General features: G+C 42.0%; 9 protein-coding genes and 1 long non-coding RNA gene across 17 annotated transcripts; 5 read left to right on the forward strand and 5 right to left on the reverse strand.

Moving 5' to 3' along the window:
- The first annotated feature begins 3,656 nt into the window (after positions 1–3,656).
- Positions 3,657–81,490, forward strand: CASR (calcium sensing receptor). 2 transcript variants are annotated; one of them, XM_071814358.1, is made up of 7 exons: positions 3,657–3,911; positions 38,586–39,031; positions 48,183–48,489; positions 51,783–52,664; positions 71,524–71,754; positions 75,308–75,431; positions 78,291–81,490. In XM_071814358.1, the coding sequence occupies exons 2-7, from the start codon at positions 38,847–38,849 to the stop codon at positions 79,739–79,741; spliced, it is 3,180 nt and encodes a 1,059-aa protein (XP_071670459.1). In that variant the 5' UTR covers positions 3,657–3,911; positions 38,586–38,846; the 3' UTR covers positions 79,742–81,490. The 2 variants fall into 2 exon arrangements, with proteins under 2 accessions (XP_071670459.1, XP_065701330.2); XM_065845258.2 differs by having other exon boundaries at positions 3,657–3,883.
- A 2,355-nt stretch (positions 81,491–83,845) lies between these two features.
- Positions 83,846–89,914, forward strand: LOC136116365 (cystatin-B-like). The gene is made up of 3 exons (XM_065862645.2): positions 83,846–83,985; positions 88,319–88,420; positions 89,098–89,914. The coding sequence occupies exons 1-3, from the start codon at positions 83,920–83,922 to the stop codon at positions 89,224–89,226; spliced, it is 297 nt and encodes a 98-aa protein (XP_065718717.1). The 5' UTR covers positions 83,846–83,919; the 3' UTR covers positions 89,227–89,914.
- A 1,321-nt stretch (positions 89,915–91,235) lies between these two features.
- LOC136105302 (cystatin-A-like) lies at positions 91,236–108,520 on the reverse strand. 2 transcript variants are annotated; one of them, XM_071814364.1, is made up of 4 exons: positions 103,154–108,520; positions 99,704–99,809; positions 92,983–93,084; positions 91,236–91,474 (listed from the first exon to the last, which is right to left on the reverse strand). In XM_071814364.1, exons 2-4 carry the CDS (start codon positions 99,770–99,772, stop codon positions 91,346–91,348), a joined length of 300 nt encoding a protein of 99 aa, XP_071670465.1. In that variant the 5' UTR covers positions 99,773–99,809; positions 103,154–108,520; the 3' UTR covers positions 91,236–91,345. The 2 variants fall into 2 exon arrangements, with proteins under 2 accessions (XP_071670465.1, XP_065701105.1); XM_065845033.2 differs by lacking the exon at positions 103,154–108,520 and adding an exon at positions 100,099–101,153.
- Positions 108,521–110,684: 2,164 nt separating this feature from the next.
- On the reverse strand, positions 110,685–125,155 carry LOC136104687 (cystatin-A-like). 2 transcript variants are annotated; one of them, XM_071814407.1, is made up of 4 exons: positions 123,251–125,155; positions 119,798–119,903; positions 112,432–112,533; positions 110,685–110,923 (listed from the first exon to the last, which is right to left on the reverse strand). In XM_071814407.1, exons 2-4 carry the CDS (start codon positions 119,864–119,866, stop codon positions 110,795–110,797), a joined length of 300 nt encoding a protein of 99 aa, XP_071670508.1. In that variant the 5' UTR covers positions 119,867–119,903; positions 123,251–125,155; the 3' UTR covers positions 110,685–110,794. The 2 variants fall into 2 exon arrangements, with proteins under 2 accessions (XP_071670508.1, XP_065699910.2); XM_065843838.2 differs by lacking the exon at positions 123,251–125,155 and adding an exon at positions 120,193–123,244.
- A 95-nt stretch (positions 125,156–125,250) lies between these two features.
- Positions 125,251–134,307, reverse strand: MIX23 (mitochondrial matrix import factor 23). The gene is made up of 5 exons (XM_065843826.2): positions 134,201–134,307; positions 133,217–133,342; positions 132,544–132,690; positions 129,125–129,184; positions 125,251–125,545 (listed from the first exon to the last, which is right to left on the reverse strand). The coding sequence occupies exons 1-5, from the start codon at positions 134,249–134,251 to the stop codon at positions 125,495–125,497; spliced, it is 435 nt and encodes a 144-aa protein (XP_065699898.1). The 5' UTR covers positions 134,252–134,307; the 3' UTR covers positions 125,251–125,494.
- A 36-nt stretch (positions 134,308–134,343) lies between these two features.
- FAM162A (family with sequence similarity 162 member A) lies at positions 134,344–145,599 on the forward strand. Of its 2 annotated transcripts, XR_010652437.2 has the most exons (6): positions 134,344–134,616; positions 135,710–135,835; positions 138,095–138,203; positions 141,306–141,414; positions 143,104–143,284; positions 145,240–145,599. XR_010652437.2 is itself a non-coding variant. In XM_065851192.2 (5 exons), exons 2-5 carry the CDS (start codon positions 135,712–135,714, stop codon positions 143,197–143,199), a joined length of 438 nt encoding a protein of 145 aa, XP_065707264.1. In that variant the 5' UTR covers positions 134,344–134,616; positions 135,710–135,711; the 3' UTR covers positions 143,200–143,356. The 2 variants fall into 2 exon arrangements, 1 of the variants encoding a protein (XP_065707264.1); XM_065851192.2 differs by lacking the exon at positions 145,240–145,599 and having other exon boundaries at positions 143,104–143,356.
- A 1,155-nt stretch (positions 145,600–146,754) lies between these two features.
- KPNA1 (karyopherin subunit alpha 1) lies at positions 146,755–200,947 on the reverse strand. 2 transcript variants are annotated; one of them, XM_071814397.1, is made up of 15 exons: positions 200,794–200,918; positions 197,687–197,804; positions 188,639–188,772; positions 185,996–186,103; positions 184,253–184,352; positions 183,609–183,703; positions 179,722–179,853; positions 172,092–172,180; positions 170,106–170,205; positions 169,385–169,548; positions 168,117–168,195; positions 165,058–165,183; positions 153,752–153,879; positions 152,854–153,032; positions 146,755–151,863 (listed from the first exon to the last, which is right to left on the reverse strand). In XM_071814397.1, the coding sequence occupies exons 3-15, from the start codon at positions 188,765–188,767 to the stop codon at positions 151,676–151,678; spliced, it is 1,617 nt and encodes a 538-aa protein (XP_071670498.1). In that variant the 5' UTR covers positions 188,768–188,772; positions 197,687–197,804; positions 200,794–200,918; the 3' UTR covers positions 146,755–151,675. The 2 variants fall into 2 exon arrangements, with proteins under 2 accessions (XP_071670498.1, XP_065707249.1); XM_065851177.2 differs by lacking the exon at positions 197,687–197,804 and having other exon boundaries at positions 200,794–200,947.
- Positions 200,948–202,330: 1,383 nt separating this feature from the next.
- FBXO40 (F-box protein 40) lies at positions 202,331–217,915 on the forward strand. Of its 3 annotated transcripts, XR_011741284.1 has the most exons (5): positions 202,331–202,420; positions 204,824–204,910; positions 212,387–214,285; positions 216,362–216,860; positions 217,816–217,915. XR_011741284.1 is itself a non-coding variant. In XM_065851152.2 (3 exons), the coding sequence occupies exons 1-3, from the start codon at positions 204,902–204,904 to the stop codon at positions 216,557–216,559; spliced, it is 2,106 nt and encodes a 701-aa protein (XP_065707224.2). In that variant the 5' UTR covers positions 204,766–204,901; the 3' UTR covers positions 216,560–217,604. The 3 variants fall into 3 exon arrangements, 1 of the variants encoding a protein (XP_065707224.2); XR_010652430.2 differs by lacking the exon at positions 202,331–202,420 and having other exon boundaries at positions 204,766–204,910; XM_065851152.2 differs by lacking the exons at positions 202,331–202,420; positions 217,816–217,915 and having other exon boundaries at positions 204,766–204,910; positions 216,362–217,604.
- Positions 217,916–220,544: 2,629 nt separating this feature from the next.
- LOC139829070 (uncharacterized) lies at positions 220,545–223,581 on the reverse strand. Its single transcript, XR_011741286.1, has 2 exons — positions 223,454–223,581; positions 220,545–223,029 (listed from the first exon to the last, which is right to left on the reverse strand). It is a non-coding gene; the product is annotated as an uncharacterized lncRNA (long non-coding RNA).
- Positions 223,582–223,636: 55 nt separating this feature from the next.
- On the forward strand, positions 223,637–230,375 carry TAPBPL (TAP binding protein like). The gene is made up of 7 exons (XM_065851164.2): positions 223,637–223,764; positions 224,078–224,326; positions 225,618–225,896; positions 226,350–226,691; positions 226,877–227,197; positions 227,923–228,012; positions 228,256–230,375. The coding sequence occupies exons 1-7, from the start codon at positions 223,641–223,643 to the stop codon at positions 228,294–228,296; spliced, it is 1,446 nt and encodes a 481-aa protein (XP_065707236.2). The 5' UTR covers positions 223,637–223,640; the 3' UTR covers positions 228,297–230,375.
- Positions 230,376–240,872: the final 10,497 nt, after the last annotated feature.

Consider the following 240,872-nt stretch of genomic DNA (forward strand, 5'->3'; position numbering starts at 1 on the left):
ACACAGAGAAGCTGGAAGAGGCTAACTTAGAGGAGCAGCAAACCTACCCTGGCACCCTGCCAACCAGGGCCAGGTGAATCAGACAGCTTTCCAATCCTTTTGGAGAGCTGCCTGACTGCTGCACTTGAGAGCTGCAAGACTTTTGTCTGGGAGGTCACCTAAATCTTTGTCCAGATGATGGACAAAGTTGTACCTCTGCAGAGTTCCTGCAGGAAAATGCTTCTGTGGGATTATTTTTTCCTTCACGCATAGAGGCAACCAGCAGCGGGTGAACAAAATGCCTATATGCAAAGTGCAACCTTCAGTCCTCTGCCCTATAAGCTCACACCTGCCCTGTTCACATCAACATGACTTCATGACTCCCCATGCCTTTGTGAGATTTCATGACCTCATGGCATCTGCACAGTCCCAACTCTGGCTACGCACTAGGAAATTAGCTTGGAGAGGAAAGATGGCTGTGCAATGCCACCCAACAGAGATGTTATTCCTGACCAGGGATCACCAGAGGCATCATCAGAAGAATCAGCAGCCTAACATAAATTGTCTAACTGTGCCCTAAAGGACAGTCCAGAAGATCCTATTTGCCTTAATTCTTCAAAATAACATGTGTTACGTACATAAATCCTCAGTAGGTCCAACTGACTACATATTTCGTTCCAATCAATGGTGATCACACTACCCTGGAAACCTACCTGGAAACTCTTACCACCTCAGCTGTTCTCTTCTTTACCCTTAAGTTTGGTGTTCCAGCTCAGCCCTGCCTGACTTTTCCTTGTTTAAACTGGTTGTAGTATTCCAGGAAATACTCAAAGGTGGATTTGACTTGTAGTTTTAAAGGAACAAACAGCTGCATGTTCTCTGTAGTTCTGTGTGTTCCATTTCTTTTTACGCTCACATGTGTCTTTGAAATAGAGGCAATGCTCAGTTGCGTTGCTTCTTTCATAGGCCCTGTATCACGGAGCTACTAATGCTGTATAGTATTACAATAAATATGGAAATTAATAATAAAAGTAATATATTTTGATTTTACTTGTTATTTTTATGCTGTGTTTTAAGTGTATGTTGTATATGTCAAAGGCAGAGAGAAGTTGAGATACAAAGACTAGCTCCCAAATCAAGTCACTAATGAAGCTGGCTTGGGTCCAGAGTCTACTAAAAACAGCAGCTTCATCTATAAAGAAAATTATAGTCGAAAGCACAATCAACCAGCATTAGCACAGCACTCAAAATGTTAGCATTTCCCTGGTGTAAGGAGTTTATTCTTTCTTTTTCACCCCACCAATTTCAAAATAAAATGAGGCAATGTGAAACAAAACGAAGGGTAGCATGGGTTTCAAAAAGATCACATGGGTAATTCTTCCTCTGGAATGCCCTGTGGCCAGCTGTTCAGGCTATTCCCATGCTAAGTGAGAGATGTGGGTTCAAATCTGCTTACACACAGGAGGAGCTGAGCCTTCTACATCCTGACTGAGCTCTCCAAACACTGGGATTCAAGAGTGCCCTGACAAAGTGCATTCTGGTATTGTCTGCTTGAACTCAATAGGTGAGACAGAGAAAGAATGCCTGTTGTGTTGCTCCGGCTTAGATACAAGGGCCCTGAATGGATGTAACTTTGCTACCTTGGCTTGTGTAGCTAAGCTCTAGGAAGCAATGAGTTGTCCAGCAAGAGTACAGAAGGTCCCTATGGGCTTGTCCTGCTGCCTCTCCATTGTCCCATTTTTATTGGCAGAAACAGTTTCTGCTCTATTGCTACCATCATGGTGGACGAAGCAATCACGAAGTGATGAAATGGCAGATAACAGGGAGCTACAATTAATATAAAGAGAAATAAAAACCAAAAACCTTCTGTTACCTTGTTTCCTATTTGATGAAATCATGCCTCAAATACTGGGCCACACAAAACCTACAATATAAATTCTACCATTGGTTAAGTGGGAGTAGTGCTGCAATGAATACAGAAATACCTGATTTACAGATTTTGTGGGAGAAGTTTGGAAAGGTACCACAATCTGACATCTGACCTGGATTGTTTCCCATTTTAAAGGTGTTTTTTTTCCTTCCATCTTTCCTGTCTCTACCCCAAAGCTATAGCTAGATGATAACTTAAAATAGCCACCTTCTTCTTCTTCTCCAGTTTCTGTACAGCTGGAGAATAGCCTTAAAAAAGTTGAATTTTATTGCCATGCTACAGCATAGTCCTGAAAAACCTGACTACACACACTTGGTGTATGAAGAAATCTCTACTATTTCTTCAAACAAGTTTATTTTGTTTTGGTATTCAAAACATTAACAATTTTGACTGCTGCTTCATGGGGAATTCTCTGAATTCATAATTAAGCATGATTAAGAATTAAGGAAGCTATTAATTCACCTATGCAATCAGCATTTTTTTTAAAATCTGAAAATAATTTGTGATCATTTATTTATGATCATGCAATTATACAGTAATAATTATTATAAGTATTATCTACTTCTTAAGAAGTTTGTTTACTACAGTAAAGGTGGGAAAATAAATACAATTATTTTTCAAAATAACTGCATCCTGATACATGGAATGCTATTTGAGGACCTAAGTGACTTTAAATCCATTGGTAATTCTGCAGTAATATATGGACTACTTATTTACTAAAGTTAGGTCTCATGGATCTGCTTCAGAAGTAAAGGTCTCTGTCACCCCTTCAGAGTGAAAAATACAATACACTTTTAATATATTCTAAGTGTCACTCTCATGAGTACATTGCAACTATAACAATTTTTTTTTTTAATTTGGGAACATGAAAACTGGACTCTCAGGACAGATCCAGGTGACTAGGGTTGGGCTGTAGAACTGCAGCAGAATCTAAGTATGGGGCTACATGCTACTTTTCCTAAAACAAAAACAAACCAACAAATTTATCAGGTTAAGAGATGTCAGATATAAACTGTATTATGATCTCAAAAGACAGTGTTTCTCTCAATCAATGTTAACAGATTGCTGGACGTGAAAAGCAGCATAATAACGTGATAGCAAATAATGATGAAAACATTTTATTCTCTGCATTTCAATTCTTAAGATCCAAATAAATGGATGAACATGGCAAATCTGGAGCTGGTCGTGCCCGCACAACCACACAACAGAGCGAGCTGGGGATTTTCTGCTTCAAGAGGTACAGGTCTCCGGTATCTTTACTGCACGGGGCTCAGGTACCAGGGAACAGCGTAAAACAGGCGGCCAGACTTTTTTGGTGTGAACTGGAAGACGACCCCAGACTTTAAAAGAAAACGGAACGAGTAATGTTTGGGTTTTTTCCCTCCCACACACTCGTGTCCTGCTGCAGGGTAAAGAACTCGGGTGCCAACCTGTCGGATGCCGCTGCACGGGGAACCCCAAGAGCCGGGCAGCACGGGCGGCCGTGCCCCGGTGCCATGCAGGGGAGCTCGCACGTCGGTCAGCGTAGCGCAGCCCAGCTGCAGAAAGGTTCACGAAGAGGTATCTGACTTCCCCGCACCTCCTGGCCGGTGTGCGCGGTGCCCCGGTCGGGGACGCTGTGCCCGGGAACAGCGGGCGGCCCGGGCCGCTACCTGTGGGCGCAGCGCGGGGCGGCGCGGAGCGGAGCGAGACGCACCCGGGCGGGTCGCCGCGGTCGCCGCCGCCCGCCCCGCCTTGCGTGGCCCGTGGGAGCGGGCCCGGGTGCCGGAGACGGCGGGGAGGGCTGGGACGGGGCCCTGGCCAGGGGTTTCTCTCTCCCCCACCCCCTCCTCCCCTCGCCGCCGGTTCCCGTGAGGCTGCAAGTGCCGCCGCGGCAGCTGGGGGGCCGGCGGGGGATGCTGCCGCGGCCCTGCCCAGTGCCGGAGTGAGGGCAGGAGCTGGTGGCGGCAGGAGCAGCCCCGGCGGCGGGAGGAGGTGAGCGGGGCGCGGGCCCGCGGGGCAGGTGGGTGCGCGCCCGGGAGCGGGGCCGGGAGTGGGGCCGGGGCGGGCAGTGCTCCCGCCGGGGACAGCCCGCCCGCGCTGGGGGCGCACGGGGAAGGGACGGGGCACAGCCTGCGGGGTTTGCACGGGCGGCGAGGCGGGAGGGGAGAGAGCTCGCAATGCAGTGCCGGGGTCTGGATTTAGGGGTGCAGAAACCCAGAGGAGCAAAGCCCTCGGCAAGGCGGCGTCGGGGACAAGCCGAGGGCAACGGGGAGACAGGGCATTTCAGGCTGCGCCCGGCCGGCCATGCCAGATGCAGACGTAATTCCACGGAGGGACCCCTCCGCCTCCCTTCCCCAAACCTTGGGCAGGGTGGCTTCTGTTACGTGGAGGATCAGGCAAAAGGAGCAATTTCCATAGACATCTGAGGTGTTTTCTCTGGCTGAAGTTATCTAGAAATAATATTGAGGGGAAGAACAGTAATTCATAACAAAACTTTGAAGAGCAACAGGTTGTTTTACTGAAAACACGCACAGGAAAAAAAAATCACCACAAGTGGGCCTGATAGGAAGCAGCTAATAGCAGTATTCTGCAAACTGATTTGTAACACAAGTAGAAGTTTTGAGAGCTCAAAACACTGCTCAAAATAAATTTCACCATATGCCTGAAAAGAGATTCTAAAAACTAATGAATCTACCCTTAAAATCTTCATTTTGACTTCTGTGGATAAAGGATATGATCCTTAGAATTTCTTAGATATGTTTAATTGCTTTAAATGTTTCCCTTTTTACTGATTTTCTTTTTTCTACTTTGAATGGATGGTCTTTTATGCACAGCCCTCCTGCTCACTGTGAGGCTCTGCCCCTGAAAACCATCTCTGCGTGCATTACTGTGCAGTCCTGGTGCAAAGCAGGTGCAAACCTGCTTGACACTCCAGGCTGGACTCAGAGGAGTAGGGGAGGTAATGGGCCAGTAGCCCTACGTCTCCCAGCTGTGCCCAGTGTGATGCTCCTGCTCGATCATGTGCGTGGGGGAGAGTGGCTTTGCAGGCTTTTCCTGATTTTCCCTTGTGAGTAGTGTCTATCACAGCCAGGACTTTTTTCCCTCCTACTCGAGTTTCATCCCCTGGTGTAAATGCAATGAGGATGTGCTGGGAGGGGCAAGGTCAGAGGAATATTAGTGAGGCCTTGCTAAGGCTATTTCCCAGGCAGTGTAGTGTCCCTGGAAGTGTTTATACTAATTGTGGAAATTAGAGCCCTTAACTCCTGTTCTTGATTGAGGCTGGGGCTGGGCAACTCTTTTCTTCACTTACTGTTCTACCCTTTTTGCCTCACCACGCTGCAGGACTAAGCACACCTTTCAGTGACAAATGCAAGTTCCAGCCCCAGGGACAGGATCCAGTTCTGTTCCCTGTGTGTCCACTGGGGTCTGGTCACTGATCCCAGTGTTGTGAGGTCTAGATCCATACATGTGTTCTAGTTGTGAGAGTGGAAAAAATTAGTGTGATGATTATTAGGAATACTTCTGCTGAGGTTTACTGAGCGGTGGTGAAGGGACCTGATGGTTATTCCAATGAAACTGTTTCAATAACTAACTTACATTTAATTAATGTAACTGAAGTTGCTGAAAAGGAGATAATTTTAGAGCAGACAGATTATGGCAGATCGGTGATGAGAAGGCATGCAGAGTATCCCAAAGTAATTTATTTTATTCTAGGACATGACACGGCTGATGTTTGGGGTCGTCTGTGAAATTATTAAGGTGATCCCAGTTCTGTGCCCAAGTGTGTGTTAGATTTCACCACAGTATTTGACACCAAACTGTCCTACCAGTAACTTCTCAAGTAGGCTAGTGATGGAGTGGGTGACATGCAGGCAAAATTTTGACCTCATTCTTGAAGTAGCAATAGAGTGATATTGACAGAGAAGGCTGCACAGTTACCTCCTGTGCCTAAACTTTATGGCTCAATGAAATAATTCAGGTCGCAGGTCTGTCCGTCTGACACTCTTTGTGCCATCCTCAGACCTCTTGATGCTTTGTAAGCTTGTTAGAATTATCTTCCAAAATATAAGCAAAAATGCCAAGTGAGACAATAGGAGCTTTTTCAGTCAGCTCCCATTCCATCTGCATGCTGGTTGCAAACTGTTGCATCTACTGTTGGTTGCAAACAACCTCTTCTGCATAAGTTGATAGACTTTCTTAGTCACTTATTAACTGCAAGAGTGAGGAATGCTTTACCTGCACTAATTTGTGCCACAGATTGTAAGAACATTATTGGCACTCAAATAGACTGAGGAGGGCATTGACAGAATGGTGGTAGCTTTAGTACCAAAATAATCTCTGTTGATGTATCAGGGCTAATTCTGTTCAAGCACATGTTTTGTTCAGCTGATGAAGTTAGAATAGATGAGCTGCTTAGCTCGCAAAATATAAGGGATTGTGATCTCTTCAAGCATATGTGGATTGCTAGTGAAGGCAACAGGATCCAATGACTTAATTGTGAAGACGATTCCAGAACCTGTCCCAGGCTTGGACACTGGCCTCGGGCAAGCCATTTCCTTTCAGTTTTCCAGTTTCAAAAGTGGGGATAAGAACCATGCCTCATAGGGTCTTGTTAGAAATGTCTTGTTTTGAAACAGGAGTTTCTAAAGCGCACCCTGGAATTTCCACACAAAATCTCTGTATTTTTGTAAGGGATGGTTACCATATGGGAACAGGCAAAGTGGAGGAGTTCAGAAGTTTCTGATTCTTTTTCCTGCGATTTTCAGGAAGGTTCAACTGACTGTTGTGATGCACAGGGACAGGCGACTGTTTCTCTGTTCTGCAGTCTTCAGGTGGACCTTGTAGCTAGATCCGCTGTACCTGAAACTAGCTGTATAGATCTAAATCTATTTTGGAGTTGGAAGGAAATCTTCATCTCACTGAACTTGATAATTCCATTTATTAATAGTTTGGGGCACTTGGGGCTGGCATATTAACCTGTCCCTGCCTACAGTGGGACAGAGACTACTTGGTGCTGAATACTTTGGTGGACAAGATACCAAACAGCTGAGTGAGTGTCTGATATGGGTATGGCATTTATTAAGTGCCTGGGTTCTGATTTTTCCTTCTTGAAAAATGGGCAGCAGGAGCTGTTAAACACGGCTGTGACATTGCAGATATAGATAGGCAATATTCTCTTGTGGTGCAGAAAGTGAGGGCCATTGTGCTGTCTCCTAGGTCTGGAGGTAGATTTGAACCCTCGCTTCTCAGGACTTGTCAGGGTGCCAGTACTTGTGGTTAAGGGTGACACTTTGCATGCTAACGGTGACCATTCCAACACGTTGCACAGGGGATGGGAATTTGTGATGACACATACAAAAAGATGAAAAAGAAGACAGAGAAAAGAAAGAAGGATGGTGAAGGAAAGAGAGACGGAAGCAAGGGTGGCAATAATCCTAGCAAAGGGAACATTTTCCAGTAAGCAGCTCTGAATGTGATGTAAAAAATAACAACTGGAAGTTTTATTTTACTACACAGAGCCCAGATTCTTTCTTTGATCTCTGTACAAGCTTCCTTTTGGCATCTGTGGGAGATCAGTAGAGAGAGGGGAGTGTGTAGTCTTGAATTTATGATGCAGCCCATGGACAGTCATGAAATGGAATTTGGTCCTCTCAAAAAATGAATGCATTGCCATGACTCAACCAGAAAGGTACACTCCTGGTTCTGAAAGATATGATAAAAATCAGTCTGTTCACAGACATCTGACAACCAAAACAGTAGTTACCTGAATACTCCATTCATTACAGCTAAACTGTTGGCATCTATTTAAAGAAAAATATAATGTCTATGCTAGTGTCTACAGAAATTCCTTACAACATTTGTTTTGTGTAAAAGTTTACTAAAACACACTATTTTTGAAACTTTTACCAGTGTTCAGCTTCTAGAAACAGTTATTTCAGCTTAATAAATTAGGAACACATTAAGTGACCTCTAATGAGTAATAATAAATTCTTTACAACACTTAAATTATGGGATCAGTTTAGTAAACTTTCCTAATTAAACTTACTACTTGAAAGTAGCAATTTGTGAACTTTTAAAGGTAGATGACAGATGCACCAACCTTTCTGAGCAAATCGAATACACAAGAATTCATAGGACAGTTTCAGTATTTTTTTCTGATGTTTATCGTGAATAAGTAACATATAGGCCTATTAATCTACAGAAAGCTCACTTTAACTTGAAAGAGTTTGACATCTGATGCTTCTGTTTACTTATTGTGCCACTGCTATACTTGGACACGATGTCTTGAATTAAAACATTGGGAGACTAGAGGCTTTGGATTTCTTTACATACATCTTATGAGAAACAGAACATTTAGGAGCAACCCAGAGCAAAATCTATCATTGAAGGGTCACTATAAATCATCCTTACTGTAAGAAGCTCTGCCTGCTCTCTGCCTTCAGTCAGCAAGTCCTTCCAGCATCATGACACTGCTCAGAACAGTCTTGCTGGGTTTTGCAAGCAGTAGGACTGCTGTAGGACCTGTTATTGTTACTGTTACTTGTCTCTGCTTAGGAGGACATCTCATAAATCAGAATAGTGGTCTACAGTATGCTCTGCAAGCTGAAAAGAGAGCTGGTCCCTGCCATAAAGTGCTGAAGTTGTTTCAAGCAGATTCAGTTAAGGAGATGAAAGACATTTAATCTTTCCATTTCCTGTCATCATCTCCTCAAGGCAGAGCTTAACAGATGTAGTATTTTTTTCCAAGAAGTACCATCTAAACTGTACTTTCTGCTTTCTGTTCTCTGTGCTTTCTTTTTACCTTGTAAACCTAATCTTCTTGAAACAGGGACATTCATTCCTAATTCCTGGTTTTCTACCCTCTGGCTCACCAATGGCCTGGCACCATTAATTAAGCATTTGCTTGTGAAGATGCTTTGTCTGGGAGCTGCCTGTGCTAAAGGAGCACCATTGAAGACAAACTGTTAGAGGAATGTAACATTATTGGGAGATTTCCTCCAGCCCCATTTTTGCTGGCTCCTCTAGTACCAACTGGAAGCATCAGGAGGGGATGGGGATGGGGATGGGGATGGGGATGGGGATGGGGATGGGAGCAGACTGTTTCAGTGAATGTGCAATTGATCTGTGTATCTTTTACTGGTCATTAGTGTCAAAGCATTCAGCAAACTCATGAGCTCTCTAGGAGCATCCACTTGTGGCTGTGTTTACATGGTCTGTTGCTCAAAACTCTCCACAGAGGCAAGGCAAAAGGGCAGTTGAGGTCTTGGTGGTGATGAGGTTCATCAGTGAATTTTGCAGATTAGGGACTGAGGTAGCAGATGGATTGTTCACTGGAATTCTTCTTTGAGAAGCCTAAGCTGATCTAGAGCTTGCAGACTGTTTTGTTGGCACCCTTCTCTCTTCCCAGAAAGGTGGAGCTACCTTTAAAATACTCAGTGAGTACCATTTCATGTGCGCAGCAGTATGCCAGCCAGCCTGCAGCCACTGTGCCCTGGAAGGGCAAGGACCTTTTGCAGGTCCTGTGTCACGTCTGTCAGACTGGTGCAGTTACCTCTGATATTCTAACAAGGCACAGGGTAGGCAGGTTTAAATGTCTAGACTAGTGCCTCAGTAGTTGGTGCCTGTGGTGGAGATTGCGTCCTTCTTCCCATCTTTCTCCACTTTTCACCTTATTGCTGCCTTTGCTATGTGCCATGCACATTTCTGCTCAGTTCTTTGGTACCACTTGAAACCCTGTTGTGGAAAGCCATGACTGGATAGGTCCACACGTACCACACTCAGTCTGCTATGGCAGCTGCTTTCGAGATTACCTGTTTAGCTGTATGTGGTTTTAAATATTTTGAACATATAATTGGTACTTATTATGAATTTCTGACTATCCCTGACCAAGCCCTGCAACAGCAACCCATTTTTCAGATCTCTTGCTTTGTTTACATTTTAGAACATGTTTTACATTTAGTCTTTGAGAAGTAATTTAATAAAGTTGTACCTAGTCTACAATAAGCAGTACACTCTACACCATGCAGTGTTGCAGCTGTTCAGATGCCATTCTTTTTGCAGAAGTGTTTCGAAAGTATTCTGAATTGTGGAGGTAGTTCCTTCCAGCAGACTTGGTACTGGAAAGACAACAGTCTGCTCAAAGGACAACTAATCTACGTCACAGATAAGTCCCACAGATATTTTATGCCTTCTGCATGGCCATATATTTTGCAAGACTGTCATATTCTTGCACAAATGATAAAATGTCAACCCTGCTGATGAGTTTCCTCCATTCAATGGCCTTCAGTCTAGCAAAAATGCACAGATTTATAAACCAAGCTGTAATCCTAAATCTTCCACTGCCTGTATTTATTATTGCAGGGAACATGCTTGCAGTCCTTATCTTACCTTAGGGAGGTAACTAATTCTCCTGTTTTATGTATTAGAGATTGAAGGGGCTGGATCCTGTTACTGAATGACAAACTGAGTATAAAAGTCTGGTTTCTATACAACAAAAATAGTTCCACCTGTTGTACCACAATGTCCTTTAAATACATTACTCCATGTGATACCTTGGCCTAAAGCATTTTAATGAAGATGCAAACATTAGTATCAACAGTGGTGTGTGAATGTGTAAGCATAAGTTCTTGATATGATTTAGACTTCTGTCCTTAACAAACATACCAGCAGCAGATTATGCTTCTTTTACTTCCCAGGATAGTCTTAGGTTGACTAATTGTAGCAGCTAGCTGAGATGCAGTTACTGCTGCTTCCATTTCTCAGGAAGGAGCGTTTTCACAGTTAATGGCCTCTGATGTGTCATGTCCATTTTTATGGACATTTGCATACCTAAGCCTTTGAAAGCAGCAGTCAGTCAGAAAGCTCTGCTTAATCTTAAGAAGCCTTTACCCTCCCTTCTCCACAGTTAGATCAGTGTACATGCTTTGAATATGCTGCCTGGCAGCTTTCAGTTGTGTCTCTCTGTGAACTGGTTCAGGAGGCACAGTGTCAGTGTGCTGGCTTGCAGTGATGAGATCTTAACCCTCCAGGCTTAAGCAGCAGCCGGGTGACATTTTTGAGGGCGCAAAAATCTCTGTGCCTGGAGTGGATGTTGAATATCTCAAGAACCTTAAAGGACCTGAGCTTTAGTTCCTCACTGTTAATAGCTGCAATCCTGTCCTCTTCTGGAGTGTCTACAACATTTAATGCATTTGTTTCGCTCTACTTATGCATTGAAGCTTTGGTTCACAGCTGTGAGAGCTAGAAGTATTTAGTTTTAATTTAAAACTGAGGTTCAAATGAAACCACATGATCGCTGTTCACCAAAGTCATAGGTGCATTCTTGCTGAGTTTGTGCTCTGACCATGGATGCATTGGTAACTCTGTGGCTGGAATCTCACAAAGGCAGGAGGATCTGTCACCATGTATTGGAAATAGCCAGAATGAAGCAGATTAAGTTTTGGGGATTTGCTTTTCTGTAGTTAATTTCATTGATTTCATAGAGTGTATTTCAGTTTTCAGTTGGGGCAATGAAGTATTTTATGAAGGAAGAGCAACAAAAGTTGGATGCAGGACACTTTAATGGGAAGGAGTTCACTACAGTCAGAAATATCCATATGTACTGGTCAGTGTAATAGGTGAACAATATGTGGTTCTCCTTGTGCACTGGTTTTCTTTGATGGACTTCCTGTGTGCAGTGATAGACCTGAAGGTACTCAGGTAGGGGGCTGCATCTAGCCATTTTTCAGGACTTGTCAAACTGGAATTGCTCTAGCTGAAGTAGGACACACCTGATGTTATATCATCAACACTGGATGAAGTAGCTGGCAGCATGATGCAGTCGGAGATGCTGCAGTGGTGGCACTGAAACCAGCAGTAGTGAGAGGGTCTGGAGCAGATGTGGAGACCTGACAAGAGGCAGTGGTGGGGTGGGAGTCAAGGCAGGTATAGTGCTGGCACTGTCCCTGCTCTTACAGACCTGCCTAAGTGAAAGGTGGGAAGAACACAGTTCCTTGCATGGGAGTGGACAGGGCCAACAAGGTGAAACAAGGGACTGTGAGGCTGAGTGCTCCCTATTATTTGCATGAGGATGACATACTTTTCCTATGTAACACTTGGTTCCTTTCTCCCCTAATTAAAAATTCCTTGGTTTGTACATCAACATGTTATTTGCAGAAATAGACTTATTGTCTGTTAATGAGACTGAGGCATAGCACTTAATTTCCGTCATTCTGGGTGGGGACTATTGCCGGTGATAGCTGCATTTGATGATGTTTTTTAAGAACCTTTAAGCTGGTGACAGTGCCTGTCAAACAACACTGAAGATCTCAATGACATCCTGCAAGAAGAGACTATTGACAAAGATTATTACTGAGGAACAGATTATTTTAATGCCACTATATCAAGATAATTTAAATAACTTTTTCTGAAATTACTTCATTTTCCTGAAAATTTTATAGTTTTGCCAAGATACATTTCCTATAAGCAACGCCATGATATTGTTAGTGTTTGCAGTTTTTACCATGAAATCTTATTCTGGGTTGTGATTTGTAGTAGTCTCATTTTCTTATTCAATACATCTATTGCCATATTTATCAAGGTGATAGCTGCAGTTACTAAAGACTAAAACAAATCTTGGGCACTGTGGTTTCTATTAACATTGCAAAAACATTGCAACTGACACAACAATTTGTGTCCTCTCTCTTCGTGTGGATTGCCTAGAGAATTACTGACTTGTAATTGAGAACTGTTTACAGTTGTGCCAACGAACTGGGGGATACAGAAGAGTGTAGGTGACACTGAGGGCGCAGCTTATTCTGATTGCTTTCTCTTGCTGTTACCAATTTGCAAGCTGGCAGATAAGTTTGGAGGGATGGCCATTAAATACAATAATATCTTGTAAATTATAAAGAATATACTTGCATGCAACACATGTGGAGTATTAAGATTTTGTTTTTATAGGCACTTTTAGAAACAGCCCTACATTATACGGCCTTGTTTAAAAGCTCTGCTTGTTATAAATCAGAGTACATTGAAATAGCTGTCTCAGAAGTAAGAAATATTGGCTTGATTGAGCCAGGATTTGAACATACAATTCCAGACAGTAAAAACAGTTGACAACAGCTTGGCATTCAGATAACTGTCTTTCATCCAAAGATCTAAAAGAGCTTTTAAAAATGTCTAATTACAGCATAATGGGTTCTCATTTTGTATCAAGGATTATTAAAGTAGAAAAAATACACAACCATAATTTTCAAGTTCAGATTTCTATTGCTGGGTACTTACATTCATATTATATTTCATGTTATTGATCTAAATATTGGTTTAGATGGCAACTTGCATTGAAGTTTGAAACAATCTGATTTCCAGGCCTAGAGATGAAAAGGTGGATGAGCATATAAAAGATTTAAAAGCCTGAAGGATTTTGTTTCTCAGTAGGATTTGCGCTTTTAAATTTCTTTTTTGCTTTTGATACTTTGTCTCTGACTTCAGCCTGTAGTTGCCAGCTAGCATGTATCTATGATGCTTACGCTAATCTTATGACACCTGCTTCAGAAGTGAAGCAACTAGGATAACTAGGAAGGAAAAAGAAGTCGTAATTCTTAGTTAACCATGTAACACAGCACTACTGGTGTGTCCCTAACAATGCACATTTCCTCCTAAATGAAGTCTTATAGGTGAACAAGAGTTTACATCCTGTTGGGGAAAGGGATTATGAGATCTATACCTCTTAATTAAGGAACACAGTTTCACTAATACAGTTGGTGGTGGGGCTAGATAACTCATGGCTCTAATCTTTTCCTTTCGATACTGTGGGCTGATAGAAATTGAAGATGAACACAGTGACCTGTGGCATCTCTCTGCTTTGCCTACACACTTTGTCCAGTTTAAGTGCTCTCATGTTAGTTTTATGGCATTGTTTCATCCCAAAAGTTCACAGAGTACAGTTTTTAAATTGAGATGCTCTAAAATTCAGGGGCCTATTTCCTCAGTACTGGCCAGCTCCCTTAAAGTTTCCTGTACCTGGGGAAAATACCTGTGGGAAGTAGAATTCAACTTCTCCTAAAGGTCCTTGGTCATCAAAAACCCTGTTGGAACCACAGGCAAGTGGGTGATATACAGAGACATCCTGTAGCTGTATGGTGGCATGCAGGGCTGGGGCTGCCCTCTCTGTTTGTTACAGGATTTAGGCAACTGCAAAGATGGCATAAAGCTATTTTTGTTTCACCTTCTCTGGTCTTATGCCAAGAACAGCTTGGAGAATCTGGGCATGACTTGTGCAGCAACACTTATTCATGTCTAATTGTTCCTTGCAGCACGTTGTCCCTTTTCAGTTAAATGTTTAAGCTGTGGGTCTTAACAGATGCCTAGATTCATTGCTTTCTGTTATCTTTACTTTTTATTAATAAAGTAATAAAATCCTTATCTGCATGGATTGTGTAAATCTTAGAGGCAAAGAATAAATCCCTCTTCCATTGCTTATTTAGTTTGTAAAGCCCACTGCAGTCCTGACATCTGTTTAACACAGAGCATGTTTACAGTGCAACTTAAATGGTTTCGAGTAATAATTGTGTATAAGAATGTACAGATGTCCTCACTCTGAACCAAATCCATAACTATATCAAATGCCAAACCTTATCCCAGCCATTACTCACTATACCTCTATTTTTCCTAAATGCCTGAAGGAGCAGAGAGGATCTTGTGGTTCCTCTGCAGTTTGTTAAACGAACTGTCCTTCTTATGCTATCTCCTTGGACCATTTCTTCAGAAATATTCTTCATGTTCCAAGACTCTACATTGACACGTAGAAAATTAGAATAGCAGCTACCTGACATGATATTATTCCAGGAATACTGTATGGCTGTGTAAATAAAGATTGCATGATAATGCAAATCTCAGCTAGCTGAAAAATCAAAAGGTCATTCATTCTATACTGAGATGAAAAATGAAAATACAGATGAACAGAGCAGTACAAATTTAAGCTTATGTTGTAGAGCTGAACTAGTTAATTTTTCAGCTCAGTTCTAACTCACGTGCTGCCATGACTGAAGTTATTTCATCTCTTTTAAAGAAAATAGCAAAATAATCATTCAGGTTCAGCTGCGATTTGAGGAAACGCTTCTGCTCTCTGGTTTTGGGATGATTTAATCATGCATGGGTAATCAGGTAATTATAAATTGAATATAGGTAAAATTGATAGCAGGTTCTGAAATTTTAATTAACTTTTCACAGATTTTAATAGTTGTTCAGAAATTTGTATCAGGAATGCATTTCCTTTGTAGCTCTTCATGTATTGTTCACTGTTGCGTAGTCTTAAACTATTAGTAGTTTAGAAATTAGAAAGCACATGTGCAACTATTGGATCCTTTTAAGGTCACATGATATCAAGAGAAATAAACTTTCTCAAATGTTATTTGTCTGAACAACTCTTCTGCACTCACAAGTAAGTAGAGTTTGAACATTTGTTCAGAGCTGTGTCCTCTTTTAATCCATCTCCTGGCTTCTGGTACTGTGAGTTTTTCCCACACTGTCCCTAAATTTCCTGTCTTCACGCCTTCCCCATGTTGGCAAGCTTGATTCAGTTGTCTTGTTGTGTGATCTGACCAGTGGCAGAACATGTTTGAATGCAGATGAAAGGCGAGTTCTTCAGCCGAAGTTAAAAGGCCTTCTTCCCAGAACTGACCTGGGGATCTGAGCATTCTGCCACTGTATGCGGGTGTGTTCGCAAACAAAACAGCAGGTTCTTGTTTGGGTGATACTGCTCTGAAGGAGAAATGAGTGTAGGATTTGACAGAGAAAGTGAAATTATGTAAATCAAATCATGGAAGTATATAGAAGTTGTATTGGGAAAGGTTTTTTTCAAATACACAATAAAGTATTGGTTCAAAAAGAGGAAGGTCCATTTCATAATTGAATGACCATAACCTAATGTGCAGGTGGCTCACTGGTTATGTAGGATGGCCCAGTTCTAGTCTTTCAGGCAGATCAGGGCCTGGTTGGACTCCAGAAGTTGTGTGTTGCAGACAAGTGCCCACCTTGCCAATGGCACTGGCTTTCCTGAGCAATGTTCCTGACATTTCTGGCTTAAAACTGTGAAAGGTCTTGTAGTTCTTCTGATGAGGAATAGAAAAAAATATAGTTCAAGTTCTGACAGCATTAACTACATGGGGGAACTTTTTTTGACAGAGCTTTGTTATAGGGGTGGCTGATGTGTGGTTTTCAAACTCTGAATGATATCTACATGGTAAACAAATACTTCATGGATTTTTCAGCACCACTTAGGTTTTCAAGAGTCAGATTTTTAGACTTAAACTTTATCTGAACATTAAATTAGTAGCCTAATGGGCTTTTCAAGTGTCCCTAATTACCTAACTCTTTCTGGGCGTTGTTTCCCAAGTTTGAGGATCCAGGTTTGAAGTCTCCATTGAAATGGCAAGAGACTGTAGTGTGTCATAAACTATCAGCATTTCTTTGAAGAAAATGTAGTCCAATATGTTCTCCCTCACTGTATCTCCAGTTCTTACTTTCAGTTTTTAATTTCTTAATTTCCTATTGTTACCAATCATTGTAGCTGTCTTTATTCACAATGTGTTTTGCTGGAGGTGTATCAGAAAGAGGCCTGTATTTATATTTATAGGTCTATATAAGGCACTCTAGCTTAGGGAAAACGGAACTAACTACAGTGACTGATCCATTTCAACATGTGTCCAATGCATTAACAGTAAATGGTGCTTAAGCAGATGCCTGTCTCAAGGCCTAAACTTCTTAAGGTGATGGACCTGTGTAACCATACTGGTTTGGAACCTGTGTTGTTGTGAATGAAACATCAGCTTTTTTCCCTAAAAAAAAAAAAAAAACTGTGTTGTTTTAAAGCTGCAAAGAGTACTTTGTTTATTTTTACTGGGCTGACATGATGCAAACATGCTAGATTCAGAAGACACAGGATAAACTGACAGTTTTACTAGCAAGGCTGAAGTCAGAACAGCAGATTGACAGACAAACAGACACATGGATGTGTTTATGTGACTCTAAATACATAAATACAGTTAATATCTGAATAAAAACACATGCTTATATATTCAGAAATATTAATAACCCAGACATATAAATAAGAACAGTGATGGTGTCTGATTCATAGTTCCTGATAGAAGATATGTTGATAAACACACATTGTAAGGACAATTGAGTTAAAAATTACCTTTGAAAAAGGAAGAGGAACAGTTGAACTTGGGTTTCTGGATTACAGCAGGGAGTTCCTCATTTTTCATCTGCTAAATACAATGTGAGCATTATCTCCTTCTGATGGTCTCAAACTGTGCACAGTAAGATGTTTGGGGACACTTATCCAACTCGGTCCTTCACTTGGTATAGACAGAAAATCAGTATGGATTTTTAAAATTGCCCTGGATGTGTATGTCAGTCAGTGGAAAATTTACTGGCCCAAGAATACAGCAGGCTTGCAAAAATTATTTTTAAAAAAAGTAATGGTGAATAGTCATGATAATAAGAATATTCATTGCTAGTAATGACACTTATTGGTAGAAATATGAAGTCCTTTTGCTTCAGTGCTTAAACAACTTATAACTGTTGGAGATTAAGGCAGAACCCAAGGTGGGAGGTTAATTATCCCAGCTCAGTGTTCTGAAATGACCAGTGATGATTTCTGCTGTAGAAATAATCCATACAAGTTATGTGGAAAGAACCCATTCAAATCATATAGAGGTGTGGATCCATATTTTTTCTTGCCTGTGCATGAATTTTGATGCTGTTACTGGAATACTGATAATCATAGTAACATACCCTTATAATATTCCCCTCCTACTAATCTGTCTCTAAAATAAATAATAGAAATCTTTTCTGTCTCTCCAGGAAGCTTTTTGCTGGCTTCCTCTAAACTCTGAAGACACTTACTGTCCCTTGGTATTGGTGTTCCAGACAGGGCTATTAGTGCTGAGCCTCCAGACATAGAAATTGAATTTACAGGCTCAATGTTTTAAGGCTTCAAAGAGCTGAAGGAGTCAAGAGAGGCTGGTGTGAAATAGTATACTTTTCTCAATTTCACTTTTGGGAAATTAAATAAACATTTACCAATAAGATCATGAATGCTTTTTTTGTTTGTTTGTTTAAATTAGGTGTATAGGCATTAGCTGTTTATTATATTCTCCCACTTGCAAATTGTAGTGAAGAACCATTTGTCTTCCAAGAGTGTGGGGTAAGGCTTAATTTAATGTTTATTAGGAAGTCTTGGATCCTTGGAGGGAAGCTGAGAGGAATACACAGTATCATAATAATAATTTTATATATAATAATATTCTGTTCTTTTATTTTGCTGAGGAACAATGATTCAGTCTCAACATCCTCCATCCTCCACAGGTCAGAGCTAGTTATCTCTCTATTTACTGGGTAGGGAAGCAGAGATTTCTTTTGCTGCATTCGACATCGCCCAAGAAGTAAATGACTGAGCAAGAAATAAAACTGGCAAGAAATAAGGCATTTACAGAGCACTTGAAATCTTACTGATGTCGTTGTTTACTGGAGTACCTCCTACTACTGTTTTCTTAGCGATGTGTTTGTTGCTAATGTGTTGAGCTCAGAAAGAGGTTACAAACGCTAATGTTAGTTTTGTGCTTGCAGAAGGACCAATAGGGGGGTGCCTTGTTTTGTTTGAAATTTTTTCCTTCAGCTTTACAAATAGCAAGAGATGAATATTCTGTCTTCTGAAGGTTTAGGAGCAGTCTGCCTTGGTGTTTTATAATTAGAAAAGGTGATTGTGCTGAGTCTTTAGCAAGGCTCTTTAACAATGTTATCAGGCGTAATTGAATAAAATGAAATGAAACAAAACAAAACGAATCAAAAAAGTGTTATTAAAATTTGGTTCTCCCAGACACTTTCTAAATGTTTGCTGCCTTGACTGTTTTGGTGATACTTTTTCACAGCCTGTCTAGTATTTTCATAGGGTTTTCTAGTTTACAGAAATCCAGATTTGCTCAGCTGCATTTCTGTTGTACATCTTTGGTCTGTCTTTTCAATAGTGGAAAGGGAGATAATATGACCATTTTTTTTCCCATTGACAGATTAATTTTAAGAGTATTCCCTTTCACTTTGTTCCATATGAGGTCTTTTAGCTGTCTACAGATCTGGTAGACCTGGACTTATCAAGGGTGCATTTTGAGTACTGAATCTGTACAGTCAAAAAGGAGAAAATAGGACATCACTTCAGTGAGAAGCCTCAGGAGGGTTTGAGAATTAGGTTTCAGGTGCAGTGTTTGAGCTTCGCCTTTTAAGTGTACTTAGCTCTTATAAAAGTGAGCTATCAATGTAACGATCTCTTGCTCATCTATATTTATTCTCCTTTTGGGGCTTTGTCTTTGCTCCATTCTGTTTTTAAGTCAAAACAAAGTATCACACCATTGCTAACGCTGCAGGTTTATCCTGCTATCTGAACATCAAGCCAGGCTCGTCATGCTTCACTGCAGTAGCACCCACAGGAAAAGGACTCTGGATCTGGAACTTATCAGGGTTTTTTGTTTATGCTTGAGTCAAGTATACATGTGACCTAGACTTCAACTTCTACTGTGCTGACACTATAGGAAACATTTCCCTTGTCAGTAAGTTGATAGGTCAACACCAGAAGTAGTTACAACAGTTATAACTAGTGGCTACTTTTTTAGCAGGTTTTCTAGTCCTTTTTTTTTTTTTTTTTTATACTCTAAGAGGACTGTCTAAGCAGCTGAACCATGACAGCTCTGCAGAGTTAATTCCTCAACAAAGTTTATATAATCTGCAGCAGAATTCAGTGTCACATCATTCTCATTTTATGACAGTGATGCATCTGTATCATACTCTATAAACATTGGCTTTTGTTATGCCTCGAGTAGCTTGCAGAAAAACTCTCATGAGACGTATAATATCACATATAACCTTCCTTTACCCAAGTACTATGCATGTCTTTTGCCCCACATTTACTCAGAATGAACAAACCTCTTAGTGTCATGCAGTGTTTGCATACCCTGAAGAAATGTTTTACGTACTAAAGATCTTGTAAATCTACCAAATCTCCCGGTTTAAGTTTGTTGTTTGCATCTCGCTGTGCAAGTCTAGGGAGATAAGAAGAGAAAGCAGTGAGTTAGCTGCACTTGGGATTCTCGCCAGTCTTTGTGGGATGGAAAATTCCTTCCTAATTCCATATCTGACTTTAAATTTGACCCTCAGCGTGTGAGCAAGTTAGACCAACACACGCACTTGAGAAAAAAAAGAGCCTTTGTGTCCTAGCAGGACACTGGTGCAACTTTTCCAGGGTCCCAGTCTGGCTGCTGCCAATCACTGAAGCCTCATCTTCCCTCAAACATCCTAGAGCGTGCGAGTGAATTGGCCATCAGAAAAAAGAACTGTCCCCTGCCTCCTGCAGGCTGTCAACAGGAGCCTTGAAACATGAGATTTGGATCATCCCAACGCAGAGCTACCAGAAAGATGAGTATGTTGAGCACAATGCAGAAAGTCGCTGGTCCCCAAGGGAGAGTTGTAATTCTGTATATTCCAACATTAGTGATCATTTATACATTAAAACTGTCGTCTTCGTTGCTAGCTTTTGTGTTCTGCTCAGCTTTTAACAAACATAGTTTCATTTTACTCTCTAGATGACTGAGTAAAAAATAGTGAACAGGTTCAGAAAAGATTGATCTCTTAAGTGTTGTCTTGAGAGATTACTCCACTCATTGATATCATCCCTCTAAGAAAACTTTTGAGATCTACCCATAAACTAGTTTTGAATCTCTCTGTTAATTACAGTTTTTAAATTTGTACAGTCATATGCATTGGAGAAGTCAATGTTGTATTCTATTCAGTTGCTTTTATCAAGTCAGCTTCTCATAAGAAGAACAGTGGGGTTTTTTGACAGGATAGTTCACATTAATTGTATTTTAACCTCATTGACTTCTAGAAAGAATGCTGGCTTAATTAATTTCATTATTGTATCCAAATTGATATTGGGGTGTGGTGCCTATAATTTCCTGAGCCTTCCTTCTGTAGCAGTTATTTAATACCTAGATACACTTGCAGTTTTCTGACCCTTTGGAATTTTCCCATTTTTCCATGAGTTGTTCAGTATCAACACTAGTGCTTCGGAGAACTCCTCATTGAGTTTATGTAAGACTCCAGGCCTGTTGATTTGAAAACATTTAATTTTAGCAGATCTCATCTCACATCTCCTTTTATTACCTACAGTGAATTTTGTTGTGCTGACGTAATATGGGATGATATATTCTCCAGCTTCATTCCAAGGACAAAACAATGTACGAAGGACAAAATGTTTATTGGATATTTCCGCCTTTTTTGCATTGTCATTTACAGTTTTATCACCACATCTAGCAGTGGGCACCTGGCCAGTCTCAGGCACACTAATATTTATAAAAATATCTTTTTTGCCTCTCTATCTCTGTTAACTATTTATTAGTGCTTCCTTGATTTTATTAATTTCTCTCGTAAGTTCCCTGCTTATTCTGTCTTATGAATTGTTATTAATATTTACTTTTACTTTTCCCTTTCTTTCATGCTACAAATAAGTGATTATTAGTATGTTTTATTGCCATCTTTTATCTCTGACAGCTTCTGGTTTAGTATAAATGTTTTTGTGCTTAGAAGTGCATTTTTCGCCTGTGGTTGGATAAGCTTAACACTTTATTTTACATTTTCCATTTGACTTTACCAGTCAATTAGATTGATGGTTGTTCTAAACTTCTGAAATTTGTCCTTTTTAAAGCTCCAAGCCTACACTGTGAAACCAGTCCTCTCCTGCTGCTTGATGCTGCATTCTGGTTGCGTATCGTAATTGTAAGCACATCACCAATATTGGTACCTAGGCAATTGCCAGGTCTAGGCAAGCACTTAAAACTTCTTGTCCATCAGAAAAAGTCTGTGGCTGAGCTGTTCGAGCTTCCACAGGGAAACTTTTGTGTTACCACTAGAGCCCTGGGAAACTTAACCATGATTTTGTTACTGGCCACTTGACAGCACATTCTCTTAGCAAGAGCACATCCCCCATGACACAGTTTATTTCAAGTTAGAAAGGAAATTGTAATAAGGAGTGGGCAGGAAATGTGAGAAAAAATTCATTAGTAACAATTAGTAACAATTCCAGTCAGATTCCCAAAGTAAGCATGAGGGGTTTCCTGAAAATCCTTAATTTTTTTCCTCCCACTGGCTGCTTGTGATTGCTCCATGGTGATTGCCCCTTCTGTTGTACTAGTGAAAACGTTTATAGGACTGTGCTGTAAATAAGAGCACAAAAACCAAATCAGACTTTCAAAATGTTGCCAGTGAAGATGTGTTCTGATTTATAGCAGGGTACCCTGGAAGTTTTGTCAGCCAACTATCTATTCTTTGAAGTATTAATACTAGACTGAGAAAGCACAGGGTGGTATATTTTGTACCAGTCCCCAAGGCAGGGAGCTAAAATGGATATAGGTTGTCCTTTACATAGTGGCAAGTATGACTTTGATGCTTGCTTCTGTAACTTCAATGCTGTAAGAGCAGTCTTGGCCCCAGTTTAAGGAGGCTCCACTCTGAGGTATTATAGGGATCCCCCTCAGAGAGAATAAAAAGAGTCAGTTTAGTATCTGGGGTCTTGTTGGGGAGGATGAAAGCACGTGAAAAAAGGACCATCAGAAGGGAAGGCTGACCTTTCTACTGTGATGCACACTTGGGTTTATCTTTTGGTGAAGGGTAATCTGGTTCATCCTCTGGTCTTGCACTTGTGTCATTGCTGGAGAATGCATCCCAAAATGAAGAGGCTCCTCACCTTTTGAAACTTAAAAATGATCTGTCTTGCCTCCCTCTGGTTCTTCCTCTGAGATTTCCCAAGGGCAGAGGTAGTAGTATTTCTTCCGTTGGTGGGATTTATAGTCTGCCGTGAAGAATTACAGGAGTAGGTCAAGAGAGGGCAGGATGGTTTTCCTTTGTCAGGGAGCAAAATTTCTCCCAGGTGAGGAGAAAGTATGCCTAACAAATGGTGAATGAACATTTGGATAATGGAGTGAGCTCCTTCCATTCCTGTGCCTGCAATACTGACACTCATTGCTCACCTTTCCTCCCACATAGCTAACGAAAGCATCCTTTAACTCTGCCCCTATCCACAACGATGCAGGGATGGAGTGAAGCCCTATGGGTGGGGGGCTGACTCCCGTGGAAAATATTACTGAAAGTGCAACATGCATCCAAGTCTGGCCTTCTCCTGGCATTCATTCATTTGCCACATTAATCCTGACAGCAGCACAACCAGTCAGCACACTGCCTCTTCTTAAACAAAGATACATAAATATCTAGTCAAAGTACAAAATGTGGGTTTGGTTTTTTTTTTCCTTTTATATTATTTTCTTTTTCCACTTGCTTAAATAAGCACAGCAGAGCTGGGTTTTTATCACGCTCCTGCTCCTGCATTTTTCCAACCCAATTAGGCCATTACCAGGGCTAAATGAGGCATGGAGCCTCCAAAAGTCACACCGTCGTCCCGGAGATGAAGCGCGTAGAGCTGCAGAGTTGGCAGGCGGGTGAGGTGGCTGGGGCTCACCGGAGTGTGACCCCCGGTGTTTTTCTGTTGCAGAAAGATCACCTTCAGAAAGTGTGTGTGCGGGGCGGGGTGGGGAAGTAAATGTAAAAATATTATTTTAGAAAGTGCTGTGTTAATGAGGGGTTGCCATGTATGGAGGAAGTAAGTGGCCACAGTGTCTTCTGATTTCTGGACAGAGTGGCAAAAAGAGTCATGAAAACTATGGGTCCTGAAGACGCTGAAAGCCTTCGTGTATCTTCCAGTGGTTCTGATATTATTTTTTTCCTTGCTGGTCAAGAGCTCCCATCCTGCCGCAGCCTGCCCCAGGTCTGTAGGGCTCCTGGGCAATCCTGCTCTGCTGGGGGACAACTGGCATCCAGCAGCCAGGCTCCTTTGCCAGCTGAGGGCCTTCAAATCATTTGTACTGTGCCAGCTTATGCAATAAAGCAGAGTGCTCTTCAACTCTTTCCATGACACAAATGCCGTATTTGCTTCTATTCCCAAGCTGCTGGGAACTCTTTGTGCTGGATATAGAAATGATACAGAGGAGCGGGTCATCTGTCCTGCCCTGAAGCTCTGGTAGCCCTCATCAATCATTCTTAAACTGTGAACTTAAAAAGATTACATCAGAAGTGTCTAACACAAGGGGAAAATAAGGCTTCATTTAGAAAGACAGTATACAAGGCCAAGCAACTAGACTCATCAAAGACAAGCCTGGGATCTCCTGCTTTATTTCAGGCAGTAACTCTGCCAAAAAGGATGATAATTTTCTGTCATATATTGTTTTAAGCACATAAGCTTTTGTGTGCTGAAAGAAAATTAGCACATGCACTTTTATGAATTTCGGGTTTTTACGATGAAATTAATGAACGAATTCCTTTGCTCTGAATACAGATTATTTTATAAGTTGAATAGCTTACCTTCACCTCAGTTCTGCTGTCTTTGCTCACACTTAGTTACCAGCTAAATCATATGATATTTCTTGCAGAATATGGTAGTAGAATCAGATGCAGAAGTGAATTCACTGGCTAAAAAAATCTGGAAGCACTGAAGTTACAATACCCAGCTTTTTTCTGGTTTAAAAGCATGATAATAGATCTGTTGAGATAAATGCAGTCAAAATAAGCCTACACTTGAGCATTATTGAACATACTCTTCTGGATCTAAGTGCAGTGGTTTGAGGCGTTATTCTTACATCAGGGTGCTCTTCACCTGGGCATTCTCCCCAGCAGGAACCATGCTCCTGATCTGCTTCAGTGCCGAATCTCACCAATTTGGTTAATTGCATCTTCACAGCGGTTTGAGCTAAACTGCCAGAATTTGTAGGAAAAAGCTAAGGTGAAGGCTCAAGATCTATTTTGATGATGCTCTGGGGCTCCTGATAACCTCTAGTGGAGGTGCAATAAAAAAATCACAGGTGAGACTTAGGTGATTGTATCAACAGATTGACAGGGAATTTCCAGTAGGAGAATATCACTCAAGGGTATATATTTTGTTCGCAGGAATGTGTGTATCTCAGCTGTGGAGACAAATTAGCTTGAAAAAAAGTTAAGGTGTTGATTATTTTATTCTAGGGCTGACTTTTACAAAATTGGGGCTGTTTTTCATGAAACTATTTGCTTAGGACATTAACCAACTGCTAACCAGTGGAGCTAGGAATGTTCCTTGTAAGACACTAAGGCTATAATTTTCTAGCACAATATTTTGAAGCAGGTATCACTGGGTACTGCTAGAGGCAGGCTCTTACACCAAATGGACCGCTAATCTGAATCTGGATGGCAAATTCCATCATCCTCATACATTACAGGGCAGAAAACATGCATCTTTAGGGTTCATGATGAAACCTCTGTAGACTCTAAGTGGGATTATTGAAGAAAATGTTTACATTTGTCCTCCCCATCCTTTACAAATTATCATTGAAAGTTTGCTTCATACAAACTTGTGAATAATACAGAGCATCCCTTAAGAGGGCAGGTGGAGCAACCCGGGAGAGCTATGCCGGGTGCTTGCACGTTGCTGCTTTGGTATTGTGACTCGCCATTCTGTCATGGCTCTGTGGTATCACCTTTCTTACTGACATCTTTAGCGGGGAAGTGCAGCCCCACAGGCCCAGACAGCATTTCTTAGGTGAATAATATAAATAATCATAAGAGATAAACAAGTCCTCGCATATCACGTTGATCTTCCAGTGCATTGCATAGGCAGATAAGGGTCACTGTTCCTATTCAGGGGTCAGTGTTCAGCATTGTTTTCCACCCTGTGCCACATTGCCCATGAGACATGCCAGCACAAGCCAGCTCCGCAAGGAAGAGTCAGCAAAACCTACCTTCTCACCCCCATAGGACTCACGTGGGACATGTGCCTGTCTGTGCCAGACACTCACCTCCCCATATGCCTGCATTTCTACTCTTGGTTTTCTTCTCTGCCTTCCACTGGTCTATGTTTGGTGATTTTATGTGTTCTGCAGAACTTCTGTCCTTGCTAAAGTCCAACATTTCTGATAAGCTTACTGAGACTCCCTTTACATTGAACCTGTTTTCTTTTTCTGGGGAGCCCATTCACCCCTGCCTTCTTTAACAGGAAGAGGTTATGCATCGTATGCAGGCAAAATAAATTAAAAAAAATAGGAAAGAGTGTTTTGATATTAGAATGAAAGGAGGAGAGGGAAGAAAGCTGGAGAAGGAACAATAATTGTTCCGTTTAGAAAATCATAGAGAAGAGAAAATAAGTAATAGAAAAACAGAAAGAAAAAGACATCCAGGGACAACAGAGAAATAGAAATGGAAGAGAAAGGGTAGAAAAAAGACCACAGAAATCCACAAGAATTTATTAATAAATTTTGATGGACTTAATGTAAAAATAAACCATCCAACAGAAATAAAGTGTTTATTTGTTTTTAATGATGGTATAAATGAGAATGGAACAGCCAGCCAGGGGCTACTTTAGTCTCTGATTCAGCAAACCACTGAAGTACTTGCTAAGCTTTTAGAATCCACTAAATTTCACCAGTCAAATCTCTCTAAAGTTGAGCACATACTTAAGTGTTTTTTTCTGAATTGGGTTTATGTTGAAATTGGCTCAGAATTAAAGTTGTCCTTATTGTTTAGTTCACTGACGATTCAGCAGGGGAAAATGGGACCAAATAAAGTGTTTCGCTTCAGACGCAGAGGTTTAAAAAAATCAAGAAAAATTGGAGATTACTAGGCAAAATATGTTTTTCCTTTGTAAGTTGAATTAGAAAAAATGTTCAGTTCTCAAATCTGTCTTTAATTTAATTTTATTTTATTTTTTTGCCAGAGAAAAGCCTGAATCAGCCGTGATTCAGCTGGTACTCAGTTTGACATCTGTTGACATGGATAAAGCATAGTTGCAATACATTTCTGGAATTATTTCTGGCCACTATTACAAGTTGGGAAGACAAGCCCCAGACAGAGACAGTGACTGACATAAGGCTGACCAGCCAGCAGGAGAATGAGGCAGATATTATGGCAAGGATCCTTCCCCATGCCAGCTCTGGAAGAACATTGCTTTCAACAACACAGTACCAAGTCAGAAATCTGTTACCCTAGTTTATGTAAAAGCTGAACTTCACAGACAGATTGACTTTCTAGTGGCTTGCACCTAATACTGATGCATCACAGAAGGTTTTGGAAAGAAGAACTTTGCTGATACAACTCAGGTTCTTCTTCTCATGTTTATTTATATGATCTGAACTTATTTGCTCCAGCTATTTTGTAGAAGAATCATCAAAAGCTGGTTGATTATATCATAAAAATACAGAAAGATACTAAAGGTTTTCCTTGTTCTAAAGTTCTTATTCTGTTATTTTGTGGTCTCAAACCTTTCAGCTTGCTAACCAGCAGATCTTATGCAGGCCAATCATAAAGTGTGACATATCTCAGCCTGGAGAAGAGAAGGCTCTGAGGAGACCTTATTGTGGCCTTTCAGTGCTTAAAAGGGGCCTATAAGAAAGGTGGGAATAGACTTTTTAGGAGGGCCTGTTGTGATAGGACAAGGAGTAATGGTTTTAAACTAAAGGAGGGGAGATTCTGGCCAGACAGGAAGAAGAAACTTTTTACAATGAGGGTGGTGAAACACTGACACAGGTTGCCCAGAGAGGAGGTAGACGCCCCATCCCTGGAAACATTCAAGGCCAGGCTGGATGGGGCTTTGAGCAACCTGATCTAGTTGAAGATGCCCCTGCTCATTGCAAGGGGGTTGGACTAGATGAGCTTTGAAGGTCCCTTCCAACCCAAACTATTCTATGATTCTGTGATTCTTTTCAATAACACTGCACTGAATTGTGTAATTTTAATTACTTACAGGTGACCAACTACTTTGGCATCTCCCTCATTACACTCCTCTTCTTTCCTGCCTCACAATGTAGCACAGAAAGCAGACAGTTTAAAATGGCCTGATCCTGGTGACTAGTCCTTCTAACCTGGTATTTTCTAAACAGAAGAGAGACAAAAATTAAAGGCATTGAACATCCAGGAGTTGATAACAAGGATAGTTCCTTCTTATTTTTTCCAAGACAGACTAGAAGAGCTCAGTTTCAGAAATTAATGTTCTTGGATTGGCACTTACTGATATTCAAGAATTGAGCTGAAGCCTCTTGTCATTTGCTGGTAGAGAAGCGCATCTAAAAAAAATGGCCTGATTGCAAAGAGCATAACACAACCATATTGTTTTATGGGCATACCTAGCAAGGAAGAAGGACTGTGGTAGGGGGATTGAGCCTTCTTGTCAACCCCAGAGATGCTTTTTGTGAGAGAGGAAGAAAATAGACTAGGAACTGGGAAAGACGGAGAAGCTTCTCGGTTACCTATGCGGAGTTGTTCTGTAGAGTAGTGGTGGACTTTACTTCTGTGGGCTGTGAACACAGTACCTATTAACACTTCTGTATCTTCTAAAGCGAGACCCAGAAAAGCTATTAATCCCACAAATTGGGAATTAAGAGTAATTCAGTTGAGTGACACTTCCTGGCAAAGCTTCTGTGTTGGATGTAGGAGGAAAGGCTTGCTTGAGATGCAGGAATGTATATATAATATGCAGGAATGTAAGGTACTCTGAAAGGTACACAGGTTGAATGTCTGACAGTTTCACCTGCAGGCAAAAGTCTGAACTAATCCATATTTGCAAACAACATCCCGGTGCCATATGCACCACCCCACAAGGATGCAGAGTGTCTTCATTCTGCAGAGCATCCTCCAGACTTCTTTTCTTTACCTGTCCAGCAGGGTCTCGTCACTTCCCAAAAATATAGAAGTGGGGTAAAGTAGCTGTCACCAGAATGCACACTCTTTAGCCTGGTTGGTGGGACTTTCTTTAGAAACAAGGAAAGACAAGGAAACCAATTTCATAACAAGTAACACCTTAGAAAAATATTTCAGCTCTTATTTTATTGAAACTCTTAAAGGTCCTAATCTCACCTGTACATGAAGACAAAAATAATTGAAATTACTGCAGAGCCTTAGACTGGTATTATATCTGTGCCTTCTTTCACCCATTTAAACAATTTATAAAATTGTAGACTTTTAACAGGAAGGGTAGGGAGCAGCCAAGTTAGTAAACCATGACACAGCTGGAGAAGGTCAGAATCTGGAATGCAGAGAGACAAAAGAGGACAGCTTTAAGATGTAGACAAGATGGACTCTCCGGTGCCTATATTCTCTAAATCTGAGATTGCTTGAGGGTCCAGTGCAGCTCCCAATATAAATTATGGCAGTCAATAACTGGTTGGTTTATGGCGACTTCCCAAAAGGCTGCAGACAGGCTGCTGTGCTTCTGGAACTCCCTAGGACTTGGAAATCCCTTCATGCTCTGCTGTTCTGCCACAGCTCCTGTGCAGTGCTGTATCTCCTCAGCATTTCTTAGCAGTTCATTAAGCAATCCAGTTGATTTGCCACATGTTGTTTCTTGTCTAGTCGTTTTCCAGAGGGTGCTGGGGGTGCAGCAGAATGCTTTGCTTGACAGGATGCCTTGATAGCTTCATGCATTTCAGTAGTCCATTTATGTGTACACACACACACTTTTGCTGCGCGTGTACTGAAGAAGGTACAGGAGTGGAAAGATGAGAAGTTGCAAAATTGTCTTATTAACTTTTGGTGTTTGTTTTAGAGCTTTGTGATATGTCTTGCAGAAATGAGCTTTAGCACTTATTGCAGAAAACTTGTACCCTTCAGAGAAATAAAAAATCATGCCTATGAGGCCCATAGAGCTGCTTCTCAGGCTAGTTTACAGCCACACCTGTGTAGAAATGGCTCCAAATACATAGGTAACCCTCCACATAGATTTCCACCAAGCACTCACTACTCAGAAGCAACTTACAGCCCTGTGCCTGCTGACACAGCCCTGTGTCTGCTAATGGTGTGAGCTGAGTGCATTCAATGAGTCTCTAAGGTATTTTCTATTACCACTTCTGTTTCTGGTTTTTGCTTCCCACCATCAGCATTCACAGAATTATTTCCACAAAAGGATATCAGTTCCTAGGACACAAATCACACTGATCAGGGATTTTGAACAAGCTATTGATGCAAGTTACTTGCAGAGTTTCATGTAAATCACAAATTCGGATAGTCCCGATTGAAAGGTGGATGAAATAAAGCCATTCCCAGCTACATTGCTTGTGAGCTTGTGCACTTTCTGTGCCAGTGATAAAGTGGGGGAGAAGTCAGAGGACTTGTAATCCCACACTAAAACTTCATGTGGTAAATGCTGCCTGAAGAGCTGAGTGGGTTTGGACTTTTACCTGGTTGTGCAAAAGCCAGGGTCTGATGCTCTTTTGACTGCCATTGCTGCCACCAAATTTGTTTGAGACTCCTTGAAACAAAGTATTCTGTTTAGTTCTGGTTCCTTTTTCCATATTTGCCTTTCCCCAGAGGCTCGGACATCAGTCTCTAATAGTTGAGGCCTCCTTGTTCACAAGTTACCGTGTTAAGTAGAGCATCAGCAGTGGTACCCTAGGCATGTTTCATAGTGCTAAACACAGATCACGGTGTGAATCCACACCCTTTCCTAATAGGCTCTTTATTATTTGGACACCAATACATAAGCTTAGGAGTAAAGGAAAACTAATAATATGACTACTACCTTAAAATAATGTTACAGGTACAAAAACTGTAGAAGCTTAAATGGCAACCCACTGACAAGCTTAACAATGTTGGTCATATCAGATGTAGCAGAATTAAATGTCATACAGTCGCCTGGTTTACTATATATTTTTTATGTTTAGTTTATCTTGGAGAGTTGAGAATGTTACTTTAGGACAAGTGCTTAGGTTTTTCATGGCCAACCTAAACATATTCTTAGGCCTGCTTTTGCCTCTGTGGGTTATCACTCCCAGTACTAAGAAAGTGGCTTTTTTCATTTATCAGCCAGGTCTTGTTATTTATGAGATTCAACAGATTCTTCAGTACTATGGCTGATTTGTATGAAATCTTTTCGACTTCCTCTTAGCTTTTCTAATGCTAAGTATGATTGTGATGTACCTATTTTAACATACCTTTTCTGTAGTGTAATAGGATATTAGCATCCTGCCAGCAAAATTCCATCAGTACCAGAAAACATCCCTTTAAGCAAATAGCAGGGCATGGGAATATTGTCATGGAGATGCTCTGCTGATGGTCTTGATGATTTTGTAAAGCTCTAGCATTCATGTTTTGTACTTAGTTCAAAACCAAGTGTGTGGTAGTGTTTTTAAAATGGAGTTGTTACTTTGCTCTGCACTCCTCTTGTCTCTGAACTGTCCAGGCTTTTCCAAGGCTGAGATTCCATTTCCCAGTCATGCTATTTGTCCAGACAAAAACATCCCTCGTTTAGGGGGTGCAGTGTGTAAGAATTGTCTCTTTCAGCATTGGCAATAAGAGCGTCATAGTACTTTTCAGTTAATGCTTGCCTTCTTTAAAGGCAGAACACTTTTAATTCCACAAACTTCAAACATAGCTCCTCCATTTGAGCACACTAGCAGTCCGGTTTTTGTTCCATCTTTGATGTGTCTGCCTCTCTTTTTGACCAAGCAGATGGACAAAGGCTGTGCTAATGCCTGCACTGGTGACATGCGAGAAGAGTTTACCTTTTCTTGTATTGCCATGGTGCTTCAGAATTAGAAGTCTTGTCTGCTCTCAGAACTATGAAGACTTGTGTGTCTTGACAATTTGAAGTGTCCATTGTCCATTTTTCCACAGAATTGCCCTCCTTTAGCTGTCTTGAGCAATGAGATTGGGCACAAAGTTGACCACATGTAACTTCTCTGATTTCTGTTCTGCCTTAACCTGTTCTTTGTCTGTTGAGGGCAGGTGTGTTGCCTGAACCTCTTCCTTGTCTGTTGAGAGTCCAGGGTCTTTTGGGGTTTGGGATAGCCCTGTTGCCATGGCCAGGATCAGGAATCTTCCCCAGCTCTCTGCTGTAAAAAGGTCCTGAAAGCCTGGAAGACTGCTGAGCTAGAGCACAGCAGTTCCTTGTTGCTACCCAGATTGATCACATGAAATTTGGTAGGTTCTACCTTTGGGCTGAATGGCAGGGACAAGCTTTTGGAAGATGAGAATTTCTTGTGAGGTTTCATGGCCTTGTGGACATAAACATCCTCAGCTTTGCCTTGTGTTCAGCTGATGATCTATGAGAAGTTAACAATGTCATGCTGTTCCGAAAAAGACGAGTGCCACGCTGAGCTGTATAAACAGAGCTGCAGCCTGCAAGACACATGAAGTAATTCTGCTACTCTGCTCAGAACTGGTAATGGCCCAACAAGGATACTGCACCCATTTCTGGGCACTGGTCTGCACTAAATGTGGACACACACTGGAGAGAGGCCAGAGGAATGGAACAAGAATAATCTGAGCTCAGGGAAGCATCCTTTGGAGAGATGCACTGGTCTGCCTGTAATAGACAAAATAAGAAGGCTTATATTGCAATAAAAAACATTAAAGTTAGATGTGAGCATCCATTTGCTTTGGTAAGAGACAAGAATCATTGGAGAAGGCTACCCTACTGGTAGTCTGGTAGTACTGGTAGTACTGGGTATCTGACAGGTCTCTTTCCTCAAAAGGTTTTAGAGAAAATAAGTCAGGAATGGCAGGAGTATTGTTGAGCCCTTCCTGGGCTAAGGGACAGGCTGCATGACCCCTTGAGATCCTTTGCAACCCAACTGTTATATGAACATGAGCAACCATCATTTAAAGTTTTGGTTAGTTACCGTTTGATTAAGAAGTACTTCATAAAGTCACGTATGCCATCAGTGCACCACTCAGCTTCTTCTCACCTAAAGAACAAAGATTTATTGAACATTGCTGGCTTTTCTGTGTGATTTAATCTGACAACTAAAACATTCATTCAGCTATCAAGACAGTACCAATTGCTGCAAGCCTTTCAAATACCCATGGCTGCACCTTAGGTACCATCTCTCCTCCCTCAGGTATTGTTTCTGCTGTTATAATAGAGTCCTGATGTATCCCCCTGTTCCCTTCCCCCACTGAAGCTTAGGTGAGATAGCTGCTACTTTACTTCCACTTCCAAGGGAGTTTCAAATTCAAAATGTCTGATAGTTACAAAACAGAGTGGGGGAAAAAAAAAGTATATTTAAAGAGCGGGTAGGGACTAAGTATAGTACTGTGTCAAAAAAAAAAATCACAATACTTTTAAAAAATATGTTTTCTTACAAAATAAATATTATGGAATTATATGAGTATTTTCTGAATATATGTATAGGGAAAAGCTTTTCTGCATTGAAGAGCTTATAATCAAAGAATTTGTGTGCTAATACTAAATAATGCTTTCATTGTAAAAATATCTGCAAAGGAAAAAATCAGCAATGGATTCCAAGCTTCCTTGTTTGTTAATTTAATGTTTTCAATTTATTAGCTGAAAACTGCAGGACCACAGTAATTTGTTCTATTAGCAGTACAATTTCCACCTGCATTTTGCTAAGCTTTGATGTCTTCAAGCATGCATTAGCAGGTAATTCAATCTTTGGCTGCATAACGCTTTCCTTTAATAAGGAAGAGGCTCATAATCTTAATCCAGTTAAAGAAAAGAGAACTGAAGGAAGATTTGCCACAACAAAAGATGATTCTAAAGGATATTAATTTCTGGTACTGACAGCAAGCTAATAACTGGTCATCTGGAAATCAGTATCTTCAAATATTTTCAACCTCAGGCTTGGAGAGCACTTGAAAGCAGCTGGGAGACCTGTACCTCATATTAAATGACTTTGAGATACTTGGCGTCCCAGCTATAGGAGGTGTTTAAGTATGGAGAATTATAAATTTCAACACTGAGATTTACAAGGAGCTGGACATACATTTAGTTTTGCCGGGTTATCTTTTTTGTGTCAGTGCATCTTTGCACATTTTTCCTGAGTTTGCAGCATTGGAGATGTAGTTTATATATATGTGGCTCACCTTGTTCACAGACAGCACCTCTGATAATATTTCAGTTCTGTGTCCTATCCCTGAGAATAGCTAGTTCCAAATTATTCAGGGGGATACCAAGTATTACCCTCTACCGTGAACAAATAACTTTTTTTTCATTGTCTAATCCCTTCTTGTGCTCTGGGAGTAGAGTGCTGTAAATACTGTTTGAAAATGAACCCTTTTTGACCAGTTTAGATGTTTCAACTGCCTACTGTGAAAAAAGAGAAATAAGAAAGTGAATTACCTTTTTCTATGTTTAATACTTCAGCCACATACTGTGTGGTGGTAAAGAGTGGTTCCTAAATAGGCAGTAGCATCAACTCAGGCACCACCACAGTATCTTGGCAAACTAACTTACGTTGTCTCTCTGTTCATGATGAAAATGGTTTCCTTTTTCATAAGCAAAGAATCCTGAAGGTAAAAAGAAAGGCTTATTAAAGGGAAAGCAAAAAAACAGAGTAATTAATCAACAGGCTGTGGTCTCAAGCTCACCCTCATCCCACAGCAGATGGGGAAGTCACTGATCTTGGTCCACCTTGACTAGGTCCTGAGCATGGTTCTTTGCCTGGGCTCAGGACATCCCATTGCTGGGCACCTCCAGCTCTGCCCCTGAAGAAATATGCAGTCCCCCAGGTCTCTTTTACAGCAGGGAGGGATGCAGGGGCAGGATGCCCTAGGCTAAATAGCATTAGTCAGACCATCCCATCTCTTTGCAGCCTCTCTTCAGAAATTATTCTCCCTCCTTCAGATGTCTCCCCTCTAAGTACTGATCCCACGTGTGCTGGCCCTCACCTCAGTACACTGTATCAGCTTTTTTTTGTACTACTGAAGAAATGAAAATCCAGGCCCCTCTTCCCCTTGTTTCTCTTTCCTACAACTCCTCCTTGTTCTCCTGGAAGGCTACATGGCTGGGTGGGGTGACTCCTCAGGCCTTGGGTGACCTCCCAGCCTGCCCTTGGCCTGTCCCTGCTCCTTGCAGCAGGATTGGAGTAGATGACCTTTAAAGGTTCCTTGCAACTCGAAACTATTCTATGATTCTGTGATCAGGTTGGATGGGACTCTGAGAAACCTTATCTAGTTGAAGATGTCCCTGCTCATTGCAGGAGGATCAGACTAGATGGTTTTCGGAGGTTACTTCCAACCCAAACTATTCTAGAACTATGATTCTATGGGCACAGTAGGGTGTGTCCATTCCTTACCAGATGTGATTAGTAGCATTTGATTCACACTATCCTCAAACCTGGCAGCATTTAAACAAGCGTGCTCTACCTTAGCATGACTGCTGTGCCCATGATGCTGGCTCCTTAGCAGATGTGGGCACAGGGCTCTCCACAGAAAGTGGCCTCTGGCCAAAGCTCCAGGTCGCTCTTCTTTCCTTTTGCCCACAAGTGTCAGCTATGAGCTCTTGCCTGTCGCATCAGGCTCCGCATATTGTTTATCATTTCAAATCTTTATTTTGCTCTTCTTTTTCCTTCATATAATCTCTTAATTTAAACAGTGCCAGCCTTTCTAACCATGAAATCACTCCTGAACACACAACTTTTTTGCTGGCTTTCTGAACTGCTTTCTGATGTGCTATGTGCTACACTGGGACAGGTGGATCTGAGCCAACGCTATCTGCAAGCGTATTTAAAATTACTTTAATAATACTGCTGCATTGATTCCCAGGTTTTAATCTCACTTTGCTACCCGGGAGAGCACTTTACTTACTTTCTGGCTGCTATTTCTTACAGAACAAGGATCCCTATTGAATTGTCCAGAAGAAGACCCACTTTTGGCCTGCTGTTATTGATTTTCTTGTGACTGCTCATTCTGGAACATGCACAGAAACTAATCAAAATGAGTGTAAAAATATTTTTTTCAGCTCATAATTGCTTCTAAGAACAGCAGCTCCCAGCATAACTTTTCATGCCTGTGCCAGACAGAAATGGTGGTTTAACAGGAGATATATACATCAATCAGTCAGGCAAGGAGGCAAGTGCAGTCATTTGCACCAAAGGCAGAGCACCCTGCTCCACTGGGCTGCATCATTCACACCGGGACTGGCTGGACCAGAGGTCATATGTGACAGACCTCACTTGTCAGCCCCAGCGTCTCTCACAGATAATTTGCAGGCCTCAGGGCAATTCATGACGACCCTACCCACCTTTGCAGACTGCAAAACAGGTGAAGAGGTTCAGCGGGGGAGCAGATGACTCTTTTTGTCAGGGACCCCATGCAATCAGCTCGTCCAGCATTGGGAGGGTGCCCTTGGAAAGACAGTAGCAAGGAACAGACAGACACTGGTGGAATGGTTTGACAACCTGTCTCCTTGCTGCCTGATCTGAGCAGTGTTTGGGAAAAAGGACGGGCAGAGTAGCGGCCATGGTTCTCCACGTGGGTGGAAACTTTCCTAAGTTGTCCTCTCATGTGGGCAGGGAGTGCGCTGTGCACAGGTGTACACAGCATGCATGGTGTACTTGGCCTCCCTGTCTGCAAGAAATTTGGTGCACTCCCGAAGCACTGAGCTTGCTGCACATTCACCAGCTACCTCGCTGTATTCTCAGGAAGGCTAGCTATGTGTCACAGCAGTGAGTCATGGCATAAAGCCCTCTTCTGCAGCAAGCAGGCTACATATCTTTCTTCCTGCCACAAAACCAGATGCCCATCCTGTAGATGATTGTAGATATTTCTTTGAGGCATCAGATGGTAATTGGGCTTTGTGAACATGGACAGAATGGAAAGGGTCTGCAGCTGACTACAATGTTTGTTTGCCTTTCAGTAGTTCATCCCATAGGACTTGGCAGACATGGCCTAAGCCAGGTAGAGAGAGAGGATATCAGCCTAGAAAATGTCTGTTATGCTCTTTCTTAACTTTTTTGAATCTATAAGTGGTGGTAGGAAGATGAGCTTTCCCTAGCTGAAAAGTTGCAAAGTACTTCCTTTGTTTTTTTGTTGGGCACTGAAGAATCAAGAGCTACCATCCATCTGCCAAGGGAAAGGAAAACCTATAAGCTCAGGGACAGTTTTCCACACACTCATCTGTTGCTCTGTTCTGTCACCTCCTAGTCCTGTCTCTGGTTAAAGTTCTGTCATCCTGGTGTCAAAGGACCACATTCCAATACCAGTGGGCTTGTCAGTCAAAAGTGCCCATCAGATGTTAAAATACAACGTGCTCACAAGTGATAGACTATATTGTACCCTGGCTAGAGCAGTGTGACAAAACTCCAGTTGCTTGTCAGAGGAACATCCCAAGTGTTTTCTGACTGCCAGTGTTAGCAGCAGCTGGACATTTCATGTCTGTGTTTCAGATTTTGAGGATAGTGTTTAAATCCTCACTCAGCAGTAGGGAGCTTGCAGTCAAGTTTGTCAAAAATGGGAGTTTCTGACTTTGGACTGAGTCAATTGTATGCTGCAAATATGAAATACCTATTATTTCATATGAAACCCAGTATCTTCCTACAAAATCTTTCAGTGTGACTCCACATCTCCTGGTACAAAAAATGTTTACCTGGACGTATTTTGATCTCTAGCCAAAGTTTTGATTGCCTTTGCCAATAAAAAAAGAAATAACAGTTTAGAGTGGACTCATCACAGAGGAGTGCAGCCTATGCCCAGCTGTCTAAGTGTGTTGACTGCAGAGGCATGAGAACGATCTGAGATTTTTCACTCTTCTCCCATTGACTGCTGCATCTGGACCTTCTTTTTAACAAAAATGGGTGAAAGATTTCCAAAGGCTTGGTAGTCATAGAGCATGCATATCACTAGGGATGGCTCCTAGAAGAACCCCCATTATCACAATGTCTCCCTGCAGGAGCTCCTTTTTTGAACTAGGTAGAGGTCAAATCTGTCCAGGTACATTTAGTGGATAATAAGTCATCATCATAAAAAGGTTCTCAGAACTTGAAAACTCTTGGTGACTTATTTCAAAAATTAACTGTCCTCAGAATTAGCAACATATGGCTATCCTCCATTCTGAATGGGGCTAACTTCAGATTTTCACTACTAGCTCTTAGACCTATTCCAAATAGGCTGAAGAGCTGTTTATTATGATTTTTTGTACTACGTCCTCCCCCATAGATATTTTCATATGCCATAATTAAGTTAGTTCTTCATTTGTCAAGCCTATAGATGTGCTGCAGGGAAAATGGATTGAGCACAGAGAAGCTGCAATATTTCTCATCCCTAGGATGCAGGCTTCAAAGTGATGACATGACCACTGAACCTTTCAAGCCTTCATGATTTTAAATACTTCCCTGGAAGTCATCCTCACTTTGAATGTCAAAAAGCCTTTCCTGCGACCTTGTTTCATTTTTAGCAAGGATGAATTCAAACCAGAGAGTTAAGAACTATCAAGATTATCATAGTTCTTTGCTTAAGAGAAAGGTTTGATTCTTACTGCATTTGATGCTTCCTTATTCCCCACTTGTCCATCCAAGTCTCTCACAGTGTGCTGTGTTCATGGAGGTCTGATCACAAGTATTACAGGGCCTCCTGTGACCAGAGTCACGCAGAACCATAGGAAGATGGTGTGAAGACGCGCCTCACACGTGTGATAGAGAATTAGGCATCCAAGAGAATCACAGAATCACTTGTTTGAGGAAGTGTGACTGGCATCACTGGGGTGTCTGACTTTGTCAAATTTGGTCTGTCTGCTGTGCAGGTTGTTGAGGGGGAGCGGCCACAGAGGCATACTAAAAGTTGATGGAGCAGCACAGAACCACTGTGGCAGCATGAGGTTCTGGTGTGTAGCTGAGTCACTTTTAATGTCTTTGTTTTGCAGTTCTCAGAGATGGGCTGCCCGTGATGCTGTGGTTAGGAAGAAAGAAGAACTGCTGAATTGTTGTTTTGCAATGGAGAAGACAGAGGGAGAAACACCATCACTGTGGATCCCACCCTGTTGCCTGTCTCCCTGCAGACATGTGTCCCAAGTCCTCTCTGTGCTGTATTAAGGAAAGAAAAAGCTTAGACATTACAAAGTCTGCTTTCTTACATCACCTTATCCAGTTTTGCATCCTATAACCCCCTGGTGAAAAGAGGAACAATGACTTTATATAGCTGCTGCTTGGTTCTTTTGCTATTTACCGGGAACACAGCTGCCTATGGGCCAAACCAACGGGCACAGAAGAAGGGAGACATTATTCTTGGAGGACTGTTTCCCATTCATTTTGGAGTGGCTGCTAAAGACCAGGATCTAAAATCAAGACCAGAATCAGGGGAGTGTATAAGGTAAGCCACAAAAAAGAGAAAATAAAAAGTTTTGGTGAGGAAGTCTTGACTTTTCTTGACTCCAGGTGACATGCTATATACTGTGTAAATAGGGTCTGTGATGTGATGTGTGTAGAGGCAATGGGAAGGTATGGTGTAAATAACAGAAAATACAAGTGTTTGAGACAGGAAGTACATATGTTAAACAGTAACATAAACAATATTTGGACAGTAAAAGAGGGCAATCTTTGTATAACCCAAAGCTGCCAAAACACAAATACACTGATCTATCTGGCCATTCACAGTAGACATTTGAATAGTAACTGAAAATTAGCTTTCCTAGAAGAAGGATGGAAAATAAACCATATTGCCCTTAAGTTAATTTGATTACAGTCACGCATGGCAAAATAGCTTAAAAAATAAAATCTGTGGGGTTTTGTGTTGATTGTTTTTTTGTTTGTTTGTTTGTTTTTTCCCAGTTCTGCCTCTCATCTCTAAGACTTTACAAGCTGTTTCGTTGCCTAAACAAGTGGATAGGTGGAAGTGAGATAGGTCACTGCTTTTGAAAAATCCCACTGAACCTTTACAAAGTCCCACACTTGAACTCCTTACTCAAGCTTTCCTCACCCAAAGTCCTTTTCTGTATAAATAGTGCATATAGGCTTTGTCTTAAGTCTTTGGCAGTTAACCATGGAGGGAGAAATGCACATGAAAACACATTTTCTTATTATTAAAGCATACCCAGTTTTATGATGAAACATGAGGAATTTTTAACCTTGTAACCCTGCATGTAATAGACATAACATTTGGAAAGCATGACAGAAACTGATTGCAACTGAAAAGTCATATAAACAAAATATAAGAAATTGATGTGGAATTTTGTCATGACCATGTATGGGAAAACACTTCAGTGTTATGGGACCTCTTCAGTAACCATATGCAAAAAATTGTATATCTGGAGTTACTTGGACTACTCATCCTAGACTGGGAATCTGGTACAGTTTTGTTGCAGATGGTAATGAAGAATGGCTGAAAGCATTCCTGCTATGCTTACAGATTCCAGGCGCGGTTTCCCAGTGAGGCGCTGAGCAGGACACATCCATCCAGGTTGTGAGGTCAGCCCCAGATGCTCTCACAGGGAGCACACAGAAAGAAGCTCAATTAAGCAGGATTTTTTTTGGTTTCTTCTGTGCATGCACACAAAAGTAATTAACTCAATGTACGTGGAATGCCTACTTCATGAAGCAAGAAGCTTGTTCATTTTGTTTCAGCATTTATTTTCTCTCCCAGATGCCACTTTTTAAAGGCAGAATGCTGAAAAGCAATGGGTGTTTTCAGCTCCGTTTTCTTCTTCACCTGCTCCATGTGGCAGGCAGGACAGTACAGATATTTGCAAACTGAACATAGCATTCATTTCTGTCAGCGCTGGGTCAGCCTCAGTGACTCCCTCGATATAGTCACATTATTAGAATGGATCACAGGAGAATGTTCCCCCATGAATATTACAAGTGCATGGCTGCCAAACAACAGGCAAATCCTGAAAAGCGAGACCATCTGTTTTAAGGACACAATGGGAGATCCTTCTGGTGGCATTTGATCTGTTAAAGGGCATCCTCCACCTGAATTTTGCCTGGGTAAAATCTGTGTTCCTTTTACCCCTGCACCAAGATGCTGCAGGTGCAAAAGAGAGGAGTTGACTAAAGAGTCATTCGTGCCATGTTGCTGCACTCCTTCAAGGAAATGGATAAATTGTGAGTTCATAGCATAATGCAAATGGAGAGAGAATACTTAAGGAAAGGCAGAGATTTAACTGCAGAAGTAGTAGCAACAACTACAACAGGAACCAGGGGATGAGTGGACCAGAGATGACTGGAAGTTCCTTCATTGCATGTCTTTACCAGAAAATGTCCATTTCCAGGAAAGTTTTAATTCAAAAGAGGTTGGGTTGGGAAGGCTTTTTGAGACTGGTCATCAGATTTTAATGACGAAGATAATTAATCCATGGGGCAGTTTATGTGCTACGAAGTATTCCTTGTTATTGGTACATGTTAAATGGAGAGCAGATATTTTTTCTGAAAGGATTTTCTATTTTAAACAGAATTTAAGTCAGAAAATTCCCCTAGCTGGACTTATACAGAGATCTCTCAACACAACCACAGTGGTCTTTTTAGTTTTGGACTGCACAATTAGGTAGTAGCTTGGGGTGGGGTTGTGCATGCTGACCTAAGAGCCCAATACATTGTCTTCGAGTCGTGAGTTAGAGTCTTTCATATAATATTTGAGTTTCCTCATTTCTGGGCAGGTGGCTAGTCTGGAATGGGCAAACTCATATTTTCTGGGGGAAAAAAAAAGGTCTCTAGTTTCTTTCCAGAGTAAATCTCCCAGTCTTGTAGTGTCAAAAACTTTTATGGGGTAGGCAATCCACCAGAGGACCATAAGCATGGCTGTACATGGTCAAACCAAAATCTGTTCCATACCTTTGACTACCCTTGTTGCCTTTCTCTGAGCCTTCTCCAGCACTGCTCTATCTTTTCAAAGCTGAGGCTAATCAGTTTTATACCTTTTTTAGATGGCTGTGTACAGCTTTTAGTCTCTTTTTTACATAGCAAAATACGTCTCATATCACGTAGAAAATTAGACCTAGGTCACCCTCGGAATATGTGGGTATCCTCTCTCTTTCCTTGTATTCCTACATTAGGTGGCAACAGCAAAAAGTCATCAGACCACACGACAAGCTCCTTGCTTTGAAACCAAGAACAGACCTAAGGGTTCCAGTGAAACTTCTGTGGGTGGTTTGCCCTTGTCTCTTCCAGAATTCAGTATGAAACAATTCAAGATAATGGGGCTTTCCTTTCTTCTGAGGACTGTTCAACCTGACCTGTGCTGTTTGGGTATCTTCCCACACATTTAGCTGTGTCAGTGCTTTACCTTTTCTCCCAAACAGGGCTTCTCAAAATATGTAGGACCGTTTTTTCTCCACTTTTTCAGTTTTCACAGTCGTCATGGCACCTTTCTCCCCAGCTTGGCATGCATACTGACTTAGACCTACCATGCATACCTTGCACATGATTATTTGGAAAGCTATATACATAATTCAGCAGTGAAAGGAAAAGGGAACAGTAAAGGTGTGTTCTCTGTTCTTTTTGTGCTGATTCTACTGAAAATGCATCTTTACGCTTTAAACACCAAGTTGTAGAGTGAAAACTTACTCATTATTTGCCTCACCAGATGTCAGATAGGAGAGCAATTTTGTTACCTGTTTCAGAACTACTTACATGGCTTATTGTTTAAGCAATGAAGTATCCCTCATTTTATATAAATACACTTTCTGTCATTGTATGCCTCAGGTGCTGTGGCAGCAGCTTTCCTCGTAACATTTGCAGATGCATATCTCATGTGTGCAGTGGAAGCAGAGGCTGAGCACAGCACAAGTAGCCCCTGACCCCCATTCCCTGTCAGCACCCACAGAGGTCTATTCTTAACCTGATTTCTCCGTGCGTTCTTGATTTCAGGTAGATTAGCAGTAGTGGTGGTGGTGGTATCATTAGTGTTATTGTTGGCATTATTGCACAGATGGGTGATACCCACAGATTCCTCTTACCGTAAAGGACTGTTTGCAGTGAGGACGTCGCTTTACTGAGCTGGGATACAGTGTTGCCAACATGTTGTCACTAAGTCATAATTTTTAATGCATATTCTGATCAGCAATCTAGCCAAAGTCCCACATGGTGACTCCTAGCTTTCAGGCTGTCAAACTGTGGTGAGACACCGTTGTGATGTTATAGCACAGGACTTCACAGAGCGTGGCTCCAGGATGCTTTAGCTCATTGAGTCTGTCTGTCCTTCTGAGACAACATATAATTTTACTTCTACCCCTTGTGGATGTATTTGCTAATCCCACTGCAGAACTGAATGCGTAACATGATATTTAGAACTTCTTCCCTAAGGCCAGATTATCTCCTTTTTCTCTTCCACCCACCTTCTGTTAGGTTTTTGGTTATCGTTTTTGTTTGGTTTGGGGTTTTTTTGTCATTGTTTGTTTTTTGTGGGTTTGTGTGTTCATTTGTTTTGTTTTTTAATTTTCTTTGGTTTGCACAGTATCCCTTACTGATAGCCCCTGTTTTTAAGAGTGGTAAACAACTCATTATACCTACTGACTGCAGGAATCCCACAAATGACTGAAGGTCTCCCTTTTGCATAGCTTAGTAATAGCAGTGGTTGTAGCAGCAATAACATGTAATGAATATACTGGAAATGTAGAGAGGACAGAGAAATTAGTGTGTGCATACAAACATGAGAGAAAGGGAAGTCCTGGTGTGAGCCAAGAGGTATATGCAGGCTTGGCCACCATTCTTGAATAAATGTACATGTCCAAGATGGGATTCTTCTTTTCCTTCACATTCTATTGCTTTTAGTGTAGTTTTGATACATGAAGGTAATGAATTCACATGAGGCTGTGAATTACTCTTCTGTGGAGACAAACAGAGATCAGGACTGGCTTCCCTGCTGGATCCAGACTGTATGAGCTGTTCAAACCAAAGCAGACAAATGAGCTACAGAGAGCTCAAACCATGCAGTGAGGAACTAGCTTGCATCTCTTAAATTATATGCCCTTACTTTGTAACATTGACTAGAGACATTTAAGCCATTCTGAGACCCCCTGCATAGGCATATTTATACCAAACAGAAGGAAACCTACAGGAATCAGTGAGATCTCTTTAGTTTGCTATGTAGCAAACTAGGTCACTGCAAAGATAATTGGACCCTGTGACTCCTGGAGATGTGAAGATTAAGACGAGGATTTGTGAAGGAATTGTTTCTGATTTCTCTTTCTCTGTTTGTGCTCCTGCCTGGGAATAGAAAGATCAGTGGGTTGCATACTCTTACAGGTGGGAGAACAGGCTAAAGAACTGAGTGTATTTTGGACACTGAATTATTTACATTACGCTCTTATTAAGAGCTTAATGGCCACTTTTCATAGCACCATATCTCAGAATTGTTAAAATACAAGGCTATGCCAACATGCCTGTAAAGTAATAAGTCGGAAAATAAGTTTTGGACGATGCTTGTTTTCCATCAAGAAAGTATTGGTAGCTGTGGAAAGCTTCTGGAAATCTAATGAAAAGTTTGCTTCTGTTAGCAAATCATTTGCAGTTTCTTCATGGAAATGGCTGGTCAAATTTCTGCAGAGTATTCCAGTGATCAGTAATATTAGTCACAGCAGCAGCATCACACAGGAGATAGATGGATCAGTGTAACCTGCTGCCAGGTTCAAAGGCTGCTCTTACCTGTCAGTCATGCACATGGCAAGCCAAGAGGAGCCTATCTGCAGCCCTTTGCTGGGGTCTTACAGTACAATGGGAGAGAATTTATCCACACACGATAATTCACAGGGATTGAAGGAATCATGAAATCTTCCTTCATTTAGACTGTTGTAGTGGCACTGCCTTCATCTGACCATATCCGTCTTAGCTCTGGTACAGTACTGATACAACACTCTATCAGTTAACAAGATGAGACCTTGTCTGAAGCTCTATCAGGTGTTAGAAAAGACAGAGCAAGGTGTGTTTGTCTCCATCCCATCTGATCCTCTTCTCCTCACCTGCTGATGCTGCTATCAGCAGAGGTGCAACTGAAGAGAACTGCAGGTCTCCTGCCCAGCCTAGTTTGAGGTAAATGATCAAAAGTATTTCAAAGACATTTTGGAATCTAGCTCCCAGAAAACACCCTCTGCCCTCCTTTCACCTTCAAAATAAAACCAATCCAAACTCAAGTACCTGAAGTATAAGCCTTACACTGTAAATAAACATTTATCAGGGACATATGTCAGAAAAGAAAATAAAAGCAATTGTGCATCATGGGCCTTAGTCTGCATCTGTGGAATGAAATGGCAGCACATTCTCTGACAGTCCAGTTCTCACTGCTTTTGAAGATACCACCTTGCTGCATTAAAAAAAAAATGAAGCCAAATTGCTCTCAAGAAGGCAAAATAATTCTTTGTCATAATCCACCTGCGTAATTACATGCGTAATTTAATGTGAGCAAGCTTAAATTTACTTTTACACATACTCGAATGTGTGAAGTTTTTCACAGTGGTACAGTGGTGCCTTTGAACTTCCTGGCTTCTCAGCAGTCTTCTCTTTAAATATAGAAAATGCTTTCAGATTTTTCTCTTTTACATGAGGAGCCTTAATATAGTTCCTTGTTTCAAATACTATTTTGATTTTAATAAAAAATACCTGTAAACACATTTAGCTTTTTAAGGGGTGTCACAAAACACCTCCTTGCTGCCATTTATCCCAGTGACCATTACTGACTGCATGAGGCAGCATGGTGTGCCCAGCACATCTTTTTTTTTGTGCACAAACACTCACCACCTAGTTCACTCTGAAACATTATTTCAGAGCTCTCCCATTGCATCTCGTTCCTTAATGGTTTGGAAATAGAGAAAAAAAAATTTTAAATGATTAAAGTACTTTTAACTGTAACCCATACTCACATGTTCTAAAGAGCGTCTGTTTTCTTCAAGGTGATCTTAAAATAGCTAGCTGTCTCTTCGGTCAGAAATGATAACTAAGGATTGTTATTGGCCTCCAATTTTTTGACTTGAAGTGATTAGTAATGAAATCATACTGTCTTTGAGGTACAGCCTCAGAGCAGAACCTCATTTGGAAGTTGACCAAAGATGTCTGGAGCAGGTGAAATAAAGTTGAATAAATTAAGTATTTAAGACTCAAAGACAAACCTTAGATGTGATATCTTTAGAACTTCTGATCCCAGATAAATCAGATAAAACTCCTAGAATGGAAGTAATGTGGCTATGTTCATTCAGCTTTAAAGAAGTCAGACATAGCTAACATCAACTTTGGAAGCAAATCATTTAATCCAACAATTAAAAATACTCAGGTCGTATATCTCAGAGATTGGAAGCTCATGATTTCATGAAGCTTGTATTTAGAAATCTTCACCTTGGTAATGGAAACGTCACTCAAAGCATTTCAAAATGTGAAACATAAAATTTACCATTTCCTACAGAACCTGTTCTTGGGCAGGCTATTTCCTCAGGCTCTTCCAGTTCTGAGACCTGTCAGTTTTCCCAATAGATCTCAAGCATAACAGCTTTGACACTGCACTGTTTCCAACTGCAACTCCACACAAAACTGCAAACTAACTGCTCTCCTGACCTGTAGTGCATTACAAGGAGGGACAGTGTGGTGGTTTGACTGAAAATGAGTTAATTTTCTTTGTGCAGTTAGAAACCTTTCTTTTCCACAGCTAGCATAGTCATTATTTGGACTTAGTTTGAGAACAAGAAGATAACACCCCAGCACAGAGATAATGTTTTTAATTGCTCTGGTCTGAGAGCCAAGGACATTCTGAGTGCTCTGCCCACATGTGTGAGGCATGGAGGAAGGGAGACAGAACTTGACTGACATCCAGACTGATCAATAAGAGTATTCCATCCTGTTAACATCATGCTTCAGATTTAAGGAGAGTGGGGGGATCTTCCGGTCTCTCTCTCTCTCTCGGGGGTGTTCTTGCTCTTGCTCTTGAGCACTTTCTCTTGTGCGCACTGTTTTTTCGGTCTTCGCTCTTTTTTTCTGGAGCTGGGGGAGTTTTGGTTTGGGACGTTAAGTTCGGCTTTTTGCAATTTTGCAGAGGCCTCTGGGCTTTTCCGTCTTTTTTTCCTCTTTTTTCTCTGTTTGGACCAGGGTGCTGCTTCCTGGGACTGGCTGGTCAGTTGTGGACAGAGTTCGTGAGGAATTGCCTTGATTATCTTTTATGTCTATCATATATATGTATTTACTAGTAGTGTATTAGTATTTTGTTATTTTATTAAACTGTGTTTATTTCCATCCAAGTTTTTTCCTTCCCTTTTGATTCTCTCCCCTGCTGCAGGGGAGGAGGACGGGGTGAGTGAGCAGCTATCATGGTTGTATTCCTAGCTTGGGTTAAACCATGACAGACAGCTTTCAGTTCATGAAAGATTCTGCTGTTCTGTGTGAATTATCGTAAAACATGACAGCTTCACAGGCACACAGTTTTTAACAGGAAAAAACACAGTGAGTAAAGCTTGAGAATAACACATATCAAAGCTGCTTTCTTCTTGTTGCTTTCCACAAAGAAGCTTTTCTGTTTTTTGGATTAGTCACTCACCCCACATCAGCTTCTTTCACTGTCAGCCCATGCAGTGCTCTAAACAGGGACTCCCAGTTCCTGCAGCACATTCCTGCCACCACTCCGCAACTCTGGGTTAGCTCCATGCACAGCTAAGGGAGAAACAGAAAAATCAGCTGCTCCATTTTAGAGAACAGAGTAGGCTTCAAAAAACATCTTCAATTTCACAGGCCAGCTCTAATGGCATCTTCTGAGATCCTGTCTAAAGCAAATATTTGAGAGCATTGTACCAAAGAGAAAAGCTATTCCTTTAATGAGAACACTGAATTATCTAATTAACAAGTTAGGAAGCTAGGATTTACATTTATAGCATGTCTCCGTTCTCTGGCATAAAAAGGTTGACTGCCCTCTCCCACAGTGTGAAGTGTGTGATGTGAGGCCAAATTTCCCTGAGCAGAGCTCCCAGGCACCTGTGCACCCAGGGACACACCAGTGCTGTGTCTCAGCTCACTCTGCCTAAAGACACCAGGAGCTGACACACCAAGTATCCCTGAGCCCAAGTCCTGGCAGCATCATGCTCAGCACAGGCTTTGCAGACACTGCCATCTGCATTCAGAAATGTGTCAGAGGACCCTGGAAGGAGAAACCTGGTAGGTCTAGCCTTCTGTCAGGGTATTTGGTCAGGAATTGTGAGATCTGGTTTTAGCGTCCCAAGTAGAAGGGACAGGTCAGAAGGGACACTCCAGGCATGCTTTTTGTTGACATTCCCAGACTTTAGGGGACTTAGAAAAGTTGACCTCATTCACACAACCTCTAACCTGAGCTCCCAAACTGAAGAGTTGAAAACCAGAACAAATCCTTGTAGCATTATACACACCTTTTCTGTAACCACTGAAGACAAAAGTAAAACTTTCTAAATTTAGTAGCGTGCAAGAATGAACTAAAGTTGCTTTTGCTTTTTGTATCTGGAATCCTTAATTCTTTTTGTCTCAGTCCTTGTTTCCTCTCAGCTGTTTGTCTCCTTTTCACTCTGTTTTTATTTTTGCTCCCCCAGGTATAATTTCCGAGGCTTCCGCTGGCTCCAGGCTATGATCTTTGCCATAGAAGAAATAAACAGTAGCCCAACTCTCCTTCCCAACATGACCTTAGGATACAGGATATTTGACACTTGCAATACAGTCTCTAAAGCTCTTGAGGCCACACTGAGTTTTGTGGCCCAGAACAAGATAGACTCCTTGAACCTGGATGAATTCTGCAACTGTTCAGAACATATCCCTTCCACCATTGCAGTCGTGGGGGCAACCGGCTCTGGTATCTCAACTGCTGTGGCCAATCTGCTGGGACTCTTTTACATACCTCAGGTATGGTTTCACTTCTCTTGTTTTGATGCAGCGGGGGGTTTTGCTGTTTGCAGAGCTTTAAGTACATTATAGAACCAGCGCATGGAACTGCATTGATGCCTTATGTGCTCCATCTGTTTCAAACAAAGGAAGGTTTAGAAATGCAATAGCCCTAGCTGTGTGAATATATTCTTGGAGGGCTGAGAGGCAACACAATGATGAGAAGCACTGGCTTTTAAAGTGGGATGACAGTTTACATGAAAAAAAACGGTCTGCTTCCCTCCCAACTTTTGTCAAATCAAACCAAATTTTGGGGTTTTTTTTAAAGTCAAATATACAAGTTTTCAGGCTCACGTTTGCCAGAGATATATTTGGGACAGTACAGGTATGTCCAGTGCCATTGCCAGCTTCTCCCTCCCACTCTGCCAATGTGTCCTAACTGCACACCAGGACATCTCAAGGGGCGTTAGCCTCCATAGCTTGTTTAATCTTTGACATTTCCAATAGAACGTCAAGAATATGAGGGTTTTCTTACAGTAGACGTGTCTTGCTAGCAATTTACAATCCCTAAACACAGAGGTTACCAAGCAGCCAATAACAACATTGAGCCAACAACAAGACTGAGTCAACAGCAATTTACTACAGGATGACTAGATCCGTCCAGAGTGTTTTAGTCTGTGAACACAGTTAATTTAGACCAATCATAGGCAGTTGCCAGCCTTGAAAGGTTAGTTGTGATGTTACTTCACCATGGTCACTGTCTAGGCATGCCCAACTCTCACAGACCCCACTTAAGGCAGAGTTCAGTCATTGCCAGATACTCTTAGGTCTCACAGTATCTCTGATCATTCAAATAAGTGATCTGTAAAGTTGTTGCTTCTGCTGGTTAGGCACTGTGAAGGTTTATTCTGGGCTGACTTGCCTTGTTGTTGCCCTGGGTCCTCCAAAACAGGGTTTGTGAGAGCATGTGGATATGCCCCACCTTGTCCTGGTATCATCTATGTGGTGGTGTAGTTGTACCAGCTCCTGTGTTGCAGTGTCCTTCTTGCTGTCTGCTGACTCTACTGGGGCCAGTGCCAGCATCCACAGTCCCATCCTTTTGTTTAATGAACTTGTTGCTCTGCCAAGACCCTAAGCAAACTATAAGGCTGGTATATTATAGTTTAATGTTGTTGCTCTTGATTTTAGATTTCCACACTGAAGACAATTTTTGAAAAAATGCTTGGCCTTATCCCTTTATGTGTTGCTTTCTATAGCCATTCTAACATTTCCAAATAGTCTTCTAAAATAAAAAGTGTCCTTCTAACAAGATTGTATCACACCACACTCTCAGTCTGTCCTGAGAGGATATATTTTTATTTCAGCCAGAGCTCAAATTCCCATCTGCACTGCAAATGAAGAAGGAAGGATTCTTGTCTGCCTGGTGCACAGTAATATATCTTGTCTATTTAACGTTATTAGTCCGACTGTCTCACAGGAGTCTGAAAAAATGGACATTTGGTCTCTGAGCAGGGCAAAAATGGTTTAAAATAAAACCAATCTGTGCTATCTAGGTATTTCCCAGAGTAGCACTGGAAGGTGGTGTGTAATAAGCATGATTATGTCACTTTAAGGCATACTGTTAATTTACACATCACATCACCAGGTGAACAAGGGCAGCCAAGAAGCGTGGGTGAGTTGAACTGAACATAAGAGATGTTTGCAGTTCTCAGGCTGTCCTTCTGAACAGGGTATGGAGTTTGTGCTACAAGGAAGTAGCCTTATCTAGAAGTTGCAGAAACAGGTAGATGTCAGGAGGTTCAGTTCTGGAACGAAATCTCAGCCAGGTGGTTAAATAGGATAACTGCAAGCAGGCTATTAACTGGGAGTTGTTGGCCAGCATTAGAATACTCATTATCGCTGCCATTTATAGCAAGGCCACTAGCAAATCCATGCTTAATAGACCCTGCATTTCAGTACAACTTGGAGGTAAATTTTACAATTAACGTAAGGCTCATTACTCATTCAGTTGACATAGAAACTGAAAGTGTTATGGCTTCAGTTACATTTCTCAATATCTCACCTCAGTGTACCCTTCTAGCACATGCAGCATTGGGTAGCTTGCAGGACTGGGGTACTTTCTTGTAACCCCTGGGACTAGGTTTTAGGAGATGAGAATGGCACTGATCAAGAGCTTGTCCAGGGGAGGGTATAGCTTTGTGAAAGAAGGATTTGTTCCTGCAACCCTTGAAACTGCACTAGGAGACCTCCTTCTCTTTCTTTTTGCAGAAATATTAAATGCCAGAGTTTGAGGAGGAGATAAGGTTCTCTGTAAATTTCCACTTTGTACAAAATGAACTGTTTATAGAAGACATTTTCAAAGTGAGAGTCAGTCCTAAAGAGTTCAGATACTAATCTCAAAACGCAACAATAAGTGAGTTTTAAAAGTTCTCTGGGTCTTCAAACTGTTGTTTTCTGGATTTTATGGTTTCCTTCCTACTTGCAGAAAATCAAAATTAAGAGTATATGGAACTTGTTCTGATAGCTTTAAAATAGGAAATAAAATCCCATTTTAACTATAAAACGTGGTGGCGCATGGAGCATGGAATGCTTTCTGGCTTCTTTGCTAATTTTGGCCAGGAATCAGAAAATACTGCCGTGGTAGCATTGACCAGTGTTACCATAACACTCTGCAGGCTCAAGGCGATTCATATACATCACGTTCCAACTGGCAGGGATTGTATATAACGCACCTATTGTTCCTGATAGACCCTATTTATGGATAGAGACAGAGGTGAGACGCAAGGATAGACAGACTGTGCTCACTCTTCAAAATAGGTCCGGGATGGCAATACCAGCCTGCTGCCTTATATCTGGTTCAGGATAGAAGAAGCCTGCGTTTTGTCTGAATTATGTGCATTGCACTCATTTATCTAAAAGATACACTCTGGATTTGGCAGGAACTGCAGCAAGGTGCATATAGGCCACCTGTGGCTTACTGCTTTGCCATTCCTCCAAGCTAGTGTCAGTGTCTCCCTCCCTCAGAACCTTGACCTTACAGATGGACAGGAGCTTGCCAGTCTCTTGGGTCTGAGCAACTGCTCCTCTATGTGTGCCTCTGTAAGACAGTCACAGCTACAAGAACATATGGACTCTTGGAGTGGATCATGTGCAACCGCAGCCTAAGTGAATGTGGCTGCCAGTGTGGTGCTCAGCTCTCTCTTCATCCCATCCGAGGTTACACAGGTTGATAGTGATGCTAGGTAAACATAGGCAATTTATTCCCAGGACGTTCACTTCATGGTGTGGTTTGCTTGTTCACTGTACTCTCATAGGTCAGCTATGCCTCATCCAGTCGTCTCTTGAGCAATAAGAACCAGTTCAAGTCCTTCCTCCGCACAATCCCCAATGACGAGCATCAGGCCACGGCGATGGCAGACATCATCGAGTACTTTCGCTGGAACTGGGTGGGAACAATTGCAGCTGATGATGACTATGGCCGGCCAGGCATTGAAAAGTTTCGGGAGGAGGCAGAGGAGAGAGACATCTGCATTGATTTTAGTGAGCTCATCTCCCAGTACTCAGATGAAGAGGAGATCCAGCAGGTGGTGGAGGTCATCCAGAACTCCACAGCAAGGGTGATTGTTGTTTTCTCCAGTGGCCCGGACCTGGAGCCCCTCATCAAAGAGATCGTCAGGCGAAACATCACTGGGAAGATCTGGTTGGCAAGCGAGGCCTGGGCCAGCTCTTCCCTGATAGCCATGCCAGAGTTCTTTCGTGTCATTGGCAGCACCATTGGGTTTGCACTGAAGGCAGGACAGATCCCAGGCTTTCGTGAGTTTCTGCAGAAGGTGCATCCCAAAAAGTCCAACAACAACGGCTTTGCCAAGGAGTTTTGGGAGGAGACGTTTAACTGCTATCTCCCAGATGGGTCCAAAAATTCCCCAGCTTCAACTTCATTCCACAAGGGCCATGAAGATGGACTGGGAGCTGGAAATGGTACGGCTGCCTTCCGACCTCCATGCACAGGGGATGAAAACATCACCAGTGTGGAGACACCATACATGGACTACACACACTTGCGGATATCCTATAACGTGTATTTGGCAGTATATTCTATTGCCCATGCCTTGCAGGATATATATACATGTACCCCTGGGAAAGGACTCTTCACTAACGGATCCTGTGCAGACATTAAGAAGGTTGAGGCATGGCAGGTAAGTCCTTTGTTTGCCTGCCTGTGCAATATACTTGCAGAAAAAAAGCTGTCCTAGAGCTCTTAGGGTGCCTTTCATAATCCTGCATCTGAGGTACCATGTCAGGTGCCTGGAACATATCGCTGCCTGCAAATTAGGTGCACATTCCCACCGCACAGGAAATGTAAGGTGTGTTCAGTTTGCCTGTGGTGAAAGGGTCTTAAACTAAGTTAAATTTTCTTGCTTTTGCTAAGGGCCAAAAGCACACACGCAGACAATTACCAAACTCTGGCTCACGCAAGGTAACTTGATCATATAGTGAACCCTTATATAAACAAGAGGGCCTAGAGAGTGAACATAAATAAGGAAAACAGTTTTTGGAGTTCATTTTCTTTGGCAAGCTCTATGTCTTTTGCAATCCCATAGCAATTTTCCATACAGGCTGTATTTTTTTTCCACAGTTTGAAGCTTATATAGGATCAAAATAAAGCAGGTTGAACAATGAAGGAAAACGATGTGTGAATGTTGGGCAAATAATAGATAGCTGTTGGGTTTGACAGTGATATTTGTGAACTCATAAAATGATACTAGCAACTTAGTCACATTTGTGAATTAATTCAGTGTGTTTTGCCCACCAGCATATGGATGGTATTCTGGCATTTTGTCTTCTGGTTCTTTATGAATACTCTATACCTTACCATATGTTTGATTGTGCTATCTGATGTGATATTCAGTATGTGTTTTTAGTATCTACTGCATTCTTAAATAATAGAGTTAGCTTGTAAAGCTATCAAATGAACATATGCCAAATATGTAGCAAATTCTGTTTGCCCAGTTCTGGTCACCAGATAAAAATTTGGCCCAAACATGCCTGGAATCAGAACAACACAGACAAATATCAGGAGGATCACATCCCCGTTTGCATGTGTAATTTCCTCTATTCAAAATAGTCTGAACAAAATAAAGGCTGTTCATGCCACAAACTTTGCAGATGTTGGATCAGCATTTGCATGTGGGAACTGTAAATTGGTTCCTGTCTATTCTCAGTCAACTCAAAAACATCAGTCAGGTCAAAGTAAAAGGCTTTGTCTTTGCATTTATGAGAAAACTGCATTTCTCTAGGTACCTGACTTGGGTTTACGGAAAACACTTTACTTGGAGTTGATGAGTGCAGGGTTTCACCCTGGTTTATGAGAATCCTGCGATTGTTGGCTCTCTCTGAGGGTTCCCTCTTTCAAAGCCATTCTACTTTTCAGGAGCATACTGGTAGAAGTGGGTGAGTCACAGGCAGATTTAGCTTTCACTGTGTCAGTAAAAATGATCCAGAATAAACATATTTTAATTTATTCCCATATGCTTTGTCAACTTGGAATTAAATCAGGATATTAATACCATAGCTAAGTAAAATAATGGGGTGCTTATTGAGGTTTTCACAATCAGGGAGAATGTCCTCTCATTTCCATGTTGCTTGTGTGGTGCTGAAGGATGGCTGTATCGAAATGTAAGGTATCCTGCTGGTCTAGGCTTTTGGGTATGTATACTTGCCTTAAAAGAGGGAATCAGCATCAAGAAAGAGTATGTGGAGTAGGAATAGTGGGTGCTACAAGGGAACAATCTGTGTTTGAAAAGACCACCATTATATGGTATTTGCTGTCAAGCATATCTGATGTTTGTGCATTTTTGCACTTCATTTCAAAATCAAACACATGAATAGCAGCTAAATGCCAAATACGTGTGCACACCTATGTCATATTTGGTATTGTGGCTCATTACCTTCGGGAAACTTTCCTCAGCTCCGGGGACAATGAGTTCAACTCACAAATGGACTTCCTACAGCACTCCAGAGAGCAGTTTTCTGACAACCAGAGAGAAGAAAACCTTTATACTGAAGTCAGTCTCATTTGCAGCGGTATTTCTGTAACAGAGTCTGCTATCACTGACCAGCTGGTGTGTGGGACAGATAAGGCGAACCCCGTGAACTCGTAGCTCCATTAGCCTGAGCTTCTGCTCAGAGCAGCCCTTGCCAGCGGGGTCAGTGGCTGGGGAGGGTAAATGATGTGTTCCACAATTTAATTATGTACCATTTAATTTTGCTGCCTTTCAATAGTGTTATTCTATTAACACACATGAGTTATTATTTATACCTTGTCTGCTAATGGTTAAATTTATGTACTCAGAATATAAACATTTTTGGAGGAGCTGGTTTATATAATTTGTGGAGGGTGCTTGTTTGGGTCTGTATATAAAAATAATATTTTTACCTCAGCAGTCAGTTCATTTGAGCTGGACAGCAGGAAGGCTAGCACAGAATTCCTGAGAGTCAGTTAAATTGGGTGTAATTCTCCTATTACAAATTCACCATCTACTTTTTAACAAAGCTCTAAGTATGTTTCACCATGGGGTACATGGGATTTTTCTGTGTCTCCCAAGCTGAAATATCAAATACTAACGACTGCCTTCTCCACTTCTTTATAGCTACTTATTTAAGAAGCTGCTGTCATGTTTTCTCCACCTGAAATGGTGCTTGGCGACAGACCCTGTCCATAAACCCCATCACAGAATCACAGAATCACAGAATGTTAGGGATTGGAAGGGACCTTGGAAGATCATCTAGTCCAATTCCCCTGCCGGAGCAGGAACACCTAGATGAGGCTACACAGGAATGTGTCTAGGTGGGTTTTGGATGTCTCCAGAGAAGGAGACTCCACAGCCCCTCTGGGCAGCCTGTTCCAGTGTTCTGTTGCCCTCACTGAGAAGAAGTTTCTTCTCATATTTAAGTGGAACCTTTTGTATTCCAGTTTGTACCCATTGCCCCTTTTCCTACCATTGGTTGTCACGGAGAAGAGCCTGGCTCCATCCTCGTGACATCCTCGTTACGTATTTATAAACATGAATGAGGTCACCCCTCAGTCTCCTCTTTTCCAAACTGAAGAGACCCAGCTCCCTCAGCCTTTCCTCATAAGGGAGATGCTCCACTCCCTTCATCATCTTTGTGGCTCTGCACTGGACTCTCTCCAGCAGTTCACTGTCATCCTGAACTAAGGGGCCCAGAACTGAACACATTATTCCAGATACAGTCTCATCTTGCTTCATTTTGTTTTATCAGCATTTCTGAAGCTGGCTGTGGGCTTCCTCACTAGAGATGGAAATGGTGAGCCGGAGCCCACAGGCTGCCACAGCATTTGCCCAGAGCTGTGGAGATGCAGGCGCAGGCAGAACTGGGGAGCAGGCAGGGCAACTTGCAGGCAGGAGCTGTGCCACTCACTCCACAGATGCAGTTCCCACATCTCTTCCATGTGTGAGAGCTCTTCTGGGTGGCTGTATATACAGACCAGAATAGTCTGGACACACTTTGCAAGAAGCTCGGCTCAGTCTTTTCTACAGGGGCTGTAACCAAAAAGCACAGTCGTGCTAACAAGGTTCAGAGTCCTCTATCTGAAAATGGGAAAACCGGCACTTCTGTACTCAGAAGATTACAGACGTTAATAGCACATCTGTGCTGCCCTTATTCTGAGCAATGTGTGTGCCTGCAGCTGTCATGTTGTAATAACCTGTGCTACCACAAGGCAGAAGATAATTCAGGTGCACACCTTTGCAAGATGCCTGCAGACAGCAGATAGTATTCTCTGCACGTGCCATTGTTGTGCCCTGCACAATATTGATCAAGATCAGATTAATTACTTCTTTTTGCAGCGTTTTGTTCAGGTAACAAAAAGGTGTAAGGCAATCCAGAACAAAATGTATAAGCAATTTCTGTCACATTTGGAAAAGGCAAAATTTTACACAATGCAGTAAAGATTAAAGTGAATGACTGCAAATAGTACAACAGAAAGAATCCTCTTAAAGGAGTCTGTCACCTCTGATCCTCAGATACCCATTCTCTTTCACTGGTGGGCTGTGATTTTTTTAGGAGACTGTCTGAGTAGAGCCATATTTGTGTGTTGAACTGGTTAATGGACCGGCCTCCCCCAAATACAGGCTCTCCCATAAGCTATAGAATAGCGGTGGGAAGGTATGGCAGGATGGGACATAGGCTCAGGGCTCCTGTACTGATGCTGCCTCTTTGTCAAAATTCCCTGCATCTCTGGCTTTTTTCTCTGTAACAGCTCAGTCTCCTTTTGAAGCCCTGTTTTCTTAGTATCTTTCTTGGTAAGATTTCCCAGGTCCCTCAAGTTCTTTCTTGGTCTCTGCTCATGTGGCTATTCCCATGGTCACTTCTAACAGCAAGTCCATCTGTTCTTTTTTCAGTTCCCCTCTGAAGAAAGGTTTATAATCTTTTTGGGCATTTAAAGGAGCCTCTGGTGTCTCTCTCATTTCAAACACTGGATGGTCCTGCAAAAAAAAGAAGAGGAAAACCAGTAAGGGATCGTAATCTGTCCTTCAGAGCAAATATTTATTATTTGATTTTCTTTCTAAGTGAGAAGAGGAAAACCCTGTGTTCTCCTCAGACATTCACTCCATGTTTCTGCCCATTCATTTGGTGACTGTCAACAAGCAGCTGATGGGCCTCTCCCTCCTTCTGTCTCACAGTAAAAACATTGTGATTAAATAGTGAAGATAGGCTCCTGTGGATTTGAGAAAGCAAAGGTGTGCAGTCACAGGTTCATGCAGGAGAGCATCCTTAGGTGGACTCCCAGACAGTTTTCAGGTTGTGGTTAGCCTGGAGACTGTGAACTTTGGCAGGTTCATGAGTGAAAAATGAGATGGCTCTTCTAGGCATCAAGGCAAAGCATGTTGCACAGGCTGAAAAAGCTGCTGTCCTAGAGATCAGCAGGTTAAAGACATGCTCGTGTAAATTATTCTATGCCTGGAAATCTGATTGACTTCAGACTTAGTGAAAAGCTGCCATATGTTATTCCACAAAATAAAAGCAAATACAAGTTGGCTTCACCTAGCAACTTGCAAAGTCTTTTATTACACCTGTGTACCTCCCAGCCAACAGTTCCTTCCTCTGTGCTGGTGATAGGAACTATGAAGAGCTAAAATAGATTGGTGACTTCTCCATTTTGGTATGGCTGGCTGGCTGAAAATTGATTCTGCAAGGCTTTAAATAAGTGAATGATGCCTTAGATGACATACGTCTCTCCAGACCTTTGAGCCTAAGGGCTTATCTAATCCATTTTGTGTCTATTGAACTACATAGGCCTGTCTGAACAATTAAAATGATGTATTGAAAACAGCTGCTTTGTGGTATAGAGAATGAAACAGTATCAGAACAGGTATTAACCAAGGCTGGTGTGAAAATTAATCATTCAGGAAGAATCGCAATGAAGAGAAAGGAAGCTGCTGAGTATCAGGCAACTGCAAAACCTCACCTACATTACACTACAAATACACTGGAGATACATTTGTTATGGATAGAAACCAGTGTGCCTTTGTTGTGAGAGACAGAATCGAGAGGCAGACAATGTGAGCCACACAGAGAAATGTGTGGGTCAATAGAGCAAACACAGCTATTTCCCCACAAGGGCAATTACAGATGATTGCATCTTCATCAATTTGGAGGTAACTTGCTGTCAGCTGAGAACATGATTTGTGAGCTCTTCAACTAAGCTGACAATAAATGCAGTATTATTTAGATGTCTCTGCAACTTACTAAAGGGGAGGTCAGGCCTGTAATATCACCAGTAGAAAATGCGCAGGTTGCTAGAAGAAGGGTGAATGAACTGCATGTAGCAAATACACAATCTCTGTGTAATGAAATAAGGAGTTGTGGTTATTAATTACTTGGTAGAGAATGGCTGAAATCCTTCTAAATCAGGGTAGCACACACTGCCTGATGACAAAAATAAAAAAGCAGTATTCCTGCCCACCCCCCAAACGTGTTAAATTTTTCATAAAAGTAATTTCTAATACAGTCACTTATATGCTGCATCACAACAAAAGCTGCATTTGAAAATAAGCATTTTCTAATATTTATGAAGCTCATTTGTACCTTTGTTACTTGGGGAAAATAAGTCAGTTTTTCAGCCTATATTGGACCTGGGAATTTTAGGGAAGGCTCCATGAAATGCTTGTATAATGTCTCTGGATGTAGCGACTTCAGATAATAATAATCCTTTGAATTACCAAGGCATCAGTATCTTTTACTAAGACACAGCATGTCTTTGTTACATTAAAGGATGTAAAGTTTCTTCTAGGACTGACCTTTCCTGATGCTACTCACAAATGGAGCTGGTGACAAACAGCACCTTGAGAGCCCCCTAAAGGCACTCAGAATCTGAGGAAACTAGTAGATTTATCAAAAATTCGGTTTCATGTTGGAATCTTTCCCCTGACTTGGCTGATTAAAGTAGGGTTGAAGCTAACTTCAGAGGCATGATAATCATAGTATAGTTTGTTTTTTCTTTCTGGGTGATCACAGATGCTTTATGCACCAGCCACATCGTTTTATCCTGAAAGTGAACTTTTCTGCACTATGAATGACTGGTGTTACTCCACTAAGTGGGTAATGTTTGCAAGAAGGCCACCAAATTACCCTTTATGGCATATTAAGAACCCTTTTGCTTTACAGAATTAAAAGAGTGATCTCACCGCAGCAGAAGCAGTAGTTTGCTCAGAAAGGACTTTTACCTGCATCTCTAGGAGGAATTCTGTGAGAGTTATTTAGGAACCGTAGAAGTCAAAGCCTTGACAAGATTTCTTTGTAGGCTGAGACTTACATTGATAGAGGAAATGAAAAAAAAAGGTTTTAAGCTAGTAGGCAAGCGGAACATGTGCCAAAACAGAGTTACAGTGAATCCACAGGGACTTTAGTTGACCACTAATGGGACCTGTGACTGTGCTTGCAACAGGTGCCTGTTCTTAATATCCAAAATAGTTGTGTGTGTTCAGTCAGCTCAGTGTGACCATAGGAAACTTCAGGTCTATCTTTTTTTTTTCTTTTTTTTCTTTTTTTTTTTTTTAATGGATAGTAGTTCTTGAGTATATTATAAATAGCCATAGAATAGAACTCAGGTTTGACAAATTACCATTGTTTTGTTGACACCAAGTATGCAGTATCTGTTGGATGTCATTCTAACACAGAGAGGCAACTTCCCCAAGCATTGAAGTAATTCATCCCATAGTTCTAAATAAGAAAGAATTTGCAGTCAAAAGCCAGGACTTCCTCCTGGCCTAGAGACAGGCACTGTTCTTCAAATCAATATCAGCAGTGTTCTGTGCAGGATGCAGTTTCAGACCTTGTTGGGACTTTGAACAGACTGATCCATAAAGGGTTGTTAAGAGAAAGTGACAGCAAATGGGTGCAGAGAGACATACACAGACTCATTCTCTGCACAGCTGGGTAGAGACAGCATTAAATACCTCCTGGAAAAGACATTTCAATCAGATCTGGATTACGCAAGACATTATATGTGAATTAAGCTACTTGAAAACACTGACCTTATAGGATAACCATTTGCTCTATTATTAGCTTTACTAATTGGACAATTAATTATATATTGTTTAGTATTTAGACATAAATTAATGAAAAGAGCCCTATCTTAAGCCTTTAGATACTTTGCCATAATAGTTATTGTGCAGTATGATGACATCTCAAGAGCATCAAAACATCATTCACTAAGTCAGGACTTCTGCCAATTGATCCATCACCATCAGTATACACAACACCCAGGGCCATTGTACCCAATGGATTTCTTCATATTGCACTTGTTACAAGTGAAAAACAAAGCAATTATGGCACCAAGTATAGACTGGGTGGCCATAATGGCTCTTTCATATCATGGCCATAGTTAAATACAGCACAAAATACATCTAACAGCACTGGCAGCTAGCTCTCACTGTACCTGTACCATTGCCTTCATCTGTCCAGAGGCCATCGTGCCCCACAAAACCTTAATAAAAACCTAAATAATGTTTAAATGGAGTCACTTTCCAAAGGATAATGCAGTTTGAAATCCTTTGTATAATAAACTATGTAAATTTACACCACATTCAGGAAAAGTAATCTTGATCCAGCAAAGGGATGCTTCATATTGGATATAAAGCCTAGGTATTTCACTTCTGAAGGGCTCTGTTTGCCAGCCAAACTTGTGTTTAGCAAGATTTATTTTCCACAAAGATGTGCTGACTAGCAGACCTTTTTTTTATTAGTAGGATCCATGACAGGTCACATCTCTTGTCTCAGGTCGTGTCTTATTTCTAGTTGGGATTTAACTGACCTTTAGTTTCATTGGTCCTTACTTGGCCTTGCTCCATTAAATTTAAAAGTCCAGATGAAGTACTTGTCATTTTTCTCAACATGGTATTTATGCACATTGATCAAATTATTCCTCAGTCTTATCTTGATAATTTAAACAGAGTGGGTTTTAGTCATAAGATGTGTTTTTTGCTTTATTTCTGTATCTTGCCCATTAACTCATCCTTCTTTTCGCATATATTCAATATTACTCTAACAGCCAGACAGTGAAACAAAATCCCACATTTACATACACTTATTATTTCCTCATTTATATGTACACAAATTATACTAACCTTCCTCTCCACAGCATGCAATGCAAAGGTTGCACGAACTTGCCAGTAATACTTTGCGGGATATGGTACCCTTAGTGTGCTGTGGCTGGAATTTTTTATGCCTTGATACATAAGCCTGTATTTCACTGTGTTAAACACAGATGCGAGGGTGCTGTCTGAGGGAATGCTTTGTCTTAATCATTATTTACCATTATGTGAATCCATGCATTTTCTGCAAATTTTCCCAGCAGTGCTGTTATTTTCTGCCAGAGTATTGATGAACATATCAAATAACAGTGAGTTGTTTACTGAGGCTGGAGGAATTTCCCATGAGCTGATGATCTGTCTCTGTTGATATCTGTTTTTACAAATCTGTCAGGCAATTCTTGATCTACAAATGGATGCTTTACATTAAATGTGGAGCTCAGAACTTTTGCTTCTGAAAGGGTGTGTTTGTCAAGCAAACTTGGATTTAACAAGATCTGTATTCCTCAGAGCTTTATTGATTTGCAGCAATTACGTTTCTGTCCTGTAATTTTGTATTAATTGATCCTCGACCCAGACATCTTGTTTTCCCATTGTTTTTTTTTCTGGGATTTATGTCAGTCTAACCAGCCTTTCATCACAGAGGACATCCCTCTGCCTTTGATGATACTGTCTTTGCTTGGCAGCTGTCGCAGCCCATTGGAGGCTGACTCAGGAGTGGCCCACTGAGCAAAAGCACAAGCCTCTGTCAGGGGGGTTAGCTCTGATTCATGCCCTGCAGAGACTGACAAAGGGGAATCTTGAGACATGCTGTTGGGAGTGCATTACATGGGCATGTGTACCAGAAAGGTGAATTGGGATTGCTGTGGAATAATGTTAGATAGCATATTGACTTTGTCATTCAAAGCCTGTGGCATTTTTATGTGTATATCATAAACCTACTGTATTAGCACTCTTTTTATTGCTCCTGGAGTGCTGTGATGAACTGTCTGGTTCTGTCAGCCTTTTAGATCCAATTTAAATTGCTCTGGCTGTTCTCTAATCTCTTTTTAAGGACCTTCTACCTCTGTTAATGTCACATTATGGCTCCAAAACAAATGCCCTTGGGATAAGAATGTCCAGGGGCTTTTTTGATAGCAAGGGCAATAACAAAGAATTCAGTTAGCTTTCTTGCACCTCCCCTCACCTGTCTCTTTAGCTTTCCATCCTCTTTAGCTTTCTCTTACACCCTTATGTCATGAGGATCTGGCATACATGACACCTCTCAATTTTAATATATTCAACAAATTTCTTATGTTGCCTGGTGATTTTTTTCCTCTTTGTTCTCCAGGTTTTTTGTATGTTCTACTTTCCATTGATATAATACTTGTGTTTCACAGCCTTGTTTGAATGGTCCATGTTGGATAAGTGCTTTTAGGGCACACCATAATAAATACTGCTGTATGAGCTTCATTTGTATGAATGATGATGTGTCACTAGTCATTAACGACCTTTTTTTTTAATGAACACAGCCAAAATCCAAACTGTTAATGGGTTGATGGGATAATAGGATAACGTGTTTATCATGCATAGGGTACAGTAATTCAGTCCTTTCTTCTAGCTTGTCCATGAATTTTCTCCATTCTGTTGGGTATAGAAACCTCCGACGTCACTGGCCTAGACTTGTACATCACTTGGACAGAGACTACTCAGAAGCCTGCTTGACTTTGCATAGCATTATATTCCATGTCTAGAGATTCTCCACAGACATTATTTTTCCATTCGCTACCATGATTTTTGTCTTGATTACTAGGAACTCTGATAATGCTCACAGTATTTGTAAGGAGGGGAGAGATGCTGTCACTCCAGCCTTTTTTCTGCAGAAAAAATGTGCTTTTGCAGACCTCCCGATGAATTCTTAGATCCTGCAGCCAGTACTTGTCAGGCAGTAGGTCAGATTAAGTCTATTTGGGATAGCGCTGAACTGGGACTGAGGTTACTCCAGATGCCTTAACTCCCAAAGTTACTCAAAAGGTTTATTTTCAACTCTTGGGAATTAATAGTACCATATCATGCTTTGGGCTACACAGATATGTTGGGATACCATAATACAGCTGGATCTTAATTTAAAATAAAAAAAGAAAAAAATGTTAGAGGAAAAAACTCTTACCTTAAAAGGGAACTAAAGTTATTTTGAAACAGTGTTAATTCACATTGCTATTGTCATCTCCCTTCTCCCTGGGGTTAAGTCAAACTCACTAACTGCAGTTAAATCCAAGTTAATCCAAGTCACCTTTTTAGGTTTGACTTTAGCAAAATATATTTGCACTGAATTTCAGTTGACTGAATTTCACATGATGTTTTCCTGTGTAAATATTTGGCTTCAGAAAATTATGTAGCAAAGATGTACGCAGAGGATGTTCCCACTCCTGTTCCTCAGATATCATGTGGATCCAGTCAAGGCCAAGAACATGAAAACTTTCTTGCTATATTTTCCAGTCATGTCACACTTAGCAAAATCATTATCCTTTATCACAGCACACTTACGCAATGTACTGTTAGCTATCAGTGTTGTATTAAGCAGTATGAGCTCAAGACTTGCATTCTGTGGACAAACGTGCTTAAAACAGCAGTTGTCTAAGTGTCCGGGATGAGATTTTGAGGACCTTCAGGAAACAAAATATCCTTACTGTGTTCCCTGACCTCCTAACTGGTAGTTAAATTGGCCTGTAAAACCAGCCATGTGATGTGGAAATAATGTAAGATCATTTCTTGATTCCTCTGGGAACCTCTGTGATTCCAGATGCTGGTCTATCTCAAGCATTTTAGAGCCAGGTATTCAAGCATCTGCAAGCACTAGTAAATATCTAATGGGTTTTTCTAAAGTATCTCAGTTAGACCTGACTTGTGATTTAGATCTCTGCTCTAAAATCCATTAGGCTTGTGGTTTTCATTTTTTTCTGGTCATCCTTGTAATCATAATACCTTAGTAAATCCGACCCTAAATCAGATTAGCCCTGTTTTGTATCAAGTCCCTTTTTGAAATGCATGCCTTTGACATTTTTGTTCTAAAAGTGACTTGCTCATACTGCTGTAGCAGCTATTAATTTGTTACTTCTGTCACCCTTCACAGTCAAGAAAGCATCAAAGCTGCAGCAGCAAAGAAACTGCCAAACACATTCCACTAAGCAGCAAGTGAGGTGCTTCCAACACAGTCCACCTGAGTTGCTCCCTTTCCCAATTTCTGCAAATTTCTTTTGGACGGCCTGCTTCTCTGTCACAAAGCAAAACCAAAATGTATGCATGGGTGCATACATCAGCACCACTGCTGCCCCTCCTCAAGCAGAGACCCCTGGTCAATATATATATACAGAGATCCATCTCTCAGCCCCCTAGGGATCCATGATGGAAGCAAAACCAAACCAAACCAGTTATCTGTTAAAATATGCCAATCAGCACATCTTGTCATGGCAGCTTGATGTCCTGTTCTTTTCTGAATACCTGAATAAGGTCAGTTGGCTTTGCAGGAGTCTCTGCTTCTGTGAGAATATGTCACCTTTTTCCCACAAATAGCTATACGTGTCATAAACAGTTAAACAATCCCACACTTTGATTTTTCTTCAAATGGAAGTCAGATTGGCTAAGAGCTATCATCATCACCTCTGGACCCCTCTAATGTTCCTTTAATTTTATTCTTATTTCCTGATAAAGTGACTAGAACCAATTGCATTTTCATATCTGAACATTTTGCTTGCTCTTTCAACAGCATAATGCACAGAGTGTTGTTACTGAGCTGCTTACAACAATAAACAGGTCTATGTCTTGAGTGATTGGTTAATTTAGCTCCAACAAAAATTATTAATAGCTTAAATGATTATTTCTAACATATGGCACATTGTATTTGTTGTACACACTTAGCCTTCAGTCGTGCTGTCCATTGACCTACCTAGCTTTATGAGGATGTCATTCAATTCTATCAAAGCACAACAACTTTGAATGTTCTTGAGTTATTCTCAGTCTCTGTACAGCTAATCTTGAGTCTTGAACTGAACTCTTTCTTTCACCCTGTTTTTCAAGTCACTGGCAGATCTAGCATTTCACCAGAGCTGGAATGTCCACCCCATCTTGCCTGAATTCCTTTGCAGTGTTGTCAATGAATCTCTGGCTGACTATCAGTGTTCCCTCTCTTCAACTCTTTGACACCAGCCCTTCTTCCAGAGTTTATCTCCCTTCGTTCATCTGCACTGCTACCTGCCTGACAGTTTCAGTCCTGGAGTACAGCCCAGTCCTTGTACAGTAGGTGATGACTGGTCTTCATTATTTGAGCATGATGTGCCCAGTATCCCATCTACAGACCTGGCCCTCCTTGTGCCTGGGGCTGGACATGTGTGACAGAATGCTGTCCCATTTTTTGTGAGGTGTTCACAAGGAGAGTCCCATCTCTCTTCCAGGCTCCCTTTCAACTTCTCTGTCTGGGTAACCCTTATAGTGATAAACAGTATTAACAATCACTTCTTCAGAGCAGAAAACCAGTAGAAACCAGGCAGCTTATGTGGAATGTCACAGTGGTGCATGATAATGAATCACATCCTCCACTGGCTAAAGAACTCTGTTATCTTCTGAATGGCCTTGGGAAAAAGGCGAGATTAACAGTGTTGGCATGTCCTGGAATCTTGGTTTTAAAAAACCCCTCAGCACTACCTGTTGTCCCCACCAGTGCACAATGGGGAGGAAGAGAGACTATAGGGGGGAAAGCAGAGTTCAGCCCCTCTCGGAAGGAAGAATGCTTTGTGCAAAAGAGCTGGGTGCAACTAATCTTCCCCCACCTCAGGCTTCTGGAAACAGGTATTACTGACTCAAGGGGCCAGGGCCACCACCTTCCTGCCTGCCAGGTTTTTTGTGTCAGAACTAGTCAATTCTGTGATGACAGCACTGCCTTTGGGAGAACCTAAAAGTTGGCTCTGCATAAAAAACAGGCAGAACAAGATAATCCAAAGTAGACAATGCAGCAGGAATCAAATATTGATATAGACAGTAACAATTAAAGCTTTGCTAGCATGTAAATAAAGATTGACACATGAATAGATGGAAGCGAAAGGAAGGAGTGAAGAAAATAAAAATCTATTGCTTCAGGGGACATTTATCTTGAAGTATTTTATAAGTAAGTCTTTCAGAACTGGCATGGGCATATTTCCTCCTGATACTTGACCACTGGCAGAAGCAGAATCCTGTATACCATGACCACTCGGTTAACGTAATAGCTGAGCTCTCAAGTCCTTAATACCTGTTACAGCATTATGAAAGCATCTTCTTCAGGTACTTGATTAGGAATCCAAAACAAGAGGGGAGAATGAGCCCTCAGCAATTTGGAATGAAAAGGAGGGCTTGCCATTGCCAGTACAGTCATCAGCTTTCCATCTTCACACTGAGCCATGAAGTGGAATTGTTTGCTGCTCTCAGGATGGGCACCCTACCAAAGCACAGAGAAAAACATTGGTACCCACCAGTCCAGGACTGTTTTACAGGCCTGGATGTAGCTAGGTAGACATAAATTAAAACTGAGTGTGGGAAAACTGTCAAGAGAGGATTCCTTGCAACTGCGTGTTAGGATGGTGTCGCAGTTTAAGCCGAGCTAGCAATGTAACCATGATAGCTGCTTGCTCCCTCCCTCCTTCACCCCCCCACCCCACAAATATGGGAGAGAATCAAAAGGGAAGGGAGAAACTTGTGGATTGAGATAAACACAGTTTAACAAAATCACACTAATCTATAAAATGGAAATAAATAGAATACAAAATAAAACATACTCAATGCAATTCCTCACGAACTCTGTCCATACTGAGCAGCCAGTCCCAGGAAACAGCACCTGGTCCCAAACAGCCGATCCCAGATGGAGAAGAGAGGGGGAAAAAAAAAAAAAAAAAAAAAAGGCAGAAAGGCCCAGAGGCCCCTGCAAAATGGCAGGATGGCTAAAGGCCAAACTAAAGAAAGTCCCAAGCAGAACTCCCCCAAACAGGTCTCATCCTAGGTCAGAGAGAGCTAGTCAGAAGGTTCTGACTGTCCTTAACTATGAAGCATGACATCAGTCAAGGTCTGCCCCATCTATGCCGGCCTTACTGGCCACCTCACACCTGTGGGCAGACCTCAGAACGTCCTTGGCTCTCAGACCAGAGCAATTAAAAACATTATCTCTGTGCTGGGGTGTTATCTTCATGTTCTCAAACTAAGTCCAAATAATGACTATGCTAGCTGTGGAAAAGAAAGGTTTCTAACTGCACAAAGAAAATTAACTCCTTCTCAGTCAAACCACCACACTGTCCCTCCTTGTAATGCACTACAGGTCAGGAGAGCAGTTAGTTTGCAGTTTTGTGTGGAGTTGCAGCTGGAAACAGTGCAGTGTCAAAGCTGTTATGCTTGAGATCTATTGGGAAAACTGACAGGCTGCAGAACTGGAAGAGCCTGAGGAATGGAATGGCTTATGTACAAGAAGCAGCAGAGTCAAATAGGGCTCATCAGCTGAAGAGAGATCTGACAAAGGTTTGTAAAATCCTGACAGGCATGGAAAAGGTGACTAGGAAATGACAGTCCTTGGCTTCTTCCAACATGAGCACAAAGGGCATCAGAAGGGCTTAGTAGCTTCTCTGTTCTGATGGGCTAGAAGAGGTGCTTTCCTCATAAAATGTAGATTTCCTTGCTGTAGGAGGCTGTGGATGTGAAAAGTCTGCACAGGTGCAGAACACATGTACAACGTCATGGAAGAAAAATCCACTGCAGGTTACTAAGCACAAAGACCTTTGGCCCAGGAAGTCACTGAGCTGCAAAATGTGTAAGAGTATTCTGGGGAAGTGTCACGTCCCATTTTACTCCTGTGTAGGCATATGCTGTTGACCATGGTCAGAAACTGGTCCTGGGGAGAAGGGCTGCTGATCTGACCTACTACAACTGTATTTATGTTATGTTTTTATGATTCTTTCATAAGAGAGGCAGTCACGCTACCCAGAATATCTAGCCTGGATAAAGCATGAGCTGCTACATGGCTGGGAATGGCCTTACCAGGAATAATGGGAGGGTGAACTAGGGGGCAGCTTGCAAGTCCTTTCTGATAATAGGTGTTTTAATTAAAAGGCATTGCAATTCAACATGGAGCCTGTGACAGAGGGGGGAAAGAAAAAAAAAAGAAGGAGAAGTTACAGAAACATCTAAAGACAGCAGTTTGCACAATGGTCTCCTTACAGTCTTCCACCAGCTGCTGATGGTATATTCAAGCCATGAGGCCAACACTTCTTTCGTAAACTCTTGGTTCCATGCAGCCCTGACACGTGCTCTTGCCCTCGATAAAGCAGGGTCTTTTAAGTCTTTGTGGATTGAGTCCTGGGTATTTATGTTTCTATCTTTAGTTACAAAACACAGTGACACATTTTTAACGGTAAAGCCTTTAGCTAATCATTGATAGTCTGATGCCTGTGAAAGAGTACTGTAGTTATTCAGAGTCTACAACTTCCTCTTTCAAAGTTTAGTGCTTCTATATTCCTTGGCTGTTTAAACCATATTTTTACCCTGTAGAGAGCAGAACTTGTGTGATATACAGATAGTATCTGGGGCTTTTCTTACTGTCTAAAACAGGAACATGTCCTAGCAGTTGTTCAGTTACCATTTCACAAGCTGCGCCTCAGAAATTTAGACTTGAAGGTAAACTTTGGTATTTGCTGGAAAGAGAAATCAGGTTTTGTTACTCCTGTTGTTCCTGTTGCCCCTCCTTTGGGGATTTTAAATTGGGCATGTGCCTTTCTTGCATGAACTGATACAACTGGACTCTCCTGCTCTCCAGCTATGGCTGCATAGCTGAAGCTGCTATTTTGTGCCTGGGGAAAGAAAACATAAAGTGCAGATAATTGCTTTTATGTGAATATTTACCCACCAGATAAAAATATCAGCTCATGCATGAAATAGTTTATAACCTGGATCCTCAGGTGTAGTGTGTGTGTGTGTGACGAACATGCTGCTGAACCTACAAGAACCCACCAGTAGTCAGGGGTATGTATTGCTTTCTAAGAAGCCTAATGTCAGGAGGTAAGGCAGAGGATTAAACTAATTGAGATGAATGTTATGAGATTAAACAACAACAACAACAAAAAGTTGCATCCAGGGAATTCAGAAGTTTCTCCGCTATTCATCTCTCTGACCCTATGGCCCAGAAGAGGCAGGACTGGAACTGTAGAATTTTCAACATGACCTTTGCAAGACTGTCTCCTAGTGTGTGTCATAGAGAAGTGCAAGGTCTGTACCTCCTGTCTGTACAGATGTCAGTCAACCCAGCAGTGATATCTGATCAGGATATGTTATGGTCATTCAGCAGAGCACTGCAGTGCTGCACCAGAGCACAACATTGAGTTGGAATGAGGAGAAACATGGCATTCAGTTCAACATTATGACTCAAATCTGACCTGGACATCAAAGCTACAGGTATCACCCTGTGGTAGATGCTAGAGCCTGCAGAGGAATGCGGTTACCTGCTTGGTAACCTACACTGCTGGTGGACATGGTTCCTGCTAACATGTCCAGGATTGCAGTCCTGCTGCAGACAAGGCCAAAGTGAGTTGATGCAGTACAGACATTACTGTGGACCTGCAGACCCTGTGTCATGTGTTCTGACCTCAGCGCTGCCTCTGCTCTGTTCTCGCTCTGTTCTCTGCTGCAGCCGGGCAAGCAGTGCCTTCCTGGGAGCCCCTTGGGGATAAGGAGGAGGAGAGGGGAGCAGTCTCCTCTGTCTTTGCCCACAGTGGGCAACGCCTCATCCCTCCACAGCAAAGTGCCGGAACAGAGCACCTTCTTTTGCCATGTCCATCAGAAGGTGAGGTCTTCTAGGAACAGGTCCCGGTTCTTCAGTGAGGTCACTGGAGCTGCACACCTTATGGGGGAGCTGGTCTACTAAAAAGGGCCAACAGAGATGAGAAAGAGAAAAAAATCCTGCTGCCACCATCTCACCCATTATTCAAAGACTGAATACTGTGGCAATATTTTGATGAACTTCCATCAACATCACAGAAATATTAAAAGGTATTGCCAACCATGTCCTGCGTAGTACTACTGTGATTTTTCCAGACTCTCTCAGGCTGGAATAGGTATATGTAAAGAGGGAGGAGGGTATCTCTCTAGCTCTGGGGATTTTAGCTTGAGATAGGAGGATCCCAAAAGGAAACAGAGAAAAATGAGACAATTTAGCAAAACCGACAGGAATTAATGAAGTGATTCTGTTCTCCTGTCCTTCCAGGTGAAAAGGCTTCATCAAAACTATATTGTCTGTTCTATACCTATGGGGCGAGGAGGGGTCTGCCTACCCAGACAAATTGATTCCATTTTTCTTTTTCTTACATTTTTCCACCCAGGATTGTATGTTTGGGCACCCACAGGTGAGAGAGAGGGGACTGGCCTTACAAGCTGTTGCAGGTGCTAGAAGCACAGCAGCAACTATGCCACAGGGGTCTAGGGACAGCTGACAGCTGGGTGGCCCCCAGAGTCACCTCAGCTTTCCACAGATGAGATCTACAGAGTAACTAACAACATCCATTAAATGAGGGGAAAAAAAATACCTGATAAGTGCACAAACCAGCAACTAACTTTTGAAGAAACATATGATGTGGATGTATCACACCACAGTTGCCAGTATCTGCTTTCTTTCATGCTGCAGTTTCTTTGGTCTACTTGTCAGGCTATACTAGATTGTGAATTTTGCAACTGCAGTTGTCCCTGGGATTAACTGCACTTGTCCACAGCATATGATAGTTTAAGGCACAAGGCGAAAATTACAGGAGTCAACACGTGGGGACAGGTAGAATGTGATTACTTGAAACTGTGCAACCAGGCGACAGGAGACAAAATAAAGTATTATGGATTCTTCAGGCCTGCCATGTGGTGAGCGAGCTTGATTTGTTGTTCTTTACGGAAGTGAATTGATCTTGGGGTTTTTCAGTCAAAAGTCAAGTTTGTAAGCACTCCCGTTTCTGAGTGATTGATCGTTCAAGGATGGGTGATGCCAACTGAGAGCATTTCTGCCAAGTGGTAGCAAGAGCAGGGTGAGAGGGATGTGTGTGTGACTGAAGCACTTCCATGGCTGCTGCCTCTTCTCTGCCTCTGAAGGAGAGCTGTGGGCTTGCAGAGGTAGCTGGAAGGGACCAAAGAGGAATGCCAACTAGTTGATGGGGTAGCAGCTGGTAAGCAAAGCTTTACAGGTGAGTGCTGTGCACACTGATGGCCGTGATACCTTGTGCTGTCTATGTGGTTTGTACAGCCTCCATGTGTGTGTGATGTCTATGAGAGAAAACTTGCTACTGCTGTGATTAAGTGATCTTTAAGACATTGAAGGCTGTAGTAAATTGATTATTTCCGGTTTTGTCCCCACAGCAGATGTGTGCTGTGGTAGGGTTGTGACACACAGGCATTCACACTGTCTCTTTCTGTCTAGGTTCTCAAGCATCTGCGCCACTTAAATTTCACCAATAACATGGGGGAGCAAGTGGATTTTGATGAGTTTGGGGATCTGGTGGGAAATTACTCGATAATCAATTGGCATCTCTCCCCGGAGGATGGCTCAGTCGTTTTTGAGGAGGTTGGGCACTACAACGTTTATGCCAAGAAAGGGGAGAGGCTTTTTATCAATGAAAACAAGATCCTGTGGAGTGGATTCTCTAAGGAGGTAAGTGCTCACAGCAATGTTTCCCATGTTTCCACAAGCTGAAATTGCAACTAACCCTGCATACTCCTGTATTATGGCTCCATCTCTCATTAAAAGACTCATTCATCTTGCTGTTTACATGGTCTCTGCCCTAGTCTTTCACACTCCTATTACACACTTCTGGAAGTAACAGCTGGTTCTCTTCTCCTACACATTTGATGAGCCTAAGTATTAATGCTTTAAATAATACCTTTTTTCTGGCCCAGGTAGTTAGCTTGGAATTTTGTAATGCTGTTTCCACAAGGATGAGAAATTGAGAAAATTAGTCTGGTTGTTGACTAAGCCAAGTTTTCCTGAGTGCTGTAGTTTCATTACTGAAACAGCCATTTCTTCCACTCCCAGTATCTTTGTATCAAGAATTGACTCTTCCCGCTCCTCGTTAAATTTGCAGCTGTTTCTATTGGCTTTACTCTCCAAGTCCCAGGGCCTTCCACATATCCTTGCCTTGCAAACCAAACAGAACAAGCCCTGTCAGTCTTTCCAGGTTAATTTGGGCATGGTCCTCAAATAGTGGGAGATGCCAGTACCTGTAAACTTTTTTTAATCTACCAGAAGATGCTTGTGCAGTCTCAAAAGTACATGGTGTAGCCATTGACTTTTTTCAGGCCTAAGTCCTTCTCTGCTTTCTTACATGTGTTAGATCTTTTCAGCATACTTGTGTTGTCCCTAGCAGCCATGACTGTGTCTTCCCAGCATGATGGGAATGCGGTGCAGACATCTCTGGACAAGAGCCAGATGAGCTGCCACCATAACAAGCAGCAGCACACTCCAGCCTAGACAGAAATCTCGGCTCCCAGAGGGAACACTGAGTGGACATATGGCTTGTGGTCTGGGAGGTGACACAGCGTTAGCTGAGAAAAGTCATTGGCCCTGCTGCAGTGTTTAGATGTGTTAAATCAGCACCTGATTTAATGAACAAGGCAATTCACTTCCAGGTGATTATTCACTTTGGCCAACAGACCGGACACCTGCTTCTGCAGTAGCATAACTTGCGTAACACAACTACACCAGCAGTTAAGCCTTACCTTCACTCCAGATACCCTAGTTTCACTTATGGTTCAAATCCAGGCCCCTCTGACAGAGGAATGAGTCAGACATAGCATGCTGTAGCAGAAATACTGAGCTCAGGCTTTTCTAAGCCCAGCTGGAGACTCTGAACCCAAACTACAAGTGGAATTCAAAAAAACCCTGATATTCTAACCCCTTCTTCTGACCATTGTAAAATACCACTGATACCTATTCCAACAGGCAGGATTTATTTTTTTACCTTAAATTGAGTCTAAATTCCTCCACCAGTGCAATTTTTATCTTCGTTCTCTGTCTTAAACTTCAAAAAATGCAACTAGATGTTGCAGTGTCATACCAGGGCAGGTAAATTGTGGGCCAGTGGAGGGGTTTGTAATCTCTGTGTCTCTTGCAGCTTTCTTTCCAGTTTATAGTGTTTTAATTTCTTCCAGATAAAAGGCTCTGCTCACAGAGTGGCCAGTACTTCACTCATTTAAACTTTCTATGCCTCTGTCATCCTCTAAAAAATATCAAATGTAGTTAATTGTAACTCAAGAACTTCAACATTGGCCAGACTTGCAAAAGAACAAGTTAAAGAGTAGATATGATAGATAGATTCATTTTGGCAGGAGTTGATGAAGTTCCCCGCAGAATACTTAAGAAGGCAGCCAAAGCAATCTCAAAAGTACTGAGCAATTCATCTCTGAGAAACTGGGAGGATGGGTGATGTCTCAAAGGGTTACAGGAGGGTAATCATAACACCTGTTTTTAAAAGCAGATATGAGAGAGCCAAAGGAATTACACACAACAGAGCGGAGCTTCAGTAATGTAAAAGACTTGATAAAAAAAATATATTAAACCATTTATAAACACTTAGAGGATAATAAACCGATAAGAAAAAGACAGTATGAATTTGTCAAGATGAAATCATGCCAAACCAATTTAATTTTCCTCCTTGGAAGCAAAATCAGTTTAGTAGATAATGGGAAACCAGTGCATTACTTCAGTCAGGCCTCTGATTCAGTCCTGTTCGAAATCATCAGTGACAGCCTAGGGAAAGACAGTCTCAACTGATGAAGTCCTCTTGGTGGATGCACAATCTGCTAAAAGATGGTCTCAAGGAACAGGTATTAACACCAATCCATATTAATAGCAATAGGTTTTAACAGCAAGGAGTGCTTCAAGCGCAGAGCTGCAGGGATTTGCCCCAGATATGTGTCTGTCCGATTGATTATGCAATCCTGATTAACACCTTAGAAACAGGGTTCCCAAATTGTGCTGCAGCTGTACTTCAGAGTGACAGCCAATGGTGACTGCTCTCAGCTGCAGGCAAACACCAGAGTTACAAAATCAGTGGATCCACATAGGAGTTGGCACTACCGAGAACCTGCTTACCTGAAGTCAATGCCTGCATACAGACAATTTCCAAACCATACCCTGGACTCACTGCCGAAGTGCATTCACACAGGAGCTTCCTGGAGATCAGCAGGTTAGCAGCACTTGGGAAAAATAGCAGCAAACTTTCAAAAAGGTGAATGGAGGCTTCCAACCAGAGCTGCCCTTAGGTATGTACAGATGATGGTACCTTGTTGCCAGTGGAAGTTGTGGGTTTAACTACCCTGAACTGAGAAAGCCATGTTCCATGTCACCTCTCTTTCTGTAATCTAGTTGGGAAAAGGTGAGCTGAACCTCAAGCTGTGCTTCTGTGTAGAAAAGGCCTAGACTTCCAGTCACTATGCTGAACACCTTGTTGTCAGTGTGTCTTAGGCACGTGGTGAGCATGCCTGTGCAACCACTTGCTGCCAGGATACAACTGTGCCCAGGTGGGCTCACACACAGCGTAAATGCACAGCCAGCAGGTGACACAGCCCGTCATTTGTAGCAATAGAAGTCTGGAAGCCTTCAGATCTGCTGATCTACATCTTTAGATGCTCAAGGTTCTCAAAACAGGGTCCTTTTTTCTTTCATATGAAAACTCCTCTCATTTAGTTAGTTTACCTTTTTTTTTAAATGGGTTGGAGGGGGGTCTTCAGAAGAACAGTAGGAAGTGGGTTTCAAGAAACTGTTTTAATTCCCATAAATCACTAGCAGTCAATATGTGATATATGGGATTGGCAATCAGAGCCCATCATCTCCAAGGCTGACTGAAATTCCTGCCAGTAGAGATTCATTGTCTTTTAACCATCTAATGGCTGTTTTCTGGCATGTGTATCATGGGTCACATACCAGTTCACAGTGCCCACAACACAGTAGAGATTACAAAGATCTGCTGATCTTCCCTACCATCCCTTGGTGTGTTCTTTCAAACAAATATCACTGCAGTAGGCTGGAGAACACCTCTTGTGCAAGATGTGTCTGTTCTGTGGAGGGAAGATGTGAACCTCTGAGCTCTCCATCCAGCAAGCTAATCAAGCCATAACACCCCTGGAGGAAGCCCAAGGACCTGCTGTAGAAAGGCTGTAAGTGGGACACCGCCACCATTAACCCTCCTTGGGCTCTTTTCTTGCAGGTGCCTTTCTCTAACTGCAGCAGGGACTGCCTCCCGGGCACCAGGAAGGGCATTATTGAGGGAGAGCCCACCTGCTGCTTCGAGTGTGTGGACTGCCCCGATGGGGAATACAGTGATGAAACAGGTAATACCCACAGAGCTGCTTTGGGTTTGGAGAGGACCACGTGAGGTGTCTCAGCATCGCCTGCGCCTGGGCTGAAGTCACTTCCCTGCAGTGCTGAGCTGAAGGCTGCCTCACCAGAGGCCTTCACAGAAAGCCTGGAGGAACTTCTGAAAAGCTTACAGGGGTTGAGTCCTGTGGTCCTCAGGTTCTGTCTTCTGCTAAGCCTGCTTGTCCCTTCTGTTTTGAGTTAGGAAAATTAAGGACTTGCATATAAGAAGCCTCTCAGGCAGTCACAAGCAAACTCCATTGCACTGTAGCAGTAGCTTTTGTTCCTCCAAAAACCTGGAGGAAGGAGACACTCCCTACCCTAATCCTACATTTTGTAGTTATCTGTCTGCCTCACTCTTTTCCTCATGTTGTCAGGGTTTTTTTTCATGCTTTACAAAGAAAGAAAATCAATTCCATCCCTGACTTCACAAGCAGAGAGGGATATTTCCATTTACAGGCTCACCAACCACAGCTTCTGTTGAGCACTGGCACTGCAAGAGAGCAGAATCTCTGGGTCCTATCCATAGATATCTTTTTTGTTGGTTTCAGTGGGAGCTTGGACCAAGCCACTCAGGTTCTGCAGTGAAGGGAAAAGATAACCTCAGTTTTAGAACTGCTTGAAAAATTCTGAATTTCCAACACCATCAGTGCTCCCTCAGTGCTGGGCATCCCCAGGGTTAATGAAGGCCAGTAAATCCTTTCAGAAGAGCAGCCCCCTCCATACTGCAGAGTGCTCAGAATCTCCTTACCCCCTCTCCAGCAGCACTGGTCCCAGCACATGGTGCAGACGTTGCCTGAGATGAAAACCTCAGTAACCTGCTTGCAAAATGGAACAACTGGTCTCCTTTGGGAGAATCTAATTTACATACTATTGGACAGGAATTGTAATTTTTTAGCATGAACATCTAGTACTACAGGATGCTTGGGAGTAGCATTTTCAAATTAAACAGAAGCAATTCTGGTCATGTGTAATAGGGGTTTTTTAATGTTTTTCACATGATTTTGGGAGCTAGAACTGGTATTCTAGTGAAATTTGTGGGGTTGCGGGGGCAACTGCCTTCTGACTCCACAATTTCCTGCTGCAATTTCAGCTGACAGTAATGCTCTTTATTTCCTGAGCTTGCCAGTTTTATAGGCATAGAGAGCAATTTCACTACCAGTCTCATCCAGCTAAGACAGTGATGCTACTGCAAGAGATGATCTGTCGCGTCCTCTCCCAGCTGTTTGCTGCCACCCTTTGTCTGGGAGCAGTGCTGGCACTCAAGGGATCATGGAGTGAGTTGAATCAGGTCCCTGGTCTTCCTAAAAACAAACTCTTGGCAAGCTGAGTTTCCAGCTAGAAGGAGAAGCTATCTGACCTCTAGTGCTAACACAAAGAAGGGAGCAGGAATGACCAGCCTTGGGGAAGGAGGGAGATCTGCTTTGCTCCCTTCAGTGGCAGCATGGTCTGTAGGACACCACAAGACAACAGGGAAAGCATATCTTTAGGATGCAGAGCTGAAGAGCTGCCTCTGTCTCTGCTAGAGGTGGCTGAGCTCCCTGCTGTGTGAAGTTGGCTCTGCCTTGCCCACAGTTTGCCATAGGCCTCCAGCTAAAAGGCACAAGAAAAATAAGAACGATTGGCTGGATGGATGAAAATTGAAATGACGTGGTGATGGAGTTTTTCATGTGAACAGCTTAGCTGAGGCAACCAGTCATTATAGAAGCAGTATCATATCAGGTCACGCATGCTCCCCCCAACCACCCCTCCAGAACAAGAGAGCTTGAAATCCTGTGCCCTCACTAGCTGGGCATTCCTGGATTTCTGATTAGCATCAAGCTGTGCTCTGGGAGCTATGCTCTGAGCATCTGTCCGTGCTCAGGTGCAAAGCCAAAAGGGAGGTTGCTGCTAAAGGAGGTTTCTGAATGTGTGTTCCCTGCACATTGCTATCCACTGAGATCCTGAAGGCTGAGGTAGGTCGTGACTTCCAACTCACTGCTCTCAACCCCTTTCCACTGCTATCAAGGGAGTCGTGACCCTCTGCATGGGTGCACAAGACCCTTTTGGGTTGAATAAGAAGAGCAGAAGCAGCAGGTCTTTGCCTTTTGATCCCAGCAGCCATTGGAGACGTACGTCGCCATCCCAGTAGGCACAACTAGTGTCATGTTGAGGAAAGAGATGGAGGCATCAATTTTTCCTTTCCAAGTATCAGCAGGACTCTTTGCTGGGTGTGGGGAGAGTGATATCATTAAGACACATCTTCCCCTGATGTTCCAGCATGAAATGAAAGAGCAATGGGAGTCAAGGGCATTGTCTGCCTTCAGGGAAGAGCAATTTAAACACTTGTGAGACTCCCCTCCATGGAATATGAAATAGGCTCTCAAAGCACTTAAGGAGGCAAGCACGTTTTTAATTTTCTCTGTAATAGAGACAGGCAGGATGTTTCAAATGATGATAAAAGTGTGAGAGGGATAAAGACAGACAGAGCAGGTTATAAAAATGAAGGAACAAGAAAGAGAGAGGGAGAGAGCCTGTATAACAGCTGAGAGCAATCTAAGTTTGCAAACTTTTGCCAGGAAATGGATTCCAAGAACACGAGTGCAGGGGCAGGACTTTTTTTAAACTGTAACTAAGTGTGCTTTGTGTTTTGCTATATAGCCCATGGGAGGCTGGTTCCTTCAGTGTAAAACACTCTGAGACACCAACATATGGTTCTGGGAACCTGCAAACACCTGAAGGGAACACCCTGTGTATTTAAGATGAAGGCTGGTGCGTAGCTGCCATATATGTCATTCCACATTTCAGCCTCTCATTCTGAAAAACACTCCCTCTCCCTATCACTTCTTTTTCAGACGCAAGTGCCTGTGACAAGTGCCCTGAGGATTACTGGTCCAACGAGAACCACACATCCTGCATCCCCAAACAGATAGAGTTTCTGTCCTGGACGGAGCCCTTTGGAATTGCTCTGACTCTCTTTGCTGTGCTGGGAATTTTCCTGACCTCTTTTGTCCTGGGAGTCTTCACCAAATTCCGCAACACGCCCATTGTCAAGGCCACAAACCGGGAGCTGTCCTACCTCCTCCTCTTCTCCTTGCTCTGCTGCTTTTCCAGCTCGTTGTTCTTCATTGGTGAGCCCCAGAACTGGACTTGCCGTCTGCGGCAGCCAGCTTTCGGCATCAGCTTTGTCCTCTGCATCTCCTGCATCCTGGTGAAAACCAACCGTGTCCTGCTTGTCTTTGAGGCAAAGATCCCCACGAGCCTCCACCGAAAGTGGTGGGGCCTCAACCTCCAGTTCCTCCTGGTTTTCTTGTGTACGTTCGTGCAGATTGTCATCTGTGTGATTTGGCTTTACACAGCCCCACCATCCAGTTACCGAAACCATGAACTGGAGGACGAGATTATCTTCATCACCTGCCATGAAGGCTCCCTGATGGCCCTCGGCTTTCTCATTGGCTACACCTGCCTCCTGGCGGCCATCTGCTTCTTCTTCGCTTTCAAGTCTCGAAAGCTGCCTGAGAACTTTAACGAGGCCAAGTTCATCACCTTCAGCATGCTGATCTTCTTCATTGTCTGGATCTCCTTCATCCCTGCTTACGCCAGCACATATGGCAAGTTCGTCTCTGCCGTGGAGGTGATTGCGATACTGGCTGCCAGCTTCGGGCTCCTGGCCTGCATCTTCTTCAACAAAGTCTACATCATCCTCTTCAAGCCCTCCCGCAACACAATCGAGGAGGTGCGCTGCAGCACAGCTGCCCACGCTTTCAAGGTGGCTGCCAGGGCCACGTTGAGACGGAGCAACGTGTCACGCAAGCGCTCCAACAGCCTGGGGGGCTCCACCGGCTCCACACCTTCCTCCTCCATCAGCAGCAAAAGCAACCATGAAGACCCTTTTCCTCTACCAGCCTCTGCTGAGTGGCAGCGCCAGCAGCAGCGTGGGTGCAAGCAGAAAGTCAGCTTCGGGAGCGGCACGGTCACCCTGTCGCTGAGCTTTGAGGAGCCGCAGAAGAACGCCATGGCCAACAGGAACGCCAAGCGCAGGAACTCCCTGGAGGCCCAGAACAGCGATGACAGCCTGATGCGGCACCGGGCCCTGCTTCCCCTGCAGAACAGTGAGCCCCTCAGCACTGAGCCCAGCTTCCAGGCAGCTTCCAGCCCGGAGAGCAGCTCGCAGGAGTCAGTGGTGGGAGATGCCAAAGAAGAGGTACCGAGCGCTGAGGCGGAGCCTCCTCTGCTGTCAACTAACTCCCGAAATTTTATAGGCACTGGAGGTGGCTCTGTCACAGAGAACACGGTACATTCCTAACGAAAGAAGGTCATGAAAAGCATATCAGCCCCTCAAGAGGAACTTGCTCACCTCTTGCTTCTGAACAGGAAAGACAACAAAGACACGGTCCTGTGACACAGCCCCACCACACTGTACTGTTAGCGCCGGCAGGGTAATACACGTGCCTCCAGAGGAAGGAGTGTGTCTGGGAAGCCTTGGAATGAATTTGCATTTGCTTTGTTGAAACCAGGACATCTCAGAAGGACGAGTGAAGATCTCCTCTGGTGGGGCTTAAGCAGAAGTCTGCATGCTGCCTTGCCTCTGTAAGCTTTTCCTGCCAGACTGCAAATCAGCTGACTATGGGAGGCATTAGGCAATCCACTATACTCTGCTTTTACATTTATGTATAATATTCCTCTTTCCCACTATGTATAATATTCCCTCTTTATCCAGTATATGTGATCTGTAACCATGTGCATCAGGACTCTCAGCTTTAAAAAAGCAAGGTACACAGTTTCACTTGGGAAAAGTACGGTTGTGGGGAAAATAAAAAAAGCCCCAACATCCTGCATGCTGTGTACAGCCGAGGGTGTGAACATGTAAAGTATTTATGTGACAGAGTGCCCTGCTATTTATATTTAGTAATGTCCCAATCTCTCCTTTCTGCCCAGCAGGAAATACTGGACAGTACTCTTCATAGACTCCATTGCACTAGACCAAGCTACTAGGTTGCTACTGTTTTCCTCCAGCTGAGGTAGCTTTACCTCCAGCCTACCTGCTTTGGTGGAGGGGGAACAGCTTGTAAATCCCCCCCTAGAGAACGCTGTGAGAGCACAATGAGATGTATCCGTGATTATGTCGCTCATAGTTGTATGCTTAACAAAGTGTTGCTGCTGTAATATTCCACATGGCATACATGGCTAACCCCTTCACACCATAGTCAGTGTTGTGCTTTCCCATATTAATCTGCCTCACACCTACACAGAGCATTGTGCTAGTCCTGACGACACAGGTGGGCCTGAAACACAGCAAATGAAACAAGGTGAAATGGAGGAGTTAGGGATGGAGAAATAGCCTCAATGTGGTAATACGATTGCAGGAACAAGTGAATATCTGAAGTGTATGTGCCGGTAGGTAGCAGGAGGAGGAAAACATACAGGCCTGGGCTCTGAGACATGCACACACAAGTGGGTAAACTGGATATGTTTGGGCTCCTATAGGCTACCTAACAGGTTATTTTCTTCTTGACCCATCTTGAAGAGAGGGCACCTAGCACAAGGAGGGTGGACTGTACCTAAAGAAAAACAGTAAGAACTTCAGCAAAGAAAAGAGCAGAACTTCATTATTCTTGACACTTGTTCCACTCCCCCAAAAGCAGACATAAGTGCTCCTGGTTTTGCAAGGTATTCCTGTTTCTTCTCCATCCATGCTGGAAATGTTGTAAGTAAGAGAGTCATAAGAAGAGATATTTACTGCACCCTGATGGAAGAAAAAGTGTCCCTCAACATCCTGGCAGGAGGGGGTAGGGTTACATTGCAGAATTTCTTTCTCTCTTCCCAGATCTCATGTGCAAGAACAAGCACCTGGCACAAAGGTGTCAGTACCCTTCCTCATCAAACATGAAGATAATCCAGGCCACTGTGGAAAGGTAGACGGGCCTGCAGCTTAGTGTGAGCAGAAATTGAATGAATGTGTGGATGCGTTGAGGAAAATGCCACAATTCTTTTGTTACTGTTTTTGCTTGGTTGTTCTTTTGCCAGGGCAGGTAAATAAAACTTACAGGTGACATTGCTGCATAAAAACTTTGTTTTGCCACCTCTACTTGTTGCTGGTAAGGAAGAGGAGTTTGGGCTTAGGAGAGCACAGTGAAAGTCCATAACCCCAAGGAGTGTGCTGGTCAGACAAGTTATTTTAGGCTTTTTGTTGACCTGTTATATCCACCTCAGCATGGGCTCAAATTTTAATTACACCATGGAAGAACCAATCCAACTTTAAGGCCTTCAAATTAGAATATTTGATTAAAGCTATGGCACAGCTGGTTAAAAGAAAAAAAAAAAAAAGTTTGAAAACATAAGTCCTTGTGGCCACAATTTTGGAAACCACATTCTACCACTGGACCGTCAGAGTAGCTCATTGCTTCTGAAAAAACAAGTTCCTTCACCAGGCGGCTGAATGTGGCCTCTAGGTTTAGTTTAGGGAAAGGAATTAAGACTCATGGTCTCCTGAGTCTAAATGCATGAACAGAGATGGGCACTAGATGGCAGAAAGGGCTAACAAAAATAAAATAATACTTTGGTTATGGCCCACACCAAAAATGTCAGTAGCCAAATAGTTTTAGTGCTGTTGAATTATTCCTACAGGCCAAAATCAGAACAGTAACCCCTGAAGTGAAGCTGACAGCACTGATATCCTAGAAGTGCTTAGTGAATGAAACAAAATGACACAGGATACAAACTGAAGACTCTGCACTAACACATGCAGCATGAGAAACAGAAAGTCACCATCAGCTGCCTAGTTTGGAGAACTGTATTCACTGGCTATGCACACAGTAGAAAATGTTGACATTTGAGTGTTTTTCATTCTTTGGGCAGTTTTCATTCTTTAGGTGTTTTTTTGTTCTTTACATCTACTTAAAAGGAATGTGCGCCCTGGCACACGATGAGGCTCCAACAGCTGCCATAGTTTTACAGCAACAGACCAGCTGTGCTCGATTTGCTGGGGAACTCTCACCCACCCTCACTGTACATGTACCCTGAGCTCTGAGCATCAAGCTCTATGCACTGTGTGACAGCTGCTGCTGCAGCCTCTTCTGGTGATGCACACACTACATACTAGGGAAACCAAGTAAAAAAGGACCCTTTTCGTTAAAGTTATTTGCAACCAAACCCTTTTTTCTCATGCACAGAGGAGAGTATATGTTCCCATCCTGCCAAGTCCAGGAGAAGAGGAAGTTTGCTCAGACACCTGTCCAAAAGCCAGTCTGTGTTTTGCACAAGAAAATACTGATGAAGACAAGTTGGGTAACAACCTTCTTTCGAAAGCTCAAGCCTGCAGACTTCCACTGACATGTCACAACAGAAGCTGTCCACATGCATGGCTGTCCCACCCTGCAGCTCAAACACCTACTGGAAAGCACCCGCCAATGTCGGTGTTTCCCAAAGCACCTGGCAGAGAAGCAACAGCAGTGGGGACAGAGGCAAAGAGTATTATCAACTCCATGGTGGGATTTCCATTGGCAAACATGGCCAATGGGCAGGGAACCATCCCAGTGAGCACCCCGATACTTCACCCTCTGCTCACAAACCCAGCTGAGCTGTGCCGGCCCGAAGCCCCAGCAAAACATTTACTTGCTCTCCACAGAGGAGTGAGATGATACCAAGGAAAAGAAATCCTTCTTCCCTGGTCTGTTTCATCCTTCTCACCATGTCCCCCTTACCAGTGCAAGAAGTTGGTTCAGTATGCAATATCTGCTGTGGTTAAATTTAGGGCTATATTTACCAAACATAACAAGAAGTGCTGGGAAGTAGGGGGAGGAAGGTAGGTTTTTGCTGTTGTTTTTCCAGTAAATCTGGATGTGTAAATTGCAGTGAAATTTAGCCCAAGACCTGAACATTCAGACTGCAGTCTCACCAGGGGAATTTCTCAAAGGCTGGGCAATCCATGCAGCTTTTGGTTTGCTGGCTGAGAAATAGCAAAATCAGCCTGGGAAAGGGAATGATGAACACGGTGAACCGTGTACCCGTGGCCTGTACCGGGAAACTTTGCTCGTAGGTGATGGCTGCTGGAAAACATGACAGGCTGGAAAAGAAAGCAGCTCATGAAAGCCCTGTCCTGACACACGGTGTCACCGCCGAGGACAGGCTGCAGGTGGTCGTTCTGCCGGCAGCTTTTATTGCACCTCTTGCTTTTAGCATGTCTCTTCCTTCGGCTGGCGACTGCAGCCTGTCATGGGGCGCGACGCGTTCTTCCAAGCCCAGAGAGACCTGGTCCCGCTGTGCTGCACTAAAATTTCCCCGGCCCTGGAGCGACTGCTGCCGCCGCGAGGGTGACGGGGGCTCGGGCGCTCCCGCCGCACAGCTCGGGAGGGGCAAAGGCAGGTTTGAGCCCCCGCGTTGTACCCGGGCCCGGCCCCGCCCCGCCGGCAGCCTCGGCCCCGCCTGAGCGGGAGGGCCGGGGCGGGGCGGCGCGGCGCGGAGCAGAGCGAAGCGGCTGCCATCATGTTGTGCGGGGGCACCTCGGCGGCCCGGGCCGCCACCCCCGAGACGCAGCAGATCGCGGAGGAGGTGAGGGGGCTGCGCTGCGGCCAGCCCGGGAGTAACCCCCGGGCCCGGGAAGGGCCTGACGGCTGGCGCTGGCCTAGCCCGGGGTGGGGCGGTGGGTCTCCCGGGGCTTCTCCCGCTGGGCCTGCTGGCGGTCGGAGCCCGCCGGCTTGGGTTGGCAGCGGCCGGCGGCCGGTGTGACCGGACGGCTGGGGCCTCGTCCCGGTGTAGGGATTGGCGGGGAACCCAGGTGTTCGGCCATTGCCCAGCAAGGCTGAAGTCGGAAACGCCTTTCCTCCCCCTCGGCTTAAAAGCAGGAAGGATGACTGGGAATATGGTGAGCGGTTCCTGGCGCTCTGGAGCCCTCCCTCTGCCTGCTTGGCCTCGCGTGGTTTTATTGACTCCAGGCAGAGCAGGCTAAGGATCTTAAGGGGACATTTTGGAGGGATTTAGAGAGCAAGTGGTGACCGTGTTGAGTGCTCGGGGTCAGCCCCGGTGCTACGGGTCCCGTTACTGCTGCCGGTGTCTGTCCCAGCTACAAAAGGTCTATTAGCTTGAGGGAGGAGCTCAGGAGGTTCTTGCAAAGTCTAAATCTTGTAGCCACTTTGTTGTTGTTGTTGGAGAAGGATGAATAAAACTTCTCTACTGCTTCTTCTGTTCCCCAAAGCAGAATTCAACTCTATGCACTGCCAGCTCCAAACCCTGATGCCACTTACAAGATAGTTGAATGACAGCCCATGTTAATGGAGCAGCACCTGCTTTTTGCTCTAAAAATGCCAGTGTAGAACTAATTTCTTCTTTCAAAGCACGTGGTCTTGTTTCAGTCATGAGTGAACTCAAGTTCCGTCTGCTTTTTGGTTTTATCAGCCAGGGTGTGTCAAGCCAGTGGAGAGAGATGAAAGACAAGCTTCCCTAGACTGCAGCAGTTACTAAACATGTACAGAGCACCCAAAGGCACAGTCATTGAAATTAAAGTTTAGCTTGTAGAATCTGATGATCTTGCATTACAAAAAATTTTCCAAAAAATAACTGAACTGAGCACTAACCTGAATCTGCAGGAATGAGTACACTACTGAGAATTGCTGAGAGAGTCATAATAACTGTTTTGACCTGAAGAGGTCTACATGTCATGTTAAAGATAACATGAGTATGCAATTAGTGTTGCGTATGGACTGAAAAGTATATTTGTTTTGAATCCTGAATTTCCATTTTGTGGCAGGCTGTGGTGGTTTAGTAGTCCAAATATAAGATGAAGAGTAAAAACAAAACCCATCTGTAATCAGACGTGAATGGAATTAACAAAAAATCTGGCATTTTCATTTAAATTACCTAAATATTTCAAAGCTTATCCAGCTTGTTTTGGCTGCCAGCTTGTATTACTTTATTTAAAATACATGGGGAAACTCAAAACTGAAATTTGCCTGTGAAGTTTTGTCTGTTTTCTTAAATCAAGGTAGACTTCTAAAATTACTTTGTTTGCTTAAAAGAAAATGTTTGTAGAGATTTTTAGAGCCTGCCAGTTTGTTTGCCATAAATACATTTCCTGTTCCTGCTTTTCCAGTTCTTGCCTCCATTTTATTGTTTCGTAAGAACGGCAGCGATGGCCGAACATCGGTCAGATTTGTGGACCTAGCAAGTACTGCTGCTTGCCCAGAGCAGGTACAGTGGGAGACAGAGCAGGACAGCTTCCCTCTGACAGTGTCTCTGGCTGAGGAGTCCCACAGTAACTGCCTCTCCACAGCAAGGATTTCCACCCAGGCCTGTTCAGTCCTTGGCTTCCCGCTGTCACCTGTGGCAGAGGTTAGTCAGGGTGATTTTTGAACCATCTGCTTTTCAGTAACTGCTCTGGGAGGAAGCAAACAGACCACGCAGAACAACAAAGAACGTTCAGGGCATGATCGAATCACAGATTTTTGGGTGGGAAAGGGCTGCACCTCCTGCCCAGCACAGGGTCAGCAGGCCCAGGCTGTTCAGGGCTTCGTCCAGTCAGGTCTTAAAAACCTCTGAGAACAGAAACTGCACAACTTCTCTGGGCAAGCTGCTGTTCTGGCAGAGTGTCGTCACGGGAAAAGCTCCTCCTTATATCCGGTCTGAACCTCCAATTTCAATTTATGACCATTGAGTCTCGTTCTTCTGCCCCTCTGTAAAGATCCTGGCTTCTTGTAAGGACTGGAGAGCTTTTATCCAAGCCTTCTCTTCTCCAGGCTGAGCAAGCTGATTTTCTTGCTTTCCTCACAGCAGGAGTGCTTCAGCCGTCTGACCTCACGGTGGCCCTCTGCTGAGCTTGCTACAGTTTATTGGCATCTTTCTTGTACTGGGGGCCCAAAAATGGACACAGTATTCCACATGTGCTCTAACAAGCACAGTAATCGTTTGCCTCTCTCTTCTGGCGAGGCTCCTGCTGATGCAGCCCGGAATGCTGTTACCTTCATTATCACCAGGGCACCGTGATGGCTCATGATTGGTGCACTGTTCACCAGGACCTCCAGATCTAGACTGACATGATGAACTAGTATGGTGGGCAGTACCAGGTCTTTCAAAGAGTATTTCTGGGCTCTTCCTCTCAGTACTGCATCAGAATGCCCATTGTCACATGCTGCGGTTGAGTCATTGTCACAGTAAGATCCTGACAAGCTTGCAGCCACGTGTCACTTCCCCCCCCCTCCCCCTGCTGCCTGGGCTCATGGAGTTCAGTGTTCAGCTTGCTGGTGGAAACAAAATGTGCTGAGCCAGGTCAATTTGGAGACTTGAGAAACCAACCTTGCATAGCACCTAGGATTGCCAAAGAAGTACAGGACAGCACAAGGTCCATGGGATACTTATGCCCACCCTCTCCCCTGCTGCTTAAAATTTGTAATGGTAGCTCTAGTGATGGAAACTGAAACCACTTGCTCCATCCTCTGACTCAGGGAGGACTGAATCACTGCACTTTCTGGGGCTGTGCTCTTCCTTGCATCTTCAAATGCAAAGTTGTTGAGTGCGCTTTGATTTCCATATGGAAAAAAAAAAACATGTACAAAAGCATCCAAACATCATTGTCTTACTTTTGATGTGCTGTCCATGGCCTGGAAGAAGTGTAGAGGGTATGACCTCTGAGGGATGATGTACAGCGTGGTCACAGCTCTCAGCAACCAGACAATCACTGATCACCTGTCTTGGGAAGGCACCAGAGTTTAGTCCTGCTCCTTCTCAGTGGGAGGATGTACCCTGTGGCAGGAATTTTCTGTTTCTGCTTCACCTAGAGCACCTGAGCAGTGGCAAACTGGCACTTGTTTTCCTCCAAGGAAGCAGGTGGAATTCTGGCAGGACAGCAAATATGTTCATTCTCCTCGACTTTAGGAAGAAGGGGGAATACGCCATATAGCTGCAAAGAGAAAATGACTCACTGCTGGTACTGTTGCACTGAGAGTGGAGGGAGGGCTACACAATGATGTGGTGCAGGAGGTAAGGTCTGGGTAGACCTGCACTTGCAGCAAGGACTCCCAAGACTAATTCATATTGCCCTTATAAACAAAGCCTGAAATCTGCTTCTCTGACAATTACCATGTGGCTACAATGTTCTAGAGAGCCAAGCGTGGGAAAGAAGAGCGGCAACTCTTGTGAGTTCATGCCTCCCACTGAGGTATTGGACAAGTTATTCTGATTTCTTGAGCACAGGTTTTGCGCTCTGGAAATAGGGATGATAGCTCAGAAGCTTTATGGTTCAGTTATTTTTTGGAAGATATTTGCAGTTTGAAAACATTATAGATTCCAGCAGACGTGCTGGAAGAACTGTCAGATTTGTGTTGTGTTGTAGCCTTGGGTAGTTTGCTTTGAAAGCTTGATATTTGGATGTCTGTCTGTTCTGTGATGCTGGGTCTGTAATAACTTGTTCTGAATTTGAAAAGGGAGCTAATGCTGAAGATGGCCCTTTTTCTTGTAAGAATGATAAATGTGAAAAACTTCTCTTTAAAAATATGTATAGTCTTGTGCATGTAGGTACTGAATCACTTCACATTTGTTGTTAGATATACAGAACAGAAGCTGAGACATAATAGAGGGAATAATTTGTCAACATAAACCTTCTAGAATACCCACACAGTTCTCTGTTCAAGCTCCAGATTTGATGTCAGTCTGTGACGACTGAATCACACCACTCTCTTGGCTTTGCTGCCTGTTTGGATTTCTCATCTTTCTTGAACACAAAACTTAACATGATTCATTTTGATAATTTAATAACTTGGAAAAGCAGGAGCTCTGTGTCTGGGAATTCAGCAGTAGTGACCTGAAGGGTGCAAAGGCACATTTATATTGTGGGCCTTAAGTCCTAAGTACTTGAATCTTGCATCATTCTTAAATAAACTGTTGTTTTGTTAAGGTGAAACCTCAGCTAGAAGAAAAAGAAGGGAAAACCTTTGATGTCTTCACTGCAGTGGAGTTTAAAACTCAGGTGGTTGCTGGAACAAACTACTTCATCAAGGTAGAGGACACTGGGCAATGTTGTTTGTTGTTTGGTTGTGGTTTTTTTTAATTAACACATATAGTATTTGGAATGGTGTCTTTTTTTTTCTTTACTTACCTAGAGAGGGATGCTTATGATTTGGCCTTAATAAGAAAAAAATCTATACATTAAAAAAAAAAATCCACCCCCACCTCCCAGCCCATCTCCCTGTATTAAATGGAGATGAGAGTACTTCCCTGTTTCTCATAATGATTTTTACTTTTCAGTTATTTTATGAGACTTAGATTTGGGGATAATTACACATCTGTGATGGTGAGCACTAATATCGCATTAAGTGAAGTCCAGATGTGTAAAGATACAGTGAGGTGTCAAACTGACCGTGACTCTGCCTGTAGTGATGCCACACGCAAAACCAAGCGCCTGTGATGAAAGCAGCTCTGGTTCCCTAGATGTACATTCCCTGTCTCAGGCATAGGGAGCATTAACAAACATAGAAGGATTAGAGGGTCATAAAGTCATAACTCCACAAAGTCATAACTCCCAGTCTGGTTTAAAACAAGTCCATACCTTCTGAGGTGATGGTTTTTCTAACTGCCTCTCTGCTTCACCACCTTCAAAACACACCAGTCTGCACCACCCCTCTTGCTGAAGGTTGCTGTTATTCTGTGAAACTCACAGGTTTTTATGTTTTGCAGGTCCATGTTGGCAATGATGAGTTCATGCACCTGCGGGTGTTCAAGAGCCTTCCTCACGAGAACAAGCCGCTGAGTCTCCACAGTTACCAGAGCAGCAAGACTAAGCATGATGAACTGGCTTTTTTCTAGCAAGCTTCTATCTTGTGCGTTTTCCTCATGCGTTCTTATGTGCATTTTCTATAGCCTGCAAAATGTTGATTCCTGTGCCAAGAAAGGAGAAAAGAAAGTGTCCTTTTTTTTAACTTCCTACTGGAAAAAATCAGTTGCTTTTATGCCATTCCCTTCCTGTGCAATATCTAAATTTTAGAGTCACACGGTTCTCCGTTCACCTGCACTAATGCAAATCCAGGTAGCTGCACTGACTTCAATGCAGCATAACTGCAATACTGCTGCTGAGTCCTGTTTGTGGACTTCCTTGGTTTAGAAACTGAAAGGGGAATGGCACTGGCATTCTGTATTTGCAGAAAGGAGCGAGAGGAAAACCCACATATTTTCTGTGCTATTTTGCGACTGTGAATATATCTGTAGATTTAAATTGTGCTATGTATTTTCTTGGCAAAGATCTGAAGAGAGACCTGAGGCAAAGTGGTTCTGAAAGCAAGAGGAGGATTATAGTCTTTTGAAACAAACATTCCATTGGTTATCATGTTGATCTTCTTGCAGCAGTAGTATATAATGCCCAGTAGAGGGGGTATGAGTTTAAAAACAGAACTGAACTTGCTGCTTTTCTCAGTACTAAGGAAAAGTCCTGGAAAGGAGCTTAAGCTGGACAAGCGTTTCTGCATTAATAACAATAAACATTTTTCTTGAATTGAAAGGGCATATTTGACTTTGAGTAGTGTTTCACTGTTCTCTGTACTGGTTTTCAATATTGGTTATGTTGCTCAGAGTGTTTTTTCCCATGAGTGTTTTTCATATTTCTTATAACCTTAGGTTTATTCCGATCTTTTAGTTAGAAATTAGGAAGGAACACTAAGGAAAATGCAGTCCCACTATGCTGAGTGGAGCAAGGCATCTACTGACAGAGGGCATGGAAGAGGCTGCGGCACTCGATGCTGCCTTTGTCTCGGCTTTTATTGGTAGGACTTGCCTTCAGGAATTTGAGGTCCCTGAGATGAGTAGGAATGTCTGGAGAAAAGATTTTCCTCAGCAGAGCTGGATCAGGCATGGGGCGTGCTTAAACCAGACGTAGGCAATGCCATGGGATGTGAGGGGATGCATCCATGGATGCTGAAGGTCAGTGTCATTGCAAGGCCACACTCAACAACCTTTGAAAGGTCATGGGCACTGGGGGGAGGCTCCCCAGGACTGGAAGCAAGAAAATGTCAGTTCTACGTTGAAGAAAGGCAAGAAGGAGAACCTGGAGCACTACAGGCTCATCAGCCTCACCTCAGTCCCTGGGAAGGTGATGGAGCAAATGGTTCTGGAAGTCATTTCCACACATATTAATGACAAAAAGGCAATTCTAAGTAGTCAGCATGGATTTACAAAGGGGAAGTCATGCTTCATCAACACAATAGCCTGCTATGATTAGATAAACATCTTGGCAAATGAGAGAGGATGGATGTTGTTTAGTGTGGTAAGGCTTTTGATGCTGTTCTCCCTAATATCCTCATAGATCAGCTGCTTAAGTATGTGTCAGATAAGTGGACTGCAAACTTGCTGAACTGCTGCGCTCAAAAAGTTCAGCAGCACAAGGTCCAGCCAGTGACCAGTGGTGTAGACTGAAGAAATGAAAAGCAGCTTTGAGAGAGCATGGTGACCTTACCTGTGTATTACTGGGCTTTTTGTTGCAGGTGTGCTCTGTGTGAGTGTGTAACCAGTATTGCTTAGAAGGAGCATGTTCTGTCTCCTGAATATTAAAGGGGGGTCTTACATGCTTTTTCTCATAGCAGCCCAGGGAGTCCCCACATAAACTCCCTCCCCTCAAACAGGGAAAAATTGAAGACCCTAAGTCTGGTTCATTACAGCACTTCTTATGCCTGTCAGCATTTTGGAAAGAGGAGCTAAAATGCGTGTGCTCTGTCTTACAGCTCTAGTACCTCAGGTGGCAGAAACAGCCTTGAACAGTATTTCAGAGCCCACCTGAGCTTTAGCCAGGCAGCAGACCTAGACATGACATGCAGTAGATGAACAAATAGCTTTCAAAACTTATTTTATTTTCATGCATTTACTGACACAGGCAGAATCCACATGCATCTTGCAGGAGTGAGGCACCATTCCTCGAGGCACCATTCCTCATCATCTCTCAGAAGTAGGTCAGAGGATCATCTCTGGTTTTCCCAGTCTGAAAACTGACAAGGGTGGGACAATCATTCCCAGAAGAAAGGCCCACAAACACCCTTAAGTGGGTATAGTCATCATCAGAATTTTGGACCTAGAAACCAAAACAGTGGGAAAGTGAGGATCATGAGTGAAGCAGGTTCAAACAACAAGAAGAATATCTTTGCTCAGGAGCTTAGTTTTAGGTTTATCTCCCTTTTTACTTCAACAGCTCTTAACCCATCTGGATAGTAACTAACTGGTGCCAGAAACTCTATACACGTGCAGAGAACTGTAATAAAAACCTTCAGACATTCCAGCTACTGCTAAAATGAATAAATGCTTCTTGTCACTTGCAAGATTGGGGAAAAAGAAACCAATCATCAGTTTTCAGTGCTATAAAATGGATTTCTTCCAAGTTCACTAACATGTCAGTCTTCAGTTTTGAGTAGTTTGCTCATGAGGCTTAGCATGGACAGCAAACAAGTATTTTACATTGCCTGGGTCAGCAATAGGATGGCACTAAGTGAAGAAATGCAATTAGACGTGACTTCTGGTTTCACTGCAGCCTTCATGTAAATTGTTACTCTTCATCACTCAGTACCTTGTCCACAAAGTGAAAGCGCATCTCAAGAGGAGCCAAGGAAGGATAAATGTCGTTCATGTCAGTAAGATTTGGATTAGATATAGAATACATAACTGGTCAGTACAATCCCCTGGTGCCCAACTGAGCAGAAATAACTGTTATTTTAGCAGTGTCTGTCCTTCCTGGGATCAACTAAGTATGAGAAACTTGGAGCAAATACTCATAATGTCTCTCTGCAGAACTACTGAACCCCAAACCGACCCTTGTCAAGGGAGCATATCCTACCAGGTGTATGTCTGTGCACATGTGGGGTTCAGATACACAATCACATCCAGTGTTTGCTCTGCTGCCAGAAAGCCAGCCTGCCACTAAGCAATGCTTTCCGCCCTCTACTTGCAAAATAGGCCAAGCAATTACACGTTACTTCACAGAAAGCTGCTCAAATCCACGGGTAAGATTTTCTAATAGAGGATGAGCAGCACTATCAAAGGGCTCCAGATTAGGCAGTACCTGTTTTTCCTCCACAACAGAAAAGGAGTTTTGGAAATACAGAAAAATTAGCAGGCAGGCTGCTCCACTGCAGCACATGACACAGAACCAATACATCAACATGCATGCTTGCATGCAAAACTAGTCAGCAGAGTATGAGATGCTTGCATTAACTTAAAAAATTCACTTTAACTCTCCATCAGATCCTCAGGCTCCCTCCCAATTAATCCTAATAAACACAACTGGAGGACACAGAGGTAATAGGAAAGCTACTTTGTCTTTAAAGGAAACAAGAGAGTAGAGTTATGACTAGTTTAAATAATTTGAGCTGATAAGGCAATCTACAGTCTTTCACTGCGATGATCCTAAGAAAGTTATCATGCACTGTGCTGCTTCAGATGTGAAAGTTTCTTAAGTTTCTATGTTCCTGTTCTACAGTAGTGCCAAACAGAGGAATTTTATAAGCATCTGAAGATAGTCTGTAACTCTATTAGGCACATCAGAAAGTTTTCTACTACAAAGCACTTCTTCCTATAATATATACAAACCTTAATAAAGTAGTTTGTCCCAGCAACCACCTGAGTCCTATATTCTACGGCTTTAAAGATTTTAAATGTCTCATTTACTCTGCTTTCAAATTGTAGCTTCACCTGTAAAAAGAAAGGGAAAAATGGTTGGCAGGTTTGTATTTAGGCTTTACTTTCACAGCTACCACTGTAATTTTCATCCTTTCAAACACACACCCTTAATGAAGTAAACCCCGGAGCCCCAAAATAATCCCATTTACACCAAGACCCCCAGCCCTCTTTCCTAGCACCACCTCCAGCATTCTTTAAAATCCTGTTAGAATTAGACTTCCTAGCTGATTTCCCCCCATCCCAAAAGCCGTACTGCTAAACTGTCTCCTGCTCGGTATAGGGAAACTGCTACCTGCTGCCCTTTTAATTTTTTGTCAAAGGAGCAAAGTACCAAGCCATGCTCCACAACATGTCAACCACACTGTCACACAGAGGTGCAAGTCAGCCCCCCTCACCTGGAACACCTGCACCCACACCAGGTGGCCTAGGAGGATGCAGCCCCATTATGGTTTACAGCCTCAGAGCTGCACTCCATCTGTTTTTCTTTAAGGACTTGAAATAAGCAGAGTTATTTGAGAGCATCGAGACAACTACCTGATTGACTAGTTCCTACAAGTTATTCTAGTGCTGGTGAAAGGCCTACAGCTAAAGCTGTAATTTAAACTAAATACGCCCTTCAGCGTCTAGAACCATGTAACATACAAATGGCTGTAATAGTTACAGTGGTCCAGGACTAAACTACGTACTTCCATCTCCAAAACTAGAAGTATGGCCTTTAAATTGTGAGCCAGAAATCAACTCCAGACCTGCATAAACAAATCAGTCTTTCACTATGTAGCAGCTGCAGGTGATGTAGTTCCAGAACAAGCAACGCTCTGTACTGGCAGCATTCACACTCACAGCTCAGGTAGATGTGTTTATGCACAGTATCCAGTTTAAGCCCTGTGGATCTCAAAAATATGCGCAGTTCAGACATCTACAGACTATTCGCACACATATTTAAAATCATAATAAAAAAAAGTGTAACAGTTTTTCCTGAAACACAAAAGTGTAGAGCAAGTTTTAAGTTCAGCAGCAATCGCAGTGGTATCGTGTCCCCTCAGAGATGAAGTATTGGTATAATTACCAGACAGAAAGGGCAGGGAGGTAGTGAGAGAGACAGCTGTGAGCAGCAGTAGAAGTCTGGCCAGGTGTCTGAGGCATCATAATAATGTAATAATAGTGTAATACTGATTTACTCTAGACGTTGGCATCTAATGACAGGAATTCCCTACAGAAGGGCAGTGAATGTAACCCAGAAACTTATTTCTGTCATCTAGATAGCACAAACAATCTTTTGCAGGCTGGGTTAACTGCCTCTCCTCTGCATGTGATGCCCATGCCATCGAGGCAACAAAGAAAACTTAGTAGTGATGTCTACTACAGGCCACCCAATCAAGGGGATCCTACTGACAAAGCCTGCTTACTCCAGCTACAGGAGTCATTGCACTCACAGGCTCTTGTCTTGCTGGGGGATTTCAACCACCCAACATCTGCTGCAAAAGTCAAACAGAGAGCTGTAGGCAATGCAAGAGACTCCTGGAGTGCACTGAGGATAACTTCCTAAGACAGGTAACAGACAGCCCTACCAGGGGAGATGCGATACCAGACCTGATGGTCACTAACGCAAGTGAGCTAATTGGTGATGTAGAGATTGGAGGCAGCCTGGGCTGCAGCGATCATGTGCACATGGAGATCACAGTCCTGAGAGATGTGGAATGGGCAAAGACTGAAGTCAGGATGCTGAATTTTAGGAAAGCCAACTTCCAGCTCTTTGAGGAGCTGGTCAGCAAGACCCCCTGGGAAACTGCTCTCAGGGACAAGGGAGCAGAACAGAGCTGACAGATCTTTAAGGACACTTTCCATAGAAAACAAGAGATCTCTTGATCCCCAGGTGTAAGCAATTAAGTAAGGAAGGCAAGAGGTGGCTGAATTGAGACCTGCTGGTCAAACTAAAGGGCAAGAAGGAAATGCACAGGTGGTGGAAGCAGGGACAGGTATCCCAGGAAGAGTATAGGGACACTGCCTGCTTGTGCAGAGACGGGGTCAGGAAGGCCAAGGCACAGCTGGAGCTGAACTTGGCAAGAGACAAAGAATAACAAGAAGGGCTTCTGCACATCAACCAGAAAAGGAAGGTCAAAGAAAGTGTGTCCCCCCATGAGCAACACTGGTAAACTGATAACAACGAACAAGGAGAAGACTGAGGTACTCAACAACTTCTTTGCCTCATTCTTCATTGGCAAGCTCTCTTCCACACTTCCCGAGCAGATGAACTGCAAGAAGGGGACTGGGGAACAAAGCCAGCATGGCTTCACCAAGGGCAAGTCCCACCTGACCAACCTAGTGGTCTGCTACGATGAAGTAACTACATCAGTGAACAAAGGGTGGGCTATGGATGTCATCTATTTGGACTTTTGTAAAGCTTTTGATGTGGTGCCTCACAACATCCTTCCCTCTGTGTTGGATAGGTATGGATTTGATGGGTGGACTGTTCAGTAGATGAGGAACTGGCAAGATGATTGCATCCAGAGAGTGGTGGTCAAAGGCCCAGTGTCTGGACGGACAATGGTGAAAAGTGGTGTCTCTCAGCAGTCTGTACTGGGACCAGTAACTCCTTAAGATCATCATCAATGACATAGGCAGCGAGACTGAGTGCACCCTCAGCAAGTTCATGGATGACGCCAAGCTGAGTGGTGCAGTTGACACGCATGAGGGACATTATGCCATCCAAAGGGACCTGGACAAACTTGAGAAGTGGGCCCATGTGATCCTCATGAGGTTCAACCAGGCCAAGTGCAAGGTCCTGCACCTGGGTTGGGGCAACCCCTGGTATCAATACAGGCTGCAGGATGACAGGACTGAGAGCAGCCCTGCAGAGAAGGACTTGGGGGATGCTGGTGGATGAAAGACTGGACATGAGCTGGCCATGTTCACTTGCAGCTCGGAAGGCTAAATGTATCTTGAGCTGCATCAAAGGCAGCACGCCCAGCAGGTTGAGGGAGGTTATTCTGCCCTTCTACGCTGCTCTGGTGAGATCCCAACTGGAGTCCTGCGTCCAGCTTTGGAGCCCTCAGCACAGGAAAGACATGGACCTGCTGGAGATGCTGGACATGGAGAAGAAATTTTTTATAATGGGCATGGTGAAACAGTGGCACAGGTTGCCCAGAGAGGTGGTAGATGCCCCATCCCTGGAGACATTTCAGGCCAGGCTGGACAGGGCTCTGAGCAACCTGACCTAGTTGAAGATGTCCCTGCTCATTGCAGGGGGGTTGGACTAGATGACCTTTGAAAGTCCCTTCCAACCGAAATTATTCTATGCTTCCATGTCGATGGCCCAAGGCAGAGCAGAGGCATTCCAGCAGCCAAGCAGAGGAGCACAGCGTCACTCATTAGCCTGCTCAGGCAGCCCCTGGGAGGGGCCAGCAGCGTGTCAGGGCTTCTCACCACTCACCTGTCCCACAGAAACACACAGAATTAATTTGCTTTCTCAGCACATACACCTACAGCTGGCTGCCACTCCCAGGGCATTCCTTCCCAGCAGGCAGGTCCCAGAAAGTGCCCTAATAACATCCAGATCAACTCTGTCCAGATAGTCAGAAATTATCATCTTACTCAGGCTTTCCATAAACTCTTACTCTGCTCTTCTTCCCAGCAGCTTCCATGGGTTTCCTATCCCAGGGAACCAACAGCTATACTTCTAGCTCAGGAGCTGCTAAATCCAGCAAACCAGGGAAAGTTCTATTTCCAACCCATTCCAGCAGGCTGGGTCTGAGGATGATCCTAAGCGGCATTTTTCGGTATATATTATTTCTCTCTCAGAACAAAACCAAGCCAGTTCTCTCCCTTTTTACCATCTCTCCTGTTCTCTGACAACTACATCCCTCATTTGTTATATATGGACAGAGCCTTCAGTAAAATCAGGCAGGCAGACAGATCCTTAATCCTCAGATGAAAAAATGTAACATTCCTAAGCTCTTATCTAGCAGCTCCTTAAACTCAAAACCTTCCTCCATTTTAGGCAACAGCTATGTAACAAGGAGACTGAATAACATTCTCTAGCTCACTGACTACAGACAAGGCATAGGCATAATCCAAAGAGCAGAACAGATGTTGGGCATCCCAAAGTCTGCAGATGCTCTTCACAACTTCACTCAAATCACATTAATTGCTTCTCTGCTTTGCAGAGCATAAAATCCCACAGAAGTGCATCATGAAAGGGTGACACTGTTATCTGGCAGGAAACACAGATAAGGTTTTTCTCCCTAAGAATATTTTGCTTAGACAACTATACCAAAGGCTCTGTGGAAGGGAAAGACAAGGGGGAGTTCTCTCTCCTGCTCTCAGCACAAGGCAGAAATTTCACCTTGCAGAAAACAAAGAGCAGTGAATAATTTGTTTCCATTTTCCTGAAGTTACTGAGAATGGATGAACACCAAAATTAAGATCAGTCCTCTTCTGGAATCAAACACAAACTCTTTACATGCACATTTCAGATTCTGTATTTGCCCTGTGCATTAGCATAGCCTGAAACAAGCATTCACAATTTTAAGTGGATGCTCACTCACTGACAGCTAAGCACTGAGGTTTCATCTCGGATACACACTGCAATAGGGCAGGATCCTTTGATCACTTGCGACACTGCCAAGCATTAAGAACATAGGTCAGTATCTGGCATGCTACAGTGTTCCAGCAGTGTGCAAAGGAGGCCATTAAGCGATTTCCCAGGCTCATTAGTCAAACTTCACAGCCCCCAGCTAGCAGGAGACTTTGCCCTCCCTGTCCTACACACATGAGGAAACAAGAATTGCAGAGACACAACGGTGCTATGAGTCCTGGCCTAGGGTCTCCTCTCCATATCCAAGAGAGAATTTCTTATCACTGCAAGTGCTGCTCAGGACAGGAGGAACAGCAGCACTGCTCCAGAGTAATTCAGTCAGCGCCTTACAAACAATTTCAGATAATCCTTTTATCTTTCTGTTCTGCTGTAAGTTATCTCCCCTCTGACAAACCTGTTATCACATACTCTGTGCATGCACGCACAACTCTGGCAACCCCAGCTGTGATTGACCAATATAGCCCTATAGCGGAAGGAGGTTCAGAGAGGCTGGGCAAGCATGATGTGCCTACAAAACTCAGAAAATAATGCAGGGTGCGACAGAACACAACTTCTGCAAAGCAGCTGACATTAGCTCAACACAATGCAGATCAGAGCGTGCTTGTTTTAGATAAACAGCTCTGTCAGTTGAGTGGATCAACTGGTGGTGTAACTCCCTGAGTTCATTTAAAGCATGCGAACGCTGCCCTAAGTTAGCCAGATCAGAATGGGGAGAATGAATACATTACTTTTTGTTCTCTGTGTTGGGCAGGGCAAAGAACCAACAAAATAATTTGGAAGACAACAGCGGGCTTGAGCTAGCCTCAGCACATGTTCTCCTCCCCGGTGACTGAGAACGCCCAGCGTCATGACAGTGAGCATATTCTAAAGAACAGTAATGGAGATCATATCTCTATTGTGATTGAAGTGTATTCTGCAATTGCTTTATTTCGCTAAGAGGAACTTAAATCAGAAACCTCATGAAACACCAAGTATCTTCAAATAAGTCTGATATTAAACATTATACCCTCCACATGCGGAATATCTAAAAGAACCTGGTCAGAGAATACTGGACTCTGGCATCAGCCTATGCAGCCCATTTACAGATCTCTCCTGGTGGCGTAGCCCAGCTCCCCTTCACCTGGTTTTATCCTTGCCTGGTCTCAGCCTGCAAGCTCACAGGAGATGTGGCCTGGTACTTGTCCTGGTTTTGGCTGGGATAGAGTTAATTTTCTTCCTAGTAGCTGCTACATGGTGCTGTGTTTTGGATTTAGTGTGAGAACAGCATTGACAATACACTGATGTTTTAGCTGTTATTAAGTAGCCAAGGACTTTTCAGCTCCCTTGCCAGGTGCACAAGAAGCTGAGAGGGGACACAGCCAGGACAGGTGACCCAAGCTGCCCAAAGGGATAATTGACATTATATCATGTCATGCTCAGCATATAGTTTGGGCAAACCTGGCTGGGGGAACTACTGCCTGGGGACAGGCTACGCACTGATCACCAGCAATTGCATTGTCTATCGCTCATCTTGTATATTCTTTTTTTTTTCTCTTCTTCTGCTGTCCTAGCAAACTCAACCTCAACTCAATTGCAAACCAGGAGTTTTACATTTTTTCCCCTCTTTCCATGTCCTTCCATGTCCTTCCTCTTTCCATGTCCTATCCATGTCCTTCAGTGAAGAATTAATTCTACCAGGTACAATCTTCTCCCTTCAAATACACCACCTTTAATTTCAAACAAGCAGCCTCAGTGCTGGCATAGTAGAGTTGGCCTTCCAGCTGCACCTAAATGTTAACTGGAGCTAGCCAGGACTATGCCTGGCTATGGACAAGGATGAGACAGAGAAGTGGCTTGTCTCAGTCTTACTGACACGCTGCCTATGCAGAATGCTGAGAAATACTGGCTGGCAATCAAGGGGATTCCCATTTTCCACACAAGCTTCTTCAGTTTAAACACTGGTTCAAAATCACCACCTGGTCTCCCAGGCTTTGCACAAGCTTCAAGGCTCAACCCTTCGCACACACAGACTTCATCTTTAAATAGGCTGCAACTCACCTGGTCAACAATTTTCTGCACTTCTGGAGTAGCAGGCTCGGTCTCAGTTAAGCCCCCAGTAATCGGCATCGTAGTGGCAGGTAACTTCTCCGAAGTGATGGTGGTTCTGAAGAGGAAAGTTCAGCGCAGTCTGAGCAGCGTCACCAGACATCTCGTATATATACATATACATATATATACATGTGTCATGGAATCATGTGACTTGTGACAAATGGAACCTACCATTACTGAACTAGAGAATGAGAAAAAGAAAAAAGGAAAAACCAATGTAAAGCACTGACAGTAATACTAAATGTAAAAAGCACTTTAAAAAAATCTTGTGTATATAGTAAATCTTAAGTGTATATAGTCTTCACGTTAATAAGAAAAACCAGCAACAGCGTCCAGCCACTCACATCTTAAGATAGTTGGTTTGGGCTGAAACTAGAACCTCTTGCTTCTCCACCCATGTACAGATGACTAGTCTGTGTGTTAAGGAAGTAGATCAAAATCACACCCAGTATTTCCCAACAATATTCAAGATCAGAAGCAAGCATGCAGTGATTTCCTGGTGCAGGTCCCATTCAACTTGAAGTTGTATTGTCTCAACATCTTTCAAAAGCGGGAAACAGAGGCGTTTTATTTTCAGTGACTTTACTTCCCTCTATCTGACCGGAAAGGTGCCAAGGTAAACACCAGAACCAGAAGGGGAAAAAAATTACATCCTAGGTTCAAGTTAAGTACTGCAAATAAGTTATCTCTCCTTCTTTCCTATCAAACCTAGAGTTGCATTCAAGCCATCATAATAACAGCTGTATATGCAGTACCATTTACTTTTTTATTGCAACTCTGGTGTCAGTTTCCTGGAAGACAAAGTACTTGCACTACAGTAGTTGTGTGTAGACAAAAGCTGTTCTAATTTCAACGTACTTATATTTCACATGCTGCTGAAATATGTAACATGCAGAATATATAGTCAGAAGTATTCATTCTGCAGTTATAGTTGAACACATGACACAGTCACATTCATGACCACATATGAATGTTCACAGCTCAAAACACACACAACCTTCCGAGGAAAGACCAGCAACTGTTAGCAGCCGTACCTGGTAAGGGAGAGCTAACACTTCAAGACCACCAAAAAACCTACTTCCCTTCAGTATTCCTGCCATGTCCCTCCTCTCCAGTAAAAGGGAGGAATGTTGTTCCAGAGAGGCAGCAACAGATTAGACAATTTTTAGTCCCGAGGGATGACTATATGGGAGGGGGTGAAATGAGAATACGCGCAGCACACAGGCAACAGGCATTTCTGTTGGAATCAGCACGAAGAATTAGCTAGAAACAAAGCCTGTTTACAGACACAGAGATGGTGACTGTGTAGCACAGACTTATCAGTGTCCTAACCAGCCTACTGACCCTCCTCAAAGACGACAAGTGGTGCAACAGACCGTAAACAAGTACTTCATATCTAATTTCAAGGCCTGCTCCTGGTACAAAGGACCCAAGATTGAGAAACTGGGGCTGTAAGGGCCCTAAACCCAACAGTATGCAAGACCAAGGTAAGAGTATGTTACCAGTAAGAATGTTGCAGAAATTCCCAAACTTGGGCAGCAGTGTTACGGGAGTGGAGGAAAAGCATTTGAGAAAAAAAAAAAACAAAAACAAAAGGCGTTGTCTTGAGATAACATTTCTGAAGAAAAACATCCACAGTTCCTGGGAACACCTGGGAGGTGTTAAAGCTGGAAGTCTGCCATCTTCTCCAAGTTCACCACTTCAGATGCAGAGTTCCTCACAGCCCAATTCATGGAGTTATGGAAATTCAAGCTGATGAGCTCATGCTCCTTTTGCACCAGACCCTGCTGATTCAGTCAAATGCTGATGATCTGCCACCATGTTGCTACAATGCATCTTATTCACAGGGCAGGACAGATGAACTGAGTGGAAAAGCCAGCTCACTTTACTGAAGTCAGAAGCTACAGAATGCATCCAACAACCACACAGCACTAATGCTGAAACTGGGTATTTTATAAATTTCTCCGCTCACCAGGATGCAGATCTCTCTAACGCCTGTGGCTGGTAAGATCCCAGAAACAACATTATCCCTCTGGAGAACTCTGGATTCTGATCAGTAAGAAACACCCTGAGGAGCAAGTCTAGGAGGGTTAATTTGTAGCCTTGGGAAAACTCTAGGTGTGTAATTAAAGATGTTAATGTTGTGTGGAAATCCTTCATGGGACTCCATATTTCTGAGTTTGCTGGTTTTTGACTTCAGAGTGTAAGAACTTTTTTCCCCTAGAACGCAGAGAGTTGTGCAGAAGGGAAGGAATATCAACACTAATCATCAGCAAGTTGATGCTAGAGTTTACACAGGCAAATCAGTCTGTTTTCTTTCTATGGGAGTGCTAATGGCTGTCCTAAAATCCAGTGATATTTCCAAGAGTGGGATGGAGTACTCATTCTGCATACATAGTTCAAGAAGTCACTTGGAAATGCTGACATTTTGCAGACCTGCTATCAAAGATGATCAGTACCAACAGACTGTCCCAAGCAACCCTGATCTATATCCCTCTCCATTTAAGCTTTGCATGTAACAAAACAGCATTTGCCACGCTGTCTTGACAAGAACAGCCATCCCCATGCCATCTCTTGCATATCTTCAACAAGCTAGTGAGCATCTCCACTGTAGTATTTGAGATATTACACACCATTCCAGCCTGCCCTCACCGTTTGGGCGGGTGGTAATTTCTCTTCACGTAACTGTACTGCTGTTAACTTGGAGAATCGGTGGGAGAACTGCACTAGTATTCTTTACACTACATATTATTCTAATAATGAAGAAACAAATCTTTGCAGGTTGCAGACCACTACTCTCTGGTCCTGTAAGCATTTTAAGAAGTAGAAGGTATAGTCAATAAATCATCAGTACAGTAACAAAACAAAGCAAACACAAAAACCCCACAAACTCCAGAGTTCTGTATTTTTGAGTTATTTTTTAAGCCAGACATGAAGCCACTTCTCTAGAAATGATTGTGAAAGCTAAGTCAGCAGGTCAGACTTCTGGTTTCACAGCATCAAGACATGCCATCATGACTGGATGAAATGACACATGGTCTGCACCATTTTAACAGCTGCTGAAGGAAAGCAGCCCTCCATCTACCAATTGCAAATCTACTTGTCCTCACCACAGTAACAATGGCCTTGACTTTCAGAATGCTGCAAAAAAGATTTCCCCTCCTGCTACCCACCCTGATTTCAAAATCGTAGATGAGGCATGATCCTAGAACAGACGGGCATCAGTATACACAAAGGCTTTACCTGCCTGCATTCAGTATGGCCCACAGCTCATACCAATGACACATACCATCACAAAAGATCCCACTTAATAGGCGGCTCTTAAGTCCTCAAAAAACAGCAAAGCCTTTTTCTCCTTCCCTGTGCTCCAGATCACGGCATGCAATTCCAGTTACTCACCTTCAAGTTTCAGCAAGTTCAACAGCAAGATTCAAATAGTCTCTGATTCATGTAGTTTGCCATATGCTGCAAGAGATAACCCTCTGTGTTCAGAGCAAACTAAAAAGGAGTAATTCAAACTCTTAGTGCAACCCTCCGTATATAATCTGCAAACACCTGAAGAGGGGGTGTTTGGGACTGAGAACTACCTACTGTCTTCTTATGGTGTCAGAAACTTTTCATATACAGGTGTGTATAGATCTACTTGTTTGGCTTAATATTCAAATGAAAAATAGTGCTACATTGGGGTTTGGTGTTTTTTAAACACAGTTTTCTCGTAACAAATGCTAAGCTGGGCTACTGCAAAAAAAAAAAAAAAAAAAGAAAAAAAAAAGAAAGAAAAATCTGCATATGTATCACATCCATTTCACAGGTCATTTTTGACAGCATCTGCTTAAGCGAAGTTTTCCCACAACAGCTGAGCAAACATCTGGATAGATAGATGAGGACAGCAATTAATTCTCATGACAATCTCTAATTTCTACAGAAATACAATACAAGATTAATTATTTCAAGACTATGGATGTTGACTCTATACACACTGGCAGGTTTCTATCATACAATTGGCTTAAAAGGAGAATTCACCTCCACAGTTTTAGATCCAGGCCCTGGAGAAAACAAATATTTTAGACCCCTATATTAGAGGTCAGTTTTAGAGCACCAGCTTTAAAATCAAAACTGTTCTCAACATCTCACCAGTGGACCATCTCCCGTGAAAATTCAGTTATTAGCAACTCAGCCCACAGCTCTGAGCAGTATTTGATTTCCACTTCGAGGATAAACAATCATAAAAATTTAACAGTTGAACAACAAGCATGTTTGCTGCTTTCAGACTTGCAGAAAAACAATGAGAATACTTCAAGAGTGAGACCAGTGCTTCAACTGCAGTGAAGTTCTGCTTAAAGTAGTTGCAGTACTTTGGGAAAAAATGAAAAACCAACAAGCTTGAACATTAGTATTTACATCCTCGAAGACTTCAAATATATTTCTGCCTCATTCTCAAATAAAAGTGAGACTAAATGACTCCGCTGACTAAAAATATAGGCCATCAGGTAAAGCATCTACTGAACAAACAACTTTAAAACAGATGATGTTGCATAGAACTTTGCCAGCTTTCAGGTTCGTTCCCACATCTACTTCCTGCCCCCAATATATGTACAGCTTTTAAGGATGCAAGAGTATATAGTCATGTCAGTGCTGTAACTGAGCTCCAATGTTCACAAGATAGGGCCTGTATTTTTAAGGCTCTGTTCAAGTTCAGTGTTTCTTAAAGACTTATTAAATAATAAATCCAGCTGACAACCAAGCAAACCTTGCCATTTGACTGTCAGCCAATAGTTAATAAAAAATAAAGGTATAATTACAGCAGTTCTGCTTTCCTTATACTTATCTGCTTTTAAATGCTATGTTACTACAGGGATGTTGCACTTAAAGTTTTCTAGATACAACACTATGGCCAGAATCAACGGGATCAGGTATGAACAGCTAAAATGCAATTCACCTATAGAATTAATTCTAAGGGTTCAGAAGGAGGGACAAAATAGGGTCACTGGATAATTAACTGTCTCATTCCGGAATGAGACACATCTTCAGCCCCCAACCAAAGGTTTTAATTGACACAATGTTCCCTATTTTAAAGAAAAAATTCAGAACTTAGTAACACAGATCAAAGGCCAGCGTGCAACAGATTCTGCCCATCAGCATTGTGGGAACAATGTCAAACCTGCATCTGCATGCAACTCTGGACCATGGCTGGTGGTGCTGAGTAGTTCAGAACAATACTGGCAGCTTCTTCCTTTCAGGTTTTAGTAGCTTATTCACACAAGCAGACCATGTTAACTGGTAGTTTAGCAAGCACTAGTTCAGGGAGAGTGCTGTCCTCCCAGGTGAGCGCTGGTTTTGACTGCTTCTTCCCCTCTAGGGCTGCTGAAGCCACAGAAGTTCAAGAAAGATGCCAGTTTCACATTGCATTTGAAAATTATTTTAATACTATAAAATTCATTTGTTCACATATTTTGTACAAAAAGATGAGTTGTTTACTCTTAATTACAGGAGAATCATTTCAACCTTGAGATCTCAGCTAAGTAGGTCCAAAACAAAACAGGACTGGGTTCTACTGATTCTGGAGGGTGCCAGTACAGCTCACCCAAGGTCTCTTTCCAGTTTGGCTCTCACGGTTATGGACCACCTTGATGGTAAATACCCCACATCATTGACTCTTCGGAGGCTTGTAGTGAATTCGGCAACGCTCATTAAATACCTGAGACATCAAAACAGAAAAGCAAAAGTGAATGAGCCCGTAGCCAGGAGGCGACCAAAACTTCAGAGATAGTTCAGGCAACTATCTCTTCACATATCACCCATCTCAAGCTGCCCAACCCTGCTGTACCAATAAATGGTACTTACCAAGGCATCTGTCTCCATTCACCTTCTCTCCTGGCTTTAGTGAATCCAAAGTTTGCAGCCTGATGCTGGGGGACTGCACAGCACTAAGTGTTCTCCCTCAGATAGGGCAGGCTCATAATCCTGGTAGTCTGTTATCCTCAAAGATGATGATGCCTTTTTTGTTTTGTTTTGTTTTTTTTAAAGAGGGAGGGAAATTTTCAGTGGAAGGCTCCTGACTGGCTGCGCTCAGTTAAGTTCACTGTGGCACTGGAATTTGGACACTGTATTCTTCTCTTTCCTGAGCAAACACATTTTGCATTGTCATGCCAGCTAAGAAGAGGTGCAAGGGCTCTTGGAAGACACATTCACATTTTTAGTTATCTGACCACAGGTGCTGGTGCTGCCAGCACTCCTACGCAAAAGGCACACTGCTCTCGGCTCTGGCACCCTCTCTGGGTGAAATTTAGCACACAGAACTACAGCCTGAAGATCGTGTTCATTTAGCGTCAACTGCAGGCCTTGTCAAGCAGACTGCTTACCCTAAGGAGGACCAATAAATTTGACTATTTAAAAGAAGCCAATCTGAATCAGAAGTACAACACACAAGCTCACACCAAAGTTACAGGTGCTCTTTACAAGCAACTTAGTTATTTATCATTTTGGCTCCGAGCTTTGTCCAGTGCATGTCCTGAAAAGCAACATGAGCACCACCTAGCACCAAGTGAAGGCGCTGGCAGATATTAGTTCCCTCACCAGCACTCCTGCAAAAGCATGTTTTGCGAAGCTGTCCAGAGACTTTTCAATCCAAATACCTGTGATCTTCAAGATGTCAAGTCTCATTAACACTCCCATTGGCTTCACATGCAAAGTGAGTGGTCTCCTAATTTGGGGAAGTTATGCATCGCCGTATGTAAACACATTGTTTTAAACTGTATCTTCCTAGAATATTCTAAAGCTGATCTCCTAATTCAGTCTTCAGAACCTACGGCAACCTCAGCAAAAGTGGAGTTTGCAGCATGCATTAGTTATAGCATTGATTCTTAACAATTTTGAGCCATTTTCAACTTATTTTTGAATGTAATTTATCTTAAGAAACAGACACATACTACAAACTGCTTCATATTGCAGAAATAAAGCAGTTGTGATATAGCTTCTTTCACACACACATAGACAGCCTGCCCCACTACATTACCACACACAATGAACACGTCTGGAAGAGCTAAGAGTATGTAAAGGTCTGAGATCCAATAAATGATAGAAGGAAAGTGTAGAAATTAAGAGTTCCCACTAAGAAGCATTTTAATACTAAACAAATTGTACCATTTTTGTCTATTGTCTGTCTAAGACACTTTAAGGGCATATATGTCTTAAAGGGTACTGGAAATACACTCTAAAACACTGCAAGGGTCCCTTGCATCAAACAGTACAACAAAAAAATTGCAGCTTTCAGCTTGCTATCATGCAAACTTTTAAAGCATCTTTAACAATATCTCTGCAGCCTGTGGAAGGAAAACCAATACTGCAATCTTGCTAACACTGCCTCCTACTTTTAGGACCACGTACCCAGAGATTTCACTTTGTAGTCAGGCCAAGTAACTCCATTGGTCTACTTGTGAAGTGCTATTCTCATTTTTCAGATGGGGAAAACAGTGCCTGAGAAACCTTAACATTCATGTTACTGTGCAGGAGTTTGACTTTGTTGCCTTTTATGCATTATTACAAACCACTGCAACGACAAACTCCAGTGTGGAGGTGCTGTGCAGAGCCTAATGCAAGCACCTTGTTTTGGAAGTCAACTCCTTTTTGGTATTTGCTATTCAAAATTCCGCTGCTTGCATTTCTATAAAGCAGCATCTTCCTGCATGCCACTATTTTGCAGCTACCCAGAGCATTGGAAAATAACTTTCTGTTTCCTAATCAGATTTTTCCAATCAGTTTTCAATTGATTAAAGTTAAGTAAGCGCATAAGTGTTCTTTCCAACTAAAAGTCTGCAACAGTAAAAAAGAGAGGAGGTCCTCTACTGCAAATCAATAACCACTTCCACGTAACAAATTGCATTTGGTCCACAATTATGACTGGGTCTAATTCCTTCAGTGAAATATTTTTACAGGCAGCTAAATGACACTTGCCTATAATAGCGGAGCTGGAGATAAAACCCAGAAACACTTTTCTCTTCAAGCCCCACTTTAAACAGCAAATGGCTAAGATGACCTTGTACCATGCATACCTCACTATTTATAAGCTAAATGCTCTACATCTTCAGGAAACTGGACATTTCTGTCAGTAGTAAAAGCTTAATATAGCTACAGGAAATCACTACAATCAGTGCTAACTTTGGTGCCAACTCTGGGCTTCAGAACAGAGACAGTGTGGGGCAGGTCTTCCCCCATCCCTTTTAAAACCGACAGCAGAGTTGCTATAAAATGTTTGCGACTGGTGGCCTGCAGCATGTTGTTAAGGCTGTGCAGTTGCTTAGTCATATCTGAGCTGGCTTTAAATTAATTAAGCTTAAGGGCATGCTTAGCTTTTTCAGGCAGTACAGAGGCTGTACTGACAGCAAAGCATACCTTTAAAAACATGTAGATGCTCATCTGATCAGCTTGCATTGAGCTGCATTGTGCTGACTACACCTCCAAGTATTGTGCTGACTACACCTCCAGCTGTATTGCATTTATGCTGATTCAATCCAGAGGACTGAAATCCTGAAGCAGAGATTGAAAAGGGAGCTGCAGCTAGTACTACCTATTCACAAATTTATTTTTTTTTTTGCATTTAAAAAAGGAAAGAGGTTCTCTATACAGTGTTGAAAGATCTGAAAAGCTACAATGAATGAGAAAAGGATGCTAGACATGAAATGCTGCAGTGATAGAATACAGCCACCCCAGCAATTAAGCTCAGCATCTGGGGCCATCAAACCAGAGGGTAATCTGCCCCCTCTGTGAAACTCACAGGTTTTTATGTTTTGCAGGTCCATGTTGGCAATGATGAGTTCATGCACCTGTGGGTGTTCAAGAGCCTTCCTCACGAGAACAAGCCGCTGAGTCTCCACAGTTACCAGAGCAGCAAGACTAAGCATGATGAACTGGCTTTTTTCTAGCAAGCTTCTATCTTGTGCGTTTTCCTCATGCGTTCTTATGTGCATTTTCTATAGCCTGCAAAATGTTGATTCCTGTGCCAAGAAAGGAGAAAAGAAAGTGTCCTTTTTTTTAACTTCCTACTGGAAAAAATCAGTTGCTTTTATGCCATTCCCTTCCTGTGCAATATCTAAATTTTAGAGTCACACGGTTCTCCGTTCACCTGCACTAATGCAAATCCAGGTAGCTGCACTGACTTCAATGCAGCATAACTGCAATACTGCTGCTGAGTCCTGTTTGTGGACTTCCTTGGTTTAGAAACTGAAAGGGGAATGGCACTGGCATTCTGTATTTGCAGAAAGGAGCGAGAGGAAAACCCACATATTTTCTGTGCTATTTTGCGACTGTGAATATATCTGTAGATTTAAATTGTGCTATGTATTTTCTTGGCAAAGATCTGAAGAGAGACCTGAGGCAAAGTGGTTCTGAAAGCAAGAGGAGGATTATAGTCTTTTGAAACAAACATTCCATTGGTTATCATGTTGATCTTCTTGCAGCAGTAGTATATAATGCCCAGTAGAGGGGGTATGAGTTTAAAAACAGAACTGAACTTGCTGCTTTTCTCAGTACTAAGGAAAAGTCCTGGAAAGGAGCTTAAGCTGGACAAGCGTTTCTGCATTAATAACAATAAACATTTTTCTTGAATTGAAAGGGCATATTTGACTTTGAGTAGTGTTTCACTGTTCTCTGTACTGGTTTTCAATATTGGTTATGTTGCTCAGAGTGTTTTTTCCCATGAGTGTTTTTCATATTTCTTATAACCTTAGGTTTATTCCGATCTTTTAGTTAGAAATTAGGAAGGAACACTAAGGAAAATGCAGTCCCACTATGCTGAGTGGAGCAAGGCATCTACTGACAGAGGGCATGGAAGAGGCTGCGGCACTCGATGCTGCCTTTGTCTCGGCTTTTATTGGTAGGACTTGCCTTCAGGAATTTGAGGTCCCTGAGATGAGTAGGAATGTCTGGAGAAAAGATTTTCCTCAGCAGAGCTGGATCAGGCATGGGGCGTGCTTAAACCAGACGTAGGCAATGCCATGGGATGTGAGGGGATGCATCCATGGATGCTGAAGGTCAGTGTCATTGCAAGGCCACACTCAACAACCTTTGAAAGGTCATGGGCACTGGGGGGAGGCTCCCCAGGACTGGAAGCAAGAAAATGTCAGTTCTACGTTGAAGAAAGGCAAGAAGGAGAACCTGGAGCACTACAGGCTCATCAGCCTCACCTCAGTCCCTGGGAAGGTGATGGAGCAAATGGTTCTGGAAGTCATTTCCACACATATTAATGACAAAAAGGCAATTCTAAGTAGTCAGCATGGATTTACAAAGGGGAAGTCATGCTTCATCAACACAATAGCCTGCTATGATTAGATAAACATCTTGGCAAATGAGAGAGGATGGATGTTGTTTAGTGTGGTAAGGCTTTTGATGCTGTTCTCCCTAATATCCTCATAGATCAGCTGCTGAAGTATGTGTCAGATAAGTGGACTGCAAACTTGCTGAACTGCTGTGCTCAAAAAGTTCAGCAGCACAAGGTCCAGCCAGTGACCAGTGGTGTAGACTAAAGAAATGAAAAGCAGCTTTGAGAGAGCATGGTGACCTTACCTGTGTATTACTGGGCTTTTTGTTGCAGGTGTGCTCTGTGTGTGTGTGTAACCAGTATTGCTTAGAAGGAGCATGTTCTGTCTCCTGAATATTAAAGGGGGGTCTTACATGCTTTTTCTCATAGCAGCCCAGGGAGTCCCCACATAAACTCCCTCCCCTCAAACAGGGAAAAATTGAAGACCCTAAGTCTGGTTCATTACAGCACTTCTTATGCCTGTCAGCATTTTGGAAAGAGGAGCTAAAATGCGTGTGCTCTGTCTTACAGCTCTAGTACCTCAGGTGGCAGAAACAGCCTTGAACAGTATTTCAGAGCCCACCTGAGCTTTAGCCAGGCAGCAGACCTAGACATGACATGCAGTAGATGAACAAATAGCTTTCAAAACTTATTTTATTTTCATGCATTTACTGACACAGGCAGAATCCACATGCATCTTGCAGGAGTGAGGCACCATTCCTCGAGGCACCATTCCTCATCATCTCTCAGAAGTAGGTCAGAGGATCATCTCTGGTTTTCCCAGTCTGAAAACTGACAAGGGTGGGACAATCATTCCCAGAAGAAAGGCCCACAAACACCCTTAAGTGGGTATAGTCATCATCAGAATTTTGGACCTAGAAACCAAAACAGTGGGAAAGTGAGGATCATGAGTGAAGCAGGTTCAAACAACAAGAAGAATATCTTTGCTCAGGAGCTTAGTTTTAGGTTTATCTCCCTTTTTACTTCAACAGCTCTTAACCCATCTGGATAGTAACTAACTGGTGCCAGAAACTCTATACACGTGCAGAGAACTGTAATAAAAACCTTCAGACATTCCAGCTACTGCTAAAATGAATAAATGCTTCTTGTCACTTGCAAGATTGGGGAAAAAGAAACCAATCATCAGTTTTCAGTGCTATAAAATGGATTTCTTCCAAGTTCACTAACATGTCAGTCTTCAGTTTTGAGTAGTTTGCTCATGAGGCTTAGCATGGACAGCAAACAAGTATTTTACATTGCCTGGGTCAGCAATAGGATGGCACTAAGTGAAGAAATGCAATTAGACGTGACTTCTGGTTTCACTGCAGCCTTCATGTAAATTGTTACTCTTCATCACTCAGTACCTTGTCCACAAAGTGAAAGCGCATCTCAAGAGGAGCCAAGGAAGGATAAATGTCGTTCATGTAAGTAAGATTTGGATTAGATATAGAATACATAACTGGTCAGTACAATCCCCTGGTGCCCAACTGAGCAGAAATAACTGTTATTTTAGCAGTGTCTGTCCTTCCTGGGATCAACTAAGTATGAGAAACTTGGAGCAAATACTCATAATGTCTCTCTGCAGAACTACTGAACCCCAAACCGACCCTTGTCAAGGGAGCATATCCTACCAGGTGTATGTCTGTGCACATGTGGGGTTCAGATACACAATCACATCCAGTGTTTGCTCTGCTGCCAGAAAGCCAGCCTGCCACTAAGCAATGCTTTCCAGCCTTTACTTGCAAAATAGGCCAAGCAATTACACGTTACTTCACAGAAAGCTGCTCAAATCCACGGGTAAGATTTTCTAATAGAGGATGAGCAGCACTATCAAAGGGCTCCAGATTAAGCAGTACCTGTTTTTCCTCCACAACAGAAAAGGAGTTTTGGAAATACAGAAAAATTAGCAGGCAGGCTGCTCCACTGCAGCACATGACACAGAACCAATACATCAACATGCATGCTTGCATGCAAAACTAGTCAGCAGAGTATGAGATGCTTGCATTAACTTAAAAAATTCACTTTAACTCTCCATCAGATCCTCAGGCTCCCTCCCAATTAATCCTAATAAACACAACTGGAGGACACAGAGGTAATAGGAAAGCTACTTTGTCTTTAAAGGAAACAAGAGAGTAGAGTTATGACTAGTTTAAATAATTTGAGCTGATAAGGCAATCTACAGTCTTTCACTGCGATGATCCTAAGAAAGTTATCATGCACTGTGCTGCTTCAGATGTGAAAGTTTCTTAAGTTTCTATGTTCCTGTTCTACAGTAGTGCCAAACAGAGGAATTTTATAAGCATCTGAAGATAGTCTGTAACTCTATTAGGCACATCAGAAAGTTTTCTACTACAAAGCACTTCTTCCTATAATATATACAAACCTTAATAAAGTAGTTTGTCCCAGCAACCACCTGAGTCCTATATTCTATGGCTTTAAAGATTTTAAATGTCCCATTTACTCTGCTTTCAAATTGTAGCTTCACCTGTAAAAAGAAAGGGAAAAATGGTTGGCAGGTTTGTATTTAGGCTTTACTTTCACAGCTACCACTGTAATTTTCATCCTTTCAAACACACACCCTTAATGAAGTAAACCCCGGAGCCCCAAAATAATCCCATTTACACCAAGACCCCCAGCCCTCTTTCTTAGCACCACCTCCAGCATTCTTTAAAATCCTGTTAGAATTAGACTTCCTAGCTGATTTCCCCCCATCCCAAAAGCCGTACTGCTAAACTGTCTCCTGCTCGGTATAGGGAAACTGCTACCTGCTGCCCTTTTAATTTTTTGTCAAAGGAGCAAAGTACCAAGCCATGCTCCACAACATGTCAACCACACTGTCACACAGAGGTGCAAGTCAGCCCCCCTCACCTGGAACACCTGCACCCACACCAGGTGGCCTAGGAGGATGCAGCCCCATTATGGTTTACAGCCTCAGAGCTGCACTCCATCTGTTTTTCTTTAAGGACTTGAAATAAGCAGAGTTATTTGAGAGCATCGAGACAACTACCTGATTGACTAGTTCCTATAAGTTATTCTAGTGCTGGTGAAAGGCCTACAGCTAAAGCTGTAATTTAAACTAAATACGCCCTTCAGCATCTAGAACCATGTAACATACAAATGGCTGTAATAGTTACAGTGGTCCAGGACTAAACTACGTACTTCCATCTCCAAAACTAGAAGTATGGCCTTTAAATTGTGAGCCAGAAATCAACTCCAGACCTGCATAAACAAATCAGTCTTTCACTATGTAGCAGCTGCAGGTGATGTAGTTCCAGAACAAGCAACGCTCTGTACTGGCAGCATTCACACTCACAGCTCAGGTAGATGTGTTTATGCACAGTATCCAGTTTAAGCCCTGTGGATCTTAAAAATATGCGCAGTTCAGACATCTACAGACTATTCGCACACATATTTAAAATCATAATAAAAAAAAGTGTAACAGTTTTTCCTGAAACACACAAAGTGTAGAGCAAGTTTTAAGTTCAGCAGCAATCGCAGTGGTATCGTGTCCTCTCAGAGATGAAGTATTGGTATAATTACCAGACAGAAAGGGCAGGGAGGTAGTGAGAGAGACAGCTGTGAGCCGCAGTAGAAGTCTGGCCAGGTGTCTGAGGCATCATAATAATGTAATAATAGTGTAATACTGGTTTACTCTAGACGTTGGCATCTAATGACAGGAATTCCCTACAGAAGGGCAGTGAATGTAACCCAGAAACTTATTTCTGTCATCTAGATAGCACAAACAATCTTTTGCAGGCTGGGTTAACTGCCTCTCCTCTGCATGTGATGCCCATGCCATCGAGGCAACAAAGAAAAATTTGTAGTGATGTCTACTACAGGCCACCCAATCAAGGGGATCCTACTGACAAAGCCTGCTTACTCCAGCTACAGGAGTCATTGCACTCACAGGCTCTTGTCTTGCTGGGGGATTTCAACCACCCAACATCTGCTGCAAAAGTCAAACAGAGAGCTGTAGGCAATGCAAGAGACTCCTGGAGTGCACTGAGGATAACTTCCTAAGACAGGTAACAGACAGCCCTACCAGGGGAGATGGGATATCAGACCTGATGGTCACTAACGCAAGTGAGCTAATTGGTGATGTCGAGATTGGAGGCAGCCTGGGCTGCAGCGATCATGTGCACATGGAGATCACAGTCCTGAGAGATGTGGAATGGGCAAAGACTGAAGTCAGGATGCTGAATTTTAGGAAAGCCAACTTCCAGCTCTTTGAGGAGCTGGTCAGCAAGACCCCCTGGGAAACTGCTCTCAGGGACAAGGGAGCAGAACAGAGCTGACAGATCTTTAAGGACACTTTCCATAGAAAACAAGAGATCTCTTGATCCCCAGGTGTAAGCAATTAAGTAAGGAAGGCAAGAGGTGGCTGAATTGAGACCTGCTGGTCAAACTAAAGGGCAAGAAGGAAATGCACAGGTGGTGGAAGCAGGGACAGGTATCCCAGGAAGAGTATAGGGACACTGCCTGCTTGTGCAGAGACGGGGTCAGGAAGGCCAAGGCACAGCTGGAGCTGAACTTGGCAAGAGACAAAGAATAACAAGAAGGGCTTCTGCACATCAACCAGAAAAGGAAGGTCAAAGAAACTGTGTCCCCCCATGAGCAACACTGGCAAACTGATAACAACGAACAAGGAGAAGACTGAGGTACTCAACAACTTCTTTGCCTCATTCTTCATTGGCAAGCTCTCTTCCACACTTCCCGAGCAGATGAACTGCAAGAAGGGGACTGGGGAACAAAGCCAGCATGGCTTCACCAAGGGCAAGTCCCACCTGACCAACCTAGTGGTCTGCTACGATGAAGTAACTACATCAGTGAACAAAGGGTGGGCTATGGATGTCATCTATTTGGACTTTTGTAAGGCTTTTGATGTGGTGCCTCACAACATCCTTCCCTCTGTGTTGGACAGGTATGGATTTGATGGGTGGACTGTTCAGTAGATGAGGAACTGGCAAGATGATTGCATCCAGAGAGTGGTGGTCAAAGGCCCAGTGTCTGGACGGACAATGGTGAAAAGTGGTGTCTCTCAGCAGTCTGTACTGGGACCAGTAACTCCTTAAGATCATCATCAATGACATAGGCAGCGAGACTGAGTGCACCCTCAGCAAGTTCATGGATGACGCCAAGCTGAGTGGTGCAGTTGACACGCATGAGGGACATTATGCCATCCAAAGGGACCTGGACAAACTTGAGAAGTGGGCCCATGTGATCCTCATGAGGTTCAACCAGGCCAAGTGCAAGGTCCTGCACCTGGGTTGGGGCAACCCCTGGTATCAATACAGGCTGCAGGATGACAGGACTGAGAGCAGCCCTGCAGAGAAGGACTTGGGGGATACTGGTGGTTGAAAGACTGGACATGAGCTGGCCATGTTCACTTGCAGCTCGGAAGGCTAAATGTATCTTGAGCTGCATCAAAGGCAGCACGCCCAGCAGGTTGAGGGAGGTTATTCTGCCCTTCTACGCTGCTCTGGTGAGATCCCAACTGGAGTCCTGCGTCCAGCTTTGGAGCCCTCAGCACAGGAAAGACATGGACCTGCTGGAGATGCTGGACATGGAGAAGAAATTTTTTATAATGGGCATGGTGAAACAGTGGCACAGGTTGCCCAGAGAGGTGGTAGATGCCCCATCCCTGGAGACATTTCAGGCCAGGCTGGACAGGGCTCTGAGCAACCTGACCTAGTTGAAGATGTCCCTGCTCATTGCAGGGGGGTTGGACTAGATGACCTTTGAAAGTCCCTTCCAACCGAAATTATTCTATGCTTCCATGTCGATGGCCCGAGGCAGAGCAGAGGCATTCCAGCAGCCAAGCAGAGGAGCACAGCGTCACTCATTAGCCTGCTCAGGCAGCCCCTGGGAGGGGCCAGCAGCGTGTCAGGGCTTCTCACCACTCACCTGTCCCACAGAAACACACAGAATTAATTTGCTTTCTCAGCACATACACCTACAGCTGGCTGCCACTCCCAGGGCATTCCTTCCCAGCAGGCAGGTCCCAGAAAGTGCCCTAATAACATCCAGATCAACTCTGTCCAGATAGTCAGAAATTATCATCTTACTCAGGCTTTCCATAAACTCTTACTCTGCTCTTCTTCCCAGCAGCTTCCATGGGTTTCCTATCCCAGGGAACCAACAGCTATACTTTTAGCTCAGGAGCTGCTAAATCCAGCAAACCAGGGAAAGTTCTATTTCCAACCCATTCCAGCAGGCTGGGTCTGAGGATGATCCTAAGCGGCATTTTTCGGTATATATTATTTCTCTCTCAGAACAAAACCAAGCCAGTTCTCTCCCTTTTTACCATCTCTCCTGTTCTCTGACAACTACATCCCTCATTTGTTATATATGGACAGAGCCTTCAGTAAAATCAGGCAGGCAGACAGATCCTTAATCCTCAGATGAAAAAATGTAACATTCCTAAGCTCTTATCTAGCAGCTCCTTAAACTCAAAACCTTCCTCCATTTTAGGCAACAGCTATGTAACAAGGAGACTGAATAACATTCTCTAGCTCACTGACTACAGACAAGGCATAGGCATAATCCAAAGAGCAGAACAGATGTTGGGCATCCCAAAGTCTGCAGACGCTCTTCACAACTTCACTCAAATCACATTAATTGCTTCTCTGCTTTGCAGAGCATAAAATCCCACAGAAGTGCATCATGAAAGGGTGACACTGTTATCTGGCAGGAAACACAGATAAGGTTTTTCTCCCTAAGAATATTTTGCTTAGACAACTATACCAAAGGCTCTGTGGAAGGGAAAGACAAGGGGGAGTTCTCTCTCCTGCTCTCAGCACAAGGCAGAAATTTCACCTTGCAGAAAACAAAGAGCAGTGAATAATTTGTTTCCATTTTCCTGAAGTTACTGAGAAAGGATGAACACCAAAATTAAGATCAGTCCTCTTCTGGAATCAAACACAAACTCTTTACATGCACATTTCAGATTCTGTATTTGCCCTGTGCATTAGCATAGCCTGAAACAAGCATTCACAATTTTAAGTGGATGCTCACTCACTGACAGTTAAGCACTGAGGTTTCATCTCGGATACACACTGCAATAGGGCAGGATCCTTTGATCACTTGCGACACTGCCAAGCATTAAGAACATAGGTCAGTATCTGGCATGCTACAGTGTTCCAGCAGTGTGCAAAGGAGGCCATTAGGCGATTTCCCAGGCTCATTAGTCAAACTTCACAGCCCCCAGCTAGCAGGAGACTTTGCCCTCCCTGTCCTACACACATGAGGAAACAAGAATTGCAGAGACACAACGGTGCTATGAGTCCTGGCCTAGGGTCTCCTCTCCATATCCAAGAGAGAATTTCTTATCACTGCAAGTGCTGCTCAGGACAGGAGGAACAGCAGCACTGCTCCAGAGTAATTCAGTCAGCGCCTTACAAACAATTTCAGATAATCCTTTTATCTTTCTGTTCTGCTGTAAGTTATCTCCCCTCTGACAAACCTGTTATCACATACTCTGTGCATGCACGCACAACTCTGGCAACCCCAGCTGTGATTGACCAATATAGCCCTATAGCGGAAGGAGGTTCAGAGAGGCTGGGCAAGCATGATGTGCCTACAAAACTCAGAAAATAATGCAGGGTGTGACAGAACACAACTCCTGCAAAGCAGCTGACATTAGCTCAACACAATGCAGATCAGAGCGTGCTTGTTTTAGATAAACAGCTCTGTCAGTTGAGTGGATCAACTGGTGGTGTAACTCCCTGAGTTCATTTAAAGCATGCGAACGCTGCCCTAAGTTAGCCAGATCAGAATGGGGAGAATGAATACATTACTTTTTGTTCTCTGTGTTGGGCAGGGCAAAGAACCAACAAAATAATTTGGAAGACAACAGCGGGCTTGAGCTAGCCTCAGCACATGTTCTCCTCCCCGGTGACTGAGAACGCCCAGCGTCATGACAGTGAGCATATTCTAAAGAACAGTAATGGAGATCATATCTCTATTGTGATTGAAGTGTATTCTGCAATTGCTTTATTTCGCTAAGAGGAACTTAAATCAGAAACCTCATGAAACACCAAGTATCTTCAAATAAGTCTGATATTAAACATTATACCCTCCACATGTGGAATATCTAAAAGAACCTGGTCAGAGAATACTGGACTCTGGCATCAGCCTATGCAGCCCATTTACAGATCTCTCCTGGTGGCGCAGCCCAGCTCCCCTTCACCTGGTTTTATCCTTGCCTGGTCTCAGCCTGCAAGCTCACAGGAGATGTGGCCTGGTACTTGTCCTGGTTTTGGCTGGGATAGAGTTAATTTTCTTCCTAGTAGCTGCTACATGGTGCTGTGTTTTGGATTTAGTGTGAGAACAGCATTGACAATACACTGATGTTTTAGCTGTTATTAAGTAGCCAAGGACTTTTCAGCTCCCTTGCCAGGTGCACAAGAAGCTGAGAGGGGACACAGCCAGGACAGGTGACCCAAGCTGCCCAAAGGGATATTTGACATTATATCATGTCATGCTCAGCATATAGTTTGGGCAAACCTGGCTGGGGGAACTACTGCCTGGGGACAGGCTACGCACTGATCACCAGCAATTGCATTGTCTATCGCTCATCTTGTATATTTTTTTTTTTCTCTTCTTCTGCTGTCCTAGCAAACTCAACCTCAACTCAATTGCAAACCAGGAGTTTTACATTTTTTCCCCTCTTTCTCCCTCCCGTCCTACTGCAGGGAAGGGGGAAGCAAGCAGCTGCGTGGTGTTTAGTTGCCTGGTGGGGTTAAACCATGCCAGTACTGCTGCAAACTCCGTCCTCCATGGTACAGCAAAGGCAGGAGCTGGGAGTCCTGAACACATAGGAATGTGCAGCAGTATCAGCCAACATGTTCAGCCCCACAACTTCCTATTTTTGTTTCCTCATGGAGGGTTTAAGTTCAGCTTTCTGCAGTTGCCAAAGGGGGAAAAGCCCATCTTTCAGAGCTGGGAGGGTGAAGGGGACTAGTTGGGTGGGTAAGAACACAAGATGGGAGACACAAAAGCAGCTTTCCCATGTCATGGTGTCCCCCTTCGGCTCCTCAGGATGCACTTTATACCCTTGGAAGAGCCACTGCACTGCAGGGCTCTAGAGGATCTGCAGAGGTGCTGTTCACACAGCTGCTTCAGGACAGGAGTGCTCTGCTTGCAACCAACCCGCTAGGCAACTGGAACTCACCCTGCCTGCCTTGCTAGAGCTCACCTTGCACTGCTGGCTCACCAGCAGCCCCTGCATCACAGCTGTGACTCTAGAAAACACTAGATGTCAACAGAGAAGATGTCATTTGCCCATAGCCTTGTCCTATATATATATATGTACATATATATAATTTTAGCGCCTACTACCACATGGTTTGTCCTATCCATGTCCTTCAGTGAAGAATTAATTCTACCAGGTACAATCTTCTCCCTTCAAATACACCACCTTTAATTTCAAACAAGCAGCCTCAGTGCTGGCATAGTAGAGTTGGCCTTCCAGCTGCACCTAAATGTTAACTGGAGCTAGCCAGGACTATGCCTGGCTATGGACAAGGATGAGACAGAGAAGTGGCTTGTCTCAGTCTTACTGACACGCTGCCTATGCAGAATGCTGAGAAATACTGGCTGGCAATCAAGGGGATTCCCATTTTCCACACAAGCTTCTTCAGTTTAAACACTGGTTCAAAATCACCACCTGGTCTCCCAGGCTTTGCACAAGCTTCAAGGCTCAACCCTTCGCACACACAGACTTCATCTTTAAATAGGCTGCAACTCACCTGGTCAACAATTTTCTGCACTTCTGGAGTAGCAGGCTCGGTCTCAGTTAAGCCCCCAGTAATCGGCATCGTAGTGGCAGGTAACTTCTCCGAAGTGATGGTGGTTCTGAAGAGGAAAGTTCAGCGCAGTCTGAGCAGCGTCACCAGACATCTCGTATATATACATATACATATATATACATGTGTCATGGAATCATGTGACTTGTGACAAATGGAACCTACCATTACTGAACTAGAGAATGAGAAAAAGAAAAAAGGAAAAACCAATGTAAAGCACTGACAGTAATACTAAATGTAAAAAGCACTTTAAAAAAATCTTGTGTATATAGTAAATCTTAAGTGTATATAGTCTTCACGTTAATAAGAAAAACCAGCAACGGCGTCCAGCCACTCACATCTTAAGATAGTTGGTTTGGGCTGAAACTAGAACCTCTTGCTTCTCCACCCATGTACAGATGACTAGTCTGTGTGTTAAGGAAGTAGATCAAAATCACACCCAGTATTTCCCAACAATATTCAAGATCAGAAGCAAGCATGCAGTGATTTCCTGGTGCAGGTCCCATTCAACTTGAAGTTGTATTGTCTCAACATCTTTCAAAAGCGGGAAACAGAGGCGTTTTATTTTCAGTGACTTTACTTCCCTCTATCTGACCGGAAAGGTGCCAAGGTAAACACCAGAACCAGAAGGGGAAAAAAATTACATCCTAGGTTCAAGTTAAGTACTGCAAATAAGTTATCTCTCCTTCTTTCCTATCAAACCTAGAGTTGCATTCAAGCCATCATAATAACAGCTGTATATGCAGTACCATTTACTTTTTTATTGCAACTCCAGTGTCAGTTTCCTGGAAGACAAAGTACTTGCACTACAGTAGTTGTGTGTAGACAAAAGCTGTTCTAATTTCAACGTACTTATATTTCACATGCTGCTGAAATATGTAACATGCAGAATATATAGTCAGAAGTATTCATTCTGCAGTTATAGTTGAACACATGACACAGTCACATTCATGACCACATATGAATGTTCACAGCTCAAAACACACACAACCTTCTGAGGAAAGACCAGCAACTGTTAGCAGCCGTACCTGGTAAGGGAGAGCTAACACTTCAAGACCACCAAAAAACCTACTTCCCTTCAGTATTCCTGCCATGTCCCTCCTCTCCAGTAAAAGGGAGGAATGTTGTTCCAGAGAGGCAGCAACAGATTAGACAACTTTTAGTCCCGAGGGATGACTATATGGGAGGGGGTGAAATGAGAATACGCGCAGCACACAGGCAACAGGCATTTCTGTTGGAATCAGCACAAAGAATTAGCTAGAAACAAAGCCTGTTTACAGACACAGAGATGGTGACTGTGTAGCACAGACTTATCAGTGTCCTAACCAGCCTACTGACCCTCCTCAAAGACGACAAGTGGTGCAACAGACCGTAAACAAGTACTTCATATCTAACTTCAAGGCCTGCTCCTGGTACAAAGGACCCAAGATTGAGAAACTGGGGCTGTAAGGGCCCTAAACTCAACAGTATGCAAGACCAAGGTAAGAGTATGTTACCAGTAAGAATGTTGCAGAAATTCCCAAACTTGGGCAGCAGTGTTACGGGAGTGGAGGAAAAGCATTTGAGAAAAAAAAAAACAAAAACAAAAGGCGTTGTCTTGAGATAACATTTCTGAAGAAAAACATCCACAGTTCCTGGGAACACCTGGGAGGTGTTAAAGCTGGAAGTCTGCCATCTTCTCCAAGTTCACCACTTCAGATGCAGAGTTCCTCACAGCCCAATTCATGGAGTTATGGAAATTCAAGCTGATGAGCTCATGCTCCTTTTGCACCAGACCCTGCTGATTCAGTCAAATGCTGATGATCTGCCACCATGTTGCTACAATGCATCTTATTCACAGGGCAGGACAGATGAACTGAGTGGAAAAGCCAGCTCACTTTACTGAAGTCAGAAGCTACAGAATGCATCCAACAACCACACAGCACTAATGCTGAAACTGGGTATTTTATAAATTTCTCCGCTCACCAGGATGCAGATCTCTCTAACGCCTGTGGCTGGTAAGATCCCAGAAACAACATTATCCCTCTGGAGAACTCTGGATTCTGATCAGTAAGAAACACCCTGAGGAGCAAGTCTAGGAGGGTTAATTTGTAGCCTTGGGAAAACTCTAGGTGTGTAATTAAAGATGTTAATGTTGTGTGGAAATCCTTCATGGGACTCCATATTTCTGAGTTTGCTGTTTTTTGACTTCAAAGTGTAAGAACTTTTTTCCCCTAGAACGCAGAGAGTTGTGCAGAAGGGAAGGAATATCAACACTAATCATCAGCAAGTTGATGCTAGAGTTTACACAGGCAAATCAGTCTGTTTTCTTTCTATGGGAGTGCTAATGGCTGTCCTAAAATCCAGTGATATTTCCAAGAGTGGGATGGAGTACTCATTCTGCATACATAGTTCAAGAAGTCACTTGGAAATGCTGACATTTTGCAGACCTGCTATCAAAGATGATCAGTACCAACAGACTGTCCCAAGCAACCCTGATCTATATCCCTCTCCATTTAAGCTTTGCATGTAACAAAACAGCATTTGCCACGCTGTCTTGACAAGAACAGCCATCCCATGCCATCTCTTGCATATCATCAACAAGCTAGTGAGCATCTCCACTGTAGTATTTGAGATATTACACACCATTCCAGCCTGCCCTCACCGTTTGGGCGGGTGGTAATTTCTCTTCACGTAACTGTACTGCTGTTAACTTGGAGAATCAGTGGTGGGAGAACTGCACTAGTATTCTTTACACTACATATTATTCTAATAATGAAGAAACAAATCTTTGCAGGTTGCAGACCACTACTCTCTGGTCCTGTATAAGCATTTTAAGAAGTAGAAGGTATAGTCAATAAATCACCAGTACAGTAACAAAACAAAGCAAACACAAAAACCCCACAAACTCCAGAGTTCTGTATTTTTGAGTTATTTTTTAAGCCAGACATGAAGCCACTTCTCTAGAAATGATTGTGAAAGCTAAGTCAGCAGGTCAGACTTCTGGTTTCACAGCATCAAGACATGCCATCATGACTGGATGAAATGACACATGGTCTGCACCATTTTAACAGCTGCTGAAGGAAAGCAGCCCTCCATCTACCAATTGCAAATCTACTTGTCATCACCACAGTAACAATGGCCTTGACTTTCAAAATGCTGCAAAAAAGATTTCCCCTCCTGCTACCCACCCTGATTTCAAAATCGCAGATGAGGCATGATCCTAGAACAGACGGGCATCAGTATACACAAAGGCTTTACCTGCCTGCATTCAGTATGGCCCACAGCTCATACCAATGACACATACCATCACAAAAGATCCCACTTAATAGGCGGCTCTTAAGTCCTCAAAAAACAGCAAAGCCTTTTTCTCCTTCCCTGTGCTCCAGATCACGGCATGCAATTCCAGTTACTCACCTTCAAGTTTCAGCAAGTTCAACAGCAAGATTCAAATAGTCTCTGATTCATGTAGTTTGCCATATGCTGCAAGAGATAACCCTCTGTGTTCAGAGCAAACTAAAAAGGAGTAATTCAAACTCTTAGTGCAACCCTCCGTATATAATCTGCAAACACCTGAAGAGGGGGTGTTTGGGACTGAGAACTACCTACTGTCTTCTTATGGTGTCAGAAACTTTTCATATACAGGTGTGTATAGATCTACTTGTTTGGCTTAATATTCAAATGAAAAATAGTGCTACATTGGGGTTTGGTGTTTTTTAAACACAGTTTTCTCGTAACAAATGCTAAGCTGGGCTACTGCAAAAAAAAAAAAAAAAAGAAAAAAAAGAAAGAAAAATCTGCATATGTATCACATCCATTTCACAGGTCATTTTTGACAGCATCTGCTTAAGCGAAGTTTTCCCACAACAGCTGAGCAAACATCTGGATAGATAGATGAGGACAGCAATTAATTCTCATGACAATCTCTAATTTCTACAGAAATACAATACAAGATTAATTATTTCAAGACTATGGATGTTGACTCTATACACACTGGCAGGTTTCTATCATACAATTGGCTTAAAAGGAGAATTCACCTCCACAGTTTTAGATCCAGGCCCTGGAGAAAACAAATATTTTAGACACCTATATTAGAGGTCAGTTTTAGAGCACCAGCTTTAAAATCAAAACTGTTCTCAACATCTCACCAGTGGACCATCTCCCGTGAAAATTCAGTTATTAGCAACTCAGCCCACAGCTCTGAGCAGTATTTGATTTCCACTTCGAGGATAAACAATCATAAAAATTTAACAGTTGAACAACAAGCATGTTTGCTGCTTTCAGACTTGCAGAAAAACAATGAGAATACTTCAAGAGTGAGACCAGTGCTTCAGCTGCAGTGAAGTTCTGCTTAAAGTAGTTGCAGTACTTTGGGAAAAAATGAAAAACCAACAAGCTTGAACATTAGTATTTACATCCTCAAAGACTTCAAATATATTTCTGCCTCATTCTCAAATAAAAGTGAGACTAAATGACTCCGCTGACTAAAAATATAGGCCATCAAGTAAAGCATCTACTGAACAAACAACTTTAAAACAGATGATGTTGCATAGAACTTTGCCAGCTTTCAGGTTCATTCCCACATCTACTTCCTACCCCCAATATATGTACAGCTTTTAAGGATGCAAGAGTATATAGTCATGTCAGTGCTGTAACTGAGCTCCAATGTTCACAAGATAGGGCCTGTATTTTTAAGGCTCTGTTCAAGTTCAGTGTTTCTTAAAGACTTATTAAATAATAAATCCAGCTGACAACCAAGCAAACCTTGCCATTTGACTGTCAGCCAATAGTTAATAAAAAATAAAGGTATAATTACAGCAGTTCTGCTTTCCTTATACTTATCTGCTTTTAAATGCTATGTTACTACAGGGATGTTGCACTTAAAGTTTTCTAGATACAACACTATGGCCAGAATCAATGGGATCAGGTATGAACAGCTAAAATGCAATTCACCTATAGAATTAATTCTAAGGGTTCAGAAGGAGGGACAAAATAGGGTCACTGGATAATTAACTGTCTCATTCCGGAATGAGACACATCTTCAGCCCCAAACCAAAGGTTTTAATTGACACAATGTTCCCTATTTTAAAGAAAAAATTCAGAACTTAGTAACACAGATCAAAGGCCAGCGTGCAACAGATTCTGCCCATCAGCATTGTGGGAACAATGTCAAACCTGCATCTGCATGCAACTCTGGACCATGGCTGGTGGTGCTGAGTAGTTCAGAACAATACTGGCAGCTTCTTCCTTTCAGGTTTTAGTAGCTTATTCACACAAGCAGACCATGTTAACTGGTAGTTTAGCAAGCACTAGTTCAGGGAGAGTGCTGTCCTCCCAGGTGAGCGCTGGTTTTGACTGCTTCTTCCCCTCTAGGGCTGCTGAAGCCACAGAAGTTCAAGAAAGATGCCAGTTTCACATTGCATTTGAAAATTATTTTAATACTATAAAATTCATTTGTTCACATATTTTGTACAAAAAGATGAGTTGTTTACTCTTAATTACAGGAGAATCATTTCAACCTTGAGATCTCAGCTAAGTAGGTCCAAAACAAAACAGGACTGGGTTCTACTGATTCTGGAGGGTGCCAGTACAGCTCACCCAAGGTCTCTTTCCAGTTTGGCTCTCACGGTTATGGACCACCTTGATGGTAAATACCCCACATCATTGACTCTTCGGAGGCTTGTAGTGAATTCGGCAACGCTCATTAAATACCTGAGACATCAAAACAGAAAAGCAAAAGTGAATGAGCCCGTAGCCAGGAGGCGACCAAAACTTCAGAGATAGTTCAGGCAACTATCTCTTCACATATCACCCATCTCAAGCTGCCCAACCCTGCTGTACCAATAAATGGTACTTACCAAGGCATCTGTCTCCATTCACCTTCTCTCCTGGCTTTAGTGAATCCAAAGTTTGCAGCCTGATGCTGGGGGACTGCACAGCACTAAGTGTTCTCCCTCAGATAGGGCAGGCTCATAATCCTGGTAGTCTGTTATCCTCAAAGATGATGATGCCTTTTTTGTTTTGTTTTGTTTTTTTTAAAGAGGGAGGGAAATTTTCAGTGGAAGGCTCCTGACTGGCTGCGCTCAGTTAAGTTCACTGTGGCACTGGAATTTGGACACTGTATTCTTCTCTTTCCTGAGCAAACACATTTTGCATTGTCATGCCAGCTAAGAAGAGGTGCAAGGGCTCTTGGAAGACACATTCACATTTTTAGTTATCTGACCACAGGTGCTGGTGCTGCCAGCACTCCTACGCAAAAGGCACACTGCTCTCGGCTCTGGCACCCTCTCTGGGTGAAATTTAGCACACAGAACTACAGCCTGAAGATCGTGTTCATTTAGCGTCAACTGCAGGCCTTGTCAAGCAGACTGCTTACCCTAAGGAGGACCAATAAATTTGACTATTTAAAAGAAGCCAATCTGAATCAGAAGTACAACACACAAGCTCACACCAAAGTTACAGGTGCTCTTTACAAGCAACTTAGTTATTTATCATTTTGGCTCCGAGCTTTGTCCAGTGCATGTCCTGAAAAGCAACATGAGCACCACCTAGCACCAAGTGAAGGCGCTGGCAGATATTAGTTCCCTCACCAGCACTCCTGCAAAAGCATGTTTTGCGAAGCTGTCCAGAGACTTTTCAATCCAAATACCTGTGATCTTCAAGATGTCAAGTCTCATTAACACTCCCATTGGCTTCACATGCAAAGTGAGTGGTCTCCTAATTTGGGGAAGTTATGCATCGCCGTATGTAAACACATTGTTTTAAACTGTATCTTCCTAGAATATTCTAAAGCTGATCTCCTAATTCAGTCTTCAGAACCTACGGCAACCTCAGCAAAAGTGGAGTTTGCAGCATGCATTAGTTATAGCATTGATTCTTAACAATTTTGAGCCATTTTCAACTTATTTTTGAATGTAATTTATCTTAAGAAACAGACACATACTACAAACTGCTTCATATTGCAGAAATAAAGCAGTTGTGATATAGCTTCTTTCACACACACATAGACAGCCTGCCCCACTACATTACCACACACAATGAACACGTCTGGAAGAGCTAAGAGTATGTAAAGGTCTGAGATCCAATAAATGATAGAAGGAAAGTGTAGAAATTAAGAGTTCCCACTAAGAAGCATTTTAATACTAAACAAATTGTACCATTTTTGTCTATTGTCTGTCTAAGACACTTTAAGGGCATATATGTCTTAAAGGGTACTGGAAATACACTCTAAAACACTGCAAGGGTCCCTTGCATCAAACAGTACAACAAAAAAATTGCAGCTTTCAGCTTGCTATCATGCAAACTTTTAAAGCATCTTTAACAATATCTCTGCAGCCTGTGGAAGGAAAACCAATACTGCAATCTTGCTAACACTGCCTCCTACTTTTAGGACCACGTACCCAGAGATTTCACTTTGTAGTCAGGCCAAGTAACTCCATTGGTCTACTTGTGAAGTGCTATTCTCATTTTTCAGATGGGGAAAACAGTGCCTGAGAAACCTTAACATTCATGTTACTGTGCAGGAGTTTGACTTTGTTGCCTTTTATGCATTATTACAAACCACTGCAACGACAAACTCCAGTGTGGAGGTGCTGTGCAGAGCCTAATGCAAGCACCTTGTTTTGGAAGTCAACTCCTTTTTGGTATTTGCTATTCAAAATTCCGCTGCTTGCATTTCTATAAAGCAGCATCTTCCTGCATGCCACTATTTTGCAGCTACCCAGAGCATTGGAAAATAACTTTCTGTTTCCTAATCAGATTTTTCCAATCAGTTTTCAATTGATTAAAGTTAAGTAAGCGCATAAGTGTTCTTTCCAACTAAAAGTCTGCAACAGTAAAAAAGAGAGGAGGTCCTCTACTGCAAATCAATAACCACTTCCACGTAACAAATTGCATTTGGTCCACAATTATGACTGGGTCTAATTCCTTCAGTGAAATATTTTTACAGGCAGCTAAATGACACTTGCCTATAATAGCGGAGCTGGAGATAAAACCCAGAAACACTTTTCTCTTCAAGCCCCACTTTAAACAGCAAATGGCTAAGATGACCTTGTACCATGCATACCTCACTATTTATAAGCTAAATGCTCTACATCTTCAGGAAACTGGACATTTCTGTCAGTAGTAAAAGCTTAATATAGCTACAGGAAATCACTACAATCAGTGCTAACTTTGGTGCCAACTCTGGGCTTCAGAACAGAGACAGTGTGGGGCAGGTCTTCCCCCATCCCTTTTAAAACCGACAGCAGAGTTGCTATAAAATGTTTGCGACTGGTGGCCTGCAGCATGTTGTTAAGGCTGTGCAGTTGCTTAGTCATATCTGAGCTGGCTTTAAATTAATTAAGCTTAAGGGCATGCTTAGCTTTTTCAGGCAGTACAGAGGCTGTACTGACAGCAAAGCATACCTTTAAAAACATGTAGATGCTCATCTGATCAGCTTGCATTGAGCTGCATTGTGCTGACTACACCTCCAAGTATTGTGCTGACTACACCTCCAGCTGTATTGCATTTATGCTGATTCAATCCAGAGGACTGAAATCCTGAAGCAGAGATTGAAAAGGGAGCTGCAGCTAGTACTACCTATTCACAAATTTATTTTTTTTTTTGCATTTAAAAAAGGAAAGAGGTTCTCTATACAGTGTTGAAAGATCTGAAAAGCTACAATGAATGAGAAAAGGATGCTAGACATGAAATGCTGCAGTGATAGAATACAGCCACCCCAGCAATTAAGCTCAGCATCTGGGGCCATCAAACCAGAGGGTAATCTGCCCCCTCTGTTGACAAAAGAGAGCCATGGCAAACCTGCCCCTTTGCACCAGGGAGCATCAGTCTGGGCCTGAGGAAGCTCCATCAGGTAAAGGTTTGACTTCTACAGCCCCACCCCTCCTCTGGCCTCTGCTCAGAAGTAGAATCAATACCAAACACAGCCAAACTGCAAAGACTCATCTCTGATTTTGTTAGAGACTCAGCAAAACTTTTCAAACAGGCCACCAGAGAGAAGTCTACAAAGTCCTTAGCCACTGAGCAAGGAAAATAGAGGGATCTACACATGGAGTACTCCACAGTCCTTCCTCCCCACTAAATCAGATGCTTGTCTTTCCTTTGCAGTGCAACTGAAAAGTTTTGATCTCTGCATCCAGAACTGAGAAAATGACTGACCTGAAACATTTCCTCCAGCATTGCCCTCACTTATTTCTAACTAACTTGCCTCATAAGGTACTGGTCCCACACCTCTAGTGCAGGACTGTCTGTTGTAACAGAACATCACCACTATTATAAATGATTGAGTACCTTCCAGCTTCTGTCGTTTACCACTTCTTCAACATTCAGCTCCGACTGCATCAATTTCAACTGTAGAAAATAAGAGATAAAGAGGTTATTGTCAAACAGGCCTCCCTGCAGACTTCAGTATTTACTACCGTTGCAACTTTCTAAATCGCAACCCAAGTACCAGGTGTGTGTCCCCTCCAACGGTGCAAACAGAAGGGCACAATGTGTCATCATCCTAAAAATGTGGCCCTTCCATTCAGACAATACTGAGGGCAGATGGAAGTCTGCAAGGGCACGGTAAAAGCACACTTGCAAAGCAAGCCTAGCAGAAGTAACTCCTGATTACTAATGCTCTGTTCTTAAATATTGCCTATAAAGACATACTAGCAATTAACTGATTAATGTTAATGGCTTCACAGACAAAAATAACTATGCCTAATTCAAGCGCTCAGCACAGAGAATGCCAGTGCCAGGGTTAGCTCTGCAGCCTTGAGTTTAGGATCATAAAGAGATCGATGCCCTTCTGCTCCCTTTGTTGCTGACAGTGCACTGACAAAAAAAAAGAAAGGGTCTACAAGAACAGATCAAGTATGTTCATGCTATCTGAACCAGTTAATATGTTATGTGATCACAGTAGGACAAATCAGGTTTACAGAGATGCAAAAGCTCTGGCAAGAACTACAATACACAGTTTTTGACTACTCGACCCATGAGAAATTAAGAATCTCTTTGTTTTGCACCTGTGACTGTTGTGTTCAGGTAAACTGCAGTAATTTGACCTTGCTTTGAGGCCCTGAAGCAATAGTAGGATAGATAAGAACCATCCGCCATTTTTGCCAACATTTAGGACATATTTTTGTTGGCTTCATTAACACAGACTAAGGATCAACACTTATTGTTTTTAAGCACCTGGTTCCAATTAGGAAGGTGAACAGGTGCAAGCCAAGAAATCCCATAAAAAACCTTCCAAGATGTCCAGATACACACAGCTAATACAACTGTTGGATGAACTTTTTGCTACTCAACAGGAACTCAAAACTGTTTGAAATAATCCAGTATTCACAGAGTGACTAAATGATCAGGATTAGTCTCTACAAAATAAACCTCCTGCTGGAGGATGTGAACAGGTTTACAGTGATCTGGACTGCCACATTAATTGCCTTTAACACCAAGCCTAGTAGCAAAACTACTATTGTAGCCTTTTTGTTAGCATTGCAGACCTGAACAGCAATATAATCCGTGTTAATCAACGTTGCTATATACAGTGGGGTTTTTTTGTTTTTGCTTTTTTAAAACATACTCTGACATTTTAACAAGCCTTACTAATTTTTCTGATAAAGCCAATACTCATGCTGTATGTTTTGGATTTCCAGAATTTATATGGTTGGCTATTTTTATGACACTTCATTCAAATAAACTAAGATGATAAAAAATTAATACAATAATCAAATGATGGCATAATGTAAGTGGACTAAAAGTATGGGCTGCTCGGTTGACACTACTCCAAGTTTTCTTACTCAGTAAACCATAAGTAGTAATTTTGGATAAAGTCCACCAATTTGTACCATTAGCAGGATGAGAGAAACACAAATCAAGATAAAACAGAACTGCATTGCAACCAAGTGAATAAACATTTGAAATGCATAATCATAAATGTAAGATGTGTCCTCTCAAGACAGCTTGAGTTCTAGGAAAAAAAAAAACAACTCTCATGGAGAACAAAGGAAAAAATAAAGAGGACTACCTCATAAAAGCCAAGTGCAAATTTGAGGTCATCTCATCAAAATATTTCCGGGATGTTTCCAAATCATGGGTTCATTCTAACATTTGAAATTACTTCTAACCATGACATATTATCATTGTGATCCTCCTAATGGTTTCAGGCTCAATAACTAAATGATGTAAAGAATTGGCTCTGCAAACAAAATTTCTAGAAAATTAGTTTTCCAATCTAATATGGATGTTTGCTGGCCATTCTGTCAGTGAGGCTGAGAGTAAAACCACTCACCTGCCACCTGGTTCTTTAAATCTGAGCTCAAAACAAAGCACTTCTCTGAAGAGCACATGGACAAAGAGTTCACTCAGTGCCTGGGAAAAATTATCCCCCCACCAGGAAACTCTTTTACTACAGCTGCATCAGCATCCAACTGCTCTTTGAAACAAAGGCTGCAACAGGCTCCTCTTGAATGTACAGGGGTGAGTGGATTTTGAGGAACTGCAGCACCACAAAAACAAAATTACAAGACCAATCTCTTCAAGTCTTATAGTATTGCAGCAGGGAAAGCTGTACCGGGATACAGGACACCATATGATGATGGAATGTCTGGCTGTTGTGAGAAGAACTTACCATTACATTGGAAATTCAAAGGCACCATTTTAGAAACCCTGCTTAAGATAGTCCTCAACAGAGGAAGGCTCACTAAACTGCTGAACACAACAGACACACCTAGCCAGTGTATGCAAAAAAGCAATAAGCAAGCAGTCTTTTTTGGTATGTGCTGCAAGCATATGGTGTGGGAAAAAAATGTGAAGTGATCACGAGCCTCACAGAGAAGATTTGTAAGATAAGTCAATGGAACAGCTCATATCCCTGCTAATCTCCACTCCTAGAGCTACACATGTAGTACTCTTTGCTCTGTAAAGGAGGCCCTGGAATAGGCGGCAAGAACTTCAGCAGGGTTCCCTTCTCCACTTCCGATACTCTATCTAGATCACCTCTGCTAACCTCTGGTGAAGCACACTTTCCATCCAGAGACCAGAAGGCTGCGAGGGCATCTGCACAATAAAGCTTCTTATGCAAACCCAGAAGTCTCCCTTAGAGCATCACAAGGTACTAAAAAAAATTAATTCAAGAAACAACAAAAACGTTAGTTAAGCAAGTGGAATTCAAGGTTGCCTGGCAGCTCCTTGTAGAGGACAGAAACTCCAACTAACACACTGAGTAAGAATGATGCTTCTCAGGGTGATGATGAAAAGGGACAGCTTTAAGCTGCATAACCATGTGGTGTAAGAGATACACACAAAAGCTGTGTTTCACTATCTTCTGCTGTTTGCATCTTGGCACCCATACTTGCCACTTGCAGACAAACTAGTTTTACATCTCAAAAAGGCAAAATGAACCTTCAGGCACTTTGACGATACTAAGCAAGCTACAGGTAAGTTGTATGCTAAGTGCTATTAGTCAGTGAAGGACACTGTGGGGAAGGATGCACACTTTTCTACAGCGTTTGTGCAACAGGATCTCAGAAAATGCTCCACTTGCAGGTTGAAAGCAGTTCTGTCCTGTAGGCTAGGGGAAATGGTCCTCACAAACCCAGCTGACAAGAACCTTAGAACTGCCTGAGTCAGGATCCACTTCAGGCTCTCTCCAGCACACTGGTCTTTCCACTTCTTTCCATTTCTTCCTCTCTAAGTGATCTCTGAAAAGCTCCATCACTCACCTTTGTCTGCTCTTTCCTGAGTTGCTTTAATAATGCTACGTCATCCTGGGCCTTTTCCCTCTCTTCTCTGAGACTTTTCACTACACTGGAAGTCTGAGCGATGCAGTTTTTGATGATTCGCTCTCTGCTGGTGTGAGCTTCCATCAACTAAGTGGGGAGAGAAAGAAAGTCATGACACTAGCAGAGAATAAAAGCACCTGAGTTACAAGTTTAAGAGAGATTTTTCCAAAGTCAAGGTATTGCTGTGCCTATAGAAATCCCTTTGACTCTATAATCCACATTTGGAAGCAGCAGTGCTTTGAGCAGCAGCTACCAACTTGATAAAAAGTCAAAGACACAGGAGTGGCAGTTTTGGAAAGTAATGCAAAAGTGTGCTAGCACCCATTTTTAAAAGAAAGAAGTGGGCTGGCTAATGCCACCCACTGAAGCCTGAGGTACACCTCAAAGGATTGGTATTGCAGAACAAATAAGTCCCTTGCATGGTTTTAAACAGAAGTAGATATTACATGTGTGTGGTTTAGCTGCATAGAGAAGTCAAGCATATCAGTTACGGATATATATAGCATGATTTATCAAGGTGGTGGTTTTCTTAGAGACTGAGGATGCTTTACTGGCCACTGAACACCATAAAACATCTGGAAGTGCACTGAAAGTCAAAGGAGCACACACTCACAGACTGGTACAGCTCTTTACACGTCTGGCTGGCATCAATTTTCCCCACAAAGGAAGCTGTTGGAATCGTAGTGTTTAATTCGTGGACGATTCTGTCATCGATTGTCCTCATCACCCTGAGCAGCTCCTGTATTAAAACAAAATAAAGACCTTTGTTCATATCTCTCAGAAAAACCTATTGAAACAAACAAAAAAAAAGCATTAGTATTTTAATAGAAAGTTAAACAGATACTTACAAACAAAAAAACAAACCCAACACCAAATGAACAGTATCCACACGTAGGAGCATGTGTTGCACAGTAAGTAGTTTCCTTAGCAGCAAACGCCAGAAGGAAGAGGCAAACCAGGCAGTGCCGAGTAACCAGCACCCCCCCGATGCCGGCGGGCCCTGCCCGCACTGGTTCCCTCAGCAAACCTTCCCGCACTGGGGCCAGGCCGGAGAACACCAGCCGAAGCCCCAGTCATGTTTCCAGGAGGGAAACTGGGCACCACCTGCAGCGACAGGGCCAACTTCGAATGAAAAAGTTATAAAAAAAATAAAACAATTAAAAAAAAGAAGCCAAACCATAACCATTTGGGGGGCACGACGTTTAAGAAACAGGCCAGGTACCAGCTCGGTCGGCCAGGCCCCTGCTCACGCCGCTGACGGTACGTGTGGTACTTCACGCTCCACTGAACAACGTGAAGGCGCCCACGGAGGCTCCCACGCCACCGGATCTTCCCCGGGAGGGGGATCCCCCGCCCCGCTCCCTACCGGAGGACATCGCGCTCCCGCCGCGGCGGGAAGGGAAAGGCCGACCCTGCCCCCGCCGCCGCATCCCGGCCGGTGCGGGGAGGGGTGACCTCGCCGCCCCTCCCGGTGCGCGCGCTACCTCCGGGCCGCGCGGCGTTGCCAGGAGACAGCGGGAGCGCGCCGAGTGCCAGCGCGGGGAAGTGGCGAGAACGCGCCCCCACAAGCTCCCCTTCCCCGCCCCACGCGGGTCACCTGGAACTCGGCGAAGTCCTCGCAGCTCGCCGCTCCGCTGGGCGCCGCCATACTGGAAAGGCCGAGGGCCACGGCGGCGGCCAATCCAGTGGCGAGGAGGGATGCGTCATCCGGGGCGATGGGCGGGGCGGGGCGGGGCGGGGTGGGGCGAGGCGAGGCGAGTGCTGCCTGAGGGCGGCCTCTGGCGGAGTGGCCCCTTCGCCGCTTCCAGCTGCGGGTGAAACTGAGGTGGCCCCCCCAGAGGTCGGCCCAGCCTGCAGCGCGGTGGGCCCGACCCCGGCGCGGCGCCAGCGCGTCCCGCCTCACTGCTCCATTCCCAGGGCCGGGGCGGGGCGTCAGCCAGTGGTGACATTGAGGGGCGCCGGGCACGGGCAGCGCCGCTGGGGCGGGAGGCAGCGCCTTGTGGGGCCGCGCCGGTGAGTGACCGCTTGGGGCCGGAGGGGCTGCGCTACCTCCGCCGGGGCTGCCCGCCGGTGCGCCCTCTGCCCCGTGAGGCGGCGGGCCAAGCGGCGTGGCCAGCCCCGGGGCGGCCCGGTGGGCCCCCGGAGGTGCTGGGCCGGAGCGGTGATCCCCGGGCGGCCCCGGCGCGGCTGCGGGCGGCGCGGCAGGTGCAAAGGGAGGCCGTAGCGGCCTTGTCTGAGGGGCACTAACGTGTGACGCCCGGCGGCCTCCGAGCTGGCCAAAAAAAATGCATTTGTGCTTTTTTTTTTCCCCTTCCCTGAAGATCTCGAAAAGGCCTCGTTTTCGTTGAGTGGGGGGGCGGGACGAGAGGCGTATAAATGTTGGTTTGTTATTCTGTTGTTTGGGTTTTCAGAGCTGGAATGCGTTTTGTCTAGAAAATAAAAGCAAACTCTTTCTTATAGGAGAGACATTTTTAGCTGATTTGTATTTTTGTAAGTGCCCTTTTGCCTTTTAAAGTTGTGTTTTTTCCCCTCTGAATTTTTTAATTATGAATTAGAAGCTCTCTCCTGAGAGTATGTTTTAATATACAAGATGCCCTGCCCTTTTCCAATACACTACAAAGTAGGTATCTCAATACTACAAGGTCTTGCTTTTTTCCTGGCTTTTTTTTTTCTTGACTCTGTCAAGTCCATGACTTACTTTTGGGATGTGACACGATTGGTAGAATGCTGGTGTCCAGTCCTAGAAACAGCACTGTCCAAAATACAGTTGAAGTGTGTGAATAGATAAATTAATTGAAATTGCAATGTGCATTGCGTGTTAGAAATTGTTTGTAGGCTGTAATCTTAAATTTCCATTTTTCTAAATAAGGTTAACAAGCAAGCTTGAATCATAGCTTGTAGGCAAGCTTTAATTCCTTTGGGCGGCTCTCTTATAACTACATCTGGTGTTTCTTGCATAATGTTAGATTTGTACCCATTGTTTTGCTTTATTTTTTTCTCCTGTGTTTAAAACAAACAAAAACCTTTCATCTGAAAGCTGGTATTCTCACTTTCTATTAGCCTGAGTGAGATTTGGCTCCTTTGCTTCCCCCACTTTCTCTTCCAGATATGGCTGTTAAACTGCTGGGAAGAAACATTCCCTCAATTCTGAGGATGACTAAATCAGTGGATCTGAAGATAAGCAGAAGACTTTGCATTAAACCCCACGAAGAAAGTAAACTTCAGTCAAAAAGTAAGAGGTTTTTTATGAAGATCCTGTAACATTTCATACCATGAAATATTTAGATACCCAGGTTGCGATCATCCGAACAGGAATTTGGCTGACATAGATGTCAATATCCGTGATTTTGTGAGAAGGATTTCTGATGGTTAGACTCGAAAATTGAGCATTACATTTAGCAATAAAATCTTGGTTTTTAGCGAAGCCAGGGGTCAATATTTCTTCATGTGACAGTATCACAGCTTTTACTTCGTAGCAGGCCACTGCCATCTTAACTGACATGCAGTCCAACATTGCAGCTCTTCAGCTGTTCTCTACAAGCGACTGTTCAACCCCAATGTAAATTATCCCTGTTTAGGAGGTTTATGCAAGCTAAGATACTTCTGTGGTTTTCCATAGTAGAACCAGCTCCAGCTGTTCAAAAAATTGAACATGCCTTGCAGGAAAGAGTCAGTCTGATATGTTGGCTTAGTTCATGTTTAAGGGTAAAGCTGGCCAGGTAAAGCTCAGGCCATTAAATGTTTTTTCACTGTAAATGGGACAGTTACGATGCTCTAATGAGAGTCCCTGTCTAACAGATGTGAAGCATTTTGCCTGCTTATATGTTAAAAGCAAAATACAGCTGTACTGGGTAAGACCGAAGGTCTTCTTAACAGTGTGATGTTTCCAGTAGTGGCCAGGAAAGGAAGTCCCTTACATTTTTGTGAAGACTGATAGGAATGACCACCAATGGCAAGGATCTAAGGAAGGGTATAGAAACAGGGCAAACATAGTGTTTTTCCCTAAACTGCTGTACCAGGGGTGGCATCTTTGTGTTTAATGGTCCTCACTGTTTTTTTTCTTTCATAAATTTGCCCAGTCTCTTGAAGCTGGATGTATTTTTAGCATCTGCATCCTCTGGGAAGGAATTCTTCAGCTGAAACGTGCTGTGAGAAAACAAGTAGAGACTTGTATTTGTTTTTGAACCCGGTGCGTGCTCTTTCAGTTGTTCCTTTATTCAGTACCCCTTCCAAAACAGGACCTGTTCATTATAACCCACACTGCCAATGTTGCTTGTGATTCTGGTGCCTTCTGTTGTACTGAAGGGAGCTTCAGTTACTGCTTTTCCAGGCCAAAGGTTTCAGTCTATGATACTGGGTTTTTTTTACAGTGGTCATTCCATACCTGCGGTTGTCCTTACCAGTTTTCTTTGTACCTGTGCTCTTTCAGCTGTTTCTGAGGTGAAAGATCAGTATTTCACATGCTTTTCAAATCAATGGAGTCGTGGTTTTGTACAATGGCATAATAATGATTTTGTGTTGGTCTGTTTTCCTACACGTGGCTGGTAACGCTGCTTCCATTTCTGACTGTTACTGAACACTTCGCCAAAAGCTCCGTGAAACCCTGAGGGCCTGCTCCTCAGCAACAGCGGCTGGGTTAGAATCTGTCTTCTACGTATGAACTGGAATTGCTTCCTGTTAATGTACATGAGTTTTCACTGGCCATCCCCTTGACTCAGGATTCCAAAGCTCTGCGGCTTTTCACACTTTCCCCTTTTCTTTATGTTTCTGAATAAAGTCATGTTGTCAGCAAACTGTCTATCCATTCTCCTTCCTAGATAATTCAGGAATGCACGAGACAGCACACATCCATACAGGACACCTCCCATTGTTAAAAAGAGAAAAAAGCTGTCTATCTTTGCACTTTGTTTGCTAGACTGTTATGTATGGAAACCTTCCCCAATTAAAATCTGAATATTTTTTACATGGAGTTTGAAAGACCGAGCTCAAAATTAAGGGTCTGATCTTTGCCTATGGTCATCTGTTTGTTTATACCTCCAGATAAGATAAAAATCTTACACTCCCTGGAAAAGTTAACATTCTCTGATGCAATTGTGCAGCATATCAGCATTTCTGTAGCAGTTCCATTTGATTTATTTTTAAAAGTAATTTAAATGTAATTGGAAAATATCACAGGTGCTTAGGAAGCTTAGATGCTGGAGCACGGTCTGCAAATTCAGAGTTAAAAATTCAGAGTTACAAATATAGAGGTCTTGAGCGAGATTTGGCTTTCCTGACATGTCCTCAGTTTAATTCATATTTACAAGTTTGTTAATCTGACTGTGATATACTTTTTGTTCCCTAACCAACTCTAGCATTTGTACTTAAAATTCTGCATAGTTTACCCTAACTGGTTTCATTACAGCTGTGGCAGTTCAGCTTCTCTGACTGTTGTTTTTGGTGATTTTTTTGGTTGTTGTTTTGTTTGTGTGTTTTGTGTTTGTTTTTTTAGGTGGTGCCCCTTTAAAGGTGCCTGGACACAAGCCTACCGACTGGGAAAGGAGATTTTTGTTGTGGGCAGGCAATTTCAAAAAACCAGAGGATATACCAGAGACTGTCTCGTAAGTGCCAATTTTGAGGCTGTAAAAGAGACACTGTCTATGCAGGAATAAGTTACTTGAATGCAACTCCAGAATAACTTTTCTTAAATGAAATGAGTTTTCACAGCTGAAAAATCTTACACTGCTATATTTGGTGTATCATCTTGTAAATGAGATAACCTGAGCAATTCTGTATTGCTGAGATACTATTGTATCCCTTTTGATTTTTTTTTTTTTCTGAAGGGATGACCAGCATCTATCAGTTGTTTCATTAGAAAAACAGTTAATTTTTACTCTTCTCTCCCATTCAAAAAAATATTTTGCAAATATTAGTGTGAGTTTTTTTCTAGTGTTTATATGTCAGTCTCCTATTGTGTGAAACTTTCATGATATAGCTATAAAATTACTGAAACTTGTTTAAAACATTTATTAATGAATGTCTGTAGGGCATGGGTCAACTTCCTTTACTCTTGGAATTTAAACTAACAAACAGTGGCAAGGTTCCCTAACAAAAAATATATATAGTCAGAATCTCCCTGTTGCTGGTGGAGTCCAAATGTCAATGCTTTTCCATTTGTGAAAAGTGGAAGATAAAACTGGAAGTTCTAGATTAACAAGAACAAAAGACAATTCTTAGTTTAAAAAAATTCCTGGTGGTAGCATAGTTATCTTTTAAAATATGCTTGCAATGCTTTTAAATATATGTATTTATTTAAATAAAAATGATACAGTAAATCTTGTACTACTTGGGTAAGCAAACAACGTAGATGACCTCTAAAGATATTCTGTTTGTTTGGATGCACAGTCTGTGAACTGAAAATCCACTCATGTTTCTAAGTTTTTTCTAAATGTATCACAATGGATAAATAGTTAAAAATAAAATCTTCAATTTTGTACTGAATAATTTTTCTTAAAATTATTTGAGATACATAAAGGTGTAAATTATTAAAACTTATTATGTCAGTTCATCTATTTTTGCATACCAAACACTTGTTATGAGTGTTTTTAAGAAAACAGCAGAGTGACTGAAGTCATTTCAATGGTTTATTGAAAGGACAAACCAACTTCTGATAAAAGCTGACCATTTTTGCAAGTGCATAAGAAATTCTTTTTTTTATTTAGGCATAGTTCAGCCAAAGGTGAGAAGACAATTGAGAACTATAAAGTGCAAAAGATTGTTTTCCTGTTCTAAGCTGAATTAAGAATGGGTCGTAAGGGCTTGTGGTAGAACTGGGTAATCTCGCAAGATGTGGTGATCAGAAGTAACTCATTTATTAAACAAATGTTAATCTCAGCCACTGAATTTATTTAAAATGCAAATTGTCTTCAGATAACGACCCTTTCTTCTTGTATATTCTAATACATCCAAGGTACTTCCAAAATTAACTAATAAAGTTTTTAAATTCAACTTCTGTATATTTCAGCTTAATTGCAGCCTGTGCCCAAGTCATTCATCGCAGATTATTAGCAAAACCAAATAACCTGGAAGTTAAATTTAACTATTAGTTTCACGATAGATGAACATGTTCCCTATCATCAGAAATATTGTACTCGGCTCAATACTGTGAAAACAGCCACCAAATGCCTCTTGCCCTCCTCTTCAAAAACAAGACCAAAACTCTCTTCAGCTCTCAGGTCCTATGTGATTTACCATGTTAAACTATCATGGATCCTTTGTTATCTTTTTTCCTCTAAGCGTCAAAATCTTGTAAGAGATTCCATATTCACTCATGTTTGTGTACAGTGAGAATTTCCCAGTTCCATTAAATCTACCATCCGTGTTAGTTTTGGAGTATAGTTACCCAGTTGGATGCATTTATTCTTTCATCATATGATGTTGATGCTTTTCTTGTCATCTGTAATTTTATATGTCAAACTTCATCTGTGAGACTATTGGATCTCCTAGAGAATGGAGTCAGCTGCTCTAAATTCTGCAAGGCGAGTTAAATATATAGCATATAGGTGTTTGGTTTTTCTGGAAAGCACATCTGAAAGCATTATGCTTCAGTGGCCTTTCTTGCATTGTTATCTCTAAAATGAGGAATGAGCTGTAACCAAGATGTAATTTGGGTAGAAGGATTTCAGAGTTTAAACCAACTTTAAATAAATGACTTTTTGTTTTAACTCATCATGTATGTAGCTGCAAGGCTTTAATAATTGATGGTAATCTTCTCGTGGAAAATTTCTGGTTTTTAAAAGACAACAGCAGACTAGGCAACAGATTCCCAAAGGAGTCATATGGCTACTGGTGTGGCTAGATAAGCCCCCTGAAATACAAAAAAAATATTTAAAGGAGTCCTCTATCCAAAGCTGGTGTTGGAAAGCTTACACTCCTCTGTGCTGTTTTAGTTTCTTAAGAAAACAGATTATTTTAAGACTACTCTACTCTAGCAGGAGGGAAGTGGTAACCACTGGTCTTTTACCAAGTCCTGTTTGGAATTTCTGACTCGTATTACATTCAGCAGCATTATAAAGTCCTGTAGTAGAGGAAGCCTTCTTGCGGGAAGATAGACTGCAATGGAAATTTTGAAGTTCAGGCAGAAAGAATTGCTAAGATGTGATAACGTCTTCCTCTGCCGAAGAAACCAACTATTAAATATTATGTATTTTATTCCTGCTGACAGTTTTTTTCATGTGCTTCTGCTATTGAGGGCAAATGCAGGTTTTACAATATTAAATACACCACAGTTCTAATATGGATGGGGTACTCACTGGCTTTGCAGATACAAGCAGCTGGTATTAAGCACAGAAGGAGCTAACATTATGAAAAACATTGTGTTAGTAAAAGCATCCCTCTCTTCTTTCATGTCCTCCCATATTTAAATACTGCAGCCTTCCTCCTTTGTGTTGCAGTCAAATAGTCTAGAAAGGCAGTATTGTCTCCTAACAATGAAATAACAAAGTCAAAAATGTTGGTTTTGTTTCCAACTTTGAGAGGAGCTCCTTTGCAACCACAAATCTCTCACAGTAACTGGGGATCAGTCTTTCCCATTCTTGTAAAACATTTTTGTGAAGAGAGCCAAGTATGGTTAGCATTATAGGGTGCCAGGAGAAATCGTAAACAAGTAGCTAAATGATTTATTTTGGTCTCTAATAATTAGTCTTTTATTATTGTTTCCTGAGGATTGACACAATCAGAGCAGCAAAGACCACGCTGCGTGTGAAGTTCAGCTATGTAATGATTGCCTTGACAATACTGGGATGCATAATCATGGTGATTAAAGGGAAGCAGGTAAGCACAGATTTTTGCCTGGTGAGTGCAAATCAATCTTCACATAGACTCCTCAGTTCCTCTTATGGATTGTTACACTATTTTGTTTTGGGTTTTTTTTTTTTGCGTTTTATCACTGAGCAAAAGTTATTTGTAAGTCTTCCTAGTTCCCCAGAAGTGACCCTCATTAATTAATTCCCAAGTCAGGAAAGAGGGTGTCACTTTTAAGACTGCATGTGCATCCTTTCAAGGGAAAAAATAGTCCTTTTTTTTTTCCTCAGTGAAATAGTTATTTTTAGCTTGTGGCGTTTTAACTCCTGAATTTTGCTGACAGACTGAGAGAGTTTGAAACAAAAATGCACCTTCTGTTCTGTGGATCTGGTAGGTAGGTGAATGCTCCTTGGGCCATGGGGTCCATATAATTCACTGTATGGGCCTATTACCAATGCCTCTCTACACACTGCAACATTTGTAGAATCAATATAATGGAAATATCAACAGAACAGACTTGAGAATTCTCAAGTCTTTTTAAACAATGAGGAGATGGTCAGTAATAATTCTGTGCTCTTCAGTTGTGTTGGAAGATAGTCTTCATTTAGTGTGGATGGAATAACTTAAATCATTATTGTTTGTTGAATAAAAAAACTATTTTATAGAAAAGCTCCCAAGTCCTGTAGATGCTGAGTATCCTTCACTTGCATAGAATTTGGCAAGATATTGAAGAAGTTCAGCATATGGCAGAACTAGGTCTATGATTTTATTTGCATCTAAGATTCCAAGTGCAGCCAAGGTTAGTTATGACTTAACTGTATGTGTTTTTAATGTAGTTGGTGAACTATTAACTTTGTGGTATTTCTGTAAATAAGCAAGGAGCACTTTTTGGTTACTGAAGCCAAGCTAAAGCCTCTCAGCAGCACTAGTCTTAAAGTCAAGGAATGTGAATATAATCTGTGCAGCTTATTGGCATGTTGCTTTTGATGAAAAGCATTGTGGTAACAGAAACACAGTCTACTACATTCTTTTAAGGATGACTGTAAACAAAAAATCCTGAGTTTAAAGCAGCTACATGGGCAGAAGCTTATTTTTATGCTGCCTTTCTTTGAAGCAGTTCTGATGATGATGTTCAGATCTTGTTTCTGTAGCATACTGTTAAGAGTCTCAACCCCAGCACTGTAAACTACTGAAGTGTCAAGTAACATTTCTACACATCAGCATTCCTCTATCAAAATGAAAAGAATGCAGCACTCCGAAACAAAACAGTGGGAAGGTTTAGCACTGACAATTCCCTGAACATTTTCATGTTACATTGGAATAGTGTGAATGCAAACACTGGAAAGAAGAGGAGGACAGCTGCCTTGGGACCCTTGTTTTCCCAGCAGCTGGAATCTATTATGTTTAACTATTGATTTGTTTCCAGTGCCTCTGACTTGTGAAGATCAGAGATGAATATTAAATAGTGTCCAGAAGCACAGAATGTGTCTTCTAGTGTGCCTTAACGAAATAATTTAATTTATTCCCAGAGAAGCAATGAGTTTAAGCCAAAATAGTCTCTGGATGTTTTATTTTAACCCTCTCTCTTCCTGGCATTAAAGCTGACAGAACTGTGCTTTGGTAAGGGTAGGCCAGGTATTTTGTAAACTACTGATTCAAGTTTCATCTCTGTGACCCTTTAGGTGATAATTTCTGCTTTGCTTTGTCCTGATGTTGTAGGCTGTAAAGCGGCATGAATCTCTTACAAGCATAAACTTGGAGAAGAAAGCTCAATGGAGAGAGGAAGCTCTTCAGAGTACATCTGCTAAACCTTAGAGGAAGAAATGAAGAGGCGAAGGACCAGGGAAGAAAATCTGAGTCCTTTTCAGCACTGGAAGGAGGATACAGTTACATCTTTCCTGTATGTTAGTTCTGTACTGTCATGTTCAAGAAAACATGAATACATTATCCTGTAATCATTACAAAACAGAAATATCTGTTTTCTTTTCCTAACAATCTCCTCTTTCTTCCAAACTGTCTTTGTTAGTGGAACAGGGCAAGTGAGTACACTAGATAGAGACAGTAGTTGTTTCCCACATGTGTCATGCACAAGACTAAGCATCCTTCAAAAGACTGCAGGAGTTGTACCTGCATTTGTGGTACCAATCTCTTTTACAAAGGTTTTTGCTCTTACTTAAAAGTATTTTCCAACGTAATTATTCTAAGATCATCAAGTCAAACACTTAAACTAACACTGACACGTCCACCATATCTACATGTATTTTAAACACCTCCAGGGATGATGACTCAACCACTTCCCCAGGCAGCCTCTTCCAATACCTGACAACCCTTTCAGTTAATAATTTTTCCTAATATCCACTCTAAACCTCCTCTGGTGCAACTTGAGGTAATTTCCTCTCATCCTAGCTCTTGTTACCTGGGAGAAAAGAACAACAGCCTCCATGCTACAGTCTCCTTTCAGATAGCTGTACAGGGTTATAAGGTCTCCCCTCAGCCTCCTCCACACTAAACAGCCCCAGTTCCCTCAGCTGCTCCTCATCTGACTTGTGCTTCAGGCCCCTCACCACCCTCTTTGCCCTTCTCTGCACTCTCTCCAGCACCTCAGTGTCTTTCTTGTAGCGAGGGGCCCAAAACTGAATGCAGTACTTGAGCTGCAGCCTCACCAGTGCTGAGTACAGTTGGAAGATCACTTCCCTAGTCCTGCTGGCCACACTATTCCTCATACAAGCCAGGATGCTGTTGGTCTTTTTGGCCACCTGGGCACACAGCTGGCTGTTGACCAACACCCCCAGATCCTTTTCCTCCAGGCAGCTTTCCAGCCACTCTTCCCCAAGCCTGTAGCACTGCCTGGGGTTGTTGTGACCCAGGTGCAGGACCCAGCACTTCACCTTGTTAAACCTCATACAATTGGCCTCAGCCCAACAATCCAGCCTGTCCAGATCCCTCTGCAGAGCCTTCCTACACTTCATCAACATTCCCACTGAACTTGGTGTAATCTGCAAACTTACTGAGGATGTACTTGATCCCCTCATCCAGATCATTGATAAAGAGATTAAACAGAACTGGTCCCAATACTGAGCCCTGGGGAACACCACTAGTAACCAGCTGCCAGCTGGATCTAACTCCACCACAGCACTCAGGGCCCAGCCATCCAGCCAGTTACCACTTAAGGTAACTGGGACACAAAAGGCCAGTCCATTAGGTTTTCACTTATACATTCACACTAGCACAAACAAAATACTTTGCTGGGCAGTCATTCAATATCACTGATGATTTCAGGTTCCTTTAGGAAGAATGGTGTTATATGTACTCTATAATATTACAGGCTGTCCAAAATATTCCATATGTTCCTCTTTGTGTAAAAGAGAACAATTAGGGAAGCCCTTGTGTCAGGAACAATTGTATCACCTACATTAATATCAACATGATCCTAAGTTGTTACAAAGCCTGCTTACCTGTTCAAGGTCCACTATATTCTGGCTGCATTTGTTTATGTCAAGGATTACTTTTTGTGAAGGACTGCCTTCCTTTGATAAAAAGAGAAGGGGGAGTAATAGTAAAATGGCATTCCAGAAAACCAGTGTGTTGCAGATTACAACCTAGTGTTTTTTACACCAGAGCTGGAAGTGAGATGAGAGAACGTTCAAGCTAAGGGAACAGAGATGAGTGCTTCAAGGAATACTGAGCAACAGCTTCAACTTATGCTATCAGATTTATTATTCAGAGGCACATAAGTATAACAAAGCCAGTCAGGCATTTCTGCTCTCTGCTGCTGAGCTCTTTTTTCCAAACCTTATCTGGATTTATTTGCATTTTCCTCTCTTTAAATAATCATCTCTTCTTTCATGATACTAGCCTACTTCAAGATCATCTGCCTCAAGTTTTAGAAGAAGCAGACCCAGTAATACCTGCAAATAGCAGATTCCTGGCATTCATCCCCGAAGAGTCACGGCAGCAACTGGAAACCAGTATTGTTCCTCCTCCTTTCAGTTTGTTTGGAATTAAATGTAGATTGGGAATATCAGGACTGTTAGGAACTGCATTACTTCACAGGACTGCCTGCTAACTGGCCACTGGGGGACACCACAAACAGTATGTATTTGACAGATTTAGTTTGTGAACTTCCTGATAGTAGGAAGCAGATTATATATATTTTTCTTATACTACTAAAAATTAGTGCTATTGCTGTAAAAAAATTAAAAGCCCTAAAAAATGCGAGGTAATTCTTGTCCTTATACCTGGAAAAGAAAAGCAATAATGTATCTTGTGCAGTCCTCTCTAGTACTTTGTCATTAACTTCAGAGCTAGAAAATAACTGCTGCAGTCCACCTTTCTATAAATTGCATTTCTGGGTACCACTCATTGACAAAATGTAACCAATCAAACAAGCTGTGCAGTCATTCTACCATAGAAGTTATAACCTTCAGGTGATGCCATGACCTGTCCTTAGATTATCCATAAGGCAATGATTGCAAGCATGCTGGTAACCAAGTAGAGCAGGCTTCCACAGATTTGTCCACTCATTTCAGCACTAAATGCAAGTCACGCTTAATTCTACTGCAGGTATGTGAACAGGTCTTCAGGACAGCTCTGGTTCTTTGCCACACCAGGAGGCACACAGTTTGGAACAAAAAAAAAAATAATCTTCCCAGATCATGTGCCTATGCTCATATATATATTAAATGAGACCAAAAGGAGAATGTGCACTTCTGATAGTATTTCAGGTTACCATGAAGAGAAACTTGTGATTTGATTTATGCTTTGTGATGGCAGAGCTTAAAACCATGCATCTCTCAAAAGTAGCCCCCTTTCAATAAGCATCTGTAAGTGCACTCTGTGAACGGAACTGGCAGGTACCTAGTTTGGTAAGTAAAACTATCTGTACTCATCCATTTGGTAAAGTATTTCAAATAAAAATACATAAAATACCATTTAGAAAGCAATAACCCAGGGCAGCAATGGTCATCCATTTTTCATTTCACTGAACTTTTAATAAGCTTTATGCTGTTAACTCAAAAATTGAACTCTGCTCCAGTGTTTTGACAGAAGGTCCATGCAGAAGTCACATATCCTTTCCTTCTATCACTCTGGTATCTCCACTGTTTCAGGATCTACCATAAAACCTGTTAATCACTGTACACATTTGTGTTTTCTTTCAGCTTCCATGTCTGTTCCAGAGTCTCAAATAACAAGTAGTTGGGTCCTAGAAAAATGATGTAAATCTTTCTCAGAGGGGCAATGAAAGAAACCACCTCTTTCCAATAAAGCACTTCTAAAAGCAGAAAATGGTCATTAAAAAAGCATACATTTATGGCCTAAGCAGCCAGTCTAGGTGGCTGGAGAACTTCTCAATAACACTAGATCACACAATTAGCTTTAGCCTCCAGCCTTTTAATACTGCCAGGTCGAGAAGAACATACAAATCCTTTAAACAGTATTTAATTTTCTTTCTCCCATTTGGTTTGGTCTTCCAATACCATTCACACTTATTAAAAAATGCCAAATTGTCAATCCTACGCTGTATGCCACATTGCTGTACCTGTTCCAGAGGCTACAGATACTTTTCAATGCAATAATCAGACACCTTGACCACCACTTCAAAAGAGCATGCAGGAGCCCTATGGACATGGCCATAGCAATACACAAAAAGGTCCTGCTTATTTTGCTACTAAGACTCAGGCATCTGAAGAGAGACCTTCACATCTACTAGCTAAAATTGGTATGGGAAATTATTAATGATAAGCTGTGCTGATCCCAGAAGCAAAGAAACCATACTGGAAGATTGGGAATTACTTAAAGCTGGCAAGAGAGGTAAAACAGCTGTTCTGTAAATCCTTAGGGAATCACAGTGGTACATCACCAGGAGCATCGTAACATTTAGGACTGGGTGATGGGACTCGGTTCTTAACAGTCTCGGTGCTCATAGTTGTAAAAATGCAGGTTCAAGAACATGTAGGTTTTCAGGGGCAAGCGCCCTCCTCCCTTCCCTTACGACTAAGTGAAGGGACTTTGACCACCAGTAGTTGGTTGACATCACGGAACCCATGCAGGAATTTAAGAACCAGCTCAAGTCTCTAGGCAGCATTTGCCTCAAAGGATTGTTTCCATGTCTGGTGTCTTCCCAGGAACCCCAAGCATTGGTCCTGACTTAGTTATTGAGCTTTCAGTTACCTTCTGTCCCATCCATCATCTGTTGTATCCTCCTGAATCCAAGAGTGACCCTGCCCACAACGTCCCACTGGGAGCTTTACCAACAGAAAGAATGACAACTCCTGTTTGCTGTCCCAACAAATACACAACACTTAAAAGGCATTCCAGGTCTGTGGACAGGATGGCTACATAACAATAGCAGGTAGTCCCACATCTTCCTTTCAGCCAGTTTAACTGATGCTGCAAGAACACCTCAGAGATTCTTGTTCTCATTAGTCTTTTCACTTTACCAGTTTGTGGGGCTTTTGGAAGGTGCTTAGATCTCCACATGCAGAAAGAAACAAATGCATTAACTTCCATTTTCAGGATAAAGGCAGAAGAAAATATGTGAGCTCACTTTTCTGGCACTACACACTGCATGGCAGAGCTAAGAAAAGAACCCCAACAGCTCCCTGGCCAGCACTCTATACATGAGACCACGCTGCCTCCATCTTACACACAAAACAAGAACAGATCAAAACACAGTGTGACCTTCACAAAAGTGGAAGCTAGAGGTGTTGTCTGAAATAGTTTCTGTTTGAGCAGCAGCATGTTCTTCAGGAAAGCAGAGAGTACTGGTTTCAATGTTTCCAGCAGGGAACATAACCTTTATTACTTTCCTGTCATGTTAGTTACTTTGAGGGTAAAAAGTACCTTAGCTTCTCATTTGAATAGAACTTTAATCATTTGATCAATCATAGCTGTTCCCAGTTTTTTAGCATCCTGTTTTGTTGCAGACAGCAATATCGCAAGTGCTCCTGTAAAAGTTGTTTCACCAATGCCAAATATAAAGTTAATATAAATTCCCCATTTCTACTAAAGATTTTTTTGTCTCTATGAGCATTACACCAGCCACACACAACTGTGTTAGGAACTAGTGTTCAAGTGACAACATATAATGATCCTCATATTCTTTCAGATGCACTTTTCCTCTAAAACAGAGTCCTTCACCTGTGGCCTGAATGTTATTTATTAGGCAGGTAACATTACACTACATATTTGGATCTATTAAAATACAAATAGTTTCCTTGCCCTTGATTTACCAAGTCATTCTGATGACTCTGTATCAGTGAGCAGTTCCTTTCAGAATTCACAAGTCTGATCTCCCTTCCATACTCATATCATTTCCAGCCTTTGTTAGAAGCAGAATTTTTTCTTTTCAACCCATAAATAAGGCTAAGTAAAGCAAGGCCAAGAACAGGTTGCTGGAAGATCCTGATGGAAATACACTCAATTAAGCACCATTTAAAATTAAACTGAGACCTATGAGTTAGCCACATTTTAATCCATTTAATGTGTGCCATGTTGATTTTTGTATTGTTTTAGTTTTCAGTCAAAATACTATGCAGTACCAGTCAAATTCCTTACACAGTCTAAGCATATAACAACAATATTACCTGTGTCAACCAGGCCTGTCACTTCAAACAAACATACCAAAGTTAAAAGATTTATACTTATCTGCTCTGAATTCACATATCCACTGCAAAAGTAACAAACACTGGCCAGGCTCCTTACACAGGAAGGCACACCATTCAGCTTAAATGGACTCTTTTTTAATTCACTCATTGAGAGGCAATTGTCATTATTTTCTTGAGGGGCAGGGGAGGGAAACGCCAATGCACCACATTGTTTTCACTAGCCTGGAAGAGAAAACACTTATATATATATAGATATATAGATATATAGATTTGTATATATATACACACATATGCATGTGTGCATATATATACATGTGTGTGTGTGTATATATGTATATATACACACTAGTGTATATATACACAGAATATACATATATGAATATACAGAATATATGCACACACACTTTGTTCAGATTTGTTTACAAAATATGTAGCATTTTTATACCATCCAATAAGAGGTACATGATTTTAAACAAATCTTATAGAAATGACATGTTATTGGAAATTTACACGTAAAAAAATCCAGCACAAAAAAATCCAAAAGCTAAAACAAGATTTTGCTACTAATCAGTGCTTCTATCACCCTTCAAGAAAAGAGAAACACAGTTATTTATATGTGATGTAAAGGCAACATTGAGGGGTTTTTTGCTTTTTTTAAATTAACCACCAAATTTAACCCCCTAAAATTACAAAGAATTGAAGTCCATTTACAGATCAAGTGCAGTAAACTAAATGTTCCTTCAGCACAAAGCAGCACTAGAGAAAATAACTGGGAGAGGGAAAGTGGAGGCCAACTGGCTTAGCTAAGGAGGCAGCAGGTGGCTTCTGCAGTGGCCACACAGGTCAGAGTCTCCATCCTGAAGCACAGACAGAACTGAAGACTATTTAAATAATTGTCACACAGAGCTGATGTTCAGACCTTTGCCTAGCTTCTTTCAGCAGTTTGACAAGTGATTTATATTTTTATTATTTTGTATCCAATGGGCTGTTTTTGCTTTTGCAGTGGCTTGTCACTGAGAGCAGTCAGAAGTAGGATCTTGCAGACAGTTCTGCCACTAACACTTACCACACGTACACGACACTGCAGTTGTCAGTGGCGATTTTGAAATGTTTACACTGGACAAATGTGTGTTCCAAGCATCCAAAATGGCTTGAAAGAACATAGCCCGATGCAGGGGGGAGCGGACGGCCTGAAGAATCCATTGCATTCACAGAAAACGGAACCGCCACTTTCAATCATGTGGCATCTCCCCAGCTGTGTGAAGAGCTTGTTGCCAATGTCAGCTGAACTCAGTGAGGACCGGCTGGCCTTTGCATCAGATGTCTGTGATCCAAGCAGGCTGCGGAGCCAAGAACATGCTGCTAGCAGAAGGGCAGTCTACAGCTGCGGGTGACAGCTGTCATGCAGTCAGCGATACCTTATGGATGTCACCTGTAGGAACCATGCGTTCCATGCTAATTCACCTGAAGTCCCGTAAACAGCAAAAGGAAAAAATGAAATGAAAGGGCCAGGCGGATCCGGGTGTAATATTACTATCCTTCGAATGTAGTGTCATTTTAGTTGTTAAATAAGGGGCTTGACCAGGACTATTTTATCAGGTGAGCTGGAGAGGAAGCTCTTGTCTTGTGAAAAAGTAAAGGAGATCTAACGCTCCTTGTGCTAAGTTTTAAAATTTAAGATTCCTGTACTTGGAAGGTAATTTTTCAGAAGATAAATCTGTTCAAGTCACACTGTGTAAAAATATAAAGAGGCAGACAGGAATTTTTCAGCCGTAACTATAATACCAACGACCAGACTCTGGAGCATGAAGTCAGGAAGGGCTTGATTTTTAAGGAAGGTCCGGCTGGATCATACCGTGCTGGAAAGCAGCAGTGGGGGTAGTCTCCATTCTAGAAGTGGGTTTGGAAAGTCATTTCTGGGAAGGCGCTAAGAGTGACCTATTCACATGTGGTTTTTTGTAGATGGAAACACTGGGAAGGTATACAAATCTCCGCAGTGGTCTGCAATCCAGCTTGGGAGCTGAGTGTTGAGAAGGGATGGGGCCAGATGTGTTCAGTATTCTTAAGAACCAGAAAACATGTCCTTTCCAGCCTGTTGTTGCAGGGGATAGAGAACTTATTCCATTATTTGTGATGTGTTCTATATGCCAATAACCCCAGCTGGCACATACAGCAAAGTAGATACATTGCATTTGAAGATCTAAAGCATCTCCCAGCCATCCAAAGAGGCATCCAGGCAGGAGTATGGGGAATGAATTCAGCTACGTTCTCGGAAAGTCTGAATGTCTCCCTGGACTGCAGGCACACACTGCAGCAAATCCGTGAGAAAGGCAACCTTATCTTGGATGCCAGGAGTGTGGGGGCTAGTAGAAGAGGGATTATTTTCCTGTAATAGGAGCAGGGAATATCTCAAAGTATAGAAAGGTGCCTCAGCTCCACAAAGATGACAGTGGAGAGGTTCAGAATCTAGAGGAGAAGGGTGATTCTGGTGACCCCTTGCCAAGGAGGGGGCATCCTGCCATGAAGAGCCAAAAGTTTTCCAGACGTATGTAAGAGCATGTGCACAAGGCAAGCGAATGAGCGCAAACAGGGTTATGGAAAACATTGAGAGAATCACTCCACAGGTGGCTTGTGGCTCGACAACAGGATTGGCTAGGTAGAGAAGCACACAGCACAGGGGCACCTCAGAGCTGGAAGCCTTCCATGGGAGCCTCACACTGCTGGAAGATGTACTGTTGCTGGCTAAGATCCACCTGTGGGGCAATGCTGCTATCTTCATCCTCTGTTCCAAAGTAGTGCTCAATCAGATCAAAGGCCTTCTGATAAATCTCTTGATTCTCATGGCTCTGCAGGAATTCAATCTTGTCCAGGCCTGCAGAAAAAAGAAGTAGGTAAAAGTTACAGCTTGGTGAAAGCATATGATTGTGATCATTTTCAGTCTGTTGTGAACATCAAGTTCCATGACAATTCTCTCCCACCTTCAGGAAGAGCAGGTCCTACTATGGAGACTCTTAACTCAACTTGTACTCTACACCCAAGGCAATATAGGTTCAACTTCAGAGTTACCTGTAACTGCACAAACTGGGAATTGTAGTGGCTTTCTTGTCTGCTCCTTTTACTACGTATCAAGACTGTAGATACTCTCTAGACATTTCTGCAACACTGACATGAAAAGGGAAGTAAAAGGGAAGTAAAAGGGAAGTAAAAGGGAAGTAAAAGGGAAGTAAAAGGGAAGTAAAAGGGAAGTAAAAACCTAGAATCAGGCAAGTCCTATTCTGCTATAACTCTCCCTGGAAGTCAAGGTAACCATAAAGGGAACCATGGTTCAAGAAACCATATTCAGAGATACTATCTTTTTCTATACTGCTTTTTGATAAATCATTTTTATTTTGCTTAATAAGTGTTTGCCATTCAACACGGAAACTAATCTTAAGACCAGCAGTACCTCAGAACTGGGATGAAATTATGCTGGTACACACCAGAACCTCAGCACAGAAAAGGCAAACAAGGAAATTTGCTGTTGCTGCCATAATTCTACAGGGTAGCAGAGAGGGAAGGGAAAGGTTTGAAACCTGAGTGACAGAGCAGTGCACCTGAACTGCTGTGGAGGGAAGATACTGAGGCTGAATGACACCCAAAAGGCTCCCTCAGGGTCAAAAGAAATTAAGAAGAAAAGATCTGCGCCCATTGCCTCCAACCTACATACAATGATGGAGTACATCAGTAAATGTCGACTTGCCAAAGAACAGTTAATTTTCACATAGTAGCGATGAGGAAATTAATACAATTTGGTGTACTGAAACTCTAATGGGTTTGTGACCATTGCTTTACGCCCTGATTTCTGCAGGTGTTTGGCTCATACCATATGCTTCTTCAATAAGAGCACAGTAAGGATTGATGCCAGTGCCACTGCGTTTGGATTCCTGCTCTCCAAGCCTCAGGATGTTCTCCAGCCCATTCAGTGCTACTTGCACAATCTTTGAGTCCATTACTGTGAGGAGGTCACAGAGTGGTTTGATGCAACCCAGTTCTACTAAATACCTGAAAAACACCACATGGAACACAGTAAATTGTCCATAAATTGTAACCGATGTAGCCATTTAAGCACTCAGCATGAAGGCCTAAGAACCAAAGCAATTAGATGAAATATCAACTCAACTGGAGAAGTTATAAACATCTATTTGTATCTAGGCAATTCTGCTGAAACAATGAAAATAACTTTAAAATACCTCCTCTGTCTCTCTCTCTATGAATATATATGAAATAATAATTTAATTTTGTAACTTAAATTTATAATTCTATACTTAATATATTCTTTTAATATCAACTATATTAACATATTTATACATTATTTTATTTAAAAAAATTTAAGCATAATGTACTGTTAGAAGTCAAACAGGAAAAACAATTCACACGATGACGCCCTTGTCTGAGGGGCTGAGCTATTCCTCTCCAGATTGCTAATGCATTTTGTTACACTCTACAATGACAACTAGGAAATTAGTTTAAAAGATACATTTAATTTTTTCACATGAGAAATGGCTCAATTAGTGAAACAAGTATTGCAGCTGAAATTCTCATGTGTTTTCTCCCTAAAGAAATTAATGGCTCATTCTAAACTCAGAACAACTATGTGGTCACTCTGGAAACAAACACTACAAGCATACAGAAAGGTCTTCCCATTTCCAGGTTATTAGTCTGATTTCTTGCACAAACACTAATTCACGCAATTGCATTGAACGACTTGAACTATTTCATACTTGATCTGCTCAGCAGAGCCTCCAGATGTTGCATTTGTGATTGCCCAAGCAGCTTCCTTCCTTGTCCGAAACTCAGCCGTTTGCAAAATATTGATAAGAGCTGGAAAGATATGGGCATCAATGACTGTCTGCAAAAAGAAATGACATGTCAGGGTTAAATAAAAATTATTAAAAAATTCATTGTCCCAAGCTACTTTAATGTCTATGCTCAGCACAACATGTTTAACAATGAAGCATTACTTATCAAGGTGCAAAAATCAGTTTTCAGCTTTGCATTCAAAACCCTAGTTATCACTGGGGTCTGTGCTTATGACAGAAGAATACAAAACATGTTCAGACTGAAGTGATTGCCATATATAACGTGTTACTTAATCATACTTTGACAGCAAAAGAATGCCACACTTCCCTTATTTTTTCAGGTAGTGAACCACTCAGTTATTAAGTCAGTAAACCAGTAAGACATTAAGATCCCCTAAACAGAGAAGAAAACTTCATAAGCCTGTAATTCCTGTATTTCCACTGTGTGGAAGTCCACAAAACAAGCAAGCACCAATACGTGTTTTTCTGGTGAAAAGAAAGCAACAGATGGTTCAGTAGTACTGGTTAACTGCTTAGCCCAAACTCATGTGAGTCAAATGAGTATTTAGTCAGCAGCTCAAAGTTTCTAGTAAATTCCTCTGGAAAGAACCTTTTGCAATAAGACACAAATGAAACCCACTTTAGTTACACATGTATGACAAGGATCTGAAACACTTTTGGTAAGGCTTATTCAAAGAAGCAAGAGTTTAGGATTACATTCTTAAATTACTGTTTTACAAATATATGTCATCACAGAACTGCTAAAGACAAATTCAAAGAAAGCCAGAGATCCTTTCCAAGGAGCTCCACAGATGAAAACTAACAGATTACACACAGCAAAAAAACTATAGTCAATTCACGGTGTTGACTGTTACCTAGTGGAAAAAGAACCCCTAACTGTTTGATATTTCTTTTACCCTTCCAACCTCTCTGGGCATCCACACTGGATCTACTTTATAAATCCATTTTCACCCATCAGTTGTATAATATCAGTCCCATGAACACTGTCTCCTTTACCACAGAATCTGCACTTCTTGTACAGCAGACTTCAGCCCTCAAGGAAAACCACTTATACTTCCATCATGTCATGTTATATAGTAGATTTGTACTTTGCCAAGAATATTTGGCAAAAAGCCCTTAACTGAAATTTTTGAACATGAATGATGGAAGTGGTAGATCATAAACAGGAACTGGCTATTTAAAAAAAAAAAAAAAAATCTTCGATAAAGAGAGTGTTTCCCCCCAACATATTTTACTAGGAAAAAAACCACAATTTTTAAAATATACAAAAAATAACACTGTAAGGGTATGTGAAATGCAAGAGTATCTGCTTCATTAAGGTTATCAGATCAAGGGCCTTTTCAGCTCAAAGGGAGATATAAATAACAGGAAAGTAATAAATAAAACACAGTGACACAAACCTGATAAGACAAGGGATAAGAGACACAATCACAAAGAGGGAAAGTCTCCAGTCACTAATTAATGGGCCATTAAGAAACTACAGGCACAGCTTTGCAGATAGCCAGCCTGGACTTTGTAACTGATGAGACAGGGACAAGTGACTGTGCAAAACTTAGTAACTCATCTTTTCTTAACCATCTTACTACATAACCCCCCCTTCTCTAGCCCATGGGAGTGCTGTAAGGCTTAGGTACTAGGAACCAAGACTGGCATGACTGAATTTGGGCCAGCAACTGGATCAAACCTCAGGAGAAACACCCATATCTCCCAGGGTCAGCAACTGGACTGGGCAGGGGTCTCAGGCTCAGTAGCTGAAGGGGCCATGGACCAGGGAGCATCTTTTTGAGGTGCTCGTAAAAGGTGAATTCAGGGCCAGCAACTGGTGTCAGACCTTGGGTGAAGGGACCTCTGCAACTGGAGCTGGTGAGGGTCACAGCACTGATGCTGGATCACAGTGCATAGGGCTCGTGTGTCTGGATACCAGCTGGAATCCAGATCTTGCATCTCTTGGGTGAGTGCTCTTATTTCTAATTCTACTTATTTATATTCCTATTTATTTCTGTTTCTATTGTATTTTGTTTACTTTCTGCTCTATGGTGAAGTAATCCATCTTTACCAAAGGAGAACAGGGTAAAACACCACAATGAATTACAGCCTCTCCTAAGGCACTTCACTGGAAGAGACTGGCTCAAGAGAGAAGCAGATTATCAGTCACTATATTTTTATGTTTCCTACTGCTTGACATGCAGTGTTGTCAACGACTCACCCTCGCTTGAGTCCCAGTTAAAGGTACTTAACTGTCCCTCTGTAGCACAGCAAAGTTTTTCAACTAGCAGTCTGTTGACAACTGAAACTCTCAGAGCTTAGTTGTTTTTTTTTTTTAAAAAAAACAGATTAAGAAAATAGTTCATTTTAACTTTAATATCTTCACAAGATTTCAGAAGTCCAGTTAAGCTCAACAAGGGTGGAAACAATACAGCATTAACACAGAGAAAGTCCTAGCAACATCTGCTATTTACACTTCATGTCTTGCAGCCTTGCTCACAGTAGTTACTCCTGAAAGCAAACTAGAATGCCTAAGCATTCCTGCCTCTATGACATTTCACATGGGAACAACAGGTATTGTGGAAACATGCCATGTTTCTCTTTCAGTTATATTCCTTCTAAGCGACAACATAGTAAACTGCTGAAATAGAATTTGGTTTTGTTTGTTTCTTTTTTTCCTTGAAGAACAGCAACCCCCAGGCAGAGCAAAACCTTAAAGAACTGTGGTAGAATGAGGTACCTAACACATTCTAAATCCTCAGAAGTTTTAATTCAAATTTCTTTACTTTTTTAGCATTTCTATACTGTGTGTGCCTGACACACGGAAGTGTGTTGAAGAGTAAAGTAATGCAGTGCATATAAAAATGTTCAAGATAAGCATAGCTTTCAAACAAAATGAACACAGGGGATTTCAGTTCAACAAGAACTCTGTGAAAGAAATAAAAAGGAAATTAAAAAAAAACCCCACATGTTGTAAACTAAGGACTGAGGTACAAACTACTGCAGATCTCACTCTTTGTCACTTGTTCAAACGTTTCACTATTCCTTGAAAAATGAAAGGTGCCTGTGCCATCCATGAAAATAGCAGGTAATTTTATCATATGTTACATAAGGAAAGGATGTTTAAACATTCTTTCTTAGCTGCTGACACGTTGTGACACTTGTGTTTATCTATGCCCTCTAAATGTGACCTGAATTTTTCAAGGAGTATAGCAGTAGGACAACAGGACAACCAAAATTCAAAGAAACACTCCCAAACCTGTAACATTTTTAGCAGTTGTATATGGATTTTTACAATCCAAATAATTCTTGTGCTTGCATGTAAAAGCAAAACGTAACGCCCTGCTTCCAACAGCAGATGCACAGGAAAGTGTAAACTCTAGTCACTTTTATTTTTCTCCTTTTAAAGTATTTGCAGTCATAGCAATGAGTTCCAGCTTGACTACACCTGTATGAGAAGACATGCTCATTTGTCCTAAATGGAGCACCTACTGATTTCTCTGATGCCTCTTCCTTCAAGGACCTTGCTCAGAAGATGAAGAATGATCATTCCTCAGTCACCTTCTCAGATGCCACCCATGTTCTACGGCACTCTGCCACATCTCCTGTCACCTGTCTTGTAGTTTACGTAATTGTTCCTCATATGAGATCCAGCTGACATTTTATGGTCACTCCTTACCACCCATTCCTACCATATCCTTTGAAGGTGGATCTACACACTGGGCAAATTAAACGTTTATACTAGAACCAGAATCAGGACTCCCCCTGCCCCTTTTTTAAAAAAATCTCTTTCTTGATAATTTCTAATATTCACATTGGTTTTAGGCAGATAGTATTAGGTACTGAAGTGATATCTCCAAAATACATTAGAAATCCCTTTTCTGCATCATAGGTAATCCATTAAACTAACACTGTAATTTTTGTCCAGCTGCATCTATTCACATTTGTTGGAACTAAACTCCATCTTGACTTGTAAGCAACAAGTCTTTCAGGAAACTGAATTTTAATTGAAATTTGAATTATCAAATGTAATTTGAAATTAAACTGAATTGTAGTGCTCTGTTCCTTCAGCAAATCTGGGCCTCATTTTTGAAGTGTCAACATTTTTTGTGGTTTGTTTTTGGTGGTGTTTGTTTGGTTTGTTGTTGTCAGTTTGGTTTGGTTTTGTGTGTGTTTTTTTTCTGGTTTTAGGGATTTGTTTGTGTTGATTTTGTTTTGTTTTCTTTTGTTTGTTTTTTAGTAGATGGTATCCCTGTGCTGTGGCCCTCCAAGAGTGTTGCCTGTCTCATGGAAACATTCTATCCTTCTTGCTTATTTTAATCAAGCTTCTTCACTTTATAGTATTTGATTTTTAAAGAGTGAACTAGATAAAAGTGAATTTTCAGAATTTAATTTCATCTGCATAGATGTTCAATCTACATACATCCTAGTCAGTGCTGGGAAGCAGGTCTTTGGCAGTAGTATTTTGACAAGTATTTTGAGCTGGTCAATACCAAGAGAATTTTCTTCTCCTCCTCTGGTTTCCCACAAATAAATGCAAAAATACACATATACATTTAGCATGCATGTATCTACATATGATTCATCACATAAACGTGAAAGCAACCAAGCCTTACAGGATGACTGTTTTCCTGCTCCTGCAAGCCCTCTCATTACCTTTAACAAATCAAGATTATAGTCACCACTCTAGCTGGCAGCTGTGAATACAGCCCTACTGCTATGATCTCCTCCTCCTGGCTAGAAATTGCAGTTTATAGACACTTCTCAGTTACTTATGTTCCAGTTACCCTGTTTACTGATTCAATTTAGAACGGCTTTTTAAATAACACAGCAAATATTTGTAAGCCAAAGCTACTTAACATGATGGCATGACTACAAAACCGCTGCCATCCAAGAGTCAGGAAGGAAGCACTTCAAATCTCAGTTCTAATGGACTTTTATGTTGTTGACACAGACACTTAAGCCTATATACTCCAAACTATGTACAAAGCAAGTCTCTAGCTAGTGTACACAAGGTTGCTACTTCTCTCAGAAAGAACCTGCACTACAATGAACAGCACCTTGGTTGAGGTGTCTCCAGCTTTAGGATCTGTTCTCCAAAAAAACATAGCAATATATACCACTTACTGCTGAGGTTTTTCAGCAGAATAAAGGAACTAAAGGTGTTCTAGCTCTGCTGCCCTCAGTGGGGTATGATGCATGGGATTCACCACATGTAGAAGCCAGGAAACAGATGTTGTACTTAAACTCAAACTTACACCTGAAAAAGATCAATCTTTGACTTCTGCAGGTCCTCAAACAAATATGACCTTGTCAGCAAGCCATATTTTCCTCCTAACTGAGACACTTTTTGAAGTGCTGCCACCATAAACATCACGTGAAGATTTCAGACCACTCATGCAAGCTATGACATAAATCAATCACATTTTATATTTTACACAGTTTGCCTGCGTAAACCCCAGCTCTGTGTGAATCATGTCATCCTTTTTCCATGTCTCAAGTGTTACTGTGGTCTTTTTGGAGAAGAGCTTCTGACAACTCCTAGCTTGTATCTTCACCCCAATTTGTAAAAATCTATTTCATTCAAGAGTTTCTAAAACAGACAGGCACTGTATCATTTGCTACACTTAGCCATGTCACATGTCAGCAAGGACAGGAAACCCTAAAGGAGGAAAAATACAGCACAGATCTTCTTGCTACCATGCCTAGCCATACTCAGGTTTCTAGATGTTCTTGTGAGAATTTAAGGTATATTAGAAAAGAAGTGATAAGTTAACCTGTCAACAGAAGAGAACTCCTATGAAGTCTTCACTGCCAGATATGGAAGATTGTATCTGATGTACTGCCTTTCACAGCTTTTCAATGGCTTGCAAAGTTAGACACAGAACATTTTCTGAGGTATGTGATAGCCTTTCATACCCTTCAGAAGGGTCGACAAGTCAGGATTTAGCTTCAGTTGTGCAGCTCTCCTTCTGACTCCCCGGAAGATGTAGTTCCCCTTCTCCCTGACTGGGGAAGCTATCCACTGAAGTACAGCAAAGCTGTATACAAACTAGGAAATTAACAAACAAAAACTATACTTAGTGACAATCATGACTGCATCAGGATACACACAGCCACCCCAAACCTTAAAAGCACAGAAATAAAGAGGGGAAAGACTGCTGTATTCCACCACACACTTCTGTTGCCTAGGCACTGCTGCTAGCACACTCTGAAAGGCTTTCACTTCCACCTTTGGTGGGGAAAAGAAACAAAACAAAACAACAATATCCTGCGCTTTAACATCAGCTACAAAAGAAAGTTCAGCACTTACTTTCACACTTTTCATGCACATTAACTTATATTGCCTTAACAGCAGAAATAGTTTACTCGATTGTGTTTGAGTGCAAATCTAATGGTGATAGGCTGCTGTCTTAGCTTTTAGAAATGGCAGTGAAAGCCTCTGGAGTCTGCTACCAAACAGCACTGTAGGCAGTATGAAAGTGGAAATGAATATACAAGTCCTTCCCTCTAACTTTATGTTTCTTTACTTTAGAGTGGGTGGATGGAGGGAGTGTAACCCAATGCAATCTTAACACTAAATATAGTTCTGTCTGTTAATATTTGTTAGGTAAAATACCTATTAAATTTACTGATTTTTTTTTTTCTTGGTGGGCAGAAGGGATTGCTGGATTACAACTTGAACGCTACCCAAAGTTTCTACAGTATTCTAACATCCCGACTGCTCTGGATCAACAACCCACTAGTTAGATCATGTGGTAAATTGTACTAATGTGGTTTACTATGCCAAGGCAGACATTTCACTTTCAGGAAAAAATTACCACATACTGAAATTACTCTTGTCTGATATCTGACTAAATAGTGTGCATGTTCAAAATCCAGTTAGTATAACAGAGACTGGAATACATCTGGCTACAGTCTATGACCTCTAGTACGAACTATGCAGCAATTAGGAGGGACTGGGGAGAAAGGAAAACAAGTTATTTAGCTTCGAGCTGCATGTAGAATTTTAGAATCCATTCTGCAAGGAAGAACAATTCTCAAGAAGTAATGTTATAATTTATTGTAATGTGAAATTACTTTAGAGAAAGTAAAAAAACGCCTCGATCCACAGATGAAACGGGTTCATTCATGAACTTAGTTAAATCAGGTATTCTCCCAGATGGGAATTATCCTTTGTCCTCACTGCTACTGAAAACAGACTAGACTTTTATTCTCCATTTTAGCATATGACTGTCCTCAAGGAACACTACCAAACAGCATTTTCCAACTTTAGAAATTATTTTAAAGTGTTTTTCAGCTCAAATATTTACAATTATTTTGACATTGAGTAAGAGTTGCCTGAAGTAATACCTTAGAGGAGTTTTCTGAGAAGAGCAGACATATCAGCTCTGGAGATGAAAGGAGGTTTCATGACACCTTGTATCTTACATGACATTCTCTAGGTTAAGACTGAAGAATTAGATCTCTTCTGGAATTTGTTACACATTTGTGATGAGACTTGCCTTTCAACACAACATCATAATTGCAATTACACCTGCATTTGCCAGTTTTACTTCCGAGAAACAGTGGTCTCAAGATCTCCAATCAAGCATGTTGTAAACATTCTCCAATGTCCTTTATAGCTTTTCCCTAACAGGCCTCCTTCTGCAGTTCCAAATATCTAAGCCTCATCACCGACATGATTTGCTATATCTCGTAATTCCCAGGTCAGCTATCTCCTTGCTTAGAATCATAAACACTATTTTTTAATCTAATTTTTATAACGGCCAGTATAGATTAAATTGGTTATGCACTTAGGCTAGTCAGTGTTTCACTATGTAGCATGTGTGTGCTCAAAGGCAGATCAATTATTCTGAATGGGGCCTGAGAGATTATTAAATGAACTATAGCTTTCACTTTCGAGAAGCTGTTTCTCACATTTTTTTCCATAGACTTGAGTAATGCATCAACCTGCTTTCAACTTTGCCTGTGACACATACTAAGGCAGTTGCTTTAAGGTGGATTCATTTAAATCTACATGTATTTTAGTGTTTTAGTTGACACTGTTTTCTTCCTGGTGTAAGAATCCTGAAAAAGAAAGCTCCTACCCACACAACTGCAACAGAGTTAAAGGGGTTTTTGTACTTCTAAAGAATCCCTTGCTAGAAATGAGGGTGCAGTACTAATGGCTCACAGCATTAATTTCCCACTCCCTATCTTCCCACCTTTCCAAGTCACAAAGCAATTCTTATCTATTCTCAGTAGAAAGAGAGCAGATCTAAACTGGTGATAAGACACCCAAAAACCTTTAAAAACTACTAACCACACACACCCGTAGATTTACCTAATTGTTTAGCTTGATTAGGCAAATGTTGTTTTAACAAAGGAAAGATTATTTCTTCCTTACTTATTTTCAAATAAAGATGCGACAACAGTTTAGAAGACAGAATTACCAAGGGTACAATTAAGGCTTTCCACCTAAAGCCTCACTTTTATACATCTGAGAAGTGGATACCAGGTATAATAATACTGTACTGGGTATAACAATACAGGGACAGGCACTTCTTCATTTGAACAGGATGACATGGTACAGTGAATACCTATGTAGAAGTCACAGAAGTAAATACACCATTGGAATAGCTTCTGGTGCACTAAAATTTTAGCTACCTCTAGGACTCTTCACAACCGCATTTTCAGTATATCAAGAACATGAATATAGAGAACCTGAAGTTTTGAAAAAATGCTCTAATAACAAACTACTTTCTATTGCCACTTCCAACACTATTTCTTTATGGAATGACCTGTGTGGGTATCTGATTTTCTCAAGCTCTTCCTTTTTCTTAAGTCTGCCACATTCCTTTATGATTGTGCATCCTGAAGCAGGGTCTCTGATAGACTTGGGACTTTGTATTTTTATACAAAGTTAAGAAAATGTATTGGGCTGGACTGTTCCCCAGAAAATATTCTCAGACTTCCCAGGAAAAGCAGAAATGGCCTTCTAGAGAGAAAATATTGCTAGCCCCTCTTTTTAAGGCGGTAGCAACATGTATAAAGCAACCAAAAGATTCTACACTACAAGAAAATCAAAGGCAAAAACATGTTTAACTTAAAACAAGCAGCAGTAACTACTTTCTCTGCACTGCTAATTGCACAGAAATTACAATTGCTGAGGCAGGAGAACACAGTGCTACAGTTGCCAATTTTACACAGCACTTTTTCTCAAAAAAAAAAAAATCAGCTAATCCACAGATTAACGCACAAGCCACAACAAAAGCAGAATCAAAATACTTGGAGCTCTACCAAGGTTAGGCTAAAGTAACCATATCATTCTTTATATCTGACAAAGAAACCCATCATCTTTGGTGGTAAAAGTACAATTTTGACTGAGAAAGCCAGAGGAAATACAACTGTAGGAGGTTTCTTTGCTCAAGTTCCACAGACAAGAAGGACCTACAGAGCCTTCCACCTCCGTAAGTTTTATTTTCTTGCCTACTCATTTCCTAACATAAGTACCTCTGATGTTAGATGAGCATTCACTCTTAATTCCAGGAGGCTTAGCAGAGACTGAGTTAACTTCCACAAAAGTATTAACTTTATTTCTTGTGCTTTCCAAGATGAAGATGAAGACTTGATTCGAAGTATTACGACCTTAACACTGCTCATTCAGCAACTGAATGCTCTTTGTAAGAAAGAATATATAACCGTAGGATTGCAAGTGCCACCTGCAAAGGATATAATACACTTTTTCCTCAGGAAAAACCTGTAACCTTTTTACAATCTCCTCAGGTTTTCAAGTAAATCCAGCCCTTAGGTGAAGAGGGTTAATTAACCACTTCATGCTCATTCTGATCATATAGAATGAATAATTCAGAGCCACCAGATTTAAGACTAGCAAGCGTCAGGTTGCCTCCCAAGGAAAAGGACACAGCAGAAAGAAGTACTGCTTGGCTACTTTTGCTGAGGTATTACAGGATTTGGTTTACATTCTGTGTGAACATGTATTGTTTCTGTCTGGTTACTTATGAGCGAGACAAATATTTCTAATGCCTAATATTCCTGCTATTCATTTCTATCCCTCGAAGAACAGACATCTCCAACTGGACTTCCACACATCTTCTGCAATCTCTGAAAATCCTCTCTGCATCCAGTGTGGGAGAAGAGCATTAAGAAATGTAACTTCAGAAGAGTTTAATCTGATTTACATGAAGAGACTTTCATTCAACTGCCTTGATGGGAATCTTGCATATTTATCAGATAAAGCTTGGTTTTATTATAAACTGTTTTGCCACCGCTTTCCAAAAAGAGAACTTATGAGGACCTGTCCTTGAAAGGCAAGCAAAAAATTCTCCTAGTACAGCTGTTCTGCAAAAATTCAGTTGGGGGTAGAGGAGGTGGGAGATGAAAATTGAGCAGTGTCTCCTTTATCTAGTTGAAAAAAATTTCTCTGGGGCGACGTTCAATCTCTTATTTATACCATCTGGAGACAAGTCCTGGGACTTCCTCCTGACGGCTAACACTAAGTCCAGACTCAGAACAAAAATGGGGTCTTTTGGAGGCCTAATTGTAAAGACTGACACACGGGAGCAAGACTTCCATTTACTTCTGTGTGCTACCACTTAACAGGAAGAAATGACAAAATCTGGTATAATCAGGAAAGACAAATCCCAATGCAATATGTTATATATCCTCCATTATTGTTCAGTTTAATAAAAAGCAATTTTAGATTTGGCTAAGCACAACTTTCCATATCAGGAATTATAAGATAAGATAAACAAGAAGAAACTATTATACACTATCGGTGTCTGCATCTGGTGGTGAAATTAAGAAACTTGTAAAGTTATTTGATTCTCAAAGTTTTTAGCTTACCCCTTTCTTACCTAAGAATTTCTGTATCATAGTGATTGTCAAAAGCATGAAGCCAGTTATTTAAAACAAAGTTTTCTTGAGCTTGGTCTTATTTTGTCATTCTCTAGCATGACACACTCTCCTCCCTTATAATCTGGAGATGATTATAAAATTACATAATTTTCATTTGAATTTGACAGATGACTGAGCCACTGAAATATTGTAATTACCCACAGAGACTATAATATACTTCCACTTATATGTAATTATGTATCTGTAACTGTGTATACATAAAAATATCCAATTTATACACACAAAAAAAGTAGTGCATCATCTGTCGTGTGTTTCTTCTATCCTGGAAAACAAAGATTACTGATCATAGCTGAAAAGGTTACCTGGATCTGGGCTCTGTTCCCAGCTGTTATATTAGATATTGTCCAGCATGCTTCCTTTTTGATAGATTCTTTTGGGCTGCTTAGCAAGTGCAGTAAACTCTGCAGGGCTGAACAATTCAGAATTACCTGAATACAAAAGAAACAAAAATACATAATCCAAACCTTAGAAGAAAATTAGAACACAATGTATTCAAAAAGATCTGTAAAAAGCATATCCTACCAGATGATATCAAAAAGAAAAAAAAAAAACAAAAACAAACCAAAACAAAACCCACAACCTACAACCCCCCCAAAACAAAAAAAAAAAAAAAAAAAAAAAAAAAACACCAAAAAAAACCCACAACACCACCACACACAAAACCAAAACAAAAAAATACCCCACACCACCACCAAACCAAAATCAGAGAGCAAGAACCACAAAACAAATGTTTGTATTTTATATGCAGGAAAGCTAATAAGCAACAGAAGTGAGTAATTCAGATCATGCTTTCAGTGCAACCTGAACACAAGAATATACTAAGCCCATTATAATGAAACAAAAATAAGATTACAGTATTTTCCTGTATTCTTTTTTTCCTATATTTTTCTATAGCTGGAAGCTCCAACTACTACTTCTTTCTGCACCAGCTGGCACAGTGGGGAAAGACCTGTGCCAGTGTTGTGTCCAGTGACATTATGAACGGGCAACTATTATTTTAAAATTGTTAAAAAACGCAACTGTACAGAGCAGAAAAGTTGCAGGAAAATCTGCATTTACAAAATAAAGATTAAGTCCCTGAAGTAAAAGAGAGAATGCCCCAGAACAGGTATGTTACAAGACAGAATACTTAATTATGTAATGTTTGATAGCAAAGGGCATAACAAGATTCAATGACTGAAAAATAAAAAGAAATTTTTTTTTTTTAAAATTAACTTCTTACAAGTAAAAAAAAGTAGAAGAGTCTACTAAGCAACATGGTAGTTTTGCCTTGTATGGCAAAAGCAGGCAGCTTAGAAACACAGTGTGATATAGAACTTTATGAGAATTTTTTTGGTCTGTTCACAGAGGTCAAAAGAATGAGAGTGCGAAACTGAATCATGGTGATGATTTCTGATCTTGGAATCTGAATTCCCATACTCATCTCTTGCTCTGACTCCACACATACTCCTAAAACCTTTCCATTCCAAACCCAAAATTTAAAAAAGCAAAGCTTATTGTTCAGGACTTTATCAGATATCTACTGGGACAAGAAAGATTTATTTTTTCCTCACACATAATCTGTGGTTTTGGCCATCCCCAAGCACTGGCAATTGTTAACCGCTAGAAATGAGAGATAAAGCAAAAGCAGTTTTGTGCTCTGAGGCTGTACAGAGTTTTCAGGCAACTGTCTGGTATGTTACTGACTTACTCAGAAACATACCAACTATCAAAATCCTTCTACCTCACACACTTGAATAAGGATTTTTATGTGAGTTCTGGACCCCTCTTTAGCATACAGCGTAATCTGCAGGCAGGACTATCAAACTATCCTACTGAAGCAGTTCTCTAGAATGCTTATGGTATGCTCCTCTTAAAAAAATTGTGAGCAACAAAATGTTTCAACATTTTCTTGAATTGAAATCTAAGATTTATGCAGTATTTAATAACCTGCATTACATACAATTTAGTGATCCCTTATGGTTTTATTTTCAACGAAACTATGAAATCACAAAACGCACCTCATTCTTATGACTGATCCGCAAAACAAAAGCCACTGAGAAAATACAAGAGAGCCCATGCAATTCAGCTAGAGAAAAAAATATCATAACAATCAAAAGGTCATGTTAACCTCCCCCAGCACTAATGACAATATATCCAAAGTGTCCTGCTGCTGCTGCTGACTTATCTTTAATCTCATTCTTACAGGACTACAAAATTCCAAAATTCATACAAACAAAAAAATAAGCATTGAAAGAAGCCTCACGGTTAGGAACCTGGTTTTTAACTTCAGTATAATTTACCTGGAAAAATTAAATGCTTTGATTGGGGAACCATAAACTTTAAGCAGCTACACCTCACTCCTCTAACTGCTACACCACTGCCTCCTGGATGTTCGTTTCCCTGCCTGCACTGCACACATTTCCACATTCACAACATTTCTGTCATCAGCTCCAGTAGAGTCAACAGCCAACCTCAGCCTTTGAGTCTGTGACTTCAATCCAATCTGGTTGCGCATTTGTCAGACAGCTCTGCACCACACAGCCATGCTTTTTAGTTTGCCAACTAGAGACAGATGTCAAGAGACAGTAAAGTTTCAAAAGCAGTGGCCTACTCTGTGCTGTCCTTCCTCATTTTACCAACTGAGCATCACAAAAGAGTGTCAGAATGCACAAAGTGAGAAAAATCTTTAACATAAGGTACATCAGCAGAAGCCCTTTACTGGAGCTTCTGCTCTATGTGTAAAGAGGGACTGCCACCAACAGGTAACACACATATGCAAGGCACAAACTCTGTGCTCCCAGTTTTTAAACTGACATGAGCTGCTGTCTCTTGCAAAATGTACCAGTCAGCAGGATGACCACCTAGTACCTCTGAAACATCAAGTTTCCTGGCTCCTTTAATTCCGATACAGTGGTGGAAGTAACTGCCTCCTACCAATGCTTCTCCAAGTATATGCCCAGACAGTTACATACCATCCAAAATCTAATCAGGTACTCTTTTTTGTTATATTCATTATAAACTGTCAGCAGCATCAAATGTAACAAGCCTTTGATGGCCCTACTACGACACATAATTCAGCACAAAATTCAGCCTAAGACTGCAGACTTGCTTTAAACAAACCAGAAAACAAACGAAACAACCACACCTTGAAGAGTACTACACAGCTACATACAAATCCCAGACATAGCTATATAACAATTACCAACAGTTCAGGACTGAACAGAAAAGTTATAAAAACCACATGTTTTGAGGCAACCACTGTCACCAATCCTTTCACTTTCAAACTTCAAAAGGAACAAGGAGAGGTGCTTGTGAAGAGGTTACCACAACTAACAGAAAGATGAACAGCAGTACAACAGAGGAGAAAGTGAATCCATACCTGGGTCTGGATATCATCTCCTGTGACGATGTTCCCAACAGCTCGTAAGGCAGGAGATACAACTTTGTAGTCATTGTGCCTAAAATTACCAAAGACAGACCTAAGTCTTAACCATCCTGAAGCATCGCCATCTTTACATCCTCAAGGAAGGAACATCCATCAGTCAGGGGAAATCTTCCCTGCTAAGTATGACTTAACTCTCCCTATCTCCATTGAAACACTCCAATTTTAAACTAACAGTTACTCTTTCTACGGTTTCTAATTATTTAGGTCTTTAGGTATCACTCTGCAGCATAAAAATTTGAGATTAAAAGACTAAAAGTACTTCAGAGTATAGGTATCCTTGGGAGGAAAAAAGAAATCAGCTTTAACTATGAAACACACTTAATGTAGCACACACAAAGGCAGAGAGTGAGACAGAAACACAGACAGAAGCTGTGTGTTTAACTCAACCATGACCCCACACAGCTGTTCAATCATCTTCTGTCATCATATGCATCCCACTCTGATCATTGTTAAATCAGGCTTGGAATAAGAAGGGTGAAGAAAGGAATTTTTTTCTCATATGGAAGTCTTTCTATGAAGTTACCTTAGGTAATACATTCTATTTGTTAATCCAGCATAAAATTTGCTTTAATCTTAAAAGTCTTAATAGTCTTTTTATTTAAATCACTGAAAACCATTATTTCTTGTTCTTAGGTAACTAAATGGTCCAGGTACTTCTCTTAGACCTGAAGAAATGGCTCAGAACAAGGCCAGCCTCTCTGACCCCAACTCCCCTAAGTACACTTTACTGAACTAAAGCGTGCATGTACTTTTCTACTGTAAGGGTTTAGGAAATTCTTTACATTTCAAGCCCTTGGTGCTGTAATTTCTAGTAAGTTTCACTATTTCTTACATTTCTACCTTTGATATCCTTTAGCAATTTCATTGGCAGGTAATCATAACAACTACCTCAATGGCACAGTGAAAATTCCAGTATATATTGTTGATTTTACAAAAATGCTGCTGCTAGGTGCTGGGGAGGAAAAAAAAAAAAAAAAAGAGTCTCTTAAGAAATAGCAAAATTAGTACAAGGAAAATTCCATTGTTTCTGTTATTCATGACAAATTAAAAAGACTAAACACAGACAGGTAAAATTAAAACTCAAATCTTGCTTTTTGGAAATTATTACGTTTCAAGACATGTCTAATCAGACTTCCTATTGCTGGAACCTTGGTTTTAGGGAAAAGAGCGAACAGTGCATTTGCTAAGAACAAATTTCTTACATCAGCAATTCCACAAGTCTTCTGCAGACTCCTGCATCAATCACCGCCTGGATTTTATCATTGGGGCCATCAGACAAGTAAGACAAAGCCCAGCAGGCATCGGCTAACACATCTGTATCATTGACAAAGAGCAGCCAGGAAAGCACACTAAGACAAGGTGAAACCTGTAAGACATTAAGAAGAGATACATACATTGTGAAAATAAAAGAGTCAGATGATCTATTAACATGTCAGTTAATTTTGTATGTGACATTACAGTACGAGGCACTGGCATCTCAAGGTTCAATACTCAGAAGATTTCAGATGGAGGTAACACTTCTGTGCAGAGCTGGAGCTACACAAATACAGAAGAGCCTGCCAGCAGAAAAGCACTATGAGAATTCTTCAGCCTCTACAGTACAATGCCTTGCAACTTAAACTCCTACTTGCCCACTAAGATGTGCCATACTTTGCACTACAGCAGCTAAGATGTTTTGTTCTGCTGCAGGGTGGTAATCTTCAGTACAGTAATAAAAAGTTAGGAGGCAACAATATAAAAACAGTGGTTGTGAACACTTGCCTAATGGACTAAATACATTCAAAAACATCATTTGTAAGAAGCCCACACATTGTTTTGGATAAATTCTGAAATATTTCTGGTTTTTAGTTGAAACTTCACAACCCTGATTTCTTATTTGGATACCATCACTTTGCAATGCATTTCCTTTCAAACATTTCTTACCTTGGCAAAATCCGGAGGAGGATTTTTCCCTCTGCAGAGGTTGGATAGAGCCCATACAGCATTTCGAGTCATAGTGAGACGGTTTTGTTTTGAAAGCAATCTAAAACAAACACACAAAAAATTCCAACCTTTGCTTTAAAAATAAATAAATAAATAGATAGATAGAATCAAAGCCAGGCAAGCTGTAGGGTCAACTGCATGAATCATTAAAATATACTCAGGCCAACATTTTTACTCATACCAGGTCAAAATATGCTAATTTTTTTCTGTGAAAAATACATCCTGAGAAAAAACATGCTTGGTGGCTGGATACTAACTTACATGTTAGACATATGAATCCTAGTATTTCAACAATAACCATTACCCCAAAAGTATCTTCATTTAATTGCTTAGCTACTAACACGGCAGATTAACATTCCAAAGGCTCAGGAACTGTGACAAAATTATTCTAAGTGGAAAGATGGGCATGTAGTTTTGGAGAGTACCCTCTTCATGGAAATGCATTTTTATATCAGATGCAGACTATCAGCCCTACTTTCACACTTTTGTATGTTAAGTTCACTAGTGAAGCGGAACAAAACCTGCCCTCAGAAAATGCATATAATAAGGTTTGGGGTTTCCCCATCATTGAAGAGCCATGTATCTCACAGCAAGCACAGTTCACAGACTTTCTGTGGACACTGGCTCCCGTCCCAGCATGTGAGAGCCTTGCCCACTGGGTTCTTGTCAGGACCTGATCCTACAGACCACCCCAAACCAGTCTCCTCCTGCAGTTGTTGAGGGGTGGCATCCACACACCAGTTGCAGGGTTCAGCTTCTGCTCCGTAAGACACAGGAAGCCCAGCAATGTGATGAACTGTAATAATGACTCCTTCAAGAGATTTGCACACCAAAACTGCTCTGTCACATTAGGACTGACCAAAGCTGCCACACCCACTAGTACACTGTGGGTCTCCTTCTCCTAGATCAATCCCAGCACTGACAAAGATGTCTGTGGAGTTGGTTAATTAAGTCAAACCCTGTGTAAAGCCTCTAAACAAGACATTTTCCTGGCAGTTTAGAAACGACAAGTCATAGTGCTCTTTGGCCTAGGAGGAATGTACTAATGGAAGACACAGTTTTTCCACAATTGTAACAGCTCAGTTTCTTTTTCTCATAGCCATCCTACACTGTACCAATGTCTTTACAAAGCATTGGAGAATTCCAGTATTGCAAACAGAGTTTGCAAAGGCCTAAGTATTCCTAATTTAGACATTATAACACAACACGGTATTGTTGTTTGAGCAATAATATGGTCCTTCAGCAGAGGACCATCAACATAATTAGTGGACTAGAAAAACGACACACAACTGGAGGGTTTGAGACCTGGATTTGTTCAGCCTTAGCAGGAGACTGTGTGAGAGGAGATATAACTGCTGCCTACAACAGTTTAACAGGTGCATGCAGAAAAGAGGAAGGCAGATCCATCTCAAAGGTGTGTAGTAACAGGACCAAGAGGCAACTGTCACAAAGTAGAACACAGGAAATTCTGATTAGGTATCAGAACATTGTTTTTCACCATGCCATGGTCAAATGCTACAACAGGTTGCCCCAGGTAGTTATGGAATCTACCTGTGACATTCCAAATTTGACTGGTTAAGTAATTGAGTGATCTAATCTGATCTCTCCTGCTATAAAGAAAGAGCTTGACTAGATGACCTCCAGAGGTGCCTTTCAACTTAAATTATTCTATGAGTCTATAATAAGCTCAGGCATCCACCCACTCTGTAGAACAAAATAGTTCCAGCTTTGCTGTTCCTAAAATATGTTTCCATTTTAGCTCTATTATAAAAGCAGTTCTGGAGACCCCATTAAAAAGTCTGATTAGTCCACAATGAAATAATAATAACAATAATAATGATTTTTATTATTAGTCAAGGCAAAAACAAACTTCAGTCTTATCAGACACTCAAGCAAAATTCTGGAAAATATTTTAAACAGACTTACTGCAATAAAGGGGGCAGGATATTACAGTCCAATACATAGTCTCTGCACATTGTGCTGTCTCCAGCAATGTTGCCAAGAGCCCATACTGCCTGCAATGAAAAACAGAATTGTAATTGCTTTTATTGTCACGATTCAACCAGTTTAGTGTACATATTAGAGTGGGAGATACTCTGTTCTCACTGTTAGATTCTGGTCAGCATACAAAAGGGGAATCCATTCTGGTTGAGTATTACATGTATACACCCAAACTCATTATGAGATTCAGGAATATTTACACAGATCTAAAAGGAATATCAAAACAGTCAAAATGTATGTTTCCAAAGACCTTGCAGGCAGACATAACTTGCTCTGTCCACAATATAAGAGACTTAGTAACACACTAATTCTACACTCCTCCTGATTCAGAGCTGGTTCAAGTCCAGATGTTCACAGTACAGGTCAAGCAAGTTTTTATCTACCCAAAAATCTTTGTGTAGAACAGCCCATATTAGTATTTCCTAAAATGCCATAAAAGCATGCATTGTTTACACAGTCATACTAAGAATGTTGACACCAACTAAGATGAAAACAGGAATCTATGTGCAAGATAAACCAATATTCAGAATCAAAGAGTTCAGGCGGGCATTGGCATATATTCTTTACGAGAAAACTATACAAGACAGAACGAGTGTTGTCTGTTAAGACATATGCATGACAAAATGCAAGCACAGATATTTTACCCCTTGGACATCAGTACTACTGTTATGCTTAATTTTAAGAAGAAAAGATCTACAACATCAGAAGATAATTATGTAAGTATGAAATCCATCTTCTGTAATATAACGAGAATAAAAGATTTAATTGTTTTTCATTTATATGTTTGGGTCAAGTGGTCTTTTTGATATCACTGTCCACTAGTATGAGACCTATAAGTGGAAAAAATTAAAAATAAGTCTATATGAAGTCTAAACGCCATTTGATTAATTCCATGAGATTTACAGACAATATTTTGTCACACAAGAAATTGTATGAAACATTTGCTATTTATTTCAAGGTAGCAGAGGGCTAAGCGTCACATCAAATAAATAGGCATATATGTTTATTTAGTAAGACCCATACAATGTCTACACAACCATTGTAAATACTTCCAATACTGCACAGAGAGGATAAAAGCAATCCTTTTTATCACGGACAGCAGCTGCATGTCATCTCCAAATTTCTCTTCAGTTGATGGCTGTATTTATTTGCAGTGAAGTGCATTACAGTGCATAACTATTTCTCCAACTGAACACACATAAGTTCCGCACACAAAATAAACATTTTTCTCTCTGTATCTCTATTTGAAAGAAATTACCCATCTAAAGGGGGGAAAAAAAAAAAAAAAAAAAAAAAGAGAGACAGAATAAGCCAAATTTGTCACCTAAAGGAAATTCTCAGGTAATTTGAAATACAAAATATAGATACAGACGTCAGCTTGCTAGATAGAAAGTGAAAACAGTTCTCTGTACTGGTATTACCAATAACAACATAGAGATCGATCAATCACAAGTCCCTAAACTCCAAGTTATTAAGAGATGACGAGACTATTCTGGGGAAGGATTAGTTTGTTTTGTTCTCCTACTGTTTTCCAGTTTTCTGCTGTCAGCCACAGGCAGAGACAGGGCACCAGGCTACACTGACCTTTTCTGTGAAAAAGCAAAGCTATTTACTATGCAATGTCCCCCCCACAAACTGATCTTCATAATACAAACTTATTTTTCATTCCCATTCTTATTATTTTACAACTGTTGTGACAATGGTTTATCTGAAATAAAAGTATAACCTTAGGTCAGGAAGCCTCATGCACTCAAGACAGAGAATGCAGCTACTGGAAATATTTAGCCTAAGAGACAGAACACACACCACATCCTGCAAAATATCATCTGTGTTAGAACTGTAAGCAGCCACATTTGTTGCTCATTGCAATGCTTGGATATTATTTCTGCAGCAATGAGAAGCCTAAGGAATTAATCAAAGGTTTCAACTAGTTCTAAATTCACAGATCTTTTAAAAACATGTAAGGCAAAAAGTTAGAATTTGCAATTATTTCCTTTTATTGAACACGTGGGTAACTTCATATGAAGATACAATCTCCTTGCCTGGACACGCTTACACACATTAAACCAGCCCTGGAAGCTGTATTTCGCTTGTCTGTGGACTTTGTTTCTGCCATTATAGTAATACCTATTTTTAGGGTTGACAACAGCGATAATCACTTAATCCAGGAATCCATTCTGACCCTGAATGACAGACCGGTTTTGCAACAGCAAATCTCACATCAAAAAGTCTGACCAGAGAAGTCAAATAGCATGACTACTGCTTTCCTCCTCTTGCTTTTTAAGGCAAGAGTAGTCTGGTTGAGTAGTCTGGCATCACAGGACCAGTTAACAGAGGATATTGCAAGAAATCCTTGTAATGCTAATGACTGACAATATACAAGTTGCAGAGAAATCAAAATATCTTTAGAAAAATATGCACAGTTCTGTTTAGCAAGGAAGGTATCTTTCCTTAAGGAATTATTTCAGCTCTTCAGATAAGTGAGGAAGATAAGTCGAGCTCATTTAAACTCTTGTCAGATACTGTTGTACATACAAAGCTTCATCATGGCCCCCACAGAGGACATGTGAACAATAACAAGTCTCTTCAGGGTTTTTCTGAATAATGTTCAATTATTTCCATTGCTTCTTTTGTTTTGTGCACTTCTTAAGATGCAAATGGCTTGTCTGCCATAACGTTTTGGCTTCACTCTACATATACCAAATATTTTTATCTTCTTTTCTGGATAATTGCAAAGGTAAAAGTAATTTCAGTAAATTTCAGAGTTCATTTAATTTAAAAAAAAAACTCTAAAAAAATAATAATAATTTTTAAAAAACAGTACTTTCCAGCATCTACAACCAGAGCTGAGGATGAAAAGAACCTGTAACTTCAAGATTTGTAGTCTGACTTTTTAACAAGCATCTTAGGTAGCACAGATGTGCGTAAACTGAAAATGCCAATCCTGCCTTGTCAATTGATAGCATCCATTTTCATAGGCTGCTATAAATTTCCATTTACTACTAATAGTGGAGTAGGGATTGTTGCAGGTATCCAGTTTATTTTACTCATTATTAAACTCCAGTGCTCTTTACTGCAGTACTGAACAACTTCAGCAGTCAATAACAAGAAAGCACAAGTTTTGTGGAGTATTATTGAGCCATATGGTGCCTTCTGTGAATAATCCATGTGCTTTCTGACCACCCTCCACTTTCCCCTGGATTCTGATGGCTCTCAGTCATTACTTCATTAGAGCTTTGGATATTTAAAGCAAGTGCTAAACCAACCACCAGTGTGTAAAGTCTGTACCTCCTGGTGGAGAAGAAATACTAGGAAGTGAGAATCAACACTTTCTCTACTTTTGGCTGCTGACTTGGGAAATTGATCTAATGCTGGGATGGAGACTGTGAAGATCAGCTTGCATGCAAACATGACTCGATTAGCGGGCACAAGGAAGGATACCACATGGCCAGATTCCTAGCAGATGACTTCTACTATGTCCCAATAAAGAAAACACCCTTCTTTCAGTGGCTGGCGTGATCATAGTTTCTTACTCCTCACATCTCACCCACCCAAACAGAGAAAGTAGCTCACACGCATGCCTCAACTGGCTTTCCTGATTTTGATTACTAAAACCTATCTAGTAGGACGGTTGATGTAAAAGCCAAACAGAACTTAGACACCAGACTCAGAGGTCATTGCAGCCAAACAAATGATGGTTACCAAAAGGAACAGCAATACAACTAGAAATTGAAAAATACTGAGGGAGAAACAAGGTGGTTGGTATAGCTGAAAATACAAACGTTCCCAAAGGGGAACAGGGCAGCTGGAGATGCTCCTGCCACTGGCTGTTTCTCAGTGACAGATACGTATCTTTGTGCTCTGCTAGACAATCTCATTCGTCTCAGACAGGGACCATAACGCTTTGCATGGTTTTTGAAGGAAATTCAGTGTTCACCAAGGAAACCCAAGTTGACATCTGGGTTTTAAATACCTCAACAAGAGCACTCTAGGAAAGAACTGCAGCTAAAACACTGCTGAAGCTAGATCAACCTTAAGCATGTCTAAAGGGCTTTGATGGAATCCTTCAATATAAATTATTTCAGGCTGGCAAATCTAAATGTTTAGAAGTTTTGGAGAAGAAAAAGTTGTGATAAGTGGAAGAAGGCTAAGACAAACAGTACACCAAAAAGAGAAACAAGGTGGAGGGAGGGAGATGTAACCAAAGTGTTTTTCGTAAAAAATTAAAATATAGCTTCTGTCATAGACTCGATTTTTTTGGTGGGAAAAATAGATGCCAAATGGTTTGGTAATATTTCACACTGAGCATTCAAAAAGCACAGAACTAGTTTCTACTTACTGAAAACTGATACGAGCGTACTGTCCAGCATGGGACACTAATTGGTAGATACATTTATCTCAGAAACCTGCAATTGCCTTATCATACAAATCTCTTCCCTTTTCTCCTTCATTCACCACAATGTGTTCCAATTTTAACAAACAGGGCCACAGTTCAACAAATAAAAGCCTTGTTCACAACCTGCTGATTTGTTACCAGGCCAACCATCTGTAAATATACTAAACAAGACAAGAGTCATCTGGAAAAATACTACGCAACTGCGTACTAATGCTATCCTGTAATGCAAAAGTACAACAGCTAACATTTAAGTGCTTAATGCTTTTAATTTTTGTTTTAGTAGATCTAATGGTGAAGTGTTTGGGGTTATTAAAAGTTGATGGAAAAAACCATTTAATTCACATTGGCCTGCCTTAAAGTCAGCTGTGTGCAGGGCTGCAACCTCTAGACCTGCAGCAGAGAAACCCACCATGAAAAGGTGTAGGTTACACTTCACAGTGATACATTTTCCTTCTTTAGCAGAACTTACTACAGAGCAATTCATAAGTGGTATTTAAAGACTTACTGGTAACAGAGATATCACAGATTCAGCACCTCAATTACACAGAAAAATATTTTCCACTAATTATAACCCACTCTGCCTGCCTGCTATCTGAACTTCAACATGTCAGCAGTTTATTAGCAGGCAGAGGTGGAAGAAGATGGATAAACTACTTAACTGTGGCCCTTCCGTTAATTCACACATCTTGATGTTGAAGGCTGCACAACTCATTCTAAACATGTTTGTTCTTCCCACCTGCTCTCTGAACATCAGCAGAGATTATAACAACCTAATAAAAAAAAAAATTAGTTCTTGCACAGAAGATCATTAGGAGTAAAAAATGGAGCAGCCCTTACCATACTCAAAGCACAAACCATCCTGCAGGAACAGCACTGTACAAGTGATGGCTGAATTTGGAAACTAACACCATCAGTTTCAGTACCAGGTCTGGATGAATTTTCACATGGGCAGAACACAGCATTTCTCTCTCATTTTGGCAAGCTCCCTGTCACATTTCTAGTTTATGAAAGAGACTCACTTCCTCAAAGAAAGCTAAAAAAAAATAGACAAAACTTATTTCCTTTAATATCATTTACTCAAGCACCTGAATTCCATTTCTCTGAAAAAAACCTTTTTCCAAAATAATTCAACCTGAGACAGACCACTGAAAATGGAAAGTTGCAGAGTGGAAGAACTAGAAAGCTAAAAGTAACTGAGAAAAAAAAAAAAATCTTTCTGGTGGAAAATGTTAGGCAATCTTAAGTACAGATGGTACATTCTGAGCCAACTAAAAGACAGAAAGGCAAGTTACACAAAGCAATCCAATGCTTATGAGTTGGGAGTTCTCCAATCATGCATCTCAACACAGCCAAATGCAAGGTCAGATATCTAGGAACAGAGAATAGAGGTCGCACTTACAGGATGGAGAACTGAACCCTGGCAGTCAGTGATTCTGAAAAGAACAATGGATCACATTGGATAATCAGCTTAACCTGAGCTCACAGCCAGCTTCTGTGGCAAAGAGTTGGCAAAGACATCTTGGATGTTTACACATCAAACTATCAAGCAGAAATGAAAATGAGGTACTACCTCCAAAAACAGCATTGCTGGGATATCCAATGCTTGTAAATTCACCACCACAAAAAGATATTGAACCAAGAAATGTTCAGACAAGGGTCACCAAAAAACAAACCAACCACCACAGAAATACCTTCATAACAAGAATTCAGAGCTTAATTTCATATGCTCAAGAAAAGCTTGAGCTATGGTCTGTAAACAGCTATAGGAAAAAACTGACAGCTAACTGAGTAGAAAATTAAACAAAAGCAAATACCTGGACCCAAAGCTAGACAAATTTGTACAGTAAAGGTACATATTTTCAAGTTAGGATGAATATTAAGTGAAAATCTGTTTGTTAATATGATTAATATTTCAACATCCTAAGTCTTCAAAGCAAGATTATATGTCTGAAATACATGCTTGTTCAAACACAAGTTATGGACCTCATGTGGAAATTACCAAGTCAAATGTTTGGTCTGTGCTTTACACTGATCCCTTTGGGCCTTATTCACCTACTCTGTAAGGAACATACAGCACGAACTATAATTTTCTCTGTAGAGAACAAGCTATAATTTCCACTCATGCTTTATCTTCAGGAGCAACAAGCATGAACTTTCCACCTCTAAAGTAATGATTTTTAAACAAGGTGTCTTGAATGTCTCAATATACAGAAAAATATTAAACCGTTAGAGATCAAAATGCGTTACCCCATTGGCTGTGGTTAAATATATCATCTCCAGAAAAAAGAAATATACAATACTTGCTTAGACATCTTAACACATAAAAGGTATGTTAAAGAATAGACTGCCTCAGCTTATTGAATTATTTGGTATACCATTTCTTATAGAACTTGTCTAGAAATTGCTTAAATAGAAGTCACTTAGCGTAAGTAAATTGGCTTAGCATAACTTCTGCAAGCTATGAACCTTTGAACTTTCTGCTTCCTTAACTAGAAAAGGCCTTGGAGTCTTCAAGCTAGAAGATACTAAGAGCTGCGTTCCTGGAGGTCAGTAAAAGAACAGAACAGTGTCTAACAGAAGAATGTTTTGGCTGTTACCAAGAACTTATTTTCTCCAGCTGCAGGTGCAAAATAGCAACAGAAGGTCAGAACTTCAACTGACAACCTGCCTGACAAAAACAAAGAGATCCAATGAAGAACAGGGAGACCCCAGACTCTAATTTTGCATTTGACCCAGAGTGATGCACAAGGGGTGGTGGCTTGGATTGTGGGGGTGTAATTGTCCAAGTTTCTTTCTGTTGAGGGTCCCTCTTCAGGATGAACCCAGCTCGAGCTGCTCTACACTGTATCTTGCAAAAAAATTATTTATTCTAGAAGAATTCCTGGAATCCATACCTGAGTCTCTGCTATGGGAAACTTAAGGAAAATAAACTTCCATAACAGGTAGAAAGGGACTGTCGTGCAAAACTGTCAAACACTACAGTTCCTGTAAAGGCTTTCTGTACAGGATAGCCTTATTCCTTTCTGGGGAAGGCAAAAATAAAAACACAAAACCAAAACCAACCAAGGCGAACAGAGAAAACAAAGAAAACCCCAAACCAACACAACCCCACAAATCATCAGACACATAAGAAACCTCAACACCATTCTCAATATTTACCTGTTCCTGTACATCTTCAAACTCCGAACTAAGCAGCTCTATGAAGATTGGGACAGCTCCTGCTTGGATCACTATTCGAGTCTGAAGGGAATTTCCCGAGGCAATATTTGTCAGCACCCATGCAGCTTCAAACTGGAAAACAGAATATAAATGAAAGTTTACTAGAAGCCTTCTGCGCAACACCGAAAACAAAGACCAAATATCTTTTAAAGATAAAAATAACTGCTGTAGGGAAAGCATGAGACAATCTGCAAAGTGAGAATCAGAGTTGAGTTATCAATATCACTTGAAATCAAGAATCGCAGAAGTTCCTTATGAGAATAAGATCAGGTTTGCTTTTGTGGGTTTTTTTGCTTGTTCTCTACGTAATTATATACCTTGGTTCTGTTCTACTGCCTTTCATTACTGGCTAAGAACCTATACACAAAAAATGGGCCTTCCCATAAGATATCTGACACCTGCATTCACTGACTCAGCAGTGATATTCCTGAAGATGCACAAATAAAAACATAATCAACATTGTTTGACAAAACGTGATGGAAATAAAGCAAATAAAAGGCTTTAAAAAAATGAAACAACAAAAGTACACAGGAGTGGAGATTTCAAAAAAAAAAAAAAAAAAAAACAAACAAACAACTTTGTGATCACATTCTGGTAGAACTCTTCAACTACAGCAAAGTACTCCTCTCCAACTCTGGTGATCAGTACCACTGCCAAGAGTTATTAGTGTGATGTTTTTATTCAAGACTTGAAGCAAAACTGAGATCCTGATCAACACTCTGCCTTCTGATTTAAATTTTTTTGTAATTTAATTTTCTTTTAATCTCAACTTGCAAGAGCACTGATTTTTTTTTTAGCTGAACTGCAAATTTTAATACTACCTGATACTGACCTCAAAACTTTACCTGGTAGATTTCTGCATGCTTGTTAGTCCAAAAATTATTACACTACACTAGCAAATTTAAATCCTATGAGATACATCCAGAATCTAGAGAATTAAAAGACAGCTAAAAGTTGAATGAAAAGGCAAAAAATCAACGAACAAAAATATAAAGTTGTGTGCTATAAATGACTCATTTTGACATTACTAATGATTTTTATTAAACTGATGCTGATCCAGCAGTATTGCAGTGAAAATCCTGATACACTTTCCAAGATTAGCTCTCTCTGTAGAGCAGCACAGAATTATATTTAGGATTTAATCATAAAAGCAACTCCTGCTATGGAGACACACAAAATCCTGAAATGGGTCTGAAATAAGAACTCATCAATTAAGCCTAGGCTTGTAATGCTTTAATTTTTAAATGCTGCTATTAAGACTTCAGTTTTAAAAATACAATAAATCCTGCCCTACTGACCAACTAAACGAGAAATTATCGTCTGATAAGATATGATCAGAATAAATGATTCCAAAATACATCATTGTAATACACAAAGAGTATGGGTTGCATTAAAGCAGAAACACACCATGTCAAAACTGCAAGACTCATGATTAATGAACTACAAGCAAAAGGTTCAGGCTAATGCTTAAGGTCAACATGAAATGTACTTGCTTTCCTCTAATTTTACATTCTCTGAAGCTAGTATCCAATGTTCTGTGATACAGTGCAATAGAATTATTAATCATCTTTCAACCAGAGAGGTTTCTAACTTGCCTTTCAGAACTTGCCTTTTGGCTTCCTAATAGAGGACAGCAGGCTGAACTATTCACAATTCAGAGATTCACGCTCTCTCCAGTCACACATCCATAACTGACGAGAAACTCTATTTATAAACAGACTAATCAAATTTAAAACCAAATAGCAGGTACTACTTCTCACTCAAATGTGTACTTCAACTATTTATAAAATAAGTTTTGTTTCTGAGCTAATCATAAGATCTCCCCATCTTTCATGCAACAAAGGTCTGTGAAACTGAGCTCTTCCTAACACCTAAGTATAATCAAGGCTGAATTAGATGCCTTTGTGTGAGCACCACTTAACATTTTAGACGGTGTAAGTTACAGAAAGGTTAACTGAGTGACAGTTCCTCCTCCTCTCCACTACAGACATCTGATGCTCCAGGATGTATAAACTAAGGAACAGCCACATGCAAATGACAAAGTTAGAAAAACAAAATACTTTATGATAATTACAGTTAATTAACAGGAAGAAAACCTCATCCAAGGGATGGTCTTTGTATTTGTTTAGTATTGTTCTCTCTCCCCATTACAGAAAGACTTCTAACATGGGACAAAGTTTCATGTATGGTTTAAAATTATCATAAAGAAAAAGGGAACTTTTTTAAAGTCTTGAAATCACTGAGAAAAAAGTTGCACAGAGGAATTCCAGACAAATTAGGCCTTCCTATCACTGATAATAGAAGTCCAGTTTTTACTGGATATTCCATTGAAATAAAAGAGAGTACAAAAATCACATAAAGTTCCAAGTACACTAACATGGGCAAGATTCCACATTCAATCCACCATACAAGCAGCTATAGTATCTGGAAAAACAAAAATACTTGTGTTTCCTGAATGAGTTGAAAACCCTTTCCTCCTACTGGTAGGCTAGAGCCAGGAATGTCGAGAATAGGAAGTCCAAAATCTGGCTGCAGACCCTCAACTGCCAAGCAGGCAGACAGATTTGGCAAAATGAAGGAAAATTAATCAATTGGAATGGAATATCAAGAGCAATGTACTTGGGTTTATATCTTCAATGCTTTGTTACAAACTCTTTAGGACAAGTTTGCAATTTTCAAATTCGTCTTTTGCTCTTTCCATGCAAAAATCAATACAATACCTGTTATACCAGTAAGGCAATGAGAGTTTGCTTGAGCCTATGACTGCCTTTGAAGTCTATTAAACCAGAGATTTATCAGCACTCTTATTTCCCCTTCCTATTCAAATATGTCCTTAAAATATTACGAGTTTGTTTCCCTTTATCTGTCTGTCTTAGGCCTCCTGCTAGAGGCCCTACAAGTTAAAAGACATTCTTTTTTTTTTTTTAAATATCAGGTTACTTTAAAAATTTCCACAGGAGTTGCAAACCAATAAACTGGCTTAAATCTGATACATACTCCTAGTTATTGCCCACAGACTCCTTAAAAGTAACTAAAAGACCTTTGGAATTCTGTGGGTATCAACTTTAAAAGTAATTCCTATAAATGATACTTTTTTCTTACACATTACAGAAGAGGTATCTATTTTTTTGCATATCTCCACTCATCAAGATTTGGATTTCATACGGCATTAACAAACTTTTTGCTTTATGCATTTGAAAGAACACTGATTATAACCTATATATTTTATTTGATGGTTATCTGTTAACTTTTTTTTATTTTACTAGACAATGCACTTTCTTCTATTTTCTGCTAGCCTAGAAGAAAGAACTCTGATCAGAAAGAAGGACAACTGGAAATGAAAAAGTTCCAAGAAGTAAATCCAAGACAAATTAACCTCCACTGTAGCAGACACAATTTAGTTTTTCAAACCAAAGCAATTAAGTTCCAAGTGCATTATAATTCTAATTCTAAACTTTAAAAAAATCTAATTAAAAAAATCTAAGTTATAATTCTGAAGACTTCAAGCTGTCTCAAATTAGTACCAAAAAAAATCACTTAAGTTTAGCTTAATAGCTTTTCATCTGTTGAGGTCCACATTTCAAACTGGTTTTTTAATATGAGAAAAATCAGTGTAAAGACCCCATCCCAGTCATCACACAATACGACTCAGAGGTCTCTCTTTTCTTGCTAGAAACCCCAAAGGTAAAACACCTTTTATATTCTAGTAAAGAAAAAGAGAGGAAAAATAGCTAATTAAGCAAACCACTGATTTTTTTTCTACCTAATCTGCACCACCAAATGCCTTCATAATATAGAAAGATAAATATATTTTTATATTCGCATACCTGTAATGTACAATTTTCTTTCCTCTTGAGGAACTCCACAAACCTGGCCACCACTCCTGGCGTGCTTATGACTTCATCTATTGGGGGATTTGGTTCTATTTAAAATGAAAAGCAAAGTTAGATACATACATTTCTTGGTAAGGAAGGTCTCAAATTACCACGTCAAAATAATATCCAATGAGATACCAACTCCTCTTTCTGAGACTGTGTTCTTTTCCTACAATACAGCTTTACCTTTTACTATCTGTCACCATAAGACAACTCCCTCTTAAATTCTGAGGTAATGAGATAACGTGATTCAAAACACTAACGCACTCAGTAATTTAGGCAGACCAACTTCACAGCGGCAGCTCTGCGAAGTCACTCTGGCGTGCACACACACAGAGCTCGACTTTAGTAAATCGGTATATTTGAACCATAGAGACACTGCCTACAACATTTAAACTTACATTACAGAGTGGACAACGCATCTGCTTTACAAATTTCAAGAACAGAAGTGACTATTACAAACGCCCTGCTGACATTTTGCAAAACAGAGCTTCATACAGATATTTCTGTATCGAACTCAATCTTTATTACTGTCAAAGTAAAAACGTATGCCAGAGATGCTTCCAGATTTTTCTCCAGGTAAATTCAGCTCTTACCTTTAGAAAGAAGCTTTCGGAATTTCTGAGTGGCTGAAAGCTGCTGTTCTGGACTATTGGAGAAAATCATCTCAATCATATCAGAGGTGATGACCGCACTCTAGGATTCAAGTGGGGGAGACAGAATAGGATTGATAGAGAGCAAGAGAGAAAAGAAAACCTGGGGTTAGTGGTAAAAAGGACACAATGCCTGCTAAAATGGTAACAATTTTATCCCTTATTGAGCAAAAAACCTGGATAAGACCAGTATGGATAAAAAATAAGTCACCATATATGTACATCTACATATGCATCATGATTCTTAAGTGTAAACTTTCTTCTCTGGAAGCCACAATTCAGATTTTACTTAAACTATGGCATAAAATTTACTCTTCAGAACTTCTCACTGGTATTCTCTCTCCTTTTTTTTCTATCTCCTTTCAAAAATAAATGCAAAATTGCCAGCTTAAACAAAAGGCAGTTGAAATTGGAATGGCTGTTATGCAAGAACACCACTTCGATTATGCTGCTGTTTAGATTTCTGCAACATGTACATTTTGAGCAATTCTCTTACACCAAAATGTACAGGACCTGTCATTTTTAGAAGAGTTGACAAACTAATAATTGTCATCATAATCAGATTATTACATTTTCTGTAATATTGATGGTTTCCACTAATATAGCTAAATTAAATAAGCAACATTTCTTACACCGGGTAAAATCTGACATTCTCTTCATCACACATGTAAATCCATGTAAAGAAGCATAAGGAAAGTCAGATTTTTTTTCTTCCACTTCTCTGATCTAAATCCTTAGATAGGCAGGGAGACAAATGACAATTCTGAAAATACTGAAGCTTTGTCTGTAATAGTTAACAGCTCCATCTGAAAATAATGATATCTAAAATAGTAAACTGTATAATGGTAGTACCTATCTCAACTAGACAGGCTCCTTGCCTTACTTTTTAATCATTCAGTCACTTCATGTAAGCTTCCACACAAATTATTAAATGGGATTTATGACTTGTCTGATGTTTAAAGACTGTTTTGAAGAGTAAAACATCATTTTCATACTCTTGAATACAGACACAAGTGTGAAGATCAGTGGTCAGACTTTAAGTGAGGACTGCATTTTCCTTCATCCTCTCTGTTACAGCCTGAATCCCTGACCATTTTTCTTTCAAGCACAAGGACGGTGGTAAATAAACAAGGAGAAAGAGGAAAAGCCTAATTTCCACTAAAAGGCTTGGAATGGTGTTCAAGGACACATGCAAATAGATAAGGTACAGGTCTAGCTGTGTTTCCAACATCCTTGCTAAAAACTGTGCCACTTGAAAGTCTTCTAAGAGAACTCCACCCAGATCCTTTTTACCCTGTAAATTTCAAGAACACATTGACTGGTTTGTATTTGCATGTTTCAAGCATTATGGATTTTTGATTTAAAAACTTTAATAACTTTGGGCAACAGCTGACAAAATCACCCCTAATGGTGAATATCCAAGCAAGGAGTTAATCAGCCTGCCTGGAGCAATTAATTTAATTTTCTTGAAAACATATCCACTGAGCAACCATTCACTCTATCCATAACATTCTTCTGTCATGTAATCTGTTTCAGGGCAGTTCACTGTGCCAGATGTTTAAGAGCTGTTCATAAGCTCTCTGAATGATGCTTTTCACATTTTTCTGGAATTCCATTCCCTTGAAGTCACCACAAAACAGGCCTGCTCAGTTTCAACAAACACTGTACTCATTTCTCATCACTTACAGAAGTCATCTCCATGTTGTTCATCTGAGCCTCATGGAAGCCACCATCTGACATCACTTCCTCCTCTGCTTCTTCCTCAGCTGTTGCAACATTTCGGCGTTTAAACAACTAAAGAGAGAAAGTATTTAATATATACACAGCATGTCATGTGAGGCTGCAATAGAAATGACATACACTATCACCTAAAAGAAACTAGTATACTGGGTACAGGACTCCTCCAGACAGTAAAGGGAGAAAGTTTAGTCATAGAGTAAATGAAAATAGCAATGTGCTAGAATGTTGATTCTCAACATTTCTGAAGAATTCTCACTGATATTCCCTTCTCTTCTTCACCTTCCCCCTCCATCTACGAGCTATCTCTAGCTTTCAGGCAATCACATTCTTGCAGCAGATGCTGGGGCTCAAAGACCTGAAGAAGTGCTGTGTAACACATCTTTGTAGAACACCTGCAGAGGTGGGGGTAATTGCGTTACTGTGGCAAAGCGGGCCTTGGAGAACGATCACTTGGGATTGGTCTAAAGAAATCATACTGGGATGAATACAGTTTGGTTGCTACCACTTAGAGAAGGTACACAGCTCGAGATGTAATGAGGAGAGCTAGAGAGCAGCTTCTCCCCTTAACCCAGCTGTCTCATTAGAAGAAACATGACAAGAGTGCTGTGTTGAGTTTGGGAAACAAGACTCCAACATTGAACCATGTCAGATTTGCACCACTGCAGACATGTAAGACAGAGCCCAGACACAGAGAAGATGGGGAGGAAACAGTAGGCAAAACTGCTACATCTCTAGCAACCCTAGATGACAAAAATCCTTATGGAATGCTGTTCCTTCTAGGCTACTGTATGATGTGCCCACCCAAGCTTAACAAATATGTGCTCAAATACAATCTTAAACCAAAATAAATATGTTAGCAAGTTGTGTGAAAATTCCAAGGCTTGAGGTTTTTGTGGGGTTTTTTGGCTTAAAAAACCAAAACAACAACAACAAAAATTCCCCACCACAAACATGGGGAATTTAAGCAAACTTATGTGTCGAATACATAAAAAAAGAAGTACCTGCACAAGGTCTGAAGCTGCAGAGCTGCAGACTCTGCTTGCAGCTCCACTTCTGTTCTACTGCTAGTCCAGTTAGGACTAACAATTTTCCTTAACAGAAGGAAATACTGCCACACACTTTATTTAGCCAGTCTGTGACAATAAGGTCCAAGGGGGAGGTCAGAGTCACAGATAAAACAGAAAATGACTCATCACTTTCCTACTTTAGAAACAGCTTTACAAGTAAGACCGATTACATTGTGTGCTACCAGTAGTCTGGAAATGCTACCTACTGAGCAAAACCAACAAGAAGTATTGTAATTTGGCCTCAGAACTCTCACCTGACTTTCCCTGAAAGCATCTCATATTGACAATGTGAATGTGATATTAAACAGAACAAATTACAGACCTGACCTACCATTCCAAACATAAGTATATTACTATCTTCATCCTAACTCCAGAAGTCTCAACATTGATGAAAGAGGTTTCATTATAACTTTATTTGAAACTGGACCTATTTCTTAAAGCTTCCAATGAACTCAACTAAGAATAAAAGGAAGAACTGTTAAGTGCTACCTGTTTTTATCAGAAAACAGTTTTCATCATGTCTTGTCACTGCTGCCATTTTCCCATTAAAGCTGCAGAGCACCTGTCAGTTTTCAATGTGAAGTAGTAATAACTAGCAACACACAAACAGGCAGAGCTTTGTTTCCAAGTATCTTTCTCAATCGTTTTGTTTACAACATACTAAATGCCAGGGGAGGTTTAGGTTGGACATTAGGGAAAGGTTCTTCACCCAGAGGGTGGTGGAGCACTGGAACAGGCTCGTCAGGGAGGTGTAACAGCCCCAAGCCTGACAGTATTCAAGAAGAGACTGGACAACACCCTCGGGCACATGGTGAGAACTGTCCCTTCCCACTCTGGACATTCTATGATTCTATTCTATGATTCTAAATCAACTACTCAAGGTGCCAGCCTCATGAGCATAAACATAGCATGAACTTCTGTAAATTCATCAAGGAACTGAACCTTAAAGACAGAAAACGGAGATTTTATCAGATCAACAATTTATTTTTTACCTCAAGAAAATCATTACTGCAACTTCCAAGGATTCGATCAGACCTCCTCATCCTATTCTAGCTGAAAAATTTCCTTCTATTTCACCCCAGCTTGCCACTCTTTGAACAGACATTAGAGCCACCACAACTCAGAAGAGGGAAAGAAAAAAAAAAAAAACAAACAACAAAAAACAACACAACAAAACACACAAACTACCACATCACCAAAACCAGACAAACACAACAAGGAAAGAAAAAACAAAAACAAAAAACCACAACACCAAACCCACAACAGGAGCTTTGTTCAAATCACCTTTATTGCCAAGCAGCTCTGGCCAATATTATACTTGAGGGAATGAGGAGTGCCCATTCTAAGTTTTGTAGAGTCTCCAGAAGAGGCAATAAGCTCTACAGGTGACTCTGATTTCAGACTGACTATCTATGAACTTGGCAGGGCGGGAACAACTGACAGGGGTCTTGGGAGAAGCAGAGCCAGAGACAATACAAGACAAGACTCTCTAAGGATTGGTTAGTTATCGCAACCACAGTACCTGTTCCTCTCTCTTTTGCTTCCGTAGCTGAAGACCCTCTTCCTCCCGCCTGCGACGCATTTCATCAGGGTTTAGAGATTTGTTCTTGTAGCTCTTCAGTCGGAAATTCTCTTTTCCTGAGGTCGTCATGATTCCTTTACAATGTAAATAAAAACAAGTCAGAAAACAATTATTTTTTCACGAACGCATTTTAGATTCTCTCTTCACCTCTTAATTTCTGTAGTCTTGCACTTCCAGCCACTGTCACCCTATATTCCATCACCTAACTTCCAATAACTTAGAAGGTATAACGCAAAATTTCACAGAATTGTCAGTGCTTCACATCAGGTTGACAAACTTTTATTTTGCTCTCTGACACTACAAGACATGAATAGGTAAAATATTTTATTAAGAAAGAACTGAGATCTACAAGCCTAGGCTTTAAAAAAAAAAAAAAAAAGCCGCACTAATAAATCTTTATATTTTTCCATAACGGAAATTAGCCACGCTAATTATATTTCCCTGTCCTCACTTTTGAGTGAAGGGGTCTTACGCTGCTTTTTAGCTTAATTTACTTTGTTAGTCAATTTAGGGGCTTTTTGCACTTCAAATCCACATTTTAATTTAACAGAACCTCATGTTCCTTTTATCCAGACAAGACCTACAAGAAAAATGAAATGGAGAGACAAATTTTAGCTGAGGATGGCTTAACCACCAAAAATGTTCACTCCTGAAAAGAGGTGCTATTCTTCTCCTTCTCTCCACCCTCAGCCTCTAATCCTGCCACCATTCATGCAGCAGGGCCTTTTTTCAGCCTAGGATTTCTAAGTACTGTCTGTCTTATGTAACTCGGTGGATCAGCATTTATAGCTATCCATTATAATTTTCACATGTACAATGCTGCCCTTTGGCGTTCCTTATGAATAGCTATAGAACTGTGTGGAAAGACCACCATGCCCTTAAATCAATGGGCTGTGGATCAGCTCTTAACACTCCACCTTGCTGCTACTTCTCTCTTTACATTCCCTTCTTTAAATCCAAAAAAGGTAGGTATAAAGTTCTAAACATCTCAGTATTTCCGTACATCTTCATACAGATGCAGACTCTCCAATATGTTATAAATATATGTAACTCTGCAATACAAAACTTAGGAAACTTTACACGGCTTTTAAAGGTCTCTTTTGAATGGCTAATATCTTGTATTAAATATGCTACCTACCTCAAATTCCACCAGGTGATAAATGATCTACTGTGCACTTTTTACTTTAAAATGGAGCAACACACAAGTGTATACAGACTCTCAACAGCTTAGGTTTCCTATTTAAAATACATCAAACACATAATCAAGTCTGCTCTAACCTACTCTTCTTTCAGTTAGCACAAAGAGTTTTAAGAGAGAAATATCTATCTATCTATCTAAATCTGCTTATTAGAGCTATCTTTTAAGTTGCTGGTACCTGACAACCATTTATAAGAATTCTAATGACCAGAACTGACTTTCACAGAAGACATTTCAGGCATCGCTCAAAGCGTTACTATAGTCTGCCAATCGAGATCTTAAAAACTATTAAAGGACCCAAACCTACTATATTCAAGATCAGTCAGTCACCGATTTCACTGAATGTAACATAAAAACTTTGTGTATACAAGTAATTCAGCAGCCTAATTCTGCTGAAAAGGCTCTTCCTGAAACGGCTTTTTTTTTTTACACAGGTCCTACAAAAAGATAAATCTCAGAATGCCAGATGTTCCCTACATCATTCTTAACAGCTTAGATACCTAAACACAGGAGGAAAATGGTATCTGAACTTAAAGTGTTCATGTTTCTTGCAATATGCTTGGCAGTAACATTTTCTTCCTGGTTTCAGTTTCAGTAAGTGAGCATTACCTGTATATTAAACACAAACTATTCAGGGAAGCCCTGGATTCTAACTGCGAACAAAAAATTTCAGGCTAACAAACACTTGGAGTAGAGAATTCCTTTTGTTTCTAAAACATCTGGACAGCAATATTTGATACACTCTAGAATTCAGAAAATTAACTCAAAGACTAGATGGGCAACCATGAGCTAAAAAGACATGCCTAACAGAAAAATGGCTTTGCAGACGCTCTAGTCAATCTGCCCTTGAACATGAACATACACAGGCACAGACAACAGCCCTGATAAGATCTCGAACCTTCCATGACATTATTAATAATTCTCCATTTTTATCTGAAACATGTCTTCTCAAACTCAGAAAATTACATTTGCTTTGATTTGGGATTTCAGGACTTCAACAGCTCCTGTGATCATTTTGCACCCTCACTTTCAGTCCCTGAAAGTTTTTATTTAAAATAAATCCTTGACAATGAGCATCTTTCATTTCGTATTACACAATTTAATCTGATTTCTATTACGGTGCCCCCCTGTAGGATGTTCCAATGTTTCTAAACATCAATGACACCATCTAACTTAATCAGCCTTAAGGTTCCTTTGCATATTCTTCCATACTGTACTTATTTGCCTAGTTTCCCCTCACCTCCGAACTTGCATATAGATGTATTTCCTTAAAGTTAGAAGCAAAACTGAAAGGATATTAATTTTCTTCTCAGAGGTCTATTTGCCATCTCCCACTATGTTTTATACCACCATTTCATTTATTGAAAATACAGGTACAACAATTCTGACTACCTCAACCCCTCACATTTTTCTCATTTTCTTTATTTCTATAACTTAAGAATTATCTTTTATTTATGACAACCCTTACAAGCTTTAGCTGTAACTTTTGGCTGTGCTCATTTCTGACTTTCAAGATAGGTCACTTTGCTGACTAACTCTCTCTTTGATTTTCTGAGTAATCTGTACACTTAAAAAACTTTTCAAAACAGTGGTTCCCCAACTACTGGTGAAAAATTCAATTACCATATCCAGAATTTTATCTAGCCTGCATCTAATGCTAGCATCTTTAGATCTATTCAGTGTGAGCACACAAATTATTTAAGACTAAAAAGATAATAATCCTATGTTAGTTGCTACAGTAATCTAAGGATTGTGTCAAGATGTAGCCTTTCCCCCCAGACTAAAACCACGGAGGCAAAACAACTTCAAGTCGCCTCTCACTCATCTTCAGTAGCTTTGCTGTGGCTTAACTGAAGAATCTTTCAAAGGTCACTTTAATGTTGTTTTTTCATAGCAAAAAGTAAATCCTGGATCTTCTCTGTCCTATCAAAATTAATGCTACTTCTGGTGAAAATCTGTGGTGGTTGTCATGGAAATGTTCTACCCATCTTTTCTTTCCTAAAGATAGCATAGTATTTTCCACAATTTTTGGATACTCCTGTCTACACATAACAATGTCTGTTGACCTGGTGAGGAGTTTTCATGGTGTATTCTTTGGCTTTTTGTGCAGCATCACTCAAACCCCATATGACACTTTCTTATCCTCACTTTGGCAGACACAAAAACATGACTTTTAGTAAAATGAAAACCACTATCTATTCCTGAATGTTTATGTTTCCCTAAGGAAATTATGATCCTCAAATTTTTCACTGAGCAAGACAAGTACCCTACCAAATGTGGATGTGTTCTAAGCACGCATTTCTAGGAGAAAGGAAAAAGGCTGCATTTCTCCTTGCTCATCAAGTCAAAGAAATTTGGAGGCACTGGGAAACATGGATTCAGTTACTGCTATGACCTACCTTGTCCCAAGCAATCATCTAGATGGGGCAAAAATGAACTCCCTGCCTTCTTAAATCAGATATCACTGTCACTAGTACTTAAGGGGTTTGCTAGAAGGAATGCCATGTGACTAATACTCTTGGATATTCCACACGTCAGAGACATCCAGATGTAAAAATAAAGGCCTTACAAATCAAGAACTGCATAATGGTATATATAACCCAGATGACTGAAACTACGATTACCCAACACATTGCTGATTTAAAGACCGTTAGAGACAAAGCTTCTTTCTTTGGAATTAGGGGTGGGAATAAGAAAAAAAAAAAAAAAAAAATCTATTTCAGAACTGTAGACCTGCACAAGAAATTCTACCTTCCAATGGAAATACACCGATAGGGGAAGACTTGAAAATGAAGACGAACAAGGAGACTGAAACAAAATAGTGTAGGTGGATTAAAAAAAGTTATCTTGAAGATCCATGACCTAACATACATACTACCAGCCTACATCTCCTAATAGAAGCAGTTGTCAGAAGAAAATCATTCACTAGAGGCATACTTGTGTATTTGTGGCAGTACCATCAAACTGCTCTCTCTCTTTCAGATAGCTGCCAGAAAGACAGTGAAAAGATACAAGAGATACTGTCAACCCTGAAAGAACAACCAGTGTTGGAAATGGCACTGTCAAGACTGAACTACAAGCAATGACAGAAGCTGGAATTATTCTAGGTAAGAAATGGTTTGGCTACACTAGGAAACCTTTATTTCCAAGGAAACTTTGTGTTTATTTATTGGCTCTGCCATGGGACTCTAGACCCCCTTAGAGAATTAAATCATGCTTCTTGATACCATGCCAAATAACTACAGCACAGCCTGGACAGATGTTCTAGCAATTCACTGATCTCTGATTACAGGATACATCATCTTCTGACACTCTTAGTGAGAAACTGGAAAACCTATTCAATTTTAAAAACCTACTCTGAAAGCAGCACTTAGTAAATCATTAATCTTATCAACACACCTCCTACAAATCCAGACTTTTGGCCACAAATGTGTTTTTTTCTCCTACGAAGTGCAGATTTTGGAAAGGCCTTCCAATTCGCTTTTTTGGCAATTCTAAGGCAACTAGTTCAGGAGGCTAACAGAAGTATTTAAATCTTGTGGAAGTAAACTGTCAGCTTTCTAGGAGATGAAAGATAACAAAAGGTCTTCATAATAAAACCATGAATAATATAGGGCATAGAATTCTAAAAAATATCACCTCAGATTAATGTTATTTCCCTGGAAAAACTTCTAGAGCAAGATCCTACATTTGCCAACATCCTAGGGAGACAAAACCAAGTCTCTACACTATTGACATTGTTATCTGAGGGAAAAGAAGAAAATTCAGAAAAATCAGCAGACTGACTTCTCTCTTCACTGCCACCTCCTGTTGTTTGAAAAGCCAGCTCAACCAGATAAACATTTTGGTGAGGCTGTTTCTGCTTCTTTTGCAAAACTATTTGACAAGCATACTGGATTACAAGGGGTCTATGGGAATGCCCATCAGTAGAAACACCCATATCATCTGAGGGGCAGTGGTGTTACTTCCTAATTTCAAATGTCTTCAGACTCCTGTAAAGCTCAGGACATCTAGAAGAAACGGTATTTAACCACAACTATAAAAAGCTATTGCTCAAGCACAACACAGCCAATTTCTTTTCTTAACTTGCTCTAGCTGTAAAATGTGATTGGGAAACATGTCTCACAGGCACTCTAAAAACCAACATTTACAGTATTTGTGAAGACCAGCAAAGTACTAGGTTTTGCCAATGATATATCAAAACCTAGCACTAAGAAGGAAACAAAATGATCATGTGAATTTCATTTTCCATGGCTGAGGAAAGCTGCAGCAGCAGGCGTAAGTGCTGCTCACTAGGAGAATGAGAGACTTCCATTTATGCAGAATAGCAAAGACTACACAGTCTTGTGTGATGGGCAACCATCACACAAGAATGATGCAGAAAAACAGAATCAAACACCTTCTGCTATCCAAAAGGCTCAAAGATTAAAGGAGCTTCAAATGGAATATAACATTCAAAGATAATAACAGACGCCCCTTTTAGGGACCTTCTGTCAAGAAGTGGAAGTAGCAAGGGGACTTCTTCATGGAATTGCTGCCCATTTCCCCGTCTTTCGAATCTGCTTTCTTATGCAGGCTTGCTAGCCTCACTTAGGTTTTTTTCCCATGGCCAGTAGGTCTTAATTGACAATTGTTTCTGTTCTAGCACCTTTATAAACATGTGAAATAGCAAAGCAAGTATTAATCCACTTAATCTATGGCAAATTCAACATGTTCTAGTTCTTTGGCCATTCAAAAGTTGGACTGCTACTTGCTTGAAACAAGGCCAATTTTAAAACCTATGACAATTAATACAATCCCTGAAAAGACATACAAATTTACACAATACGGAACATGAAAGCATGAAAGTCCAATATCGACCATTTTTCTACTATAAAAGACATGCTTGAAAGCAAACAAAAGGGAGGAAATAAAATAGATTGCCTTGTCTGAACAATGCTGAGGACACCTGATGCAGGTCTGTAGGGATGTCACATTTCAAGAATACGATCTCCTCATCTTCCACCAAAAAAGGGGCAGCAAATGTGGTTAAAATAAAAATAATAACTATATCAGAAGTATTTTTCCAAAAATTGCTAATCTTGAAGGTTTGATTTATTATACTCCCAGGTAACATTCAGAACTATCTCTGTGCTCACAAAAATTAGAGGTTTTTAAGAGACATGCCTTAAGTCAGGCCAACATCTGCTGGTCAGGCCTCTGATCTTCTGTTTTTACACCAAAAAACACACATGCACACACAGAAAACACCACAAGGAAGCATACGTCTGATTGAAGTTAAAAAAAAAAAAAAAAAGCACAACAACAACAAACTACTAACAGAAAGAAAATTACTTGCTGCTGTCTCAAAAAAACGATCTGGCACATCAGCCTATACCATCAGTTAAGTGCATTGGCAGCCATACACCTGGTCACGTAAATCGATCTTTATAAGTTTAAGGATTATGGGGTTTGGTTTTGTTTTTAAGAAGAACCACTGAAAAATTGAAGTAGTAATGCATTTACAAGGTTTATTGGTAAACAATTCTATCAAAGGCAGGGGGAAGCTGGAAATCGATAAAAGATTATACACACAGTACATCTAACACTTCACCATACATCTACTATCACAAAGGTATTTCCAAGATGTTTTAATTTCCATTTTCTTTAAGGTCCATTTTGATGTGAGGTAAGTTTTTCGAAGTTTCAGAAAGCTTTTAACTTGAGCAAGAGTGCAAAAAACACAAACTCAAAGCCAGGTCAACTTAAAAGGAACACAAACTCATTAACTGAGCCTTTCTGATTTGAGTTACTGCATTAAAAGTCTTTGCAGTGCCATAAATAAGTTTTTTAAAATAAATAAAATACCACACTGTCCTGATTTCTGTAACTCCACAGTCCACAATCAACCTGAAACCAAAAAGTTCCCACAAGCCATAAAACAAAGCAGCTAGCGATGAAGAATTAAACTGCTCAGCTGCACAGGATTATACTAACATTAAAAAATAACTTCACTTTAACATACCCATCTGCACAAAATAGCAAAAGCAATTATTCCTGTGTTCCAACCTAAAACTTAAACTGTTTTTCTTTTAAACCAGAGATTCGTTTTTATTTTGATAAAGATTATAACACATCTTCCCTGAACAGAACAAGCTGACCCACAACGTATTTTCTGTAAGGTCATATTTAAAACAACAGTCATGTATCATTTGACACTTTCATCTTTCAGAAAAAAAGCCATGCTAAAATGCCCTAAATATTCTTTACAAGAGAACAAGAGTGTACCTTTCAGCATTTTGTATCATGAAAATATGAAATTCCAAACACTTTAAAACAAATTAGGTTAAAAATAAACTAAATTATTAATCAACTTTGTAGTTCCAAGTAACTTTTGTTTGGGGTTGTGAATGATAGAATGCACTGAAACCAAACCTACTTCATGCTTCCCCTGATGACAAATTTGCCTTCAACAAATTTATCGGTTGCTGTGACTCAGCATTATGGTAGATATGTGTGCAGAAGCACAAAATAACGATAAGTCAATTTTCTACAGATTTCATTCCAGCTTTGTACAGCAGCAACCAAAAGAATCACATAATACTGATGGATTGGCCACATCAAGGCAAAAACCACAGGAACTTTAAAGCCTGATGATGCTCATCCTGTCTCCCTCATCCTCTTTAAGCCTAGCATCACCCTCATCCACAGCACATAGACAAAGACACCTCTTTTCCTTTCTGATCATTTTGCAATACAAAAAAAGGTAAAACAAGAACACACAGGTGTAAAGGACGTAATTATGTGGAAGCTATACAAAGAAGTCCTGCAATCCCATCCTGTTTCAGGCAAAAACCACATCACAACAATCTAAACAAATCACAACATTATCTGATTTGACTTATGAGTTGTGGTTTGTGTGCCACCAAAAGGTGGTTTGTTTGCCCAAATGATATTTTCCTATATCAACATGTGAATTTTCTTTCAATTATAACCTTAGCACTAGATTTAGTAGGTTTAAAATGCCTTGTTTGGAGATAAATACATTCAGGATGTTTAGCCACCGGATATTTATTTCTAAAACCAGCATGTCATTTACATATAGTCTCAACTTTATGCCCAGACTGTAAAAATAAAATAAATAAAATATCTGTGTATGTGTCAAACTGGTTAGTTTCTCACAGAACATATGAATCCTCCTGCTGACCCTGGCAAGCAGTCTGAACTACCAAATAAAAACAGAAAAAGATAAAAGAATTACTCTAGATCTTAAGGAAGGTTGCAGCATCTGGTGACTAGCTAAATCTCAAGTTTTGTAGCATACTCTTAAAATTCAGAGTGTATTACTCTCCATATACATGCAGGAAAACAACCATATTTCTTTCAATTCTAATGCTTTTAGCTTCTGCCTCCTCATGACATTAAGCATTAATTATGTCCCAACAAAGTATCCACTTCATCCCAATTTAAATTTTTTTCTATGTCACTGAACTCCATTTACTCCTGTCTTACATTAAAGGATCAACATAAGTGACAATGCGATGTCCAATCTACCATTACTTCTTACCACTTTTTCACACCTTCTTAACAGCCTTTTGAAAACAATTCTGGTGAAAGGAAATTTACTGTATGTTACCTGTCTTAGACTACCACCACTTTTTATCCTCATCATGAATTATTAATATTAAAGTCTGCATAACATTTAAAGCAGTTCACAACATTCATGAAGAGGCATAATATAATTGAGTCCTACTGTTCTACAGATTTTATATTTACCAGAGGTTTTCACTGAGTGTTTTGTTTAAACTTACCTTTGCTGTTTTTCCAGAGTTCCTCAACCTTCCTCAAAGTAATTTAAAAGTACTGATATTTCTATGGGTCTTGCATCCTGTTGCTGTCATTTTGTATCTTGAAAAGCCCATATTCATCCTTGGAATTAACAGAGCAGTTTAATCCATTACTTGCTCAACAGACTTCAAAAGCTGTAGCAGACTAAGGATGGATTTCTTGTTCACAGCAGAAAAAAAAAATTACTTGCTATCATACCGCTGTCTCTTATCTCTGTAGTTTACATCAGCATTTTTTTTCATTAGTATTATTATAATATTTAAACAAGGATTTCCATTAGGTTTTAGTCCCTTAGTACAAATCTGAATAATTTTCATATCAGTTCAACTTTCACTCTTGTTCTCTGGAAAAAAGAAGTGGTCTGACCTTATAACTTCTTGTTTGTCTATTGCATCATACCAGAATCTCCTGTTTAGATATTTCAGTCATTCACAACATTTCATCAAGTGAGTAACTCCTTTAATGTCTTTTATTTTTCTTTACTTGCTCCTAGACTACTAGGCTCCCTCGCACCCCCGTTCCCTTTGGCCTTCAGAATTATTTAAACAAATCCATTAAATTCAGCTATTTGCTACTGCTATTTTATTTCCTCTTATGTTTCCAACTTACATTAAAAGCACAACACTTTTTTTTTTCTTAGTATGCTAGATTTTATGTTTTTTCACATAGACTTGACTTCCATTTTTCTGGAAGGCATTGTTTAAGATCCATTAACCTCTCACCTCTTCCCACAAAATTATGTTTTCCAACCTAGCAACTTCTTTACCATTACCTTTAAAGGTACAGTTTCCTTTTGTGTTCTTAAGAGTATGAGTTAAGCCCCCCACTTTGCCTCCTCCAGGACTTGTAAAACAGTTTAGAAGAAAAATTCCACAATCTCGCGGAGAGACAAACAGAAAGATATCAAAGCAAGCCTGCCAGATACAGGGCAGTCTAAAACAAAGCATACCATTCTGTTCACTTTAGCTTATTCAACAGAAGTGAAACAAAAAAAAAAAGAGCACTGTATTGAAACACTGAAGTTGAAATAAGACTATCAAACAATCTGGTTAAATAAACATTTACACTTAAAAGCCTCTATAAAGAACCTTTCAGAAACTGCTACATCTGACTGTAGTACTTCTAGTTCTCCACAGTGTCTTTGGTCAGTGCTGTTGAAATACGCTGTTGCTGCCTTTCCCTTTCTAAATCGACTAAACTGTGACTTCTCCAGGAACCAGAACTCAGTTGAATATACAGGACCACATAAACAAGCCAGATCTGAAAACAACAACACAGAGAATGTAGCATCAGAAAAAAATCAACAGAAAGAGCACTGAAAGCAGAAGGTAAACAACCTGGTGTAGTGCTAGAATGAGAGATGGATATAACAAAGACCCTGGTTATAAGTTTTAGAGTGGGGGAGGGGAAATCCCAAGCCCCCAAAATAGCCACGTTTCTTGGAAGTGAAGCATCACTGCACTCGTTTGAAAGACTATGACAAGAGAACCCATTCTGAGAAAAACCTCACACTGCATGTCATCTTATGTTACCATGCCTCAAGCTACTCTTCATTTCCCCTGTGCCTATGGGTATGTCTATAGGGTAATTAAAAGGTGCAACACAGTTCAAGTAGAAACAAACTTGTTATGAATGAGCTAGCTCACATGTCAATGCACATGGTAACATTGCAGGGAGAACAACATAACGAAGCATCAACAAAAATAAGGGCAGATACACCAAAGATTATTTTGATTCAAACCATAACTTTACACAGTGTTCTATTAACTATTCTATTCTAACTATTAATTGCCACAGGTATATACAAAATAGCTTTAAAATCACTAGTTTCTAGGGATAAAATTGCTATCCCATTTCCAGACAACTCATAGACATATCCCAAATTTGTTGTCTTTTGTTAACATTAAGCAATCAGAGCAGAAAACACACCAGCAAACAAACAAACAAAACAAACAAACAAAAAAAAAAAAAAAAAAAGAAACGGCAGCTTGAAAAAAAGGATAAAGAGACTATTAAACACAACCATTCAGCAGCATTTGGGAATTCTGCAGAAACAGCAGCCCCGTATTTTCACAGCTCATGACCTATCTCTACAGCCTGCAGTTTCAGTTTTCATGAAACGCCCTCAAGAGGCAAAGCTTAAAATTCTCATTACATGTATTCTTGTACAAGCAATACAGATTCCAAGATTATGAATGGATGAGTTTCTGCTGGTTATAAGATCACCAGAGAGATGACAACTGGAAGCGGTCACCATGGCCACAGAGAAAGCACAAACCCTTCATCACATATAGCTAGACAAGGAGATAATGTTATAGCTGGGATAATGTAAGGCTATGAGGTGATGTTTGCATGGAAAACATAAAGCTTCTGTAACAACAACTAAGATCACCAGGGGGAAAAAAAAAAAAAAAAGTACAAGCTTCGAAGACCCAAGAGAAAGTTTCCCTTCCCTTTCCCGTCGAGCTGAGGCGCTGCCTCTCCTCACACCCCGTCCCGCCGGAGGAAAATACGGCCGGTCCCGCCGGCGCGCAGCAGCAGCGAGGAAGCCCGTCCCTGTGGCACGGACTCCTCCGAGTCCCGGCAGTTACCCCGCCGATTTCTAAAGCCGGAGGGTAGTCCGCCACCGGCACAAGCTCCGCCGCCCGCCCAGCCAGGCGGGGGCTCCCGGGGCAGGACCAGCCCTGCCCGCCGCCCGCCCGCTTCCCGGGAGCGCCGTCTATTCCCGCCGCAGCCCGTCAGCTCTTCCCGGGCGGCCGGCGCGAGGCGACCGGTCCCGGCCCACGCGTGCGGCTTCCGCCGCGCCGGCCGGCCCCGCCCCGCCCGCGCGGCCCCCGCCTGTTGCACGCGCGCAGGCCAGGGACTCCCGCAGCCGGCGGCACCCGCAGCCCGGGCCGAGGCGCCCCCCGCCGACCTCCGCACGGGGACCTGTCCCTCCTCCCGCGCCCGGGCCGGCGCCGCTCACCGCCCGGCTGCCGTTATCCCCCACCTCCGCCAGCGCGGCGTGGGCCCGATACTGAGGCTCCCCCCCGACCCGGCAGCACAGCCCGCGGCGCTCCGCTCCCCGTACCTGCTGCCGGCGCGGCCCGGCCCGGCCCCGCGCTGTCTCCTCTCGGGCCCGAGGCGCGCGAGCGCCGCTCCTTCCCTACCTGCCTGCCCGGCGCTGGCTGGCCACGGCAATGCGCACGCGCGCAGCCAGCCGCGCAGCTTCCGGCCTCGCCGCATTGCACTCTGGGAAGGAGAGCTTTTCCGCCGGCCCAGCGGGCCAGGCGTGTCGAGCGCGGCCATGGGCGTCCGCCGGCCGCCACAGAATCACAGACTGTTCGGGATTAGAAGGGACCTCGAAAGATCATCTAGTCCAATCCCCCTGCTGGAGCAGGAACACCTAGATGAGGCTATGCAGGAAAGTGTCCAGGCCGGTTTTGAATGTCTCCAGAGTAGGAGACGCTGCAACCTCCCTGGGCAGCCTGTTCCAGTGCTCTAGCATCCTCACTGTGAAGAAGTTTCTTCTCATATTTAAGTGGAACCTCCTGTGTTCCAGTTTGTACCCATTACCCCTTGTCCTGTCATTGGTTGTCACCGAGAAGAGCCTGGCTCCATCCTCATGACACTCATCCCTCACATATTTACAAATACCGCGTGGCAGCGGCGCCCTCCTCAGGACGGCGACAGCGGCGGACCGCGACTCCAGAGAAAACTACGACTCCCGGCATGCAGAGCGCGGCCCGCGCAGCCGCAGACGGGGTGCGCCGGGACGGCCGCCGTGCGCCGCGGGGCGTGCCGGGAGCTGTAGTGCGGCGGGCAGCTCCGCCGCAGCCGGGAGGGTCTGGGGCGGGGAGGAGGCACCGCCTCCCCGCCTGAGGGGCGGTGGTGGCGGCCGGGCGGGTCGCGGGCACGGAGTCAGAGGCGGTGGCAGGAGGACGCTGGCCTGCCTGTGGCGCAGCAGCCGCGAGTGGTAGGGCGGTGCTAGGCGGCCACGGGCCGCACTCTGCCGCCCGATAGCGCTGCCGCAGGGGAGCGGTGAAAGGCACAGAGTCCTCCCGGAGGCATTTACAGCCCGGAGTAACCTAACGAGGTGACATTTCCACCGTAGTTAGTGCTTTCTGCGGTACAGGGTAGCTAGCGGTAGCCTCGATGTCACCACAAGCACGTCGCTGCTGCCCTCTGCGCAGGCGGAAGGGACGGGTGACAAGCGAAGCCGTATCGCAGTGTCATGGGCGATCGTACGGCAACAGCTTGGCAGCAACAGACACAGCGGTGGTCACTGGCTGTACAGTTAACGCGAAAAGCCACAGTAGCTGCCAGTCAGCCATGGTACATGTTGAGATCAATACGTGTATTAGGTTGCGTGACAAAGGCTTGTCTGTACACCCACAAAGGAAAACGGGACAACTGCAGGAGGGGGAGCCCCATCAGCACTCTGCCGGGCTGCTCCGAGGACCGTCCCAGGAGCCATCAGCCCACCAAAGGCCCATCTCCACATGCCCAGAGGAGCACAGGGGCACGATGGCACAAGCCTTTGTCACACAACCTAATACATGCATATATATATGCATGCTCACTAGCACACCTCATAGAATCACCGAATTGTTTCGGTTGCAAGAGACCCTCAGGATCATCGAGTCCAACCATAACGAAACCATAACCTCCAACTTCTTCAGCTGGAGGTGAGATGAGACCACTGGCACTTTGTTCATGTGAGTGTTCTGTGTGGCTAGCTGCATAATCTGTGTGGCCATCTCTGTATATATGTTTAAGTGGTGTATCTGTGTGTTTGTGCATGTACCTACTGGGAATACAAGCTCAGCCTGGCTACTTCTTGTACCTGGGAACACGGAGCTGTGGCAGCCTTGCCTCTCTCAGGCTACCAGATCTGGTCCAATTTTCCTGTATCAATAAATATTTGTATACGTATCGTATGTATACGTATACCATATAAATATCATATACATAGGTATATTTCATAGGGCTTCTATACAGCACAGCAATTCTATCCATAGAATTGAAATAAGATACATTAAATCAGACAGGCAGCAGCTTTTTCCCAAAGCATTCACATTAAAAAATAAATAACAGTGACCCTTTTCTTTCAGAGATTTCACATTTCTTGCCCCCCACCAGTAAGCACAACTATGCTGCAGCAGGAGGTCTGGTTACAGAATTGGTTGGCATTACTGAGATACCTTGAATCAAATTAGCACAGGTGAGGGTGGCAGCAGAGATCTGCAAGTTCTGGTTTTGCTGAGTCTGGTTTCAGGTGCAGCTGAGCTAATATAACGGTGTGGTGCAGGTACAAGGATTAATTCCTGTTTCCTGTTGCTGTCGCTCTTCTGTTCCCTTCTCTCCACCACGTATGTATTGCAGGGATGGTGAACTACGTTCATTCTGCACTTCTTGTGACACCCTTCCCTAAAAGGCCATCACAGATGATGCCTTTTGCAGTACTGCCATCATCTGCAGGCAAGGATTTGCGAAATATGAGGGGCTTGTGTTACATAAGGCTGCTCAGGACAGGCTGTTTGGGTCTGTGTGATCACGGAGCAACACACGGAAGCTGTAAAAAGTGCCACCAGAGTTCAGACTGTCTGGAAATACAAAGATCTGAAACCAGACTGACATCAGGTGCCAGTAAAATTAAGATAGAAGGCAGCTTCATTTCTGACAACTGCTTCTGAAGCCCTAAGTATTTTAGTAACCTGGGCTAATTCATCTGGAGAGAGTTTACTTCTAAACAATAATACAGAGTTTTTAGAATAATTTTTTACTTCATATAAAAGTGAGGCACACAAGCAGCATGTTTTTAAACACAGTCCTAAAAGATAACAACAGCATTGAAAGTTGAAGAACGACCCTGAACTGGGAGCAAGGGATGGAAGTGGAGGGGGTAAACTGATCAGCAGTCGTGTTACGATTGGATGAAATTCAGGTTTAGGTGTATTACCACTGGCCTCTGCTTTCCCCAGTGCAATGGGATGACAGAAAATGGTATCATGATAACACAGCCCTTTCTAAAAAAGGCCACGGAGCCAGACTCCTAACCATATTTAGCACTACTAAATCACGATTGGCACCAGCAAGCCTTGGTTGTCACCTACTGGCATTTTGTTCAGCATAAAGATGAAAACACAGTTGCCTGCACTGTTTCAAATGATGAGAGTCACTGCAGACTTGCAGATAGGGAAGGAGGAAGATAAGGCAAAGCAGCAAGTTCATCATGACTTAGGATCTCAGAGCCACCACCACCACAGCCGAAAGGTGTTGTTCTGTGTTTCTGAGGTGGTGAAAAGTGGCCTTGTACAACACCAGGGTCACAAAGAGGGTCTTTACAACCAGATGGGGTGAGCACCCACCAGGGAGAAGCAATGTCTGCACCATCTGCACCCCTGAACCGCATTGACATGTAGTAGTACCACTCACCAAGAGTATGAAATGCTTAACATGGAACTCACCATGAAATGCTTCAATGAGTTCACACTGATGGTAAAAAAATGCCTGCTCTCCTTTGCTTTCACAGGTTTGGCTGAGGTAGGGTGACTTTGGTAACTACTCCCTTCAGGCTTCCTCTCAGTGGCTGGTGGGAGCACTGGAGGGGCTGGAGCTGGGGAGTCTCCCAGGGGTCCCAGGGCGCTGGACAGGCAGGTCAGCTGTGGGCCATTCCCCCTCTTTTTCTGCCCAGGCAGATCAGAAACCCACCATCGTTGTCTGCACCACCTGCTGGAATTGGTGACAATGGGAACGGAGAACATGGTGACAATTCCAAAAGCAGGAACCACAAACTGGTGTGGTCGCCAAGGAGAGTTAAGTTGTAAGGGGCAAACCTCCATCAGAGAGTGGCAGGGATCTGACACAGGGCTCTGGAAAGGGCTTGGATCTTTGCCTCTCAGGCAGGGGGCACAGAGTGTTATTGGTTCTGCCTCTCACATCTTTTCTGTGAAGTATCACTCCAGAAGTGACAGTGTTAACAAATACAGTAGAAGCTCTGTAAGCTGAGCTACAAGGTCACATGCATGAGTTTTATTTTTAACATCCCAAAACTACTTGATGTTTCTGCCTGGGCTTGCTCCGTGTCCTCCCATTCTCTCCTCTTTCTTTGCTTGCAGTTCTCCCTTATCCACCTCACTTCAACCCATCTGAGCACAACCAGAAGAGCAAGTGTTTGATACACACACAGGGGCTCTATGATTAAGGTAAGGTTTTGTAAGTAGAGTTGGAGTCTTTATTGGTCAAACCTAAAGAAGCAGTTATTGTATTGAGCTATAAAAATCAAGAGGTCTTCAAAACAGCCTTAGTAACTAAGAAAAATAAGAATAATCAGGGACAAGATGTCTTAAATGACACCTTAAAACAGAGGCAGCTGGTAACTGTAAACACTTCTGTGGCATGCTACTCTAAACCTAAATAAAACAACCTCCATAATACATTCAGTGGATCTGCCAGAGTTTGCAGCACCGTATCTGGGGTTTTAAAAAACTAAGGCGCTAATTCTAAGATGGGAGCTTCAGTAGCAGGACAGTTTATAAATCAAAAATTCAATTTCTGTAATCACCAAGAAATTCTGAGAGAAGACAAGGAATACAATAAGAGTCAGAGCAGAGGCAAGAGCAACGTTCTGGCAAAAATGCTGACTTAAAATCCAGTGAGTTTTGTAGATTCAGGCTGCAAACTATGTTTGTAAGCCAGACTGTATAATAAGACGATGAAGTAAGAATTACAAGTGTTAGAGACACTACTGTACCCATTTAGAGTTGTGGCTGCTCAGCAATTTTTATTCAGGAATCTTTTCTCTTTTGTTTTCATGACTTTGACTAATAGCTCTGAAATTCTCTGTGTGGGGCATTTGCCTTGGGCTGGTTTTCTTTTGTTTTGCTTAAGACCATTCACTTGATTATCTCGAGAAGTTTAAAGTATGTTAATGAGATTGTTACCTTGCTACCAAGGCATAAAATAGAACCTGAACTCAAAGGAAAAAAAAAAAAAAAAAAATTTGGACCTTTCTTTTTTTTCCTCAAACTGCAACTAAAGTGGAGCCTATTATTTTGAAGCACTTGCTGAACTCAAACCAAAACCAAAGCCATTTCCTAGTTACCAATGCCAAGTGAGGGTTTGCCTGACTGTGTCTCTACCAAGGACATCACGGAGACCCCTCATGTGCAGGGGCAGCAGCAGGGTAGCTCCGTGCCACAGCCTCCCCCTTCTCCCTGTCCTGCCTGTCTCCCATACGATGTCCCAACATGCTCAGCACAGGACCTTGCTGCTGGGCTGCTCTGCACCGTACTGCCAGCCCAGGGGACCACTTCAGGTGAGTTCTCAGGTGAGCTATGGCTACATTTTGCAGGGTAGGAAGGAGCAAGAAATATTGGTGATGCAGGTCTCACAGCAGGGAGTGCAGTGTGGGGCTGCTGCCAGCAGTGCCCCCTGTTACCCACACCTCGCTGCTCTGAGCTCTGCACTACTCCTCCCATTACAGCACCAGTGCATTTCACTGCTCAGAAGTTGCACTAGCAAGTTTCCATGCCTCTTTTCTGTATACATGCAGCACAGATTTACCATCTGAGAGGGAGGCCTGATGTTGCAACAGATTCTCTTTAGCTCCACACTCCTGCATGCCAGGTTCAGGGAGCTGAAGATAATCTGATGTGCTTCTGTGGGAACGCATGCTCTGAAAGAAAAACAAGGAACATACCTGACTGATGCACCGTACTGTGGACCTACTTCATCCCTGTAATTTTAAAGCATTTTTTATTCAGTATAAAGCAATTCCATCCTGTTTGGTAACTCTGAACCAGTGGTTATTGCCATGAAATACCACAGGCTCAACCAGCTGATCCCCAACTAGAAAACACAGGGAGTAACTCCATAATTGCCATAGCCTCATCCTTCCATCTTTGGCCTTACCTAACAGGTCAGTTGTCTCACAGGAACACTTTTCGCTCTGCATATCTTATACTGGGGACTTGAGGTTTACCAGAACGGTTGTCCTGGGATCAAAGTGCCCCTGTAAAACCCATGTGGACTTGTTCAAGACCTGAGTCTCAAAGTCACTATGTCTTGCACATGCTTACTGGAAATGTATTAGTGTCATTGATGAAGATTTCATCTCTCCCTTTCCACCTACCCTGGGCTGTACCATAGTCATTGTCTGACTCATTCAAAGTTCAGCTGGTAGCATGCATATATGAGATCACTCTGAACAGCAATTGAAGGTGTGCCATAAAGGACAGTGGCCCCCTACACCTAACGCCAAAGCGGTCGCTCAAGCTGTAGCTGTCACTACTGTGGGTGTCAAGATGCAGGGCTTGACTCAGAGATCACCGTGGTGGCATTCTTGGGCTTCCTTTTGATTTTGTATCTAAGGACAGGGCTTGAGAAAAATTAGGGTCCAGAACATCATGTGCAAATGTGGTACAGCATGATTTCCAATGGCCTAGTGTTTTCTTCCTCAGCTCCAATAAATAAATATATCTGTGTAGCAAAGCAAGACCCAAGCCTGATTTCTTGCTAAGGATGTTAAGTACGTAGTGACTGAAGAAGAGCACTGCACAAAAAGAGAATAAAATCTCTAGTTTAAGGAGACTTAGATGCTCTCCTAGAAAATGCGATTCTACAGCTGGCTCTACCAGCGATTTTGTGCAGGAGGCATGCAACTGCAAGTGAAACATCAGAACCTGAGCATCTCTGTGCCTGGTGTGTATATAAATCTATATTTATTTATATAAAATATTATATTTAATTATATTTATTTTTGTCTTTCTATACTTTAATTGTACATTTGCCAAATAGAAGTAATAGTTTCTTTTAAACTCAAGTGTACCTCTAGTACTGCAGAGATTAATTCATTATTGGTTGTAAACCTCCTCAGATACTAAGATAGTAAGTATATTGAAATACCCTGTAAGGAAATTGATAACTCTGTTTTCACCTCAGGTTTTAAGTATGACATAGTGGGTAACAAAGATTAAAAGAAATAGACAATATGTCCTATCTGCTCAATACACTTCACCAAAAACATTCACATTCCTTGAAAATATTTTTATGTTTTAACGTTATAAATAACTTTAACATTCTTGGCTCCAGCATTTGGATGCAAACTTTCCTGAGGTTCTTAAAGAGCTCTTTATCACATTGTAAATCTTAGCAAGATTCTTTTATGTTCATTTGCAATCTCATCTCAGAGGCACTCTTTAAGGTAATTTTCTGGAATTTCTGGTGGCCTTTTTTGATGATTTTTTAAAATGGAAGGCATCCCTTGATTCTGTGAGAAGAGCTCAGATGTGATATAACCTTGATATGTCATATGATCAGTCACATATAGCAAATACCAAATAAGAAAACAATCGTATTGTTTTGGCTCATTAATTAAACATATTTACTGAATTAAATATATTTACTGAAAATAAATTGTAATTGGTTTATAAACTGAAAGTTATTGTCACTGAACAGATCTGCTCCAGACACAGACATATCTGCAGTTAACATAGCAGCTGTTTATTTTTAAACCTTACTTGATTTGCTGTCATGACAGTCTAAAAATAAAGATTTACCAAAGTGGACAGACTGTGGACTGTAATTTGCATCCTTTCTTTCCACAGTAGCTTGGACATGATCCAAGTTAGCATTTCTGTTTTGATTTTTTTTTTCTAATCCAGCCCTTCGGAAATGTTGCAAGTTGCAGGGAAACAAGAAGTGTACAGGTTTAGAGAACTGTTTCATTGCCTGACATACCTGTGTGTCACCTGCCTCTGGATCTTATGTATCAAACTTACTGAGGCCAGAATTTGTAAACTTTCTGCTCAGGGTTTTGAAAGTTATCATTTGAGTACTGACAATAATGCCATCAACTAAGCCACAGAGCTAAGTAGAATATCAGTTAAAACACAAAGCTCTGTCTTACTGACATATCAGAATAGAAGAAGCATTCAAACCCTGCTAAATATCAGAAAAATTTTCTCTCCTCCCTGTCCTCCAGCTTCACAGATTTGACAATGAGAAGAAATTTGTAGAAATCATTTGTCTGACAGAACAGCGTATACAAGTCAGGGATGAGATGATAAACTCAGCTAGAAATGGCTGATCTGGATAAGGATTGAGACATATTCTGAATCTTAATGCTCTTACATGGTCAGTTTGATAAACAAAATATGTGTTTCCTTTCTCTGCCTGTGATTCACATGGGGTTTGTTTCAGCACACAACAATGTGAAAGCAAGCTCCTCTCCAAAAACTTTGAAGTCAGCCTTTCCTGTGATTCTGGAGAACCATAAGGCCCATGCCTCACATGTATTTTGATTTATCAATTATTTCTCTCTGAGAGTTGGGTTTGCAGTGGAAAGTATTGTTCACACATTCATGTTTTTATTGCGGTGTAATGTACCCAGCTTTCCACTGACCTTATGCAAGTCATAGCTGGGACTATTTTTAGAGATTGTATTTGCAGCAAAATGCTACAAGAATGAGAGCAGCAAGGATGCTGCCAATGTGAAATAAATCCATCTGTATCTCCTGCTTCTCTGAGCTGCATAGAATTAGATGTAACTAGACAGCCTAAAGCAGGACAGATGCCTCCCAAAATCACATGCATTTATGGGCTGGATGTGGCTGGGGTTGCCCTGGCCAGCACCCTGGTGTCACCTCTGTGCAGAAGCCAGTGCTTCCCAAGACAAAACAGGGAATGCTATAGTGGATAGTCACAAAATATTATTTTTCTGCATTGCTGTCTCAAACGCTTTCTGTGCAAAGGTGAAGGTACTTGAGCCTTCAGAGTGTTTGTCCCTAGGTAAAGGAACCACCGAAGACTTGTTTTCCTTTACTCTGCAGGACCAAGGAGGAACGGGATTCACTAAGAGATGTAAACAAGTATTGCTCAGTGTTGGAAGTTGCAATGGATGGAACAAAGTTGTGTTGAGCAATTAATGCATATCAAATTCAAACACAACTGCGTGGTCTTTGGTGACTGCAGGAACTCACATGCATTGCCTTTCCCACACATCTTTCCTCCTCCTGGATTGTTCATGACTTCCATTGCCTAGATGTGAAATATGAGCATTTAAAACAGTTCCTTCCTTCAAAAAAGGGGGAGCAGCTTCATGTAGCATCTCTTTCCCTTGAGCCTGAGCCTACTTTCTCTCTGGCACTGCTCTTCTCAGGCCTAGGTCACTTAAACCTGAGGTTGCAGGAGTACTCACATCCAGGCATATGACACTTCAGTATTTTCTTTAATCTTAGAGGGAAAAAAAAAAAAAAAAAAAAAAAAAAAACACAAAACATAAACCTTTAAATTATTTTACTAATAATTGATATTTTTACCAAGAGCCAAATGAGAGTCTGCTTGGCCTATGGTAGTTCTTACTGCACAGAAGGTGTGGTGGGAAGACTCGTCAAAATTAATTTTCTCATTTTCACCAGAAAAATTGCACCCTGGGTCCTATTTGGAAACAGAACTAGTGTTCCTCCTTATCATTAGCTTTTTCCCTTTCACAAAAATTCATGGGAGACTGAACCAAGCTGGAATGCAGCCTCTATAGCAAGGAGCAGAAAGTCAGAAATCTGGACTTTTCTACTTGCAGCAGCTCTTCTTTGGACCAAGTTACCGGTACCAGCCAAAGTACCTCCAGAGAAGTAATTCCAAGTAGTGAATGAGCAGCCTCTAGTTCTCTAATCCAACAACTGTGTATGAGGGGAAAGGACTACAGGAGGTCCTACATGTTACTCCTAAACAGCATCCTTTACGGGCATTGTTGAAGAAGACTGCTGGGCTGGGTGGACCACTGGTCTGGCCCAGAATGTCATTTCTTGTCATTTCATGTTCTTAGAGTTTTTTCAACAGAAGGCATGCCTCATGCTAATCACCATCTCCATTTACTTACTGTTGGACTCCGTGCTTCTGTTTTCCCGTGTTTAGGAAGAAGTAACAGCTATTACTGGGAATTATTGAGAACTTTTGTAAGGAGGCCTCATAGTGCATCATTTTTACTAACTAAACTGATTTAATTGACTTTTTATATACGGATCTTCATACATCATGTTCTTCTGTTTTTTGTTGTTGGACCTCAGGAAAATTGTATGTCCTTTTTATATCAAAGGCTTTTAAGGAGAGAAGAGGAATTTTTTTATTATTATTATGGGAATGTGAGAACTGTAATGCAATCTTCCTTAAGAAAACATTTAGCCTGTTTATATAATAAAGTTAGTTTAAATTTCTTAAACATTTGCTTTGGCAGCCTCTACTTGTTCTTTTAATCCAGTCTGTTGGTTGCAAAATGTTAACAATAAGGAGCTGCCTGGTGCCAGCTGAATTTGTGAAACAGAGGCTAGTATTGCTTATTACTTGTTGCCTGAGACCTCTTGCCCTATTTTCTGGCCCCTTGTGGTGTCACTAACACCTTCATAAATTGAATCTAAAATATGATCAACTCACGATCACCTATTCAGTTCCAAGTAGAGTTTGACACTGACTTGTCCGAAGTATGTAGAATAAACTGAAAAAGTAGAGTGGTGGTGACCAGTTGTAACAGATCCTTCTAAAAAGCTTGTCCCCATCTTTCTTAGAGGCCTCTTTTAAGTACTGAAAGGCTGCAATAAGGTCTCTCTGGAGCCTTCTCTTCCCCAGCTCTGTCAGCCTGTCCTCACAGCAGAGCCATTCCAGCCCTCTGACCATCTTGGTGGCCTCCTCTGGCCTCTCTCCAACAGGTCCATGTCTGTACAGGAAATGTACAGAGGGCTCCAGAACTGGACGTAGTACGCCAGATGCGCTCTCATACCTGCCTTTTTCCTCACCTTCCTATCTACTCAGTATTTACTGGTGACAACAAGGGGAAGAAAGGTGAAAGGCAGTTTGTCAAAAAAAAAAAAGTTAAAGAAAATGGATTTATCTGTGTGAGTACAACCTTGCAACAAGCTCCCACTGCAGTCTGGAGCTTCTCTCCAAAATGCAGATTGAGGCATCACTTATTCCAGGTTTTGAAACCTGGAAGTGGATGTAGCAAATAAACTTGCCTGAAGAGAAGTCCCCTGTGGTTTCTGTTCTACAACATACAGGCATCAGTTGGGAGTGTAAAGGTAAATCAGGAGAGCAGAGTAAAGGAGGCCAGGAAAATTAGCCTTTAGCCAGGCTGGTTTCCATGCTGGAAACAGGGATCATGATGATAATCCTCACTTTCAGCCTTGCTGGTGTAGAGCAAGTAGAGGTTCATTTGCACAACATTAATGTCTTTATGGGGGCTGACAAGACACGTAGGCCAAAAGACCAGCTAATTTTCTCCAGAGCAGAGAAAGAAACGTCAACTTTCCTACTCAAATGGCGTTGAGGAAGTGGGAAGTTCTCTCACTGTGCCTCTGACTATCTTGATTTCAGCAGCTTGGTATAGATAGACCCAGTGCGAATACTGGGACAGAAAGCAGCTTTTCCCAAACCCTGGCTGCCTCTCCTGGGCTAATGAGCAAGGACGTTATCTGCATTCATGCTGCTATCAGACTACACCGTACCAAAGGGATCAAGGCTGATACCTGACTGTATGGAGTTGGCAATCATTTGCCCACAACCTTATTCCCTCTAGGAATGCATGTGAGCACCTAACGCATAGAAACCAAGCATGCACATGGAAGGTCTGTACCCATTCTTGCTCCTTTAGGCAATAACTCTTGTCTTCTTGTCTTTGCTACACACAGCACCGGGCTCAGAAAGCTCCCCCTGGGCAGCACAGGCACTGTGAGAGATGTTTCAACCGGCAGTGCCGTGCACCAATTGAGCTCTCCACCTCCTGCATGGTGATCAGCTGCCGCTCCCACTGTGGGGCCACCTTCCACATGTGCAAGGAGGAGGAACACCAATTGCTCTGCCCCCTAGAGCAGGTCCCCTGCCTCAACTCGGCCTATGGCTGCCCTTTTTCCATGGCCCGTTTTAAGCTGGCAAAGCACCTCCAGGTCTGTCCAGCCAGTGTTGTCTGCTGCTCGATGGAGTGGAATCGCTGGCCAAACGTGGATTCAGACACAACCCTTCACAAGAACATTATGAAGGAGACCTTGAACGAAGAGTGTCTGGACACAGCCTTGGCACTCAGAGACCAGAAGATACTTTTCAGGACTTTGAAAATAGCCAACTTGTTTCCAGAGTGGAGGAAAAAGGATGAAGTGGAAGAGCTAATGGATGAAGCCATCGGTGGGGAAGAAGGTGCTGTGGGAGGAGTAGCCTGTGGTTCCCAAGCAACTGACAACCAGTTGTCCGAGCTCAGCCAACATGAACGTGAACTTTTGGCAAAGGACAAAGAGGGTATGGACCTGGGGAGTTACAAAACGTGGGAGAACATTTTCAGCAAAGAGCTCCTGGCTTGCAAGGTAACAGACTCAGCAGACAGCACAGGGCAAAAGACAGAGGAAGCTTCCAAGAAAACAGCGTCAGCCCCTCGTGCTACCAGCTCCACAGAAAAGGCAAAGGAAGTACCTGACAGTGCAGAAGAGGCAAAGGACCCAAAGCTTCAACAAGTAGCACCAAATACAGAAATGACAGGACTGGCTCCCTGGCAAGAAGGTGTCCTGGAGAGGCTGAAGAAGGAAGTTGGTGTAGGTGATTACAACATGTATCTGGTACATCACGGAGGAATGCTCATCCGCTTTGGCCAGCTAGCTGCTTGCACTCCCAAAGAAAAAGACTTTGTCTATGGGAACTTAGAAGCTCAGGAGGTGAAGACTGTCTACACCTTCAAAGTGCCAGTTAGTTACTGTGGCAAAAGAGCACGACTAGGAGATGCACTGGGCCACAAGATGCCAACTTCAGACAAGTCAGTGGATACCTCGGAACTGGGAATAAACATAGAAGACCTGCCTAAGACAAATATAGTTAAAGCCACACTGCTATGTGCACTGGAAAAAGAACTGAAAGGCCATGAGATCTCTGAAGCAAGGGGTATCGATGGACTCTTTGTGGATTTTGCAACACAGACATACAACTTTCCTCTGGAATCCTTCTCCTCCAATGCTGTTCTAGCAGATATTCTGGATGAAAAAAGTCCACCAGAGCTCCATGTGGAGCTCTACACTGAATGTGTAACTAGAAGACACAACAAAAGCAGTTCAGCTTTCACATTCACTTGCAGTCATTTCTTCAGGAGGGATGAGTTCCCATCCCACTTCAAGAATGTGCACACTGACATCCAGTCATGTCTGGATGGATGGTTCCAGCATCGCTGCCCACTGGCCTACCTGGGATGTACTTTTGTTCAAAATCACTTCCGCCCTGATGGACTTAAGGCCAAAGTTATATACAGCAAGGCTCTCAATACATTTGCTATTAGGCCAGAAGTAGACACTCTCCTTGCTGAATCAGGGACGTGCATTTCCACAGTGGCTACTCGAAGGAGAAATACAGACTCACTGAGCAGCCTCCCAGTGGAAGTGCTCAAGTACATTGCGGGGTTCCTGGACAGCTTCAGTTTATCTCAGCTATCACAAGTGTCAGTGCTGATGAGGGACATCTGTGCCACTCTTCTTCAAGAGAGGGGAATGGTCCTGCTCGTCTGGGAGAAAAAAAGGTATTCCCATGGTGGTACATCGTGGAGAGCTCGCAAAAAGGCAAGTGACTGTGACACTGGGAAAAAGATAGCCATGGGCTCTCTCCAGATAAAACATGAGCATAGCAAGGGATGCTGCATGGAACCATGCAGATTTGGGAAGGTTTGTGAGGTTGTGAATTTGCACCACAATTATCTGGGATCAGGGCTATAAAATGCAGTACATCTAGCAAAGGCAGGAAGGTGTAAATGGCCATCCCTTGACTAGCTGCAACTCCTCACCCAAGTTTGTCTGGGGTAACCTGTTTGCACGTGCACTGTATTTAGGCACTGGGAACCAAGAATTACTGCTATTTTAAGGTTACATGTGGGGTTTTGAAGAAGTTGAGGTTCACACTTTTTTTTTTTTTCTTTACAAGCTGATCTAGGGTATGTCAAAACTAAAACATGCTTCAGAATGCCAAAAGGCTAAAGAACAAGAAGTTGTGGCTGTGAAAGCAGTTCAGATATTCACATCAGCTTTCAAGGGCTTTCATAGGATTGCCGTGAGTGTCTGATTCCTTGGATTGTGAGCACCTGAGAGAGCAGCATGGGGATAGGAAGCCTTCTTCTGCAAAGCTGGTCTCCTACTGTTTGTGCTGGAAGATTATCATGTCCGTTATTGGCTATTTGGGTAGTCTCAGTGAAATATGTAAACACAGCTCCTTTTAAGTCCTCGCAGAACAATAGTTACGACAGGGTTTTTTTATAGCTGATAGCTTTGCAGCTACTCCGACATAAAACTGGTTGAAAGAATGGCAAGAGAGACTGCAGCTTGACCAAGCAGACAGGACAGAGATCTAGGAACAAGTACTTTAAATCCAAGGAAGACTCCTAAAAGTGATCTAAGGATGTGGCTTTCAAGCAGACCCCTGAAGATGCCCACCTATTGATTCTTATCAAAGGGAAGCTTAGCAGTTTATGACTCTTTATTAAGAGAATGTATGGTTTATTAAAAACAAAAAATGAAGTATTTAAAATCTGTGTAGCAAAGTTTGATGCGAGTTGAATTAGTTCAATCCAAAACAGGAATTCACCATTTACTGGAGCATGTGGCTTCCTTCAGTAAAAGGCTGAGCAATCAAATAGCAATTAACTTCAGTTACTGTAATGCAATTTCGAACCAGCAGCCATGAATTTAAACACTGTCTAACCTCTCGCATGTTAACTTTCTGTACTGACCACACAGGAACCTTGTTCCCAGTGCATAGACTCTTCTTGAAAACATCCTCTTTGTAATTAGTCTGAATTACTTGATTACTATGTATAATAGCTATGGTTACTTAGGACTAGGACAGGGTCAGGTAATCTTAAGTGTAGTACACCCACACACTGTCTTTCTTCTGCAGGAAGAAACATTTTTAGGGTGAAGAAAGCTAGTATGACTTTTAAAAATTATTTTATTTGATGTACAGCATATATTAAAGTGACTTAATCACAGTCTTATCACAACATGCTAGTGTATCACGAAACGATACTTTGTATCACTGCAAACAAAATCATACTATTTTGACTGCACATTTCTGGTTTTTACAAGCTTGTATCTCCTCTAGGAATAACCCTAGCGTTAGATTTCCCAGGTTTGTTCTGAGGTGAGGTGAATAATACTGGTGTTGTGATGTTCATCATGTTGAAGTTACTGATAGATGCCTTAGAAGGCCTTTAGGAAGTCAGGTTTCTTTGAGATACATTTCACACAAGCATGCTGTAGTTATTCTGCTTTATAAATATTTTGGATGCACCTATAAACATCTTGGATCACACCATACATGTGATGGAGTTTTCTGTAGAGGTCCAGTGGTCAGGTGTCCTGGATTTGCCCACACCCCACACTGGATTGTCACCAAAAACTGTAGAAGGAGACTTTGCCATTAAAAATAGCAGGTGATGACTAAAGCAGCAAAACCAGGGAGTATAAGGTATGTAACAATAGACTACATTATTTCTTGCTATGCGAGCCCTGTACAATCACATGTTCACTAACCCGTGCAAGTAATGCATGCCTACTATAAGCAGATTTAGATTTTTAAAATCCAGTTCTATTTTTACCAATATTCCCATTTTCTCTCCCCAATTTCTCTCCCCTTTCCCACATTAGATCTGGCAGTTCAGCAGCCTCTTCTCTAGAGTTAACAAGTGGCAGCACAATGACATCACATGCATGTCAGAGCACCTGAAGACCTGTCCCTTCTACCAAGTGGAGCACAAGACGGACCCCGTGCTGCTGACAGGCATGTGTGAATCTCGAGAGCAAATTCAAAAGACTTTGGTTTCTACTTTCAAGCGCAGACTCTGAACAACCTGCTTCGCCTCTGCCGTGCTCCTCTCAGGGCACTTTAAAACAAGATTTGGGAATTTGGGTGTAAAGATTCTTGCTTTCAACTCTCCTTTGGACATACAAAATGGGCTTCTCCCTAGCTGTGGTTGGAACATCCTGCATTTTTTTTTTTCTACAGTAATTTAGTTGTTCAAACTTCATCCACACTGCACACTGATACCATGTGCTTTCTGGTTATGTTTCTCTTCCTTGCTTAATACAGCATCCTGAAGCAAGCAATAAGGATCTTGTTTGAAAAGGCATCTTCTCAACCTTGAAGGTAGGCTGCTGTTCCTGTGCTGTGTCCCTGAGAGACAGAAGAGCAGCAAATGTACCCAGCTTGAGTAGGTCTGAAACACCTTCGTTTTGGCTGGTAAACCAAGTTCTGGGAGTACGAGCAGATACCTTCCTGCCCAGCAGAATTAGGGATTACTACCCTGTTCTGAGATATGAGCAAAATAAAAGGATGCCCCAAAGTCAAGTGCACTAATTAGGACTTGGGAATGCACAGCACAACCACAGACCATCCTTTATGGCCCCGATTCAGGCAAGCATGCCTAGTTAGTACAGCATTTGAGCACAAGCATAAAGCTGAGCTCATGGAAATATTCAAACCAAACCAAAGCAAACAAACTCGCTCTTTGTTACAAATAACCAAGTAGCAAACAGTTGGAGGGGCTCAATTGACTTTCTCTGGTTTTTGGTTAAAAACATTATTTGTTTTATTTAAAATCCATTAAAGCAATCAAAGAATATTTGAAGTCATATTTAGGATGCCTTACCTACTCAGTTTTGCAATTGTAAATTTCAAATTATAATTGTAAGCAACTGTAAATAATATGTCAAAGAAATATTTTTTTCTGCAAAAGAAAAGGCATTCAGCAAGCCATTCAATAACAGTACAGATAATATTTGCTGGGCTACAGTATAAAGACTTTTTCTGGTTTGTTTTTTTTTTTTTTTACAGAGCAGAAAAGTAATTAGGATTTGGTTCTCTTTTTTTAATAAATACATTAATTTAAAACCAGAATGTGCTTGTTGAAGAAACAGATGAGAGAAAATGGGCATGTCATCAACAGCATCTGTCTTATGACACTATTTCAGAGGTCCTAGTTACTAATGCCATAGTTGTGGTGGTGGGTGGTGTTACTCTGAAATGGTTGTAGACTGATTTGACAGCTTACAGCTGCTGCGCAGCCACAATAGTGCCAACTCACACCCCTTTCTTTTTTAAGCCCATAGCCAGAAGTGTGAGCTCAGGACATGAGGTATGGCTTTCATCTCACCACCTCGGGCAGGAGGACCTCACTGGGAGCTGGGACATCTGCCGGCCTGGACCACTGCTCTCCTTGCCTGGGCTAGCCAGGCGAAAACTGGCCCAAGTGGATGGACACATGCTGCACATGCTACCTCTGGTCTCAGCGCAGATCTAGGATAAGGCAGGCTACACAAGAAGGAGCCCTCTCTTACCAATAAAGGTTGCCGATGCACCTGAGCTGAGCGTTTGGTAGTCAAAGGCATTAATTGCGTGGTGACCAAAACTGTGCTGTGTGCAGTTCATCCTTGTCTACATTTGCGGTTTAAGTGGTCCCTGTGAGATTTTCAACCATATAAGGATCTTTTTCTTCTCCAGACACATGCCCTCAGGAGCTATTGTCTGAGTTGTGGCAACAGTGGAGTGGTCTCAGGAGCAGGAATACCAGCAGTTAATTTTTTTTTATGCTATTTTGTTCTCTGTCCCTAGAGATCCTTTCAGGGAAGTCTCATAATGCTTTTACAGATGAGAATAAACTTGTCTGTGCGGGTATCCCATGGAAAACACAAGAAGTAGCATCCCAATGTTATGCAGAGGAAACCGAAGCAAATGAACAAGGGAACCTAAGCTGGACCAAGAGTAGTTAAAGCTGGATGCTCTCATCCTTCATGCTGTGGCTTGAGCCACCGCGCAAAACCAAACTGGCCAACATTTAACATTGTTTACAAAACTGGCCTGTCCTCAAAACATCCCCCTATGAAATAGGTTCCCAAATATTGTCACTCTGTTTTATGCGGGGAAGTTGAGAGAAGTGAAAACATAGTCAGACCTCCTAGGCCGGCCTCCACATCAGGGCCTCATGCTTTGCTTATCATGTATCTGACTGAAAGATGCTGAGCTGCAGCATGTCCAAAAATCATGTATCAGTATCTGTGCTGGGTACTTAAAATAGAGGCACTCAAAATTTTAGACAATTTGGAGAGGAAAAAAGAAGTCCCATATATAATAGGGTCTCAGCGTAAGTCAGTGTTGAAGGCTGGTATAAGAGACCATTAAAAAGTTAGTTCAGCCTGTGAACCATCTCTCACCTGATCAGCCGCTTAGCTCCTGTAAATCAATGTAGCTGACCTGAAGTTGTGGTTTATGTCAGGTACGAATCAGGCTCATTTTTCCTTTAGTGCCAGTGTCACTAGCAGTGCTGCTATTCTGCTTCTGCCCTCCTTTTGTCAACGTCAGTGGGCTGCATTCTTGTATCACCCTGCTCCTGGAGACTGAACTGTTTCAGTGCCATATTTATCTTGGTGAGCACAACACCGGTTTAGTTAAAAGGCAAGTGGCGCTGGTTTGGGTCCAGCAAGCTTTTAAGCTCCTAGTTTAAGTTTGTAACTTGGCTGATGGAAAGCTAAGTAAGGAAACTTTCCCGTTAGAAAGTTAGGCTTCTGAACAGGACTTGGTAGCCAGAACAGTTCCTGAATTTCAGCTTGAGGGATTTGATTAGAAGGAACAGGGCATCTGGTGTTTCTCAAAACAGTTCTTTTGCTGTGGCAGTGTCTGAACTGGAAAAAAAGGACCTAAGTCCAGCAGAGCGCTTAGGCTGCTGTTGGTCGAGATCACACACTCCGGACCTCCATGGCTTTGATCCCATTCGTTCTGCCTACATGCCTTGTGAGGGCAAGAGCAACACTCCACACACTCCAGGCTGATGTGTTTTGCAGTGTTTCCTCTTACTGAAAGAACAGGAACAGAAATGATGGCATCGTAGAAATCAGAGAGGTCAGGGCAGGCCAAAAAGGCTGAGGACAAGAGAGCACAAAGATGCACAAAAGGAAAGGTAGTGGGTGTGGACAGAGGAGACCTGCTTGATTGCAGGCATCATGAGGAGAGGCAAGTGGGGAAAAAGGACACATGGATGATGGGGCAGTGGGATGTGGAAGAGGTGATGCAGCTGTAAATGTTTTAGGAGGAAACGGTTCGGTTCAACAGACACTAGCACAGGAGTGATGTTTAGGAGAACAGAGACCTGAGGAGAATGGAGAGTTTATTTTACCTGGTTTCTATGGACAAAGGAAGATATTTGGATGAGCCTGAAGAACGCAGTGAAATCTAAAATCTGTTTTGAATTGTAATTTATACAGTGGACCTCGCTCTGTGGCACAGCCTTGGTTCTGGGTTAGAGTATTCAGCCAGTGGATTGTTGAAACATGAGCTGAGAGCCCGCAATAAAATCACAGAGTCACTGATTTTTACGTTCCTGTACACTCATAATTTGCCGCCAACAAGACATTCTGGATACATGTTTCTCCTTGAGGAAGGAGCTGGAAATTCCAAACCAGTGTTATAACAGTAACATAGGGCAGATGACATTGAGGGCTGAAAGGGTAGGTCACCTACTGACATATATCATAAGTCTGGGTTGGAGGAAGAAATTACTTGCTGGGCCTCCAACTCCAAAAACCAAGTGAGCACAGATAAGGTGAAGTTTATCTGAGTAGTGTTTGTTGTTTTGCAAAACTCTGTAACTCTTCATTGCTCTCTTAAGAATAAAAATTATTACAGATTTTAAAAATCCAGCAAAATTCAAAGTCTTAGCTTGTTTTCTTAGTTTCATTACATTAATGTTTACTTTGCTTTCAAATCAGTTCCTGTACCCTCATATTCATTACACTCCTTTTCTCTGCTCCACTCTTCATTATAATTGACCAGGTTGAAAACTATTACTTGTATTTATTTTTTACATTTATTTAGTTTTAACAAATATTTTTATTTTTTACTTCATTCTCTTTGCATAGCCACTTTCTCCTTCCTGGTTCAGTTATTTACTTATATGAAAGACTTTCTCTTCTTTTAAAAATACATTTTACAGATTTACATTACATATCTACAAACATTTGAAGAAGAGTTTTCTTTGCCAACGTCTCTTCTTACTTGCGACCTTGTGGCTGTTCATCCAGGTAGCTACAGAGAGATTTTTGCTTCTTTACTTGGGGTGCAAGTTCTACAGACACTGTGCATCTCTCTCAGAAATTCTGGGCATCTTTCACGTCTAGTTTCCTTACCACTACAGTCCACAATAAATAATCTTCTTAATTCCTTGGGTTTAAATTTATTTTGAAACAAAACCTGCATGTACAGTACAGGCCTATTCTTATTTAGCTTCCCACCTGATTTATATATAAGGAAATTATGATCACACACTCCAAATTTATTTTTATGACCCCCTGATCTATGACTTAATTTCTATTTACAACTAATTAATCTTTTGTAGGTTCAGTGATGGTTTTAGGAAGGAATTTGTCATCTGTCATATACATGGCAGCATATTCTTACCAGGATTTCTCTCTTTTAATATTAGCTCTCTCCCTACACACCCAGTTATGAACTTGAGTGGTTCACAGCTGACTCGGAGCTGCACAAGAGAAAAGCCTCTTCTAACTTTCTGAGTTTCATCTAAACAACCTATAACATCATCCATGTGATGCTAATGCACTATTTTTATCTGCCTTTCTATCAGTCCTGAACAGCAGAATGTTTTAATACCAGGAATGACTGTTCCTCTACCATATTTCTGTTACTTTCATGATAGCTAGTTTACACCACAAATTAGTTGCTCATAATTACTTCCTACCAATATCTGGAAGGTAGTTACAAAGACAATGGATCCAAAGTCTTCTCAACAGCAGCAAGTGATATAACAAGGGGCAATGGCAAACTGAAGCTTGGCAAGTTCAGGCTGAACTTCAGGAATCACTTTTTTACCAGAAAGGTAATGCAGCACTATAACAGGTACCCAGAAAGGTGGCAGTATCTCCACCCCTGGAGGGTTTCCAGACTTGATTGGACAAAACCATGGTGACCTGATTGAGCCAGAGGTTGGTTCAGAGAGCTCTGGACATCCCCTCCCACAATGACTTTTCTGATTCCCCGTAGTACACGAGGATCTGCTTCCCTGGCCTCACCCACTTTGCCGCACTACCTGTATTGTTTGCTGCAGCTTCTCTCATCACAATTAGTATATTCTTTCCCTTTGTGTCTAGGCCTCTGCCCATCGATACCTCCTTATCTGTCATCACGTACTTATTTAACTGGTTTTCATCTCCCTGTGTACGAAAACAGATACACGGGCCTCTCCCAGCAGTTGCAGCATCACTGAATGGCTCTCTTGAACATGATACCTACACAGTAAAATTATACTTACTAACTGGCCTAGTAAGTTGAATATTTTTTTACTAAAGCTGTTCCTTTTATCCAGGCTGATCCAGCATGCAATGGATTGTAGCCCTGGAGAATGGAAGGGAAGAGATTTGATTATGAAGAATACTCAAGAGTGACTTGCTACTCTGCAAAACAAAGTCTGCCACAACTGCAACATGACCTAGTTGAAGATGTCCCTGTTAACTGAAGGAGGGTTGGACTCGATGACCTTTGAAGGTCCCTTCCAACCCAAACTATTCTATGATTCTACAGTGATTCTATGATTCTATGATATGCTGTGTTGGAGCCCCTTCACAGACAGTAACTCACAACTCATTTCACAGCCACAGCATAGGCTGCAGACCTCCCCCAGCTCCTCTGCATAAAAAAGATAATGGGGAAATCTGCTGAAATGGAGTTTTGGCTCCACTGGAGCAGGTACAAAAAATATCAAAGAAAGGAGCCTTGCCTGAGCAAGCAGGTGAAGGAGCTGCACAGACAAATGTGCTCTGCATCATTGGTTCATAGGAATATGTGGGTGCCCTCTGAGAGCACTGATAATGCCATATAATAACATGTAGGGCCATGGGAGTGGAGATGAGTGCACCTCAGATTGAAGTGGGATGCAGGGACTCACAGAGTGTGGTTGTAGGTGTGTGATATGACCTCAGTGAGGCAGTGGGAGAGATACTCAGAGCAGGTGGCCACATTTGACAGCTCAGTTGCTATTCCTTGTGAGGCTTTTCCAAGAAGGACTGCAGTGGTGAGTGAGGATGCAATTTGGATGCATCAAGAACCTGTATCCGGCGAGCACACGGTGCTTCTTGCGCTGGGTATCAGGAAGTTCTACTGGAAGAGCTGGAGCTGGGGGTTATGGCGGCTTCCTGCAAGTGTGCATACACGATCATAGCAGGCCACAGCAAGGCTAAGTTGTCGTATTGCAGGGCTGGCAAAGCTGTGAAGAACAGACCAGCACAGAAGCAGCCATTTTCTCTCTGTGTGTCTGAAAGACAAGGAAAAAGGCAGTAGTTAAAATACCATCAGAGCTCACCCATTTCCTCCCCTGGAGTCGGGGCTGACTTGGCAGCTAGTGGTGGCACCACATGCTGCCGGGCTTGGGGGGCTCGGCCATGCTACTGCAGAGCAAAACTGGCTCCTGTGTAGTTAAAGAAGAATCCGCAGGGGAAAAAAAAAAATAAGCTGCAACCTCCAAGTCTCTCACGAAGATAAAGTCATCTGAAAAGCAAGTGAACAGAGATATGACTGCTTTCAGAGGCTGCTGAGCAGGTCTGGTGGAGATGAGTTCGCACACAGAAGCGCAGTGAGAAAGGCTGATAAAATATTGACCTTTAAAAAGACCTGGCAGAAGCAGCTCAGCCGCAGGTTTGGCGATGTCCCTTGATGCCAGCTGATCGCACCCCACTTACCCGCTTCCTCACGTCTCCTATGAGTGGCAGAGCAAGAGTTAACGCTTTAACGGTCGAGGGGGTTTTTTTGCCCTTGTGCTTTGCTAGCGCGAAAGCGAAACGAAGCGCAGGGCGACAGTCGGGTTCACTTCCGCCGGGGTTCCAGGGCTTGGAGGAGGCCGGGCAGGCCGCGGCGCTGAGGGGCAGGATGGCCGGGGGGCTGCGGCTGCTGCGCGGGGCCCTGGGTGGCCGGGGGCACCCGCATCTCGGCGGGGCCGTGGCGCTGCGCGGGGCGCTGCTGCTCTGCGCGGTTCTGCGGTCCCTGGCGGCGGGTGAGCGGCGGACCAGGGGGAGGGCCGGGGCGGCGGCCGGGGCGGCGGCCGGAGCTCCTCCTGCGATCACCCCCTGCCCCACCTCACCACTTCATCGGCACAGTGCAAACGCGGGTCTTTCTGAAGGTCACTGCTGTTGCCAGGGGAGGGTGGTGCAGGGCCAGGCTGCCAGCAGGGCTGGGAGGACAACCCCAAAGCGGCAGCCAGCCCCCAGCCTCCCCATTATTTATCCCCTATCACAGGAAAGCTCATACACTCTTCTGTGTTTGCAATGGGGTTCATGCATTCAGCCCGTTCTTTTCTCTCCCTAAAGGACCAGCGCAGGCTCCCACACCAGCGCCTCCATTTCGCAGGGTGGATATCATCCTGGGCTGCTCCTACCTGGGGGAAAATGCGGGGGGCTCGCCGCGTGCCTCTGGGGGCTCATCCTCCAAGCATCCTGCCACCCTCGTGCTGAGGAGTGTCAGCGTCAGAGATGACGGGAACTTGGATGATGTCACGGAGTACAAAGCCCCACAGAAAAAACCTGACTCCTCTTCTCCCGTTGTCTTTGAAGCCTCAGGTGAGTGGGAGAGCTGGGGTGGGAGAGCTGCCGCTGGGGTTTTGGCTGCTTTCCTATACTGAGCTTCTGCAAGAGTTTTCTTTGACTGAGTTTAAACAATTTTTGAATGGCCACTAGAGTTACGTGCATGGTTCCCTGAATTCATCAATTTGGACTTTAAGAAAGGAAGTTTGTGGAAGATATTAGAAATCCCTATTGAGGTACCTCCTTTGTACTAGGGCTATCCTAGATTGCCTTTCTCTTGGGAAATACATTGCCAAAACCAACTGAGGAATTATTCCACTCTACAGTATTACGGCACTCATAAAAAGTGTTCACATCTTTAGCCATGAGGATATTTTTTGCTAGCAGGAATCATGGCAGTAAGTGGACATGAAGCAGAGCTGTCCTGCTCAGAAGGCTGGCTCTGTGTGACTTGGCTCTCCTTACTTCACTCATGGGTGCAGATCTGCAGTCCAGTCTCTGTTCCTCTTGCTGTGCATGTAGCTTTATAAACAGGGTCAAGCAAAGGTGTGAGCCTGTATTTCACTGTGGTCTTGTTTGCTGCCTACAGTGCCTATCTGCAAGCATGGGCTTCGCTACAAGCTTATTTGAAGCTCAGAGAATTTTTCAGAGAGGAAGCTGGCGGTCCAGCAGGATCCATTGTCATGGGTCCATGCTGTCCTTCAGGTGGTGTGGATGGGCTGGGCATGAGTGAGATCAAGCACACGACAGCCAGGCTACTGTCAGGCATTGCAGACACGGAGTTTATTTCCATGGAAAGCATGTGTAATAGATCACTAGGATGCTTGTGCCTCTGCTTAAGCCCATGCTATGATCAAAGGCACAAATACAGTGTGTCTCTACATCCAGCCACTCCTGCCTTCCTGCCACCCTCTCTTTCCTTACCTGGGATTCTTCAGTGTCCCCTTTGTTTCTTTATTAAGGCTGAAAAAGGATAAACATTGCTGGTCTTTACTGGCATATCACATACACTGCTTGCTTTCTTGAGCTAGTTAGAGGGAATCTGTTCTGTTTATTCTCCTATCCTAACAGCTTCCTTTGCCCAGAGAGAACTCTGTGCAATTTGGCAGGATAAAATACAATCAACAGACTGAGGGATGTAAGAAAGTCACAACAGACCTCTCATATTCTTTGCGGGCCTTCATCTGTTAAGCCTAGCCTGGTATTTCTGGGCTTTGACTGGCCCCAACAGTGCATGCTGGCCCTTCAAAATAATGTATCTCATCAGCTTGCTTTTTCTTTCCCCTTTTGGATTCAGAAGGCTAAAGCTCTTCCTCTGTCCTCACAGCCCAGTCAGTATCCATCCCACATGCAGAGTCCCTGCTGCACACAGACTGTGAGGGGGAGGAGGTGAACTGTGAGATCTCCCCGTACAGCCCCCAGCAGGCTGTCGAGGGGCCCTGCCAGACCTCCTGGTTCATCGCAACTCTGCGGCTCTCCAGCGGGATCAGTATCGTCCTCGTGCTCAAAGGACCACACTGCAGCAGCCAGGAAGAGGAGCACCATGCAACACTGCACCCAAAGCTGAGGATTCCTATGACCAAGGAGGGGACATTGCTGACCACAGGTGACCAGGTTGCCCAGGGTGCCCCCACAGCACTGAGGGACATGATGGGAGGGGAGCCTGCCTCCCCAAGAGTCCCATAACCACCCCTGCCAGCAGAACCTGAGGGCTGCTTGGACTAGGTGCCTAGGGAAAGAGGCATTGTGCAGATTGCCCCCCACCCTGGCTTCTGTCAGGGTTTCCCATGCCCCAACCTCTGAGGATGACAAGCACCTTCAAGTCTGTGATGTGCACTTGGTGTTTGCCTGTCTCCCTGCCATGCTAACCCCACCAGAGTGTCTTCCTCCAGCTCTTCAGTCCACATGGCCCCTGGAGCACCACATAGGATGCCAGTGCCTCCTCCTCCTCTGGGTGGGGAGCTCACTGCCAGCCCTTCCACCAGCCCTTCCCACCCAAGGATGCCTCTTAAACCACATCTGTTAACTCTCTGCTTGCCTGTGACCTTTCTGTTTCTAGTTGAGTTCCAGTCATCATCACGCAACACTTCCCTGCGCGCACGTCTTGGCAGCTCAGTCACCCTCGACTGCCACTTTGCCTTGGCTCCCAGCTTCACATTGTCTTCCCTGGAGTGGAGGAGGCAGCACCGAGGAAGTGGCCGTAGACTTTTCTGGTATGAAGTGGAGAGCATAGGCTCAGCAGCACAGCCAAAAGTCCATGTGGATGTGGCAGAGCTGCTGGGGAATGGAGACGCATCGCTTAGCCTGCAAGAAGTGAGCGTGGGAGATGAAGGGACGTACATCTGTTTGGTGTCCACCCCACTGCACAAGGTCCAGCACAACATCCATCTTCAAGTGGCTGGTGAGGAAGGCAAATGCCTTGGGGCAACAGGAGTCCTATGTCCCTAAGCACTGAAGCTTTGCCCTGCACCTTTAACACATTGCTCCCAACACTCATCATAGCAGGGAGCTTGTCTTCTGCCCCTTGTGCATGGCAACTTTTGTACTCTGCTAACAGTAAGTCAGTTGCCTGTTTATCTCCTCCAGAGCCTCCAAGAGTTCATTTGATTCCAGAAGTGGTGTCTTTTGAGAGAGGTGAGACTACTACTCTGACCTGCAACATTGCTGGCTATTACCCCCTGGATGTCTCGGTGAGCTGGACACAGAAGACTCCTAAGAAAGCAAAAATTCGTCTCTCAAACGCACGTTTCTCCAGCCACCGGCAAAGCCGAGATGGCACCTACAGCATCACCTCCTACCTCAGCATCAGCTCAGCCACAGCACAGGCACCAGCCACCTACAGCTGCCGTGTTTCACACATGGCCCTGGAAAAGCCCATCTCTGTGAGTGCTCATCTTAAGGCACCAGGTAAATGTTGGAGCAGAGGAGCAAGTTCTTCATCCTGCCTGGACTTCCTCCCACCTCATCCACCTACCGCAGAGATCAAAACCTCTGAGACACACCACACCTGCCTGTTTCCCCCTGCTTTCCTTCTGGTGTCCTCTTATACCTATCCTCTCCATCCTGCTCTTCCCTTTCCCTTTCATTTCCTCAGCTTTTATTTCACTCCCTGAACCTTTTGGGCAGCAAATATCTCATTTTATTCAGGGGAAAAGAGATTTTATGACCAAAAGAGGAGCAACAGAGCAAAAGGTTGTAGTATGTGGGCTGTACTCTGCCAGACAGGCACAAGAAAACAGCCATGCTCAGGGAATTAGATGCTGAGCTGGACTTGATGTTCAACTGAAAACCGATGCTGCTCAGGAACTATAGCAAAAAACCCTTCCCTCCCATTGGAGCTTGGGGTTCTCACTCTCCCTGCTGATGGGAGATTGCTCATGTGTCTCCTCCTGACTCAGCAGGGAAAAGCAAGCAATACTGTGATTTAACAAATTACAACACATCAGTTCAGCCAGTATAACTGGCCCTGGGTCTGTGTGGCTTTAGCTCCTGTGTGTCTTGTCACATCGGTGTACCTGACAAGAGCTTGTGCACAGTCAGTTGCTGGGGAACTTCATTTAACTTGGACAAGTCACTGGCTGTTCAGCTGCTCCAGCCAACCTCAGATCACTGATCCTCCTCTTCCTCTGCAGAGCAAACGGAATCAGAAGGACTGCTGGGGAGTTTCATCGCTACCATCATTTTCATCGTTGTCCTCTTCATTGTGCTCGGGAGAAGAGCAGGTAGGAGTTTAAAATGCTGAGCCACTTGCCCGGTGGGCAAGAGGCAGCAAGGAGCATCTCTCTCTGCCCTGCACCCCTGCTCAGGAGAGGTGGGGGTCAGGATATCCCAGAATCCTGGAGGGAGGGGTGGGGAGCAGATGAGCTGGAGACTCATTTCTGGTGGAAGGCAGCATGAGGCGATGCTTTGCACTGCTTTGGTCTTCCTGCATCTTCTTTTTTTTTTTTTTTTCCTCTCCTTTTCAGCTAAACCAGAGTCTGAGCAACTTTCAAGGGCTTCAGAATAGAGGAAACCCTTATGTCACTCACCTGCAGTCCTTTGTCTCCCATCCCTTGACAAATCCTGTTCCGGAGAGCCAACCCTGTCCAAATATTGACAGAACTATTGGTCAGTATGGGAGGGGTAGGGCTGCCCTTGGTGGAGGAAATGAGTGACTGATCAGAGGTGGACTCACAGGAAAACGTCTTCATCTTGGGAGGGCAACATCCATCACCTCAGCTCTTTGCTGGGATGCTGGATTACAGCTAACCCACATACCTTTCTAGAAATGCCTCTTCTCTGGTTTCAGGGAAAATTAAATTGTATATAGATGAGTATTTGTGTGACTGTGTATATGTATGTGTGTATACAGATACATGTATGTGTACATGTTGTAAATAGGTATGCAACATTTACACATATATGTAAATATATATCTGTACCTGTATATGGATACATTTGGTTAGTGCCTAAGAGGCAGATGTTTAAGATATTTATGTGTGTGTGTATGTGTTTTACCTGTGATGTTGGGCAAATATGTAGGCAAAATTGGGACTTCAAAATGGTAAATCCTCAAACAAAGGAAGTTATGAGTTAAACTGATCACAAACCAAACAAGCAGAAAAATATGACTCTCCAGGAGAAAGTTACAATAATATTTTTAATAGAAATTTCACTTCTAGAAGCTTCCAAGATGGAGAAAATCTGCAGTTCTGTAGCTGCAAAAAAAAAAAAAAAAAAAAAAAAAGATGGGCTTGATTAAATGCTTTTCCTGCCTAACAGGGAATTTGAAAGTAACACATAGAAATTTTGTATATAACCAACAAGGGGAAAAAACGCAGAAGGAAGGTGTGGATGGAAAGGCGGTATATGGCACATAATAAAAGTGAGAATTTATGAAGCATACAAGGTGATAAGGAGTGTTCAAAATAATCTGGAAAAACTGGATTGCTGCAAGTGCTAACGGCACTTGGAAGGTATTTTTTCAAAATACGTTGAAAACAAATAAATTCTAGCAATGGCCTAGGCTCTTACTGTGTGGATGTAAGTCAAACAGTTGACAGAGATTATTTTTCATGGAAGCTTTTTGATACAGAAAAGATGATTGGTTGTAAATGAAAGGAAACAGCATTGTGTATTCGTACTACATGAGGATGGTAAACGACTTTCTATTTGTGAACTAAGGAGGGTTTTAACAGCATCTGTTAAGTGTATTTTTGGATCAGTAGCCAAGAAAATTTGCATCTCAGAATCATAAAAGATTTGACTGAGGAGACACCTGGCCCAATAGAGCTAGGTTTTTAAAAATTCTGGCATATTAGAGATATCGCAAGATCTTGGAAAAGCGTGTTGTGCCTGTGTTCACAGAAAGAATGTGAGATGACATCAACGACTGTTAGATGGTTGTGTAGTAATAATAATAGGTACAAGAGTGTGAAGTTACTACAAGCCAGCTAACAAAGGCTTCAACAATGAAAATAACATCAATAATTTAGTATGTTTAAAAAAAAATGTGAGAAACAAACTTGATGTCATTATTCAATGAAATAATACATTTGGTTGATAAAAACACTGGTACAGATTTAACAAACCAATAAATTTGTAAATTCTGAACAAAAAAATAATAGTGCATGTATGCATCATAATTTGCATTATAAGGATAATTGTGAGCTAACAGACGAATGGCAAATAGTCATTGTCCATAAAAGAAACAGCAATCACTGCTGAAAGCGTGTGCCTCTCTGCAGGAACTGTGCTGCTTAATATTTGCATCAGGAAATACAATTGTAAAAAAAATATTTTTGATAAAATTTCCAAATGGCAAGATCAGTAGCTAAAGTGGAGGGAGTCTTCCAGATCAACATGAGTCACCTGGCCAGCTGAACATACTCAGACAAGATAAGATGCTCAGTAATGTCCGTGGAGTCTCCTCAGGCACCGGACCACCACGCTGTGTCAATGCTGTTGATCTACGAATCCCTATCAGTTTCCTGACTTGTGAGTGACTACAGACAGAATGTAACTGCTGGTGGAAGCAGTTTTTGCTTGTATCAATTCCTCTTTAATTTCTGATGCGTCACCAATAAATGAGTATTTTTAGTTCCAAGGGTTGTCCTCTCTGTCTGTGCACCTCCCCATGCCGCTCTGGGGGGTCCAGCCCACTGTGTGGCTCCATGGCCAGTGAACAGGGTGGCTGAGCCCCACACAGAGGGGGAAACCAGCTGGGACTCGGGAAGGGCAGCTCCAAGGGACCGTGGGTGTCAATACTGGTCTCCTCACTCCCACAGGCTGCTACTCTGGAGCAGGACTCACAGAACTCTTCATAGTGCCTGCTGTATTCAAAGACACCCCCAGATAACTGGTGGGTGTGTGATAGTGGCTCCTGTGCAGCCAGGGAGGATGGGCAAGCTGCCAAGAGCAGGAACATCATTGGCGACAACTGGAGTAGTCACTGTCACCCGTGACTGCCACCACCCAAATTGGAAGCCCAGCAAAGCCTGAAGCTGCAACACCCATCAGCAGTGCAGGAGCCCACGTGGGTTTTTAACATGTTGAAAGCGGCCCAGAGCAAAATGACAGGACCAATTAGGAAGGTCAGAAAGCACCTTACAGGGAGCACTTTGGTACATTACTCTGGTCTCACTAAACCACTATCTCTCAATTACACCACAGAAAATACGGAGTACTGCAACCTGCAGAGAAACACACAGTGAGAACCAACAGCTGCAAGTTATATTTAGGCATGTTCAGAGAAGAATGACATCATGTAGTCAATGATGATTGTCCTAGACATCTGTGAATAAAAATGGTAGACTATCTCTCAAGGTCTTCAAATAAATTTAGTTTTCTCAAGCTGTCATTCAAGAATTTTATTTTTTTTTAAGTTAACGGCATCAGTTAAAAGGGTAAAATTCCAAGGCCTGTGTTACATGTGAAGTGAGAACTGGTGGTTTGTCTGTCTTTTTGGCCCATAAATCAACATAAAGGAAAATAAAACAAAAGAAAATAATAAGGAGGAGATGCAAGAAATAAATCAGGAGTGACCATATTCCTCGTGAGGAGAAATACACCGTGGCACTTGATTTTGTCTACCTGCTCACTGATGCTCCCCACTAGAGCTGCTATGAGGAGTCCACATTTACTATGTCTCTGCAGGTCTCAAACTGAATTTAAACCATGAGAACAAGTAAAGCATATAAAATAACCTAAAGTAGAAAAAGTAATACTTACTGATAAACAAAGTGATGTTGTGTTTAACAACAATCTTCCTTATATTTTAAATAGAAGCCACTTATTACAGAAATATCACTAAGAAACTGGAAGTTCATCAGAGATAAACCTGATTGCATTATAAATACATATATAAATAATATTATAAGTTCTGCATCTCTGGGAGAGAGCCAGACTACCTTCCAAGGTCGAATGTGCCATGGCCAAGTGCCACATGGCTTTGATGGCTGGCCATGTGAATTGAGAAGCAGGAATTGGTTATCTCTGATTAGCTGCTAGGCAGACCAAGCCTTTATAAGGCATGCTCTATAAATAAATATGCTCTCTATAAATAAATACTAAATGTAGGTATTTTAAACAAGTTCTTTAGGATAATTATTTGATATATGACATGAAATTTGATATGGATTTTGTCAACCTGCAAAACATAAGATTAAGTTATTTGCACTTGACTCAAGATCACTTAGGAAGCGTCTGTGGCTGCATTGTGAATATGGACAAGCCAAAACTTCTGAAGTGGTATTGAAAGAGCAGTCATTGCAAACAACAAAGCCAAGCTCAAGATTGCCTTTTCCACATAGGTTCCCTTTACTTTATTATGCCTCTGCTCATTCAGTTTAAGCTAGCAAAAGAGATCCAGCAGTCCAACTACATTGGTTTAGATGCACTTTATGAACCTAGCTGAAGCTCAGCCAACCTGTGCCTCAAAGAGAATATGCACTAACTAGAAGAGACAGTGAAGTGCCTAATGCACTTCAGAGCTAAACTCCTCCTGTAGCCCACCAGGCATGACAGACAGTAACTCATTCAAGCCTACTGTGGAACAGGAAACCAATACCCACACTGAATGTAGAAAAGATACCAAACTTTCCCCCATCCTGGTCAATGAATCACTGCAACCCGCTTTGTAGGGGTGGGCCAGGACAAAGCATCAGGGCCAGCATTCATGCTCTCCTACTGTGCATTTCTTCCAGATCAGAAGCTTGAAGCAGCAAGCTCCATTGCAAGAGCTTGGCATCACGGTCCTCGGCTGAACCGGCACAATGAGCAGTGAGGGGTTCACACGTACACAGCGAGATGACTCCCACATGGCTACAGCTTCTTGAAAGTCCATGGACATCAGGTTCTTCTTAATAGCTGGATGACCTCTTTTCATAGAGAAGGTCATCTGACAGCTGCACAATGGCTGCTTCTCTTCCCTAGCACTGCCTGCAGGAATTCTGCCCCGGGCTTCTCTCTGTGAGGAGTATGAAACGCTGATCAAAGACACATCTTCACCAGCACTGTGCCTTTGCTTTTCTTAGTAACAGAAATCTTCTGCATTGATCACTTTCTCTGGCCTGCCTTTCATCTCAGCTTCACTGACAGAAGCAATGGTAAATAATCTCCGGTAATATTCCACTCTCCCCCTCTCAAAAAAGAGAAAACAAAACAGAAAACCAAACCAAACCAAACAAACAAACCAAAACAAAACAAAAAAAAGGAAAAGAAGGGGAAAAAAGGAAAAGGAAAAAAGGGAAAAGGAAAAAATGAAAAAATGGAATGGGGAAAAAGTGAAAAGGAAAAATGGGGAAAGGTAAATAAAAAAAGGAGGAAAGGGAAAAAAGAAGAAAGGGTGGAAAAGGAAAAGGGAGGGGGGAAGGAAAACAGAAAAGGATTGGTCTTTTCTTTTTGAAAAGCTTCCAGCTCTGTTACAACCACCCCGTAACTTGTGCGCCAGACAAAAGCATGGGACACATGCTTCCTTTCACTGCATATGTATCATGCTAAATCAGTCCAACTGATATCCACTGCAGAACTATGCTTCTCCTCCCAAGTCAGCTGAAAATTCAGCTTCTCCCAGCACACAGGATGGTGGGTTACCATGCATCTCCTTTCAATGACAGATGAGCAGATGCTGACAAATGGCAGATGCCTTCAGGACGAAAAATTATCTGAGAAGCTCAAAAAGCACATGTGGAGTGGAGAGGGCTGATTTCAGCCTCTAGGACCAGCAGTAGTTGCCAACAGTTCCTGGTGAGGAGAGAGAGCAGGGCAATGAGGACCATCCCCACCCATGTCCCCAGGCAGATGCAACAGTTGCAGCATTGGGAGCTCTTTCTCTTGTACTCTGCCCCTACCACCCCTGAATCAGGAGCGTAGAAAGTAGAGGGCCACCACCAGCAACTTCATTTCTGGTGCTGACACAGACTCCTCTGTCACTGCTGCTATCCCCTTCACCAGCAGCTGGGTCAAAGTGACTGGACCACAACACCCATTACATGCTACAGCAAGAACCAAAAACTATGCAGGTCCTAGTTGGCTCCAATGCTAACAGGTAGCATTCATCCAAGTCCTCAGAAGATGGACAACAGCACACACCTCCCTCAGGCTTGCAGATTATAGTATGGATTTCACAGCCTGCTGGGAATACAAACAGCATAGAACGGTATGAGAGGCTCAGGACTTCTAGTTCCTCCAGACCTTCCTAGACTCTAGCTGTACTTACCTCTCACCTTTTTATTCATGCTATCCTCATCTGAAGCCCAAACAAGTCCCAGAACCCGCCTTCCACTACCTGCCCCTGCCAAACTGGCCACCTACAGGTCCAGGAGGAGGATGTTTGATTACAGGGGTGTTCCTGGTGATTGCACAGCCTATGTCTATTCCCTCGTGCTGTTACAACTCTATGCAAAGGATCCCAGGGCATCATCCACCACCTGGCACCCTCAGATGCCTTCGGGAAGCAGTGAGTACTGTTGCAGATGCTGTGCTCTGTGACCCCTCTTGAATTTCAGTTCTATGTTTTCACCTTATCATGTCCCCCACTCCACTCATTCCTCACCCTAATAATTGGATTTTTCCCTGATTTCCTCTAGCCTCCTCCTCTCTCCTCAGGCAGAGCTCAAGATGAATAGAGCAAACATATAATACTTCTCATTCATATGATATACCTCATAATATTAAATTCTATTCCAACCTTCAAACATTTTCAGGTCAGGGTTCCTGACTGAGTGTGGTTTCTGTGGTTCAGTCACCCTCCATAGATTGTTTTTTTTCCATGAAGCTGTCCATTCTCACTTTGAGACCATGTAGAGTCTTTAAAAATTGGCATCATATTTACCACTTTCCCTACCTCAGGTACCACAGTGCCTGTAAGCATGGGTTAGACACTGCTCGGAGTAGCTCAGCTATTCTATTCTTGAGTTCCTTTAAGACTCTTGGACAAATGCCATCGCTCCCAGCAAATCGTTACTGTTTGCTTCGTCAGTGTGTTGAACAGCGTTTTCCACAGCAGCTTCAATTTCAGACATGTTCGGTGCCGAACCCCGCCCTGCACAAGAATGGGTTCTGCCATGACGATCTTGTCACTCAACACTTAACACAGAAGCAGAGATTTCTGTGATGGCCTTACCTCCCCCAGGCATTCCTCTCATAGCCTGATCACCAGTTTGCCCTACAGAACACCTGCCAGGTTCCTGATGTGTTTCAAGAAAGTTAGTTTTGATTCCTTTTGCTAGTTGTACCTTGAAGCCTAGTTTTATCTGACTCATTGTCTTTCTACAGACGTGCCAACATTTATATCTTTTTCTACTTTTCCCATGTGAGGACAAGTTCAGGTTTTTTGATAGACGCTTTTAGTGACTTCTCTTATCCCACTGAACAATAGTTTCTTTATCCCACAAGAAAGGTGTTCATCCCATTTTTCTTCAGCACACCCGCTTAGTAAAGATGGCAAAGGGTGACCAGGGAGTGAATTCAGATTATGAAGATGAAAACAACTGGGGCGGCACTATTGGACAGACAGAAGAAAATAGTTGTGGTAGGTGTTGGTGTATGCCATCAACACTGGGCAAAAGGTCAAAACAACAAAGGCTGCCAAAGCAGAGCAGGAAGAAGCAAAGTGGCTGGAAAACAATGAGAGTTAGACGGTAGGATGCTAAGAGCAGTGAAGACATAAGGTGGGAAAAAAAGGATTATGACACTAAGAATTCAGATGTCACATCAAAAGGGGGGATGAGAAGTAAGAGAGGACAGCAACATTGCCCCAACAGGTATAGTTGGGGTGGTGATGTAGCGTTACAAGAGGTGGCAGAAGGGGTCAGGGTTCACAATGAAGAGCAGCACAGGACTGTATGGGATGATCACATTGACATCTGGTGGGTCAAAATAATGACTGTCAGTGAAGCAGGGCAGCACTGAACAATGCCGATTGACAACTGAGGAGAGGTCCACATAGGCTGGATTGACAATTATAAGGTTCAGCAAAGGAAAGGGAAAAGACTGCAAAGGCAAGAAAGGCAACACATCATTGTTTTAAGAATTTGTGGACTAAGTTCAGCTTCCTGTGCTGTGAACTGTCTGGCACAAGTCATCTTCTGGGAGATATGTGGGTTGCCAGCACGTATTTCAGTGTCACTGGGCAATGCAGGCCTTCCCACCACAACCAGGCAGTTTGTGAGGAAAGAGGCCATGGTTTTCTTATTTTTCTGAATTTATTCATTACAGTTCTTTCCATTCATCTCTCTCTCCTTCCCCTGTTTTCAGCAGTATTTTTTACCATTTTCTTTTCCCCTTTTTCAAACAATTCTGAAGACATGGGTTTGCTTAGTATTGATTTCTTTATGAATTTCTTTCATACTTTTGTATATATCTAAATCATTCTCACAGACCTGCCCTTCCATGAAATACCATCAACATCTTATTAAGTCCTTAGCGTGAAAGATCAAATGCCTCAGCTGATAAATATGTACAGCCTCATATCAGGAGGTATGCTGTAAATATTTTGAGATCCTTTACTAGCAGGGGATTTGGAAGGCAAAAGGCCCTAGACTCTGCAAAGTGGACTATTTTTGAGCTACAGGGGAAGATTCTTTCTCTAAAAACAATCCAGCAACTCTATGTGTCTTACTTGAGGAAAATCCTATCCTGACCCCCAAATTTGCCCAAGAGTATAAACTTCTTGATAGATGAGCTGTTTCTGAAACAGTTGCCATCTTGATATAGAATTAAAAGAAAAGGCGACAGAATGGAGCAGTGACTATCATGAAGAAATCTCACTCTTCTCAGTATCACCAGAAGTGGTCACATGGCTCAGCTAAGATCCACGCTTTGTGGGCCAACCACTTCTGCTTAAAATAAAGGATGAAAACAAAACAAACAAACAAACCCCAACAACAAACAAACAATCAAATAAAAGCCACCTTGGATTAGTTTATAAAAATGAAGACAATCACAGAGTGGATCTTGTTACTCTAACCCTTAACTTGAATTCATCGAGGTACTACTTGAAAAAAAATTGAGATTCTTTGCTTCATGAACCACTCCAGAACTTCATGTCACTACTAGCCTCAAATCTTTTGAGGGCTCATAGTGCCTGGAAAGACATGAAACCTCCAGCAGAGAAATTAGTTGAACACATCTGGACAATTACAAAGGAGATGGAAAAGAGGAGTATGCCTTCTGCTCTGCCTTTTCAGAAGGTTGTGGTGGGAAGCATTCCATCAAGACATTTCACTGTTAAATCTTAACCATAAAATAAATGGATTTGTAGATTAACTTCTCTTTTTAAGGGCTTATTTCCTGAAGGCATAACTTCTGGTTCATATTCCAGGGGAGGAGAGGATCACCATCACCAGAGCAAAACCGAGAAGCAGAAGCAATGTGAAACCACTGAGTTGGAGTGACTGAGGGGGGCACCTGGAGAATTACGTGAGGCAGTATCAAAAATGAAGGTAAACATCAACTAGGTTGTCTTCATGTCAGCTCTAGGTGGGCAGTAGTGAGCACCTGTGTCCATCAAGCAAATGCCAGTTGTGCTGTGCCAGGTGCTGGGTTGGGCTCAGCAGCTGATCAGCCCCAACCCTGAGATCTCCGTCAGCCTGGGAGCAGCAGGCGTCAGAAGAAAAACTGGTCTGAGGTGGCTGCATCTGCTTCCAACTTCCAGGAACAGACAGGAGAGATCATGAAAGGGGTGGGGACACAGACCTGGGGAGTCAGGTGGTTGTGGTAATAGTTATATTGTTAAGGCTGGAATGAGGAAATTAAAGGTTTCAGCTGTGGCGGGGGGGAACACAAAACTCAAGGAGGCTCCGTCTTGATCTCCCTGCTTCTTAGTTGCCCCACAGGACAAAGCAGCCAGAGAAATCACCAGCTTTGACATCCAATCCTGGAGCTTTCCTTACTGCTGTTTCAGCCTGACTGCACACCCAGCTTCCAGATGGGCATTAGTCTAAGCTTAGCTATGCCAGTGGGTGCGAATTTCATCTGTCCGTTTGCACAGTTGATCCTATTGCAACAGGACATGATTGAGATCAGTATCTGAGAAGCTGTTGATCTGGCTGAGAGATCCTACATAAGACTCCAGTTTTAGGGAATATGCAGCAGAGGTAGAGCTTGAAGACCCATTTTCAGAGTCTGGTGATTTCCTCACAGAGGACAGGTCCCTAGTAGCGAAGGTGGCAGCTGGCTCTGACACAGAGCAGTATGGCTGAGGTACCACAGAGTCTGGGTCACTGAGCTGCTTCAGCACCCAGGCTGATTCAGGAGGCAATATCCCTCATCCTGCAATACAGACAACAGGTGGGAGAGAGCTACATTTCTCAGGAGCTGACTCTGATTTGCCAGCTAAAGCAGAGCATGTGCAGCCACCATACAGGGTCTCCTCCAGGCTTTGTACCGCATTGCAGTGTGCAAAGAGCAACGAAAGAAGATCTACATGGATCTTCTGGAGTTCACTCTGCTAGCTTAAGTCTCCTAGGAAGAGAGACTGGGTTCCCTCCACACAGTTTCCAGAAGGATTTGTTTGGTGTTACAGTATTATTTTCATGAGCTTTACCATCCAGCCTGCCACCTTTCATGCTGAAAGATAGAGTTAACACACACTGCTTCAGTTTTCTGCCAGGGCTCCCTTCTGTGTCACCGAAGTAGCTCTCTGCAGTCACTCTGCTCCTACAAGGTACATATGAATAAATACATTGAAAAGCAGCCTTCTAGGGACACAAAGGTGTGGAAGTGCATACACAGACATGTTCCTGCTGCTGTAGTACCATTGTTTATTTGGGACAGACATCACTGCTGCCTGGCAGGTTCCATCAGTAGGAATGTAGATGGTATTCAACAGCCCATTAGATTGGCTTGCAAATCCCTGCTAGCTTTTTAGTACTGATCTTCTTTAGAGATCACCACCTCTGCCTCAAGAGAGTCCGTGAATCCTGAGTAAACAATTCCCCACTGAAAAGCACTACAAAGTGCCACCTCACATCTATCCATCTTTATCAATCAGCCACTAGGCTGGTGTTTATCTGGCCAAACTCTTCAGTTAAACTTATAGCACCATCCACATTGCTATTCCTTGACAGTCTGGGTTGCTGGTTTTAATGCAGAAAAATATAAGCAGCTGTAGCTAATCCAGAAATAATAACTGGCTTCTACCTCATAGCAGAATGAAAACACGGTGGCATATATGTATATATGAAAGAACTAAACTGATCTAAGGTCTCTCAAATAGTTTAAAAACATGTATAAATTGTTATGTTTGGAATCCAGACTGGAAGGGGAGAGGCATTTCATTTTTTCCCCCACTATAGTAGCAGTGCATCAAAAAAAGTTCATTCTATTTTAAAACGTGTGCATTACAGATCACTATCACACTCCTACCTGAACAGATAATAGACATAGCTGGTAAGGAAACATTTCAAATTCAATGTCATAAAAAATGATTCATGTTTACTCAAAGGTTGCTCAATAGCAATAAAAAGCGATCATGCATTCATTTTGTGAAGATACAATACACAGAAGCACTGCCCAGAACAGCAGGGTGCTTCCCTTTTCGAAAGAGAAGGACCTAGTGACAAACAACTGAAGGAGAAGGATCTTTTCAGCATTCAAAATGTTGTTAGAGGTGAAGTAAATACTATGAATCAAAAGTTGTGAAAATGATTTGTGATGCTTGATGGAAGATCTTTCATGTTAATGCAAGACTCAGGATTTCAGAAGACCATTTATCGCATAATTGCTGAGCCTGAATGGGGGTGGGGAAATAATCATCAGTGTCAAAAACAGTTCTATCAAGTGTGACTCACCTTGATAGGTCAATACATCATATAAATATTCAGAAACTTGTGGATGGGCAAAATGCTCAGAAGACTCTTGTGGTGAGGGAAGTTTGAGATAAAAGTGAATCTAATCACTCAAATTATCAACAGGAGTTGCTTTTCCAAACTACACTGGTAGTTCTATGTTACTATCTGTTATCACACTGAAGCATGCCTGAGGAAAATGATACAATTTATGACTGACAGTCTTGGCCAGAAGATGCTGACTCAAGTAACCTAGTTCATCTACACACAGGAAACAAGAATAGAACAAAAGCTGGGAAGATGTAAATCAAACAAGCAAACAAACAAACCTGAAGAGGTAGCAAATTCTGATGTTCTGCAGATGGAGATTGAGACTGGTAGATGAGGAGGCAACAGATTTCTTATTTGCATTGTTTCCAAAGTGTTTGGGGAATCAAGTGCTAACTGTGGTTGCAAAAATGTTAAGAATACTTTTTTGGTTCCTTTTTGAGTTGGCAGTCAATCTGCAGCACATCTAAAGGACCACAGGAAGGTGAAGACTTTTACAAAGCCACGGCCAAAGCATGATATTCACATGACTGAAACGACTGGAAGTCACCTCAGAGCTGATCCGTGCTGTGAGGTGTGCCACAATAGCAGGTAATGTACAGCAGCCTGAGCAGCTCACCCGTGGGAGAAAGAGGGAAAGGGGAAATGGTGCAAGAGCAAATAACTGTTTTTTTAATTCTTTAGGGGGAGAAAAAAGCATGCAGAAAATTCTTTCAAAGAATAAAATAAATATGTATCTAGATGTGCATATAGAGATACATAGATATATGATGTACATCATTTACACACATGTAAAAATAAAACATACAATATATGCACCCAAACCCTAATTTTCTGCTATTCTTGTCCTCACTGGCAAAGGCCAAATGTTCTTTCAAACAACATGGTGATGGAAATTGTCGGCCATGACAAAATGCTGAGAAAATTGCTTTAGACTGTCATTTGGATATAGAAAATCAGTCTAGATGTTTGAGTATTTAATTATTTCTCAAGTAAAAAGAAATCAAAAACTTTGTCTCACACCCAGCAAAAAGGACTGCGTTTCTGAAGTCATTTGCTAAGAACACTTGAAGACAGTTTAAAATGTTTTAAAATACTATGGAAATCAGAGAATGCTGAACTACCGACACTACCAAATCTGGCTGTAGTCGCTTTGTGGGTGCGGTCAACTTAAATTAGTATTAAATGGGCATTTTCAGGGGCAAAACAATTTTTGGCATTCCAGTAAGATAGAGCCACAATTCCAATGAGAGAGGCGGTTTGGG

The sequence above is a fragment of the Patagioenas fasciata genome, chromosome 1, assembly GCF_037038585.1.
Source record: "Patagioenas fasciata isolate bPatFas1 chromosome 1, bPatFas1.hap1, whole genome shotgun sequence".
NCBI lineage: Eukaryota > Metazoa > Chordata > Aves > Columbiformes > Columbidae > Patagioenas > Patagioenas fasciata.

What these genes read in the sequence shown, in the direction of transcription:
- LOC136116365 (XM_065862645.2), top strand. Translation starts at nt 83,920, where the DNA reads ATGTTGTGCGGGGGCACCTCGGCGGCCCGGGCCGCCACCCCCGAGACG. An exon ending in CGCAGCAGATCGCGGAGGAG is followed by an intron (nt 83,986 to 88,318) that starts GTGAGGGGGCTG and finishes TGTTTTGTTAAG; the next exon opens with GTGAAACCTCAGCTAGAAGA. An exon ending in GAACAAACTACTTCATCAAG is followed by an intron (nt 88,421 to 89,097) that starts GTAGAGGACACT and finishes TATGTTTTGCAG; the next exon opens with GTCCATGTTGGCAATGATGA.
- LOC136105302 (XM_071814364.1), bottom strand. Translation starts at nt 99,772, where the DNA reads ATGCCGATTACTGGGGGCTTAACTGAGACCGAGCCTGCTACTCCAGAA. An exon ending in TGCAGAAAATTGTTGACCAG is followed by an intron (nt 93,085 to 99,703) that starts GTGAGTTGCAGC and finishes TTCTTTTTACAG; the next exon opens with GTGAAGCTACAATTTGAAAG. An exon ending in GGACAAACTACTTTATTAAG is followed by an intron (nt 91,475 to 92,982) that starts GTTTGTATATAT and finishes TTTGGTTTCTAG; the next exon opens with GTCCAAAATTCTGATGATGA.
- MIX23 (XM_065843826.2), bottom strand. Translation starts at nt 134,251, where the DNA reads ATGGCGGCGCCCAGCGGAGCGGCGAGCTGCGAGGACTTCGCCGAGTTC. An exon ending in GTAAAGAGCTGTACCAGTCT is followed by an intron (nt 132,691 to 133,216) that starts GTGAGTGTGTGC and finishes CTCCCCACTTAG; the next exon opens with TTGATGGAAGCTCACACCAG. An exon ending in TCAGGAAAGAGCAGACAAAG is followed by an intron (nt 129,185 to 132,543) that starts GTGAGTGATGGA and finishes TATTTTCTACAG; the next exon opens with TTGAAATTGATGCAGTCGGA.
- CASR (XM_071814358.1), top strand. Translation starts at nt 38,847, where the DNA reads ATGACTTTATATAGCTGCTGCTTGGTTCTTTTGCTATTTACCGGGAAC. An exon ending in AGAAGGTTGAGGCATGGCAG is followed by an intron (nt 52,665 to 71,523) that starts GTAAGTCCTTTG and finishes CTTTCTGTCTAG; the next exon opens with GTTCTCAAGCATCTGCGCCA. An exon ending in GGAATACAGTGATGAAACAG is followed by an intron (nt 75,432 to 78,290) that starts GTAATACCCACA and finishes CTTCTTTTTCAG; the next exon opens with ACGCAAGTGCCTGTGACAAG.
- TAPBPL (XM_065851164.2), top strand. Translation starts at nt 223,641, where the DNA reads ATGGCCGGGGGGCTGCGGCTGCTGCGCGGGGCCCTGGGTGGCCGGGGG. An exon ending in TCTGCGGTCCCTGGCGGCGG is followed by an intron (nt 223,765 to 224,077) that starts GTGAGCGGCGGA and finishes CTCTCCCTAAAG; the next exon opens with GACCAGCGCAGGCTCCCACA. An exon ending in TGTGCTCGGGAGAAGAGCAG is followed by an intron (nt 228,013 to 228,255) that starts GTAGGAGTTTAA and finishes TCTCCTTTTCAG; the next exon opens with CTAAACCAGAGTCTGAGCAA.
- FAM162A (XM_065851192.2), top strand. Translation starts at nt 135,712, where the DNA reads ATGGCTGTTAAACTGCTGGGAAGAAACATTCCCTCAATTCTGAGGATG. An exon ending in GATATACCAGAGACTGTCTC is followed by an intron (nt 138,204 to 141,305) that starts GTAAGTGCCAAT and finishes TTGTTTCCTGAG; the next exon opens with GATTGACACAATCAGAGCAG. An exon ending in TGGTGATTAAAGGGAAGCAG is followed by an intron (nt 141,415 to 143,103) that starts GTAAGCACAGAT and finishes CTGATGTTGTAG; the next exon opens with GCTGTAAAGCGGCATGAATC.
- KPNA1 (XM_065851177.2), bottom strand. Translation starts at nt 188,767, where the DNA reads ATGACGACCTCAGGAAAAGAGAATTTCCGACTGAAGAGCTACAAGAAC. An exon ending in AGCAAAAGAGAGAGGAACAG is followed by an intron (nt 186,104 to 188,638) that starts GTACTGTGGTTG and finishes TTCTCTCTTTAG; the next exon opens with TTGTTTAAACGCCGAAATGT. An exon ending in AGACTTGTGGAATTGCTGAT is followed by an intron (nt 168,196 to 169,384) that starts GTAAGAAATTTG and finishes TGGTAATTTTAG; the next exon opens with GCACAATGACTACAAAGTTG.
- FBXO40 (XM_065851152.2), top strand. An exon ending in CGTGGAGAGCTCGCAAAAAG is followed by an intron (nt 214,286 to 216,361) that starts GCAAGTGACTGT and finishes TTCCCACATTAG; the next exon opens with ATCTGGCAGTTCAGCAGCCT.
- LOC136104687 (XM_071814407.1), bottom strand. Translation starts at nt 119,866, where the DNA reads ATGCCGATTACTGGGGGCTTAACTGAGACCGAGCCTGCTACTCCAGAA. An exon ending in TGCAGAAAATTGTTGACCAG is followed by an intron (nt 112,534 to 119,797) that starts GTGAGTTGCAGC and finishes TTCTTTTTACAG; the next exon opens with GTGAAGCTACAATTTGAAAG. An exon ending in GGACAAACTACTTTATTAAG is followed by an intron (nt 110,924 to 112,431) that starts GTTTGTATATAT and finishes TTTGGTTTCTAG; the next exon opens with GTCCAAAATTCTGATGATGA.